Source organism: Pygocentrus nattereri, chromosome 2, assembly GCF_015220715.1.
Source record: "Pygocentrus nattereri isolate fPygNat1 chromosome 2, fPygNat1.pri, whole genome shotgun sequence".
Lineage (NCBI taxonomy): Eukaryota > Metazoa > Chordata > Actinopteri > Characiformes > Serrasalmidae > Pygocentrus > Pygocentrus nattereri.
Window position 1 is genome coordinate 17,839,387 of NC_051212.1, and position 288,358 is coordinate 18,127,744.

General features: G+C 39.4%; 16 protein-coding genes, 1 long non-coding RNA gene and 1 other non-coding gene across 35 annotated transcripts; 4 read left to right on the forward strand and 14 right to left on the reverse strand.

Annotated features, from left to right (window-relative positions):
* Window positions 1–4,913: 4,913 nt before the first annotated feature.
* Window positions 4,914–8,855, reverse strand: b4gat1 (beta-1,4-glucuronyltransferase 1). The gene is made up of 2 exons (XM_017719047.2): window positions 7,440–8,855; window positions 4,914–6,861 (listed from the first exon to the last, which is right to left on the reverse strand). The coding sequence occupies exons 1-2, from the start codon at window positions 8,541–8,543 to the stop codon at window positions 6,670–6,672; spliced, it is 1,296 nt and encodes a 431-aa protein (XP_017574536.1). The 5' UTR covers window positions 8,544–8,855; the 3' UTR covers window positions 4,914–6,669.
* A 272-nt stretch (window positions 8,856–9,127) lies between these two features.
* trnas-gcu lies at window positions 9,128–9,209 on the forward strand. The gene has a single exon. It is a non-coding gene; the product is annotated as a tRNA-Ser (tRNA).
* Window positions 9,210–11,722: 2,513 nt separating this feature from the next.
* On the reverse strand, window positions 11,723–29,200 carry LOC108440256 (E3 ubiquitin-protein ligase TRIM39-like). 5 transcript variants are annotated; one of them, XM_017719040.2, is made up of 9 exons: window positions 20,336–20,721; window positions 19,469–19,557; window positions 18,144–18,691; window positions 17,932–18,027; window positions 17,397–17,444; window positions 14,917–15,150; window positions 14,676–14,820; window positions 12,896–12,922; window positions 11,723–12,655 (listed from the first exon to the last, which is right to left on the reverse strand). In XM_017719040.2, exons 2-9 carry the CDS (start codon window positions 19,533–19,535, stop codon window positions 12,105–12,107), a joined length of 1,716 nt encoding a protein of 571 aa, XP_017574529.1. In that variant the 5' UTR covers window positions 19,536–19,557; window positions 20,336–20,721; the 3' UTR covers window positions 11,723–12,104. The 5 variants fall into 5 exon arrangements, with proteins under 5 accessions (XP_017574529.1, XP_017574528.1, XP_037402835.1 ...); XM_017719039.2 differs by having other exon boundaries at window positions 20,255–20,720; XM_037546938.1 differs by lacking the exons at window positions 19,469–19,557; window positions 20,336–20,721 and adding an exon at window positions 29,163–29,200 and having other exon boundaries at window positions 18,144–18,588.
* Window positions 26,607–32,741, reverse strand: LOC108440258 (E3 ubiquitin-protein ligase TRIM39-like). Its single transcript, XM_037546961.1, has 9 exons — window positions 32,655–32,741; window positions 32,247–32,344; window positions 29,464–29,478; window positions 28,718–29,252; window positions 28,513–28,608; window positions 28,148–28,381; window positions 27,889–28,051; window positions 27,677–27,712; window positions 26,607–27,460 (listed from the first exon to the last, which is right to left on the reverse strand). The coding sequence occupies exons 2-9, from the start codon at window positions 32,318–32,320 to the stop codon at window positions 26,925–26,927; spliced, it is 1,689 nt and encodes a 562-aa protein (XP_037402858.1). The 5' UTR covers window positions 32,321–32,344; window positions 32,655–32,741; the 3' UTR covers window positions 26,607–26,924.
* A 2,858-nt stretch (window positions 32,742–35,599) lies between these two features.
* On the reverse strand, window positions 35,600–37,761 carry LOC108440261. Its single transcript, XR_001858822.2, has 3 exons — window positions 37,610–37,761; window positions 37,356–37,495; window positions 35,600–37,182 (listed from the first exon to the last, which is right to left on the reverse strand). It is a non-coding gene; the product is annotated as an uncharacterized LOC108440261 (long non-coding RNA).
* Window positions 37,762–39,935: 2,174 nt separating this feature from the next.
* Window positions 39,936–50,592, reverse strand: LOC108440257 (E3 ubiquitin-protein ligase TRIM39-like). The gene is made up of 8 exons (XM_017719044.2): window positions 50,488–50,592; window positions 49,695–49,788; window positions 45,493–46,049; window positions 45,280–45,375; window positions 43,667–43,900; window positions 41,565–41,703; window positions 41,422–41,457; window positions 39,936–41,172 (listed from the first exon to the last, which is right to left on the reverse strand). Exons 2-8 carry the CDS (start codon window positions 49,759–49,761, stop codon window positions 40,625–40,627), a joined length of 1,677 nt encoding a protein of 558 aa, XP_017574533.2. The 5' UTR covers window positions 49,762–49,788; window positions 50,488–50,592; the 3' UTR covers window positions 39,936–40,624.
* A 6,650-nt stretch (window positions 50,593–57,242) lies between these two features.
* On the reverse strand, window positions 57,243–64,707 carry LOC108411074 (E3 ubiquitin-protein ligase TRIM39-like). Of its 2 annotated transcripts, none has more exons than XM_037546929.1 (8): window positions 64,574–64,707; window positions 63,971–64,047; window positions 60,184–60,740; window positions 59,954–60,049; window positions 59,574–59,807; window positions 59,315–59,477; window positions 58,688–58,723; window positions 57,243–58,454 (listed from the first exon to the last, which is right to left on the reverse strand). In XM_037546929.1, the coding sequence occupies exons 2-8, from the start codon at window positions 64,035–64,037 to the stop codon at window positions 57,865–57,867; spliced, it is 1,743 nt and encodes a 580-aa protein (XP_037402826.1). In that variant the 5' UTR covers window positions 64,038–64,047; window positions 64,574–64,707; the 3' UTR covers window positions 57,243–57,864. The 2 variants fall into 2 exon arrangements, with proteins under 2 accessions (XP_037402826.1, XP_037402820.1); XM_037546923.1 differs by having other exon boundaries at window positions 63,971–64,058.
* Window positions 64,708–65,406: 699 nt separating this feature from the next.
* On the reverse strand, window positions 65,407–70,283 carry pfdn2 (prefoldin subunit 2). The gene is made up of 5 exons (XM_017682470.2): window positions 70,144–70,283; window positions 69,888–70,019; window positions 67,177–67,265; window positions 66,913–67,036; window positions 65,407–66,135 (listed from the first exon to the last, which is right to left on the reverse strand). Exons 2-5 carry the CDS (start codon window positions 69,951–69,953, stop codon window positions 65,947–65,949), a joined length of 468 nt encoding a protein of 155 aa, XP_017537959.1. The 5' UTR covers window positions 69,954–70,019; window positions 70,144–70,283; the 3' UTR covers window positions 65,407–65,946.
* On the forward strand, window positions 70,202–76,997 carry nit1 (nitrilase 1). The gene is made up of 6 exons (XM_017682468.2): window positions 70,202–70,363; window positions 71,716–71,946; window positions 72,504–72,607; window positions 74,496–74,632; window positions 74,727–74,852; window positions 75,992–76,997. The coding sequence occupies exons 1-6, from the start codon at window positions 70,236–70,238 to the stop codon at window positions 76,250–76,252; spliced, it is 987 nt and encodes a 328-aa protein (XP_017537957.1). The 5' UTR covers window positions 70,202–70,235; the 3' UTR covers window positions 76,253–76,997.
* Window positions 76,998–81,548: 4,551 nt separating this feature from the next.
* On the forward strand, window positions 81,549–135,045 carry clcn3 (chloride channel 3). 8 transcript variants are annotated; one of them, XM_037546907.1, is made up of 16 exons: window positions 81,549–81,711; window positions 94,056–94,231; window positions 110,127–110,296; window positions 114,538–114,637; window positions 116,147–116,334; window positions 116,993–117,115; window positions 118,210–118,416; window positions 118,528–118,608; window positions 120,235–120,487; window positions 121,706–121,998; window positions 123,189–123,375; window positions 123,762–124,160; window positions 125,721–125,937; window positions 129,340–129,415; window positions 129,959–130,018; window positions 132,647–132,784. In XM_037546907.1, exons 2-15 carry the CDS (start codon window positions 94,072–94,074, stop codon window positions 129,971–129,973), a joined length of 2,469 nt encoding a protein of 822 aa, XP_037402804.1. In that variant the 5' UTR covers window positions 81,549–81,711; window positions 94,056–94,071; the 3' UTR covers window positions 129,974–130,018; window positions 132,647–132,784. The 8 variants fall into 8 exon arrangements, with proteins under 8 accessions (XP_037402804.1, XP_037402803.1, XP_037402796.1 ...); XM_037546906.1 differs by having other exon boundaries at window positions 129,959–130,005; window positions 132,647–132,776; XM_037546899.1 differs by lacking the exon at window positions 129,959–130,018 and having other exon boundaries at window positions 81,550–81,711; window positions 132,647–135,045.
* A 1,795-nt stretch (window positions 135,046–136,840) lies between these two features.
* On the reverse strand, window positions 136,841–143,976 carry LOC108411078 (oocyte zinc finger protein XlCOF6-like). The gene is made up of 3 exons (XM_037546914.1): window positions 143,909–143,976; window positions 143,088–143,174; window positions 136,841–140,504 (listed from the first exon to the last, which is right to left on the reverse strand). Exon 3 carries the CDS (start codon window positions 140,377–140,379, stop codon window positions 138,331–138,333), a length of 2,049 nt encoding a protein of 682 aa, XP_037402811.1. The 5' UTR covers window positions 140,380–140,504; window positions 143,088–143,174; window positions 143,909–143,976; the 3' UTR covers window positions 136,841–138,330.
* Window positions 143,977–147,400: 3,424 nt separating this feature from the next.
* On the reverse strand, window positions 147,401–153,965 carry mfap3l (microfibril associated protein 3 like). 3 transcript variants are annotated; one of them, XM_017682471.2, is made up of 3 exons: window positions 153,748–153,965; window positions 152,342–152,773; window positions 147,401–149,499 (listed from the first exon to the last, which is right to left on the reverse strand). In XM_017682471.2, the coding sequence occupies exons 2-3, from the start codon at window positions 152,667–152,669 to the stop codon at window positions 148,604–148,606; spliced, it is 1,224 nt and encodes a 407-aa protein (XP_017537960.1). In that variant the 5' UTR covers window positions 152,670–152,773; window positions 153,748–153,965; the 3' UTR covers window positions 147,401–148,603. The 3 variants fall into 3 exon arrangements, with proteins under 3 accessions (XP_017537960.1, XP_037391683.1, XP_017537961.1); XM_037535786.1 differs by lacking the exon at window positions 153,748–153,965 and adding an exon at window positions 153,590–153,688; XM_017682472.2 differs by lacking the exon at window positions 153,748–153,965 and adding an exon at window positions 153,162–153,404.
* Window positions 153,966–155,593: 1,628 nt separating this feature from the next.
* On the reverse strand, window positions 155,594–174,757 carry aadat (aminoadipate aminotransferase). 3 transcript variants are annotated; one of them, XM_017682462.2, is made up of 14 exons: window positions 174,731–174,757; window positions 174,033–174,104; window positions 173,605–173,773; window positions 173,166–173,298; window positions 169,991–170,065; window positions 169,600–169,800; window positions 169,071–169,136; window positions 168,686–168,768; window positions 166,615–166,711; window positions 164,383–164,444; window positions 163,389–163,453; window positions 162,522–162,628; window positions 156,931–157,032; window positions 155,594–156,772 (listed from the first exon to the last, which is right to left on the reverse strand). In XM_017682462.2, the coding sequence occupies exons 2-14, from the start codon at window positions 174,097–174,099 to the stop codon at window positions 156,731–156,733; spliced, it is 1,269 nt and encodes a 422-aa protein (XP_017537951.1). In that variant the 5' UTR covers window positions 174,100–174,104; window positions 174,731–174,757; the 3' UTR covers window positions 155,594–156,730. The 3 variants fall into 3 exon arrangements, with proteins under 3 accessions (XP_017537951.1, XP_017537953.1, XP_017537952.1); XM_017682464.2 differs by lacking the exon at window positions 174,731–174,757 and adding an exon at window positions 174,437–174,560; XM_017682463.2 differs by lacking the exon at window positions 174,731–174,757 and adding an exon at window positions 174,412–174,552.
* Window positions 174,758–174,847: 90 nt separating this feature from the next.
* On the forward strand, window positions 174,848–180,095 carry ino80b (INO80 complex subunit B). Its single transcript, XM_017682465.2, has 5 exons — window positions 174,848–175,233; window positions 176,233–176,422; window positions 176,606–176,754; window positions 177,690–177,862; window positions 178,239–180,095. The coding sequence occupies exons 1-5, from the start codon at window positions 175,191–175,193 to the stop codon at window positions 178,701–178,703; spliced, it is 1,020 nt and encodes a 339-aa protein (XP_017537954.1). The 5' UTR covers window positions 174,848–175,190; the 3' UTR covers window positions 178,704–180,095.
* intu (inturned planar cell polarity protein) lies at window positions 180,096–220,421 on the reverse strand. Of its 2 annotated transcripts, none has more exons than XM_017682461.2 (16): window positions 219,982–220,421; window positions 216,900–217,468; window positions 215,103–215,188; window positions 206,225–206,431; window positions 198,474–198,592; window positions 197,465–197,554; window positions 197,090–197,167; window positions 195,392–195,575; window positions 192,499–192,552; window positions 192,350–192,412; window positions 190,706–190,927; window positions 188,362–188,907; window positions 184,841–184,935; window positions 183,776–183,965; window positions 182,268–182,407; window positions 180,096–181,643 (listed from the first exon to the last, which is right to left on the reverse strand). In XM_017682461.2, the coding sequence occupies exons 1-16, from the start codon at window positions 220,071–220,073 to the stop codon at window positions 181,532–181,534; spliced, it is 2,847 nt and encodes a 948-aa protein (XP_017537950.1). In that variant the 5' UTR covers window positions 220,074–220,421; the 3' UTR covers window positions 180,096–181,531. The 2 variants fall into 2 exon arrangements, with proteins under 2 accessions (XP_017537950.1, XP_017537948.1); XM_017682459.2 differs by lacking the exon at window positions 219,982–220,421 and adding an exon at window positions 219,014–219,253.
* Window positions 220,422–225,340: 4,919 nt separating this feature from the next.
* trmt10b (tRNA methyltransferase 10B) lies at window positions 225,341–230,603 on the reverse strand. The gene is made up of 8 exons (XM_017682474.1): window positions 230,168–230,603; window positions 229,036–229,141; window positions 228,306–228,430; window positions 227,988–228,140; window positions 226,550–226,628; window positions 226,400–226,467; window positions 226,089–226,212; window positions 225,341–225,931 (listed from the first exon to the last, which is right to left on the reverse strand). The coding sequence occupies exons 1-8, from the start codon at window positions 230,303–230,305 to the stop codon at window positions 225,810–225,812; spliced, it is 915 nt and encodes a 304-aa protein (XP_017537963.1). The 5' UTR covers window positions 230,306–230,603; the 3' UTR covers window positions 225,341–225,809.
* Window positions 230,604–246,960: 16,357 nt separating this feature from the next.
* On the reverse strand, window positions 246,961–251,412 carry cxcl19 (chemokine (C-X-C motif) ligand 19). The gene is made up of 3 exons (XM_017682455.2): window positions 251,269–251,412; window positions 249,157–249,292; window positions 246,961–248,193 (listed from the first exon to the last, which is right to left on the reverse strand). Exons 1-3 carry the CDS (start codon window positions 251,321–251,323, stop codon window positions 248,079–248,081), a joined length of 306 nt encoding a protein of 101 aa, XP_017537944.1. The 5' UTR covers window positions 251,324–251,412; the 3' UTR covers window positions 246,961–248,078.
* A 20,308-nt stretch (window positions 251,413–271,720) lies between these two features.
* On the reverse strand, window positions 271,721–273,351 carry LOC119262573 (interleukin-8-like). The gene is made up of 4 exons (XM_037535498.1): window positions 273,202–273,351; window positions 272,722–272,848; window positions 272,540–272,620; window positions 271,721–272,009 (listed from the first exon to the last, which is right to left on the reverse strand). Exons 1-4 carry the CDS (start codon window positions 273,260–273,262, stop codon window positions 271,982–271,984), a joined length of 297 nt encoding a protein of 98 aa, XP_037391395.1. The 5' UTR covers window positions 273,263–273,351; the 3' UTR covers window positions 271,721–271,981.
* Between the last annotated feature and the right edge of the window lie 15,007 nt (window positions 273,352–288,358).

Here is a 288,358-nt window from a genome sequence, read left to right on the forward strand (position 1 = left end):
ATAACATCTAACAAAAAGTAAATGATTATACAGTCCTGCGTACTAATCAGAGACTGACCTTCATTAGTTTCATTTCCAGTCAAGACAGCCATTAAGTACAAGTCATTCATTTTTCAGTGTAGGAAAAACAAAGCAGAAAGTATATATTTAACAGAAAATTACACTCAATGACTAAATATAATAACAATATTTTTTCCCCAGTATTTCGTGTGTCCACCAGCCCTTTTACATTCTCATTCTCTTCAGGAGACATGCTTTCAGTTTTTCATAGAAAATCTGCAGGGATATTTTTCCAGTCTGGAAGTTGGTTGCTTCTCACAATACAACTAATCCCAAACACATTTAGTGATGTTGAGGTCTGGACTCTGGGGTGGTCGGTCCATTGTTCTGAGAACATCAGCAGCTTCTTTGTCCAATCTGCAAACTTTTTCATTCTCAGTAAAAGCTCCTTGACATTGACATGTCCTTTTAGACCCATAGCGCTGAGTTGTCTTCTCACAGTGGAAGGATGGACACAAACACCTGTGGATGTTTTCAGATCTGAAGTAAGAGGGAATTTTGATTTTCTCCTTTCTCTCAAAGATTAAAGCTTTAAGGTTATCTTTTGATATATTTTTGTAAACTGAAACTCCATGTTTTCTCCTTTGACTTTCCCCTTCTTTATGCAAGTTGATTATCTTATATCTAAGCTCCTTAATTAATGTATTACAGTTTTCCTCTTTTTCTTCACTTTTTTGTTATGTTCCCTTTTCTCCCCTCTTCCTTCTTCTAATCTAACCAGTGTTATGTGACCATTACAGCATGAATAAATCTCTAAATGGGGCAGCAGAAGGGCCCCAGCTGGACAAGCACAGTTCATCAAACAAATCAACAAACAAATAAATAAAGCTGAGCCTGAACTGTGAGTTATTTGCAATGCCACCGTATTCATCTGTTTATTCCACCCAGAAACACAACAACAAAAGCATATCTTTCATAAATGAAGCCATAAAAAGATAACACTAATGTATAAGTAACAAAGATGATATAAACAGGCAAATGTGTCATTCTGTCTTTGTACATGTATGATAACTTGGGGCTGGATGTCTCCCAGGGCTGGATGCCTCCCTTCTTATTTTCTTTCGTGATTAAATGAAGGAGCCATATCTGATCTCTGCTGAAAGGCTATGGTCTAACTACTTCTGCGTTCCTGAGACCTATTCCCCAAAAACTTGTTGGGGTCAGTTGATCAATTTGTTTGTGAAAACAATTGGTTTTGAAAAAACAAGCTTTTTTCTCTTGAAGTGTAGGATAAGACCTCTGAAGCAAGATGTCCCACAAGACATAGTGGAAAAGCCCCCCTTTAGCATATTAACCCAAAAATATTGTTTAAAAGCAGAGCTGGCTAGCATTAGCATTATGTGCTAGATAAATCGATTGTTAGTTAGAATTAGGTGACATGACTCTGTGTGTGTGTTTTGCAGCTCAGCAGAGTTCCAGTCACGTCTAGTCTGTTCTATCATGTCTATGAATCATGCTTTTGATTTGCTTAAATTGTTATTCTTATTATTGTTCTAGTAATATGAACAATTTTGCTGATATCAGATGGTCATTAAGTGAATGTACTTTATACTGTGTAATTAAATAATCATCAAACATTTATATGAACACTATTTTGTCTGTAAGAGTTCACTAAATTGTAAAAGTTACATAACCGAAAATAAAATAAAAAATGAAAACTTATTTGACATACAAATTACACATTTTGTAAATCTTAGATGGCAGATCAGGAAATGGGGAGGAAGGTATTTTGTCCATATAGTGGGGCAGGATGTCATTTTCCAAGACTTTTATTTTTGAGCAGCAAGAACAAAAATGTCTGTGTAGTTTATGCATCATCAACATCATCATCATCATCATCATCATCATCATCATCATCATCCTGTGCAAACTAAACTCCCTCACAGATATGGTGTAACTTTGCAGTAAATGGACTTTGCTCTTAATTGGGACATTATTCCTACTTTGGTGCTCTTCTAGCATTTTCTCAGTATCTGGCTCCAGTATCAGCAGTGTTTGAATGACATGTCTTACAGAGAAAATGCTTATTACAAGGTTAATTTCAGTTTTGTCCAAAACGAGTTTGTCAGGTTCCGTTTATATAATCAAATAAATAATCAGAACTGGCTCATTAAGAAGATCAATACTATGTTTTTTTCTCTAAGTAATAGAGATTAATCGAGGAACTTTGACAGCCCTACTTTGAAACGTTACTATCTTACTGTGACACTTTCAGGTGGTTCATGTGAACAGTTGCCTTATATTCTGTTAGCAAATGAAACATCACAGAGGTGAGAATAGTGTAAAACAATGTCCCTGATGAGTTTGGCCAGAAGATCTGAACATATTAAGTGTAAAAGCAGCTGAGACAGAATCCAACAGTAGCTTTAAGTAAGGAGATTAGTTTGTACGCTGCTGCTTTCTGTCCACTGCTGTGTCCTCCAGCAGTCCAGTGGCATATATTCTGGCTGTCACTCAGATTTCTCAGCCAATAAGAGCTGCTAATGGGATATGTGTCACAGGTGTCAGTGGGCATTTGTTTAAAGCAGCACACATTACAGAGTGTGTATTGGCCACAGTCAGGCTGAGTGTGTTTTAATGCTGTTTGTGTGTAGTGTTTGACTAAGGGCTAAAAACGCCATCACTGCTGTATTTACACCATCAGTGTTAACATAATGTTAGGACACACAGCAGGAACCTCTCCCAATGCAGCTGGCATTAAAAAGTGGTTGACGGTTGTAAACAGTTTATGTCTCGAAAGATTTAGTTACATTTACAGTATTTCACTTTATTTTCTCTGGGTAAGAACAAAGAAATGTAAAGCAAATGTATAAAAATATCTGATTCATTTAAGAGAAAGATCTGTTAAAGTGCTGTCATATGCAACAGCTTTCCTGCATTCCTGGTTAAATGAGGTGTTTTGTTGATTTTCTAAATGAAAATAAGTTAACAGACCCTCTACAAAGAACACACTTCTACACATTTTAATCCAGTTACTGTTTATTTACTGAATTTAACATATAAGAAGAAAATAAAACAAAATATGGTCTGTGAAAATGTTATGATACATTTTTAATTGTAATCTTGTCTGCTGTGTTGAATTCAGCAAATGAATAGAAATTGTGCACTAAAATCTTCAGAAAATGACCCTGTGTAAGTTTGTATCCTGTAGAGGATGTGTTAGCTCATTTTCACTTAGAAAACTGACTCAATATGTCATTTGACCAGAGGTGTGTAGACTGTAGCAGCTGTTGGAGTTTTCACATTCATTTACAACCAGCATCAACTTAAAGTTACTTAAAAGTCCAACATATTTTCTCAGAGAAAATCCTATTTACCCATTTTTAAAAATATAATCCTAAATAGTTGTTGGTTTCAACATGCCATTCTGCAGTTGTTGAAAACTGACGCACAACCTTTATATTATGTTGAGGTTCTCTAAGCTTTAAAAAGCTTCTTCACGTGTTACTTAAAAAAGGTTTGAGAGGTTCTTTAGGGAACCACAAGTGGTCCTTCTATTGCATCACTCCAAAGAACCCTTTTTGGCACCTTTATGAGGAATTCATTTGACCAACACCTTCTCAAAACAATCAGTGACTATGTCTCATTCACGGAATGTATTTGTCACCATGTCATGTAATAGCTTTCTCTGAGGCAGCTTTATAAAACTTCAGACGTCTGGTTCTCATCACCACCGTTGTGAACAATTCTGACTCTCTTTTACTAGAATGGCGCATATACACCAACCACTCCGAATGACTTTTGTCACTTTAAATATGGAGAAATCATGAAAAATGGGTTGTATTGCCCTTTCAAGGGAATTTTTCCTTTATCTTTACCATCTAGAGCTGAAGTGCCAACAAGTCACTAAAACGTCTCTCCATTGCCCCCTACTGATGAGGGAGAAAGGTGGAGTTTAGGGAGACTGTGGAAAATCAATCTTTATATAATTTTATTCATTCATCAGTGTATAATAAAACATCCTGTAGCTATTATTAAAAACACACAAAAAACCAAACCCACAACAAAAAGAGTGAAAAATTACTCAAATGTTGAAATACTCACAAATATAATATTGTAAGTCAAATTAAAGTATTAAATAAATGCTCACTTGACAAAAATTCATTTCCAAGGTATTGTAAAAGTGCTACAAATGGAAACAAAGGCACAGTGACAAACACAGACGGACTGTAGCCTGACGCAACAGCTTCTATTAGCTACTCCCTGCTATTCTTATACAGTGGTATTATACCTTTGACATTTGTCATTGTGTTTGCTGTACAGTTGTAGTGTCCACAGGATAGTGCTGATTGACTTTTTTACAAAAATTACATATTCACAAACTTGCACACACTATCAACTGATACATTAAAAGAAAATACTGCATCTGCAAAAGAACCAAAAAATACAAGCAATGAAATTCTTAATATTGTATAGTCATGCAGTCTTCTCCAAAAACTCAAAGAATTTTTATAACAAAATACCTTTAAATATTAAAAAAGAACTTGCTTTGAAAAAAAAATCCATGGTCAGTTTATTTTTTTTAACATTAATTCATTTCTTTTAGCTTAACATCAATGTAGCGTTCTTCCAGGCATGTTTTTAATATAAAGTAACAAAAACTATTTTAATGCCCCTGTTAAAAGTATTTAGGAAATTAAAACACACCATTTGGAGACAATAATCATAATTTAAATTCTGTAATCTCTCACTATATTTCTGTCTTCTTTCCATAATACAGACATACAGGATAATACAGGCCAAAATATAGACACAAAATCCACACCAATCCACACATCCACTCCTTTAAGAGTACATTACTAACAGCATCTTCCTGCCATGAATATCCACCATTTTCATAAAGGGGGTTGATCCAAGCTGGAAAATAGTCTTTATTTCATTCATTTCTGAGTCAGTCATTGGTGCAGTGTAGCTGAGATACTACAAATGACCATCACAGCACATCAGTTGCAACACTTTCAAAGGAGTTATTTTTCAGCATGCCTCCCCTTTACGTTTCCTACCAACAGCAATGAGATTTGTAGTATGTAAACTAATTTTGGGAAGATAACGGACAGAACCTGGATAAGGTCACATTCAATTGCTCACAAGCTGAAAGCCATCATAGTGTTCACATTTATTGACACTACTGAACTAATTCATCCCAAATGGCCTCTATAGAGTCAGTGGCGCTGTTTATCACTATTATTTTTATTTAGTGTTCTAACCTTTCCCTATGCCCATATGCTACGTTATATATTCATAGATAAGATACTGTGAGCATCAACATTTTCAAATCATTTGAATTCTTCCAGAAAACTGGATGCTGTTTCCTGAAATAAATTTACATAAATATTGGAGGGTTTTTCTACATCAAAGACGCAACGAGCTGATAAATATAACAGCTCAACTGTACCTGCTTCAAAAACTTATGTTCGGAATATTTTAGGCTAAAGACTTCAAAAGGCTTTGTTTTTCTTCCACCTCCAGGTCCTTGTTTTTTCATATAATGTTACACTTTCACTGACTTTCAATTGTGCCAAGGTTGCTTAGTATTATCTTTTGAAAGCTGTGGTGTTGTGCGCTGCTTCCAGTTTTAATGTAGGTACACTCTTCAAAAGTTTGGAATCAGTTTGGAAACACTTCTATTATTTGACATATTAATAACACACAATGTGGAGTTATAAATAAGAATTTGTGAAAAATCCATTTCTTTTTTGTATTCCTAGAATTCGCTGAAAAGGCAACTCATTTAAGTAATAATAAATATTATACTGCAATTATCTATTTACACTTCTCTGTCAAGTTCTCTGCCTTGAGATTGGATCTCCACTTTCGGAATACAATTAATTCTGGATTTTTTTTTTTTTAACCCAATTTCCTCCCCAATTTAGTTGTGGCCAATTTCCCCTGCTAGCTGGGCCTAGCACATGCTTCCTCTGAGACAAATGAAGTACCACCAAATCTGTTTTTTTATACTGCTGTTAACATATTGATACATCAGGTAAAGACGCCCACATTGGCTAGCTGAGTGAGGGGTGAAGAGGGAGGGCCATCTTACTCACCTACAACAAGCAAGAACAATTATGATCTTTAGGGCTCCCGGCCAGGGATGAAGAATCGCGAGGGAATGGACTTGCAACCTCCTGACGATGAGGCCTAGGCTTAATTAATTTTCTTATAACTTAATTCTCAATGTTATAAAATTCGTTCAGGCATTTTAGAATCTTCTACAGCTCAGTTCATCATTTTGGACACATCAAACATTTCTTCATTTCTATTCACAGCTTTTACACACTTTTATGTGCTTCCGCAACCAAAACGTTTTACGTCAAAAACCTTGATTCCAAACTGCTGAGCAGTGTATGCGGACCCTGTTCTCCAGTGTAGTACCAAATGTTGAGTCAGTGAGCAATAAATTAAATAAGTTATATTTTCACACTTTCCATGCCACAAAATAGCTTGGCAATATGTCCAAATAATGCACCGGAACAGAATGTAAACTGCCCCGACTGCAACAAAGTGAGTACTATGACCTTTCAGTTGACTTTGCCATGAAATGTCCCAAGAATAAGTATTCATCTTAACCCCACACTTTGGTGCCTTTATGTAAAGGTGTGTGTTCAGGCCTCAACAGCGGCGAGGGGAGTTGGGGTACTTGGTTTTCAGACCCTCCTTGAAGCTGCGGAAGAGCAGTCGGTTCCTGCGGTTCTCCTCGTCCTTGCGGCTGTGGAACTCCCCTTGGACCTTAAAGCCTCTGTGCACCAGAAAGGCATTACTTACGACAGAGAATCTGAATCCAGCAATGTGAAGCTCACAGGCCTGTGGGGCAAACAGGACAGAAAAACACACCGTCAGTGGAACACAGTGCACATTTACATCCACAATGTAGGGCCAGGTGTGCTGGATCTGAACTCTGCAGGGTGGTGGATCTCCAGGACCAGGATTGAGCACCCCTGCAGTAGATGATTACACAATAACCAAGAAAGCTGTTTAATATTGAGAATGAAGTTATAATAAAATAAATGTTTAGAATGTCTTGCACTTGAAAAGTGGCAGTCAAATCCTGAGTATGATAACTGGACAATAGTTTACAATAAATAATTACAGATTATTTATCATTTAATCATTTCTTGATGTTCCAAAATACATGATATATTTAACAAAACACCAACAAAAAAAAAACTTTGTGGCTTTTCTGTAAGTCTGCATTGTGTAAGTTAGCGTACATAAAGCAAACAATTTCTGACTTATGTTGGAGAAAATCTGGCCCAGAAAATTGCCTTTTGCAACAGTCAAGACGTTTATAATGCAGCCGAAGCATTAGAGACAGTCCAGCAGATGTTAACGTACATTCACAAGTATCTGCCTGCGTATCTCCAGCTGCTGTGGGGACTAACCTGGCTGATGCGGTTAAAGCCATACTGCTTGAAGTTCTCATCATACAGGGGCACGGTTTTGGCTCCAATGTAGAAAGGCTCCCATGGGTCGACCCAATTCAGGGTGTATGCAACCTCCAAAGGCCCAGAACTTTTGGCGGCTAGATTAATCCATCGAGAGTAGTTAGTGGGGGCCTGGCATCGTGGGCACAGCTCCTCGTAGAAGGGCCTCACCTCGCCGACCTGATACAGCTGCACGAGTTCTGCCTTGGAAGCTGGCATTTTGCGTGTGTGCCTGATTTCGAAGGCAGGCAGAACCAGGACCTCATCCTGGGGCGGCTCGCGTCTCATCAGCATAGTGACAAACTGATGGTGCAAGTCCGCACTGGGCACCATGTCGATGTCAATGACCAGGACATAGGCAGCATCTGTGCCAGTACGAGCCACGTTTCGGAGGAGGTTGTTGGGGTAGGAGACGTTGCTCCCAATGGCATAGTTTTTGTACTTGTCCCTGTGGGACTCGAGCTTCGCAAACACACCAGGGCACCCTTGCTCCTCAAGGCCAGCAAAGTGCTCTCTGTCTTGCTCTGGAAAGCTGGCTGTCTCCTCAGAGTGGCAGACCAGGTGGAAGTCCACCAGTTCTTGGACTTGTGGGCAGAAGAGGCTGAGGGCATACACAAGGGCTGTGGCAAACCTGACATCCTGGCCGTGAGCAAATATAGCAACGGAAAGAGGGTTGCGCCAGCGTTCAAGCAGAGAGTCCAGGTGATGGAGGTTGTTGATGGTGGTGTGGGTGGCCAAGGAGAGGTGGTGAGACCTGGGGTCAGCGCCTGGCTTCTGACTGGTCGAGAAATCGCTTTTGATTAGGTTTTTATAAATGCGATACTGACCACTGTTGTCGAAGATGCCCCCGCTGGACAAAGAATACCTCAGTCGCTCTTTCTTGGTGTTCTTTTCCCCCAGGTGAGCGTTTTTCTTGGACCCAAACAGTTCTGAATACCTGTAGCGCTGCTCCTTGCCGTGAAGCTTCGAGAGGAACGACAGGTAGATGAGCTGCAGCAGCGCTACTATCAGCAGGGCACTGAGCACCACTTTAAACACGGAGCATTTTTTGGAGAAAGGCATTCCAGAAACGTGGTCCTTTTTAAAGAATATGCCCGAAGAAACCTCTAATCTGCAATAGCGTTAGCTCGGCTGCTTCATCTCCTCGGCGCTGCTCCGTTAGGTTAGCTAGCAGCACCGTTGCCGTTAGTAACCTAGTAAAGCTGCCGACTTAGTGATACGAATGAAACCACCGTGTAAACGCAGCTGCCGGTATCTTCGCTACACCAGTAGGTCTCGAATTTACGTCCATTGCAGTCCCGTTTACGTATTTAGATCCATAAACAGCTTAAACCACACCGGGAAAATCTCGGGCAGTACACGGACTGCGCTTGCGCTCCCCGGCGCATGTTTATGCGCTGGTTAGCTTGCATGCTAGCTTGTTACCGTAAATACTGGAGCAGACTAGCCGGAAATATAGACATGCCCCCCATACGGTGACACGGAGTGATTCTTATTATACGTGTGTAAGTTAAGTCATTTATATAATAACAATATTTCATAGTAGTGATATAAGAAGAAATAAAACTAATGGCTGTGCGTTCAGGGGGGGGGCGTATCGTGAATACCACTCAACAATATCATGTTCGGCTGCGGTTTGTGTGCGAGACGAGGTGGCCGAGTGGTTAAGGCGATGGACTGCTAATCCATTGTGCTCTGCACGCGTGGGTTCGAATCCCATCCTCGTCGACAGCGTTTTGTATCAGTGACACTAAAGAGACCCCTTCTGTTCTGAGGTGGTTCTCTTCCAGTCCTTATGTGCAGCTGTCTTTAGCATCAATTTGTTCTTGGTGCGTGTTACCTTCAGTTTGCCTGTAGTAAGTGAAATGCATGTTCAGTTGGACTGAGGTGAGGTGTCTCACCTGGCCTTTGAAGATCTTCTTTGCCTTTATGGGGAACTCCACTGAGTGGAATTCAAAGTGGCTTGGTGTGAAGTGGTTCATCGTAGAGAAGCTTGCTGACTGTAGTTTCTTTACAATGATGGTGACAGGAACCAGGGGTCCCAATGTGTTACATTTCCATGTCTCCCGCCCTAGCACTCTGTCCAGCCCCAGTCACTGTTGCAGGGCCCTGTTGGGCTAGTGGTGTGCTGTGTTGGGAAATGCTGTGCTATGCTATGCTAGACTAACATGGCTAACAAACACTGGACTTGGACTGTCTTTGTAAATGTATGTGAAAATGTATTTGCTCAAGAAATCTATCAAAAAACTGAAAATTTTAAAAAGGATCACTAGTAAAATGGCTTAAATAAACCTTAAAAAGTGTGACTTTTTTTGCAGTGAACCACAAACTAGCAAGATTTTGTAAAAGTATCGCGCTCTGAATATTCAGTGATCATTCAGCTGATGATTACAAGGAGGGTTGCCAGCGGAACATTCTAAAATCTGCTGTTCTCAGTAAAAATGTACGGATGAGAAGTGAATGTAAGGTAAGCTTTGTTTAGTTTTTCCTCCATGTTTAATGTTTATTTTGTGCACACTTAGCTGCTGTCATGCCATCTGTACCTAACATGCTTAATAAATGTTGCTTTACGCAATTTGAATGTAGAAATTAATACACATCTTTTTTACTCTCTTCCATGCCGATTTGTTCAATCTCTGGCATCAATAGCACCAACTCCTTACAGCAGACACTCCACCTCGGATGGAACTTCCCACAAGTGAACACAATTTCTGTCGTAGAAGCAGCCACAGAAATGTCCGACGAGGTGGTTCCAGCTGACGCATTGTGTTATTTTCAAACATATATATCTGTTTTGATTTTGCAAGTACGCTAGCTTCTTTGACAAGTTACTGTAATCTATCTTAATTGGGGGGACTTTGAGTAACTTAATTACAATTCTTAATAAGACAAGAATCGCACATGGACACAAATGTAGATGGTAGATCAACATCTCTCTATTTTAAGATGAAGATGTATTAATGGTAAAATCTCATTCTCTGTTTGTATTGCTCTCCAGTGTTGATCAGTGGAGGATGGCTTCCTCTTTTGAGTCTCGGCTCTTATTAATCGTTCAGAGCTTCAACATTGTGAATTTGTCTGGATAGCAGCACATATTGCTCCAAAACCTGGATAAGTTGTTCAGCATTAGTCACTCATGCCATGTTGCCATGTGCACTAATGCACCCCTATACTGTCATGGATGCTGGCTTTTGAACCGTATGTAGGTAACAAACATGATGGCCTTTCTCCTCTTTAGCCCAGAGGATGCAGCGTCAATGATTTCTAGAGTTCTAGAGCTGTAATGTGCATTTGTGGACGCAGCAACGTATATTCCAGAAGAATTTCTCAGCCCATGCAGTGATTTCCACCACACAACCATGTCTGTTTTTAATGCAGTGCTGCCTGAGGGTCCAGAGATCATGGCCAGGTAATATTTTCAGCCTTCCCTTGCATACAGTGATTTATCTGGCTTCCCTGAATCGTTTAATGATATTATGTACCGTGAGTGATGAAATCCCCAAGTTCTTTACTATTTTATGTAGAGAAACATTATACTTGAATTGTTGCGCTATTTGCCCAAACAGTCGTTCAGAGAGTGGTGAGCCCCTCCGTATCTTTACTTTGAAAGTCTCAGCCTCTCTGCAGTGCCCTTCTTATGCTCAATCATGTTACTGCCCTGTTGCCAATTAACCGAATAAGTGTAATATGTCTCAACTTTTTTGAAACATGTTATTGGCACCAAATTCTAACTGGGCATATATTTTTCAAAGAACAACTACATTTCTCAGTTTCAACATTTGATATGTTGTCTAAAATATTGGGTTTAAATGATTTGCACATCATTGCATTTGCACTGCTTTTATTTACATTTCACATAGCTTTCCAACTTTTTTTTTTTTAGGAAAAATTAGCTACATAATAAAATATTTAAAAAGAAGCTGAAAATATGTTTTAATTTTTAAAATGTATTATGTAATATAAGTAAAGAAGAGTGAAATGCATTAAAAATTGAATAATATAATGATAAAAAAAACACTTTTGACTCAAAGTTCTGCAATGTTGCTTATAAATGCTTTAAACACTTTAGATGCCTGGTTCCTATCACCACCATCGTGAACAGTTCTGAGTCAGTACGTTTCTTTAGAATAGAGCATTTCACCAAACCACTCTGAGTGACTTTGTTTACATCATAAAAAAAGAAATTCCCCATTTGGCAACTCTTCCAATTTCCTTATCTAAGAAAAACTTGAGTCAGACAGTAAAGTGTATATGCTGACCTTTAATCCTGGTCCTAGCTGTTCACAGTAACAGTATAAGTAACAGTATGAATGACTGACTAAGCATCTGCTATCTGAAATTGTTTGTATATATCATTACATATTGTACTAGACAATGTAGAACAATTGTGGGTTCTCAGATAGTAAATTAGTAACACAGGGGTGCAGAAAAAATGTAGAAATAGATAGAAATAGAGTAATGAACTATATTCAGTAATACAGTAACTGTAAAAAATATAATTTTATAATACAGTTTGAGAGCTGTAAGTAAATAGTATAACTAATTATACACATTTCTCCCATAATGCATCAGAAAACAAATCTGTTTTGTTGTAGTGTTCCTATTGTAGTTATGACTGAAAGTTTATTCAGTCTTTGATACGGGAGAGATGATCAGTGGAGCTGAGTTTTTTCCTCTATCATTTTTACGGGGGCTGAAGTAAGGATAGAGTTTCTCAGTGAAAGTCTGACCAGTGAAAGAGAAGATACGAGATCTGGACTCCGCATCATAAAAGGAGACGAGACCCTCTTCATAATTCACGAACACTCCCACCTTCTGGAGCTTCTCTCTCACAAAGAGGGGAACTAGGGCATCAACACAAGCCTTATACTCATTCCCATTCCTCAGCTTCATAGCCCAGAATCCATTCTGTGGGGTCAGTATAACCTTTTTATGCTTCCTGTTAATGGACTCCCTGGCCACTCCTAAATCCCACTCAGTCTTCCCACTGACCTGCACCTCATAGTAAAATCTCCCTGAGGAGAATCCCTCCTTTCCCAGAGCACAAAGAGATCTATTAAATCTCTTTGGATTGTCAGGAAGCTTTTGTTCTGTGTCTCCATTTCTCACTTGTTTTCCATCATCAGACAGGATGAGTTTGGGATGAGCTGTATCAGCATCCAGAGTCACATCCACTGAGAGAAACACACAGTGTGTGATATGAATATACAGATAATAAACAAATTCATCATTCAGTGAATCAAACTGACTAAACTTTGAAAAGGGTTTGTGGAAGAATAAAATAAATGTTACAGCAAACTTTATATGGTTTGGGAAACAGTGGTGTGATGCTGGTTTTAAATAATGAAATATAAACTCATTTAAAATATGAAAAATCTCAAAAAGACATGAAAAATCCAGAAGCTGCACTGTACCTGCATACTGTTGAATCATCCTCTGTTCTGTTGAGATTATTTAGAGCAAAATAAACATTTACTCATTTTAAAGTTAATTCAAAACTAAACTTGGACTTTTCTTTTCATGAAACATCTGACAAATAATTACAGTGGGTTGCAAAAGTATTCAGCCCCCTTGAACTTTTCAACCTTTTGCCACATTTCAGGCTTCAAACATAAAGATATGAAATTGACATTTTTTGTGAAGAGTCAACAACAAGTGGGACACAATTGTGAAGTGGAACGAAATTTGTTGGATATTTTAAACTTTTTTTAGAAATAAAAAACTGAAAAGTGGGGCGTGCAATATTATTCAGCCCCCTTGCTTTAATACTTTGTAGCGCCACCTTTTGCTGTGATTACAGCTGCAAGTGGCTTGGGGTACGTCTCTGTCAGTCTTGCACATCGAGAGACTGAAATTTTTGCCCATTCTTCCTTGCAAAACAGCTCGAGCTCAGTGAAGTTGGATGGAGAGCGTTTGTGAACAGCAGTTTTCAGCTCTTTCCACAGATTCTCGATTGGATTCAGGTCTGGACTTTGACTTGGCCATTCTAACACCTGGATACGTTTATTTGTGAACCATTCCATTGTAGATGTTGCTTTATGTTTTGGATCATTGTCTTGTTGGAAGATAAATCTCCGTCCCAGTCTCAGGTCTTTTGCAGACTCCAACAGGTTTTCTTCCAGAATGGTCCTGTATTTGGCTCCATCCATCTTCCCATCAATATTAACCATCTTCCCTGTCCCTGCTGAAGAAAAGCAGGCCCAAACCATGATGCTGCCACCACCATGTTTGACAGTGGGGATGGTGTGTTCAGGGTGATGAGCTGTATTGCTTTTACGCCAAACATAAGTTCGATTTTGGTTTCATCTGACCAGAGCACCTTCTTCCACATGTTTGGTGTGTCTCCCAGGTGGCTTGTGGCAAACATTAAATGAGACTTTTTATGGATATCTTTGAGAAATGGCTTTTTCTTGCCACTCTTCCATAAAGCCCAGATTTGTGCAGTGTACCACTGATCGTTGTCCTATGGACAAAGTCTCCCACCTCAGCTGTAGATCTCTGCAGTTCATCCAGAGTGATCATGGGCCTCTTGGCTGCATCTATGATCAGTCTTCTCCTTGTTTGAGCTGAAAGTTTAGAGGGACGGCCGGGTCTCGGTAGATTTGCAGTGGTCTGATGCTCCTTCCATTTCAATATGATCGCTTGCACAGTGCTCCTTGAGATGTTTAAAGCTTGGGAAATCTTTTTCTTTCCAAATCCGGCTTTAAACTTCTCCACAACGGTATCTCGGACCTGCCTGGTGTGTTCCTTGGTCTTCATGATGCTCTCTGCGCTTTAAACAGAACTCTGAGACTATCACAGAGCAGGTGCATTTATACGGAGACTTGATTACACACAGGTGGATTCTATTTATCATCATCAGTCATTTAGGTCAACATTGGATCATTCAGAGATCCTCACTGAACTTCTGGAGTGAGTTTGCTGCACTGAAAGTAAAGGGGCCGAATAATATTGCACGCCCCACTTTTCAGTTTTTTATTTCTAAAAAAAGTTTAAAATATCCAATAAATTTCGTTCCACTTCACAATTGTGTCCCACTTGTTGTTGATTCTTCACAAAAAATTACAATTTCATATCTTTATGTTTGAAGCCTGAAATGTGGCAAAAGGTTGAAAAGTTCAAGGGGGCCGAATACTTTTGCAACCCACTGTATTTATTTATTTTTGTTACATGTATAATATCAACATTTCTCACCTGACTCTGTGACCATCTCATTCAGACTCTTCTGAAGTTGAGACACAACATTCCACAGAATGTCTACACTCAGATCAATAATAGGGTCAATACTGATGTCAGTCCAGTTCTTGGTGTGTGGAGGTCTGCACAGTGATGGGTAAATCTACAGTCCAGCAGGAGAGAGGAGAAATCCCTCAGCATGGGCAGTGATGTTGTGTGATTTCCTGCATTGTCATTGAGCAGACAGAGGGACACTGACCTGTAGGAGGTGTAGGTGGTCCTCAGTGTGGAAGAGCTGCTCCAGCTCAGAGTCTCTCCTCTTTAGCTCAGTGATTTCCTGCTCCAGGTCTTTAATGAGGTCTTCAGCCTGGCTCTCTGCTGCTTTCTGATTCTCCTCCATCATGTCAAGCAGCTCAGCCTGGCTTCTCTCAACGGAACGGATCAGAGCAGTGAGGACTTCAATACTGTCTGCAAGCTCGTTCTCCATGTTTTTCTAATGGAAGAAGAATGAAACAAATAACAATGAACTCCCACTATCATAGCAACCATGCCCAATGCCAAGCATAGGCTAGAGGGGTATGAAGCTCCCAGCAATGGGCTGTGGAGCAGTGGAACTGCGTTCTCTAGAGTGATGGAACACCAACCAATACCTCTGAGATGAGTTGGAGTGGCATTTGTGATCCAGAACTGATCATTCCAACATTTTATAATAAAGTCTCTCCCGAAAAGTAGAGACAGTTGCTGCATCGGTGGGGGAAAACCCTTTTTAATACTCTTGCTTTTGGAAGAAATAATAGATGAGCAGGAGTCTGCAAACATTAGCCCGTATAGTGTATTCTGACAGTATTATGGTAGCATAGCATCACATGCATTTTTATCAGTGAGTCAGATCAGAGATGGTTTAAAGCCCAAGTGTCAAACACAAGGCCCATGGGCCAGATCAGGCCTGCAACACAATCCTATCCGGCCCACGAAAGTATTTTAATTTTCTATTAATATTATTAATATCACAATGCCCTGCACTACAGTCCCCAGCATGCACTGCAATGTAATTCGCTCCGACTCTCCTAAACCAACAACAGTCTATAAGACAGCGGTTACCCCTCCATTCTACACAATTCTGCGCAATTTCACACAAGCCATATCACTAAAATGCATTTTAGCTGCAGTTTAATGAACATAAATGCTTGACATCAGCTCAGCAGCTCAGAAATTGGGCCCAATTCTTAATAAACTTGCAGCAAAAAGAGGATGCCAGGTGTCTAGTTTAAACAGATAGGTAGGTTTAAAAGACCAAATAAATATCTACCTAATTTTAAATGTTTTAAGTGTCCATGTAATATTTCAATGTGTCTGTATTTTACTGTTGATGTTTTTTGCATATTTTGAATAAACACTGGGCAGTTGGGGTTATAGCAAACAACAACTGAAAATTAAATTTTAAAAAATTATCTGGCCTACAGATTTGAAGAGATTTTTTTTAATATGGCCTTTTTACTGGTTAAGTTTGACACCCCTTGTTTAAGGGGAGCCTGGCCACTTCCTATTGCTCCTGCTATGCCAAAAACAAGCAAAATGCTAAAGTGCCCCTGAGTCCTCAATGATTCATGGTAAATGGAGCTAAACAGCTAAAAGGGAAAAGTTAAATCTGTTTCTAACCATTTGTGTGGTACCTTTTTTAATTTAGGAAAGAAGAAGGTATTCCATTAAAAAAACTAAGAATATTTATCCACATCCAATATATATATTTCTGGTTTTCTACAGCAAACATACTTTGAACCATAGGATGCTAGCATTACTGATACTGAGTGCTGGTGAGCAGACCAGTTCGTTGGCTGAGTAAAGAGGTTTGTGCTCACCGACATCATGAATATGCATAAGACACCTTTATAAAGTCCTATAACTTGAATTTAAAAGTGCTTAAAAACATAACAGCAGTGCTAAAATATGTTGTCCTGTGTTCAGAATAGAAATGGAAGAATTGTCTATATTAAGAAGTTTAAGCATTTTACAAACTGATTTTGCACAAAAGCTTCGTAAGAGACCATTCATTTTAGACTCATATGAATACATAACGAGAGGCAATTCTTCTCACCACATATTCTTCAGTCAGAACCTGATCTGCACCCCTGCCTGATTTGCATCGTACATGCACACCAACTTTATGTTATATTACAATATACACTGGAGAGTATTAAACATCCATCCATTTTCTAAGCCGCTTCTCCATCAGGGTGGGGTGCTGGAGCCTATCCCAGCAGTCTTCGGGCGGAAGGCAGAATACACCCTGGACAGGTCACCAGTCTATCACAGGGCAGACAGACAGACACAGACAGACAGTCACTCACACCCAGGGGCAGTTTAGCATGTCCAATTGGCTTCACTACATGTCTTTGGACTGTGGGAGGAAACCGGAGAACCCAGAGGAAACCCACGCAGACACGGGGAGAACATGCAAACTCCACACAGAGAGGACCATGGTCACCCAGCCGGGGAATCAAACCCAGGCCCTCCTTGCTGTGAGGCGACAGCGCTACCCACCACGCCACCGTGCCACGCCAGAGTATTAAACAGCCAAAACAAATGATTTACATTTCATCTGGATCACACTTGGTGTTGAGATGTGTCTGATATTGTTCAATAATACCAAGTTGGAATAAAGGCTATTCTATAAGCTGTAATACAGACCCCAATGTATATGAATTTGTTCATAATTACAGTATAAATTAGAGAGGTTACCTTACACTGTCTGAATATCTCCTTCTTGGATCTACTTGGTGTGGATACCTGTCACATGTAAACAATGCACTTACTCTGAAAAAGACATTTTGCAGCATATTTAACAGAAAACCCAAAAAACAGTTAAAACACTGTGTGATGACTTTAGATTAAATTATATCCATCTCAGTCAATAAAGTGTGTTATTTTTGCTATATTTCTTTGTTGCAGAAATTTTGTCAGAAACCGTGTCTGTGAACATATAGCACAATTGCAATGTGCAAGTCCTTCTAAAATTTGAGGACACATGGTTTAGGTGCTTGACGGGAGTGTTAGACCCAGATGGTCTCCATTAGAAATGACAATGTGGCACATGTGCCAGGTAAATACTTTAATGCAGTTATTTTGTTGCTCCATCAGCAGCCACACATATAGTGGCCCATCAGGATCCCGATGGCCAGTCCATCCCTAAGACTGAGTTATGTCAAACTGATAGATTCTACAAAATGAAATAAAATCTGCAGAATGAGGAAATCACATCTCATGGTTCACTCACTTTTCTGAGCTCTACTGAGTGTTTGATGTCTTTGATCTTCTTCAGTCTGTCTTTGATCATGTGCTGCACCTCTGACTGTGTCTTCTCCAGCTGTGACTGTAAACAGAGAAGATATTATTTTTACTTTCATATTTCAGTGAACTGTTTGGTTTTCTTAACAATTTTTTTTTTAATGGATGTTTAAGGTTGAAGTCAATCAGCATTTCTCCCACCTTCATTTCTCCAATCCCCTCCTCTACAGGAACAGTCTTGTGCTTCTTGTGGTCAGTCAAAGTGCAGACCATACACGCAGACATCTGGTCATCTCTACAAAACAGCTCCAGGGGTCTCCTGTGCTTCTGGCATATGTAGTCCTCCAGGTTCTTTGATGGGCTTATTAGCTTGTGTTCCTTAATTTTGGGCATATTATTATGAGACTCTAAATGAGATTTACAAAGAGTGAGACGACAATCCAGACAGGATTTCAGAGCTTTCTGCTTCACTCCAATGCAGGCATCACAAAGAACCTCAGGTTTATTCAGACCACCTTCCTTCTTGAAGAGATCTACAACTTCTCTGAATGCTGTATTGACCTCGAGTTCTGGTCTCTTGTTGAATTTCTCTTTACAGAATGGACAGTGACACTGCTCACTGTCACCCCAGCATGTACTAATACATTTCATGGGTCCACATGGAACAGAGCCTGGAGCAGTGAAGACATTTTGACAAACAGAACACAGGAACTGATCTTCAGAAAGGAGACCACTGGAGTCAGGAGCAACTGTGGATGAGTGGGAAATATGAGAAACTTATAGTATTTCAATAATTTAATGCATAAACAAAGGAATTGCTAAAACATTTTTGTAACAGATATTATAAAAAAATATTACACATAAACACTAAAACTGAAACAGAAAGGCAAGAGTGTTTATCAATATTTTGCAATTATGATTCTCACAATTTTTGTCTTTTGTAATATTAATCCTTGCAAATAAAAAATGTCCTTGTATTCCCATCTATTCCATGTTTACACACCATCCACAGTGGTTGGATGCAATGGTTAGGAAGGAACCACCATTGACCAATTATTATGTGGTTAGTGGACTATTCTTAGCTGAGCCAGTCTGTAAGAACAATGTTATATATATATATAAACATGAATCAGGTTTTCAAAAAGAAAGACACAACAAAGGGTGTTTTTCAGCCAAAAAGTGTCACCCACTTTTTCAGAGGTAAAGACTGATTATAAAGATATACTGGAACTCTTAATAGAAAATAACCTCATGCTATAAAATTCACTGCTGAATGTAAATAATGTAAAGGAGCTGTCTAAACAAAACCTGTTCTTATGTCAATTTTGAGTGTTTCTGATTTCAGACTCTGTGTCATGTGAAATTTAAAGTTAAAAATGAAGGTGATGTAGAAGGTGGTCTGGAATCTGATCTGTAAGAACCCACTCTACTTTTTGTCTTTCAGCTTACATGAAGCACAAATTAAAACCAAAACCAAGATCAAAGATAAGATTATTCTGATTTGAGAAGAGATATTTCAGTCTTACAGTGAACTGATTCCTCGGTGCTGCCACTTTCATCTTCTCTTGGTTGTTGTGGTGAAGATTCAGCCATTTTCTTCCTCGTCCTTTAACACCTTTCAGTAAGAAATCACATCACTCAGCTCACACATTTAATACAAATGTTCATATGCCAAAATGTGAGTTCCCCTGGTCCAGTTACTTGTTTTGTTGGTTTTCTATGTGTGATGATGCTCAGTATAAAGAGGAAAAGAGCTTTTACAGTCTGCAGATACAGAACGGCATCATCTCAGGACCTCCAGCGTCTATGCAGAGGTTTGGATGCCCCTGGTCAAATTGCTGAACCCGACAAATTGGAAAAATAAATAATATAAACATAAAATGTGCAAAATGTTTTTTTTCTCTCAACATGCTAAACTAAAAAATCTGTGCACAAATTTTTAGTAGAAAAACTGCATGATCCCATTTGATGTGCTGACCCAGTGTCAGCTCTCAGCTCAGTAACATCATTCAGTTTCTCACTGTCTGCTCTGTCTGAGTGTTTCTGCTCCTCTGCTTTAACCAGTTAACACAACAACCTTTCAGCCTGTTTTACAGCTCAGCTTTCAAGCTCCATCAGAGAACATCAAATATTCTCCCTCTTGTTTGAGACAATAATCACATTATAGTCAACATCAATACTTCAGCTGTTGATTTGATCACTTTCTCTGTGTTTAACGGCTTCACCTGACTTTGTTTACTCGTCTAGTTCACCGTGATGAAGCTCACACTGACTAAACTTCTGATCTATGAGTCTTTCACTGAAGTACATACCTTTATTTCTCCCTGTCTTTTTCTCTGAGAGTCAGAACTGTCCGTGTTTCTGAATACCCAGCAGTTCAGATCAGCCCTTACTGTGAAGGAGGAGGCCGTTATTCGATGTGAACGTCCAGAGTTTCTCAGTTTCACTTTCTCTTAGGAGGTTCTGGACTGCAGTCAGATGATGACGTCATCGCTCTCTGGGCAGTTTAGCTGGACGGTTTAGCGGTAAAACTCCTGAAGATGAAGGTAAAATACACGAGAAGGCTGCAGGAACATCGAAGGAGAGAAACCAGTGGCCAAAAGAATAAAAAGAAGAGAAAACTTTAACCTGCCTTGTCAGGGGGCGCGAGCCCAGCCCACTTGGGGTCAGAACAAACTTTCCATGGAGCGATCACACACCACAGGATCAGGGCTGAGGAGAGGAAGTGACCAAAGCAGGAGAGGGAAGACGGGAGCTGGGAGGGTTAAAGGAGACAGACTCAGTCAGTCAGTTAATTTTTAACTGATCAGTCTATATTTACGCAGGACTGGACGCAGCACTGATTGCTAAAAAGGCGGTCTCTGTCTCCCTCTGGTGGCCGCAGCTGGTCCCACAGACGACCCAGGCCCAGGCATCATTCATACGCGGGCAGTGTGAGTCTAATTCACCGTTTAGGACCAGCAGCTCACCGCAGCATGTGATCTGTTACCTACAGGAACATTTTTCTATGAGCCTCAGTGATTTCAGCTTTTCTGAAACATCCGGTAGGAGTTTATAAACAGGGATTTCCAAAAGGAAATCTGACGATGTTGCTGTTTATTCAATTTACGGCAAGAAACCAATTCTTTCACATGAAAAACAATCGACTGTGTAGAGTGCTGAGAGTCATCACGCTCAAGTCCAAGTCAGAATTCGAGTCATTGGTGTTGAAGTCAAAGTCGAGTACCAAGTCTTTCTTGATTTTCTCAAGCCAAATCTACAGTCATCAAATTCATGACTCGAGTCAGACTCGAGTCCAAGTCATATGACTTGAGTCCACATCTCTGGACAGTCTAACCTTTGACCCTGACCCTACTTTCTAAGTGAGATTCAAAGGGTCAGTGATCACTGAGGTCACAATGTTGGACACACAGACATAAAGAGAGCCATGCAGAAAAGTACCTCATCCCCACTGTGAAGTATGGTGGTGGATCTGTATTGGTGTGGGGTGTTTTTAATCCAATGGCACTGAACTATGGTAATATGGACTCCGTCAAGTACCAGAATAAAATCAAAATCAAATCAAATCAAATCAAATCAAATTTATTTGTATAGCGCTTTTTACAATGGATGTTGTCACAAAGCAGCTTTACAGGATTTCAGAAAAGACAAAGTTTCCACAGGACTGAAAGAATGTACAGAATGTACAGAAACCCCCTGGTGGGCAAGCCAGGGGCAACAGTGGCAAGGAAAAACTCCCTCAGAACTGAGGAAGAAACCTTGGGAGGAACCAGGCTCACCAGGGGGGACCCATCCTCCTCTGGTCAAACTACCTACAAGTGATTATACTACTAATATTAATAGCAGTAATATTGATATTAGGAATATCTAGGAGTCTATGAGAACATCAGGGTAGGGTGGGCAGCTCATCCAAGGAGGTTGGTGGTAGCTGAAGCGTGGGCAGCTGGTCTGAAGTGGGTAGCAGAGGGGCTCGGCAGTCAGTCGTCCTTCAGTGTCCAGCCGGACATGTGGGCGGTTGTATACTCGGAAAAAAAAGCAGGTAAATGGAATTAGTTTTGTTCTATCCGTTTGTACATAAACAGGGAATGTAAACATTTACAGAGTGCGGCTAAAGACTCCGGCAGATCTGATCATGACAGCTTAACTAACAGGAGAGAACCAGAAGGACACACAGACACGGCAGCACTCTGAAACAGTTCGGCATCCCTCCGCTCCACCGTCCACAAACCTGAGTGACCGTGTTTGAGCAGCGGGACGACAGCACCAGCGTCTCAGTTTACTATAATCCCCTGTGTCCATGGACCCCTGGATCTGCTGCCTTTATCTAGGGGGGGAACATTAGCTACCAAAAGCTAAACTGAACAAGTGAGTTTTCAGCCTAGTCTTAAAGATTGAGACTGTGTCTGAGTCCCGAACAGTTTCTGGAAGATCATTCCAGAGTTTGGGGGCTTTAAAAAAAGCTGGCTGCCTGTGGTTAGATCTTCCAGCAGGACACTGATCCAAAGCAAACCACAAAAATAAACACAAAAATGGTTCACTGACCACATAATTAAGGTTTTGCCATGGCTATTCCAGTCCTCTGACCTAAACCCTATAGAAAACCTGTAGGATGAGCGGAAGTGTGGACTTCTGAATCTGAAGTATTTGGAGAGGTTCTGTATGGAGGAATGGTCTCAAATCACTTGCCATGTATTATCCAGTCTCATTAAGAGTGATAGGAGGAGACTCAGAGCTGTTATCTTTGCAAATAGAGGCTGCAGAAAGCATTAAATGAAGAGATTTGCCAAAAATTGTAGCACACACAGATTTGAGAAAAATATTTGTTTTTAATGATACGATTTGGGGTTTTTTGTTCACTCATTATACAAAATTTTTTTTTTACTCATGTTTTCCAAGGGTGCCAATATTTGTGAAGGGTATTATACATTCAGAAGTCACTGTAGTCACAAGGCTGTACTGCAGGCCTTTAGTCCTTTTACTACATACCTGTCATTTTTTTTTTTTTTATCAACTGTTTATTGGGTTTTACATTATTTGCCATAATATAAAAAATACAAGAATATACAAAAGTACAGAGTCCGGGGTAACAGTATAATACAAACAGTAAAATAAAATTAAAATAAAATTTGTGTCTCTTAATATAGAAAGTATAAAAACAGTTTTTCTTCTTCCAGTGCTGTGTCTGAACAGAGAAGGGACAAAACATAATAGGATGTTCAGTTGTACAGATGAGCGCCTAGAAAGAGCTTCAGTTGGCCTTTTCCAGATACAGTTGTAAAGGGGACCAAATTCTGATAAATCTTTCTGAGTTCTGGTGCAACTCGTAAGTTAGTTTTTCCATAGGTAACCATTTGTCAATCTGCTTCAGCCACATCTTTTTGGATGGAATGTCAGTTTTTGACCATAATAACAGAATACACTTTCTGGCGAGATAGAATAAAATATGTAAAATACTAATGGTATCCTTGTCCAGTGAGGGATCCACAGCATTTAAGAGATACACTTCTGGAGACTTAGCAAATTGTATGCCAGTTATTTCTTGTATGGCCAAATGAATCTCCCTCCAGTAATTCTGTAGTTTGACACATGACCAGAAAACATGTAGAACCGTACCCACATCGGCAGAGCATTTAAAGCACATGTTTGAGGTGTTAGGGAATATCCTGTGCAGACGGACTGGGGTAAGATGCAGCCTATGAAAAAGTTTAAAGTTTTGTTCATGGACGTTAGTAGAAGTACATTTAGGAAAGATCCAATTACAAATATTTGACCAGACATCATCATCAAACGTCAGTCCTAGATCTTTCTCCCATGTTAGCTTAAGACTATCATAATGTGAAGAGTCCATATTGGATAGAGTTGTGTAAAGGTTTGAGATTCTACTTTCTGAACTGTTCAAGGTGATCTGACTCTCCAATTCATTGAGTTGAAATCTAAACTTGCCCCCTTTCTGGCATGATTGGATAAAGTGTCTGATTTGAAAAAAATTGTAAAGCTCAGTGTTAGGGAGTCCAAATAATGCTTTGAGTTGTTCAAATGAGTTTAAAACTCCAGCTGTAAATAAACTGGAAAAATCCTCTATGCCCCTTAATTTCCAATTGTTAAGCCCAATGTCCCCAAACTGGGGTGGTAGATCTGGATTCAGGGTGAGTGCTGACCATAAAGAGATACATTTAGGGATTTTCATATATTTTCTAGCATCTCTCCAAGAAAGCAATGTGTTGTACACTACAAAATTATCTAAGAGAGATGGTATTTTATCAAAATTATATATAAAGGGTAAAGAAATTAGGGATCTCGGATGACACATAAACATTTCGATGTTAACCCATAGTGAGTCTGGTCTGTTTGAAAACCAACTACACATCTGTTTCGCTTGGGCTGCCCAGAAATATAGATTTAAATTTGGTAGGGATGCGCCCCCTAGACTTTTAGGTTTTAGAAGGATGGAGAATTTCAATCTGGGTTTTTTATTATCCCAAATAAATCTGCTTATTAATTTGTTTACCTTTTTGAAAAATATGGGAGTCAAATGGCAGGGCAGGTTTTGAAATAGATAAAGCAGTCTAGGTAGGATGTTCATCTTGATTACATTAATTCTGCCAAAAAATGTAATAGGCAAACATGACCATTCCATTAAATTTTCCTTTATGGTTTCTAAAATAGGGGAATAATTGGACCTATACAAATTGTTCAGGTCAGGAGTAATTGTTATACCAAGGTACCGAAATCCCGTATTTGTAAACTGGAATGGGGTATTTAGATTAATATAATCTGGGACATTTATCTGGATAGCTGTGCCAAAATTGATTTTATAACATGATAACACACTATAGTTAGAGATTAAGTTTATAATTTCAGGAATAGATGTCGCTGGGTTCTTTAAATATAAAAGTATATCGTCAGCGAATAATGAGATGCGGTGATCCAAATCTCCCACTGAGACTCCTGAAATAACGGGACTAGATCTGATGTATTCAGCGAGGGGTTCTATCACTAGGGCATACAACAGAAGTGAGAGAGGGCAGCCCTGACGACATCCTCTTCTAATTGAAAAACTATCAGATAAAAGATTGTTTGTGTTTATAGAGGCCCTGGGGTCTGAATACAACAGTTTAACTATATTTATAAAATTATTCCCTAACCCAATTTTCTCCATTAGAGCAAAGAGAAACTTCCACTCAACCCTTTCTCAGCATCTAGGGAAACAATTAAAACAGGGTCTTTTCTTTTGCTAAGAAGATTTATAATATTAAGAAGACGACGAACATTATCGGATCCATATCTAGATTTAATGAATCCCGTCTGATCTGGTTTAATGATATATGGAAGTTTTTCCAGTCGGCGGGACAGCGCTTTGGTTAGGATTTTATAGTCTACATTAAGAAGACAAATCGGTCGATAGGAAGCGCATTCTGTTGGATTTTTGCCCTTTTTTAACAATAAACTAATGTGGGCCATCTTCCATGAGCCAGGAATAGAATTTTCTTGAAGAATATTATTAACCATGGGCATAAAGATGGGGCATAAGTCTGGCCAAAACTTCTTGAAGAATTCGATTGTAAAGCCGTCAGGGCCAGGTGTTTTACCCGAGGGCATGGCACTAATAGCATCCCAGATCTCCTCTGGTGTAAAAGGGGTATTCAGAAAGGTCCGATATTCCTCTGAAACTCCAGGAAGGGATATGCTATCTAAATAGTTTGAAATATCCGAGTGCGAGCTATTACAATCTGAGGTATAAAGCGATTTGAAAAAATCACAGAAGGTGTCATTAATTATGCGAGGGTCGTAAGTAATATTGCCAGAGGAAGTTTTAATGGCTTTTATAGATCGATCAGCCTGTTGCACTTTAAGCTGATGAGCTAATAAACGGCTGGGTTTATTTCCGAATTCATAGTATTTTTGCTTAGAAAAAAGTAACAATTTAGAGATATGGTGGGTGTATTGGAGGTTAAGTTTTAATCTAGCATTTACAAGTGAGGACCAGGTTATATTTGACTGTGTTTGTTTATGTTGTTGCTCTAGTTGCACAATTTCATACCTGTCATTTTTAATAAAGTTATTAATACAAAATGATGGGATACTTAAGAGTTCTTTGTGATTTAAAGGAGAATCTTATGGATTACAATAGATACAAAGCAGGATTTCCCACAACGAAAGAAACTTTCACGCTGCATCAGGGGTGTCCAGTCTTTCAGGTTTTCATTCCAAACGAGCATAAGCACACCTGACTCTGCTGATTTAATCAGTTGTTCAATCTTCAAGCAACTGATCACATGAGTTCTTGCTTGGTCACATGAGTTCTTGCTTCTACCACACTGGCTCACTGACGATGAGCCAGTGGATCTGATCATCAGGATCTGATCCACACAAGCTCTTAAGCATTTTCTTCTCTCTTCTCAACCCCCCTCCTACTCCTCCACTCTCTTTCTCACCGCTTAGGATTTTGTCACCTTCTTTGAAGAGAAGATTGAAAGAATCCACCAGTCTTTTTCTCTCCACTCCTTCCACTAGTCTTCGTCCTCTTGCTCCTAATCACGTAAACAGTTTTTCTTCTCTGCTGTGATGTCAGCATGTACAGACCAGTGTCACTCCTTTCTGTCCTCTCAAAAATTGGCCACCGCAGACTTTAGTCAGTTTCAAGAGTTAAAGTTTGTTTGAGCTACGCTGCAAATAAATAAATAAATAAATAAATGACTTTACTTGATCCCAAACATTTAAAACAACCAGACTACTTTCTCTACACATTTTCTTCTAGAGCCTAAATTTTAATCTTGCAATAGACTTCAGATTATGTTTTTGTGGATTACTGGACACAAATTACTATGGCAACCATGGCATTCCCCATTATTTTTAATAGAAAGAATGCAGTTAATTTATGGAACCATTTGACATCATTTATTTTGTATATCATAACAACGTATCATATATTAGATCATTTTCTACTGTTCCTGTTGTGGATACTGTTAAAAATGGAGTGTTTCATACGGGTGAGACGATCAGTGGAGCTGAGTTTTTACCTCCATCATTAATACAGGGGTTGAAGTATGGATAGAGTTTCTCAGTGAAAGTCTGACCAGTGAAAGAGTAGATATGAGATCTGGATTCTATGTCATAAAAGGAGACCAGACCCTCCTCATAATCCACAAACACTCCCACCTTCTGTAGCTTCTTTCTCAGGCAGAGGAGGACTGAGGGATCAGCGCGAGCCTTATACTCATTCTCATTCCTCAGAGCCACAGCCCAGATTCCATTCTGTGGTTTCAGTTTAATCTTCCCCTTCCTGTTAATGGACTCTAGGGCCACTCCTAATGTCCATGCAGTCTTCTCCCTGACCTGCACTGCATAGTAAAATTGCCCTGAGGAGAATCCCTCCTTTCCCAAGACACATTGACATCTATCAAATCTCTTTGGATTGTCAGGAAGTTTCTGTTCTATGTCTCCATGTGTTACTTGTTTTCCATCATCAGACAGGATGAGTTTGGGATGAGCTGTATCAGAATCCAGAGTCACATCCACTGAGAGAAATTAATATACAGATAATAAATAAATTCATTATCCAATCACACATATTATGAATTAATTAGGGATTTGTGGAATAACAAAATATATTTTAATGGTAAATTAAAAATAATAAAATGAATATATTGTATTAGTAGAAGAAAATTATTTGAAAGTTATACTATGTAATATCATTTAAAAGAATAGAGAAAAATCCAGAAGTTGCACTGTACCTACAAACTGTTGAATCCTCTTCAGTTCTGCTGAGGCTAATCAGAATAAAAAAAATTGGTGTTAATTCTACACTAATTCTATAAAATTAATAGAAAATTACCAAAAATGTATTTTCACTGATTACTTACTTTTCATGTAATCTCTCTTTAATAATTCCCGCCACTACAGATTTCTGCCTGAAAAAAACATGTTTAATATGAAAGTTTCTCACCTGATTCTCTGATCTTCCCATTAAGAGTTTCAATGAGTGTGTCATTCAGACTCTTCTGAAGTTGAGACAGAGCGTTCCTCACAGTCTCTACACTCAGACGATGGTCAATACTGATGTCAGTCCAGTTCTTGGTGTGTGGAGGTTTGCAGAGTGATGGGTAAATCTACAGTCCAGCAGGAGAGAGGAGAAATCCCTCAGCATGGGCAGTGATGTTGTGGGATGTGCTGCATTGTCATTGAGCAGATAGAGGGACACTGACCTGTAGGAGGTGGAGGTGGTCCTCAGTGTGGGAGAGCTGCTCCAGCTCAGTGTCTCTCCTCTTTAGCTCAGTGATTTCCTGCTCCAGCTCTTTAATGAGGTCTTCAGCCTGCTTCTCTGCTGCTTTTTGCTTTTCCTCCATCAACTCAAACAGCTCAGCCTGGCTTCTCTCAATGGAGCGGATCAGAGCAGTGAAGAGTTCAGCACTGTCTGCTTTCTCTTTCTCTGTGTTTCTCTGATGGAAGAACAACTTTACACTTTAAGCAAATAAGAGTGAATGATGAGCATATGGTTAAAATTAATACATTGTACAAAATGAACTCTAATCTGTAGATTGAAATAGTTGTTTTTATAGTTATGTTTCACTTTTCTGAGCTCTTCTGAGTGTTTGATGTCTTTGATCTTCTTCAGTCTGTCTTGGATCATCTGCTGCACCTCTGACTGTGTCTTCACCAGCTGTGTCTGTGAGCAGAATTGTTTCATTGTTTTGTTTTTATTTCAACAGTGAAATAGTTTTTTGTGACTTTTTAAATGGATGTTTACGGTTGGTGTTTATCAGCATTTTCCCCACCTTTTTCTCTCCACTCTCCTCCTCTATAGGAACAGTGTTGTGATCCTTGTGATCTCCTTCAATGCAGAACAGACACACACACGTCTTATCATCATTACAGAACAGCTCCAGGGGTCTCTCATGCTTCTGGCATATGTAGTCCTCCAGGTTCTTCACTGGGTTCATTAGTTTGTGTTTCTTAAGTCGTGTAGTATTATTATGAGGCTCTAAATGAGACTCACAAAAGGACACAACACAGTTCAGACAGGATTTCAGGGCGTTCTGTTTCACTCCAGTGCAGACATCACAAAGAACCTCAGGTTTATTTAGACCACTTTTCTTCTTGAAGTGATCTACAACCTCTCTGAATGCTGTATTGACCTTGAGTTCTGGTCTCTTGGTGAATTTCTCTTCACAGAATGGACAGTGACACTGCTCACTGTCACCCCAGAATGTTCTAATACATTTCATGCAGAAGTCGTGTCCACATGGAGTGGAGACTGGATCAGTGAATACATTCTGACAGATAGAACACAGGAACTGATCTTCAGACAGGAGACCAGGGTCCACTGTGGACAAGTGGGGAAAAAAGAGAAGCTTTTAAACTTTTATCTGTAATTTAATGTATAAATACACTGGCAGTCAAAATGAATTGTTCAAACATTGTTTAAGTAATGGTTACTGATAAACACGAAAACAGCAGGGAGCTCGGATTGTTTATCACCATCTTGTAATTCTTTTTTGCATTCATGACCACTGTCAGCTCTGGACTAGGACTCCCCCTTAAAACCCTACCAAGTCATGATAGGATTTGTGTATGTAATCGATTAATTTGAATATTGTCACAGTTCAATGAAAAACATGCCTCCAAACTTTTTTCAAAGGTTTTGTGTGAATCAATGGCAGAGAAAACTCATATGAACAGGATTTCACAAACACATGTTTACAGTTAACTGTAATATTGCTGCATACAAACTAAAGAGTGTGCTGCTTGAATATCGTTAATATAGAATATCGAACATTAAGACACTGTGTACTCTTATTTATTTATAACTATACAAAACATCTCATTAGGATATGCAAAGCATGAAAAATTGTTAAAATGCACATAAAGTTTCTTGAGTCTTGATCTCAACAGAGCCTGCGTTTGCCTTTAACTCCACAATCTTATTTGTGTCATTTTATTTCAATTTATAATTCTGAGTGATTTTGTGCCATTTATATTGGTCTAATTGTCATGAATAATTGCCATGGAACATACATATGAAAAGTGCATGTTGGTAACTGATAGTTGTAATGTTCTCCTGCATTTATATTTAAGCATGGATCAAGAAAACACATATGTTTCAGTGGGTACCTTTCAATGTACCATTTCTCACAGCACTCACACAATGTCTCTGTGAACTGTGTTACACCACCACAGCCTGGCTGCATTAAAACACAGATCACATTACTAAGAGAGAAACCAATCAAGCGATTATAGAAACATGGAACCAACATACATTCACATCATTACATTAGTGTGTTAAATCAAATACACATGAAACTCAAAGACAACTCACTAAATTAAAGGACTTGTTTTGTACACATCATATCTTACACTAACTGCATGCAAAATGTTAAACCTTCTTCATTTTTAGATACTGAACACTTCAGTGACCTGGCCTGTAACTCACTCACATGTGCTTATCTCTTAAACAGACTCTTTAGTAGGTTTTGTATGGATCAAAACTCATATGAACAGGATTTCACAAACACATGTTTACATTTAACTGTAATATTGCTGCATACAAACTAAAGAGTGTGCTGCTTGAATATCATACAGTTAAGACACTGTGTGCTCTTGTTTATTTATAACTATACAAAACATCTCATTAGGATATGCAAAGCATGAAAAATTGTTAAAATGCACGTAAACAGTTTCTTGAGTCTTGATCTCAACAGAGCCGGTGTTTGCCTTTAACTCCACAATCTATGAGTTAATGACTTAAGCTGCATTTTTCTGTGGAGAAAAGAGAAGGACAATCAAGAATGTGATGCTATTATAGTTCAAGGACGTTTCATGTGTCATTTTGTAACTCTTCATTAATCAGCTTGCTCTGTAGATAGCATCACAGCATTAGCAGTCATTTTGGCACTCTGGTTTGAGGGGAAGGGGTGGGGTCTCACGGCAGCCTTGCTTTATGTGGGACTATCGGATTTCTTCATAAAATAAGAAGGTGGAGCCCACTTTGAATCATTGTCACTGGCTGGATTTATTACTAGTGCCAGTTGTGAAAATTAATGCTCATATTTATTCCCACCTCAAACCACTTTTGTATTACTTTCATAATATTTATTAAGCCTTCTAAAGGAGCAGGTTCCCATGCATTCTTCACTGCTGTCCACACACCACCCACAGTGGCTGGTTTGCAAGCAAAATGCTCAGCTGCCTTATGTCTTTCAGAACTTCGAAATTTCATCAAAGTTTATCTTAAAGTTCATTATTCATAGATCACAGCGATCAGCAGGCCTTGCTGTGGGCATCAGCAAGGTGGTTTGAAAAACCACCCAAAATCCACTTTCACTGATCTGCAGAGAAATATCAGCCAATATCCCAGCCTGAAATTGACCCAAAATCCACTCTATATCCTGATATGACTCTGTTTTGACTCTGCATCAATGTCACGTATTACATGTGTTTTGGTCCAGCACAATCTCCTGATGTCTCTGTAGGACTCCTGCAGTGACTCTGTCTAGAATGCAGAGCACATCATGTGAGCATGGGGCTCTGTTGTCACTGATATGATAATGAATAATATTCAGCTTTGTCTTTCAAGTTTAACTGATGTCAAGTATTATAAACAATCGATAGCTCTTATTACAACTAACCGTAAATGTCTGTAAATCTGAATAACAAAAATCATTCACATGCAAAAAAGTATTTATCTTGCCCTGAACAAAATATTACAAGATATTCTGTGCATCAATAGACGGTACACCAGCAAAGGGGAGCTATAGAGAAGGATCTCTGTGTCTGATGCCATGCACATGTTAGTGTCGCTGCTGTACTAAGAATGGTCCACCACTCAAATAATCATTGGCCAGCACTCCGGTCCTCAAAAAATAACTAATGATGAGTGAGGTAGAGGATGGATGGCACCAAAGTACAGTCTATATTATCACCCATAGTCAATCAAACAGGTAGATGGACCTCAGAAGTACAAGACAGGAGTATCTAATACATTTTATCTGAGTAATTCTTTTTAACTAAGAAATTAGAAGATGTACATCATCTTACAACATTGTCCTACAAAAAGAAGAATGAAAAGTAGACTGATAAAAATAAAATAGTGAGCTATACATGCCATCTGACTGACACCACTGTCATTACTGTTGCTGTAATTGTTAAAACCTCAAAGTGACACTGTAAATGTCAAAAGCATTTTATTCTACAGTCAGTAATCTGGCTTTACTTTGATTTTACTGTACAGATACAGATAAGATTAAATTAAGATCATCCTGAGTTGAAAAGAGATATTTCACTTATTTGTAAATGAGCTGTGTTAACTTACAGCTTGATGGTGGTCTATCCATGCTGCTCCTACTGCCATCTCTTGGTTGTTGTGATGAAGATTCAGCCATTTTCTTCCTCCTCCTGTTTAACACCTTTCAGTAAGAAATCACATCACTCAGTTCACACATTCAACACAACACACCTGTCTGCTGTCTTAACACAACAACCTTTCAGCCTGTTTTACAGCTCAGCTTACAGGCTCCATCAGAGAACATCAAATATTCTTCCTCTTGTTTGAGACAATAATCACATTATAGTCAACATCAATACTTCAGCTGTTGATTTGATCACTTTCTCGGTGTTTAACGGCTTCATCTGACTTTGTTTACTCGTCTAGTTCACCGTGATGAAGCTCACACTGACTGAACTTCTGATCTATGGGTCTTTCACTGAAGTACATACCTTTATTTCTTCATCTCTTTTTCTCTGAGAGTCAGAACTGTCCGTTTAAACTCTCAGAGTTTCTGAATATCCAGCAGTTCACTTCAGTATCAGCTCTGAAGAAGTGAAGAAGAAGGTGGTTATTCAATGTCATCTGCCTGATTCATTTAGTTTTGCTTTCTCTTACCTATTATGATGTTATTTCCTTGTTTATCTATTATTAGTAATGGAATGGACTGACAACTTAAATAAAGACAACATAATTCTTAACATAATGCAGATTGTCCAGGCTAGTCAGAAAGTGTAGACATAGTATTCCTTGCATTATATTACCTATCACAAGCATTGTAAGTGTGATTGACAGTTTAAGACCAGTATTCTCACCACTTCATGTCTCTTGTCAATATATTGAAACAAACCAAACATAATATATACACAATATGTGTGTTTGACTGTATTATCTGCATCCTCTAGAACTTCATTAGTGGTCAGTTTCTGTTCTGACTGCAGGACCACTGTCATATGGATATTTGTGGTTGTTATATTATTGTTATTTAGTATGTATATTAACATACATTATTTTTTAAGCTCAGTCTTAAGGCATCATCTTAAAATATATGAGCTCTAATGGTAAAAAATAATGTTCAGACATTATATGTTTAATTTTTAAATCTGTTTTTAAACCATTAATACTGTATTTATAAGAAGTGTGGGTAACACTTTACATTAAGGTTACATGACCTGTTAGTAATTAAGGCATTTACTAATGAATAACTAATCAGAAAATAATGAGTCATTAATCAGGAACAAATGAATAAGTCTTCTATTAACACAAGACTAAATTACTAACCCATGTACTAATAAATGAAGATGAAGGTAATAAAGCCTTTCTTCAGTGCCTGAATTTATTAGGAATTCATCTGTTAACTAAGCATACATTAGTACATGTTGTCAAACTGCTAGAAGCTCTTAGTTTCATTCTATTCATGCAATTTATGACCACCTATGTAGTACTGCAGTGTCATACTGTTCCAACATAAACATAAACTGCAGTATGTTTAATAAACTGTAAACTAGGTTATTTACTGAACATAGGCATCTGAATGAATTAAAACTGTGAATTATCTTAATATATGCCACAATTATTCTGAAAATGCCACCTTCAGAAAAATTAAAATGTGTGTCCCATTATACATCTGTTATTCTATTTTTAAAAAAAATGCTATATCTAAATGTTTTAGTAATGGAAACACAGCAGTTTGAAATGTAACACTTCAGCTGTTTGCACAGCTGGAAATTACTGCTATTTTTCTTCACCAGTAAATGGCAGTCATGCTATCAACGGTCAGAGTCTTGAGTGAATATCTCTTGTAAAACGTTTAATAGAAGCGAATGAAAATAATTGAAATAATAAAAAATGATTTCAGTATTTCTCTTTTCGCCTCTTTGCAATATTTCACATTTTTCTTACTTTTAAAGGTAAGTTATGCATATGCATCCTGTGTTATACACGTAATTTACATTGCAGATATATTTACACACGGTATTGTTGTCTGAGTGTTGTGAGTCCTGGTATTTATTTTCTTGCCTCACCTCTTTTTAGACTAACATGTAAAACATGCAGCTGTTATCTGGGGTGAAACACAATGGATGTGCAGATGCTATTATTCCTAAAGTCGTGCTTAAGTCATGAATGCTTACTTATTTGCAGTAAACCTTTTTGGTTTTAAGAGTAGTAATGTGTTTGTGTTTCTCACGAGTGTCGCGTGATTCTAGTAGTGATATTTGGTGTCAGGCACATCCCTGACACGATTCTGTCTGGTTAAAATCACATGTTGATTTTATGCTGCTTGGTTAATTTGTTATTCCTCCTTTGACAGGAGTCAATGACTCCACATCATAAAAGGAGACCATACCCTCCTTATAATCTACAAGCACTCCCACCTCCTGGTGCTTCGCTCTCAGGGAGAGGAGAACTGAGGGACCAGCAAGAGCCTCATTCCCATATCTCTTTGGTTCCACCATGTTGGAGCAGTCCATGCTGAGTAGCTACATGTTCAGAAGACCTGACAACTGAAAGATAAAGATTTGAGTTCATAGCAAGTAACACCCTATAAAATCCATAGTCTGTCCACCTTATTTTTCACAAGACCACTGTGTTTTGAGATTATGGCTGTAATATCTGGTTATGGAATATAAGTGTTGCTCATTATCAGTTTTAGTGATATAACAGGTGTTTGCTCACTTGAGCTATTCTTTAGTCTCTCTAAGGTGTTTCTGGGATAACATGCAATTTGTACCTGTCAGTACAGCTGAGTGAAAATGAAATTACAGCAAGAACAGCAATGTTACAAGCGTTAAAAGCACAGAGCACTTCAGCAGACATGAGACTATGGCTTATGATAATGACTCATAATGTGAAAAAGTCAAAAAGCCAATTGTTAGCATTAAAATCTGTGTCCATTACATGGAGCAACATTATAAAGTGCCAGTTGAACATCATTGTTTATTACTAAGACTCACTTTTACTTTTTTACTCATTATATTCTCTTTATAACTGGTTACATTCTGCCCTCACTAGCAGGCTGAACATGTAGCAATAAGCTAGCTGAGTATGAGGCTAATGCTACAATAATAATAGACAGACTTTAAGTTCAACCTTGTGAATAAAGCATTACTTAAATCAGTAAATGCATGCCTGTTATGAACAAAAAAGCATGTATTTAAACTAGAGCAAAACTAAACTAGACCAAATAGGGCCGAGCTGACCCCACTCTCCATAACTCTACCATGGTGCACCTACAAAGAGCGTTATCGAAGCCCTGGTTTAAAAACAGATTTCTACATTAGACCATGTTTGATGGTTCTCTGCCTGTTGCTGACTCTCAGTGTAAGCAGAAATAAACAATGTAATGAAATGTCTTTATTAGCCTGAATAATTCATAGGTTATAAATAGGAACTTCAGACTAAAGCATTTCTCTCCCACTGGTTCACGTTTCTGCTGACAGCTACAAACATCAGTATTCAAGCGTTCCAACAACAAAGGTTATTGGACTTGCTGGTATGTATCAGTTCAGTCTATTTTTGTTTTGAATCCATACACCATAAACAGGATGGAAGAGGGTTCTTCAATGGTTCTTTAGTAAAGGAAATGGTTCTATGTATCTATCTATGTCTACAACTGGAAAGCCTCTTGACTTCTCTCTGCTTCTAGATCCTTCTCTTCGAAATTCGCAAGGGAGGAAAACCCTATGAAGCACCTAACATGACACATGAACATAATTAGCAGAAGGCCTATTGTCGCTAAAATAAAAAGCCCTTGGCAAACAACCTCTAATTTCAGTTTTCAGTCTCTCTCAAGTAGTTTCACTCTCGCATGTGTATCCAGTTGTTCTAAAGGTTCATTCCCTGTCGCGTGTCCTCACATGTCTGCCAGGACATGCTAGCAACATGAAAGACATGTCATTCAGACTTTGTAGTGCTAAGATCAGATGGGGAGTATAATTTCAGCAGGTGTCAAAATAATACTGCCAAAATTCTACTCCCCCCAGTAAAATCCCCCCTGCTGAATTTAAAGACACATGATATGCTGTAATCTATGACCCAGAAGTCAGCAGAACCAGTTAGTCATTCCAGTCATAATGCGACCCCAGAGATGAGAGGGACATAATTATGACAGGTTCACCTTCTGACTATGTAAAAGCTGCTGACTTTTCAACCAAAATTAATCCTACATTTCTACCATTACAACTACAGTTATTACTGAATATTTTTGATTATTGGCAACTCTTTTATGCAGTACTGTAAACTAATTTGCTCATTTTGTCCCAGCTATGAAAGCAACGAAAGTCTGGTTGCTGAATAATGACGAGAAAAAGCGTCAGCTAATACTGCAACGCCAGGCGATCAGATGTGAACTTTATTGCTCCAAACAGAGGTTTAAAGCTGTGTTTAATATGTCGTAATACTTATCGTTATAACCGAAAGCCATTCAGTCCCAGCAGTTCTTAAATACTCCAACAACAACCGTTTCTAAAGCATCACGGTGAGAGTCTTTATTTGGCTTTAGATCCTCTTGTGTTGTTTGCTGTGAATGGAAATGAAAGATGAAGCGTCATTTACACACAGAAATAACCTTAATAATCCGTAACGTCCACGAGTTTACGTGAAGCGCATGCACGCGAGGGGGAGTCGGATTCTGCCGGGGAGTCGGAATTCGGCACAACACCGGCCACGAGGGGCACCAGAACAAGGAGCGAGTCCCGAGCTGCGGCCTCGCCCCAGTAGCGAGGAGGCGGAGCGGCGGGGTCTAAGTCCTTCTCGGCTCGGGTGCGCCTTTAAAAAGAGCAGCAGCAAAAGACTGAAAGAGCTGAAAAGCTCAGTGAAGAAAGTTTTAGCCACTGAAAAGTGGCCAGCGTGGCGTTCCTTCGCTTGTGTTCACTTTGGGTGTTTATTCGGATGAAATTTAAGTAATGGCTGCTGCAACCCTGAACCCTGTCTCCAGTGTCCTCCTTGAGCCTGGGGTAGCACCTGCTACAATTTCATAACCTGGAAAATAAATAAATAAACAAACAAAGAAACACACACACACACACACACACATACACACACACACACACACACATATATATATATATAATGCATATATATATATGCATTGCTGATAGAAGACATGATATGTATAAAGATATTTTCTCATATTGATAGGTTGTACATTGCACCTGCTGCAATCATGCAGCTTGATCTGCTGCAAATGATCCCTCCTTGTTGGGTTGTACTGCAGGCACCAGCGAATCAGATTGCAGCATTCAGTGCAGAGTGATGGGATTGGATGAGCAAATCCAATTTTCACCCTAAAATACTGAAATATTATATTACTGTACCTTATGAGAAATCACACTAAATATGTATTCCATCACTGCATTGTATTTATATCATACTTATAAGTACTTGTTAGTGTATATAAGTACCCTACTGTAAGTGTATCTTCATCCTGCTGAACAGCTGGACAATGTCCTGGAGGAGGGTGATGGGCTTTTGGTATTTCTCTATCTTGACCCTGCTCAGGGCTGTAATTGGATACAGAGATGACACAGTGGACACACTTTAACATTTGTCAATGCATCACACCCCTGACCAGAGATGCTTTTCTATGCAGTTTTAACCACTGTGGTTTTAAGACAAATGTTTGTTTTAGAAATATGTGTAAATTTTAACTTTGGGGAAAATCTGTCTTTAAAAGCCGTCATTAAAAACTTTAAAATACTTAAATCTTGGAGTATTACATAACTGAGTGTACTATCTATATGTTTTAAATAAATATTATTTATATGGTGTTAACACAGTAATTGCATTATTGAGTCATTTGACCACCTTGTATTACAAGTTACAAGGGATAAAATAAATGGTCATTCAAATACAGTGGTTGTACACTTGAACTGTATTTTAAAGTACACTTAAGTAGCCATTGAAAGTTACATATTACATAAATTGTGCACTACAGGTAAAATGCTTGTATATAAGGGTGTATGACAGGGAATGCTATGTGTGTATTTTAGTACATCTTAGTACATACTCAAAGTACATACTTTAGTATACTGAACCAGTATTACAAGAACACAAGGATTCATCAAATATACTTGACTGTATTTGTAAATATGTTAATAATATATTGGGGCTATATAACCTTATATATTAATTTTGTTATTAAAGAGCACACAAGTATCAAAGTACAAAAAATGTAAATGTACCTTCAAAGGTACAACAGTGGCTTTACGGTCCAACTGTGTACCTTAAATAAGTTTTTTTCCCAGACTAAAAGTAGATATTTGTACATTTTCATAGTCAAATGTTTTAAAGCAACAATAATAAAATAAAAAGCATCGAGATGAGACGGGGTCTGTGGAGTCAGTATAACTTAGGAGATATCATTTCAGTGGATTATGGTGCAGTTATGTTCCCTGGCTAACGGGACTGAAATGAACCTTTGAGGGTCCCACCCCAGCGACAGGAGGGATACTGCCTCAGAGACAGTTTAGTGCCTTTATTTCTGAGAGTGTACTTGTGTACATTTTAAGAGTGGCAAAAATGAAACATCACTAGTATGCCTAGTATGCATAAAGCATGACTTAAATACATATAAAGTACATATCAGTAGTGATTTAGTACAAATTAGTGGTTCCAAAATAACAGAGTTTAAGTATATTACTTCATTAAGACTACTTTAGCATACTTTTTAAGGTAGGGAATGCAGTTTAACAAACTGGGTAGAGTAATCCTCCACTATGAAAAAAAAGGTCTTCCCCTTTTTTATCTCACGCAGCTCCAAAATGTCTGCAGCCACTCTTTGCAGCGGGCAGCTAACTATAGACTCCCCATAGGTGGCCTTTCTCTTGGTACTGGGGACCTGCCTCACACTGTTCACACCAACACCTTATGTCTACCCAATATGGAAAGTGAGTTATATGTCTGTCTGGCCTTTTCTCAGACTTGTTCAGCTGAAAAGAGGCAGAGGAAGGCCCACCACAGAAGTGTTAAAGGAGGTGAGGTGCAAGCACTGGGGGAATCATTACCTGCACTTTTCTCTCAACTGCAAGAGCTGTGAGCACAGTCTGACATAAAAGCACATCTATTACAGACAGACAAGTGTATTATGTACACAGCTTCCTGAGGCTGAGAGAAGAACCCCTTACATGTCTGAGATGAACACTGTGAATCCCCTTCAATTCACGGCACCAGTATTGCAATATCTGCATTGCTACATTGCAAAGACCTTACCTCAGAGCCATCATGTGAGAATGAGTAGGTTAGCACTGCCCCAACAGACTCTTTAAAATGGTCTGTATCTATCTTCAATGGGACAGCAAAGTAAGTCAGTGTTACAATAGGAGCAGACGTGAGCACCCCCTTCAGGTAATCAACAGCAGCCAGTTGCCGGCAGAGAAATCATGGAGCTAAACCAAGAAGAGCTGATTCATCTACGGGGTACAAGGGGTGAGAGTATATAATAAATACAATTTAATACTTTCAGTATTTTCAAAGTATATTTTTTCACAATGCAGTAATAAAACTCACTTTCTAAAAATACTCCTGAGTTTTGTTAATGTGTAAGTAGTGAATTACTATAGCAATTGTTTTTAATACATTATGCAAAAATATGTATTTGAAAACTAGTACCTATACAGTCTATATAATACATTATACAAATGTTTAACTAAATGTTTATTTAATAAATGATTTATATAATGTAATTATCATAATATTATTTTTCAAAAGTGTTATCAAACTACTTGTAACCAGTGATGAAAGCATGTTTTACTAATATAGTTTAGCATGTTTAAGTACATACATTTGCTATTACAACACTACTACATAATACAACCTTCAAAATAAATTGAATACAATTAAGTTTTTTTTAATCATCCAGGCATCATACTGTGCATTTGCAACCATTTCAACAAATAAAGCTCTGTGATGTTGCTTTTGAAGGCTTAAAACACTAGATGCCGGGTTCCTATCACCACCATTGTGAATGGTTCTCAGTCTGAAAGTTTCTCTAGAACGGACCACTGCAACTGAGCATTTCACCAAACCACTCTGAATAACTGTGTACATGCAACAACTGTGTACAATAACTTGCACCCAAGTTTTTCACTCACCTGTACTCCTGTACTCTTGTGATGTGACAATAAATCTGATTTGATTTGATTTGATTTGACATCATAATGAAGAAATTCCCTCATATTACATATTGTACTAGATAATGTAGAAAAACTGCGGGTTCTCAGATAAGAGCTCTCAGGGCTCTCAGACACTAGTAATTCATGGGTGCAGAATGAAGCTTTCAATTACATCAAATTTACTCGGTAGTATAGTAATTGTAAAAGTATTGTAATTTTATAATACACAGGGCTGTAAGTAAACAGTAAATAACAGTTTCTCGAATAGTGTATCAGAAAACAGTGTGCCTGTCATAGTTACAACTGAAAGTTTATTCAGTCGTTGATACGGGTGAGATGATCAGGGGAGCTGAGTTTTTACCTCCATCATTTTTACAGGGACTGAAGAATGGATAGAGTTTGTCAGTGAAAGACTGACCAGTGAAAGAGTAGATATGAGATCTGGACTCCGCATCATAAAAGGAGACCAGACCCTCCTCATAATCCACAAACACCCCCACCTTCTGGAGCTTCTCTCTCAGGGAGAGGAGGAATGGGGAATCAGCACAAGCCTTATACTCATTCCCATTCCTCAGCCTCATAGTCCAGAATCCTTTCAGTGGGCTCAATGCAATCTTCCCCTTCCTGTTAACGGACTCTCTGGCGACTCCTATATCCCAGTCAGTCTTCCCACTGACTTGCACCTCATAGTAAAATCTCCCTGAGGAGAATCCCTCCTTTCCCAGAGCACAAGTACATCTGTTAAATCTCTTTGGATTGTCAGGAAGCTTCTGTTTTCTGTTTTCATCTCTCACTTGTTTTCCATCGTCGGACAGGATGAGTTTGGGATGAGCTGTATCAGCATCCAGAGTCACATCCACTGAGAGAAACACACAGTGTGTGATATGAATATACAGATAATAAACAAATTTATCATCCAGTGATGATCCATCACACTGTAAATTTTGAAAAGGGTTTGTAGTAGAATGAACCAAATTTTACAGTGAAATATGAGTAATAGACCTTCATATAATTTGGGTATAAGTGGTGCAATGATGATTTCAAAAAGATAAAATATAAAAGCATTTAAAACAAAAAGAGAGCAAATAATCCAGAAGCTACACTGTACCTGCAAACTGCTGAATCCTCTTCACTTCTGTTGAGACTAATTACGATAAAAGACATATTTACTCAGTTTTAAAAAGTTGATTCAAATCCAGTCTTGGAGTTTAATAAAAGTTAACACAAAACATTTTTTCATTTGTTTCTCACCTGCTTCACTCATCATGTTCTCCACACCTGTCTGAAGTTGAGACAGAGCGTTTCTCATGGGCTCTACACGCAGATAAGGTTGAATACAGATGTCAGTCCAGTTCTTGGTTTGTGGAGGTCTGCACAGTGATGGGTAAGCCTACAGTCCAGCAGGAAAGAGAAGAAATCCCTCAGCATGGGCAGTGATGTTGTGTGATGTGCTGCACTATCTCAGGGTGGGTGTGGGGAGGGCAACTGGTTAAAAAAGTGTCACTAAAGTGCCCTTTACAGTGGCAAAAACGAGAGGACGTACCCTATTAGCTGCGATTTACATGGGAAAATGATTGAGTGCCCTCGAAGTTAGCCCCTTTAGGCTATGAATTATGATGTGATGTGCCCTTAAGAGCAAGAAAGTTCAATAATGTGTCTTAATCAGGGCCCTTCTAATGCATAAAACATAATACAATGCCCTATAAGTCTTTACAATGGTCTAAACTTGATGTATTCTTATTTACAATGCAAAAGGGTGGCATTATGAAATGCTCTCTATACTGCCCCTACATGACAGTCTCCCAAAGGGTGCCCTTTCCAGTAGAGAAATTGGGATGCAGTGCTGTAGAGGGTACTCATACAGATGGGAAAACATAATGAAGTACTCAAGTAGGTGCTCCTCTAAGGGAGACATGCTTTTCCACTGGATCAAATGCGATGCAGTGCTGTAAAGCGTGTTCCTACATGCGTGAGAATGAGGGGAAGTTTCCTAATGATGCACCTCCAGTGGAGAAAATGTGATGTGGTGCAATAGGTGTCCTCACAACGGGATAAACTTCTCTACAGGTGCTTTTGTGATTCAAAAGCTGATGTCTCCTCTTAGATAATTTACACAAAATGCACATAAGATTTTAAAGTTTGGTGTGAGCTGCTTTTTCAATTGACTTAAGCATGACTACTACTGACTACTAAGGCCCCAAATCACAGCTTTGTCATTGACATTATCATGTCTGCCTGTGTGTTTATGTTGTATAAACAAATATTAATAGTTTCCTCTGTGTCTTACATTGGAAGTGTTTGTGAAATAAACATTTTAAAGGTTTATAGTTCTCTATGTAATGTAGGGATTTGTTGATAAAATATATCTTTGAGTTATCATTAATAAAAAGTTTGCAGCAACTATTAATTTAGAAACTATTAAACTAGAAGAACAGAGTCATTGTATCTAAGGCCCAGTCAGCCTTAGGTAGGAAAGTAAGGCCTAAGGCTTCTAGGCAAGAGGTGTCTGTGCCAGGCACTGCTTAGAAGGCCTTAAGAGATGAGCTGTAAGAAATACTGCCTTTTTATTAAAAACAAGCTAGCTTTTGGTGAGGAGATAGATAAGCAGCAAGCAGGAATGGGTCATAACTCTTAAATAATAAAAAAAGCCATTATGGAGAAGTCATAAAAATGGTCCTTTGGTCAGACAAAGCATAGAGGTGTCAAAAAGTAAATTTAACATAGCAAATATAATGATAGCCAATTGAAACCTTAGGATGGTTGGAGAGGAGGAGTGAAGACAGCGCCCGGTGGAGGGGCAATGAGCATATTTGAAAAACATTATAAAAACTGATGTAATGTGTTTAATCTTTGCATTTTTGGCTACCCGGAAGCCGACTTGTTACCTGAAACTTAATAAAAGTCTTTCCTTCAAAAGAACCAATGGCTGAAATTTGGTTTTTCATCTTCTTCATTCTTGCAAGAAAATCTTTTTAACTTTTTGGCGGTATTGCTTTTTATATTTTGCAAGAAGGTTTTTAATCTTCTGATTTAATAACCTTTTTATATTAGAAAACAGATTAAATTAAAATTAGAATATCATTTAAAAAGTTAATTAGTTGCAACATAATACTACATCGGAGACCCAGGGTGGAGGCTGGACTGCTCTGGATCCTGACAGTAATCTGAATCACCTGATAATATAACGTTATTCTTAATCAAGGATGAATACTATTTCATCATACATGGTGCATCATAGCTTTTTGTGTGCTGGATGGGCCCCATGTTGTACAGTGGGTGCCCTTTTTCATTTTTTCACCCTTGCACTTTAAACAGCCTGAGTCTTCCACTGGAGCAGATAGAGGGTCACTGACCTGTAGGAGGTGTAGGTGGTCCTCAGTGTGGGAGAGCTGCTCCAGCTCAGTGTCTCTCCTCTTAAGCTCAATGATTTCCTGCTTCAGCTCTTTAATGAAGTCATCAGCCTGCTTCTCTGCTGCTTTCTGCTTCTCCTCCATCGTCTTTACCAGCTCAGCTTGGCTTCTCTCAATGGAGCGCATGAGAGCAGTGAAGACTTCAATACTGTCTGCAATCTCTTTCTCTGTGTTTCTCTAATGGAAGAAAAATGAAACAACTAACAGTGAATGCCCATTACTACAGCAACAACAACTAGCACTGCTTAATCTCTCTTAAATACATAAGCGTGAATGTAAAAGAGGTTGTAGCTTAGTTGAGAACTGGACTGGGTGTTAGTTAGCTATCTGGCTTATTACCCAGACTTAATTTGTGTCTGATATCACATTAAGATTAAGATGGCCTTATGTAGAGTTTACAAGTACACTGATTGAACTGGCTCTGAACTTGCCCCTTCTGCACTTTGGTCCTGTGGTTCCTCCCTCTGATATTCAACAAATCACTTAATTTCATGCATTTTTCTGCATCTTGTCCAAATAGCCTATACATTTTATTACACATCCACTTTCAAGCTTTTTGAAGGTTTTCTTCATTTCTCTGTTTCTCCAGCTTGAATAACTAATAAATAAAGGGAGCGTCCCTGAAAGGCAAAGTTCAAAAGCCAGCATCTCTGATGGTGTGGGGGTGTGTTAGTGCCCATGACATGGGTAACTTGCACATCTGTGAAGGCACCATTAATGCTGAAAGGTACGTACAGGTTTTGGAGCAACATATGCTGCCATCCAAGCAACGTCTTTTTCAGGGACGTCCTGCTTATTTCAGCAAGACAATGCCAAGCCACATTCTGCACGTGTTACAACAGCGTGGCTTCGTAGTAAAAGAGTGTGGGTACTAGACTGGCCTGCCTGCAGTCCAGACCTGTCTCCCATTGAAAATGTGTGGCGCCTTATGAAGCGCAAAATACGATGACGGAGACCCCGGACTGTTGAGCAACTGAAGTTGTACATCAAGCAAGAATGGGAAAGAATTCCACCTACAAAGCTTCAACAATTAGTGTCCTCAGTTCCCAAACACGTATTGAGTGTTTTTAAAAGGAAAGGTGATGTAACACACTGGTAAACACGCCCCTGTCCCAACTTCTTTGGAATGTTTTGCAGGCATCAAATTCAAAATGAGTGAATATTTGCAAAAAACAATAAAGTTTATCTGTTTGAACATTAAATATCTTGTCTTTGTAGTGTAATCAATTGAATATAGGTTGAAAAGGATTTGCAAATCATCGTATTCTGTTTTTATTTATGTTTTACACAACGTCCCAACTTCATTGGAATTGGGGTTGTATTTTCAATTAAATACAGGGTTGAAATATCATGTACATCATTGGATTCTGATTAATTTTTTTTTTACATTTTACAGAGTGTCTTAACTTTTTGCTCCAGGAGCAGCCCGCACAAATAGCAGCCCATCAGGAATTGGCCCAGAGCTCCTGATGGCTAGTACATCTCTGGGACTGAGTTATGTACCAAATGAAATAGAATCTGCAGAAAAAGGAAGTCAAAACATATGCTTCACTCACTTTTCTGAGCTCTGCTGAGTCTTTCAAGTCTTTGATCTTCTTCATTCTGTATTGCATCATGTGCTGCATTTCTGTCTGTGTCTTCTCCAGCTGTGACTGTGAACAGAGAAGAAATGATCTACTTTTATATTTCAGTGAAATGTTTGGTTTTCTTAACAAATGTTTCATTTTATATGAATGCTAAAAATTGATGTTAATAAGCTTTTCCCCCACCTTCATTTCTCCAACTGCTTCCTCTACAGGAACAGTCTTGTGCTTCTTGTGGTCTTTCACAGTGCAGTCCATACACACACATGTTTTGTCATCTCTGCAGAACAGCTCCAGGGGTCTCCTGTGCTTCTGGCATATGTAGTCCTCTGGGTTTTTCACTGGGTTTATTAGTTTGTGTTTCTTAAGTTTTGGAGTATTATTATGAGGCTCTAAATGAAATTTACAAAATGTCATAACACAATCCAGACAGGATTTCAGGGCGTTCTGTTTCACTCCAGTGCAGACATCACAAAGAACCTCAGGTTTATTCAGACCACCTTTCTTCTTGAAGTGATCTACAACTTCTCTGAGTGCTGTATTGACCTTGAGTTCTGGTCTCTTGGTGAATTTCTCTTTACAGACTGGACAGTGACACTGCTCACTGTCACCCCAGCATGTTCTAATACATTTCATGCAGAAGTCGTGTCCACATGGAATAGAGACTGGATCAGTGAAGACATTCTGACAGATAGAACACAGGAACTGATCTTCAGACAGGAGACCACTGGAGTCAGGAGCAACTGTGGATGAGTGGAAAATATGAGACACTTATATATAATTTATTGTATAAAAACACTGGTGATCAAAAAAAATGCTGAAACATTTTTTGATGTAGTAATTATAGATAAATACTAAAACAGAAGGAGATCAACTAACTAAGAGTGTTTACTTACCTCATCAAAATTTCATGACTGTCTCACAACATTTTGTTTTACTTTTTTAATATTAAGTCTTCTAAAGAAAAAGCTTTCCTGTATTCTACGTTATTGTCCTGCCACTGGCCAGTTATTATGTGGTTGGTTGACCATTCTTAGCACAGCAATGACACTTACATGGTAGTGTGTGGTTATTGCATGAGTGCTGGGGAGGGAGAGTGTCAGAACGATTCAAAGGGCCCTGAAACACAGGGGCCCACAAAGATTGTGCTATTTTTCACATGTGATTTCTTGGCTTACTGAAAGATTTGTGAATGAAGCACTTCATTCATTAAATGATAATTGAAGGCTAGTTTTACATACAGTGCCAACAGCAATGCATCATCTAATCTGTCACTCTTCCTCTGGGTCCTTGTGAGTAAACATTCAAGGGTTCATTCAACCCAGCCAGTCTGTAGGAAGAGCTGATCATTTTGTAAATGCCAACAAAGATACGAATTTTGGAAATGGCAACAAAAACACAAATCAGGTTCTAGGAAAAAAATAAATAGATGAAAAAGAAGGGCACAACAAAGGGGAAAGACAGCATGACCAATTTTTTCAGAGGTAAAGATTAGTTATAAAATATAATGGAGCTCTTAATGGAAAAAAACTCATGCTATAATAACATTGTAATAGATCACTGCCAAATGTAAATAATGCAGTGGAGCCATCTAAACAAACCCATTCTAATGTAATTATTTGTGTTTTTGAGTTTCTCTCAAAAATCAACGGCACAACATTCTGTTTTGTTCATTTTGTTGTGTTCTCTCAACCACTGAAACATTACGGTTTAGCTTAAAAGTGAAGGTGAAGTAGAAAGTAGTCTGCTGTCTGGTCTGTAGGCCAGGCTTTATTTTCTTCTTCTATCTGTCGGCTTAAGTGAAGTACAAACTAAATTGTTTATATCCTATAAAAGTTCATGATAGAGTTTTGCTTCAACAGCCATGATGCAGTGCAAAAGCAGCAAACACTGTATTATTGCATACATTGATACTCATGTTGTTTGTATTCTTATATGTATGCTAGACATGACAGCATGATGGAAGTAAGAGTAAGAAATTATGGCACTAAAACAAAAATTGAAGTCATTAAAATGTCAGTGCAGCTTAGTGTTGAAGGTTTCTGCTAAGATAAATGAGGTGAGGCAAGGGGCCCATGTTGAAATAATCAGAAGATCCACAACAAGTGCCTCTGTACAAAGGTATCAGCAAAGCGAGGTTGGTGGGAGACACCTCAGCTGAGAGTGAGAGTGGTCCACCACCCAAATATATTTAGCCAAGCAATGTGGTAATAAACTGACCTCTGTTGAAGGGCTAAAGTTTCTAACTCTACTCCATCAAGATGGTACTACAAAGTTTCTGTGCATGATATCATGTCCATTTCAGTTTCAATGCTGTGTTAAAAATGGCTCACCACCCAAAAAATATCTATTCTACACTGGTACAGTGTTTTCAAACTGACCGATAGTTAATTATATAGATAATGGACGACAGAGCACAATCTGTAATTATATGCATAGTGGATATATAAAGTAGGGGAACCTCAAATGTCATCATCACCATCATTGGTGTTAACCACTTAATCCAGATCACGGTAGCAGTTGGGACAGCAGAGGATCCCTCAAAGGTGTAAGTATCTAATAAACCTGTATCCCAGTGTTTGTGCATGTGAAGTTTTCTGGATGGATGGTTTTAGATCCATTTTCACACATGTGGTATGAAAAGTAAACTAATAGAAGTAAAACATTGTAATAACTTGATGTCATAATCTGTGCTGTCTGACTGACATAACTGGCCTTCAACATGACACTGAAAACATAAAACGTATTTCATTCTGTTGTTACACTGTACTGAGTTGGCCGTAGCTTTTTCTCCTTACTTCCTTTGGTGCATGTGATGAAGATTCAGCCAGAAAAGAGAAGGACAAACAAGAATGTGATGCTATTATAGTTCAAGGACGTTTCATGTGTCATTTTGTAACTCTTCATTAATCAGCTTGCTCTGTAGATAGCATCACAGCATTAACAGTCATTTTGGCACTCGGTTTTGAGGGGAAGGATTGGGGTCTCACGGCAGCCTTGCTTTATGTGGGTCTATCGGATTTCTTCATAAAATAAGAAGGTGGAGCCCACTTTGAATCATTGACACTGGCTGGTTTTATTACTAGTGCCAGTTGTTGTGAAAATTAATGCTCATATTTATTCCCACCTCAAACCACTTTTGTATTACTTTCATAATATTTATTAAGCCTTCTAAAGGAGCAGGTTCCCATGCATTCTTCACTGATGTCCACACACCACCCACAGTGGCTGGTCTGCAAGCAAAATGCTCAGCTGCTTTATGTCTTTCAGAACTTTGAAATTTCATCTTAAAGTTTATCTTAAAGTTCATTATTCATAGATCACAGCGATCAGCAGGCCTTGCTGTGGGCATCAGCAAGGTGGTTTGAAAAACCACCCAAAATCCACTTTCACTGATCTGCAGAGAAATATCAGCCAATATCCCAGCCTGAAATTGACCCAAAATCCACTCTATATCCTGATATGACTCTGTTTTGACTCTGCATCAATGTCACGTATTACATGTGTTTTGGTCCAGCACAATCTCCTGATGTCTCTGGAGGACTCCTGCAGTGACTCTGTCTAGAATGCAGAGCACATCATGTGAGCATGGGGCTCTGTTGTCACTGACACGATAATGAATAATATTCAGCTTTGTCTTTCAAGTTTAATTGATGTCAAGTATTATAAACAATCGATAGCTCTTATTACAACTCACTGTAAATGTCTGTAAATCTGAATAACAAAAATCATTCACATGCAAAAAAGTATTTATCTTGCCCTGAACAAAATATTACAAGGTATTCTGTGCATCAATATACGGTACACCAGCAAGGTGGAGCTATAGAGCAGGATCTCTGTGTCTGATGCCATGCACATGTTAGTGTCGCTGCTGTACTAAGAATGGTCCACCACTCAAATAATCATTGGCCAGCACTCCGGTCCTCAAAAAATAACTAATGATGAGTGAGGTAGAGGATGGATGGCACCAAAGTACAGTCTATATTATCACCCATAGTCAATCAAAAAGGTAGATGGACCTCAGAAGTACAAGACAGGAGTATCTAATACATTTTATCTGAGTAATTCTTTTTAACTGCCAATGTGATATTAAATTAGATGTACATCATCTTACAACATTGTCCTACAAAAAGAAGAATGAAAAGTAGACTGATAAAAATAAAATAGTGAGCTATACATGCCATCTGACTGACACCACTGTCATTACTGTTGCTGTAATTGTTAAAACCTCAAAGTGACACTGTAAATGTGAAAAGCATTTTATTCTACAGTCAGTAATCTGGCTTTACTTTGATTTTACTGTACAGATACAGATAAGATTAAATTAAGATCATCCTGAGTTGAAAAGAGATATTTCACTTATTTGTAAATGAGCTGTGTTAACTTACACTTTAGAGGTAAATCAATGCTGCTCCTGCTGCCATCTCTTGGTTGTTGTGATGAAGATTCAGCCATTTTCTTCCTCCTCCTCCTATTTCACACCTTTCAGTAAGAAATTACATCACTCAGTTCACACATTCAACACAATGTGCTAAAATGTGCTTATGTCTGGTCAAATTTCTAACCATCTTCTACATCTGTGTCTGTTTTTTTTTTATCTTTGTGTTTGTTTTGTTTTGTTTTGTTTTTGCCCATGTCAAATTCAGCAACCAAACAGTAATTGTGCATTAAAATGTGCAGAAGTGTGTTCTCTGTTGAGGATGTCTACTTATGTTAACTTAGAAAATTCGACACAACATGTCATTAGAACAGGAGTGCCCAAACTTCTGCAGAGACGCTGGAGGTCCTGAGATAACGCTGTTCTGTATCTGCAGACTGTAAAAGCTCTTTTCCTCTTTATACTGAGCATCATCACAGCTCTCAGCTCAGTAACATCATTCAGTTTCTCACTGTCTGCTCTGTCTGAGTGTTTCTGCTCCTCTGCTTTAACCAGTTAACACAACAACCTTTCAGCCTGTTTTACAGCTCAGCTTACAAGCTCCATCAGAGAACATCAAATATTCTTCCTCTTGTTTGAGACAATAATCACATTATAGTCAACATCAATACTACAGCTGTTGATTTGATCACTTTCTCGATGTTTAACGGCTTCATCTGACTTTGTTTACTGGTCTAGTTCACCGTGATGAAGCTCACACTGACTAAACTTCTGATCTATGAATCTTTCACTGAAGTACATACCTTTATTTCGCTCTGTCTTTTTCTCTGAGAGTCGGAACTGTCCGTGTTTCTGAATACCCAGCAAGTGAAGAAGCTGTTATTTGACACGAACTTCCAGCTTTGATCTCTTTCACTTTCTCTCAGGAAGTACTGGAATGTAAGATAAGGACATTCTGTTTCTCAACATAATGCAGACTGCGCAGTTCAGTTGGAAGGTTTAAAAGTAATACTACTTCATAATATTGTAACTGCATCTGTACTCGGAGAAATGCAGATGAAAAAAATCCTTGAGTGCAAAAAAAATGTGCGTTTTTTCTCTTTTTCTTTACATGAATATAGAGAGGACTGCAAGGTTAGGAATGGCTGTGTATTAAGTTTATATCTTCTCTTGTATTTCTTGTTTTGAAATGCACACTTTCAATTTTGCAATGCAAAATCATTAATATGCAGTAGAAACATTGAAGGAGGGAAAGAGGAAGCAAAAGAATAAAAACAGGTGAAAATATGAACTTGCCTTGCCAGAGGTGTTATAAACAGGAAAAAGGAGACAAAGACAGGAAAGGAAAGGAAACAATGTTCAGACATCAAGCAGCATATTCATAACCATTTCATGTAATAACTTTCTGAAAGGGAGCTTTTAGAGGCAATAACTCTTCAGATGTCTGGTTCCCATCACTATCACTGTGAACAATTCTGCCTGTGTAAGTTTCTCTTAAATGGTGCATTTGAGCTCAAACAACACTGAGTGTCTTTGTTTACATATTAATCACTTAATAATACATACTGGAATTCCCCATTTAAGGTGCTTAAGAGATTTTCAATCACATTCAGCCTGTTTGGAAGCTCCACATACAATTTCATTACCTGATGAAATGTTAGTCTCACAGTAAAGAGTAAGCTCTAACATCTGAACCTGATCTGACTTTCTCAGTTACAGTGAGAGGGTCAGAGATCACTCTGGCCACAATGTAGCACATTTACAGCTCTGGACTACTTTCACTACATGTTCTTCATTTTTACTGAGGCCATTGGGTTCATATTACTGAGATATTTAAGAGTTCCACGTTATGTTTTAATCATTTAACCACACTGATGATTTTTCTATGCACAGAATGATGGTCAATACTGATGCCAATCCAGTTGTTGGTGTGTGGAGGTCTGCACAATGATGGGTAAATCTACAGTCAGCATGGGCCATGTTGTTGTGCTTCTCCTCCATCATCTCAAGCAGCTCAGCCTAGCTTCTCTCAATGGAGCAGATCAGAGCAGTGAAGAGTTCAACCCTGTCTCCTTTCTCTTTTTTTGCATTTCACTTTAACTACATAACAGTGAATGGTGGTTCTGTTTATATACAGAGCTTTAACCACTCTACAGAATTAAATGTTTAGGATGTTTAGGCTTGATAATAATCAAAGTCTCTCCCACCTTTTTCTCTTCATTTTCATCCTCTATAAGAACAGTATTGTGACTCCTGTGGTCAGTCACTGTGCATAATTGAAAAACATGCACACTTAAAATGGTAATTCAGAGGTTCTTTAGTAAAGATATTGGTTTTGTTTTGGTGTAAGTAAAAGGTTCTTTACATTCTGAAAGAATTCTTCAGACTAATAGAGAATGTGTTGTATACAGTTCTATACAGAATTGTTTTGAAAAGGGTTCTACATAGCACCAAAAAAAGGTTCTTCTATTGTTACAAGTTTGACATCATAACAGTAAAAGAACCCTTTGAAGCTCTATAAAACCCTTTTCAAAAAGGTTCTACATAGAATCATTAATAGAACCATTTAACGAAGAAAAGAACCCTTTAATTACAGGAAGGGTTTTTTGAGCGTTCATGATTCTATATAGAACCATTTTCTTTCCTAAAGAACCCTTTAAGAGCCATCAATTTTAAGAGCGTATGTCTGGTCAAGCTTCATTTCCCTGGTGGAGGTCACTGAGGTAGTTGGCAAGCTCTTCAGTAGCAAGGCACCAGGGGTGGACATGATTCGTCCAGAGATGCTTAAGGCTCTGGATATTGTGGGGCTGTCGTGGCTGATGCGCCTCTACAATATTGCATGGACCTCAGGAACAGTACCCTTGGACTGGCAGACCGGGGTGGTGGTCCCCATTTTAAAAAAAAGGGACCGGAGGGTGTGTGCCAACTATCAGGGTATCACACTGCTCAGCCTGGGAAAGTATATGCCAAGGTGCTGGAAAGGAGACTTTGATTGATATTTGAACCTCAGATTGAGGAGGAACAATGTGGATTCCGTCCCAGCCGTAGAACAATGGACCAGCTTTTCACTCTCTCGCAGATTGTTGAGGGGGCGTGGGAGTTTGCCAACCCAGTCTACATGTGTTTTGTGGATTTGGAGAAGGCTTATGACTGGGTTCCCCGAGATATCTTGTGGGAGGTCCTCCGGGAGTATGGGGTGCCAGGGCTACTACTGCAGGCCATTCAATCTCTGTACTCCCAGAGTGAGAGCTGTCTCCACTCCTGTTCATGATATTCATGGACAGGGTTTCAAGGCATAGCCAAGATCAGGAGGGCATTATGTGTGGAGGCTGGAGGGTGGCGTCTCTGCTATTTGCAGATGATGTTGTTCTTTTGGCTGAATCACATGGATCTCTCCAGCGCTCACTGGAGCGGTTTGCAGCTGAGCGTAGGTATGCAGATCAGCACCTCCAAATCTGAGTCCATGGTCTTGGCCTGGAAAAGGATGGCATGCCCACTCCAGGTAAGGGGAAAGGACTTGCCCCAGGTGGAGGAGTTTAAGTATCTCGGGGTCTTGTTCACAAGTGATGGGAAGAGGGATCGTGAGATCAGCCGTAGGCTGGGACAGGCGGCAACAGTAATGCGGTCACTGTACCGGACTGTAATGGTGAAGAGGGAGCTGAGCCATAAAGCGAAGCTCTCTGTTTCCCGATCAGTCAACATCCCAACCCTCACCTATGGGCATGAGCTGTGGGTAATGACCGAAAGAATGAGATCGCGAATACAAGCGGTGGAAACGAGCTTTCTTCACAGGGTGGTGGGCTACACACTATTCGATAGGGTGAGGAGCTCGGCCATCCGGGAGGAGCTCGGAGTAGAACCGCTACTCCTCTGCATTGAGAGGAGCCAGCTGATGTGATTCGGCCATCTGATTCGGATGCCCCTGGAGGGATTACATCTCCAAGTTGGCGTGGGAGCGGCTTGGGGTCCCTGGGAATGAGCTGGAGGAAGTTGCGGGTGACAGGGTCATCTTGGATTCTCTGCTCTCCCAAGAGCTACCGCAACCCTATCTGGACTAAGCGGTTAATGATGATGATGATGTCTGGTCATCTCTACAGCTCCAGGGGTCTCTCATGCTTCTGGCATATGTAGTCTTCTGGATTTTTCACTGGGTTAATTAGTTTGTGTTTGGACTGCTCATAATGTTGCTGGTTAAAGCAACTTGGGCTAGACTGAAGCATGTTTTTAGTTCCTTTTGACTAAGTGACTGAGCTGTGGGTTTTCTTTTTTCTTGTCTCGCGGCTGTCACTCTCCGGCCATTTAGGTTGCCACACTGCTGTGTTTTAGTGTTTGTAGGCTATGCTGTGCATGACGATGGGGGGAGCTTCTTTCCTAGTTCATTGCCTTCACTCCCCTGAGATGCTGCTCTTTTGTCCCTACATTGCTTTTGTTTGAATTCTTTTATGTGTGTTTACATGGCACATATGTTATGTGGGTGAAATTCCCCCAGGTGGCATAGTTGAGTTTTTAAAATTTTCCACAGGTGCATAACAGTTATGGATGGAAAAAAGGAGCAATCTTTTGTTATAAAAAAATAATAAAAAAAATAAAGCAAAAACTTATTTACTATATATATTCACTATATATTTTATTCACTGTGAGAATTAGGTCACATTTCTGCAATGGATCTCACAAAATTTTTTATCTGTATGTGATGAGAACTCTCGGTCTAAATGACAGAGATGGGATTGTTACTTAACTTACACAGCACCTTTACTGCCTTTTGTTAAAACTTTTAATTTAGCCATTATTTGATTTACACTAACCATTCACCGTGATGCCTTAAGTGAATGCAAAGCCTACTTACCATCACCATTAGCTCAAGAATTAAAAATATTCAACTACAATATTACAGTCAAAAATAATTTTATTTTTTAGTAATTTTATATACTCTGATTTGTACTCATGAGACCGAGCACTTACATATTGATATGGCTTGATTTTAGCCATAGAGAACACAAGTAAATACTTTTTCAAGTGCCTCCAGTAGTGCTATTATCCTCCAGGTTGTGTGTCTACTACGAGCTTTTGCGCAGCTGCTCACATGGCCATGCCTCCTGGGCTCATTGGAACCAGCACCAGCCGGTAGCAGGACGCTACAATATTAACACTCAGATCGTGACACGCCTAGACCTATTTCCCATGCATTCTTCACTGCTGTCCACACATTACTGTAAGGATGAGACCACAGATGAAGGTCCAAGTCTACAATCAGATCCAAGTCTAAAATGCAGGTTTACTTTATCTCCAGATTACAAGAGAATACAAGTTCAAAACCAAGAAAATCCAAGCACAGGGGAATGTATTCAAAGCCAAAACAGCCCAGAGTTGAATATCTTCAAAAAAAAAAACAGAGTAAAAAAAAAACTGGCATACACAATAAAATGTATAGCTCAGACTTCAAAGTTAATAACTAACAAATTTCACACTAAACTGTTGTATTTAAAAGCCATATAAAGCCTTATAATTAACCAGATTCAGAATAACTTTAGTTTAAAAAAAGTCAGTAATGACTTGATAATGACCTTTCCAGGCAAGAAGGGGGACTTCTGGCAACTATCCACAGTGGCTGGATATATTCTAGATATATTAGTGAATATGAATAATTGCTGATGAGTTATTATTTGGGTGGTGGATCATCTCAGCACATCAGCGACACTGATATGTTGACAGTGTATAGCACCGCACAAAAGTTAGAGAGCACCCTTCATCTACTTCATTTCCAGTCAAATAGGCTTACAACCCTGTTTCCAAAAAAATTTAGATGCTATGCAAACGTAAATAAAAATATTCAGCTCTAGTCCTTTATCAGTGTTCCATTTCTTCATTAACAGCAGGATGTTTGTGGTTTGTGGATATTTGATGTATTATTGTGAAATAGTTAATATACATGATGGCTGTTTTCAAAACAATATTTAGGCATCTTTAAATTTAATATTTAAAAATATGACATTGTCAGACATTATACAACCTTTAATTTTTAAAATCTATTTTAAGACCTATAACGCTGTAATGAAACAAGTTAAGAATCTGTGGGAACTGTGGATAATATTTAAAAAGTGGAGGGCTTCTATTTTGCCTTATAACATCTTGCATGTACACTATACGGCCAAAAGTATGTGGAGACCCCTACTAATTATTGAGCTCAGGTGTTTTAGCCATACCTATTGCTAGCAGGCGGATACAATTAAGCACACAGTCATGCAATCTCCTTAGACTAACACTGACAACACAATGCAGAAGAATTCATTGACTTTAAACATAGAATGCTACTTTCATAGAATGGCTCTTTTCCCACAAGACAGTTTGTTGAATTTCTAATTGCAACAACAGCTCAGGCACGAAGCAGAAGACCATGCAGACTCATAGAGTGGGGCTGTCAAATGCTGTAGCATGTAAAAATGGCCTATCCTTTTCTGCATCACCCACTACAGAGGTCCAGACTGTCTCTGGAAGAAACATCAGCACAAGTACTGCGTGTTGAGAGCTTCATGAAATGGATTTCCATGGCAAGCACACACACCTAAAATCACTATGCACAATTCCAAGCGTCAGCTGGAGTGATGTAAAATATGTTGCAAATGGACTCTGGAGTGGTAGAAAAAGTGTTCTCAAGTGATGAATTGCGTTTCACTGTCTGGGAGTCGGATGGACATATCTGGGTTTGGTTGATGCCAGGAAAAAGGTACGGAATGCATAGTGCCAACAGTAGTCCAAGTGTGGTGCAGGAGAAATAATGGTATGGGACTAGTTTTCAGGGTTTGGGCTCAGCTCCTTAGCTCCAGTGAAGGGTAATGTTGATGGTACAGCATACAAACACATTTTAGACAATTAAATATTTCCAACAGCTCCTGTTCCCCTGTGCACAAAGTGAGGTCCATAAAGACATGGTCTAATAAGTTTGATATGGAGGAACTCAAGTGGTCTGCACAGAGCCCTGATCTTTGAGATGAATTGTAATGTCAATTGTGAGCCATGCCTTTTCATCCAACATCAGTACCTGAACTCACAAATGCTCTTTTAACTGAATGGGCATACATTCCCACAAACACATTCCAAAATGTTGTGGAGAGCCTTCCTACAAGAGTGGAGGCTCATGTAGGTGAAAAGGGATGGCAACATCCATGATTTAAAAATGAGATGTCCAACAAGCTCATAGAGGTGTATGGCCAGGTGTCCACAATTTTTTGGCCATATAGCGTATCTCTCCACCACTAATACATTTTTTAAAAATCTAAAACAATGAAAACAATAAAACAATTAATGACAACAATTTAATGCAATATCTTTCTGAGAGGGAGCTTTTAGAGACAATATACATTTCAGACATCTGGTTCCTACCACTATGACTGCGAACTACTCAGACTCTGCAAGTTTCTTTAGACTGAAGCATTTTATATCAAACCACTCAGAATTCATTTGTTTACATTTTAATAATTTTATTGTGCAGAAAACATGCAGTGGCAATAAGAGGTTCAGTGATCACTGTAATCACAATGCTGGACTTCTGCAGTTCTTTATTCCTGTTACTACATGCTCTTCATTTTCAATAATTACTGAAATAATATTTCTGATATATTTGAGAGTTCTTTATTATGTTTATTAAGTGCAATGTCATGATTCCCAAAATATTATAATAACAATAGAAAACACATTGCTCTACAACAATACACCAGTATTTGACACTGTATATGTAAGATTAAGATTAACTAAACTCTCTCATGTAATATGTGGCAGCACTGCACTAATTAAAGTCAGTTTAACTCAGGAGTTGCAGTGTTTGTGAGTTACACTGTACAAAAATAAAAGTAGACTGTTTGTTATTATACCATTTTCTCTTTTATAAAGTTAACTCAGATTTTTTTGTATTGAATTTGTATTTTTTTGCTGTTTTACTTTCATTGATCTCAAACTTTTAAAACAACCAGATTACTTAAAATAACCAATCATCTGAGCATTTTAACCATCTTTCAGATTGGAGGTTATGATCTTCTGAACTACTGGATACTGGACTGCTGTGGGAACTCTACACCAATATGTGGTTTTAAAGAGAAAATTAAGATCATTTATGAAATTATTTCACATCACTACACCACACTCATGATCTGTCTTTGCATCAAATAAATCATAAATAATTAAATCTATTTCTTCCTATTGTTCCTGTTGCAATTACTGTACAAAATCTTTTCAGTCTTTAATACAGGTGAGATGATCAGTGGAGCTGAGTTTTTACCTCCATCATTAGCACAGGGGTCAAAGTAAGGATAGAGTTTCTCAGTGAAAGACTGACCAGTGAAAGAGTAGATATGAGATCTGGACTCCACATCATAAAAGGAGACCAGACCCTCCTCATAATCCACAAACACCCCCACCTTCTGGAGCTTCTTTCTCAGGGAGAGATGGACTGGTGTATCAGCACAAGCCTTATACTCATTCCCATTCCTCAGAATCACAGTCCAGAATCCATTCTCTGGGGCCAATGTAATCTTCCCCTTTCTGTTAATGGACTCCCTGGCCACTCCTAAATCCCACTCAGTCTTCCCACTAACCTGCACCTCAAAGTAAAATCTCCCTGAGGAGAATCCCTCCTTTCCCAAGATCATGGCATGGTAGGTGAATCTCTTTGGATTGTCAGGAAGATTCTGTTTTGTGTCTCCATGTGTCACTTGTTTTCCATCATCGGACAGGATGAGTTTGGGATGAGCTGTATCAGCATCCAGAGTCACATCCACTGAGAGAAACACACAGTGTGTGATATGAATATACAGATAATAAATGGATTCAACATTTAGTTAATCACATTTAAAAGGGTTTGTTCAGGAATAAAATCTATTTTTTAGTGAAATATAGGTAATAGAACTGTTTATTGTATGGGTAGCCATGGTGTGATTATGATTTTAATAGAATAAAATATAAAATTACCTAAGATAATAAAGAGAAAAAAAGCAAGAAGCTACACTGTACCTGCAAACTGCTGAATCCTCTTCAGTTCTGTTGAGACTAATTACAACAATAAAAAAACGAATTATTAACTTTCAATATTCAAATCTGAACTATCACTCAAATAAAGCTAGAATTAACAGGCACAAATGATCTTTTCCATTGATCAGTTACTTTCCATATGACCTCAAATAAACAACTGTTTCTGCTACAGATTTCTATCTGGTGAACATGGTGAATATGAAAGTCTCAGAATCAGAATCACTTCATTTCACCAAGTATTTTACATATAGGAGTTTGTCTTGGTGAGTGCACACATGTATGATGTAACATACTGAACTGATCAGACAAAAAACCAGACAACAAGAATTTAACTGAGGGAAAAAATAAAAATACAGTTATTTGAACAAAGGGATAAGAAATAATGAATAATAAAGAGCCATGGAGATGGAGATGTGTGAATATCTATAAATATGCAGATATGAATATTCAGGCATATGCAGGTCTAAGTAGACATATACTATTAATTATTAAAAACTGTTAACTATGCCATTAATATAAATCTATTACATATAGAATAACACAGAATAATATGAACATTTACAAAAATGTAACATCTGTACAGTTGTGCAAATAAGCAATGTTTCTCACCTGATTCTCTGATTTTCTCATTAATGGTTTCAGTGAGTCTCTCATTCAGACTCTTCTGAAGTTGAGACAGAGCGTTCCTCACAGTCTCTACACTCAGATGATGGTCAATACTGATGTCAGTCCAGTTCTTGGTGTGTGGAGGTCTGCACAGTGATGGGTAAATCTACAGTCCAGCAGGAGAGAGGAGAAATCCCTCAGCATGAGCAGTGATGTTGTGTGATATGCTGCATTGTCATTGAGCAAATAGAGGGTCACTGACCTGTAGGAGGTGGAGGTGGTCCTCAGTGTGGGAGAGCTGCTCCAGCTCAGAGTCTCTCCTCTTTAGCTCAGTGATTTCCTGCTCCAGCTCTTTAATGAGGTCTTCAGCCTTCCTCTCTGCTGCTTTCTGCTTCTCCTCCATCGTCTTTACCAGCTCAGCCTGGCTTCTCTCAATGGAGCGGATCAGAGCAGTGAAGAGTTCAGCACTGTCTGCTTTCTCTTTCTCTGTGTTTCTCTGATGGAAAAACAACTTTGCACTTTAAACAAATCATAATGAATGATGAACTTCTAATTATGCATGACGTCAGTTTGATACATTCTACAATATAAAGTCAAAGCTACTGCTTGAAATAGTTACAACATACATGACATTTCACTCACTTTTCTGAGCTCTTCTGACTGTTTGATGTCTTTGATCTTCTTCAGTCTGTCTTGGATCATCAGCTGTACCTCTGTCTGTGTCTTCTCCAGCTGTGACTGTGAGTGTGAGCAGAGAAGAAAATCATTATTTATTTTTGGATGATTTTAACATTTCTTTGGTTTTCTTAAGGAATGTTTGTTTAATTTTAATTTGCATATTTAACGTTAGTGTTAATCAGTGCCTTACCCACCTTTTTCTCTCCACTCTCCTCCTCTATAAGAACAGTGTTGTGGTTCTTGTGATCTCCTTCAGTGCAGAACTGACAGACATAATTCTGGTCATCTCTACAGAACAGCTCCAAGGGTCTCTCATGCCTCTGGCATATGTAGTCCTGCAGGTTCTCCAATGGGTTTATTAGTCTGTGTTTCTTAAGTTTTGGAATATGATCATGAGGCTCTAGATGAGACTTACAGAAAGTGAGACCACAATCCAGACAGGATTTCAGAGCTTTCTGCTTCACTCCGATGCAGGCATCACAAAGAACCTCAGGTTTATCTAGAACAGTTTTCTTCTTGAAGAGATCTACAACCTCTCTGAATGCTGTATTGACCTTGAGTTCTGGTCTCTTGGTAAATTTCTCTTTACAGAATGGACAGTGACACTGCTCACTGTCACCCCAGCATGTTCTAATACATTTCATGCAGAAGTTGTGTCCACATGGAGTGGAGACTGGATCAGTGAACACATCCAGACAGATAGAACACAGGAACTGATCTTCAGACAGGAGACCACTGGAGTCAGGAGCAACTGTGTGGAAAATATAAGGAACTTTTTTTATTCTGTCAGTTATGTAATGTAGAAATACATGGCAGGCAAAATCAATCACTCAAACAGAAGTTATAAGTTGCTTACTGATACTTGTTATGTTATGTAACTGATAATGTTAAGCATATGGACCACAAACGTACATTTCTCAGGAGATACTTTTTAATGTATCTTCTCTTGTAGAATCACAAGGCACTAAGTCAGGCTTAGCAAGGCATACATAATCTTTTATACTAAGTGCATGCAGTAATGTTAAATCTTCTTTGTTTTTAGATACCAAACACCTCACTGACCTGGCCTATAACTCACTCATATGTTACATTACATTATATTACATTTAGCAGACGCTTTTATCCAAAGCGACTTACAAATAATGAGGTACATAGAACAAACATAGTCAGGCCTTAAAGGAGGCCAAAGGATAATAGCGGGGTAGAGAAGGGAAGGAGGGCAAGAAGGAGATGAGGTTGGTAGTGGTTAGATTGCAAGAGGCAATTAGAGTAAGTGCTCCCTGAAGAGCTCTGTCTTCAGGAGTTTCTTAAAAATAGCGAGGGACGCCCCTGCTCTGACATTTGTCCATTTGCTTTTGCCAGATCCCCCTTCCTTGTTCTTCTTTCCACTTGGAACGTTGCGGGAGGTCTTGCTGCTTTTATCTGCACCTTTGCCTGAGCTGGTTAATGCTGTGGAAGCTGCGCCATGCTATGTGTTTATCTCTCAATTTTATGTGTGGATCAATATAAGAGAAAACTGACAAAAACAGGATTTCACAAATATGGTTGCATTTAGTTTTTAACTGTAATATTACCATATTAAAAAAAAAAAAAAAAAAAAAAAAAAAAAAACTTGCTTTATTTTTTTTTTCAAAGTGTATGCCCAAAAACAATTATTTTGGAGGTCATTGTTTATTTATAACTATTTAAATAAATGCAAATATTAAATGAACGTTAATAATAAATATGTCTCAATGGGTTATAAAGTACTAAAAATGGTTCAAATGCACATCCACAGTTTCCAGGTCATAATCTTAACGGAGTCTGTACTTGTCTTATCACTGCTTTTCCTCTACACTCTCTCAGTTAATAGCTTAGACTGCAGTTAATTATTCATGGAGAAAAGTGTATAACAATAACGGGTGTAATATGATCATTCGGCATGATTAGAAGCTCTGCACTTTTACAGCAGACTATTATTGAGGTAGGTCATGTAAAACATGCTGTAATGGCATAACCTGAGTAATTCCAAAACATTGGGATGCTGTGCAGAATGTAAAGAAAAATAGAATGCAATGATATGCAAATCATATTTTAAAAGAAAATACTACAAGGACAACATATCAAATGTTGAAACTGAGAAATTTTGTTTTTTTGAAAATGATATGCCCATTTTGAATTTGATGCCAACAACATGTTCCGAAAACGTTGGGATGGGGGCATGTTTACCACTGCTGTAGTTTTAAAAGTGAAATGTTTTCCATTCTTGTTTGATATAGGATTTCATTTGCTCAACAGTTCAGGGTTTTCTTTGTTGTTTTGTTTTTTCAATTCATAATTTGCCAAATGTTATCAGCAGGTGACAGGTCTGTACTGCAGGCAGTCCGGTTTAGCACCCGGACTCTTTTAATATGGTGCACTGCTACTGTAATACATGCAGAATGTAGTTTGCCATGTTTTGATGTTGTCTTGCTGAAATCAACAAGGCCTTTCTTGAAAAAGACGTTGTCTGGATGGCAGCATATGTTACCAAAACATGTAGATATACACTGCTTGTTAACACAAATAGCTTATCAGCCAATCACATGGCCGCAACCCAATGCATTTAGGCATGTAGCGGCAGTCAAGACACCTTGCTGAAGTGCAAACCGAGTATCAGAATGGGGAAGAAAGGTGATTTAAGTGACTTTGAACGTGGCGTGGTTGTTGGTTCCAGATGGGCTGGTCTGAGTATTTCAGAATCTGCTGATCTACTGGGATTTTCACGCACAACCATCTCTAGGGTTTACAGAGAATGGTCGAAAAAGAGAAAATATCCAGTGAGTGGCAGTTGTGTGGATGAAAATGCCTTGTTGATGTGAGAGGTCAGAGGAGAATGGACAGACTGGTTTGAGATGATAGAAAGGCAACAGGAACTCAAATAACCAACACCAACAACATTTCCAACACCTTGTTGAAAGTATGCCACGAAGAATTAAAGCTGTTCTGAAGGCAAAAGGGGGTCCAACCTTTACCTGTACCTAATAAAGTGGCCAGTGAGTGTAGTTCAGCATTAATGGTGCCCTCACAGATGTGCACATCAAACATGCCATACGCACTAATGTATCCCTCTACCTTCATGAATATTGGCTTTTGAAATGTGTGGTGATATGTCTGATGGTCTTTAGCCAGGAGGACACACTGTCCATGATTTCCAAAAAGAATTTCAAATGTTGAATCGTTGGACCACAGGACACTATTCCACTTTTCTTGAGCTTGGGCCCAGAGAAGGCGGCAGTGTTTCTGGATCCTGTTTAGGTGTTTTTTTTCTTTTCATTTTAGAGTTTTAACTTGCATTTATGGATGCAGCAACAAACTTTGTTCACAGACAGTGGTTTTCAGAAGTGTTTCAGAGGCCAGGCAGTGATTTCCACTAGAGAATCATGTCTGTCTGTAATGCAGCGCCACCTGAGGACCCAAAGATCATAGCCAGCAAATACTGGTTTTTGGCCTTGTATTCTGCTGATTTCTCCAGATTCTCTGAATCTTTTACTTGTAATGTGTTGTTGGCATCAAATTCAAAATGGGCACATAGTTTTCAAAAAACAAAAAAAATTCTCAGTTTCAACATTTGATATGTTGTTTTGGTACTATTTTCAATTAAATATACTCTTCTCTTGCTGAGTGAAGGGGAGTCCAGCTTCCTCAATCTCAGCAAAGCGGCAGAGAACTCCAGCCCAAGCTTCTCGAGCTCACAAGCATTTATTAAGTCATCTAAATTAGCAACTTCCCATGCATTCGTCACTGCTGTCTAAATATTATATGTGTGATATTAACTTATAACGTGGATTACCTTAAAACATTTTCATACACTGTGGAATGAAACATAGACTAACAGAAACAAAATAATGTAATGGTTTTTGTAAGTCATAATCTGTACTGATACAGAAAAGATCAAAGTTTAGGTGGTCTTGACTGAAAAGAGATATTTTAGTCAACTCTCTGTGTGTTGAATTAACTTACACACAGGTGGTTTCTCCATGTTCCTTCTTCTCCCTTCTCTTGGTTGTTCTGATGAAGACTCAGTCATTTTCTTCCTTCTGTTCAACACCTTTCAGTAAGAAATCACATCACGCAGCTCACACATTTAATACAACATACCTGCCTGCTGCCTTAAACTCAAACAAGTATTATATTAAGCACATCCACACAGAGACGCTGGAGGTCCTGAGATGACGCTGTTCTGTATCTGCAAACTGTAAAAGCTCTTTTCCTCTTTATACTGAGCATCATCACAGCTCTCAGCTCAGTAACATCATTCAGTTTCTCACTGTCTGCTCTGTCTGAGTGTTTCTGCTCCTCTGCTTTAACCAGTTAACACAACAACCTTTCAGCCTGTTTTACAGCTCAGCTTACAAGCTCCATCAGAGAACATCAAATATTCTTCCTCTTGTTTGAGACAATAATCACATTATAGTCAACATCAATACTTCAGCTGTTGATTTGATCACTTTCTCAGTGTTTAACGGCTTCATCTGACTTTGTTTACTGGTCTAGTTCACCGTGACTGACTGAACTCACACTGACTAAACTTCTGATCTATGAGTCTTTCACTGAAGTACATACCTTTATTTCTCTTTCTTTTTCTCTGAGAGTCAGAACTGTCCATTTAAACTCTCAGAGTTTCTGAATATCCAGCAGTTCAAATCAGCACTTATTGTGATTAAGGTCGTTATTCAGTTCCTGAACTTCCTGATTCATTTAGCTTTCACTTTCTCTCACTTGGTGTGATGTCACATCCTTGTTTACCTGTTATTACTATACTGAAAAGGACCATTAGAAACTATTAGGATTAAAACCTAATGGCATTGAATTATGTATATTTTTCTTGCCAAAGTTATGATTAGCTATTTGATCAGTGAAATTGTCACCACTTTTCAAACAGGTAGTCTCAAAATGAATTTTGTTCTAATTTCATTGATGATGCTGTACAGCTTTGTCAATTATTTTGGAAATATATAGCTTCGTATCTATCGTATCTATTTTTTTCAGCTTCTTATACATTGAAACCTTTAGAATATTATAATCATATTAGAATAACTGTTTATCTGCAATCAAAAAGGTTGTATATAAATCAAAACATTAACAGTATACACTGAACTCACATTTCAAATGTGCTGAATATCATCATACACTTGATGAAGGAGAAGCATTTTTTCTTCTAGAGAAATAGTTTTTATTTTAATTAACAAAAACAAAAAGACAAACATAAAAAATGCTTCTTGGACAAGTAGGGCTGTACTCTGTGTTCAAAGTCCATCAATGGACCAACTGAGACAACATTTTCTGAACCAGTATATTCTTTTCTTCAAAGGTAGAAGAGTCCAAACGAAGGGTAGCATTCAGTGTAGTTATATAAACAGTGACATGACAGAGAACACAGTCAGCTCCACGGCATGTTGGCAAACTGCAAAACAGAACTTAATTTTATTATCATATTTGTTTGACATGTCTTGTTTGATCTCGGGCCTTGTGCCCATATGAATGTCTCAAGCGCCTCAAAGCAGCAGAGGGGATCCAGGACTCCATTCTAAGCATGTAACATTCATTAAAATGTAAAAGCAGTTCTTTAAAAAGCACTGTGATATAAAGGGCACTGATCTGCTTTCACACCTTTGGTGTGGTGGAGCTACTTGGATTATGTGTATGTTCTGTGATCTATAATATCCTACACAAAGCATTTCTAGGAAATCAAGGTTTACATCTTTACTACTCAGAAAGTACCACTTACTTGAACTTGAGTGAGTCTATTCTACAATTCTGAAAAAATGCCAGCCATGGTGTTCGGCCTTGTTAGGTGTAACTTGAGAGATCTTCCATATTGCAACATCAGGAATATACTAAATTGACTTGAAAAATTGTGGTCGTTCACAATATTCAGGCTCTCTTAAACTCAAATGCCGTAAGCACAATTATATACCAGCTAACAGCTAAAGGAATTAAGACACAAGCACTCCAGCACCACTTTTAGACCCGCCTCCTTCACTTTCTTTGGCTTGACTGGTGTTTCCTTTGCCCTGTTTGTCATCTTCGCTAACCAGTCGGATGTTGTAGCGTTCCCGGTATTCTGTCAGCTCCCGCCCTTTTGCCTGCATTTGTGTGTTGAGCGACTCGATGATCTTTGATATCTGACAGAAAATGGGGTTAAAAAAAAAAAAATACATATATGGTTTAACACCTTGAACCCAAATCCAGAGGGCTGTTTGCACAGCTATACTTAACGTATTATAACCGAGGAACAGTTTCAGACATAGTACACAACAATCAGCAAGACTCTAACTATAGCGATTTCACCAAAATTCCACTCTTTATCTTGACATAATATTGTTGTTTTTAGGCTTCATAACATTGGAAGTGTTTAATTTACAGACACAACACACATAACAATTGGCAAGACTTACCATTTCTAACTATTTTGGTTTCAAATTGTGTAAAACCGATAGAATATTAAGACGGTTAAAATATGTTACTAGAGTAATGTTACGTAATATTATGCATTTATATGCAACCAAACTGGTTTTCTACTGTTCAGAACAATGATTTCAAACTTATGAACAACTCAGAGTAAAGCTGAAAACATAAATAATAAACTAACAATAAATCTTAGTTTCAGTTGACATACTAAAATATCAAAAATAAAGGAGGCACCAATTAAATGTATTATCAGAAAACAGACCAGTATGTGAAGATTTCAGAATTCTGTTAGCATTTTCATGACATGGTGACACCTAATAGCCTAGATTCCTTTAAAATAACAACATATGGCATGTATGTAAACAGTTTGTACTTGTAATCATCGAAAACACAAAAAAATTGGCATGAAATTAGTCTAGTCTTTATATTACTAACAACCAAACACAACAACAAAGCAATTAGAAAGGCCGCCTGTCCGCCATAAAATGTACCTGTTCTTTGTTGTTTTCCAACGCAGGCAGGACTTCTTTAACTGTTCTCTCTACAAGCACGCCACCCACTAAGCGATAGCACTTCCGTGAGGGATCTACTTCTTTCAGTGTGTCAATGACCAGGCTAAAGAAGGAGATGAAAATTACTGATCACAGGCATATACATATTTTTGCAGTCACTAAAGCTAGCACCGATAACTGAACTAGCAGAATAAGCTTACTGTACACTTGTATAAGTACGACCAACTGAACTGAATTTAAAACCTGTGTTCATTGATCTCCATCTCCAGCTCAGCAGCCTTTGAGGCCATACTGCGCTGCTCCTGCCGCATCCTCTGGAACGTGGCCACCACCTGTCGGAGAAACACACAAGGAAAATTCTTAAACAACCGCATTGAAATCAATTATTAAAATTCTGAATGATCAACTCTCAGATCAACAGTAGAGTTTTAACAACAGCATTTTCTGATTTTGAGGTCAAGATAAGACTCAATGACAAAAAGAAAAAAAATTTACCCCTACAATTTAAATTAAATTCGGGGGGGGGGGGGTTTGCATTTGAGCAGGAGTGCATGCAGAGCACAAGCCCGACCCCCTTCCAACCAGCACTACTTTGGTGGGACACACCCAGACATGCAGATTTGATCACTGACAGTGGTTTCCATTGTAGATGAGAGACTCTCGCAAAAGACAGCTTTAAATTTCAACATACTGTTAAGAGGATTTATTTGATTTATTGGGACTGTATTTAAATTATCAGGCCATGAACTTCTAGGATCTGCCAATACTGATACTTAGTTATTTGTCCAACTATAATCATTGAGCAGTTGTATACATCTTCATGTGCTATTTGGTTACAATCCTTAAATATTATCTGATAAGTTATTGTAAAATAAAAGCAATCAGCTCAAATTACAATCAGGCCATTGCATAATAACTGTGATGGGCTTATAGCATAAGCAATTCCATGATACCAGAAAATATAGTGCACCAGTGAGCTGCACCATTACCAGCACGATACATAGTCGTATGCTAATGTTAGCAATATTTGCTTAATTTAAAACATTGGAAAAAATTTGAAAAAAAAATCAATAAAACCAGAAATTGGGCAGTAAAATGTGCAGAAATACCATATTTAAGTTTGATGCTTGAGTTTGTTCCTTTATTTTCACTTCCACCATATGTATTGTAGCATGGGGCATTCAAACTTTTGCACATGGCTATTTCTATTTAACAGAAGACTGCAAGCAGCAAGTTAAACTGAACCATCCTCTCCACAGAGGATGGCTTACTGTCATCAAGATGCATTACCTAGCCTGGCACATTACAGCAGATAGTTCTGGGTTACTGGACCTGTTAAACACTGCAAAGTAAATACTACTTAAGAGATTTATATGACACCCATTCACTGTGCTCAACAGAACATGCTGTCACCAAAATTAGTTCAGTAGGAACATTTGGTGAAAACAATGGCAAGAACAGACTCCCACAGTCTTTGTACAACAAGAAAAGAATCGCCTCTGATCCATCCCACCCTGCACACCTCTTATTTCAACCTCTTCTCTCTGGCAGAGGACACGAATTCTTGATCCCCAAAACATCACTAGTGGTGGGCAGTACAACAATATTATTATAATAGTAAAATTGAGTTATTGTGATGTGTGGGGGAGCACATTGTGGATACTGTCAGCATTTAAAGACCACTGGCCAACGGCATGAATACGTCATTAGTTGTGCTTAGTTGCAGATTTAATCCAGCACTTTAGGAGAAACCTTTAATAAAAATCACAATGCTCATACTTTTTGATCAGTGTTTGTAAACTGCAGCACTACTGGTGCTTTGTGTCTGTGTCAAAACACAGTGATGGATAATGTGTTTCATGAAAAAGTCTTTGAATATTGTGATATGACGCATACAATGACTAAGCGGACTGCATCACTGCTACTTTGTGCACTCGGCTGGCTGTTGTTTATTGCTATATAATTACCCTGTCACATTTCAGGATCTTTCAGGTCATGACAATACGTGGTGTTTCTGTGTGATCCTGCATTGTTTGTTGTTGATGCCTACAGTCAGAACCAGCATATTTCGCACATATTTAATTGAGCTCCTACGACACGTTGACATTTTAATTTTAAGGGGATTAAAATGTTGAAACGCTATGGCAGTTCAGGCTGTTCTTTTTTTATTTCTGCTGCACAGCTCAAGATCCCTGCCACGCACTATTAGCACCTGTTTTGAAATATATGGTGTTGCTGTGGGCTGAGCTGCTACGCGTAGTACGTAACCAGATACGGGTACAATCACGATATTCTAAACACATAAAATATTTTTTAAAACTAGTTACACCAAATAAAGACACCATCAGAATGTGTGATGAAATGTCAAGCTGACCAGAGGTGTGTGACCACTACCGCTTATTCCACTAGCCACTCAGTTCTGTCCTCCTCTGCACTGCCGGTCCATAAATCAGACCCACGCTGTTGCTCCACACTGGCAGGAATAGCGCCTCCTTCATGCCCACGCACCTCACTCCTTATTCAGACTTGGAGCTGGCTTCGTATTCGCCGACGTCCGTTCCACCTTAAATAGAGCAACGGTTTCATTCTGGAGCCTTCAGGTGTCTGGCTGTCACTGCCGCACCATTTAAGGTGGAACGGAAAATTCGAACAATAAGCGGATTTCAGCCTCGCCCGCAGGAAGGAGGAGTAAAGCCTCTGACCTGAACTTAACGAAGGCCGAGAGTGTTAGACTAAAGCCCCTCAGAAACAGCGGGCTCGAAGGCTCGATCTGCTCCTAACAGCCGGATTCCCTCCTGAAGCCTTTCACGGCTGCACACGCTCCTCCGCCTGTTAGCATGCCGTTAGCCTATTGCGCTCTGCTGCCATGTAACGCCTCACATGGACGGTTTGGTCGCTGGAGTCGCGAGCCTGTAGGCTCCCTGTGTGTGCGCAGCTGTTTTACAGACAGATACCTGCTCTGGAGAGGGAGTAGCCTGCTTTCCTCCTCCACTCTTTCCGCCGCTGCTGTTCGCTGCCATGTTGAAATGAATCCCCGAAGCTGGAAGGACCCCTACAAGACACACCAGGCTGTCCACCAACAGTGCCTGCACATGTGGAGAAACATGGATTCTGTTTACGCGAAGCTCGTCTGTCTGTGACCTAAACACATATTTTTACCGTGTTATTAAAAGGAGTTCAGGTTGTTTGTGAAGGGAATGCTCATAATACTTAGAGCCAGGTCGTGACAAGATGTTGCCCTTCGAGGTCAAAGTCAGGCATTTGTGAATATTTAATCTCTCGCTTCTTCATGGAGTAAATTAATGTCAAAGATCATCTCGGCTCTGAAAGCTTCGTTCAGTCCGAGGCCGATGCTCCTGTGCGGTACGCTGAGGCGGACTCTGCTGCTGTTTCCTAACAGTCATTTGCCGCGGAGATCTCAGACTGGCAGGTACGACCGTCCCTACGCTATTACTTTAAAATGGTAAAAGGATGAAACGATCGACAAAAGTCGTTGTTTGTTACTTGTCCTGCTTTATGACTTCGACGGTTTACCTGTTCTCGGTGGGTGTTTTAGTGCGTTTGTCAGGTTTAAGTTATGCTGTGGCAGTTCACAGCAAATTATATGGCTTAAATCATATAAAATATATTCTCCATTGATTACCTGTTATTGTCCAATAGGGGGCGGTCATGAGCTGTGAGTGCGAGGTTGTCAGAGAACATGTAAACCGGCTCTGGTTGAGCTACAAAAGCGAAGTCTTGTCATTAAAGGAGCACTCCGACCAAATAAAAAAATTAGTCCATTGCTACAGGTGCTGTAAACACGTCTGCTCGCATCGTCCAGAGGTGCCACAGCGTCTCTAGAGCGAGATTTTAGAGTTTAAAGATGTGGAAAACCTTCTGATGACGTGTTCATTTAGGTGGCAGTAACGTTTGAGCGCTTTGGTGCGGATACCAAAAGGTGGACTGTCTGAATGTTAAGCCAGCGTTTCTGTTAGGAAGCTGTGCATAACAATGGATGTGAAGTTGACTCCAAGAGTCTTTTTTTAATACTCTGACATGTCAACTTTGGGTCAACAACTCCATAAAATGCGTGAAATCAACCTTTTGAGTTTGAGCAGCCTTAGTTTGTTTAATAACGGGACTTTGTAAAGCTTCACCAGCTTTACTACAGCATAGCAGCCAAACTGTTACACTGCGACGTAATGCATGTTGGGTATTGCAGTGAGAGAACGCAGATAAATGAAAACATAAACAGAAGATAAAATGTGAAATTCTGCTCATTTGAGATGCACTACAGAATACTACATACATGACAAATGACAGGAAATGCCAGTATTATGTCTGAATGCCCTTTTATATTTTTTTACAACCTGGAAAAAGTAGAATTATTGAGCTAGGAGAAGGAAAAAAAAGTCTGAGATGTTGGGTCCGATTTTTTTCAGACCACAGCGTACATCACATATTAACGTCATACGCACAGGCTCTTAAAGAAGGTCCGACTCGATGTTCAGCATGAAGATATGATGACAAAAGTAGATAATTCACTTACATCCGTGGAAGACATTTCCTTTACCAAGGCTTGACTGAGTTCTCTTTGAATACTCTCTCAACACACTTAAAATCTTCAGATTCATCCTCTTGGAGAAACATTACTGACCTCGCAAAATGTTCTTCCATGCATTGCGTGCAGTTATACGTTTCCCCGGGAGAGGACTCCAAGTCTCAGAACTTATATAGCGTGTCTATACTCATTCTGCTTTTCTCTCTCTCACACACACAAACAAAAATACTTTTTTTCAGGATGGCCTCATCACATCCTCTGGCAGCAGTTTGTCAGATGACCTCAACCCCAGACAAAGAAGCCAATTTCACCGCATGCAAACGTTTAGTCGAGCAGTCCAAAGATGGTGGGGCAAGCATGGTCTTCCTACCTGAGGGTTTCGATTACATCGGCTCAAATCGAGAGGAGACACTACAGTTGTCTGAAAGTCTACAGGGTGACCTCATCACCAGATATACACAGCTAGCCAAGTAGGTGCACTGACAATCCTTTCCTTTAAGACCTTTATTACTTTAAACTGAAGAACTCGTGAGAGAGTTTGATGTCCTGCCTACATGTCGCTAAAACGCTCCGTTCACTCCTCAGTTCACACTGTGTATGTAAACTGACCTGCAAAAACGGCCTGGATTTAAATCATCCTGGTTGTGACATCACAAACATGACTTTAAATGATAAGGAGTGTTATTACATATTTCAGGCTGGACTGCTTTTAGAATGAGAGCACGGTGTAGCCAATCAAATCTGAGGTCATTTGCATAGATCAGTCTTACAGACACTGTCACAAAAACAGCCTGGTTATTTGTAAGGGCTACAGAAAGGTCAGAAAATGGTCATGGAAATGCACATTATGTTTATGGTAGGTACATAAAACCACTTACACTCTATAAGTGGACTTTATTTGGAAAAATAAAATGCAATCAAAATGTAGAAAATGGATCCTTTAAATAGGTGAGGTAAAAATGTAGAAATGTGCTGAAGGTGTGCAGTAGAAGAAGCTGCCTGTAAGAACAGCCTGTGTTTCTCTAAGGAAGCTGAATGTCTGGCTTTCTCTGGGAGGTTTTCATGAAAGAGGGCATGACTGGGAGAACGACAGACGAATCTACAACAGCCATGTCATCATCAATGGACAAGGTACCACATTCACATTACGTTCCTTTAGCAGGAGAGCAAACTTGGGTCTGCAGCGTCTGTTAAACTGATGTTATGGTCCAAATGCATGACGGAACCTTTTAAGCTGTTAATTTGAGTGAACATGAACAAAGTGATACCTTTAGCAGCATTTGAGTGATATTTTTAAAAACCAGAAATGTTGTGAAATGGGAAACTGCAGCAGACTATATATTCCAGGGCCCTTTCACACTTGGCCTTAACACCTGATCCTTGTGATCCAATCATGTGACAGTGTTTTCACACATAGTTTGTTTTAAATGAACCAAACCGAGTTCTGTTAAAGTGAACCTGGAAGGGAACCAGCTGAACTGTAAAGAGGACCCAGTTTTGTGTCTGGTCCTTTGGGATCTCAGATCATTTCTTGTTCATAGCACAGCTCCATTAGGACTCGGACCCCTGTCGCAGCGTTCTCTGATAAATCTGACCTATCAGGAGACGAGAAGACCCACCAGACCCGCCTGCAACTCTCCTAATGGCCGCAGTGCATCGTGCAAAATTGGAAAGATGGCCCTGCGGGTCCACCACGGTGGGCTCCATTTTCGGCTGTGCTCCTCACTGAAGCTCCACCCGGGAGATCAATGTGAACGCAGATGAAAATTTTCATCTGCGTTGCCTGCCCAGCTCGAGCCTTTAGCACAGTAAAATAACGCGACCTCTCCCTGAGTCATGGCCTGAGTCACACTGCTCTCTAAACCCAATCGGAAGGCTGTGTGATCTTACTGAAGAGCTGCGTGTGGTTGGAGAGGGTTGAGAGAAGGCTTGGAGATGTATTTGAACGCAAGCGATTTGGGCCATTTGGATGACCGTTGAGTAATAGTATTTGTTAGCAATGTTAGGCTCACAGCTCCACTTCTGAACTAAAGAAGCAAAACGGGGTCAGTGGGATATATATATATATATATATATATATATATATATATTGTATGCTGTGGTTTCGGTGTGATTGTCACTTCCCTCCAGCCTGTTTCCGGTGCAGACGCTGAACATAATTTTTTAGAAACTTTTTAGAACAAAATATCATCGAGCAAAAGGTTACATGAGGACGTACACACTTAAGCAAAGCGGGCCTACTCTAATATGCTGGTCCCTATAAGCATATTCAGTATACTATTACCTAGGAGTAAATAATGCTATACGAGAGTAAATAATGCTAAACAATTTCGATATTTTCCACTATATAGCCGAACTATTCCTTTACACGTACTCTTATCAGATGTAACTTCTACATCCAGACATTTATCACATTTCATTTTTCTCAGCACACTGTATGAATTTTTCAAAATCAGACTGGGGCAAAGTAGGCATGGCTTACTCAGGCATGGTACGTCTTGGTGTGTTTCAGTCAGATGTTAGAAATTGAAAAAAGCAGGACCCTGGGTTTAAATATCGGTAGTGCTGTCATTTTAAGAAAGAGTTTGAACAATACCCAGCCCAAAGGCAGCTCTGTGAAAATATGTAGGGCAGAGGTAGTGCTGGTTACTGTGTGGTTAATGTTTACAATACTGTGTAAACTGTGATGTTATTTTAAGAGAAGCAGAATAAAAGAAAAGTCTGGTTAAAATCAGCAGTGCCAGGTTTGTAAGATGCTTCTGGTGTTTAGGCCTGTACTGTGGAAGCATTAAAAGTAAACTTAACTTTAATAAAGTAAATTTAAATATCATCTTCTGCCAAGATACTGCAGTAAATAAAAAAAATATATAGTGGTTATTATAATATAGATGTTATTAATACCAACCAGACAGAGAGTCTCCAGGACCTGATATTTAGAGCAGTAGTTCTACACAGTTTATATTGTGGCACTAACTGCACTGTCGGTCACTTTATGAGCCTATTTGTGTCTTATCTCCAGGTGAGGTTGTCTCAGTGTACAGGAAAGGTCACCTGTTTGATGTCGAGTTGACGGGGAAAGGCGTGTCTCTAAAAGAGAGTGCTTTCACCATTCCTGGACCAAGTTTAGTGCCCCCTGTTCAAACACCTGTTGGAAAGGTATGCCAGCTGGGTGCTACAGGCTTGTGTTTTTAATGTAGTTTTGAAGAATATGCTAACTAGCCTAAATACTATCTGTTCAATGTTTGCATAGGTAGGACTGGGTATCTGTTATGACCTGCGCTTTCCAGAGCTGTCATTGGCTCTCCAGAGACAGGGGGCAGAGATCCTGACATATCCATCAGCATTTACTGTGGCAACAGGAGTTGCCCACTGGGAGGTGAGACCCCGGTGGAAACCAGAGTGGGGCAATTGTTATAAAAGATGCCTAATTCATGTTAATGTTGCGACCATTGTTTCCATCATGTACTATACGTAATGTAACCAAGTTTTCCCTGGACTGACTTGACTGTTTACTAGGGATGGGTGTGTTTATTTAAATACACAGATATCAAAACTCATGTTCCTTCACTTAATCAGGTAGAAAAAATAATAACCTTTATTTAGGTAGCACATTTCATCCAGTAAAACTTCAGCTCAAAGCACATTACGAGAAGGCAAATTAAAAACATTAGAGAAGAACAGCCATTAGAGACAAACGCACTGAAAAAAAATGAAAATAATTCTAAAAATACTAAAACTAAAAATGTAAAGAAAAAAGATAAAGTGAGAATAATGCAGTAGATAAAGCGAGGAATTGATGCCCGGAAAAAATCTATATAAATAAATGTTCCTAACAAATGAAACAGATATGAAAACTAGAAATGGTTAATTGATGAGAAACTAACCAACTTGGATTTCTTTACAGTGGTGTTGATGGGAACTAGGGGTCACAATGTCTACAACAGTAACAGCCATTTTAATTACTATCCAAAACCACCAGTGAAGCCACAAATGTCTTTTAAGGTTTTATATGTAATGTTAATGTTGGTAAAATCTTAAGCTTTCTTTGCCTCACAATGCCCAGCATGTACCCTGCTGCCACTGATGGATTAAAATAAATGGATTAAAATTAATTTTAGGCCAAAACTATCAGAAAGCAATGTCTCAGACATCAGGTGGTGTATTCATAATATTCATATTTCATGTAATAACTTTGTGAGGGAGCTTTTAGAGACATTAAACACTTCAGATGTCTAGTTCCTATCACCATCACTGTGGGCAATTCTGAGCTCACATCAAACTGATGTGAATAGTCCTGTCCCATTTCAGAGCCCCGCATTCTTTGTCACACAAACCAGTTTTATAATGTTTGATCATCTTAAAATGATTCGCTAATGTAAAATTCACAACCATGTAATGTGAACATGTGAAGCAGCATCTGTTTGTTCATAGCGGCTCTAGGTATTCAAGAAATGGGGCTGACTATTTCTGTTCTCTATTAGGACATTAAATTACATTATTCTGTCTGTCTTTCAGGTGCTCTTGCGAGCCAGAGCCATTGAAACCCAGTGCTTTGTTCTGGCTGCTGCCCAAGTAGGAGCACACCATGCGAAACGATCATCATACGGACATGCAGTAGCTGTGGATCCATGGGGCGTGGTCATGGGGGACTGTGGGGGGACAGATGTTGGTGTGGCTATGGTGGAGATTGACCTGCTGAGACTACAGGACATCAGAAAGGATATGCCAGTCCAACAGCACAGGAGGGAGAGAGAGTACTACTCTGCTCTGGACTGAAATGCTTATCTGTCTTAAGTCAAGGATGTCAGTAACTGGTAGAAATGGCAGTGTCAGGACCAGAGCATATTAGATTTGAACTGAAATATCTTTCGTTTTTCAGATCAGTAACTGACACGTGGTGACACAAAATTTGGGGAATCTGTTAGGTTTGGTTAAAAACCTAGCTTGGTATTTTTTTTTATATGCTGTTTTTGTGCTCTTACCTGCAAGCATTTGCCTTTATGGCTGTTGCAGCTTCATCACTGCTCTTGATGTAGAATACTCATATGAAAATGAGCTTCACAGTGCAACGTGAGGCTGTTTCCCCTACAAACACACATTGTCATATCCTAAACATGCCTCTTTATTTCCTGTCAGATGGACGTAACAAAAATTGTGTATAAAATTGAAAAAAGTAAGAATAAAAACTGTCTGTGTTTATTTTTCAGTAATGAAAGTAATGAAAAAGCAATGTTTCAGACTGCGTTTTGAATGAGGCACAATACAGGGCAGCCAGTCAGATTACAGTGCACTTACACAAGGCAGAGTAGCAAAAAGAGCCTGTTTAATTCTAAGAGATGAAAAGAGGTTAGAGAATGGACATGTAAAAATGAATTATGGCTGGTTGTGGTACATAAAATCATACAGAAGAAAAGGAAAAATAAATACTAGAAAAATCTAAGATATGGGCTCTTATGTACAAATGTATTGAGACATGTCTTCCAATTAGTGAATTTGTCTAAATAAAGGTGGGTCAAGCGTTGATGTAGCCAGTTGTATAATTGTATAATTTCCATAGAAAAAACAGCAATAGAAGGGGACATTCTGGAGCCTAAGGTCACCATGCCCAATGCCAAGCATCAGCTAGAGGGGTATAAAGCCCCCAAGCATGAGGTTGTGGAGCACACCCTTATGGGGGTTTGCCATATGTTGCTTTTGCTGGAACATGAATACAGAAAAACATACTCATCTATTAATGTCAATGGAACCAAACTTTTTTTTTGTAATTTTGTTTATATATATATATATATATCCATCCATCCATCCATCATCTTCCGCTTCTCCGGGGTTCCGGTCGCGGGGGCAGCATCCTGAGCAATGAAGCCCAGACCTCCCTTTCCCCAGCCACTTCCACTAGCTCCCTGGGAGGGATTCCGAGGCGCTCCCAGGCCAGCTGGGCGATATATTCACGCCAGCGTGTCCTGGGTCTTCCCCGGGGTCTCCTCCCCGGTGGACTTGCCTGTGACACCTCCCAAGGGAGGCGTCCAGGAGGCATCCTAACAAGATGCCCGAACCACCTCAACTGGCTCCTCTCGACGTGAAGAAGCAGCGGCTCTACTCCGAGTCCCTCCCGGATGACCGAACTTCTCACCCTATCTCTAAGGGAGAGTCCAGCCACCCTGCGGAGGAAACTCATTTCAGCCGCTTGTATTCGCGATCTCGTTCTTTCGGTCATTACCCAAAGCTCATGACCATAGGTGAGGGTGGGAACATAGATCGACCAGTAAATCGAGAGCCTTGCCCTATGGCTCAGCTCTTTCTTTACCACAACAGACCGGTAAAGAGCCCGCATCACTGCTGACCCAGCACCAATCCGCCTGTCAATCTCCCGCTCCCTTGTACCATCACTCGTGAACAAGACCCCAAGATACTTAAACTCCTCCACTTGAGGCAAGAGCTCATCCCCGACCCAGAGAGGGCTCTACACCCTTTCCCGCGTGAGAACCATGGCCTCGGATTTGGAGGTACTGATCCTCATCCCGGCCGCTTCACACTCGGCTGCAAACCGATCCAGTGAAAGCTGAAGTTCTCGGCCTGATGTCCCCAATAGGACCACATCATCTGCAAACAGCAGCGATGTGACCCTGAGGTCACCAAACCGGACACCCTCCATCCCCTGACTGCGCCTAGAAATTCTATCCATAAAAATTATGAATAGAATCGGTGACAAAGGGCAGCCCTGACGGAGTCCAACTCTCACTGGGAAAAAGTCTGACTTACTGCCGGCCATGCGAACCAAGCTCCTGCTTTGTTTGTACAGGGCCTGAATGGCTCGTAGCAAAGAGCCATGTACCCCGTACTCCCGAAGCACCTCCCACAGAATACCCCGGGGAACACAGTCGAATGCCTTCTCCAAATCCACAAAGCACATGTGGACTGGTTGGGCAAACTCCCATGAACCCTCGAGAATCCTGGAGAGGGTAAAGAGTTGGTCCAGTGTTCCACGACCAGGGCGGAACCCGCACTGCTCCTCCTGAATCCGAGGTTCGACTATAAGCCGGACTCTCTTCTCCAGTACCCTTGCATAGACCTTACCAGGGAGGCTGAGGAGTGTGATTCCCCTGTAGTTGGAACACACCCTCCGGTCCCCCTTTTTAAAAAGAGGCACCACCACCCCAGTCTGCCAATCAAGTGGCACCACCCCCGATGTCCATGCAATGTTGAAAAGGCGTGTCAGCCAAGACAGCCCCACAACATCCAGAGCCTTGAGGAACTCGGGACGGATCTCATCCACCCCTGCAGCCCTGCCGCCAAGGAGCTTTTTAACTACCTTAGCGACTTCGGCCTCAGTAATGGACAAGCCTATTCCCGTGTCCCCAGACTCTGCCTCCTCACTGGAGAACATGTTGGTGGGATTGAGAAGGTCCTCAAAGTATTCCTTCCACCGCCCAATGACGTCTTCAGTCGAAGTCAGCAGCACACCATCTCCACTATATACAGTGCTAGTGGCACACTGCTTTCCCCTTCTGAGTCGCCTGACGGTTTGCCAGAATCTTTTCGGAGCCGACTTAAAGTCACTATCCAAGGCCTCACCGAACTCTTCCCACACCCGGGTTTTTGCCTTGGCAACGACTGAAGCCGCAGATCGCTTGGCCTGTCGATACCTCCCAGCTGCCTCTGGTGTCCTACAGGCCAACCATGTCCGGTAGGACTCCTTCTTCAGCTTGACGGCATCTCTCACCTGGGGTGTCCACCACCGGGTTCGAAGATTACCGCCCCGACAGGCACCAACTACCTTGCGACCACAGCTACAGTCAGCCGCTTCAACAATGGAGGAGCGGAACATGGCCCATTCTGAGTCAATGTCCCCCACCTCCCCCGATATCTGGTCAAAGTTCTGACGGAGGTGTGAGTTGAAGATCAATCTGACAGGTTCTTCTGCCAGACGTTCCCAGCAAACCCTCACTATACGTTTGGGTTTGCCTGGTCTGACTGGCATCTTCCCCCACCACCTGATCCAACTCACCACCAGGTGGTGATCAGTTGACAGCTCAGCTCCTCTCTTTACCCGAGTGTCCAGTACACATGGCCGCAAGTCCGCTGACACGACTACAAAGTCAATCATTGAACTGCGGCCTAGGGTGTCCTGGTGCCATGTGCACTTATGGACATCCTTGTGTTCAAACATGGTGTTCGTTATGGACAAACTGTGGTTTGCACAGAAGTCCAAAAACTGAACACCACTCGGGTTCAGATCAGAGAGGCCATTCCTCCCAATCACACCCCTCCAGGTCTTACTGTCGTTGCCCACGTGAGCGTTGAAGTCCCCCAGTAGGACAATCGAGTCTCCAGGAGGAGCACTTTCAAGCACCCCTTCCAAGGACTCTATGAAGGCTGGGTATTCTGAACTGCTGTTCGGTGCATAAGCACAGACAACAGTCAGGACCCGTTCCCCAACCCGAAGGCGTAGGGAAGCTACCCTCTCGTCCACCGGGGAAAACCCCAACATACAGGCGCCGAGTCGAGGGGCTATGAGAAAGCCCACACCTGCCCGCCGCCTCTCACCATGAGCAACTCCAGAAAAGAAAAAAGTCCAGCCCCTCTCAAGGAGATTGGACCCAGAGCCCAAGCTGTGTGTTGAGGTGAGCCCGACTATATCTAGCCGGTATCTCTCGACCTCGCGCACCAACTCAGGCTCCTTCCCCGCCAGTGAGGTAACGTTCCAAGTTCCAAAAGCCAGTTTCAGCAACCGAGGATCAGAACGCCAAGGCCCACGCCTTCGGACACTGCCCGATCCACAATGCACCACACCCCTACTACTGCCCCTCCCATCGGTGGTGGGTCGATGGGAGGGGGGACTCATGTAGCTCCTTCGGGCTGGGCCCGGCCGGGCACCATGAGTGAATGCCCGGCCACCAGACGCTCGCTGGCGAGCCCCTCCCCCAGGCCTGGCTCCAGGGTGGGGCCCCGGTAACCCTGATCCGGGCAGGGTACACGAGTCCTGCTTTGTTGTCCTCATAGGGGTGGCTATGGATCACACTTTGTCTGGCCTGTCACCTAGGACCAGTTTGCCATGGGAGACCCTACCAGGAGCTTTTGCTCCAGACAACATAGCTCCTAGGGTCCTTCAAGCACACAAACCTCTCCACCACGATAAGGTGGTGATCCATGGAGAGGTATATATATATATATATATATATATATATATATATATATATATATATATATATATATATATATAGAGAGAGAGAGAGAGAGAGAGAGAGAGAAACACACTATATGAATACTTTATTGTGCGAAAGTCTTAGGTACCCAAGACGCATTTTCAAAATCTACTTATTTGTGTAGTTTGTGTTTATTTGCTGAGAAAAGTGTTAATATATGAATAAACAAAATTTATAGACTATTAATAATGGTATATATCATAATGATTTTATGGATTAGTGATGTTAGTGTGTTTAACCATTTCCACACCTCTCCTCGAGGAAGCCCAGTATTATATGTAGTTAAAGAGCAACTCCTGGTTTGACCAGTCAGTGCTTCAGTAAATTGTGCTCATGATATAACTGATGATATTTGTGGCGGCTGTGAAGGTGTCAAGGAAAAATATGGACCCAAGAAATTGTTGTTACTTTTTATTGTTTTTATGTTTATTTGAATTATGAATACGACTTTATTCTAATGTATATTGTGATAAACTCACTGCTGAGGTACGTTGTTTAAAATTTGGTTAGATGCCTAAAACTTTCACAGCACTGTGTATATATATATATATATATATATATATATATATATATATATATATATATATATATATGTGTGTGTGTGTGTGTGTGTGTGTGTGTGTGTGTGTGAGAGAGAGAGAGAGAGAGAGAGAGAGAGAGAGAGAGAGAGAGTGAGAGTGAAAAAGAAAGAGATAAAAACAGAGAGAAAGAGAGAGAGAGCAGAATAAACGGACAGTGTGTGATAAAAAAGAGATAAAAACAGAGAGAAAGAGAGAGAGAGGGAGGGAGGGAGCGGGAGAGGGAGAGATAAAAAACCACAGTGAGAGATGGAGGTGGCAACGTTGGGGGCACACCACCGGAAGCAAACGTCACTGACACAGGAATGGGCTAAAATCATCTCAGCAGCATCAGAGGCAGAACATGGCTCCTAAATCCTGAGAAGGTTTTCCTCTTGTCCTGTGTGTTTTCCGTATTTCCAGCCGGTGAAAGTATGGTGTGTTGGCTGCGGACCGGTTTCGAGGCTGTACTGAGGTGAGCCCGGCTCGGTTTGTGCTCTCTGCTCGCTGCACATCACAGTGTTTGGTGTTTAGCTGCTGCTGTTAGCTCGTTAGCTTCGGTTCAGGGTCTGAACTCTGTGGGTTTACATGTACAAAACCTCACCTTTACATCCACATTCACATTAAACCCGCCTGGGCTGGGTCCTTAGCCGTGTCGCGGCGCTGCTGGACACCGCAGGCTGTGTTGGACACCTGCTGTGCGCGAGTCTTGCTGGTGTTTATAGACTCGTTGGAAGATGTGACTTTCGTCCTCAGTGCTTTCAGTCAGGCCTCGTTCACACAGGTGAGAAATGCCCTCCGACCGGTCCAGTGACAGGATTACGCTCCCACAGCGTTAGCGACGTGTTTTAAATGGTGAATTAATGCATAACTGCTGCATTTATCAGCCTGTGTTTGGTTTTAGGCGAGGTGTCTTTAAAAATTGATCAGTGTAAACACAGCTTGCTTGTTTGAGATCTGGGTGTTTACACTGTAACGTTATAGCTTTAAAGCTGAAGTGATGTCCTTAATAAGGAAAGTTACATTAGAGTTCTAGTATTGTTGTTGTTGTTGTTGTTGTTGTTGTTGTTGTTGTTGTTGTTTTGTTGAAATCTGTTGTGTTGGAGTTTTTTGGTCAGTGAAATTGTTTATGATCACACTGTCCAGCATATGGCACACAGGACCCAAAGTCTGAGCCTGAGTCACTGTTAGATGATCTAAGACCTCCTTATTTTTAGGAATACCCTGATCTGGGAACTGTGAACCGATGCCCATATGTTTCATGTGCATATCTGCTAATGCCAAAGCATAAATATTCATAAAATGTAGAAATAGGGACTGAATACATCTGGATTTGCATTACATTTGCATTTTATTTCTGTAGGTTTGCATTTACAATAAAAGTAATATTCAGATGGTTCAGTGAAGTAACCCAGTATCACCTACATGCTCCACTCTTTTGGAGTAATGTTACAGTAAATACATCATCAAATAGCAAGAAAATGAAAACATGTATACATGTTTCAATACAGACAGATCCCAGGATCATTGTGCGTCACTACTTTTTATGCACTAGTTTCCTGGGCTTGGGTTTAGCCTAGTTCTGGGTCTTGGAACAGGTGCCAAAGGTGAATCACTGTTGATTCTTTTTTACTCTAGGCTTAGGCTTTATCTAAGTCTGGGAAACTAGCCCTGAATATCAAAAAGTTTATAGACACCTGCTCATTACACATCTCAGTAGTATTTCCCAAGAATTAATAGGGAGATTATATCCCTTCGCTTCAGTAGCAGCCTCTACTCCTTTGGGAAGGTTTTGCACTAGATATTGGAACATTGCTGTGATAATTTAATTGTGTTCAGGCACAACAGCATTAGTGAGGTCAGGCACTGATGTTGGGTGACTAGTTCTGGATCACTCTGACTCATCCCAGAGGTTTTGGGTGGAGCTCTATCACTCCAGAGAACGCAGTTCTACTTCTCCACAGCTCAGTGCTGGGGGGTCTTTAAATCCCTCTAGCTGACGCTTGGCTTTGGACATAGTGACTTTAGACTCATACGCGCCTGCTCCAGAGCGTCCTGTTTTATCGTCAGTTCTTTTATAAGGAGCTTATAAAAGCAGTGTGTGCAAAGTTGAACAGGTGTGTCATCAAAGGGTGCAGTTTAAACTGCATTTACCAAAGAGCATTTGCAGTTTGCAAGCCCTCCTCTGTCCTGCTACAAGCTCTGTGACTGTTTCCTGTTTTTTTTTTTGTCTATAAGCCAGTTTCACTGTCTGTGGTCAGCATAATGCAACTCTATTCGACCTAACACCCATGATGTGAGAGTTAAGACGTCTCTTTTGGCTTTACAGACACACTGCTCCTGTAGAAGACTGAAAGTTTTTGTCTTAAGTCCTTTTATAAACACTTTCATGTACGTGTACAGTGTGAAAGAACGAATGATTTCAAGACAGCATAAAAAATCACATACACAATAAGCACCAACAAAATGAACATTTGAAAAAAAGTGTTTAAATTTCGTGCTGTATCACCAGTACACCCCTCCACCTCCTCCGAGAGTCTCGCTTGCCGTCTGTTTTGACAACCACGAAATATGAACGAGTTGAAACGGGTGAACTATAGTTAATGTTTAGTGTCAAAATAGGTGTTTGTTTTGCACATATTTTAATTAAGGATTTATTTAATGTATGTGATGTTGATGTGGATGATAGGCAGTTCAGGTTTCTTTGTTGTTTATAGCTCAGTTATAGGGTCTGCACAGTAAAAAAAATCTTCATGTTATTTAGATCTGTTGGAGCTCTAAATGGCAAAGCGATAGATTTGTGTAGTTCGTTAGTGTATTTGATATTTTTGGACACTTAATTGTCTTTACCAAAGTGTGTCCACATACACTGATCAGGCATAACACTATCCTTGTTTCTATACTCATTGTCCATTTTATCAGCTTCATTTACTTTATAGGTGCACTTTGTACTTCTACAATTACAGACTGTAGTCATTCTCAGCGCTGCAGTAACACTGACGTGGTGGTGTTGTGTTCGTGTGTGTTGTGCTGGTGTGAGCAGTGCTGCTGGAGCTTTTAAACACTGTGTCCACTTATTGTCAACTGTATTACCTTGTTGGTCCACCTTGTAGATGTAAAGTCAGAGACGATAGCTCATCTGCAGCTGCACAGTTTGTGTTGGTCATCGTTTAGTCCTTCATTAGTGGTCACAGGATGCTGCCCACAGGACACTGTTGGCTGGATGTTTTGGGTTGGTGGACTATTCTCAGTCCAGCAGTGACACTGAGGTGCTTAAAAACTCCAGCAGCACTGCTGTTTGCTCCACTCATACCAGCGCAACACACACTCACACACCACCACCACGTCAGTGTTACTGCAGTGCTGAGAATGATCCACCACCCAAATAGTACCCGCTCTATGAGAGTCCATGGGGATCCTGACCACTGAAGAACAGGGTAAAAGGGGGCTAACGAAGTATCAGAGAAGCAGATGGACTACAGTCTGTAACTGGAGAACTACAAAGTGCTCCTATAGAGTAAGTGGAGCTGGTAAAATGGACCGTGAGAGTAGAAACAAGCAGGTGGTCAGAATGTTATGCCTGATTGGTGTATGTGTTTCTTATTACCAATATTGATCATTTTTTCACTTTTTTAATATAAAAAAAAATTGTTTTATTTACTTTACTTACTTAACTGTGTTTCAGTTAATTACTGTGTTACTGTGAATTTGGTCACTTAAATTGGAACATGTTACTAAAAGTCAGTTTAATTTCAATGAATTTATGTACAGTGAACATACAGATGAATGTACTGACCCGTGTTTGTGAGAATAGTCCACTTCGCAACATTTCGTTTTGAAATAAAGTTTGTAGTTTTAGTTAAACTACTTCAACAAAAACTACAGCTCTGTAGAATCAGGACATTTCAACGCAAAAAGCATTGAAATGGTTCATTCTGAGTTAAAGATTGGATTCAATCAACTCAACCTGAAAATATACAGTGCGTAAAAGTGGTTTTGGGACAATTGGTGATTTTATTATTGTATTCGTTAATGGATGAGGGGAACTGTGCCTCACAGTATTTTACAGAATCTCGGCTGTATCATAACTTATTATTGAATACTTTTGGTCCAACCCCTTCCCTCTGGGGGTAGTCGTGGAGGTTAGGGAACCAGCCCTGTGACCGGAAGGTTGCTGGTTCGATCCCCTTGGGTGACAGTCCATGATGAAGTGCCCTTGAGCAAGGTACTTAACCCTCAGTTGCTCCCCGGGTGCCGTGGATAGGGCTGCTCACTGCCCCCTAGTGTGTGTGTGTGTGTGTGTGTGTGTGTGTGTGTGTGTGTGTGTGTGTGTGTGTGTGTGTGTGTGTGTGTGTGTGTGTGTGTGTGTGTGTGTGTGTGTGTGTGTGTGTGTGTGTGTGTGTTCGTTCACTAGTGTACATGTATGTGGGTGTTTCACTGCACGGATGGGTTAAATGCAGAGATCTGATTTCACAGTGTGCAAACACAGGTGACAAATGGTTGTAAATTCTAATTCTATTCTTCCATTTTAACTGAAAACAAATGTTGGGACACTAAATGCACATGTAGATAACTTCATATACTACTCCTGGAAAGCTACAGTCTAACTCAATTTCATTAACCCTCTGACACATGTTGTGTAAGAAAACATGAATATACTGAACTGGATTATCGAGAATCTGAATCTGTTAAAAATATCTTGGTTCAAAATATCTATGAGAGTATAGATACATCATAAACTCCAAAATCAAGCAAAGCAAATCAAGAAAAGGGCTGAAGTGGTTGAAAAAGACCGGAGTGCCTGCCGTGCTCTGACCATCCAAAAGAGAAAATCCAACAAGCCTTGTTGGGCAGTAGTAAACTTGCATGCTGCATGTCCAGAAGAACAGCTGTCGAGAAGGTATGTTCATCATAATACTGAACTAAAATACTTAATGCTTACGTACGTAAAGGGGAGAGTCACCAACATTTGTCCCACTAATGCTTCACACTTTTACTTGCCTAACTTAAGGTTTCAGCTAATTAGTGGGATCATTTTGAGTTTCATTTAGTAAACCTAGGTGTTGCTGGTTATTTTGACTTTACTGGTGTAAAAAGTTAAATTAGTTTGGAAAGTAGTAAATTCCCAAAACTGTCCCACTTTTGAGCACTGTGTCTTACACACAAACAAGGAGAGTGTCTCTATCCCTGTTGTTTTATAACCATAATCAAACATAACTGGCCCAGGAACATCTGAGGATTCTTGCTCTGTGGTCGGAACTAAACTCTTCAGGAGAGATTCTTCTTCATCACTTTGTGAACAGTGTACATGTAATCAACATTATTAGATCTTGCGACATTTCTTCGAATGTTTCTCCTGGCAGTTGGTCTTTGGGTCTGTGAGATTGAGAAAGACGTAGAAGTCAAGCTTTATAGGACATCACACCACCTTCTGAAATCACAGAGTGTCCATTTATCACTGGTAATTACTTATTCTCCTCAACATAATCTTCTCTATTAGAGTGAGTGCTCAAATGATACTCTCTCTGGTGTCTTAAATGGATTACCTTTTTTCTTTTAAGCTGATACTATATTGTTGGAATTTAGCCAGATTTCTTTGGAGCAGCTGATTTCAGCTGAGGGATTATAGTGTTTTTGATGGTGTTTTGTAGTTGAGTGAATGAACATCATTCAGTTCTCTTATCAGAGGTTACTGTTTCAGTGCTTGTGGTTTTTATGCGCTACTAGTGTGATGAGAGTGCTGAGTTTGTGGTTTTCAGGAGGATCTGAAAATGCTGATTCATCTTTGAGCAACAGTCACCTCGGTTACGCCTCCATGACAACAGAGATCGTAGGTGGATAGCTGGATTTGTGTACGTATGGATTAAGTTTTGCAACAGCATTTGTTGCACCAACAGAAACAGGACAGCTGCTGCATGAAAAGAGAGACCATGTTCTCACATTTCAGTCAAAACTACGTCTACGTGTCAGCTGACAACGTGTCCACATGAAAGCAGTGAAATGTGATAGCACTCCCCCCCCCCCCCCCACCCCAAGGCGCGAAAGACAGCAAATCTGCGAGACAGCATGTAATCTTGCAGCTCTTCATCTCCCAACTCTATAATCTATTTACACACCTTTTCTCACTCTCATCTCTCCGATCACATGTTGCCATGGAAACCTGATCGTCACTCTTGATTTTAGCTGATGTCACCTCTGAGTCTGTCAGGCAGAACAAGGCATCGCCTCTTTCAGTAATGCTTTAGCCATAACTCCAGTTATGCATTTTATCCAGTGTGGTGAAGATCCAGCAAAGGTCAAATCCTTAATTGAAGTAGACTACATTTACACGAATGACAGGATACACACTAATCTATTCAGTTAGTCTAAACCAGAGGTCACTGACCCCCCTGCCAGAGATCTACCTTCCTGTGGGTTTCACCTCCAACCCAAATCTAACGCATTCTTCAGCTTAGTGGTGGGTGGTAAACCGGTTTAAATTCTTCAAGTGTAAGTTTTGTCATGACTGTTCCGGTGTGAAACCAAATAAGCGCAGGTAATGCGGCATACAAATTAAGCATTCCGGTGCCTGTACCGGTGCCAGAATGTAACTGCTGCTACATTTAACCTTGCAGAAATAAGATGTGATTTAGCCCAGTTTTTGCTGGGCCAGTGTTAGAAAGCAATATTGTCATAGGTTGTTGTATGTATTGTTCAGTGTGTGTGTGTGTGTGTGTGTGTGTGTGTGTGTGTGTGTGTGTGTGTATGTATATATTAGCATTAGCTGTAAAGCCCACTAATACTGTAGTGAATCTGGGGGGCTTCTGAAGGCAGTTCAGGTGGGGTTGATGAGCGTTGGAGTTAAGCAGAATAATGCCATACTTTAATTGTTCTCTGTAGAGTTTGTGTTAATTTCACCTAGAAAATCAAGAAAACATCTAATTTGTCCAGGAGTGTTCAAAACTATGTATCTCTGTCATTATACTGGTGGGACTCATTGGGTGGGAATTCAGTTATACAGTCAAAAAAACCTTGAAGTATTATTATTTATTATTATTATTATTATTAATAATTAATTTTATTTTTTTATTTTACAACTTTAATTATTCAGTATGATTTAACAAGTTGATTAAAACAGCATCATCACCATTATAAAAATACTATTCGTTCATAAAAATAATCATATTATTATTATTATTATTATTATTATTATTATTATTATTATTATTATTATTATTATGATTGTTTTATGATATGTGTGGAAATGCTGGTGAAATGTAAAATGAAGCGGTGAATGATGCTCTCTGTTCTGACAGAATGAAGTTGACCACCTGAACTCATTCACCCTTCACAGTAAATGACTGTGATCAGGGGTCAGTACCTTTTCAACTCATGAGAAACAGAGGAGATGTGTTGTTTTGCTTACTTTAACTGCGGGGCAGTATGAATTGGATTAAATGAATTCGATTTCTTGCTTTAATTTGCAACAGACTGCTTTTTCATTCATTTTGAGAAGCACAGAGCAGCAAGCCAACTGCCCTGAGGCCGAATGGTCTGTTGTGAGTTTTTCACCAATGCAGTGTTTGGACACGTATAGCTCATTCACTACATTTCTTGACTCACAGAGCGGGTTTACAGCTTATACTGTCTGCAGTTTATGGCCTGAAACACATGGATTGCCTTTTTCTTTGACGCTGTAAATGTGTAAGCTAGAGTTGGTGCTGTAGCACTCTTTTCTGTGAGCTATTATTAATTGAAGCACTTCACTTAGTCAATTTGAAAGCAAAATGGGAATTTTTTTACCAAGTTTCACGCCCCTGGTCGTATTAAGTATGATTCATCATGTAATTATTTTCTCATAGTCTTCCATCAACATGTAATGACTTATGCCTACCTCTGATTTTATCACATCACTGTGCGCCAGATTGGGAGAAAAGTAATAATCAATAATATCATGCTCACCTATGAATTTTAAGATGCATGTCTAAAACCCCAAGGTGTTAAAACTATTCAAACACTCTACTACCTTATAGGAAGAAGAGGTACAGCCAGCAGCATGATTTACACAGAACCTCAGCTTCTTATAATTAAACTCTTTCACAAAAATACAACCTGGTAACATGCATGCCGGTGACCTCGTTACCATGGTTACAGCTCCCGTGATGGTAAAAATTTGTTGCTGGCTTAAATCGCTCATTTATTGATTTATTCATTGCAAACTGTAGGAAGGCGTTCTCAGATGTAGATCGGCCATACGATGATATTTTGTTGTTGTCCTGATCAAATGTTATCATGAGAATATGCTTTTCTGAGCATATTGAGGATATCCTCTTTACTTCCATTGAAAACTGCCCAACTGTACTTACTGTTTTGGTGCAATAAAGAATGTAATTAGTCCGGTTTAATTGAAGAGCAATACAGTGCAGCTTTAATAGCAGTTTTTAAACATGGCACTGTTAATGAGTCATGTTGGTATGTCAGAATATTGTATATGAATTTAATACCCGATTCCAATTTCTTTACTTCAGCTTGGCTGATGTTTTTTTTTTTTTTTTTTCTTTTCATTAGCATTTTTTTCCAGATATGAAGCTCATACTTTATGAAACACACATGTTCCCAGGATTTTCTATTAGCCATAACATTATTTGTGCTTTAATGGGACATTTTTATGGGACAATCTTGATGTTTTAAAACATTTCAATTTTGAATCATATGTCTAAATACCATGAATCAAATAAATTGCTGCATTAACTGTTAGTACAATGAGGTTTTCATTCCACCAGTTATTTTGAGACAAGCCTAACTCTGAGACAAACACGATAATTAAATGATAACGTGTTATCTTTGTACGATAAAAGGTGAGAAAAAGAGGAAAAAGGTAACTTGGTTTAATCTGTACAGGCCAAATATAGCCAGTCCTTCATTTGATACAGGATCTGATTCTTACTTATTTCCTGAAATAGGATCCAACACTTTCTTCCGGTGTCCGTCTCGTGCTGATACTGGATATTGGATCAGTGCCATCCCTGGTGTACTTACAATAAGAATTAACATGTTATTAGACCAAGAGTTTTAAAGATGGAAGGTCTTTCATTTTAACATAGCTGTTATTTTTGATTCAGTTGAGAACGTACATCACAGTTCACTACTCTTATATACTACTTTTATAAGCTGCACTTATATTTTATTGTATTGCACTGTGTATTGTAGTTTATTGTATTGCATTGCATTGAATGGCACAGAGTTCTGTGTTAAACTCCTTTTTCTCTCAGTATCTACAGTGACTTTTTGTTTCTAGCAGTATCTGAGCCCAGGACTGTCTTTTCTCTAAGCTATTGGTAACTAGCAAAGATACTTTCTCTAGATAGATAAAGCACTTCTTGTAAGTTGCTCTGGATAAGAGCATTTGCTAAATGCTGTAAATGTAAATACTTTTAGTTAAAGCTTCAAACTCATCGACATGTGCGTCACATTAGGCCTGTGAACTCGTCTTGACTGGCCTGCGGCACAACAGTGGCTTTCAGAATAGCACGGGTAACAAAATAGTTACTCAGAGCCAAAACTGCTGCAGACCATTTCCACCTGATTTTGGTGTTGCATGGTAGTTTATACTGAGATAAGATTACTGATTGACCATCTGTAGATAAACGCTGGCACGTCTGTGCTTTCAGTCGAAGTTTTCAGAATCTGGTCATGAGATCCTTTAGATGGAAACATTCGTTTAAACGGTGGACGCTGGCTATGAGGCCATTAAATTATTCCAGTTATTATAATTGTGGAGCTCATTCCAGCTCAGGCTTGTGACTGTAATCTTTCACGTGATGAGTCATGGCCCATCTCTGTAGCCTGACTACACAGAATGAAGAAAGAAAAGGGGATTTTGGAAGTCATAATCTCTCTCTGTAATCAGGCTACCCAGCCAGCAGGCTGGAGAACATTTAAAACAAGGGAATTACAGCTGCAGGGAGATTTGGGAAGAATATGCCTCACTTTTCAACTTCACAGTGAGCTGAGCTGTAAGCCATTAACATCTTTTTTCCTTATGTGTGACTGTTGCTCATGAGCAACTATGAACTGTTGGACCTGCGTCTGTGGCACAGTTTATTTTTTATTATATGCTATCGCTTTCACATTGAAAAACGTTGTAATTCACTTGTTCTTTTAGATTTTTATAACTGCTTAGCCTTTACGTTGTGTGAACTTTGACGAATGAAACAACAGAAATGTTCTGAAGCTATTTAGTTACATTGTCTTGTTACATTTAATGTCTAAGTTTACAATTGTTTTTAACTTCTCCTGTAAGCTGACTGTTTCAGAGAGGTGGGGTTTTATGGCTTTGTATTTCATAATGTAACTGCTTTGCAAATATAGTAATTTCATTTTCATGGCCTTGAAGACATTTGTTACAGGAGTCTGTGAAGGGCATATGCATGTGTCAGTGTAGATTATTTACCCTTTTTAATGACTGTTTACGTAAGTCCTGAATGACGGAGCTGAGATATAGCCTGATATATACAGTGAGTGCACTTTCACTGTGTTTAGAGGGCAGAGTGGCATCTAATTTCACTCCATTGAAGTAACAGCTTCAGAGAAATCCTAGAATGGATGAAATATTCAGTAATTAATGAAGGCTAGTAACCACCTGATAGCGTTATGTACAAAAATCATGGTAACTGCTTGCTGTTAGCACCTTTAACCAAGCTATCCTGTAAAAGAGAATTCCACATTTTTAAAAATTTCCACATAATTCAATCATCTAAATGTGAACAAACTCATTTAAATTGGTTTGATATGAAAATGGTACATTTATGAAGAATCCTAGAAACTTTGGTGAAAGGGACCAGGAATCGAGGTGTTTGCAGTAAAAGTATAGCCATGTTATTTATTATCCGAAATGACAAGTGAACTTGCAAATGTCTTGAGTTTCTATATGTAATGTTCATAATGGTAAAATAAAGTTAAAATCTAAAAGGGATGCATGTTCTTTGAGGACTGCTTTGCCTAACAATGCCTTGCGTGTACTTCTCCATTGTGAATGGAGTTTTAGGCCCAGTAATGTATCTCAAAACTATCATCAAACAGTGTCTAGTATCAAGAAATGTATCTGTAACCATTTCATGTAGTACCTTCCTGTGTATAATGGAGCATTTCACATTAAACATAAATGATTTTATGTACATTTAAACCATTGAATCATCCAGAAAGATTGGTGGAATTCCCTTTTAAGAGTTGTTGTCTTGAACAGCCTTTCTGGGGACTGGTGTAATGTGAACTGAGCTCCAGTAGGGGGTGATGTGGAGACAGTGCTGCCAGTCCTGCAGGGTTTTTACCTTGATCTCCACTCTCTCAGATGTGTGTCAGAATAAAAACCAATAATGGGGTCAGTCAGTTTTGGGCCTTGCATGTGCCTTCAGAGTCTGAATGGCTTAAATTGCCAGGCAGCGCTGTCTTCAGTCTACAGTAGGAATATGTCCATTTCCTTCACCTTACAATAAGAACACAAAAAGAAGTGTTCAACAATCATTTTGCTGCCTTGAGCATTTTGCTGCAGCCTTTCCAGTTGGAGAGCCCACACATCTCCTTGTTCTGAACATTCATTTGCACTCAAACAGTGCAATCATCATTTAGGCAGAATTTGCTTTTCACAAAATATGAAGAAATGTTTTATTTTCAGAAAACCTTTAAAGATTTTTTTGAAAAGTAACAATGGAAATTTTAAATTTCATAAGAAGGTGGCTTGGTTAGTGTATGCAAGAGCGTATCTCAGACTTTTGAGTATCAAGATTGTATCCGGATAAAGATTATCCACAGGAAAGTGCACTCAAGGGACCTTTAAAACAGATTTGAGTACAAACCTAAATCTGACGAGACCAGCTAACATAACTGAGCTAGCAAGAATCTGTTCATTTGGTCAGAACTGCACACCAGCATACACATCCGTCAGTAAAGTGAACAAGGATTTTCCGGTCTTAAATATATTGTCATATAAAATACAATAATAAAATATAATTTTTTTATGTTTCTATCTTGTTTTTGTTTAGATGCAAAGCACCTCATGGGCCTGGCTTGTAACTCACTCACTCATATTTAACAGTATTGCACAGAAGGGGGAGCTACTGGTACTGTAGTAACTAGAGTGAAAATAACCTTGTGTTAGCTGAAAGGGCTGAGACTACTGAGAATTGTGGACATGCAAGAAGTGTATGCTTTCTAGGGTACTAGATGCTGGTGGTTTGCTTCAATCACACTTTGTGTCCTTGTTTCATTCAAACATTGCTGGATGCTTAATAAAACACTCAATTTCAGTATCACACAAACGTTTAAAATAATTTACACTGTGTTCCCTGGAACTTTTTACAGAGGCATGGCTGCTCATTTAGTTCAGCTCTTGATATGAGTTTCTGCCCTTAGTTTAATTCAGTAGCCTTCATCGACCAGAGATATCACATGTTCCAAATGCAAAACGCTAAGCATATATTTAGTTTTAAAGCACATGATCTATGACCAGCCGCCACAATGTAAAGCTGGTGTAAAGAAATTAATTACATCATGCAAATTATGGTTTTTGAAGTGGCAACCATCATTTGAATAGAGCAGGAAAAACAAAGAACAGCACAGGCAATTGTTTGTCGTCTAGGAGCTGATTTGCATATTACTCCCATGGAGGAATCTGATTTATATCTGACTAGCCGCACACGTTTACTATTTTTAAATACATGAGGTTGTCAGTTGGCAGTCTGCTCAGTTGGCGATCCAGATAGAAGTCTCCTGAAGACCAGATGAAAACAGGGTCTCGGGATCATGTCTTGTAAGCGTCTTTGTGCCTGTTTGTGTTCTCAGGGCTTCACACAGCTAAATGGAGTCGGAGCAACTGTTTAACAGAGGCTACTGCAGGAATAGTTATAACAGCATCACCAGCGCCAGCAGTGACGAAGAGCTGCTCGATGGCGCCGGCGTCATCATGGACTTTCACACTACTGAGGATGACAATCTGCTCGACGGGGATGCTTCCCCAGGTAGGATCCTGACACACCTGTCTGAACTTGACAGCTTCTCAACCATGCAGCCATCTGTCTGTCTGTTCAGTAGGGCTGCAAATATTTAATTTGTTAGTTGATCTTTGCAATAGTGATGGCTGAATAGTGAAGCTTGCAGTTTACAAATATATGTATTACCCTTGTTAGATACACTGTAAAACTCTTGTTAGGTTGACCTCATCGTTGCCATTATGTATTAGATCAATGAGTTTACCAGTGGTGTGGACCTAAGAAAAAGGTGGATATACTTTAAATCTTGGCCAGTATTTAAGATTCAGCCCCAGTATTGGTAGAGGGGTGCAATTAGATTGGCAAAAGAAGCCTCATGGTGGTAATTTAGTGACCAAAAAGTACTTATAAAATGAAGATTTTGGTATTAAACAGTGCTGTTATATGTTCACTGTTGTATGACAGAAAATTTATGAATTTACTGCGATTTACAGTGATTGGTGGCCAAACATTCTTCTCCTCATTCAACGGTCTATGGCTGCTTGCGAAGAACACTAGAAGTTGAGCGTAATATGTGAGAGAGACAGATGCCAGACGACAATATTTGCAAACAGTTCAGTAAAAAAGTAAATAGGCTGTAATGGATAATGCAGTGCAGTGGTTGTTTGGGGAAGATGTTTATGGTGTTTATGTTTCTAATGGAGTTAGTTAGTTAACTGAAGATTGCACAATTGAATTTGCCATGGCTCATCAGACAACAGGCTACTGTGTCCACCCCTACTCCCTGACACTTGTACGCACTATTTACATGAGGCAGTTTTTTTGTGACACACAAAAAAATTTGTGTGTGTGTGTGTGTGTGTGTGTGTGTGTGTGTGTGTGTGTGTGTGTGTGTAAACGATGAGTAGTTTAATACAATAAGTAATGATTTTACATTGTTAGCATGCTACACTTCCAAACCTGTTCTTGTGACAGTCCAGTATTTGTACTTCAGTCACTACTTCATTATGTTAAAACAAGTGTGCTGTTGATGCAGTTTAATAAAGCTTTGCATTGTCTGGATGCGTCAAGCAGAATTTTAGAACCAAATTGCTTTACTAAGTAGCTCAGTAGATACTGATTCATTTTTGGAAACAAGAAATTCTTGTTGCTGTTTATTGGATTTATTTATTTATTTCAATGTTATATGCTAATGGTCTTTGTACTAGTGAAACGTCCTTAGTCTCTAGATAAATAGCTTCTCCTGAATATATTATGGTTTTTCCATCTAAATTTATGTGCCTAAATCATAAGCCAAATTAATCAGTAACGGAATGAAATAAATGATTTTTTTTTTCTGTTTTTTTTTTTTTTTTTGGTAAAACTCCCCACGATGAATAGAAAATGTTTTATGATCATACACATAATGCTATACGCTTCAGTTTACTGCTGAAAGCCAAAAATCTTAGATGGTATCCGTGTTTTTTTTATTTTTTTTTTTTATAAAAAATATTTTTACAGAGCACATCACTGAAGAGATGCCATCTGTTTATAGTTTATAGCCCAGATTTGTGAGGGATCAACTTTCAGTAGAAAAAAAAAAGTTGTGAGCTTCAGCTTCTTTTATTATAAAGTTTTAAAATTACGTTACCCGTCTATTTCACAGGAAAGAAGACAGTTACAGCTCTCATGGCACCCACCTTTTGATTGAAACTTATGAAGTATAAAAGTGAATATGGCTGTGTTTTGGAACCTCCTGTGGTTCCAAGGAGTTAAAAAGATTAAATATTTTGTTGAAGTGGATTTTTTGCACAGCACTGTGTTTGTATATGTGTACACTCACAAACAAGGTATAAAAACAATCACGTTATTCAAAAAAACATTATTCACATTCACTGACCATTAGACTTTACCTGATCCATACAGAACAGATCTGTGTACATTTACTTGTTTTTCTATTTCAAATTCCTGTTTCCAAAAGCCTTGGCAGGTGCCTGCATTAGATGATCTGGTGATGTCCTCTGTTCCCAGGTTGTGTGTGGTGACTGTGCATTAGTGCAGTAGTTCTATGAAAACTGGCTTTGTTTTTGCTCTTCTCATTAAGTTCATAATTCATTAGCGCCTCAATGCTCATGTAGCAGGCATCTGACAGACCTTTGTTCACGGGATCACAAGCACAGCTCGGCCTTTGTGCCTGAGTAGCAAGGGAGTGTCGTCTTACATTGTCACTCAGCAATCTCTGCCCTATCAGATTGCTTTATTCTCACTGGCTGCCCTGGAGCTGGAAAGTTACTTGCTCAACATGAGCCACGAGTCTAACCCCAGGCAGCAACATTTGTACAGGAGCGCTTTGAGGAAGAGTGTGGGTCAGTACTGGAGCGGCTGTGTGGTGAGGACAGTTCAACGAAGGTCACAGGAAAGTTCTGAGTGACGTCATGTACCAGCAGGACCAGGTTGTGTGTAAATGGAGGACATGTGTGTAAAACTGACATGGAGACGACTTTTGGAGACGACGCCTGAAGGAACTCGTTTAACAGCTTTGCTACTTTGGAGTCAGCAATTCAGGAAGTTTGACTCTGCAATATTGGTGTCTGTGTGAGGCAGTGTGTTTTTGTAGGTGTCGGTGTTCTATTTTTATACGTATGAAGGGGGACCCTGCGGTGGTCCCTTACAGGTGTAGAGTTTCCTGCGTGTTTTAAGCGAGAGTTTGTGTGGCGCATCATGGCCTCACTTAATCTTGAAGTCAACTAAGCATGCGGTTTGGTCCCGGATGGAGACGTGGATGTTATCGAAGCAGAACTGATGGATGACATCATCAACCGGTCCAGTACAGTTACCAGGCAACAGGAGGGTTTCAGAGAGAATTGTTTAAGGTAACTAATGGGAGATTTTGGGTATGTTTCCGTTTTGTTGTCCTTGAGCTTTTGAAAGGCATAAACATGAGCCACATTCATTTAGCCACATTTAATTGCCCAAAACTGAATTTTCCTCATTTGAGTACAAGAGTTTGATTTAAACATGTTTAATGTTTCAAAATATACTGTTCCTCCTCAGTCTCAGTCTGTATGTGGAGGGCAACTTTCAAGAACAGGCTGTTCTGCGTCCACTACTTTTGTGATGTCACCAAAACCAACATATTACCTTGATATCTACTATTGATGCACTCCTATTCCAACTACAGCAGTTTAGCTTTGCTCTTTCACACTGAAATAATAAGCAGTGTTTCAGCCCAGACTGCTTTTTGAATGAGGCAGAGGTTGTTGGTGGTGGTGGTGGTGGTGGTGGTGGTGGTGGTGGTGGTGGTGTTGTTGCTGTCAGGACAACATCTTGTATCTCGCTCGTACAGCCAGTGTTTTTGTCCTAGCAAGTTTTTAAGATATTGGTCAAATCCAATGTTAATAAGGTTATTCAGCTGAATGCTTAAGATAGGATGTTATAATGATGTAAGATGCAAGCTTGTTAGATTTGCAGGACGTTGGATTAAAAGGCAAGGAATCTGATTTCAGTAAACTGTGCAAATAAGTAACATGACTTTACAATGGTGTAATGTTTAGTTAGTTTGCAGTTAAATCAGTTCAGTTTGGTTATAGATCAACAGGCATTGTAATTTGCCATGATTTAGTGGACATATGTAAGAAAACGTGAAGTGACTTGAGAGCTTATGCTGTAATTACAGATTGATAGCACTGCATGATTCTTGGTTAGTTTTTTGGCTTAGAATTGAGTGACTCTCCTTTACAGTTCTTCCACATACCAGTTTTGTAAAGAATAATCTATATTCAAGAATAATGTTTTATATTTATACAGTGTATTGTATTCAGTGTCTATGTAAGAATTTCTGTGATTTTAAACCAGTGCGAACCTGGAATGCCTGTACATTTGCAGGTTTGTTAGGTATTAATTCCAGAGTGATGTGCCTTCTATAATCATCAAACTCTTTCAGTAATGATTGCCCTGTTCAAATCGACATCACTGTAATATAATAATGAGTCCTGATGGTGCACATTAGTGCCTGTGCTTTTTTACTGATTAGGAGGCAAGGCTAACTGCTAAAATGGAGCTTGTTTCTTTATCCTCCAGTTTAAAACGAGATGACTAATCTAAATCGAATTATTTTTGTTGATGTGATAAGTAGAAGATGAATGAGCTGAAATATCTGAAGGTACTAAGGAAGAGTGATGTCCTGTTGGGCAACTTTTAAGTTGATTGAGCTCACTTTACTAGCCTAGTGCTGTTCTATCCGGTAATACCCCAATGTTTATTTGTTTGGATCTGTTTATCGAATTTCTAACCTTAATGCTGACATAAATGTCTGGGTTATGACATTTCGACCTGGATAACACAAGCTTGTTTTATATGCCAGAATCCAACATGCACAACAGCATAGCAGAACATGAGTTACAAATGCCACAGGTGTATTTTGTGCATGCTTCTAGTGGCATCCAGCTCGCAGCAAACAGCAAAGTTAAGAATTTAAGCTTTGCATGCAGTGACTATGCGTCGCTTCCGTCGTCACTCACGCAGCACTCGGTGCAGAAATTTTGTCGCATGCGCCTGCATTGATAACGCTGGTGCATGGCTAGGGCAGCAGTGCAGTTCTGAACCCCTTCATCTAGGTGTGCTGTTATGGTGAATAAAATTCCCAGTTGTGGCATGACAAGCCCACCATGGTCTGGAAGCTGCAACCACAATGCTGCAGTAATCGTTTCAGCCCTACTATGGTCTGCAGAATCAACACTATTCTTGAATCAAATTGCACAGAGTAATGAATCGAGACTCAGATTTTAATGTGATCTTAATACTATCATCTGTTTGATCGACTTGATTAGTCTTACTAATTTAGTGTGTGGAGCAAGTAAGGATAATGTAGACATATACTGCATTGATAAACAGACCATTGTAAATTTTACATCCAGAGTATTTCTGCTTAACACTTACTATGGAATTTACATCTGTATTTACTGAGATGCAGCAGCAGTAGCAGCAGTAGCAGCAGTAGCAGCAGCAGTAGCAGCAGTAGTAGCAGTAGCAGCAGCAGCAGCAGTATAGCATAAATATCTGTCTATTAGACTTAGCAAATCGGACTTTGTCGATCAGTGAGTAGATTCAGACAATCAATGAGTACCTCCCCATCATCTAAAGTTGTTGCAATCTGTTTCATTTTGGACAATATAAAATCATTGATTATTGATTGTTATTGTTGAATTCCTAGCTCCTTACAATCACCACTGGTATAATAGGTAAAATTCCATATTAGATGTGATGTGCTTTTTAGGGTTATAGATTTGTTTAAGAAATAATTTTGTGCACAGCTGCTTTATGTCAGCCCGTTCTTATGTTTTATTTTTTAAGATTTGAGCCACGTTCACAGGTTAATGACCATAATTGCTGTGTAATTTGAAAGCTGGTGTTCAAAGGATGGAGCACTGAGTGTCTCTGGTAATTGCGATGTCACAACAGATAAACAGTTCCTAGAGAAGGCTTGTCCAGACTCATCGCCTCTGTTCCTCAGTCCTCTGCTGAGAATTTAACAAGATTGTATTTCATCCATGTTTAAAGATGAGTGTTGTTTGAAGGAACAAGACAACAGGCACACCTTGCAGCTTTAAGTAACGTTGTGTCCCAACTCCAGTCTTGCTTGACTTAACCTTGTGTTTTCTCTTCATATCATTCACTGTTTGTAAAGCAGAGCTCAACAATTGAGTTTGTTAATCATTGTCAAAACACTGGCCTTTGTAATACTTAATACTGATAGTGTAGAAGGCTGCGGATTTTTTTTTATTGCGTGGTGTGAGAGTTCTGACCTTTCTCAGATGAAGACATTCTTCAAAAATTATGAATTCATTTGGTTAATTTGATTAAACAGGCCATTGATTATTCATGAGACCTCAAGAGTTCACCACTGTGTTTTAATATACTGAAAAGTATATTGAAATCACAACTAGACAGACTGAAATTGGACTGCAACGTAAACATAAGAACAAAAGATGTTCTATACCGAATAAATACACATGCAGTTATGTGCGGAAGTCAGAGACCACCCTTCATTTATTCATTAAAAAAAAAAGAAAAACACTATTAAATGCAGGTTCTTAATTTTTCTGTGCTGAGAAAAAAGTCAAAAACATACACAGATGGGCCTGAACATTTAAGACCACCTCCGTAATATTCATTGGTCCACTGCTTGCCACGAAAACCTCTGCAACCTACGCTACGAGACCTCTAAAAGTGCCCTGTGGTTTCTGCCGCCAAAGCATTAGCAGCAGATCTCAGTCCTGTAAGTTGCAAAGTAGAGCTGTCACAGATCGCACTTGATGTTCCAACACATCACACACATGCTCAAATGGATTGAGATCTGGATAAATTGGACGCCAGGGCAACATCTTGAAGTCTTCAAGTTCCTTTCTCTGTTCCCAAACAATGCATGCCACATGGCAAGGTACATTATCCAGCTGAAAGAGGCCACTACTGTGTGGAATACCACCATGACAAATGGATGTATTTCATCCACAACGAGGTGGCAAGTGTCAAATTTAAGTCCACATGAATTCCTGGACCCGGAGTTCCCCAGAAAAACATTGTCCAGAACATCACCCTCCATCCACTGGCTTATGTTCTTCCAACTGTACATCCTTGTTCCATCACTTCCCCAGATAAACACATACCTGGCCATCCACTGATGTAAAAGAAAACGCGATTCAGGATCAGGTAACCTTCCATTGCTCCAAGGTCCGGTTCAGGTGCTTGTGTGCCCATTGTAGGCACTTTCAACAGTAGACAGGGGTCACCATGGGTACTCTGAACGGTCTGTGGCTATGCAGCCCGATGCACAGTATGTTGTGATGCGTTCCTCTTGTAACCATCATTAAAAGTTTCTGTGACTTGTGCCAGAATAGCCCTTCTGTCTGTTTGGACCATCATTGCGCTAATGTATTGATGTGCCTTAGGCGCCCAACACTCTGTGGCCAGTTCATGGTTTGTCCCACCATTGCTGAGTAAGAGCACCCAACAAACTTTTCCATTTTGGAGACGCTCCACCCCAGTCATGCGGCCAAAACGATTTGACCCTTGTCAAAGTTGCTCAGTTTTCATGCCTGAGCATTTCACTTGCAAGAATTGACTGTTCACTTACTGTGTAATGACATCCCAGACCTTGACATGCACCACTGTTATGAGATCATCAGCATTTGTTGCCTCATCTTTGAGCACTCACAGTGGTTTGGCTCATTGGTGTATATTTAGCAGAAGATTACACAGAAACCAAGAACTAAATATATTATCATTTTTCAGTAGTTTGTGTTTTTGTCACTTTTTGCTTTTGTTACATTTTTTTTTTTTTCCTCTCAGTAGACTGGTTTCAGAGTTCAGTTTTAGAAGTTGGTTGGAAATTTATTTATTTATTTATTTATTTATTTATTTATATATATATATATATATATATATATATATATATATATATATATATATATATATATATATATATATATATATATATATATATATATATATATATATAAACTTCTCATGATCCAGGTAACCTCAAACACATTAAGCAATGTCTAGACTCTGGGTTGGGAAGTTCTGAGAACACCAGCAACTTTTATCTTTTTTTTTTTTTTTTAAAGATTTTTTAAACTGGATAATTTGTGCTCAAATGCTTTTTTACTAAAGATTAACTAAATAAAGGGTGATCTCTGACTTTAGCACGATACTATAGTGCCTATGCTACACATACTTAGACATGCGCTCAGTGCAGTGACAGTATGGTATTTTGTTCATAGCCCTATTCTCAGCTCCTTGAGCCAAATTATCTGTATTTACAGCAGGAAAAAAAACACTTGTGAAAGGCCTCCAAGGCTATAATTTGGATGACACTGGACTGACCAGGGCCTTTAATCTTCATGCCTGGCCACCCCTCCTTCTGGAAAAAATGAACTACTCTGTGCTAGAGCTGCCCTTGCACACCCCCCATGAATTGTTCCTGAATGGTTTGGCCCGGCTGTCGTCCATAGCAACCAGCTCTCCTTCGTATGGGTGACGTCATCTGCCTTCAGCTGTCAGCTGCTGAAAAGGAGAGTGGGAGGGAGGGGAAGAAAATAGTGTGAAAGAGCAAAGGGAAAGGGAGGGAGCAGGAACACACACACACACACACACACGCGCCCCAACCACATTCACTCACTCACTCACACACACACACACACACACACACTGCACACACTCGCTCCTATCCTCCTCACAGTGAATGTGACTGCGGCTGGTAAAGATGGCAGCCAGCCTTGATTAGAGCTGCAGAGCTGCTCTCGGTTGGCAGAGCGGTGACGGGCGGCATGGAGGAGGATTCGGCCGACCCGTACTTGCCCTACGACGGGGGAGGGGACACCATCCCCCTGCAGGAGATAAGCAGGCGAGGTACGCAGCACAGCTCTCTCACCCGGATTTCTTCTCCTCGGTGTAGAAGCGCCTTAGTGTCGTAGTTTTAGCTGTTACTGCTGAAGGGAAAATCCTGCATTAGCATTCACAGTCAACCCATGGGCCCTAATGCATGCAGGAGCAATGTGAACTATAGTCAAGCCTTTCACTGCTGTTTTTCTCTTAAATGATGATTAACCATGGCAGGCCTTTTATTTGGTATGTTCTGTGAAATGAATGATATGAACAATGAATCATATGAATTTGCAGTTTTAATAACGTAACTCATTATTCAAATTTTATTTGGGATTACTTAACCTGATAAGAGCTTGTTAACTGCCATTCTGGCTAAAAACAAGTCCCCAAAAATGGATATATTGGTGGTCTTGGGAGAAGAAAAAGGAAATTAGGGATGCACCACTATATGAAATTGTGAACAGATGCCAGTATCCAGCATTTTTCATGTACATGCTAATGTATAAGCATGTATAAATTGTGGAAATAGGGGCTACATTTTTCTGGATTCGAGTTATAGATAAATGTGTTGCATTTATTTCTATTGGGTTAAAAATGCATTAAAATGAGCAAAATCTAGACATTGTAGCACAGCATCCTAGTGTCACCTGAATGTTCTGCTCAATAAATACATCAAATATCATTCTGAAAAGTTGAAACACTTGTCGGACAATAATTTTTATATCCGTGTCCATCACAGCATTTAAAATGCTGCCAGAGTATTGGTCAGAAAAATGACATTCAGATTTTTCCCCCAGTTCGTTCAGCCCTGACTCTACTGCCATTGTAGCATTAAACATTCTGCTCATGTAAGATTGTTTCCCGTGACCATAAACAACACAGTATGATGGTGTTGTTTATGGTCACATCCTGAGTATGTGTTCATCTAGGGCAGGTGTATCAATGTGACCTGCATGTGCATGTAGGTCAAGTCTGTATATTCATGTCTGAAGCCCTTTTCTGTCTAAATGGGCAGTGCCACCTCCTTAGAGGTGAAGACCCTGTGTATGTGTGTACATGTGTGCATATCAGTGTTTGTATTCTTTGCAGGGTGTATGTTGAATCAGTGAAACGTTCTGCTGTGCTGGCATGCATTCATCATTCATCAGTGGTTCAACAGGAGATACTTGTTGCACAGCGATTTCTCATATCAGCACCTTGTCTCAGCTCAGAAATGAGCACTATAGCCTGTTGAGTTACATAAATTAAAGTGTCCTGCAATTTGAAACTCCGCCTCAGTATTTACAAGCAGGTCAACCTTGTGAAATGCGTTTTGTGACACAGCAAGTCAAAATGCAGTTGATGCAGCGTGCCATCATATCGAATGATTCGATTTTAAAACGATTTTCGGAAGATGACTTACTCGGTGGTGATGATCCCAAACCAGCTCTTTGCATCAAAGCTATAAACTGCATAATATAGTTGAAAAATTAGTGGAGGAATCATGAGTTGCATGCAGCTTTGGCTGTTTTTGAATTGCTTTGTGTAACTGTGAAAAAATTATGTTGCAGGCAAATCACAAAACACTAGTTTCATGAATATTTCTCTGTGTCAAGCCAGTGATTAGCCATGAGTAGGCCATGAAATTCTAGCTGCTTATTCGGGCAGATATATTAAAATATATCAATATTTGAGAATTCATCAGATTGCTTAAGAACTTGCACAGTCAGAAAAGAAAGATAATGTCTGTTTGAATGTTTAAAGCTGCTTCTTCAGCAGTTTCTAGCATATTTCAGGCCTGTTGGTGAGACACAGCACTCAGACCATGCAGTAAATAGAAGAAAATGATGATTTATTGGCTTTAATGAGTTGTGTAAATGTTCAGGAATAACTGTTAGCATGTGACAGCTCTTTAGTGACTCTGAACGAATGAGCAAAAAGGCAGAAATACGTTGCTTTACTCTCGGTCTACTTCAGATGCTAGACTTTTTCTGACAAGCCAGCACTCCAAATGCAAGCACTCTGTCAAATAGTATGTTCTGCTAATACAAATATGATGTAGTGAATAAGTTGCTGTTTTAGCTGCCTGGCAGTGACCTGCAGCCTCCCATGCTAGATGGAGACTTTCTTTGCCTCAACTCAGCACCTTCATCCATGCAGCAACTGATCATTTCACTGGTCTGGAGGACTTCATGAAGAAGTTGTTTTCAACAACATGTTTAAAAAAAAAAAAAAAAATGTGGAACTGTTTAGGCAACTGTCATGTGCCTCCAGGCTGGGAAGCACAAGTTTATAAAAACTGAGGAAGATAATTGTAATCAGCTCAAATAATTGCAGTCAGACTGTTATATAGTAATTATGGAGGGCCTACTACTGGCAACCACCAGGCTCCAGCGTAGAGTGAATGTGTTAAAAAGCCCATATCCTACCACTTTTCTTCTTGAGTTTCATTTTCATCCACTTACGACATTTGTCATTCATGTTTTATATGACCATATTCCAATCTCTTAGCATTAAACAGGCCTTTTTTCAGCATGCCTTTTAAAACTGATATATGTAAGTACAACCTGCCTGCTGTTTATTTCATTCAAAATGCAGTCCATGCTGAAACACTTCCACGTTTAGAACTTCAGTGAGAATGGGTGATGGTTTTCAGATTGGTTTTTGCAGAATGTTTTTTTTCTGTGTTGTGGACTGAGGAGTGATTTGTTACATTTTGAAACTTTGGCAATGTTTACATATAACATCAAACCTTTTCAATGAAAAAGGTCCGTATTAGTGCATGCAGTATTGAGGAAAATGTATTTTTCATTATATGGGCCCTTTCAGTCAACATGGGTCTTTTCTAATTTGTTGTCTAGCACACACACACCTCACAGACTAACTCATTCTATGATCATGCTGTACTGCAATTCAAAGCATGAAGCCAAGTGCAGTGAATTCAGTGTCAAATACAGAATAACTTTGGACAGTCTGATGCATCATGTTCCTCTGAATGACTGTGCATCATACCTGGGCTTAGCCTGTCTTACTTCATGAGGCTGAGTGTATTTCAATGCCTTCTTGTAAGGCTGTGTTGTGCAACCTTGCTGAGGCTGTAATCTGTGTTATGCTGGCAGAACAGAGGAGTGTGTGTGTGTGTGTGTGTGTGTGTGTGTTCACTCTGGCAATCACATGTCTCATGTGCTGAGAGGGCTCAGGAAGGTCAGTTTCCATTCGCTAGGCCAATTCTTAAAACCAGAGCATTTTAGAACAATATAACGTATGAAATAACAAGTATGTAGAGCAGAGCGATATTTCACAAAGCAGGATTTCTCAACATAACTGGATAATTTGTTATCATTAACCAGTAACAGCTGATTCACAGTCATGCGTGTGTTGAGTGAGTGAGAGAAAACAAGAAGTTTGTCTTTAAAATGAAATGATATGACAAATAGTGACTTACATGACCAGGAACATACAAACAGACTGACTTTTATAGCTAAAGTTACAGGGCTAACTGAGCAAGCTTGGTTTGTGAAATATGTGGTTTGTGAGGATTTTGTGCAGTCAGTAACTGAGCCACTTTCTTCTTGATCAGGTTGTCAGGTTGGTGGTATTTGTTTGGGGAGGGGTGTGGTGGTGGGATGTAAGCAAGAATCACCCCCAGGCTTGTTAGACTAACATACAAAATGTGTGTCAGTTGCAAGATTTTAAGTTGGATATCACTCACTCACTCACTCACTCACTCACTCACTCACTCACTCATCAGTACTGAAGGTCTATCCTTTTCTGTCTGCAGCACCTTTTTCGAGGTGATCCATATCTCTGTAATTTATCCAGTACTGTCAGTTTTATTGGGTTGAGTCAGGCTCACCGAGTCATCCTTTTCTGGTGTTGGACGTGGTTGAGGCAGACACACATCTATTCTGTTGCATCTGTATTGGGTTCTGATTAGCATCTTTGATCTGGAATAACAATACAGTCTGCAGCTTTTGGCTAAAATGTAGGAGTATAAAAGGTAGTGATGTCTGAGGTGCCAATCCAACTGCATTGGTTTTCAGATGGTAGAATCATTTATAATTGTGTAGTAGTAGTAGTAGTAGTAGTAGTAGTAGTAGTAGTAGTAGTAGTAGTAGTAGTAGTAGTAGTTACATTTTTGGCCAAAATAAAACTCTCAGACAATTTTCAAACAAGCAAAAAAAGGGCTTGGTGATCAGAATCTTCCAAACATATAAGTGACATTGATCTGATTTATTGCTGCGCTTTTTTTTTTTTTTTTTTTTTTTTTTTAAACCGATTAGTTTTATGTTGTAAGTAACATGAGGTTGGTTATTTAAATGGACAACTAGTTTTTCGTTTGAGTTTAAAATACCTGTTTGGCCCATTTAAAGAGCCAATATTTTTATTTATATTGTGACTTTGGCCAATAAAAATACTGGAAATATGCTAGAGTGGTTCATGTGTTCATTCAGTCTACGTAGTGTGAGCTTTAACTGAAAAAAGCTAATAAAAACCTGCCCTCTGCCAAATTAGTCATTAGGTACAATTTGAACCCATTGACCTCTGAAGTCATGGCCAAGTTCCCGGAATCCTCACAGCATAACATGATGGCATAATAGCAGAGAGAGAGAGAGAGAGATTGAGAGGCTACGCCCCGTTTTATAAATGCAAAGATCTGAAACCGTATTTAAGATAGATTAGGACGCCTTCCTACAGAATTGGTTTCTAAAGACTAGGAGTCGGATTATGACCAGTGTATCATGGCTTAAATATCTAGTTTATTTTAGATGTATGCTTGTTCCAGGGATTCTGGGAAGCTGCCCTAATTGACCAAAAAAGTGCTGATAAATAATTGTCAGGCTTTGTTTCTTATTGTTAGAGAAAACAATAGGAGAATTAAAATCTGTATTATAATAATGCAGTTAACTAATGAAGCACAGGCAGTCTATTGATTTTAATCACTGGTTTATTAAATTGAGTAAATTTTAACTGTGGAATTGAAGCAGCCCCGTGTGTAATGGTATAACAACTATGCTGCCTGAAGCAATGCATATGTATGCTGTTTTCATTACTTCTCATTTAAAACTGATAAATGCAGAAGAGCTCTGTTCTGTATTGTGCATCATTCAAAAAGCAGCCCAGGCGATTATGTATGGGGAGAGCTATACTACTGTAGGCGACGTAGGTGTGTGTGTGTGTGTGTGTGTGTGTGTGTGTGTGTGTGTGTGTGTATGTAAATGTGTTTTTGTGATGTCACAAAGTTCAATGAATTCCAGATAGTCATTTTGATGTTTTTTGCAGCAAAGTTTCCAAATATGGACTTGGGAGTGAGTGGAACTGTGGACAGTGAGTCCAGTTTCAAGTTTTAGGTTTAGTAATCGCAGGTATGGAGGACACAGAGTGACCGATCAGTCACATCAGCAGTTCAAGACACTACCAGTAATCATCAAACCCAAGACCAGAAACTAGATTGAGGGTCTGGAGTTAAAAACCTAGTGTGATTAAAATATGCTAACATAGCTAGCAACAAATGGAAGTTAGCATAGCAGTATTTGCATCATGCTAACCGGTGGCTGTTTTATTTATTATTAGTAACATTAGGCTTTTTAATTGTACAGATCTGTTTTTGTTTTATTCTCTCACGGTCACAAACAGAGCAAATGCATTTATGCACATCACGCTGATCAAAATGGCTGCTCTGTTTGGTCTGGCAGCAGAGCGGTGATGCTCAGCGTAGGCCTCAGGCCACTTCTGCTCTTTCTGCGTGTCATTTTGTGGATGTCTGTGTGGTTGAGGCAAGGCAACAGCAAGGCGACGCTCTCAGAATCTGTCTGAAAGAAGCAGCCTGCCTTGGCTGAAATACAGTGCACTCTTAGCCCATCTGTGCCAGGCTTTTATTGATTGCCTCTTTGCCTTTTCTAGACAAGACAGGACTACTGCAAATTGATGATCATCTTCAGTAATGAGCCGGGGGATGCTGCCTCGTGCTTAAATAGAGGATTTGATTTTTAGGTATTTGATTTCACATAGATTACGATATTAGAAGCATATGTGAGTGAGCGAGAGAGAGAGAGATGGAAAGATGGGGAATTACTCGGGTTTACACATGACGGTGCCACTTTCCTTTACCAGTACTACCCTTGAGTACTACTAAGCTTCAAAATTAGCTATTTTTGGACTTTCTATTTTAATAAATAAATAAATAAATAAATATAATCTCACACACATTTTCTAAGCTGCTTCTCCCTCAGGGTCACGGGGATATTATATATATGTGTGTATGTGTGTGTGTGTGTATGTATGTATGTGTGTATATATATATATATATATATATATATATATATATGTGTATAATATGTATATGTATATGTATATGTATGTGTGTATATATAAACGTGTGTGTGTGTGTGTGTGTGTGTGTGTGTATGTATAATTTTTAATTTTAACATTCTGGTGATTGTTGCATTAAGGTTAGGTTTGGGGTTAGGAGTAGATTTAATGGAACTTTTTTCACATACAACTTCAAGTTCAGTTGTATTTAATAGATAGACTGAGCGTCTACAAGCTTTATACAGTGAACCATCCAAATTATGACGTTTTTAATCAAGTTTATCTATAATGATTGCAAACAATGTCACTGCATGGTAATTTAATACTAAATGTTAAAACACTGGTTTTATTGGACTCTGGGTTGATTAAGGGCCAGGTTAGATCAGTTTCAGACAGAAATACTTTAACTCCAGGTTAGTTTCAGACTCAAAACATAGTGTGGTTCTGGGTCAATGTAAATTTGGACAGAATGTTGTCAAGCTCAGTTTAGATACAAATCCAAATAAGATGCTGAGTGTCTGGGACTCAATTAAATTAAATCAATAAAATTATTTGTTCATATTGGAGTTCAGACAAAAATTTCAGGCCCCTTTAAAGCCCTTAATGCAGCTGCATGGTGCAGGAGGACCTTGGCTCCTATGCCTGACCTGGAGAGCAGTGAGGCACTACAAAGCTGATTAGCTGATTACAGCAGGCGGGGCGGTTAGGTCTTCTGCAGCTACAGATGCTCTTGCCTCTGTTCTCCTCTCTCTGCAGAGCAAACCAACTCTCTTACCTTACCGAGTACCACAATAGGGGGAATGAGGGAGTGTTCTGGAGAGCTTAAAGTGTTGTTGAGCTCTTAATGACTCAAATGAGGCTCTTATTATCTTTAGTTGATTTTAACACTGTTTTAATCCAGGCACTTCATTAATGTGACTAAGAAATAATGAATCAAATAATACATCAAAGAATATTATACACACTGTATTCTAAAATTGGCACACTATAATATCTGTTGGTTTGATTTTATAATTCTAAAATCTTTTCCATTAGGCATGGCGTTTCTCAGAGGACATAGTTTGTCTTCCTGTCCTCCCCTTTCTCTTGTCATTTGCTCTAGTTTTTTTCTTTCTCTTCAGCCTTCCCTTTGTCCATTTATTATCTCATCCATCATCTTTATGGGAGTTTAATCTTCCTTCTTGCTCCATAAACTCTTCCCTCTAAATCCTCCCCTTTGGTCCTCTACTATTTTCCTCCCTTACTCATATCTCTCCTTCTGTTTTTGCAGGCTCTAACTACGCCATGTCTAATGGTGGGGGTGGAGCCGGAGGGGTGAGTAGCTCCACCCACCTGCTGGACCTATTGGAGGAGCCCATCCCTGGCGTAGGAACCTATGACGACTTCCACACTATTGACTGGGTCAGAGAGAAATGTAAAGACCGTGAACGTCACCGCAAGGTAATGACTAGCCCAGCTAAACTGACCACTAGGGATGTGCATGGGTACTTGAGTACTAGGTTAACAGTTCAAGGTGCCAATACTTAACTTAAATAGTGATTTCACTATTTTTCATTTTGTTGTGCATACAGACAAAAATATAGACAAACAATTAATTGAAATGCTGATTTTGAGTTATCAAGACAGTTAAACTTCAAGTTCACTCATATTTATGAGAATGTATACTACGCTTTACATACTTTGTATGTATGTACTAAGTGTGATATTATTAATAGGAAAATATACTATTAAGAATATGAGCACTTTGCCAAGGATGTGTTGTTAAGGTCGTGATGGCTCTGGTGCAGCTTTATCACTAAGGTAATGATGACCCTAGCTGATTTTAGCTTGGTTAAAAAACAGTGAAAGTACATTTCACTGACAAACTAACATATTGGCAGGTTGTCCACCTGTAAGAGTCCTTATTGTTATCAAACACTGTCAACAGACTATCCATTCATTAACCCACATATAATATATATTGTGGGGTGCCAGAGGCGAGCCAGGGACCACAGGAGGGGGGAAGTAGGTTAGCGGCTCATAGCTGCGCCGTTTATTGGCGTTAAGATCAAAAGAAAAGAAAAAAACAAAACAAAGGACAAAGCAGCAGGGGGGCGGAGGGTCCTGTGAGGAGTGCGGCAGGAGGGGAAGTCCCGGCGGCAGACACTGGGTGGCGCCTCGTGGACTCCCGGTTGCGGGCTCAGTCTGTGTAAGGAGTGCAGAAAGAAAGAGAGCACACCAGTTAACACCCATGGACTCTCGCACCAAGCTGCTCACCGGACTGAGGTTCCGAGGCTGTTTACACTGGTGTCGCTACAGCTGCGCTGATTATGCGCGGCCAGGCGTGGGTGGTTTCTCGCCCCGCCCCCTGGGTCACGTGGTTGCCTGCTGTCCAAAACAAAGTGCTGAAGGGGGCAGGCCACACACACACACACACACACACACACACACACACACACACAGATATCAAAAATTAGTCAAAGTGCACATTCCAAACAAACTCCAATACAGGCACATACTGTTACTGCTGAAAACCCTTTACAGGTTTGGGGCAATTGATCAGTACAATAGCTGTCCGAATTAATTCTATGTAAAGTCTAGAGATGAGCGTAGTGTGTAAATGTATCATTATGTTAATGACCACAAATATAAAGTTTTTACTATTGTTGCGTGAACTGTTTAAAATCATTACTACTACACATCAAAATCATGAATTGAGTATTCGTTATGCATCATAGAAGAAAATACTAAATGAAACTATGGATGTTGCTTTGGGTGTAATAAAGAAGTCGGTGTTAGTGCAACTGTAGCTATGCTAGCTAACAATATAATAGTACCACATATAAAATTTAATACAGTTTTTCAGTACAAAGACATGTTTTCAGATGTATACCTCTGTGAGCCATCCAGCGCCAGAGCATCAGCTGACTGTGTATCATATGTAAGTTTGCTACTGAGTCAGAAAAAATGTGCTGAAATATGTTGCTGTTCATGTGGTTTTATTTTGCGGTATGTAATTTAAAACGGTCACATCCTTTATATTGTGCTCTGAAAATGTGTAATAGTGAATGTCAGTGATGGAGAATTTTAAGTTGTTTGTTGAATGAACTGAACTGTATTATTTAAAATTAAATTGGCAGCAATCACAGACCAGCTATAATACACATTTTCTCTGGATTCTTCTGGATCGCCATCTGTTCATTCATCTGAAAGTTTCAGTACATTTAAGAGCATTTAACCTTCCTGACTCATTTGACTGTAGTATTTGAATGGCAGTTGTCTTTCCTCTCTCTGAGGAAATCGTGCTTATCAGGAGATATAGACTGTAGCCTTTACTCCAGCTGATATGTGGAGCACTGTGGCTTCACTGAGAGTTAGAAAGGAGAGGACTCACCTGCAGGAAATTCATAGAAAGGAAATGTCACAGGCAGTTTATTTGGGACTTTCCTGTGCAGTAGAATGAATGAGACATGCACTCACCTAAAATACTGCTAAAACTGAAAAAGAATGGTCAATAATGACACGGAGTTAAGTGGGTTTTTTATAATTAGATGATTAGAACGTGTACAGTGTAGATTGAAATGTTAAATATTTGGTCATATTCAATTAATAACGATTTCTTTACACTAAAGCATAAAGCATTAGCACCATTAATGTGTTTAATGAGTTTTCCAAGATTGACCCTTTGAGCTTTCTGTAGTGTAGGCTGAAGTCCAGCTGTTATGTCGTATGTTGCTATGACACAATCTGTGATTGTGGACCTCTCGCTCAAAGACAGCATTTAAAAGGCTTTTAAAGTGATGTGTTCATCATCTTCAGCACATTATGCTGGGGAATGTCTCAGGGGACACCTGTGGATAAATCAACAAGCAGCAAAGCAAAAGCAAAATGGTAGCAGCACATTTCCGCCCTTAAGAGCCTCCACTGTAACAAGAATCCACCAGCTGTATGAAAGAGAGTGAGAGGTGACTGTCCTGAAGAAGAAGCAGGGACTGCATTAGGGCTGCATGTTAAATATTGTATTTTTATTGTTAACGTGAGATGAGTTTCCACAATAAATGGCATCGCTAAGAGCTGTGATGGCAGAACAGATGAAATTACCTCATACGCCAAATGGACTTTATTACATTGCTGGCACAAACAGTTAGAAGTGCTTCTCTGTGCTGAGATTGAACCCTGCTGTACCACATGGTGCACAAGCAACCATTCAACTAAATGACCAGCTATAAAACACTCAAAAACCTTCAATCCTGATTGACAGGCCTGTAAAAACACCTCAAACATTAGGATTATTTGCATATCCAGTAATGACTTCTATCACAACAAACACATGTAGTAACTAAACAAAAATAGATTAATAAATGAACAAAAATATTACTTCTTGTGGGCCTATATAAAAATACATTTGTATTTGTTTTTGAAACATCTTTGGAGAAAGCTGTTGAGTTTTTTTTCTCAGCCTTCCAGAGCACAAAAAAGGGCTGAGGCAAGAAGCTGTTAGTACCTCTTTGTATTTCACAGGTAGTGAAAGGTGCTGTTCCAATTTCATATTTTGCTTTTTGTTTGAAGGAGAAGTTAATTAGATTTGATTATGCATCCAAAAAAGTCTGTACATGAGTCACACCCAGCCAGAGATACACGGTTTTAATAATTTATCACTTCTCATGTAGTCATTAATATATCTGACGGCTATGTGTCGAACATTGCGTTTTATGCCAATATCATACAGCCCTAAGTGTATGCATGATTTACATGATATATACACTCATTCGCTGGAAAATCCACCACTATTTATCTTGCTGGACAATGGTAATGAAAATTGGAAACGCATTGTCTATTGAACCCGTGATTTTTCATGTTCAAGTTCGTAGGAACTGCATTCACACGATAAAAATAATTGTATTGAAAATGTTTTATGTTTTTTTTTGTAAATGGTAAAAAAAATCTCTTTAATGTTAAATTTAGGGAAAATAAAACAAATGTGATTAATCATAGTTAACCACAAAAACAATGTGGTTAATTTGTTTTTTATTATTTTTAACCTTTAATAAACTTCCCCTAAATAATTAGAGGTGGCACAAATACCAGGTACCATTACTGGGGTGATTACGGGGGCATACCTGAAATGCTGGATTGTACATTGCATGGAAACAAAGAATAAATCTGTTCCAATTTTGTAACAAAACTCTCCTGAGACATCACACTCACTCACACTGTGTGATGTGATGATGTTAGCTGTCTAGTTCTTTCTGTGGGGTTTGAGTAGTTTCAGCATGATGGCCTACATTTAGATGATCTTACGTGAGGTGCCTCAACTAAAAATAGCTAATTTTATAAAGTTTAGTAGTTTTTGAAGAAGCCTCAACAGGTTCAATTATGTTGAAGACATCTGCATTATTAAAATGTGTTTTGGATTGTGAGAAGCAGAAACTGGAACCAACTTCTAAGACTGAACTTTAGAAGAGTGAAAAAATATCCCAGAACTGAAAGTGAGTCTCCTAAAAAAGAATGGAAACTGTAATAAAAGCAGACAGTGGGCACACTAAATTCTGAAAAATGAATTTTGTTTGGGTTTCTGTTTTTTCTTTTCTTTGTTTCCTGCTTGTTATTCTTGAAATGAATAATTTATTTGTGTGTGTGTGTGTGTGTGTGTGTGTGTGTGTGTGTGTGTGTGTGTGTGTGTGTGTGTGTGATTTGTGCAGATTAACAGTAAGAAGAAGGAATCCGCATGGGAGTTCACAAAGAGCCTGTACGATGCCTGGTCTGGGTGGCTGGTGGTGACTCTGACAGGACTGGCTTCAGGTAACACACACGAACACACAGAGCTGAAGCTCTCTGAGGATCAAGCTTGTGTTGGAAAACATGACGTAGACAGAAATATACCAGCAGCCTCCCTGTACAACATGTCCAGCTGTGACTGAAATACAAACACTGATTACTGTCTCATGAAAGTATAATGGAGCTGTTTCACACGCTTTTAATCAGGATTTGTTTGTGAGATTCAGTCAGATGTTAATAAATGTATTTGAACATTTATATAGAATAACTATAACTATAGTTATATAACAGCATACCTGAGATAGGCAGTATGATGAGATTTTATTAGCGTGAGCTAATTAATTGCATAATTGTGTATCTATTAGGTAATTAAGTTGAAATGCATCATCTTTGACTGACTGACAATGTTTTTTTTTGCTGCAGTGACCTGAAGTTGACATCTCTCCTGAACTTTTAAGCACCTTAGTTTTAGGTGGTTTTAACATGATGGGAAATATTAGTTATTGGACAAAATCAGAGAAGCATAGTTTTGAATGCCAAGCCAGAGTGCAGGTCTCAGCCCAGGCTCCTCACCTTCAGCAGTATGCATAATTGACTGTGGAGCTGGAAGAGGACAATGTTAGTATTAAATAATGGAGGTTTAACTGTAGCCGCAGGTTGCAGTAATGCAAGAGAATCCGTAGTAAACAGAGACTCATCCTTATCGTGCTTTCCTCTGCTGTTCCTGCTGTGTTTGTTTTGGTAGTGTGTATCTGAGGAACTGTGGAAACACATCCAAACACACACGTTATATGGGTCATTCTACAGAAACGTCCGTGTTTGTGTCCTTAGTGTTGGGATTGCAATTTATTTACATTTTGAAAAGTTATTTTAACAGTTACACCTTCTTGAGCCATCAATTTAGCAGTATTTGTTTTTAAATCAATTATGTAGAATTCCAAGCACCACAGAAGCGCTTGTCCCCACAGGCATATGTAAAGGGTGAGGCCATATTTTGAAGAAAAAACACTTTTTTTTTTGCAATTTTAACTACAATAATCTATACATGACTATGGAATATATAAATTAAATGACAAAGAAAACAAATGCCAAATAAATATTACAGAATTTATAATGAAAGTTGTGGACCCCAGGAGTCGTGTCACTGGTCTTACCTGGTAACAAAATATCTCTTATTTTGAAATAATCACACTGATGACATCACTTGATCTCCTTTTACCTATTTTCTGAGGATCTATGAAAAAGCACACGGTAAGTCCACTGTGTCTTTTCAGTTGGAGTGGACAATGAGTGGACCCAGTGTTTAAAAACACCAGCAGCACTGCTGTGTTTGATCCACTCGTACCAGCACAACACACCACCACGTCAGTGTCACTGCTAAGAATGCAGTGCTAAGAATGATGTCTCTCTCTCTCTCTCTCTCTCTCTCTCTCTCTCTCTCTCTCTCTCTCTCTCTCTCTCTCTCTCTCTCTCTCTCTCTCTCTCTCTCTCTCTCTCTCTCTCTCTCTCTCTCTCTCTCTCTCTCTCTCTCAGGTGCGTTGGCGGGTCTAATAGACATCGCTGCTGATTGGATGAATGACCTGAAGGAGGGAGTGTGTCTGAGTGCCATGTGGTTTAACCATGAGCAGTGCTGCTGGGGGTCGAATGAGACCACATTCGCTGAGAGAGACAAATGCCCACAATGGAAAACATGGGCTGAACTCATCCTGGGCCAGGCGGAGGTGAGGGTGATTTTGAAATAGCTAATCTTAAAACTTTGCATATATGTTTAAATATTATTGATCACTTAGGGAATTATAAGGCTTACTGAAATGAACTGCTTTTAACATGCTGAGAAATCGGCAAAAGCTTTACTGAATGTTACTATTACCTATTAGTTACAGATAATACTGTTACTTATTTCTTAATTACATGCTAAATAATAGGATAAAAATAAAAGTTACTGTTATTACTTATTACCTACCAAATAATAAGGTTCTACTGAATAGAACTTGCATATTATTTATGGTAGATTTTTTTTCCTTACTGAGTTACAAGTACTATTATTGTTATGATTGTTGTTGTTATTGTTATTATTATTGTTATGGTTGTTATTGTTATTGTTATTATTATTATTATTATTATTATTATAATCAACAACAACATTGACTTACTGGTATTAATTAATGAATAATAAGCCTTTAACCTTTTTACATCACTAACTAAATCATATAATTCCTTCTACACTAGCTGTACTAAAACACGTTCTTCCCAATTTTCCAATGTATTGTATAATAAATCAATAAGCTGAATCATTGGAAGCTTTAATTTTTATTCATAATATCTTTATTTATTGAATTATTGCATCTGATCTCATTTATATGGTCTGTTCTCTTTCAGGGACCTGGTTCCTATATCATGAACTACTTCATGTACACGTACTGGGCTCTGGCCTTTGCCTTCCTGGCGGTGTGTTTGGTTAAAGTGTTCGCTCCGTACGCCTGTGGCTCAGGGATTCCTGAGGTTGGTCTAATCTACACTTGTTTTGTTTCTTTTATTGCCAACGTGCCACGACTGTGTAAATAGTTCCTTGAGTCACATTTAAGTGTTCAGTCTACTTTTAAAAGTATTGCTGATTCATATAAAATAATCTAATCCAAACAAATTGAAATGGTGTATTAAATCTTTTCATAAAGAATGGTAACTGAATTGGGTTGTTAAGAGGTCAGAGTCTGCACACTCATGATGCATTCCTCTCAATGTAATTGTACACTTGACGAAAAAGTAAAATATTTTTTTTAAAATAATACCAGGACTTTAAATGTGAAACTCCTGCGCTGAAAGAAACAGTTCAGCCTTTGAAGAGTGCCTAGTTCCTCTCCTACTGTTTCAAGGCTCTGCACAAAAGCCATTAATGTTGACTCTGTACTCTGGACTGTACAGATAATATAAGCACTGCTGATGGAGTCAGTATGTGTGCAGAGTGAATTGATCAGTGCTAGGGCTTCGTGTGAAATAAATATTTTTTTCATTATATTTGGGGAAAATATAAAGTATAGAGTTGAAATATAGAGTAAAACACTCTACAACATTATATGCAAATGAAAAACAAAATGGTACATGCAGCAAAAAGTAAGATTTTTGTTGTTGTTTTAAATAGTTGGTATCTCCTCATCTAGTTTGAAGAACAAAATTTTCTTCATCATCTCTGCCTTCAAATGGATTTGAATCATCAGCACATCTGATTTGACATAATGAATTACTGATTAGCCAAACCATGTGTTGAATTATAACTACAAATAATACGGGTTATATTGAAATGGTTAAGCTAACACATTGACATGCATGCAATACTTATTGTATTAATAGTATTTGCATTTATTTTAATATTGGTCTTTATCTGAGTAAATAGACACTTTCTGCCCAGATTAACATCCTATTAACTTTTTTCCCAGGTGCCTAAACCATTTGCGCAGCTCTAAACTTTGTTCCATGTTATTATAATTGCTGTTGAATCGTCACCATCTCATCGATGCATCACAATATACTGATTATTTTGCATTATTTTTCACACATTTTAACATCTCTTTTGATCATGGTGTTCCTTTCTCTCTCAGATTAAGACCATCCTGAGTGGCTTTATAATCCGAGGCTACCTCGGTAAGTGGACTCTTATGATAAAGACCATCACTCTGGTGCTGGCTGTGGCGTCTGGCCTCAGTCTGGGGAAGGAGGGGCCACTGGTGCATGTGGCCTGTTGCTGTGGCAACATCTTCTCTTACCTTTTCCCCAAATACAGCAAGAACGAGGCCAAGAAAAGAGAGGTATGTGCACTTGAACAGCTGCCTCAGACTTACGCGGAGCTATAAATACCCAGCATACATCAGAAAAAACACATCTAAGAAATCAGGACTCTTTTGTGTGTGACTGTGCAGGTGCTTTCTGCAGCGTCGGCTGCAGGTGTGTCGGTGGCGTTTGGGGCTCCAATAGGAGGAGTTCTCTTCAGCCTGGAGGAGGTGAGAATGCCATCACTGCAGAGAGAAACAGAGAACTCTCTCTTTTACACAGCCTACACCCCAAATGTAGACATGTTTGGTGTCTAAGGTTTGCTCCTTTAGACTTGCAGTGGAGCTACACAGCTTGTATGGTTTCTGATGCTGTGTAACATAGTCTTACCTACAGTTACGGTTTATATGTCAATTATGTCAAAACATTTTCTCCAGCAGTGACATAGTTTTTGGAAACATAAGATGTTAAAAAAATAAATACTGCTTTCCCCACTTTTTCCCAAAAGTCAGCATATTCCCATATGATTTGGCGTATGATTTGGCTTATTCTCTTCTTCGTTGTACATAGGTCTGAGGGGCTGGAGATGGGACCTACTGCTCCAGTTTCTGATTGGTTTTTAAGGAAATTTTGTCCACATCAGTACATGCCCACAGCTGGCTTTGTTTTGGCTACAGTAACTAGTTAGTTCACTCAAATTGAAACATGAGGTGCGGTGTTGTTTGGGGAAATATTCTATTGAGAGTACAAATCACTGTTCATTTCCACTGCGATACAGAAATTTGGGCAAATTATGGCTACAGAGTGTCAGAGATGCCTAGAAATGCATACTTGGAAGGGTTCAAATGTTCAAATGCCACTTTAAGGACTGTCTGACATGGCTGACAACTGTGCTGTTTCTGTGTGCTTGGTAATGCCCGGTTCACTTATGGTGTTACCAGCTACACAGAAACTAATTAGTCCAGTGTTGGTTCTGCTCTCTGAGTGAAATAGCCTTTTCAAAATCAATTCAGAAGACGTTTTAGTTCCCCTTGATAAAAAGAAGATAGGACAGGTATTTTATGTTTGTGCAAAAGGAATGATGCTTGTACTTTTATCCATCCATCCATCAGTTTTCTATGCCGCTTCTCCGTCAGGGTCGCGGGGGAATGCTGGAGCCTATCCCAGCAGTCTAATTTTTAAATAAATTTTTGTATACAAATTTTATTTATTTAATACATATTTTATTTTAGTAGATTTAAATATTCAGGATTAATTATTGATAAACTAAGGTTTGCACTATTTCTTTAACTGATTAATCAATTATCCAAAATCATAATGGATTGCATCTTAAATAAAAAAACAAAACAAAAACAGCACCGCTAACAGTATTAGCAGCCAACCTTTTGTGTATACTTGTCATCATTATTTTTACATGATCATTTTGCAACTTCTCTTAACCCCTTTAACACGCTGTTTTTGTCACTGTGCCTTTAAGACTGATGCATGTAAATTACCTCTATTGTGACTGGCTGATCTGTATTGTCTCGCATGCAAAATGCAGTCTAGGCTAAAACACTGCTTATAAATTCTACATGAGTGGGGCTGGGCTAAACTGCTGTAGACCGAATAGATGGACATATGAGCTGGTAAATTAGCTGGTTTTGTATTGACCTCATGAAAAAAGTGAATTGAAAATAGGCTGTTTTTACATCAGATTTCCATAAATGGATCACATGGACATGAGAGCAGTGATGGATTTTGAAATTTTGACAGTGTTTCTGTACTACATTAATTATTTTGCTTCAAGAAAGTGAAGAAAATACATTTTTCCATGATATCGGGCCTTGAATAATTATTTTCTCTCCTTCTGTCAGGTGAGTTATTACTTCCCGCTGAAGACACTGTGGCGGTCTTTTTTCGCCGCCCTGGTGGCAGCGTTTGTGCTGCGCTCCATTAACCCGTTCGGAAACAGTCGCTTGGTGCTGTTTTATGTGGAGTACCACACGCCCTGGTACCTGTTTGAGCTCTTCCCCTTCATCCTGCTTGGTGTGTTTGGGGGGCTTTGGGGAGCCTTCTTCATCCGAGCCAACATTGCCTGGTGCCGCAGACGTAAATCCACACGCTTCGGTAAGTATATATCACACAGGCAGCTAAGAAGACATTGGTTTATTTACTGCCAAACTACTTCTGCAGGCGGCTATTGATTTGTGATTTAGGTAAAGTACAGGGGAGGATATGTATATAAAGATCATGTATCTGTATAGATTAAAAGGGTAAGAATGCAAAAAACAAGTTGGGTTCAGTTTGTCTTCCTGTTTTATTAGCATGGGTTTGTTTCTTTTTATTTTTAACACACACACACACACACACACACACACAATTATTAACTTTTTACTTAACAAAATATTGATCAGTTATATTCAGTCACAATAAACTAATAGTAACAGTGCAGTGCAGCTTCTGAGCTTTTATTGCATTCATTATCTCCTGAGTGTATTTGCAGTTTGTAGGAAATAATCAGTCATATGCAATAGTTTGAACACACCTGGTCAAATGATCTTTTCATGTCAGAAAATTAAGAAAACAAGTTAACACATCCTCTAAAGCAAGCATGTCAAACTGGGGACCTTCTAACCCAAAGTGCTATGGAGATCAGGGGTTAACCCCCTCCTTACGCTCTGAATTCAATTTACAAAGGCCTTGCTAATTAGCTGCTGAGCTGAACCAGGTATGTTTAGTGAGGCCGTGTGCTGAAGTTTGCAGAGTTTTGGCCCGCAAGGACTGGAGCTTGACACTCTGCTCTAAAGGGAACTGAAATGTGGCATTCAGAGCACAAATCCTATTCATTTGGTGAGTTTAACAAATATGGGTTGGGGGGGGGTATTAAATGTGAATATAAATTGTGCCAAAACTTTTGCACAGACCACATTTTTATCTTTTATTAGTTTTTTTTCTCAATATGTTAATTTCAGCAAATAAACAGTAAACGTGTATTAAAGTGTGTATTGCCTGCAGAGGATGTGTTAACTTTATTTTCATAAAATCAACAAAATTTTTTTAACAAGGTTGCCAAAACGTTTGTATACACATCAAGGGATGTCAAATTCTGCTAGGGTGTCAGATTTCAGCACATCATTGTCGAAAAAAGCTGCTCACTGCAATCAGCTACACAGAGTGGTTTTGTCATACTGCATTTTAAACTACATCAAGTCTGCATGACCTCAATGAAGACATGGGTGCAGAAATGTGATATATATATTTTTTTTCTCTCAATTTTTATCAATTATAATTAATGAATTAATCAGCTTCATCCTGAATATTGTCCCTGCACCTCTGCTCTCTCAGGTAAATACCCAGTGCTTGAGGTGATCACGGTTGCTGCCATCACGGCCATCGTAGCATTTCCAAATCCGTACACGCGGCAGAACACCAGCGAGCTGATTAAGGAGCTGTTCACAGACTGTGGGCCGCTGGAGTCCTCTCAGCTGTGTCAGTACCGCAGTCAGATGAACGGCAGCCAGGCGTACCCTGAGGGGTCAGACGCAGCTTCCACACCCGGCGTCTACTCCGCTATGTGGCAGCTCAGCCTGGCACTCATCTTTAAAATCATCATGACTATCTTCACCTTCGGCTTAAAGGTGTGCGCCTGTGTACACATGGAAACCAGTAATGATCACTTGCCTTATTTTCCTTTTACTTCATTTTGGTAACGACAAATTGTGTGGAATTGTAGAGATACTGAGTGTGGACCTGTTTGAGCTGCATTAGTTATACTGGAGGAGACTTTAGTCATTTAAGTGATTTGCTGATGGCATCCGTGATTTAAATCTAGTACAAATATGCACTGTTCTGTTTTTAGCCTGTCAAATTCCTTACAAAGTGCATTACAGGGGGAACTAATTTTTCAAAATTTTGTCATTCAGAGTGGATTGATTTGAAATTTAAGAGAAACTTAGTGACCTTGATTTCTTCTTCAGTGGTGGTCATTGGAACTCTGGGTCATTATGCCAACAGCACAAATATAACCATTTTATTTACTTTCCAATACCGCCAGTCAACCTCTATGTATCCTGTGCATTTCAATATATCAATATAACTTAACAGGAGAAGGAAAAAAACCTACTTTACTTTTAATCTGCGTCAGTGGAACCAGATTTGTTCCAAGTCATTTTAAGCTGTTTCCTTCAGTCCATTCATCATTAAATTTACACACAATGTAAAGGACAACAGACATTTTCAAATCATGTCAAAAAACAGAAAAATTACAAAAATGGAGTTGAGAGTTTTTCTTCCCAACAGTGATAGTATGTTATTTTGATAATGGTAAACTTATCTAGAATGGATGTTTTTTTGTTTTATAGCACTCTGCATGTATCTCTCCACCATGAATGGATTTTTAAAAAATGTGTTTTGATGAAAATCCTCTCAAAACTTCCATTAAACAATGTTTCAAACATCATGTAGCATATTTTAAATCCCTTCATGTACTAACTTTCGGTGATGTAGTATTATAGGAGCATTAAACACTTCTGGTATCTGGTTTGCATCACCACTGTGAACAGTTCTGACTTGGTAAGTTTCTGTAGAACGGAGCATTTCAAATTAAACCACTCTGAGTGGCTGTGTTTACATCTTAAACAATTCATCATGGTGGAATTCTGCTTTACAGAACCTTCCCTGTTAAAACTAATCCAGCTCTTGTGATGCACAGATACAAACACTTCAGTGTGACTGCCTTTAAGTGCTGCTTGCCCTAATATTAAAAAAAATAGATTTATAGCATGTCAATGATATACTTGTTGCATAAATCTGTGTGTTCTTTATGCAGGTGCCCTCAGGTCTGTTTATTCCTAGCATGGCTATTGGGGCAATAGCAGGGCGAATCGTGGGCATTGCTGTGGAGCAGCTAGCCTACTACCACCATGACTGGTTCCTGTTTAAGGAGTGGTGTGAGGTGGGCGCAGACTGCATCACTCCAGGCCTCTACGCCATGGTGGGAGCAGCAGCCTGCTTGGGTGAGTGCATCTGTATGTCTTTGTGTGCCTCAGTTGCTTGCTTTTCACACTTAGTAGATCCATGTTTGTTTCTTTCTGTCTCACCTGTCTGAATACAAACATGTGCATCACTGTTTGTACAGTAAAAACATTTTTTTTTGTTTGATAGGCTTGATGAGTTGGAACAGACAAAAAAGCCCCAGTAGTGATAATAATGATCAAGTAATTATTCAGACAGAACTTGCTCTTCATACCATTGCTGAAAACTCCAATCCAAAGTGTTAGCACATGCTTGTTTTATGTTAATAAAATTTGTGCAGTTTTTTTCTTACATACTTAAATTAAGTGTGTAGGTGTCCTTTACCTTTAATATGAACCCAAATGTTTTGTCATCTGTGATCTCTCAGGTGGTGTTACACGGATGACAGTCTCTCTGGTGGTCATTGTGTTTGAGCTAACGGGTGGACTGGAGTACATTGTGCCTTTGATGGCAGCAGTGATGACCAGCAAGTGGGTGGGAGACGCGTTTGGTCGTGAGGGAATCTATGAGTCACATATCCGGCTGAACGGATACCCGTTCCTAGACGCCAAAGAAGAATTCACACACACCACACTGGCACGGGAGGTGATGCGTCCACGACGGAATGACCCACCGTTAGCAGTGCTGACGCAGGATGACCTGACACTGGCTGAACTGCAGGCGATCATCAATGAGACCAGCTACAATGGTTTCCCCGTCATCGTTTCAAAGGAGTCCCAAAGACTGGTGGGCTTTGCCCTCCGCAGGGATATCACTATTGCAATAGGTAAGGACATGTAAAATATAGAGTGTAAAGTAGAATACAAGTCAAGCAATTAATACACATGAATTTGTACACTTGCACATTACTATTGTGAATTGTAATCTATTCTTATTCTCAGTTGCCACCTTTAGATCAATGCATCAACACATCAGTGTGTTTATAAACACCTAAATGAACCTAAACTTCATAGGTTTGAATTGGCAGACATTTTACAACCTAGCAGCACCCTCTTCTGAAAACAGATTATTGAGGTGAATATGGAAAACATTTTGGTAGAATTCTTTCTTGCTGTCTCCATCTGGTGGTTACAAGCAGAAATACCATCTACAGGATGTATATTGTTCCTGATGTATACTCAGGGTTTTTTTTGTTTGGTGTTTATTTATTTATTTTTTTTAAATAAAATTCCTTAAGTTTTCCTTGATTCTTTTTAAAATATCATGTAATTAATCATTTAAAATTCCAGAGGCCTTATTATTAATGATTTAAGGTGCATGCCCTGTTTAAGGCTGCCTGATCAGTCTTTATTTGGCATATACATGACATTAATAATTTCATACATTTGGACCTACATCCATGTGGAATAGGATAGGATTTGTTAAACTTCCGTAAACTACCTGGTACTAAATCTAACCAGATTAGCATCCAGGAATTTAACATTTATTTATAGAATGTTACAAATTCTGTAAAATGAAAAAAAATCTGAGACAATATAAGTTGAGAGACTAGTGAAGTATGAATGGAGCACTCAATGTGATGTGTTATGACCTTTAAAAGAAAAAGCCAGTAGCCTTGTTGGTGTAGGCATATGCTACAAAAAAGCTGCTGGTTTTGTGGCGATAGCCGAAATTACCTGAATGAACAGATTTAATTCATTATTATTTGAGCCAAACACTTCAGATTATTTATACAATCAGATTTTATCAGTGATTTCGAATGTGTTCAGGCATCAGCCTGACTCTCAGTTTATAAGTCCCCATTTAAATAGACAGGAACCCAGTCTTTATGTGACTTGAAATAACTGCCCATGAGTATTTCCTATTTACCACTGAGATGACAGACTTTAGGAAAGTGCAGATATTTTAGCATTGTAAAATGAAAATATCAGTCAAATTTCAACATCTGTCTGATTGCCATTGCAGTAAGAGTACACATACCTAAATTGTAATGCCTATTTCAATGAGTGATGTAGGTGCTTCCACTATACAGTACTTGCCCTTCCTTTATTGACCTCACAGAGAGTCTCTTTAGATTTTTCTGTTCTCTCTGTTTTATATTAAGAGGCAGGTTTGTGGAGTGTAGCTGCTCGAGGGTTGGCCCAAGGCAGAAGACCTAACAGAGTCCAAGGCAGAAGACCTAACAGAGTCTCTCTCTCTCTCTCTCTCTCTCTCTCTCTCTCTCTCTCTCTCTCTCTCTCTCTCTCTCTCTCTCTCTCTCTCTCTCTCTCTCTCTCTCTCTCTCTCTCTCTCTCTCTCTCTCTCTCTCTCTCTCTCTCTCTCTCTCTCTCTCTCTCTCTCTCTCTCTCTCTCTCTCTCTCTCTCTCTCTCTCTCTCTCTCTCTCAGAGAATGCCCGGCGGAAGCAGGAGGGCATCATGCTGAACTCCCGTGTGTATTTTACCCAGCATGCTCCAACCCTGCCTGCGGACAGCCCACGCCCCCTGAAGCTCCGCAGCATCCTGGACATGAGCCCCTTCACCGTCACTGACCACACGCCCATGGAGATCGTAGTGGACATCTTCCGCAAGCTTGGCCTGCGCCAGTGCCTCGTCACCCATAATGGGTGAGCCAGTCTCTGGGGGTTTGGGTGGGCAAATGCAAACGAGTCTGACAGCTTGGTTGGTAAATTAATTGAAAATAATTTGTGATTAACAAGGAGCTCATAAGCTGCCTCTGTAGCTCTATATCCCTGTAGGTAGTTCTGTTCCATGGATGGAGAATAGGTCTGGGCGAAAGAGTAACAGGAAATCTATATATTATTTAGTTATATATATATATATATATATATATATATATATATATGCGCTTTTGGGTGAAATTTATGGAAACCATAAAAAGTTCACGCTACAGTGATATTATATCATGAAAGTAGGGGATTTAAGTAGAAGCATGCAGTGGTGATTTCCTCATCTCAAACAATTTATTGAAACAAAAGCCAACAACAGTGGTGGGTATACCCCAACAAAAAAATGTCAGTGTCTCAACTTGTCATGTGCCCTTGAGCATCAATTACAGCTTGACAACGACGTCTCATGCTGTTCACAAGTCGACTTGTGAACGTGACATTCCACTCTTCTTGAAGGGCGGCCCTCAGGCAATTGAGGTTCTGGGGTACAGAGTTACGAGCCTCTACACAGTGACTCAGCTGATCCCATAGGTTTTCTATGGGATTCAGGTCTGGAGAAAGTGCAGGTAAACTCCATTTGAGGTACCCCAGTCTCCAGCAGCCGTTCGCTAATGATGCAGCCTTGATCAGCTGGAGCATTGTCGTACATGAAGATGACATTAGGCCTGTGTTGTTCATGCAGAGGCACAATGACTGGATTAATGATGTTATTCAGTAGTATGGGCTCATCACTGTACCATTCATAAAGTGTAGGGCAGTTCTATATTGACTAGAAACACCTGCCCACACTGTAACACCACCACCACCACCACCACCTTGCCGTTAAGCTCCTTGTTAGAGAACAGCAAGTTGTGCAAAAAGTACTGAAATATTGAACAACTGGACATGTGCATTCAACAGTTTAGTTCATATTAAGTTCACCTGTAAAGGTTAGAGTGCATTTTAGAGTCATCCTGAAATTTCACCCGAAAGCCAAATATTTTTTTCTTTATTCAGGATTTAAAATAATATGCAGGCTTAAAATTGCATTTAATAATTAGCAATCATATTTATGTCAAATGATGTAGACAAACATTTTGCTCAGCCCTAGAAGAAAATGTAGCAGGTTTTCTCTTCCCCCTCGCCATTTTAAGCTTTTCACTCGGTAGCAACAGCTAACACTGAGGCAGAGTTCTTAATGTGGCCTACATTGTATGTGGGAATCCAAACTACAAATATTTTTGTCCTTTCTGGATGAGCATTATGATTATTCAGCATTCATTTAGAGAAATTTGCACTTTACTCCAACCTTGAAATCAGTGATTGGACTGTTTGGTTATGAAATCACATTGATTTTCACCAACCAAGCTTTTCCAAACTTCATTCAGCTCTGCTGTTTGAGTTTGGGTTAAGGACGCTTTGGTGCATTGAGTCAATGTCTGCATGGTGCAAGTGAAACGCCAGACACACCACAAGTTAATATTAATACTTCTAGAAAGAGACAACTAGCTTTCTACTTTGTGTACTTCCCCTTTTCATAGCTACTAACAGACGAGTCACCCATCAACCGACAGACGCATCACATTCTTTCACACATACACGAACACACACACACACTGACTACTGACAGGTTCACGTCCATGAAAGCTGTCAAACCTAGTGCCTCTCAGCTGCTTTGGCTTTTACACCACCCACCCACACACACACACCCACCCCACACACACACACACACACACACACACACACACACACACACACTTACTTTACACAGAGACTCCCCTCCTATGTCACTAATGCAGTGATGTGACCTCCTCCATCCTTTAAAATAACTGTTTTTAAGGCCTCAGAAACAACCATTACGTGATAAAAGGCAGGCTTTGTTCATTTTACCCAGACATGTAAACAGAGACTTCAAAGTCAGATGTTGGTAGCAGGCTAGCTTCGTTTAAAAGAGAGGTACATTGTTGAGAACTAGACTGTTTCAGTTAATGTAATTACGTCAGTTAACACCAATATAGCCAAGAATGAATTAAAGCAGATAGCCACCAGTTAACATTATGTAAATGACGTTATGACTTGAATCAGATCAGCTGCCCTATGATAGAGGTCTGCACAGGCATGAAATTGAAGCCTGCAGATTTCAGACCTGACCTAACCTGGCATAACTGATGCTGCTAAATTTGGAACCCAAACCCAAATCGAGCCAACTTGCATGTCTTAACGGAGATGGATCATCACAGACGTACTTTACATTGCTTTGTTTGTTACTAGGCAGTTCCACAAAAAAATAAAGTTTAAAAAAAAACATGCTTATCTGAAAGCTGAGCTTCTGCTGTAGCTGACAATGGCTTAACAGGTGTGAAGAAGTACTCTGACATTTGATTCTGGCTAGTAGCTGCAGAACAGCTGCATCCCCTGTAAATGTGCTGCCAAAGAGACACTGGGCCAATCCTCCTGCTTTCATAACACAAAAAATATTATTATATTATAATATTTTAGGAAGTTCCTCTTTGGCTTTCTTTTTATTTCATCCTTGGTGAACAGTTAGACTGACTTTGTGGTACACATACTAGACTTTCTAGTCTCTCTTCTCTCTCTCTCTCTCTCTCTCTCTCTCTCTCTCTCTCTCTCTCTCTCTCTCTCTCTCTCTCTCTCTCTCTCTCTCTCTCTCTCTCTCTCTCTCTCTCTCTCTCTCTCTCTCTCTCTCTCTCTCTCTCTCTGCGAGAGAGAGCTCATAGAATAGAAAATGTGTGTGCACAAAATTTACATAGGCATAATTGCATAGTCGACTACAAGGTGATTTATCAGAAAACCAACCCAAGCCCATCCGAAGCACAACGCTTTATGTGAAACACCTGACCCTGTAACCTGTTATTTTGTAGCAGACCAGATAGGGAACCACCTTCTCTCTACGCTCTATAAGGCAGACCGGATTGGAAAAGCCTTGGCCCATTTTCCGGACTTCATCAGATCACTTTACCAGCTCTAGAAAGGAGAACACGCATTTACTTGTGAAAGAGGCTATTTCCATCAATCAGTCAAGTATGCAAGAGCGAACTAGAAGAGCAGTTTTATATTTAGCATATTTTCATTTAATTTTTCATAATGTAATTTTCTTTTCAGAAACATACTTTTTGTTGAGTAATTTAATTTAATTCAATTCTAATACCTTTTGATTTATAAATATTTATATTTGTTTAATCCTCTTAAGTTGTTTGATGATTTGCTCTGTTTGGTGTTGTTTATTTCTATTGGTTGTAGTGTTGTGTTTTAAGTTTGTCTATGTGAGTTTTTTTTTTTTTTTTTGTTTTGTTTTTTTTGTGTGTTGCTAAGTGACGGTGGCCACGGTGTGTGTTGCAGGATTGTATTGGGCATCATCACTAAGAAGAATATTTTAGAGCATCTGGAGGAGCTCAAGCAGCACAAGGAGCCCCTGGTGATTAGTCCCACCCATGCCACGCCCACTGTATATTTTAGGCCCCACCTCTTAGGAGGGACGCATGAAACTTGAGTGAAATAAAAATTCAAAATTGTGGGCAGTTCCCCAGAAAATAACTTCTTTTGGCTGCTTTTCCAGAAAGTGATGTTGGTTTGGGAGAATGATGTTATTCATAAATATAATACAAACACAAAATTCACAATCACTAGTTTTATGCAGTTTAGATGCCCTTTACAAGAAACATAAAGAAACATTTTTGATAATTCAGACAAATTGTTGGGGAACTGTCAAACAAATCTGTTTTATCCATTAATTGTCCATTTAGATTGTAAACAGTTGCTTATATTTATAGTATCCCTTTAACGTAGAATAGAAACTAGACCAACCTACTACAGCCCATTATTCTGCTACAGTTCTAGTTACCTTAGTCCTCAGTCTAATACATGCCCCGTTATGCCCACCATCTGAATATGTTCTTTTTGTTTTTGTTTATTTTGAAATTTGTCCTCTGGGGCTGGGGCTGCGTCTACTGGGCCACAGATTGATGACCTCTGACCCCATTCATAGCACCGCCTCCTAAAAGATTGGCGAGTAACAGCCGTGTGTAGCTGATCGTTCTTTTCTATCTATTCATTTACTCTTTATTTACCCTATATTTATCCTATTTAGCTCCCTTAGTAGCTGTGTTAGTGAGGTGCTGTGTGATCTTGTTACCATGGTGAATCCTCGTGGCTGTATAGAATAGTTACCGTAGCAACACCCATCCCCAAACCAACACCCGTCCCCCCACCCCCTCACCCGATACACCCCGCTATCCCCTCCTGACTGTGTCTGTGCTGATTCACCGATGACGTTTCACAAGCGTTTCATGCCTCCTGCTCTGTGTGTACTAACCCCTCCACGTCCCGTCCAGTCTCGTACACGGCCAGCTCTCTTTTTTTTCCCCGTCTGCTTTCCAAGCTGACACCCGGTTTGAAGCACAGTGCACTGCATCAAAAGAAAAGGCGGATAGTTTGCAGATTGCTGTTAGCCTGGAGCTGTAAACTTGCACTGTAGGCCCCATTTACTGAAGCTAAATAGCACATGCAGTTTATTTTTGCCTCCTGCAAAACCACTAACTGAGCCAGTAAATGGGTGATGGCTTTGTCCCTGTCCAGTCACTGGTCATGTTCCTGGAGTTGCATGTGCTTAGTAAATGTGGCCCAATCTGTCTAAACCGGGAGCCATACTGGATTCAGACTGTTCAGTCTTAGACATGGTTTTGTTACTCACAGCGCTTTACTGCACACTCTGTTCCCTGTTACACCTTCACACGGACGACTGTGGAACTCGAGCCTTTTTCCATGATGAAATTCAAGAGCACATTTTATTTCACTACTAGTGTTTGGCAGTATAGAAAATTGTGGATCTTTTACCCCAAATTTTAAGATTTGTTTTCATTATGTTGTATAACAGATGAAGCCTTCATATGTGCTTTTGAATTCTCTCGACAGTGCTGACTGGTTGTGTGTGTGTGTGTGTATGTGTACATTAGTTTCTTCAGGCTGAAAATCATGGATGAGTCGGCGGTGTGTTCACTGTGTGTACTCTCTCCCTTGTGTTCTTGATTCGTCCTCACTGGCTCACTCTAGGTGCTGCAGACCACTGGTCATCACTCCTTAACGTCTCCCTCCCAGTCTGTCTGTCTGCCTGTCTGTCTCTCTGTCAGTTTGTTTGTTCTCATAAAGCAGATGCTGGTATCTTTTGTTGGCAGAATCTCTCAAGGAGGAAAAAAGGACATTTCTGGTAGGGAGTGAGCAATATGACTATAGCTAAACGGATTTACATTATCAGTAAATTATGTAAGTGTTTCTGAGTGCTGTCGTCAGCCTCAAGTTTATGATCTGTTGTCTGGAGATCATGAGTTTAAATCCTAATGATGCCAGGAGTTCAAGACATGACTGACCCTGCTTAATTGAATGTAGTGTAGTGCGGTATTTGAAATGTTGAGGTAAAAATACACTGCACACATAAAGGTGCATACAATCAAATCTAATGGTAAAATGAGTGCATGCAAACTTATTTATTTTCTTTGCCATGTTTGTATCAAAGTCTTGTAAAAAAAAATAATTTGAGCTTAACAGTTTAATGAACTGAAGGAAAAAATGCTCAGTTTGCAGTTAACTAACCTAAACTATCATATATATATAATACCAATAATAAGAATAATATAAAATAAAAATAATACTAATAACTGGTGCATGTGGCAATTCAGTATGTACTTATTTTACATGCACATTTGTATAAAGAAATGGTGCATATTCCCAAATTCCATGTCAAGGCATATTACACTGCTTTTTGTTCTATACTACTGAGTCAGCCCAAAAACCAAATACAAAACACAGTAGTGCAGAAGCATCTCATACATTTCAGTAATACAGCTTTTAAATACTATTTTAGGAAAATAACATAGTATACAATCACATCATTCTACTGTCTTAAAAGGTAACATTATTATTTACCTTTCTACTTGTCATAAACTTTATATTATATAAAATATAATACAAAATTGAGTCGCCGCTGATTATTTAAAGGTGGTCAAATCTGTGGCACAGCTTTGATGAATCAGGGCTATTTTGCTTTAACTTGTTAGACCTCAAAATTTAGTCCTCAACTAATTATTCCATTCAATATGGTACAGTAGTGTCTCCAAGACTTTTTTCAACAGCAAAAATGACGACTGGCTGTAAATGTGCCTTTTGTTAATGTTTCCATTAATGTTTCTGAGCATTCAGTGTTCTAAAAGTACAAGATTTGAAACAGAAGCTGTGCTTTTTAATTCTCTCAAACTAATTTGCACATTGAAAGCTAACTCAATAGCTACATGCTAACATTCTAATGATGCATAGATAAAATACACAGCAATACAGTTCAATACATTGTATTGTTAGATGCTCAGGTATTGTGATATTTTGCAACATTGCTCATTGTTAATATCTAGAAATGCAGTCTTTTTAGCAGTAGTTTGCTGTTTGACCAACCTGCCAACAAAAGAACCTTGTATCTGCTATACTTGTTACACTCGAGGTAAATTACTTACACTCTCTCTCTCTCTCTCTCTCTCTCTCTCTCTCTCTCTCTCTCTCTCTCTCTCTCTCTCTCTCTCTCTCTCTCTCTCTCTCTCTCTCTCTCTCTCTCTCTCTCTCTCTCTCTCTCTACCTCTCTACCTCTCTCTCTCTCTCTCTACAGACGCCTCCTTGGTATTATCACAAAAAAAGATATCCTCCGTCATATGGCCCAGATGGCAAACCAAGACCCCGAGTCCATAATGTTCAACTAGTGCCCTCCTTCACCAGACATGAGGAAGAGGAGGAGAGTGAAGAGGAGGTCAGATTATTGGACCGGACATCACACTGACCTTATGACCCCATTTTTTGTATCCTAACCCCTCCTGCACCCTACACACAGCACTAAACTGAGCAGCAGCTGCCCTGGTGGGGAAACCTCTTTCATACAGGCTACCTTTCGTACAGGCTATTGGGAAAGACGTCCATTGACAAGCCCGGCTGCTGAAAGAAGCTTGGAAATCAGGCGAAGCTCCAGCCCTGCTGCTCTGCCCCACTGATGGACATCCACATGCTAACATGCTAAAGCTAAGCTAATGAACTCACACAAAGGCATGCAACCACAATGGCGCCACATGGCCCAGGCACCTTCACCCAAACCCACCTTGTTTGACCTTCCTGACTGAAAGAGGGCTTGTTACTCGTGGTGAAAGGTCAAGATGAACCGCTCAATGGCGAGGAGGGACCTTCACAAAGAAGCCTCAACCTACCGCTGTGACCCCTGCCACTCTAACTGCCCTGCCACTACCCCACTGAACTCAACAACCATTGTTTACCTGTAACACCTGTGTGAGTTTGAATGAGAGAGCATGTCTGGGTGAGGAAGTGTATGTTTTGCATGTGTTTGTATGAGAACAAGCAAAAGAAAAGGAGATCCACCACATTCCAATTTCCTACTGGAATGCTGCTCCCCCCCCCCATCTGAGAAGATGAAGGAAGCAGAACGGTTATGGACGTGTGCTAGCGTATGGCTGTGTGAGTTATTGTTTTTCTCTTGAATGAGATGACAAAGAATCAAGCGACCCATCAAGTGTTTAACATTGTGACATGATCAAATGTACAAAAAAGCGGAGTATGGCACCACCTTGTGGAAAGCTACCTGAAGAGAATTAATTCTTTTTTTTGGCTTATATGTATGTTTTGTTTGTTTTTTCAACTTTTGACACTATAAATGCGCTCTTGAATTCAACCGTCAGGAGAATAAAAACATCAGGTCAGCTACAATTTGCTGAGACGTTTAAGTGCATCCATAAAACTGAGAACTTGTAAAGGTGGAATTTGTTGCTTTTTGTTACTGGAAATGGCCAAAAAACACAAAACACAGTTTCTTTTCAAGCAATTATTGTTGGTACTACATTTAGATGCATTAATCATGTAATTTATCATGTCAGTCCTTGTAATTTTAAGAAGAAATGTGACTTGAATAGTGCACTTTTTTTTAAGGTCCTGCCATTATAAATGGTCGTCGTTCATCAGTTTTCATTGTTAAATGAGAATCGTCAACCAACATGCGTCAAGAGTACTTCATGTTGTTGTTTCTAAATAGATTCATGGTGCATGGACCACATTCATGCCCAGTTTGTCAAAATGTGACGAATGTGGTTGTGCTTTCTCTGATCAAATTAGAAAAGGATGATTGCACGAAGCTTGCGTGATAAACACTGATTAAACTTGTTTAATCAGAAGTGTAGGACCTTTACACTGGAGGGATAACAGATGTCCTTGCCCTGTTATTTTTTTTCTTTTTTGCATCCTTATGCACATTAAGGACTCATCTGGTACGTTTTCTGTCATCGGCCAGTACAGTTGTTCTGTTACCTCACAGCACAAACTCAGCTTTTTGTTTGGAAGCTAATCCTAAAACATTTGCTAACACTGGAAGTTTCAAAAAGCTGAAAAAACTCATTTAAAGTCTTTTAAAAGCTTGTGTTGTGACTGGTTCAACTGGAAGATTCAACCAAGTGGGAAGCCTGTGATGTGGAATTTACGCTTGTATATCAATATAAAAGAGACAACACCATCCTCATTTGCAAAATCACATGATCAAACAAGTCAGTATGTTGGTGTCTGTGACTAAACTAAACACGAGCTCCTGCTTACAGTAACTTGCACCCTTCTGCTTTAGCCACTTGAACTCGACCTGCTTATGGCTGGATTCTCCAGACTTGGTTTTGATGTTTGTGAACATTGATGTGCTCAGCGGTGTCATAGATCTATGCTATCTCTTTATTTTTTTTAATGTTGCTTTTTATCTTTCTTTTTTTTCTCTCTGCTGAATTACACCTTTTTTAGTATTTTGATAGGCTGTCATTTCTTTCTCCACAAAAAAGCTCTCCTTTGTTTCCATAGTGACACGCTCGAGTCTTTTCTGCTGAGAGGCTTACAGAGAAGGGAAGGGTCTCAGAGCTCAACTGCAGTTAGTTCTTGTTGGTCAGTGAAGAAAAAAAAAAAAACAAAACTTGTTCTTATGTTCCTCTCCTGTTTTATTTATATTAGTGCTAGACTTGTACATTACTGTAAGAAGGGTTGATTGTACATTTGAAACAAATATGTAAAATTAAATTGTTTAAAATTAAGTGTATCAACTTTTTCATTGTTTCATTTATTTACTGATATATTTTTTGTAAATATTAACCTTTGTGTACGTTTTTTGCAGTTTAATGAGTCGATTTTTACATTCCAAAATGCCAAGCATGCAGTGTCTGTTAGGCTGGTTTTAGCCAGTGCACCTTTAATGCAACATCAGTTTCTTGAAACCTATGTGATGCTAAATTGCACTTGAGTTGCATAACGAAGCATCCTGCAACTAGCCTGAAACTCAGCCACAGCTGCTGCGTCTTTACTTTGTAAAACAAGGTTCATGAAGCAGCCAATCAGAACCCCAGTAATGCATCATGTCATCACATCAAACGTACTTTCAAACCGCTCAATATTACCAGGTTAATCAAGAAGAAGAAAATAAAACAAGACGGATTATTGGGTTAAAGGAAGCAGCTGGGAAAATGTAGTGATGGCAAAATTGCTGCAAATCTGTAAATTACCACACAGACAACTTGACAAAGAGAACGATACTACAGTTAGTTCCAGCCACACAAACTTTGAGAAACGCTCTAACTGGGCTGTTATTGTGCCATAACATCGAAGGTTTTTCACAAACACTCACACTCCGCTGAGACACCGTTGCTAAGCAGCGACTTTGACAGCTGAAGGAGATGCTCAAGCCATTTGGACGTTTTTACTTTGTGCACAAACAGAAAAAGGGATACTTTTAAGATTATGGTTGAGCGATAGGCGATTTGTTCAGACTCTGAAGATGAGACTAAACTACATTCTCCAGCTGTCATTACCACTGAGGAAGCTTTTCAGTCAATAGCTGTGACAGAACAGCTAAACAACCTGGAATCAGCCAGAAATTAACCGAATACCATTCGGCAAACTAAATGGGCTGTAAAAATGTTTTACACACTGTCTGGAACAAAGCAACATTAATACTGATCTAGCAAAAAAAGACAACACTGAGCTAAACTTGATAATGCAGCAGTTTTATGGCTCAGTCTGTACTTCAAACGGCAAGGCTTACAGCATACTATGCAGCGAGTGAAGGAGCTATAATTTGGCAGAAGAAATTGCTGATATTAAAACATTATTTAACTGTTGTATAAAAGCAATAGAATTGCGTATCATGACCCACACTGTTTTTGCGGGGTTTCATAAAAATGTTTGTTCAGTATACAAATCGTCTACCCAGGAAATCCCACACCCAGTTGACTGGTTTTCATCAGTACTCGCCTGCTCACTGCTCAGAACACTCTGCTACGCTTCCATGAGCCATAAAACTAATGTAAAAGCTGAAGAGGAGCACCTAGAAAGATGCACTGGATGAAAAGTGCTACATAATGTTGCTAATGTGGAGCTTCAAGGCAGAATAAATTTTCATTAAAATGTCTGCCAATATGTATGAAGTGCTGTACTGTCACCTGGTGCAGCTGCATGGTCTCTCCACAGTAAAACTGCTCATCTGTCACGACAAGATAAAAAGCACAGGCAGTAAGGTTTTCAGAAAGCATCATGAGGTTCCAAATCTATTAGGCTTCTTTGCATGACTCACTGAACTGGAGTCATACGGATGAGATCTGGTGGGGTTTAGACCAGATGCTATGTGAACATTTGAACACTTAGTTATGAAAGCATACATTCCACACCCACCACAGATATAGCTTATAATGTTTTAACATCGCAAATACTTCATGCTCCGAAAGCGCTCACTGAACATTTGTGCAAGAACACACACACAATAAAAAAAATCAGAGAAAGAATATAAAGAACATGAATCTAAATTTATTTGCGTAAGGAAAATGAGAATGGTTCATACTGAAACACTGCCATTCATTAATTGCTACTTTGCTTCTGCAATAAAAAAAAACGGCAATATGATGATTTTAATTACCAGTTGAAAAATTGCTGCACTAAACATGCACTGATGCTGCATGTATGAACTAGACCTACACTAAGATTTTTCATTTTACTGTAATAATAGTTGTGGTCGAATACAGCATTATACTATAGAACTATAGTTCATGCAGTTGTAACAGGCTACTGTATGTAAATAATCTATTTTAACCAATTAATATCAAGGAATCATTTTTACTATCTATGGAAATAACAGAAGATGTTTCATAACCATGATTAACATTCTATACTGAGTTTCCAGTTTATTAGGTATACTTACCTTGTACCTTGACTCCTTGGCCATTTTGTCAGAAACACCATACACGTGCACTTCGTAGGTCTACAGTTACTGACTGTATTCTATGTATTTCTGCAGAATTTATCAGCCCCCCTCTACCTCTTCCATCAATGGAAAGAGACCACCATAAGAACACTGACCAGGCATCTGTTGGGTAGTGCACCATTCTCAGCACAGCACCGACACTCACATTAGTGAGTGTTGCGCCGGTACAAAAGCAATGTAGAGGTTAAGCATCTGCGCTTACTGCCCATTTTATTACAAACACCTACTTTGTTGGTCCACAGTTAGGGGATTTTACCCCTGTACAAGAAACAAGAACTAACCCAAATAGGAGCCATCAGAACTTGGCTCATTTTTTCAGCCATTTGAGAGGCAACTAGAATAAAGTCATAACCACTTTAAAGCATCTAATTTTGCTAACTAGAAATCAAAGTATAAGCAAAGCTTATATTTTTATATGACAAAAAAGCCAAGCATAAAGACTAATAATCTTAGTTCTAACCTACAAACAAATCATTCTAAAAATGAACACATCCACATACTATTCTAGTTTTTGAGTTTATTCATCATGTCTTCACCACTAAATTGTGGAGTACAGGTCCTGTTGGTACCAATCTTGAGCAGGTACCAAAACCCATAGAACTGGACGCTTTGGAACTGGATCGATTCCAGTTTACTGTGCCAAAGCTTCCAGTACTTCATACAGTGTAGTTTCGGACCACAGGACCACTGCAGTCTGGACTATTTTTAACCTATCAGAGTCAAGCGTTAAGAGCTATTAAAAGATCTCAGCAACAACACTGTGCTTGAAACTCTTATAACAATGCAACATCCACTACCAAGTCAATGTCATCGCTGTGTTGAGAATGATCCATGGCGGTCCTTTTCCACTGAGAACTGGGTAAAGTGGGGGCTTATAAATTGTGCAGCAACAGATTGACTACCGTCAGTACCTTTAAACCTACAAAGTGCAAGTATATGGAGGTTTTCAGATAAAAGTACCACTGAGCACAGATACAAGTCAAGTACAGGTTTAAAGTGGACAAAGGACAAATGATTCAGACACGTTTCTGAGAGCTTACGTCTGGGAGCTCTTTTGCATGATGAGTTTTTTGATGCAATTTCAAACTGTAGCTACGAGCATAGCTTTTTCCACATGTCTCACAGCGGTGGTTGCGCTCTCGTGTGTGTGTTTTCGCGTGTCTGGACAGCTCAGACTTATCAATGAAGCACCTCTTACACTCTGTGCAAGCAAAGGGCTTCTCTCCGGAGTGGATTCTCTTGTGCCGGTTCAGTAAGGCCGTGTCGGCAAAACATTTACCACATATCTCACAAGCTTTGGGTTTAATCCCGCTGTGCCAGCGCTGATGCTTCACGAAATGAGAGGCATCACTGAATCTTCTCCCGCAAAGAGTGCAATGGAAGGGTTTCTCTCCAGTGTGGATTCGCCGGTGTGTGGCCATGTTACCTGCGTGAGAAAATCTTTTCCCGCACTCTGGACACTCGAAAGGACGTTCCCCGGTGTGTGTTCTTTGGTGTTCACGAAGGAACGCTTCCTTCTTGAAGCCCTTTCCACATGTCTCGCATTCAAATGGCCTTTCGGTGGAGTGGGTCTTGACATGAGCTTTGAGTTTCTTCTCATCGGCTAAGCTTTTGCCACACTCTGGACAAGTGAACGCAAAGTTATGGGAGGTTTTATTTTGGGCCTGCAGATGTCCATGAGAACAACTCTTCCCATGTCCTATGCAGTCACACTGTTTTAAACCAGAATGTGTCTGCCGATGCCACTGAAGTCTCCCTGCTGTTGTGAAACATCTTCCACACTGTGAACACTTGTGTTTTTTCTCACCTTTGTGATAGCGCTGGTGAATTTTAAGCTCTACTGATAGCCTGAAAGATGTTTTACAATCTGAGCAGTTGAACTTATTCTCGTCTGTGTGGATCTTTTCATGCCTTTTCAGTCTGATTTGGTGGCGGAATTTCAAGCCACACTGTGAACATTCAAATGTTTTGCCACTGGAAAGACCTCGCATATGACTTTTCAGCAAATGTCGATGGGTAAAATCTTTTCCACACTGAAAACAGTGGTGTAGCTTAATTTGGGAATGCGAATGCTGATGCTGAAGTAGACTTCTTGAGCTGGAGAAGCTCCCTCCACACTTTGCACAAGTATACGATTTTTGTCCGGTATGTACTCGCTTGTGGATTGTCAGGTAAACTGAATGAGTGAAAAGTTTTCCACAGTCAGAACAGCTATAAGGTTTCTTACCAGAATGGAAAGCTTTGTGAATCTTCAGTTTGGTTGCGTCCTTAAAAGTTTTCCCACATTTTATACATTTAAAAGGACGGTCAGGGTCATGTGTTTGCATGTGGTGAACTGGCCTTTCTGTGGAAAGTTCCTTTTCCAGTGAACAACAAACAGGAGCAGGAGCCTCTTCTGTATGAGTCTTCAGATGAAACTTCAGTTCACCCGAGCGTATGAAAGTTTGCGCGCAGTATTTGCACTGAAACGGCTTCTCTCCCGTGTGGATTCGGTTGTGAATGTTCAGGTTCCGCATGTTCGCAAAATTCTTCCCACATGTGCTACAAATAAATGTCTCCACCTTCATATGGGTCTTGATGTGGCGGGTAAGGTAATACTGTAGAGCGAACCTTTTCCCACACTCCTGGCACGAGTACGGCTTTTCTCCTGTGTGTGTCTGCTCATGGCTTTTCAGGTTGCTGGCCGTGCTGAACGCTTTTCCACACCGAGAGCACTCAAATGGTTTTTCACCCGTATGTGACCTTTCATGTATTCGAAGATGGCTGGGATCTCTGCAGATCTTACCACAGAACCTGCACAACTGTATTTTATCCCTGATGGAGATCAGACGACGCTCAGCAGGGCTCATTTTTTCATATACTGATCTAGACTTACTAGATTCAGCAGCAACTTCAAGCTCCTTCATCTTTAACATGTATATTTCATGATCATCTTTATAATCATGCTCATCCCAAATGATCTCTGTCTTGATACCAGGAGTTCCATCAACACTTGCAGGGTCTTTCCGTGTTTCAACAGCTGAATAATCCAGCCACTCTCTGGCCGTGTTGTGGTCAGTTGCCATGATGTCTAAAATCCTCCTTCAGCACCACAATGTAAAATTATTTTGGGAAGGATCAATTTGGGTAAGTCCCAGATTATGTCCTTTGTAAGTGTTTAACACATCTTTACCTCCTCCTTTAAAGACCCCTGTAGGAGAAAAAATCCCACTCAGTTAATAACAAAACAACATAATAATCCACTTGGCATTTCACGTTAGAACAACGTAAACCTGTGAAATCACCACAGTTTTCCATTCCATTTGAGATAATTATGATAATTATCTGTACTTATTTACGTCCATTTGCTAATCCCCAATTTTAAGTCTAAACTTAGATCTGGAATGTTTCTTTCCAGTGTAATACACAAAAATGATAAGTAAACAACATAAATAATAACAGCAATACTGCAATAGCAACAATACATCAATTTTAATATTCACAGTAATGATGTAGGACAATCAGCCTGGGTCTTAATCACCTAATTGCCAAACAATAAAACAAACCATCAGTCTACAAGCTTCTAGCTTCATAATAATAAGCATGTGAGTTCCTGGAATCTCTACTGCAATATTTCCCAGTTATGAGCTGCTGAGATCTTTTATACGAAAGCACGCATGTGTAGCAATTAGGTGCTAATTTCTGTCAAAACGGGGAAAACAATTTAAAGAGAAGATAAAGTAGATGACACAGCTCTACTGCAGATATTAAAATTCAACCTTTGGAGTGTTCTCTTGATCTGATGAATTAATACAGAGCACATTCAAAGTTAGAAACTGTCCATTCAGCGTTTAAAGCTACCTCTGCTGTTCCTCCGAGAGGACGTTCTAAAACGCCATGTGAAATCAGCTTAATCAGGATTAATGTACTAAAACAGTGATGCAGCAACACCAAATTTATCTCATTTGTTTCTGTTCACAAACACCGTGTACTGCCCAAAGTATCCCCCCCTCTATATTTAAACCTGTTATAAAGAAACTATGTGGCGTAAGGTGATAAAACAACAAACGCACAGGTACAAAATTTCCCTTCTCATCTTACAGGCTGTAAACACTGTCTAGAGCCGCAATGCAAAGAATTTTTCGATCACTTATGAAAAGACTTCTAACGATACCACACGATTTACTACAGGATTTCTATAAGAATCTTATGGTAAATTCAGACATTCACTATGGTTTACTACAAAAAACAAGTACTGCAGATTCTTAAAAGACAGTATTACATGCATATTATAGGAAGTGAAAATATCTATTATTATATTTTGCATAACTTTGACAGCATTATAGAAGTATTACACCTACATCTGTTATCTTTAACAAAGGTTCACCCCATAATATAATGGTAGAAATTTGGTGTCACAAGGTTGTTCTTTATTACATTAAGCCGCTCCCTTATGACTTGGTTCAATAGAGAGGAAAAAAGCGTAAACGGTTGCTTTGTCTTAGGATTACAGTCGTGTTCTTCTGGCCGAGTTTATGGTCAGTAAGATGTGACGGATGGTTTTTCTAGGTCATTAAGAACATTAAGCTTTTTCCCACATTACCCTTAAGAACACGATCTAATGTAATACTACAGAAATTTCTACAGGATTCAAATGAGAACGGTATAGTAAATGAAGCCGTTTCAGAAAAACAGTTGTAAACATGCTCTATATTGAAAAATCTTTGCTTTAAACATCGTTTAAATCAGGAAAAAAAATCAACAAGGAGAAAGAGGCATTCTTTCAATTAAAATGTCTTTATTTTGTTGACGTCCCACCTGGACTGTTTTAAAATGCCCACCTGCGGCCACAAACCTTCCCTTCACATCTCACTGGCTGTACACACTGTTTATATATTATATATATAACAGTGGGATGTGGAGGGAGATTCTGTGCCTGTAGCTTGTGGTTTATACAATATAGATCTATTATAGTATTACTGTACAGATATTTTCATGAGAGCCCCGTCTATGGAAAATGCTTTACGTAAAACCTCACTGGGTATTTTTAGTTCACCGGCTCATCCATTTAGCGGTAGACAGAGATGATGTAGTGTCTGTAGGTGGTTGTCATATTTAATCATCAAGCTTTGTCCTTATAATGAATTTCAATGGGGATAAAAACATGGCGATGGTATCTTTGTCTTTTGCCCAATGTGTTTCATTATGTTTACACGACACAAGGTGTATTTGGCTCCAAGTACAGTCCAATGTTGTTTAGGAATAGTTGCTAATATCTGATACAGCTTTGGCAACTCGGCCATTCTGAACGAATCGCTATGTTTACTTTATAAGCCGAATAACGGCACCAAGGCTGAAGTTGGCTTCCTCTTCGCCAGGTTGTTGTTCGAATTTTCCAGTTCCACCTTAAATGGTGCAGCAGTTACAGTCTGGTGCCCGAGGCCTCGGGAGCAAGAACCTAACTGCTGCAGCATTTAAGGTGGAACGGACAAATTCGATCAAGATAACGGTTTGAGGTGGCTGACGAGGCAACACTTGCATTTAACCCGCTTTGTAGCGTTAGAGGGACAATAATCGTCACATAAAGTTGACAAACATGTAACTAAGGTAGCGAAGTGACTATTTTAGCTTCTTAGCTAAACGCTCTTAACGCACTACCGTCCAGTTCGCGGCGTCATTCCTTCATTCATACAGTCTCACTCTGTTTTAGCCTATAGTGACACCGGGAGCTCAGCGGTGTGGAAGATGCTATGGAAAGGCACGCTCAAAACGTGTCAATAAATAATCTGAATACCTTTTTTCCGACCACCTTTTCCGTCCCGACCCCCAGGCTGAGAATCCACTGGTTTAAAGGTAAGGAAAGTCGTCAGATCGCCCCCTGCTGTTCAAAATGTAGACCGACAATGAAGTTGAGATGATTCGCATCGCAGGTTAAATGACATTCAGCGATGTCATTCAGTCATTAGATGAGTATCGAAAACGAGCGACTAACAACAAAATGAGAAACAGAAACAGAGATTTTAATAATGTTTTTTGTCCAAAACGGACTACAAACCCCGTCGCGCCAATGGCGGTACAATCATAAGATCCTATAGAGCGACGGCGGCACTAGACAATGGGATTTGTAGTTCGATTGTATTTTAATCGTTACAATTCTGGGGTTCGGCAACATAGTGTGCTACTATACTGTGTTAATAGCTAGTTTGTTTGTGTGGTTGCAAAATCGGCTATGATTTATTTAATCCGTTTTATTACAAAAAAAACCTCGACAATACAATGAATGGTGGTAAATTTTCAGGAGTAGGAAAACAAATGTATCAAGGCATAACATTTCCAATGTAATGTTTTACAAATATTAACATTATTACATGTCCTTACTGAATTTCTGACGTTAAACGGGCTTTCTAAAACAACATGTGGATTTGGGTTGCGTAACAGTAAATGACGTCATATTTACTAAACAATGATGCATTAAAACTGAATATATCCGAACATTTATCAAGCGAACAAAAAGTGAATTTTGACAGCCCAGTAGCCCAGCACACAGTCCTGCGCACCACCCTCGCCTTTCACACTCGCCGCCTCACTGCAGGAGCGCCCTTCACAGACACTGACCTTGTGAACTGGTGGTTGTGAATAAAGTCTAAATGCAGCACCAAAACTGATCCAGTTCTGTTTTATTGTGGCGTTGACCTTATTATAATAATAATAATAATGTGATATTTCTTCCGGAGGGTGCTTTTATTTACTGTCAAGTTAAAAGTCCTAATCGCAGCAAATCGTCTGTAGTAAATGGAAGAAATCTGTCCCCCTTCAAAACAATGGGCCTCATTCACCAACTGTGCTCAAGAAGAATTTTCTGCCCACTTACTGTGCTCCTCTACAGAGAACATAGTTATGCACATTTTAACATACAATTACTGTTTATTTGCTGCATTTGACATATTGGGATGAGAAAAAAAATAAAATGTGGCCTGTGCAATATGCTAAACAGATAAATATTTAATAATAATAAGATAAATAATTAGAGACTGTGCACTAAAATGTGCAGAAAATGTCATATTTAAGTTTGTTCCCTGTAGAATATGCATTCTCTCAGTTTCACTTAGGCAGTCAATAAATTATGTGACATTTACAGAATGGAGAAATGATTTGACATCATTTATATCACTCACAATGTTCTTAAGAACAGCAATAAATGTCCTGTTTTAAATTAAAATTAAGGTCTTGATCATTTTACATCTTAATGATTATTCTTAATTGCAATAAGCTTTTTATAAAATAATCACAGTAACATAAACACCAACTCTGTAAAATAAAAAATGTAAATTTTGTCATACAATACACTATCACCACCACTACTACTACTACCACCACCACCACCACTACTGCTACTACCAACACCACCACCACTACTACTACTACTACTAGTACTACCACCACCATTACTACTACTACCACTACTACTACCACCACCACCACCACTACTACTACTACCACCACCATTACTACTACTACCACTACTACTACTACCACCACCATTACTACTACTACCACTACTACTACCACCACCACCACCACTACTACTACTACCACCACCATTACTACTACTACCACTACTACTACTACCACCACCACTACTACTACTACCACTACTACTACCACCACTACTACTACTATCACTACTTCTACCACTACCAACATCACTACCACTACCACCATTACTAAAACCAACACCACTACTACTACTACTCCCAACACCACTTCTACCACTACCACCAAAACTACTGCTACTACCACCACTAATAATAATAATAATAATAAACAAAATTCAACATTTACACAATACGTGCAACTGCTTTAAAATGCAAATGATTTACACAACACATTAGATGTGGATTTTATGTACTAAGTTGCAAGTCCATCTCCAGGATTATACCAATGCTAAAGGCTACTCTAGTACGTTACCTGGCAGTGAAACTCCAGTGGGTGAAAGAAAATTTATCATAAAAGTTTTCAAGAGAATTGAACATCATATCCTAAAACGAGTTCTCCTGCTGAAGCAGAGAGAAGACTAAATGATTCTGCAGCATGTGAAGCCACAGTCAATGTCACATTCAGAGCGGAGCGGCCACATTCAGCTCTACTAAATCCCGAGGCAGTACAGCACTAATAGATGCTCAAAGCCAGTTTAGTAAAACCATGAAAGCATGTGATGCATCTGCTTGCCTGTTTTATAGCACGCTATGGCTACTACAACGTATGTATCAGAATTCGTAAGTCTGTCAGGCTACACTGTTGTCTTTGCACAGTGTGTCTCTGTGGTGAGTGTGTGCTCTTCTTTAGCATCAACCACAGAACCTCTCACTGCTCTTTATCAATCTAAACTTGCTGCAGAATTAACTCTGAAGAGGAACAGAAGTGTGGTATTTCGGTGATAAACAGCTTCAAGGAGCACTCAAAACATCACTGGATAAAGGTCACTTTTTGCCCTTAGAAATGGATACAGAGCAGACACAAAGCTTACATATGATTCTGTTAAAACAAGTTTTTTCAACGTTATCTGCAATCAGTAATGGTGGGTGACACATCAAAATATCATCGCAACATTTGAAGGCCTTTTGTACAGCAGTATATGAAAGGTTGAATAACAATTTTTTTCTACATAAATATAAGGTAAAATATATTCTAGAGAGAACAGATACAGATTTGCATATTTTTAATTAACTTTCTACAGGCCACATTTTTAATATGTTATATTAAGCGTAAAAACAAATACTGAATTAAAATGTGCAGAAGTGTGTTCTCTGTAGAGGATGTATTAGCTTATTTTCACTTAGGAAAAACAACAAAAACGTCTTCATTTACTAGGGGCACCATAACTTTTACATAAAGCTGGATTTTACCATATATAATTTTTCCTGAGGTTGGGACAAAATGCACCTGCAAAACAGCAGAACCACACTTAAAAAAAACCCTAGGAGTACCAAAGTACTCTGCTTATGAAGGAACAAACCACTTGTGCAAATAAGGGAATAAAATAAAGATGATGTCATGATAGACTGACATTCAATCAGCTGCTTGTCACCTAAACAATAAAACGCAGAGGGAATGCTATCGCAAAATGACATCAGAGCCGTGACGTTATTAGCGATAAACACACAACCGTGAGTGTTCTATTGCTTTTATACAACAGTTAAATAAATAAAATAAGAAATCAATAACTTGGGCCGTGAACGTCATTTAATGTTTTAATGTTCATGGTTCCTTCCGCCAAATTATAGTTCCTTAACAATCAGCTCGTTGCTACGTCAGAGTAACGAGCTCCGCCCACTCGCTGCTCAGCCGGCGGTTCGTACTCCAAACTCCGAAACTGTCATCACCACTGGGCAGCTCTTTGTTTTTTATTGCGGCAGTTTTATGGCTCAGTCCCATTTGGTCAGACTCTGAAGATCAGCGCACACATTTGGCGAGTGGTATTTGTTTCATTTCTGGCCAATTCCATGTTTAGGTGTTTTTCTGTCACAGCTGCCGACTGAAAAGCTGCTCAGCCCTGATGACAGTTTGGGAATTTATTGTAGTCTCATCTTCAGAGTCTGACCAAATCGGCTGTCGCTGAAATGTGATCTTAAAACTACCCATTTTCTGTATTTGCACAAATTAAAAATGGCTTGGGCGTCCCCTACAGCTGCCCAACTCGTTGCTTAGCAACAGCGTCTAGCGGAGTGATACAGTGTTTGTGAAAAACCCGGGATGTTATGGCGAAATAACAGCACGGCCAGAACGCCTCTCCACCAATCAGCTTGCGTGGCCGGAACTAACTGTTGTATAATACGCAGTTACTACCCTGTTTACAGGCTCTTTATAACTGATTTAATATATGCCTTTATGATACATGCAGTACTTCAGCGTTCAGGAAATATTCATAAAAGCATATTGTGATGTAATTCATCACATAACAATACTGTCATATTGCATTCCTGTCCAGGTTGCACTGTCTGGAATAACCAGTTAAATGAAAAAACACTCAGCTGATCCAGCAGGTATAGTTCATACAGTTAGCCCCCAACAGACCCTTCAGTACAAATCAAAACTCTGACACCTGGATGACACAGCAGACAGGTTTTTATTTCACTACAAAAAAGCTGTTTGAAGAGCACCGAATTAGCAGAGGGGGGAAGTCCAAAATGCCCTGCCCTCCCACTTTAATTCCAACAGTTAAGCACAAATTATCATTCTTTTCACATGCAATAAGCTTTTTTTTTTCTTGGAAAGAGGGTCTGGAGGGCCTTAGGCTGCTTAGAAAGTGAAACAAGGATTTAAGGCTGAAAATTCAAGCATATTTCCAAACAACTTAGGAAACTCCATAAATCTCACTTCTTCTTTACATAAAAGGAATAAATAATGGATAACCATCCAAATTATTACAATGAAAAGCCCTAAAAATAAAAATATAGGGACCAGTCCAATGAAAAAAGAGCAACAGATACCAGGCTGTACATTTGAGCTTAAAGGAAAATAACACTAACACATCTAATACTACTCAAAATAAAACCACTAATGATAATGATCATTATATTATAAGGATTCCAGTGGTCATTCAATGATAAACCTTTCATCCTCTCAAACTGAGAGTTGCAGAATTTTTCAAACTCCTGTCAAACTGATGATTATAAAACACTCACTGACAATAGCTCACCTAGGAAAATGTTTCTACCCCTTTTAAAGCCCAACTTCAGAACTCAATAACATGCATTTGTCATGCATTTAAAGAGGGACCAATCTAACAGATTAAGTCGTTAAGCTTTACAATGAGTCTTACACTCTCACAATAATGGTAAATGCACTTCAGTCTCAAATGGTCCTGCAAACCTGAAACACTTACGAGTTAAATCATCTTTCAGCAGATATGGAACAGACAATCTACAGCAATATCTAATAGATTATGAAAGGGATGATCTAGATCCATATCCAACAGTAGCCCTAGTTTCTAGTAGCCTATACAAGCTTGAGCATCTGACTTTATATCCATCAATAGCCCTAGTTTCAGTTAGCATAAATATAAAATCAGTGCTTGAGGTGGTTGATTTCCTAAGTTGACCATTTCTCCGAAAATACATTCAACATGAATTGTCATGGAAAAAACTAAAAGGTTCTCAGTGTTCTGTCAAGTTGATTCGTGATGAAAGCAGGTAATCTAACGGTTTGAGTGTTTTTCCATTCAGAATCAGAGAAAAACAAAAAAAATGACTTGACCTCTTTTTTTATTTGTAAAATGCATAGCAACTTAACCATCCTGTGTTTAGGATATTACACATGGCTTTCATAGATGACTTGGTTAGTCACTGATGCGCCTCCTCCTTTCTCAGGCTCCACTTGCTCTCTCTCTTCTGACTCCACCTCCAGAGACAGCTGAGCCAGTGGGGGAGGCGAGGAGGGCATTTCAGGCAGGGGCGGAGCCTCCATGCTGCAGGCTGCTTCGGCTAGCTGCGGGTGAACTGAAACCTGAATAGCAATTTGTTGAGGCTGCTCATGAAGCGAAGCATCATCAGAATCTGTGGTTGGAGATCCACTCCGCTCCCTTTCTCTCGTTCTTTCCCGCAGGATGGTGAAAACGTTGGCCATCGCAGATCCTCCAGTAGCCCCGCCTCCACGGCAACCGCTGTCATGACCTTCAGGGGCCTGTCGAACGAAAGTGTGCCTCATCTCCTCAACCCCTACTACTTCAAGGATCTCTTCCATGAACGTACGGCAGTTCATGATCAGTGGTGGTAGAGGAATGCTACGTGCCAGCTCCTCAATGTAACGTGCAAACTCCATGGTCTTGAACTGTGTGACCTTGGCCAACTCCAGCGTCTTCGCTGATGTTATAATCGGAATCCGCTTTGCAATCTCAAAGGCCTTCTGGAGCTTCTCTGCACCTTCAGTGCGGAAAAACTCATTTATGGCCTTCTCTGTCTTCTTCAGATGGCTGCTCATCATACACAGGCGTGTTACGTTCAGGACCATGATGATCGTGAAAGTCACCAGACACACAACCATGTAGTACACTCCCATGTCCCCATTTGTGAAGACTACACGGACTGTCACCGTGTAATTAGCCGTGCCGTAAACATTAGATGCCATGCAGGTGTATTTGCCACGGTCTGCAAATGTGATGCTGGTGATGTTGAGGATTCCATTATCCAGAATCCACCATCTTCCATCTGTGGAAACACAATGAAAGAAGAAAGTTTTCAGGGCATGTTAAAATCTTTTAGGACTGTAATCTGTTAGGACATTAAAATGAATAGAGATTTATTACAAAACAAATTCTTTGCTGGCCCAAATAGCATTGTATGAGTGCCCAAATACTCATTCTCCAACAACCTTAGAAACAATAAGATTGACTTTTCATAAAAGTATGCTCCATACTGCAGTTCGAAATACATCCTATTAACAGCATCTACCACTGACAGCACAAATATATAATGTGAAATAAGCCATGGTTTACACCATGCAGCCTATCATTCCTGGATAAGGCTGTGCTCCCACACATGTAATTTCTTAGGGGTCTTTGCTCAGTTTCACCAGCCATGTGGAAAGTGTTGCAGTTTGTCAGGCTCTCAGGTGAGGTGATGTAATGCCTGGCATGAATTAATGATGCATTTAACTGATCCAGCTAAATGTATTTATTTTTTTAACAATGTCTATATAAGAACAATAAATGTTCTATTAGACAGAGAAATTAATGTCAGTGTAGAAAACAAAAACTCCAGTATTAAAACTAGCTGAACAGTCCAAACGTCTTCTAGAAATAAAAGATGCGCCGTAATACATCTGAACATGGCAATTCGACTGCATTGATTTAGAGATGCTGTATTAATTATGATAATATTCAGTAATTTCTTCTAGTGAAAATTACAGTTTTTCCAATCACATTTGTGTTTTCTGTGCATTTCTCAAATTAACCCTGAACTGTGCCCAAGCACACATTAAAATTCAAGCTGTTACAATGAACTGGCTAATTTCCTAAGGAATCACAATCGTGACTTTGGAGATTTGTTCCCCAGTCTTTCAAAAACAGTAAACAGCAGTCCAAAACTTAACAACTTTAACTAATGCTGATGAGCAAGACAAAGTTAACTACTAATAAATAAATTTTGCTGGGGTAGTCTTTTCTAAATGCACTACCACTCTTTGTAAAGCACAGTGTAAGTTTTGTGGTTATGCTGCGTCAGAGGTTTTTTGCTCCATGATTCCATAAGTCATTCCTTTTATAGCATCAGCCCTGCCACTGCAGCAGTCCTATTACTTACTGGCATCAGGCTGAGTCCATTTGGCCTGACCTGTAAGCAAAAGCCTCAGCAAATAGCAATTCATTAATGCATTATGCGCTCGTGGAACTAAAGCACATTTAATCTTAGTTCTCAAATGGCTGGCAAGCCTGAAGTATCAAAACTGTTGGCTCTTTAAAGGAACATGTACCAGCACACTTAATGCAAATGTCCGAGTATAAAACAATTACAATCAAGATCATTTCTAAGAGTTATGTTTAAGTAGCTGAACGGTTTCACAAAGGCAAGCACTTCAGTCCAGTGCTACAGTGTAAATGTTGCAGTAGATGCACTACAGTGGCAAGACCACAGTGGAAATAAACTCCACTGTAATCACAAAGCACCTCTGTAGCTGTGTTTTCTAAGGACAAAAGCTAAAGAACTTGAAAGTCATGTTACAGTACGACTGTAATTAGTCCTCAAAGGCCTTAGCCACAAGCCTTTATAAGAGAACAGTATAAGAAATAGAAAGAAGGCACCTGCATCTGTACTCTTATTTTCAAACCAATCTCCAAAAACTTTTTTCTTCCCTGTTCTTATTGCTACTTGTGTAGGCATGGTAATATGGTCTCTATGGCTGGAAATACTATCCTAAAACATTGGTTTATACCAAAAACTGTCTTGATAGGCTGTTTATAAAGGGCAGGCCACACTCAGGAAACAAGCTTGTGCCACTCTTGATTCTCTGAAACACAAGTTTGGTTTAATAGGGAATGAGGCCAGTCGACTCTTGTGTCATGAAGCTAGAGGCCCTTGCATGCATGCGCATTTCTGAGCAACATCAATAATGCATGCTCAGACTAGTTGTGGATGAGGGTTGGACAACAAAACAGTGAAAACGTTGAAGCTCACTGCCACACAAAAAACATGACAAACCTGTGTACAAACCACACTCAGAGATAATTACTGAAGACTATTCTAAACATAGCAGAGCTGCTTTGATCAAACTATACCTTACAGTAAATGAAAAGAGGTGGTGATGTTTACTTCTATCCAAAGGGCTCAGTACATATTTTGAGAACAAGTAAGAGCATGTTGGCCATGCTTCACACAGAAATTATTTCATTGCTCTGTGGATGATGCACACTAGCAGACACAATTCAATCAATCAATCAATACATTCACACTGCAAACTTATATTGCATAAGCTTTGACATTAATTACGTTTGGGTCCTCCTCTATTGTGCTCCATGTATGTTTTGTGTTGTTTTATGTATTGTATGTCTAAGTTTGTTTGTATGTTTGTGCCGTTACATCCTGTTGCACTAAACAAACACCATATTGTGTGGCAATAAAAGAATCTGTGTGTACACCTTAATGTGTTCTACAATAATTTGATAACACACCGTACTTAAGCATAAGGTTCCCTGATCTTTTTCAAAGTCTGGGTTGTGCAGAAATTATGATCTACATTTGGGCAGTGGTGACAATTGACAGACTTATAAGGATCATCCACTGCTCAGATATATACTTCCAGAGTTATACTTCAAATTAAAGCTTACATGTATCAGACCTTTATACACAAAGATCAGACATGAACGGTGAGACATGTTACACTGTGGGGTATAATGCTGCCATATTTATCAGTGACTTAATTGGTGCATTTTCTATTTTGTAAATGGTTTGCATCTGATAACTGATTCCCAGATCTTTATGTGCTTCTTCAGCGGTTTGGCTCCATACCACAGTGCCCATTTTAGCATCCAGACTTAAAAATCCACTCATAACTTACCACTTCTTTCAGTGTCCAAGTGGTGACCATGGGAATTAAACCACTGAACATTCGGAAAAGGGTCTCCGGTGATGTTGCAGTCGATCAAAACGCAGTTGCCCTCCCGGGCAATGATCTGGGTGATGGTGGTGAGAACCATGGGGACAGAGCCTCCATCTGCCCTGTTCCAGCTTTCGCTGCTGTTTCCATCCGCCAGTGAAAAGTTCAAGGCCTCTGTGGTGCGGATGCTGAGAACAGACACTAAATAAATTAAAACGTATCCGTTTACCCCTTTCATTTTTTTTGCCTTCACCGCCTTTCTGGACCAACCCCTGAGATGAAATGTCATTCCACTCGTGTCTTCATGTTAGGCTGACAGGTTATCTACAGGCAGCCCAGCAAACACAGACAGATCTCCTGGTGCTTGGAGTCTTCTGTTCTTCAGCAGATCCACTGCAACGAAGAGGGGAGAAGGAGAAAAATACAAACACGTTATTTAGGCAGCAGGCAATTTTACCGTAGGCAAAACGGCTCTAATTCAGTTTTATCACGAGATAGCACTCCCCTGACGACAAAAAGGCCCATAAAAAGACGCCAACAATAGCAATGAAGAAACGATCGCGTTACACCGTGTAAACAAAGATACTGCGATAGTTCAACGGCAAGTACAACAGCTCTAATTCCCACGCCTGCTAACCTAGATGCCAATGCAATTGATACCAACGTTAATAAATAGAGGTAAACAGCCAAATAACGTTAGATATAAAGCGATAAAATGAACTGATAACTGTGGTGGTCTGAAAGACAAACCAAAATATACAGAGAAACGAACGTTACTGACCCGCTAACAGCAACCAGTACACTGCCGTTACCACTCAGGCTCCGGTGGATCAACTAGCTAGCTAGCAGTTCACATTCATTACCCGACGTTGTTTTCTAAATAAAAATTTCACATCATGGCTAAGTGACCACACTGAGACCAACATGGACTTAGATATATACAGAAAGAGCCCCACAGTGTAAAGTAATTGATAAATAGCTGATGCTAACTCTGTCTAGCTAGTCAGCTGATGAGCGGAAAAAGCAGCCCGAGCGAAGCAGGATGTGAGCGTCTCTCTCTCTCTCTCTCTCTCTCTCTCTCTCTCTCTCTCTCTCTCTCAGACTAAACCGCTACTCGCTCAGTTACCGGTTTAACACACGAAGATATGTGATGTACTAAATATCACTGCCGACAAATGCCGTCGAGTACAGCGACAGTGCTGTGTTTACCCCGAGGATAAGCTGTAACCGCGTTTTCACCATATTTAGACATCGAGAAAGCTCATCTTTAGCGAAGAACACCAGCTAACGTTAGCGCTGGTCGCCGTCATTAGCGGACTAGCCGCGCAGGCTGGCAACACTTCTCTAAATGTTTTAAATCCGCTTACCACATCGTCTGCTGAGACCGACGTATTTGGCTTTTACCAGACCTCGACCAAAAAACGGCGGTTAACAGCAAAAAAGACCCGGCTTGTAGCCATCGGAAATTTTCTCCACCTCCTCTCTCTCCTTGCCGTGTTGGCTGCGTGAATGTAGTAGGGCAGTCTATTGTATACAAGACCAAGCTCTCTCTCTCTCTCTCTCTCTCATACATGCACTAGCTCTCTCTGTCACTCTCTCACCTCTCACACTCTCATACAAGACCAAGCTCTCTCTCTCATACAAGCACTAGCTCTCTCTGTCACTCTATCTCTCCTCTACTATTCTAGCACTAGCGCCTCTCTTTCTCTGTCTGTACTCTAAGAGCTGGCACTGTTCAGGCTTTGGCACTGAACACAGTACGAGCTTTCTTTTGGCTTTTATCTCTTTTAATCCGGATTCTGTGAGTGCTGTGAACCTTTCTGTGAATTTTTACTTTTTTTCTTTTAAGGAGTTCCGTTCAGAAAAAAAAACCCACATTAATCTGAAATGCTGGAGATGTTTTAGACCTGTGTCTTACAGACTATCATTTAAAAAAAAAAAATTATCCACTTTATTTTCCCCATGAAGATAAGAGCAGAGAACAGTTTTATTTATTGTAGCTCTGAGGCCTGATATGCAGAATCAATCCAGATGTAATTTGTTGAATTCTGCACAAAGTAAGAATGTATACACAATATGTTTAAAAGTATTATCCAGACACCCCTAAGTAGCAAATTCAGCTACTTTAAGATGACCTCACTAATGCTCTTGTGGCTGAATGCAATTAAATCCTCACAGCAGTGTCCCAACATCTAGTGTAACGCCTTTTCAGAAAAGTAGAGGCCGTTATTGCAGCAAAAGGGGGACAAACTCCTTGTTAATACCCTTGAACTGTATAGGGCCTTCCTGTCAGACGTGGATTAAGCCTAGTCTTGGACTAAATTGAAGTGCCAGAGGTGAATCATCATTGAAAAATTCACTTCACTCTTGGCTTTGTCTTAATCTGGGTTTTTGGGAAACTGGACTGTTGTGTATCTATTTAAAATGTTGCAGATACAATGGGTTTTTGCCGTTAAGTATTTTGAACAAACTGTGAAGTTTGACATTTTTCTGATGAGGGAGATGAAAGCACAACACACAGGCCTTGTATGAGCAAACAGTGACCAACATAGAAAATCCAGATGCAGTTTCTTTTTCCAGAGTGTGAAGCTCCAACATGACGCAGCATTTTCATTACAACATTCTTGTTCGCCTGTATTCCAGTTTGTGCCACATCCTTCAAAATAGAGATTGGATCTCGCCTTTCGCTGTAGAAACTTGTGGGGAGATCTGGGTGTCCTTGCTGCTAATGCGATGCAGGCGCCATCCAATGGAAATGGAAGGCTATAAGCATTGGATTGATCAATAAGAGCAAGAGAGCCTTTCAGACCAGCAGTAAGTGAACTGCTTGCTTTTAAAAATAAACATGAGAAATAAATGGGTCAATGTGAGTTTACTCAAAATACTATAAAGGCTGAGCTGGGTCAGTGAGCTATACATAAACACTCTGACTAAGTACTGTACACACTCCTTCCTTCTCTCTCTCTCTCTCTCTCTCTGTTTTAGTAGGGTTTAGAGATAGATGGTGCATGCTCAAGTTCCTCATTCAAATCAGAAAGTTAAATACTTTGAGTAAGCAGATCAGGTCTGAGAGAGAGAGAGAGTACAGATAGTAGTTTTTTGCAAACGTTTGAACACTCCTAACACCCACTAACAATCTTAATTATGGCATTTTTCTGCAAAGATGAGTGCAGAAGTTATATTTAGCTGAATTAAACATATTTTCAAAAAATCTTTGCACAGGCCACAGTGTGTTTTATTTGTGTACAAGTGTGTTCTCTGTAAAAGATGTGTCCTTTTTACCAAACATAATAACAGAATTTGTAATTTATGGCACCAAATATATTATTTACTCTCAGAATACTTCACTTACTATTACATACACATCGTAATCATCATATAAACAAGCTGTAAATGCCACCTGAACTGTCAGAACAAAACCTTGTATCTCTAAAACAGTAACTTTACAGGAGAAACATTCATAACTTTTCATGGAAATTAGCATGAAAAGATTTCATTTCAAGTAACTCTGGACCATTTCTCTTGGTCCATTCACTATAAACTTTCACATAATGTTAAGAGCAGCTGGCAATTTGAAATAATGGAAAAAAAACAGAGAGATTTAAAGTTTTGTCTTGACAGCAATCATATGCAAATTTACTCACAGAAAATGAATGTTTCTTGAGGTGAGACAGGTTTCTCTAGGTTTAACCCTTTAAAACTAATGCTATCTTTGCTAGGTGATCACACTCACCCAATACACAGCTTCTGCAGCCTGCTGCCATCAGTCTCCGGGCCAGGACTATCAGACTGGGGGCAGCTTCATCAACCAGGCTGTCAGGATGCTCAACTCTCTCCCTACTTTACGCACTTTACGCCCCCCCCAAACAAAGGTTCCTGACCCCCACTCCCCAACACTGAACTCTGCTATGCACTCATCACTTTAACTGCTCCATAAGCTCATTCTAACTGCACTACTGTTTAAATTTGCACCACTTATACCCACAGACCCTAATCTTTATGTGCCTTATGTCACTTTAGTGTTAATATCAGGACCTCTTATACTTAGATTATTTTTTACTAATCTTTCTACAATTAATGTTTATTTTTACAATTAGTGTTGTAAAAAATCTATTCAATCTTATTGTTACACCATGGGGTCTGAGAGTAACGTAATTTCAGTACACTGTATGTCCTGTACATATTGTAGTATTGACAATAAAGCTGACTTGACTAATAGTTAGAAAGACAGCTGAGACTTGTAGTGTGTTTAAAGGCATTATGATTAATTGTCCGCACAACTGCAGTGAGAAACTTCCAGTTTGGTCATTGCAGAGGTCATCTAGGTGTCTGTGTGCAAAAACATCATTCTCACAGAGCCTCCTTGATGAGAGCTGAGAGTCTCTTGAAAGCCTGTTGAAACAGAGGAATGAAAGTGAGAACAGAATGTAATTCTGGAGTGACTGTGTCTGTATGTGTGAGGGAGACAATGTGTGCATGTGAGAATGAAACAGCTGTTGTAATCTGCATGGTGAGTGACGGTAGTGTGTATGTGTATGCATGTGTGGCACCTCGTCGATCTGTTGTGGTGTCGAGAGAGAGAATGCGGCTCTGACGTAGGGACACGGCTCTGAACTGTGGATGTTAAAAACTCCTCCAGGAACAAGAAGCACCTAAACAGAGTTAGAAAAAATCATGTTTAACCTCTTTCTGCAGGCCATCTAGTGGCCATTCTGTCAGTGGATTAGAAATTGACACAGATGTTTTGAATAAATATGATAAAATAAAATATTTTTCCATGTAACCATGTTCACATTAACAGGCTGAAGTGGCACAAATTTGATGCAAGTCTGATGATTCCAGAGCAGTGTGGAAACTTTTCTACTTTCACATAGGGTCCTAGATCAGATACATATCTGATTCTTGGCTATGCAACCTTTATGCTGTTTATAGCAATTCATCTTTACCTCTTATTCTGCTCGTTACTTTGTTTGTTGGCTGTGATGCACGTGGTTTATTCACATGATGTTACTGATTAGGATGTTTGCATGCTGATCATTTCAGGACACTAGTTCATTAATGTTAAAGACTTCACAAATGTAAACCACCTGGTTAGAAAGCTTGGATCTAAGCCAATGTGAACATAGCCAAGGACACTGTTGGCTCTCTGTGTATGAAATGCTGTGATCCTGTGTTGAGCTGCTAGTGAGCAATGGGGGACAAAAAGGGAGAGCTCAGAAGCACAACTGCAGCATTCTTCAGATCAACAAATCATGTATGACTGCCACATTAAAAATATATAAATAAAATAAAAACACATATAAATGTTGACCTGTCTGCTCACTTCCCACCATCAAAATCAAGCTCACTTCCAGTTTAGTAATACATATTTTCATCAAAATGTATTCTTATCAGCATCATTCAAGACAAGAAATGTACAAACAAAGGGAACACCACATCAGGTGACTGCATTTTATAGCTGTGGTGAAAAAGGGTTCAATTAGGGGTTAATTTTGATCTTAACCTGAACATAGCAACAGAGCACCATCCTATCGCCAAGTTAAATCTTAACCATCATCATCATCATCATCATTGTCATCGTTAACCGCTTAATCCAGATAGGGTCGCGGCAGCAGTTGGGAGAGCAGAGAATCCCAGATGACCCTGTCCCCCAAAACTTTCTCCAGCTCATTCCCAGGGACCCCAAGCCGCTCCCAAGCCAACTAGGAGCTGTAATCCCTCCAGCAGGTCCTAGGACGACCCCGGGGCCTTATCCAGGTAGGCCATGCCTGGTACAGCCCCACCGGGAGGCGTCCAGGGGGCATCCGAATCAGATGCCCGAACCACCACAGCTGGCTCCTCTCAATGCGGAGGAGTAGCGGTTCTACTCCGAGCTCCTCCCAGATGGCCGAGCTCCTCACCCTATCTAATAGAGTGTAGCCCGCCACCCTGCGAAGAAAGCTTGTTTCCACCGCTTATATTCACAAATCTTCAATGTATGTCATTTGCTGAGTTAATTAATACATTCTCTACATGAAACAAATTTTTCTGCAAATTTTAGTGCGCAATTTCTATTTATCTGCTGAGTTTAACATATTGTAAAAAAATAAAACATACAATATAATATGTGCCCTAACCTTTGCTCAGGCCACATTTTATTATTTTTTCCCCTAATCTGTTAGATTCAGCCAATAAACAGCAGTTTGCTTAACCGCAGAAGCGTGTTCTCTGTAGAGGAGGTTTTAACTTATTTTCACAAAATGTGTCATTTGACCAGGGTGTTCAAGATGTAAATCAGAAGTGGCCATGAAGCCTGATGATCAGTACATTCTTATCACTGACATTCACAGGCCGAAATCTCTGTATGAGCAGAAATCTTTTGAAATCGTGTCTCTCAGCATGTGTGAGTGCAGACTGTACACAGAACAGCTCATTGTGCTCTGTGCTCTTTTGGAAATGGCCAATCAGCACAGCTTCTGTCTGAGTGTTTGAGTAGGAGGTGATGAAACAGTCTGCTCATATGCAGAATCACTGCCTGGATTCATGGTGGTTAACTTATACACACACGCACACACCCTCACTCTCCTTTGAGCCTTATTAAAACTTCCACATGACATTCAGCACAGAGAGTTACGCTAATTAAACATTTTCAAAGGACATAAAGATAAGGTCACATTTGAATAAAAAGGCTTTGCACAATACTTTTATTGCATGCAAGGTATTAAATGTTTTGAAGTCAGACATTTACCTACTTTTTCTCCCTCAGGAAGGGCCAGGGGCTTATGTATTTTAGTATGTGATTATATACAGTGTAAGATTGCGAAAATGAAAAAAATGTCCATTTTGGTGTAAAAAACCCATTTTGTTTATTGGATGAAACTGCTAGACAAAACAATTTTTATGATAATGAAGCAAATATGAAAAATAGAAATCAAAAGTGAAATAAAATGGTAAAAAAAATAGGCTTCAGAGCTTAAAGGGCGCCCATCACCCCAGAATCGAGAAAGAGCTATCAATCTGTCCATCCTTTCCGTGGCCTTTTCCTCCCAAAAAGAACTGAGTCCTGTGTCTTCTCCAAAGCCACCCCCACCGCTCTCTCTCTCTAATTTTATAACCCCAACCAAACAGATCATCATCATCAATAAGCACTGAAGTGTCATCAAATAAAGTGATAGCCGGCCCTCTAATCTATGCGTGCGTAGGTTTTGTACGTAGGTATGTTTATGTGTATGTATGCAAGGGTGTGTGTGTGTGTCTGTGTGAGTGTGTGTGAGGGTGTGTATATGTGTGTGTGTGTGAGGATGTGGGTATCTGTGTGAGGGTGTGTATGTGTGTGCGTGTGTGTGTGTCTGTTTCAATGTGTGTGTGTGCGTATGTGTGTGTAAGTGTGTATGTGTGGAGCCTGACTCCAATAGCTTCCCTTGAGCCAGACGACCTTGACCATCACCCAGATAAGCTCTAGGCACAAAGAACATCTACACAGTAGCACCTCCACTAGGGAAATGGAACTTGACACCCCAGGAGCCTCTGGCCCTGTCTCAAGTAAGGGAGGCACGTCTCCCGGATTAAGAAGTTCCTCAAAGTGCTCCTTCCACCAACCGACAATATCCTCATTTGAAGTCAGAGTTTCTCCACCCTTGCCGAATACAACTTGGGCGCAGCCACCCGGACCACTCCTGAGTCACAGGACAGTTGTCCAGAACCTCTTTGAGGCAGAACGAAAGTCTTTTTCTATGGCCTCACCAAACTCCTCCCATGCCCTAGATTTTGCTTCTGCCACCATTGCAGCTGCCACCTTTTTAGCCTGTTGGTACCTATCTGCTGAATCGGGAGTCCTTCGGGAGAACCAGTCCCTAAAGGCCTCTTTCTTCAGCTTGACGGCCTCCCTCACTACCGGTGTACACCAGGAGGTTCTTGGGTTACCGTCCCGATGCCTGGCAGCTTCCACAATGGAGGTTTTGAAAAGGGTCCATTCAGACTCCATGTCCCCTATCTCCTCCAGGACATGAGAAAAGCTCCCTGGGAAAGTCTATGCAAAGGTGCTGGAAAGGAGACTCCGACCGATAGTTGAACCTCAGATTGAGGAGGAACAATGTGGATTCCGTCCCGGCCGTGGAACAACGGACCAGCTTTTCACCCTCTCACAGATTGTTGAGGGGGCATGGGAGTTTGCCAACCCAGTCTACATGTGTTTTGTGGACTTGGAAAAGGCTTATGACTGTGTTCCTCAAGATATCTTGTGGCAGGTCCTCCGGGAGTATGGGGGTACTACCGGGGCTACTACTCCAGGCCATCCAATCTTTGTACTCCCGGAGTGAGTGCTGTGTCCGTATACTCGGCATTAAGTCAGACTCTTTCAGTATTTGCATTGGACTCTGCCAGGGTTGTGCCCTGTCTCCCCTCTTGTTCGTGATATTTATGGACAGAGTGTCAGGGCGTAGCCGGGGTCAGGAGGGCATTATGTGTGGAGGCCGGAGGGTGGCGTCTCTGCTATTTGCAGATGATGTTGTTCTTTTGGCGGAATCACATGGATGCCTCCAGCACTCGCTGGATCGGTTTGCAAGTGAGTTTGAAGCGGTTGGTATGCGGATCAGCACCTCCAAGTCTGAGTCCATGGTCTTGGCCCGGAAAAGGATGGCATGCCCACTCCAGGTAAGGGGAAATGACCTGCCCCAGGTGGAGGAGTTTAAGTATCTTGGGGTCTTGTTCATGAGTGATGGGAAGAGGGATCGTGAGATCGGCCGTAGGCCTGGACAGGCGGCAGCAGTAATGCGGTCACTGTACCAGACTGTAGGGGTGAAGAGGGAGTTGAGCCAAAAGGCGAAGCTCTCTGTTTATTGGTCGATCTACATCCCAACCCTCACCTATGGTCATGAGCTGCGGGTAAAGACCGAAAGAACGAGATCGCGAATACAAGCGGCGGAAATGAGCTTTCTTCGTCGGGTGGCAGGCTACACGCTATGTGATAGAGTGAGGAGCTCGGTTATCCGGGAGGAGCTCAGAGTAGAGCCGCTACTCCTCCGCATTGAGAGGAGCCAGTTGAGGTGGTTCGGGCATCTGATTCGGATGCCCCCTGGACGCCTCCCGGTGGGGGTGTTCCAGGCATGGCCTACCGGGACAAGACCCCGGGGTCATCCTAGGACCCGCTGGAGTGATTATATCTGTATTGGCCTGGGAGCAGCTTGGGGTCCCCGGGAATGAGCTGGAGGAAGTTGCGGGGGACAGGGTCATCTGGGATTCTCTGCTCTCCCAACTGCTACCGCGACCCTATCTGGACTAGTGGTCAATGATGATGATAAATAACATAGCTGGAAGGGCAAGATCCCCAGATCCACAACAGTGATCCCAAAACATATTTAGACACTTAAACTATTGGTAAGGTTTAATGAAGTTCTTTAGGGTACTTCATAAAATGTTTAACAAAATGATATTTGTTTCAGACTTTCAGACTTGTTTCAGACATCAGACTGATGGTATACTGCACTAGGAGTACTGTATAGCACAAAGACGGAAAGTCTGTGATTGTTTTTCTTACAGTGGTGCTGGTGAGCTTTTCTTCATAGACGGGTCATTAATGCAGTGTGAAGTGTATGAAGAAGTTTTGCATGTAAATCTGCAGAAGTCTGCAAAGAGACTACTCAAATTATAATGATCTGAAAAAACACCAGGAAACTGTTTGATAGAACACTTTGTCAAAAAGGAAATTATAGCATTGAAAGGGCCTGTTTAAAATAAATGCCACTTGGTCTGGCATTTTCCTAACACAATGAACTTGAGTCACTCATATCATACATTTTTCTTGCGTTTTATTTTCCCCTGAGGTCCACTTATAAACTTTATGGGGTTATCTGTATGAAAAACAGTCCTAATTTGTTTTGACATGGCCATTTAAAAAAGCTCTGATTTTCCCCCAGAATTAAAGGTTGTTTTTGTGATTGTGCTTTTAAAATTGAGATGTAAACTATCTCTCTTCTGACTGGCTGCACTGTGTTGTGCCTCATTCAAAAAGCAGCTTGGGCTGAAACACTCAGCACATCTGGGCAAGGCTAAACTGCTGTAGGCTGAATAGGTGGATAGATGTAAATGCTGTATCACACACTGCCACATACTGCCTGTTAAAACTCAAATAGTGAGTGAATGACTGATATAAAACTCTATGTACCTCTTTCTCTAGTGCTTTCTCCATTATAAGCTGCTGTGTGTCTTTAATGCCCTTTAGTTTAATCCACAGGAACATGCCTGCCACTGGTGCGTGCCACTCTGCTACGTCTGTACAAAATACACAAAGACAAAGGGGAAAAAGCAGAGAGCAAAACTAATGCTGAATATTATGTCTTGCAGTTATAAATATAAAGTCACAAAAATGAATAACTGGACTATTAAGCTATTTTCTTTTCTTTCACTCAATCCATCATTTATGATCTATACAGAGTAAAGACTAACCTTACCAAGCCTTTGAATATTAATAATAAACAGAAGCATTTACAAGATTAAGCACTTGTGACTGCCTCATAACTCTATGACTGTCAATGTATATGCTAAAAAATATACGTTCATATGCAAATGTTTGGGCACCCCAGTCACATAAAGTGATCTGTTGATTTCTAAGTGAAAATAAATGAACACATTCTCTAAAGACAGCACACTTCTGCACATTTTAATGCACAATTCAGACTGTGCATGTTTCAGATAAGTTGGAAAAAGTAAAACATAAAATATGGCAAAAAATATGGCACATTTTATACTTTGTTAAACTCTGCAAATAAAGAGAAAGTGTGCAGTAAGAGTAGCAGAAAATTTAAGTTTGTTCCTAATAGAGGACCTGTTAACATATTTTCATATTTTCATACAAAACATTTCATTTAATCAGGGGTTTTCAAACTGGTGCATACGAATGTATGTTTCACACAGCATAATGTTTGCAACCTAATATGAAGCAAAAAAAGTGTAATATGTTGTAGGTGCTTGTGCATGCATGCCTTACACCTTACAATAATTATAATGATAAAGCCAGGGAAAAGAATCAAACCTTTAAGCCATTTATCTGCTGAAGAGAGCATAGCATTCCTCTGGGCTCGATAAAACTCCACAACCCTGAGACACGCAAAGAGATTTACACCGTCAGAACAGCCACATTATCGTTCAACGGCATCTCTTATCATCTTCTGCTTTGCCAACATATATTACATCTTAATTTCAGTTCAAACTAATGAAATTTTATAAATATTATATCTAAGGAAATTGTTTCTGTTATATGGACATATACATATATATATATATATATATATATATATATATATATATATATATATATATATATAGTTCAAAATGTGGTTGTGCGTAAAAAAAAAAGCATTCAGACCTCAGATAGGATTATTCTAATATCTATTTAAACCCAAGTCATTAACAGAGACAGTAGGCTGTAAAGACATTGTACAGTTCTTTATCTCTGGTAGGTGTCTGGTGGGTTGGTCACATTTATTAAACTCCCTCTGAAAGCAATTGTTTGGCCAAAATTCAAATCTACAAACATTAATTAGCACTCACCTTGAACCTAAATGCTGTATGTACTGTACCTGTTTTTATAGGTAACAGTCTCACAAACCACATAAGCAAAGTTACTACAGAACAGTTAATGACTTGGAACAGCTTGAGGCACGTGTGAGATCATTTAGGCATGCAGTTCCATTACATGTTAGCAACGTTAGCCTTGGGCACCAAACATATCTTGCTGATTGACTACATTTGGTAAGAAAAAAAATGGCATGCATCAGACTTTCAGCCAAAGAACTGCTTTAACACCATGATGCCCAGCTCTCTTCCTGGAGACCCTGCAGCCCACTCAGTTTAATTATAACCACCACATTTATGCTTCTGAGCATTAGAGCTGGATGAGTTGGTGAACAGTTCTGCAGGGCACAGTGTTGGAATGAGAACTGCTATAAAACATTGCCACTTCCTGGTAGGTCGTGTGTGGTGAGGCACTCATGTGGTTTTAACTAGTTCGACTGCTTTCAACTCACCCATCAATGTGCTTCAGGAAACCTTCCTGACCCCAGCCGTGCAGGAGCTGAGACACCATGAGCTGGACACACATGGTATGTAACAGAACAGAACCTGTAAATTCCAGCCTTGCTGTCTTTAATACTGTGTTCAAACTGAATGATAAGCAGACCAAAAGAAATGGTTCAGAATCACTGAGAATAAAATCTTTAGATTAACTTTCGTTCTCCTTTAATGTTATTTTTTTTTAAATATGAGGTTTTGTTCCAACTCATCACCCAGATTCACGTGTCGTACAGAGTTTAACAATGTTTAACAATGGTGTGTTTATGGTTAATCTACAATAAAAAGGGAGAAAGCACAATAAAAACAACTGATATTCAACTAGACACTGAAAAATGCCACATTGATTGTTAAGTGAGAGAACAGTGCTTTAAAAAAATGGAAAAATAAATGCCTATTTCCTATGCTCGGGCAGCATCCGTGATCATTACAAAAACATAATTGAGTGATAGTATGTAACAGACAACTTTTCAGTATTTAGTGCGTCAATGTTTTGCCTTTATAACAGCTTCCATTCTGTCAGGAGACTTGCTTTTAATGTGTCAAAGAAATCTGCAGGGACATTTTTCACACCTCCAAAGTTCAGTCTCACAGAGTGAGTGGGCACAGCACTTTCACACTTTTATTTCCCGCGGGTTCACCCCAACATCACATGTGTAACAGCGTGAAGTTACTGAAAATGTGTTATTTTATATGTTCTTCACAGAAAATAAGCTAATGCCAAGGAATCAGAGGCTGAAATATAATAAATCACATCATTTTTTCTTTTGCTAAACATTGAAATTGGGTCCCACAGACCCCAACACCACACAAGGGTTAAAATCACTGATCTGCAGCTGTGCCACACCCACTGGCTCAGTTTGCGAACAGAGAAAATAACTCTACTGAGATGAATGTACACTGGACTGTTTACCAGAACTAGAGCAGCATCAAGAAACGGCCTTGCAGCTATTCTAGCTTTACCACATGCCAACTGCTTTAGCATCTCTATTAAGCCAACCTGGGAGTGGATCTGCATTTAGCCAAATCCATTCATAGAACAAATAGGAGATGCAAGACAATTACCATGGGTGCTGTGTGACTAATACTCTGCTATGAGGTTGGTTTTGCAGTGATAACCAGCTTAAACCTTAAGAGAACAAAAGGGGGGTTTCTTTGCAAAAAAAACTGCTCTCCACCTAATGTTACCCTGCTTTGTTCTTGATTTTGATACTGTGGAGAAATTCCGGAACATTTTTTTTCAGCAGCATCTGGATTAATTTGATGAAAGATTGATTAACACATACTGGATGGTACATGTAAATACTACTTTCCTGTGAAGATATTTGGAAATGCATACATACAAATAAATAAAAATGTGATTTGTTATGTATTCTATTTTTTTTTTTTTTAAACTAATGAACACTTACTGCCCAGATATATTAGCCCAGACATTGTCTGAGCTGCCTAAGACTTTTTCACAGTACAGTTTTGTGAAAAGGACAGAATTAGGAATGGGCAAAATCACAATATGTAACTGTTATTGTAGATTATGTCCCAGTGTACTTTTTGTCAGTATTTCTACACTGGCCGACGGCATTCTTTGGTCTAGTAGAGCCTGTAAACACTAACCACAGTGTCACAGCGTCTAATAAAACTATCACATGTTGTGAAGCTGTTCATACCTAAGCAGAATTGATAACAGTTCTGTCAATGGAGTTCACAGTTCTGTGCTTCTGCCACAGTTCCCACAAAGATAAAATATGTTAGAGGAATAAATGATCCTCTGTACTGCTCACAAATTATCAGTGCTGTTGCTAAGACACAGAGTGGATGGTAGCCTAGTGATAGGTGATGTGAGCCAGTCAGCAACCGGAAGGATGGTGGTTGTGCCCTTGGGCTAGGCACTTAAACCCCCATTGCACCAGACAGCGCTGCTTTGGTGGTGAATTTCCCTTGTAGGATCAATGCATATCAAAGTGTCACTATCATAAGAAAACCTCATAACTCTCTTTTTCCCATCACCATTTAAAACCATGTGCCAATTTTATGATAAATAAAAAATTTTAACTCCTAGTTTCCTTTTTAACTCATTTTCCAATAAAATTACTGTTCCAGAGATACAAATTTTCTCACAACATTGATATGTAGACAGAGAGAGAAAGACGGATTAAGAGAGAGAGAGAGAGAGAGAGAGAGAGATGTCTGACCTGAGTGAGGGTGCTGGTGTGCATGGTGGACGCTTGAATGTGAAGTACAACACGGTCCACTAATGGTTTTGGTCCAGTGACAAAACCTATCCTTAACCTGTGAATGCAAACAAACTTAATCTTTTCAGCCAGACAAAATAACTAATGTACAAAACATAAGGTACACTTAATAGGTATGCACAGGTGTAAACAGTATCATAGTAGGCTTCAATACTGTGTACAAGGTGTAAATAAATGACTTGCAGTGCACCTATTTTGTGAATACAGTTGTCCTCACTCAGCTCTACTAACGGTGGTACATATTGTGCTTTATGGACCTATATTTGACTCTTTAATATAAACTCAGTTTTCCAACCATAGACCTCTGCATAAAGCAGCACTGCATAAAGCAGACATGGAATGAGCATTTAAATAGATAGCTTCCCTTAGTCAGTGACAGCATCCTGCAACCTGCTATTTACAGTATTTAGGTGTCCCAAAGTCTACGTTCTTATCTAGAACCACCTAGTCCACTGCCACTAATCAATGCTTTCAGCTGTGTCTAGTTTATGTTACTGTCTATGTATGTACATACCCTGTACTTACTCTACTGACACACTATATATGTGCACTTACATTGGGTTCTTCTAGTTAATCTTTTTAACAATTTCTTGGCCTCCCAAGTGTTACAGTAAGCTTATGACTAATGCTGTTTTCCCACTGCACATAATACCTGAATTGTTCTTTTTTCCATTGTACATCACTTCAGTACCAAAGACTCTAGTTTTATGTTTTTTGGTATCTTCTCAAGATACAACAGAGCATAACTTGTCTAGAGGAAAACACTAAAATGTGCAAAGCAGCAACTCCAGAAGAAGGACTACGTTTTTCTTGCATTTTATTTTTTTCCCCCATTATGCACCAATATAATATATACAAAATGTCATAATTCACTTTAACATGACCATTTCCCAACCTCCCTTTGTCTATTAGAAATAAACAGACTGTGGAATTAACAAAATGTTACTGTGACTTTAAGACTGCCTGTTCTGATTGGTCTTGTATTAGTCCTGTATTATGCCTCATTCAAAAACACTCATTATCAATATGAATGAATGAGCCAAACTGCTGTATATGAACAGGTAGATATATGTTAAGGATCCCACATTCCCATTGCTTCTATGCCCACATGTCTAGATCCACTGAGACTACAAATAAGGAGACCAATGTCTTCGGCAAAAGTGTAAGAGAACACACAAAAACAACAACATAGCTCGCTTCCACACAGAGCCATGGCCTTTCAAATGATGCTGCTTACTGTGTACTAATTTATTTAGATTATGCCTCTGGACTCAAGTGGCTGACCTTATTATCATCATTGCTAACATTCCTCCAAACAAATGGGATCAGTGCTCTTGGGTCTAACCTGAGCTACCTTAGTGAGTTACTGAGTAACTCTGATAAAAATAGCTTGAACCCTGTCAAGCTGTGCTTCGCAATATCCTCAGTTCTTAAACTGACTTCATGCCTTCAACCTAAATACATAGCACATTTGAAAAAGCAATGTTGCTAACAATTCAAGTTTAAAGCTAATAGTTAGCATTTTAAAATGACACCATGTTAATCAGTGGCTACTAGCTCTTTAATCGTCAGGCACATTAGCAGGTATAGTGAAGCTACTCCTAAAAATGAAGTGCAAATTTATGTAGCTTAATTTTTCCTAATAAAATAATAATAGAGCACTTCAGTGAAGTTTGTTGTTGTAGTATACTGCTGTCTTGAATTTTGTCATAAAAATGAATCTAATACAGTAGAATGGAGTTGTCAACGTCAATGTACTTGTACAGTCAAGTTATATGCCTGCAGCACCGAGCATGTTCAACTAGTGCAGCTCAACAGCCACATTTCACCACTCCTTGTTGATGTGTGGAAATAATACTGTCTTGTTATGGTTTGCATGAAATAAATCAATAAATAACCTTTTTTTTCTAACCAGCAGTAAATGAGTTTTTACACTAATTTACTAAATTTAATTTAATTCACTAAATGAAACCTATTTTAATACTTCAGTTTCAATCTCAGGTGCACTTACCCTGATGACAGGATTTTGGAAAAAGAATCTGTTCGTATAACTCGTCCATCCACATCTAGTGAAAGAAATGTAGAAGCCCATGGCTGAAAAAAGAAAAACAAGTCTGTATAATTACTCCACAGCTCTTTGGTCCTTGAATTCTAGGCTTAAAATTAAGCTATTAATGTTGAGACATATTATTAAGTAACTACTATGATAATTGAGCAACTACTATGAAGCTGGTAAGTTACTGAAGTGTAGGCCAACATAGAGGCCCTAAGGCTTTAAGGAGTTAAACAGTGGCCAACATCTTATCAGTTCAACACTACACTGTTATCAGCTGGAGTAGATAACACCAATAATTTGTTAATGACTAACACTGTAAGACAAATACACCAATATCTACCTTTTGAAACTGCAGGAAATAATATGGGTCATCTTCAATGATAAGAAAGTCATACTTCTTTGCGAGCTGTAGAAGAACAAATATACATATAGGGTCTGTGATTATATTAAAAACTCTAAGGTCATGGTATTCACATATATTTAAGTTCAATGTGATTTTTGCGTCTCAGGTCAAGATATCCATCCATCCATTTTCTAAGCCGCTTTATTATAATACATGAAAAAGGAGAATATGGGCCTTTTAAATTTTTATTTTTATGTATAAAAATGTAAATTCTTTGTAAATGTAGATTCTACAGAGCTCAATTTTATTTAAATATATGCTATATCTGATGCAACTGGTCTACAGACTATGCAAACAGGAGTTTCTGCAGAAGAGACCAGAGAGAGCATCAGGAATACAATTGTAATTTATTTTTATGTTATTTTTGTTTGTTTTGTTGGTTTTTTTTTTTTTCAATTTTCTGATACTGTATTAAAATTATTACACTTTTAGTATTCACATTTTATATGCTGAAGGAAACCAGTACCTCATAGACCTTCTGCTTCCTCTCTAAGGTCATTGAGGCTCCGGTGGGGTTGCCTCCGTTAGGGATGGTGTAGAGGACTTTGGGTGTAGTGCTGTCAGGTTTGTGCGAGTCCCACTGGGCCAGAATGTCTCTAAGGCTGTCCGGAATCATACCATACTGATCACTCGGCACATTCACGATGTTACAGCCCAGCGGCTGGAGCTATGGGTGAAGTTTAAAGGATGAAAGGTCAGAGGGGGAAGAAGATAATCATGGGGAGTTATGTTCTATGCAGGAATAAGGGACTCTGGGTCAAAGTAAGAGCTGATCACTGTGAGTAAACTCTCACTTTAACCTTTACAGGAAATACCACAAGGCTACTGTTAGACTGTTCAAATGGAGGAACTCTTACCGCTGCCAGAGTTCCTGAATATGTGGGTGCATCAAGGAGCACAGTATCACCAGGATTGACAAGCATCTCAAACACCTTCAAGGAAGAAGAAAACAGAAGACTGTTACTTTTTGCAATCACTTTGTACATACATGCAACACTGAGGTCAGAATACCAGGCGTCTCATTTATATATTATTTATTTACATGTGAATAATCACGTTTGAGTAATGAGATTGTGTGTCGATTAATGCAAGCTTTTTGTGATGTGAATCAAAGACAAAATACTAGTTTTGTGATTATTTTTGCTACATATTGCAATTGTGATATGCTTTGCAGTATATTAAAGAGTGAATTAATAACATAGCATGGTTAAAGATGGAGTTGCTGTGAGTGAAAAATTATTTACCTTTGTCAGATTATGTAAATCTTTTTTTCTCATTAAAACACCCAAAGAAACACCTACACGCAACTGTGTCATTGAATTTGGTCAAGATGCCCACAGCACACAGTAAAAAACACTGCAATCAATCAAATATGCTAATTTACATATTGCCAGCTTCTGAAACATTAGTATTGCATTGGCCAGTATCAAGATTAAAAAAGCAAATGATAAATAAAGAGTCATAATTAGGCCTTTTATGAAAATGAAATCTATTAATTATTAAGCTGACTCTTAATTTCAGTATAAATACTTGCAATTAACAATGTCCTTTTGAAAAGACAATTAAGTTGTATTAAAGTGCAAGTCTAAAGTGGCCAATTTGCCTGATAAACTTGCTTACTAGTGTCTGATCCTAGCAATTGATGAGAGAAACAGCTGGAGCTCCTTGAAGATGTAACCATATGTGTATACTATACGTATAACTCTATTCTTCCAAAAATTCATTTTTACTTTGATATGTGCTCATTAAAGCAGGGCCTAAGCACATGATTGTGAAAGCTTACATGTGTGGAAAATAACTGCAATCAGCTCAAATAATTGTGATCAGCTGATTGTGTAATAACGTATACTGAAATGCTATAACGTAGGCACTAAAATATAAAAAGATAAACTGTTACATAAAAGGTGTGATATTAAAAAATAGTAAATGACAAAAAAATAAATTTGGAGGAAAAATAACTATGAGCAAGATTTGCTTACTATGATTGAATAAAAGGCATTCTGGATATTGATTTCATTATAAGCTCTGAATGTCATATACAGTATACAAAAGTTTGAACACCTTTGGTCAAATTGCATATTGATTATCCAAGTGAAAATAAGTAAACACATCCTCTTACAGAGAACACACTTCTATACATTCTAATGTACAATTACTGTTTATTAGCTTAATTTAATTTATGGTCTGTGCACATTTTCTATTTGTTCATAAATATAAATAAATGTTAAACTCAGCAAAATGTGCTCTACAATTTGCTGAAAAATGTTTGCTCCCATTTTTGAACTTATTTTGACACAGAAAATCAACAAAACATGCATTTTGACCAGGGGTGTTCAAACATTTGCATTTATCCAGTTATTCCACATGTTTGAACAGCACTGTACAGTGGGGAAAAAAGTGTTTAGTCAGTCACCAATTGTGCAAGTTCTCCCACTTAAAAAGATGAGAGAGGCCTGTAATTGACATCATAGGTAGAGCTCAACTATGAGAGACAAAATGAGGAAAAAAAATTCAGAAAATCACATTGTCTGATTTTTAAAGAATTTATTTGCAAATAATGGTGGAAAATAAGTATTTGGTCACTTACAAACAAGCAAGATTTCTGGCTGTCACAGACCTGTAACCTCTGTCCTCCACTCATTACCTGTATTAATGGCACCTGTTTGACCTTGTTATCTGTATAAAAGACACCTGTCCACAAGCTCAAGCAGTCACACTCCAAACTCCACTATGGTGAAGACCAAAGAGCTGTCGAAGGACACCAGAAACAAGATTGTAGACCTGCACCAGGCTGGGAAGACTGAATCTGCAATAGGCAATCAGCTTGGTGTGAGGAAAATCTACTGTGGGAGCAATAATCAGAAAATGGAAGTCCTACAAGACCACTGCTAATCTCCCTTGATCAGGGGCTCCACACAAGATCTCAGCCCGTGGGGTCAAAATGATCACAAGAACGGTGAGCAGAAATCCGAGAAACACACGGGGGGACCAAGTGAATGACCTGCAGAAAGCTGGGACCAACGTTACAAAGGCTACTGTCAGTAACACACTACGCCGCCAGGGACTCAGATCTTGCAGCGCCAGACGTGTCCCCCTGCTTAAGCCAGAACATATCCGGGCGCGTCTGAAGTTTGCTAGAAAGCATTTGGATGTTCCGGAAGAGTTTTGGGAGAATGTCATGTGGTCAGATGAAACCAAAGTAGAACTGTTTGGTACAAACACAACTCGTCGTGTTTGGAGGAGAGTGAATGCTGATTTGCATCCAAAGAACACCATACCAACTGTGAAGCATGGAGGTGGAAACATCATGCTTTGGGGCTGTTTCTCTGCAAAGGGACCAGGACGGCTTACATGGAAGAATGAATGGGGCCATGTATTGTGAGATTTTGAGTGCAAACCTCCTTCCATCAGCAAGGGCACTGAAGATGAAACGTGGCTGGGTCTTTCAGCATGACAATGATACCAAGCACACTGCCAGGGCAACAAAGGAGTGGCTTCGTAAGAAGCATTTCAAGGTCCTGGAGTGGTCTAGCCAGTCTCCAGATCTCAACCCCATAGAAAACCTTTGGAGGGAGTTGAAAGTCTGTGTTGCCCGCCGACAGCCCCAAAACATCACTGCTCTAGAGGAGATCTGCAGGAGGAATGGGCCAACATACCAGCAGCGGTGTGTGCCAATCTTGTAAAGACTTACAGAAAACGTTTGACCTCTGTCATTGCCAACAAAGGACATATAACAAAGAATTCAGATGAACTTTTGTAATTGACCAAATACTTATTTTCCACCATTATTTGCAAATAAATTCTTTAAAAATCAGACAATGTGATTTTCTGATTTTTTTTTTTCCTCATTTTGTCTCTCATAGTTGAGCTCTACCTATGATGTCAATTACAGGCCTCTCTCATCTTTTTAAGTGGGAGAACTTGCACAATTTGTGACTGACTAAATACTTTTTTTCCCCACTTTATGTGCCCAGGTCTTTAGAGAATGCAGGAGAGCAGGGAAGGCTGATGTCATTGAGATGGAAGCAATACTTTGCAGAGTCCCTCCTGGCTGCCAGTGGTGACACACATCTCCATCTGTCCTCTCTCTGGGCTGAAGCTCGCTGTTGGAGGGTTATGCAGCCTTTTCTGGAGCTCCTTCATCCACGAGATCAGCTCTGGAATACTGAGGGTATACAGCCAAGACATAGTAAACTTTAACCTCATAGGTTAGCCTTTAGTTTTCACATTCCAAACTCGTTACACTAGTGAAGCACCATCTTGAATATTTCAAGAGGAGCCATCGTGCTCTTCCTAGACAATAATTATTCTGCAGACTTTGCACTGGCCCTGATTAAATATTTTTCCACTATTCAGACATACAGTACTTCATGAAATAAGTAAGACTGAAATATAAAGTATAATGCACAGTGCCTATGGACCACTGAAGTGTAGAATACTGGTGAACATGACATTGATCAGGAATGTTTACCCATAAGAGCCAGAATACTGCAAAGCCCTCTTCATCATGGCCCCATCAAACTCAATGGTTTCTCCATTCTTCATTTTAATGCTGGCGGAGTGGAAAGGGAAGGTGTCAGGGTTCGGGGCTCCCCCAGCAAGAGAAATCAAGGTAGGGGGAGAACGCTGCTGGAGCTCAGCTGAACAGGGAGAATGGAGAGAGGAGGTGAGAGAAGACCAGAAGACCATGGATATAAGAGGAACACCTGCTGTATATTACCTTTTTAAAACAAAATTCTTTACATTTTCAAATGGGTAAATTAAACCAAGCCATCTTTCAGACCTTTTACGTCTGATCTACCCTCTTCAAATACTATGGCATCTGTTTCTGTCAGTCATGTAAATGATCTGCCCAAAGCCTGGTAGTGCAGCATGAACAGTTGATGGACCATGGCTTACTCAGAATACGGATGGGGGACGGCTTCCGGGCTGCACTCACGGCTGTCAAAAATCTGGAGTAGTTCATGTTTCCTACAGGTTGGACGCACAGTAACAAGTAGCAAAGCAGTAATGTTTATAAAGTTTGAATCACATTTTCCAACACATTCCTCATAAAGAAGATACTACAGGTATTTTTACAAGATTTCTAAAAGAATCTTATAATAAATTCATGTAATAATTATAGCTTACTGCAGAATGTTGCATAAAGTATTAGATAAGACAATGGGAATATTATAGGAAGTGAAAAATGATCATTACAATATTATACTTTAACTGACTTTACTACTGTATATTGACTATATGTACTATTGACTTTTTGCAAGGGAGTATCGCTCACACAGAGTGAAGTTAATATAACTGACTGAAAACAGTCCGAGGAGAGAGAACCGAACCGAACCGAACCGATCCGATCAGCAGACAGATAATTTTATGGTTGTCAAGCAGAAGGCGACTCGCTTTTCGAATTAAAATTGCAGATCAAGACAACGTCTAATGTAACGAAATGAGAATAAAACAACGTACAGCGCCGATTCTGTAAACAAATGTTACAAATACAAACTGTAAAGTAAAATATGATACATTAAAGCGACTCAAACACTGGTAAACGCACACACCACACTCTATAACCTTAATAGCACGTTTATTATGTGACTAACCTTCGTGTCCCCAGGTCTCGAACGCAAAGGCTGTCGGTTAATGTAGTTTAGTGTCTCTCACGTAGCGAAGCAAATGGGCCGGGTGGACTACATTACCCATAGCCTGGAGCAGCTGGGCATGCTAACTGGCAACAAGGTAGAGTCGATTCTAATGTGGATGGTCATGCTAACACTGGGATAAAAAAACAACCAAAGCAGTGTGTTTCAGTGTTTAATTGTTATTATCGTAAAGCGAGGCTGTTGAACACTTTGTTGGCAGTTTGATAAGACGGACATTTTTGCTCCTAAGTGCGTTTCTGGTTGCGGCTTTGTTAATTCCCGTAGTTAGCTAGCTAGTTAGCGTGGCTAACATAGAACAGAGGATAAGTGATAAAAGTCCCTTGTTTTTAGCTGTAGCAGTTTTCTTTTACGGGGCACAGCTGAAATGTGGATCGTCTGAGTGTTCAAACATAAGGAGTCAATGGGGAAAAGGAAAGACATGATTCATCCCAGGTTTCTTGCAGGTAAGTAACTGCTGGTTTACGTTACACACAGTCGGCTTAGTCGCAAGTAAACCGAGCTGACTGGAGGACTGTGCCTTAGGTTTTGAACCCTGGTCCTGGGAGCCCACTGCTCCATCACACCAGATCCAACTGATCAGCTCATTAAACGGGAGTTTCACCGTTTTCCCCCCCCAATTGTCATAACATAATTCAGTTTTTTTTTTACAGTGGTGGTGATGGGAGCCAGGGGACACAATGTCTGCGACACAAACGTAGTCAGTTTATCTACTGTGCAAAACCACCACGAACCATTTAATTGTAGTAACATTTTGTGACGGAGCTATTAGGGCATTAAACACTTCAGCATTTTTAACCTCTCTGAATGACTTTGTTTACATTTTAACCATTTAATTATGTAGAAACTGGTTCCCCTTGACAACCCCTTTTTGGGCTGAAGTGGGTGTGAAGCAGGAAAAGCACTAAAAGTTCCACACTGCAGGGCAGTGGGACTGCAGGTCCAGAGTTGGGAACCACTGCACTAGAAAAATAAGCAGGGGTGTTTTGTGTTTTTCTTTTTAAATGCATTGAACCATTTTGTTCATACAACTTTAAAATATGTTCTTTCACCTTTACAAATATTTGGATCGCTGTGTCAGTGTGATAGTGTTATCCAATTATTATAGGACTTCTCATATTTTAGGTATAATTCCATCATCCAGTGATCCATGATTTGTAGGATTGATAGGTAGAAGTGTGTGTTGGTTTTTAGTGTGACAAAAACAGTCGTAGCTTCCATGTTTAAAACTGTGGAAACAGATTTTCTCAACACTTTTGTGAACTGATGATGCCACCCAAATCAGTTGTTAAACATCTTCAGGATTATAAGTCCTTTTATAAATTTCAAGCCCAGTTGTTTATTTATTACTGCTAGATTGTTCAGTTATCTGGAAAGTAATTTAAAACGCTTTTAACTTGACCATTGTGCTGTCTGGATCACTGCAGTATCTTTTTGTTTTCCAGGGGATGAAGATGACTACAGTGCACACAGGAAGAAACACAAGAAGCATAAAAAACATAAAAAGAAGCATCATCGCGATGATGGGCACAGCTTCTCCTCAGAGGCTCTGGAGTCAGACTCTGGCATCATGCTTAAACCTCCACAGCTGAAGCTGAAAATCAAACTGGGCGGGCAAACACTGGGCACCAAGAGGTCAGTGTTGTAGTTTAATTCTTCAAACGATTCCTTAAGAACATATCAAACTGCAGAGTACATGACATCTTGATATTGTGTTCTTCTCAATATCCCTAGCTTTATAAAGATGTTGTGACAGTAGAGTTACAGAGTCACCGATCTAACAGTCTCCTATTCCATGGCTTTTTCACACTGGTTTAGTGTGCCCACATTTACGGTGGTTCCAGAGGCTCTGAGTTCGCTGTCTCCTCTGATTGTGGACAGTGATGAAGATGATGAAGATGATGATGACGAAGACGATGATGAGCCCTCAGAGGGAGTGCCCATTGAGCAGTACCGAGCATGGCTGGGTGAGTTTACGTAGAATTTTCAAAAATTGTGTGTAATTGTCGTTAAGATTAATTTAGAGTGGTTTGATGTGAAAGGAACCAGCAGTCACCATATACAAATGTAACCATTTTATTTAACTGGCAAAATGACCATTGAACCTGCGCATGTTTTCCAAGTTTTCATATTTCATACTGATGACGGTTAAAAAAATAAATAAATAAAATAAGTAAGTATTGGTGGCCACTATTTTCCCTAGCAACAACCTACATGTACCTCTCCACCATGAAAAAAAACCCTTTAGGCCAAAATCTTACCTCAAAAGTATTGTAAATAATGTCTTGGGTATCAGCAGTGTATTGATAACCATTTATGTAATAATTTTCTCCATGGTATAAAAACCGATGTGCATAACTCTTAAGTCTTAACTCTTAATTATGCAGAAATTAAGGAAAAATCTTGAATCCAACTTTTAACCTTTTAAATCAAAAATAAAAATATAAAATATTGTGATTTTGCTTCCATCATTGTTGTGCATTCACCACTAGTTTTTTTAATTCAACTGATTCCAACTATGTCCTTATATACACTATATCATGTATTCACTCACCCATCCAAATTATTGAATTCAGGTGTTTCAATCACTTCCATGGCCACAGGTGTATAAAACCAAGCACCTAGGCCTGCAGACTGCTTCTACAAACATTTGTGAAAGAATGGGTCGCTCTCAGGAGCTCAGTGAATTCCAGTGTGGTACAGTGATAGGACACCACCTGTGTAACAAGTCCAGTCGGATGTCGCTCAATTTCATATGTGCGTGAAGGCAGGAACATACACTATATAATGGAAATATAGTGTATGTATATTTGATTTAATGGAGTGTGGTAAAGGGCCACCATTGCTGTCCAATCTGAATAACTTATGAATAACATTCTGCGAATTGTGCCTAATTTTCCAGATGAAGACAGTAACTTGGATCCTTCCCCTCTACCGGACATGGACACAGATTCATTTGTAGAAGGTCCCATGGATGAGGAGGAGAAGTGGCTTGACGCGCTGGAGAAAGGAGAACTAGATGATAATGGAGAGCTCAAGAAAGAGATAGATGAGTCTCTTCTGACTGCCAGACAGGTATCTTGGATGTTAGAAAACATAGTAATACATAGAAATAAAGAACAATGAACTAAATATTTGATAATATTTTTACTAAAACCAGAATAGAAATTGATTATTTGCTCTAATTTCCCTCAAAATAACTGATTCAAATTAATCTTAACTGATAATAACTGATCCAAAATTAAGCTTAATTTCAGACTATTTAAAATACTACTACAAGGTGAATCACCATTCAGTTTGTTACTCGTCAGCTTCTTTCCTTTTTGTAGAGTTTATAAGAAACTAAGATAATTAGCTAATCCTTATTATAGATGTACATTTAATGAACATTTGTGTCAAATTGATATCATTTGTGCTACATATTATTAAAATATTTTTCTTTCCCCAACAGAAAGCACTCTTGCACAAGCAGCAGAGCCAGCCTTTGCTGGAGTTGCCAATGGGCTACAAAGAGAAGGAAATGACGGCTGAGATGCTGCAGAAGCGTGAGGAACGTGCCCGCAAGAGACGCCTTCAGGCTGCTAAAAAGGCTGAAGAGAACAAGAACCAGACTATTGAGAGGCTCACCAAGACCAGCAAGGCCAAAATCAAGAGCATGAAAGAGCGAAAGTCCAAGCAGACTCAGGTGCCTATGGTTCGGTACTCAGACACTGCCCAGGGGGCAGCTATCTCTTACCCTGTTGGGGTACCTGCTCCAGCCTCTGACCCTCCACGGCCATGCCCTCCAGCTCCAGTGAGCTGTGGCGTCTTTGGATGCACCAATCTGAAAAAATATTCCTGCTCCAAAACAGGCATTCCACTCTGTAGTTTGGACTGCTACAAGAAGAACTTGTTGCTTGTGGAGAGTGCCGCCTGAGGAACTTACAGACCCCTGAAGTTGTGTGTTATTCTGTAGTCATCATCATGCTGGTGTTAGGATCTCTGGGTCTGTGCTGGTTTTGTCTATGGTGAAAGTGAATGGCTGACCATCCTGTGGTCAACAGAAATGTTCCAAACCTCATGCAGTTTGCCCTGTGTACATTTCCCTCTAGAATTTTGCTGGATCATGTGCATTGTGTGATCATTTAGCAGTAAAAATAGGAATAATGCTACATACATGCTAAAAGTAAGCTGCCAAATCTTGTTTGGGGGTATTTTGGTGAGGTTGCCAGTCATATGTCAGTTCAGTTTGCAGCAGTGTTAGCTTGCATGTATTGCATGTAGCAGTGTTCATATTGCGACTCTTAAGCTCATAATTCACAGGAAAATTGTATTTATGGCAAAATGTATCAAATTTTGAACATCTTTGGTTACCACAGGGAGCAAGTGAACCTTGATTTTTTTTTTTTTTTTTTGATTTTGCTCAAATTCAAATAATAAACCAACAGAATATAACACTGATAACTGTTCTATTAACTTACTATTAGAAGTTCAATGAACTAAGGCAGACAAGTAATTTAGTCTTTAAGTTTTTCTCCAGTGTAACAGCATATCACACATGACATGACTTAGTTTCCACAAACTATGCTGAGCACTATTTTTCAGATAGTGAATAATTATAGATGGCATGGACTGTAAGAGAGCATTGGAGAATTTCTTTATGCTTTGTCAAAATTGGAGATTGCTCACCAACCCTGGTCCTGGAGATTTATCTTGCTCTACAGTCTAATTGCAACCACAGTCTGCCACACCTCCTCCAGCTAATGAACTGCTTCAGAAGCCCTCTGTTGGCTGGATCAGATACATTAGTAAGAGAGTAAAGTTCTTACCTTATTTAGTTCTTGGCCTGTTTTGTTTTGGGGTCTGTTCCTCCAAGCCATCTTTCTGAATTATCTGGCTACTGCTGGCAGACGTGGTCATGCAATGCTTTCTCAAACTGTAATTTATTAATCTTATTTCTTCCTTTCTTATTTTTAACCTAACCGCTTATGAGATTTTAAATTTCTAACTTGTTAGCCGGCAAGAAGAAACTGGACTCTGATCTAGGATCGACTTACTTATGTAAGTATTCCTATTAACCTTGTACTGGTAAAAAAAAAAAGTGTTTTATTCAGAACACACACACTTCAGTTTCTTCTGACTCAGTTATGTCAAATGCCCAGAAGGAAACGTGTTGAATCAGTGGGAAAGTGAACCTCAGGTTTAATGTATTTATTTGTTGTCTGAAGAGTCACTGTGCCAAGACGTCAGTGTTCTGGCTAATTGACTACTCAAGATGTTTTTTGATATTTTTGTAAAAACACTGAAATAATAGATTCTTACAAGGTCACATGGCAAATTTGTTTGCATTTATTTCACACATCTTTGATATGCACTAGAATGGACAGCATATAAACTTAAAAAAAATTCACCAAATGCTACATTTTAAATAAACAAACATCTCCCTCATATTACAAAACACTGGAGCTGGACCTTGATGTAAGGTTGTTACTATCAACAGCATGTAAATAGGTATGGCAAGCCATTAAGCTTCCATTTGGTCCTGCATGATAAAAGGTCACTTGAAAATACAACGTATGTAGTGATTCCTTCATTGTATTGGGTATGTGTTGTGAAAATATCTTGAAGTATTATAATATATTTCTGCCATACTGCCAACCTGTATACTGAAGCAACATCTGGTTGACTTCTATTCTTAGTGTATTTTGAGTAAATAGGTTCTCTATTCTTTCAGGGAAATATGTCAAAATGATTCTCCCTGGTATCTGACTACAGTTGCTACAGCTGAGGCAAACAGATATCAGGTTGTATAGTGTCAGAGTATTCCTTTATACTTCCCCAAACTTCAAGATGCAGAGCACAGGTTGCAAATCGTTGTCTTGAAGTGTCCCCTGCCCTGCATGTTTTTTTGTTTTCCTGCTATAATACACCCACTTCAGCTTAGGAAGGGCTTGTTAACAAGCTGATTATTTGAATCAGGTGTGTTTGTAGATGGAAAATGTGCAGGGGAGGAAGTAGCCCCAGGACCAGGGCTGGGAACCACTGATGTAGAGCACTGGTCACCAACCCTTGTCTTGGAGATGTAACTTCCTAGAGTCTTGGTCCAACCAAACCCTAGCACACCTGCTCCAGCTAATTAACTTCTTCAAAAGTCTTTAATTGGCTGGACCAGATGAATGTCTTAGCATTGTGCTGGCAGGTTGGAACTAAAGTCTATAGAAATGTAGATATATCCAGGAGGTGGGTTGGTGACCACTCATGTAGAGACTCCCAGAGCTAATGCAAAGTTTTCTCACAATTGTCGGTGAATCCTCTCAGTTTTCTATAGTGGAAATACAAGAGCTTGCAGCATTGTGCCTAAGCCTGTTCGCTTTATCCTGACCTTTTTTTTCTTTTAAAGAAATACAGCACTGAGGTATTACTGTTGAGATGAGACATATCTAATGGTCTTCCAGCCCTTCAGAGAACATTCAAAGCACTGACATTAAAGGACAGATTTTTCAGCTTAACACCATTCAGTGATTGGACTATATGTCTCAGTTCTGAACCCAGCACTGACTTTTATCAAGTGCCAACACTGAATTCAGTCCATTGTTCCCTCTCTATTGCTATAAACAACTAGGTCTTTCCAACACGCTTTCCTCATTAGGAGCCCTTATTCCATATAGTTATGGAAAACATTTTGCAAAGCTGTATACATCAGACTTCCGCTTCTCCATCACGGGTAGAGCAGGACTTCATGCTCCCAGAAACGTGGCAAGAAAATCACACAGCCAGCCCAAATGACAGCCGGAAAGCCATCTCCACCGGGACCTCTGCCACAGAGTCGTGGAAACAAACGTAGAACTCCTGAGGTACAGGTTCTAGAACCATCCGCCTGGAATACAGAACAACACAAAAGTTTCCAAATGTGATCAATGCTGATGTTTTCCTCATGTTTTTTGTAGTCAAACAAAAAAGCAAACACCAGTGGCTTATGCTTGATATTTACACACTGGAGCACAATGGTGGTGTTTGACTCCTGAGTAACTGCAATAAGTATGTAATGGAAAAATTGAGGACATGCTGCATGGAAACAGAGGCAGTGGGCTGATAAATGTCTACCCTTTCTGCCCTGGGTTTGAGTGAGAGTCCACTGAGGACCAGCTGCAGGTGATCTGAGCTGCATTTAGACCTATTTACCTTTCCTTTCCATTAGATTTATCAGAATAGACAACAAACCACCCACACCGCTAGGGTTGCTGAGTTCAATATCAATTCAACCAAGATGGAAAATTGCTTCAAGCTTTTTGTCGAGTTAAAAAATCTCAGACTATAAAAAAATGGATGTTCTTCAGAGCAGGAGAATTTCAGTTAATCTCATTTGATCCTAGACTTGATCCCATATACAATTAATCACACTTTATTTATTACCCACACTGACGCTTCAAACTTGGCGAATCAATCCCGTGCATACCAAACTACACTTGCTACCTCTGCAGTAGAGAAATGAAATATGTACCCGATAACCCAGTAGGTCATGGTAGGAGGAGGTTTCTTTTGGTCAGTCCAGTTCTCAGGTTTGCACTGGAACAGAATGCCATGTTCTTTTACAGGGCCGAGCCCTCGGGAAGCCTGCGGCCTCTCAGCTCCTCGCCTCTCCTGATACCACACATAGACAGGGAACATACATAAAGGTTTATAAGAACAATAGTAAAAAGACACAAAAGTTAAAGATTCTGGATCATAACCAAAAGATGGAGAAATTGCTTATGATTTATGAACAGTGGTGGACCCAGCTGTCATTTTCACATTCACTGTTTCATACAGAAGCACACAATCTTCTACCTGTAGTGGGTGATGCATTTCAGTCCTTTGACCTGCAAACATACAGTACTGTGTGAGACAAGAAAGGAGTTCACAACTACAGACTCCTCCAAAAGTTTTGGAACGACAGGGCCAATTCTGTACTGTATGAATGTTATTAGTAATCATTCAATAGCTGCATTCCAAGGCTAGGCTGCAGTCTAGATGCATCAATGGTTGTTCCAATCAGAAGGATGCTTCAGTAAAACAGCCAAGGCTTGCAGCCTACATCATGACAAATTTCACGACTGGAGACACTACTGGGCTATTGAAGTATGCAAGCAGATAAAACCACCATAACAGGTCTGTGCACAGACACTTGGGGGCAGAAGCTAAATGGAAAAAAGGACAACCTGAATGTGAATGAAATTTTGATTTGCAGCATATTGCAGACACTTATCAAGAAAGCTTATGCTATTATTTTTCTGAGAAAAGCAAATGCATTGTTAAGAGTTTCCCAAAACGACCAAAAACACATCTTTACTGCCCAATCAGGGACTTTAGCATGCAAAGCCATAAATCCATTTACACTACATAACTGCCATAAATTGGTGAAGTATAGCTGTATTTAACAGTTCAACAGAGCAAGGTGTAATAAACTTTCACACAAACTATATTTTACATTTCTTTTAATATAAATTCAGCAAATAAACAGTAATTGTGCATTTGAATGTGCAGAAGCGTGTTTCCTGTAGAGGATGTGTTAACTTACCTTCACTTAGAAAATCAACTAAACATCACTTGACTGGGGCACCTAAACTTTTGCACATGACTATATGTTTAAGAGAATGTAGGGTGTGAAATGCACCTGCTTTCAGTGAGTTGAACAGTTTTTTGCCTGCAGTGCAGCATTTAATTACAAACAAATTAGTGCTATCTTAATATTACTTACGCCAGCAGCGTTTTCTCTGTCAAGTTTCACGCACCGATGCCATGGTCCATGGCCGATCATTCAGTTTTAAATTATGTAATATCGATGAGGAGCCTTCAGAGGAGAGTACTGCGGAGGACCTACCTGTCTCAGCTGCAGCCTAGTTTTGAGAACACAGCCCATCTTTGTATTTTTCTTGAGCAAATGAATGATTATTGCCCAACTAAATTAATATACGCCTCAGATGGACTAAAGCTTCTGCACAGCATTTTTTGCCACATAATCCCTCGTACCCGTGGTGGCAGGCTCTGCTGGAAGGCATGTCGTATGGATAGGCAGCAGTGGTGGAAGTTGCGAATGAGCTGAGGGTGGATGGAGCCGCTGAGCTGAGACACTTCTCTGTGCGTGGGCGCAATGAAGATACCCTGCACGGTCTCCATTAAAACGTAGTGGAAGAGTGTGTTCTCCACGCCAGCTGTAAGCCTGATACACACACACACACACACACACACACACACACACACACACAATTTTTCAATTTCTGCATAATTCAATAAATAAGATGTAAACAACATCATTCAAGGTGTTTTGATGTGAAATAGTTTGTTCTAGAGAAAGAGAGTGAGCCAGAATTGTTCACAGTGGTGATGATAGGAACCAGACGTCTCAAGTGTATAATGCTTCTAAAAGCTATGTTGAAGAATGGAATTATGTTAAATGGCTACAAATGTATTCTAATGCCTAATGTTTTTGCATAAATCATGTTTTTAAAAATCCATTCACTGCAAACAGGCACAATCATATGCAAAGGTTTGTGCACTTCTAGTCAATTGACATTTTGTTGATTTGTTGAAGTGAAAGTAAATACACTTCTGCATAATCTAATACACGATTACTCTATATCTGCTGAATTTAACATATTGGGGAAGAAAAATACATAAAATCTGGCATGTACAAAGGTTATGGCACATTGCAGACAAATGGCATAAGTGTGTCCTCTGTATTTTCATGTGAATCAACAAAATATATAATTTGACTGGAGGTTTTCAAACTTTTTCATGAAACATTCAACACTCTGAATGACTTTGTTTAGATCTCAGTGACTGAATTATGCAGGAATGTTGAACATTTATTAGAACTGCCCAAAAAACAAGAAAGCACTTTTAAACCGTTCCTTTAATCAACACTTCAGTTGAAACAGATGCCGTAAAACAGTAGGAGAGAAGTTTAATGCTGCTGGAATGGCATGAAAACTGTATTACTCAGAACTCCTTTATGCTCTTATGCAATGTTACTGAAAGAAGGCAATTTATTTCAGCCTGAATGCATTCATGATTGTGCTCAAGGACAGCACTCACTTCAGAATATTCTGCATCTCCTCACTTTCTCTGTCTGTCAGGCTTTTCCTCAGAGAGCCCAGATAGAATGGGTTTGGCTGCTTCAGTCTGGGTATCTGGAGTCAAACGTACAACACACAGAAATTCATTCAGCAAAGCCAACATATGCAGAACCATTTTACTTGCAATAAATCTAAAACTAAACATCACTCCAGAAAGAAGCAGTGTGGTATCTGTTTTATACCCATACAGCCATTGCTGAATCCACACTGACTTTTTCTTGCACAAATGTGCTTTTCTCATAGCTTTTGAACTGTCTGAGTTGCCGTATTTCAGCAAATGTGCTGAAAGATAGTTTCCATTGTCTTTGTTGCACTCGGCTTTCTTTCTGCAGATTTACGAGCCACAGACTTTCTGTCAAGGCAGCTTGAATCAGGAGAGTGATGTCCTCATCTTATTCCTTACTGTGCCTCCCGACATTTCTATATATGTCTGAGATCTGGCAGAAAGCAGGGAGTAAAAGGAATGATGGATGGCTAAACCATTCTTCACTGACACGATCTACTTGTAATAACAAATCTATAGCAAAAGCATTAGTGCTATCTTTAACATCTTGATAGGCCAAGAAAAAAAAGCCTGTTCTTTATGTGTGAGGAATTACACCAAGGGCCTACAATGCTGACTTTGTTTAAGAGTAAGTTAACTGTGGGCTCACTGCCAGATATCGTATGGTTTAGCTCAGCTGGCTTAAGTGAAGTAGTTGCTAATGAATTACTCCATTGAACACTCTGAAGTTCTCACCAGCAATTTCTGAAATAACAAACAGAGTGATGTGAATGAGTGCAAACATTCTGATTTTAGCCTAAATAACATGAGATAATCATTAAACAAAAAGTTGAAATCAGTAACTACAACACAGAGGAAGGAGGTACACTCTCACAAAAATGAACACCAGCTGGATGATATTGTTCCATAATATGGAGTTTGCCATATTATACATGCTGTGATGTCATTGCCCAGCAACCTTATTCACAACAGCAACAAAAAAAACATTGCATGATTGGGAAAATGAAGACTGTAGCATGTGCATCAGAAGCTGCATAATAAGAAACAGAAAGCTTATTAGATGCAATCTGTCCAGCACATTTGGTTTCATAAGGTTAAAAAGGAACTTTTCATCATTTTTTTATTCTTGGCCAGAATAACAGAAGTATGTTTAATGTATATGCATAGCATTTACAGTTAACAAGCAATATTCAGTACCACAGTGGTCCTCCAAGCAGATATATTCCACCCTAACATCATCCGATCTAGGTTATTTCATTAGGTACTGCTTATCTATTGCAGTAATAGCCTAATATATTTCCAACTTAGGAATACCCTTTACACACATTCCATTTATTACAAACATTACATATATATACAGTGGGGCCAAAAAGTATTTAGTCAGCCGCTGATTGTGCAAGTTCTCCTACTTAGAAAGATGAGAGAGGTCTGTATTTTCATCATAGGTTCACTTCAACTATGAGAGACAAAATGAGAAAAAAAATCCAGGAAATCACATTGTAGGATTTTTAAAGAATTTATTTGTAAATTATGGTGGAAAATAAGTATTTGGTTACCCACAAACAAGCAAGATTTCTGGCTCTCACAGACCTGTAACTTCTTCTTTAAGAAGCTCCTCTGTCCTCCACTCATTATCTGTATTAATGGCCCCTGTTTGACCCTGTTGTCTGTATAAAAGACACCTGTCCACAGCCTCAAACAGTCAGACTCCAAACTCAACCATGGCCGAGACCAAAAAGCTGTCGAAGGACACCAGAAAGAAAATTGTAGACTTGCACCAGGCTGGGAAGAGTGAATCTACAATAGGCAAGCAGGTTGGTGTGAATAAATCAACTGTGGGAGCAATTGTAAGAAAATGGAAGACATACAAGACCATTGATAATCTCCCTTGATCTGGGGTCCACACAAGATCTCCACTACATGGAGGGACCTGATGAATGACCTGCAGAGAGCTGGGACCAAAGTAACAAAGGCTACCATCAGTAACACACTACGCTGAGAGGGACTCAAATCCTGCAGTGCCAGGCGTGTCCCCCTGCTTAAGCCAGTACATGTCCAGGCCTGTCTGAAGTTTGCCAGAGAGCATACAGATGATATCATGTGGTCAGATGAAACCAAAATAGAACTTTTTGGTAAAAACTAAACTCGCCGTGTTTGGAGGAAGAAGAATGCTGAGTTGCATCCCAAGAACACCATACCTACTGTGAAGCATGGGGGGTGGAAACATCATGCTTTGGGGCTATTTTTCTGCAAAGGGGACAGGACGACTGATCCATGTTAAGGGAAGAATGAACGGGGCCATGTATTGTGAGATTTTAAGCCAAAACCTCCTTCCATCAGTGAGAGCATTGAAGATGGAACATGGCTGGGTCTTCCAGCATGACAATGATCACAAACACACCGCTCGGGCAACGAAGGAGTGGCTCCGTAAAAAGCATTTCAAGGTCCTGGAGTGGCCTAGCCAGTCTCCAGACCTCAACCCCATAGAAAATTTGTGGAGGGAGTTGAAAGTCTGTGTTTCCCAGCGACAGCCCCAAAACATCACTGTTCTAGAGGAGATCTGCATGGAGGAATGGGCCAAAATACCAGCTACAGTGTGCAAACCTGGTGAAGACTTGCAGGAAACGTTTGACCTCTGTCATTGCCAACAATGGTTATGTTACAAAGTATTGAGTTGAACTTTTGTTATTGACCAAATAATTATTTTCCACCATAATTTACAAATAAATTCTTTAAAAATCCTACAATGTGATTTCCTGGATTTTTTTTTCTCATTTTGTCTCTCATAGTTGAAGTGTACCTATGATGAAAATTACAGTCCTCTCTCATCTTTCTAAGTAGGAGAACTTGCACAATCAGTGGCTGACTAAATACATTTTTGCCCCACTGTATATATTATATATACATCCAGGGCTAGTGAGCACTCAGACACAGGCTCTACATTTTAGTGCCTAACTGGGAAAATGTCCAGTTAAGACCCAGGCAGATATTCCATTAAATTTTACGCATGAGGCAAAAAAGTGGCAGCAAAAGGGTTCATTAGCAGAACTGATAAATCTATTAAAAATGTCTTAGGTCAGTGGTTTACAAACCTGGTTCAGGGGCCTGTCTCATAAGGCAGGATTTTGTGCGTAGCCAGCTCACTTTAAGCTTAGTTCAAACTAACCCTGCATTTTCTGTCTCACAATGGTGGTTACTTTTAACTGGGCTACATCACCATGGCAACATTTTCTGCATGCCTGCTCCAGAACAGGTTAAGGTCAGAATTTCATATCATAAACAGCTCTAGGACCACTCAGTGCAAGCTTCTGACCAATGAGCAAATGATGGAGGTGGACCACTTCCAGAAGAAGCTAATGTTAACACATAGATAATAAGAATAAAAAGCAAGTATTACTCCAATAAGAACTAAAATGATTATAGTCTTGACAGTGCAATACTACAATCCTACAGTATAACAAAATAAAGACAGGTACCTTGAACAGTCCACCACTGCTGCCACTGCCGTCTGAACCTCCAGACCCCAGCGAGTCCCTGCGTGAGCCACCAGGGGGTATCCTGCGTGCAGAGTCAGGTGTAGTGTGAGGACTGTGCCCTGATGTAAAGGTCATGGCAGTCTCTCCACGGCCTTCACTCCCGCTATCTGACAGACTCCTCTGTGGGCTTGGCCTTCTGCCCTTCAGCCCCACTGGACCCACGCCTGACCCTGCCTCCCCAAACAAGGTTCGGCCAATCAAGCTGGGCGAAGGGGGCTTGATAGCAGCCGTGAGGCGATTGAGGATAGGCGAGCTACCAATTCCATCCAGTCGGTCCCGCGTAGCGGAGGGAAGGAACCAGTCAGCACAGGAGAGGCATGGAGTGGGAGGGGTGCAGAGGCGTTCTTCAATGGCTGAGTCGAGGCTCTCCAGCTGGAGCAGAGTGGCTTTGACTTGATCTACATAGATACAATCTGGACCAGGGGATCCAACAGCTGGAGATGCACAACCACCAGCCTCCAGTAAAACACACTGCATAAAGTGCCGCTGGAAGGTACACAATAGAACAAGATGTTGAAGATAATCACAGAAATGAGAATTAAACCTTTAAACTCAGACTCAGTCAATTAGTCAATTATTAGTCATAAGGCTCAGCATAAGAAATAGCCAGGCAAAAAAGACAAAATTGCCAATATATTAAACATTTTTTGCCCCTTAAAATACAAGGACATGGGCATAACTTCCCCTGAATAACATTACAGATATAATAATTACATATAGAGAGTTTACATAGGGATGCTCAATGATGTCAGAATCATATTGGTATTGGCATATGACTGTTTAACAAATAAATATTGGTATAAGACAAATGTTGAGATTAGAAAATAAATAAAACCAACATTTAACGATTAATTTATTGTACAACATATAGCTGTAGCTGTGTGTGCAAAATATTAATGTCATAAAACAGGGCAACAGAACTGTTAACCACAACTAAAAAAGATGGTGCACCAGTAGTCATAAGATTCTTTCAATGTTTTATTAACTTGATTACACCCAAGGCACAGTTGTGGGCCGAATTGCTGGACTGAACTGACAGTGTGAGGCAGAGAGACTAAGGGAAATGTAAGGTAAAGAAAAGTAATAGAATTAGGGCCCAGAGGATAAAGAATGAACAGTGCCGCAGGGACAGAATAATACAGCAAAGCTGGGGGTTCCACAGCTCTACAGAGAGTCCAGCCTGTCAGGAATGTGTGTTATCCAGCCAGCAATAAGAGTAACAGCAAGGTAGCTGGAGGATATTAGATAAAACAGCATGACTTGTATTACTTCACACGCAGAATGAGTTTAGGAGACCAGTGCGTTTGGATAAAAAGGTAACATATGTTCGAGTAATTGTAAACACAGAGAATGTGAACTCAGAAAGTGCCAAAGTACACTAAGGAAATCTAAAACAGTCTGAATCTTTCTTTGAATCAAAGTAATGCATTGAATTTACTTCATCCAATTAAATATACATCACATTTTCAAATGTAGCATCAACATTACTAATGCAAAAAAAGTCAGCAAAAAATCAGTTGAGTAAATTCTTGAGTAAATTCAATGCATTGTTTTCTTTAATTGTGCTTAGTTTCACTGTGCTTAGGACATTGTGTCAATGACTGAATAATAGATATGGGATACATACAATGATAGATATGGGATACATATTAGTCAACACTTCTGCCTGAGGTTTTGTTTCATGTAATACAATACAACTCCAACAAGATTCAGGCACTAAACAACTATTTTGCACAACTAAGTGCAATAATTTAATGTGTTGCTCCTACCAAAATTAATGTAGTTGTAGCCTAACTCTGACACTTAAGTTATGTCAGACTGCCTGTCATCCTCTTAACAGAGAAGCACTCCGACTCAAGGTTAATTAATGCCATTAAGCTTAAAATATGAATATAAAGAGGACTAAAAAAACATACTATTTAGTCATTTCTATAGATTGTTCAATTTACTACTATGAAACATGTAAATTATGTACTTCTGAGAGTGAGAAGCTAAAGTGTGCACCCACATACACACAGAGTTTAAGGGGCTAATAGTGTACTGTTACTGAGAGCTACTCCACTGTAAGATGATGACAGACAACTGACACTTTCAAATCAAGGGTAAGAAGAACCAATTGCAAAGTACAACTGACACCTAGCTAGCTGATACTGTACAGAGACAAGTGTGAGATCTGATAAATAAGTAAACTTTTTTTTTTTTTAGCAACAGTTTAATCAAAATAACATAATAAGCTAAGAAAAATGTTATGGACAAAGCCAAAGTAATGTGATGGTGCACTCACCAGACCAACAATGACGAGGAAGTAGCGTGCATGTGGCTCACAGTAGCCCAGGTGGAGGGTGAGGGGGCTGGACTGTGTGCGGCGCTGTGGGAACACCTCTCTCCACACCACCAGCTGACCCACCCGCTGCTCTGTAGCCAAGGCCAGGAGGCAGTAGTGCTGGCAGTACAAACACACATCAAGCAGGTCCTCCTTAGGGAGGTGGTTCGCTATCAGATAGCCCTGCAGGAGAACAGGACAGCGGGGGGATGCACAGTGTCAGGCAGCCATGCTGTCATACGGAGGAGTAAACTTATCAATACTATCCTTCAATACTGTTCATATGATACTTATCTTGTGCATTAATTAAAGCACAACATCATGAAATCTCCAAAGAGCAAACACTAGAATGGGTCATACTGAATAGCTCAGTGACATTAAATGTGGCACTGTCATAGGAGGTCAACTCAAGAATAAGTTTGAAAAATTTCTGCCTGCTAGAACAACGGTCAACTATAAGTGCTATTTTTGTGAAGCACTAGACCAGGCAAACCCATTGCCTATCCTCCACTGCATCACTCACTAAAGAGTTCTAAACTGCCTCTGCAAACAACATCAGTAGAAAACTGATGTCAAGAGCTTCGTGATCACTATGCACAATGCCATGGAGTGGAGTAAAGCACGTTGCCACAGGACTCTAGAGCAGTAGAAATGTGTCCTGCAGAAAGATAAATCACACTTCGCTACCTGTTAGTCTGATGGATGAATCTGGGTTCTGCTGATTCCAGGAGAACACTATCTACCAGAATGCATTGTGCCAAGAATATAGCTTGGTGGATGAAGGATAATGGCCTGGGGTTGTTTTTCTGGATTTGGGCTCAGATTCTTAATGCCAGTGAAGGGTAATGTTAATGCTACAGCATACAAAGACATTTTATACATTTACATGCTTCAACCAATGCACAAAGTGAGGCCCATAAAGACATGCTTTGATAGGTTTGGTGTATAGGAACTCCAGTAGCCTGCACAGAGCCTGGATCTCAACATTCTGAACAGCTTTCAGGTGAACTGGAACATCGATTGCAAGCCAGACTTTCTCATCTAACGTCAGCTCACAAATGCTCTTGTAAAAGAACGGGCACAAATTTCTACAGACGCACTCCAAAATCTTGCAGAAAGCTTCCCCAGAATAGCAGAGGGTGGTATAGCCACAACGGGGTCAGTCAACTACACATTAATACCCATTTTTTTTGAGTGAGATATCCAACAAGTTCACAGAGGTGTGACGGTTAGGTGTCAATATACTTTTATACATTGATATACAATATATATTGATGGCCAAATTGTGTATGCCCAGATGGCCATTCATTATAGTCATAAGTTTAGAGTTAAGATAATTTTAATAGACAGACTACTATAAGACATTTGCTGTGTTATGATGATTTGTTGAGTCTTTTTTTTCTTTTTTTGCCTCAGCCAACATTTCAATTACAGCTTATGCGTGAGGCCTTCCTTTAAGGTAACTGAATCATCCTCTCTTCCTCATTCATAATTCAACCCTTCACTTGTTCAGCAGATGCATCGCATTTAGTGCTGCTTAGTGTCATCCTGACTAAGGCTGTTGAATGCAAGGAGACATGAGGCTAAAGCTGGAAACTGACTCACCTTGTAAAACAGACAGGAACCCAAAGTGACATACAGACGCCTCATGTCATAAGAGTCTTCTGACTAATAAATCAAAGACAATGAGAAATAGACAGTGAGAAAATATGATGAAAACATTTCAAAATATGTTGATTTTTTTTTAAGCTTACCATTTCACCAAAATCTGAAGACTCGAAGTCTGATAGTACAGTGTCCACTTCGACCTGCAAGGCCACAGAGAACAGAGTGAGAGAAGAGTACTATGAATGAATGGCAATATGTTGCTGTACAATATGACAGAATATACCCAAGAGTATGTAAACAACAATGAGTGAACAGCAAAGGTAACGGTGCAAAGACTGCATAGTAATATGTATCTGGCAGAATTATCATGAATTACTGTATTATTATCTATTACACTATATTGCCAAAAGTATTCGCTCATCTGCCTTCACACGCATATGAAACAGAGTGACACCCCATTCTTAATCCATAGGGTTTCATATGATGTCGGCCCACCCTTTGTTGCTGTAACAGCTTTAACTCTTCTGGAAAGGCTTTCCACAAGGGTTAGGAGTGTGTCTGTGGGAATTTTTGACCGTTCTTCCAGAAGCACATTTGTAAGGTCAGACACTGATGTTGGATGAGAAGGCCTGGCTCACAGTCTCCACTCTAATTCATCTCAAAGGTGTTCTATCAGGTTGAGGTCAGGAGTCTGTGCAGGACAGTCAAGTTCTTCCACACCAAACTCGCTCATCCATGTCTTTATGGACCTTGCTTTGTGCACGGATGTGCAGTCATATTGGAACAGAAAAGGCCCGTCCCCAAACTGTTTCCACAAAGTTGGGAGCATGAAATTGTCCAAAATCTCTTGGTCTACTGAAGTATTCAGAGTTCCTTTCACTGGAACTAAGGGGCCGAGCCCAACTCCTAAAAAAAACAACCCCACATAATAACAACCCCACAGAAAAATAATCCCCCCCTCCACCAAACTTTACACTTACAAGTACCATTCTCCTGGCAGCCGACAAACCCAGACTCACCCATTGGATTGCCAGATGGAGAAGTGTGATTCATCACTCCAGAGAACACGTTTCCACTGCTCGGCCATGGAAACCCATTCCATGAAGCTCTCTACACTGTTCTTGAGCTAATCTGAAGGCCATATGAAGTTTGGAGGTCTGCAGCGACTGATTCTGCAGAAAGTGGGCGACCTCTGCGCACTATGCGCCTCAACATCTGCTGACCCCACTCTGCCATTTTACATGGCCGACCACTTTGTGACTGAGTTGCTGTCGTTCTCAATTGCTTCCACTTTGTTATAATACCACTGACAGTTGACTGTGGAATATTTAGTAGCAAGGAAATTTCATGACTGGACTTGTTGCAGAGGTTGCATCCCATCACGGTACCACACTGGAATTCACTGAGCTCCTGAGAGCGACCCATTCTTTCACTAATGTTTGTAGAAGCAGTCTGCAGGCCTAGGGGCTTGGTTTTATGCACCTGTGGCCATAGAAGTGATTGGAACACCTGAATTCAATGATTTGGATGGGTGAGTGAAAATGTTTGGCAATATAGTATATGCCATTATCATATTTTAGTAAGTTATTTTACAGATTTCTTCTTCCATCTTATATTGATTATTCTTGCACTATATTAAAAACACTTGCACTTACATTTTTCCATAGACCTTTTTAAATACAGCTCAACTGTGTGAATTCCACAAATGAACACAATTATACATATCTAGTATCTTGATCATATTGTATAGCTCTGCAAAAGTCAGAGACCTTTAAAAACACTTTGTTTATATAATTTTCAGTTATTTGTTTTTAACCACCAGAAACAAAAACATATTTAACAGTAACTTACACAAAGCTGGAACACCTAATTATAACTTCAATTTTTTCAGTATATTCTCATTTTCTTTATTACACCTTTAATTTTTTTAGGAGACTTGCTTTTATTTTTTCAAATAAATCTGCCAGGATATTTTTCCATATCTTCAAAGATCAGTCTTAGAAGTTTGTTGAATTTTCTTCTTATTATAATCCAAGTAATCCCAATTACAAATTTAGACACATCAGTTTGTAAAACCTTACTCCACATCTCAGATCTTCAGCTTTGATGTTCTAGTGCATTTTTCTTCTTTTTTGTCTATTTTTCTTTCTCAGTAAGGGCTTCTTGACAGCTACATCCTTTCAGACCCATAGTGCTGAGTTGTCTTCTCACAGTGAAAAGATGAGGACTTTTCCAGATCTGAAGTGGAGCTTGATTTTTTTCTCTCTTTCTCAAAGATGAAAGCTTTAAGTGTTGTTTATCTGATGGAGACATATTTGGTGGTCTATCAAGTCTAACACAGTTGTTAGGAGTCCCATTTTCCTCTTTCAGCATATTTTTCATGCTGCATATGCATCAGCATATTTTCCTCTTATAAACCTATTTTCTCCACCTTTCCTTATGCAAGTGGATTATCTAATATCCTCATAATTATCTCCTTTAACCATTTTAGACTGACATGAGACAGAAATTTGCAAGGCAGTTAAGGTGGATTTGGGTAGATGCTTGTGTGAATGTTAGTGTCTCTTTAAAGGGAAGATAATGTCAGCAACTCCTCTGGAAGCAGCTTACACATCTGTAACTTGTTTGTTTTAAGACTGGAACGAGAGGGGAGTTAAAGTTGTGGTAGATGTATAAAAGTAAAGAGTAGATGGATGAAGTACTGAAGATTTGGTATTACACTTAGTGTTAAAGGCTTTTGTGTAATTTTCCATTCAATATACATTTCCCTTTTTCATTTGCACTTGATGGCTGTTTTGACTGGAAATAAAATGCCATCCTCATATGCCACAGTGAACTCATCTCCTAACAAACCTTTTCTTCCTTCTAGGATGCAGAAGTTGTTTTATACACTAGAATAAACATTCAACTCCTGTCATCATGAGGACAAAACTTTTAGTTCATATGACCAACAGAACATCAAACCCTGTTCCGAAAAGCAGAAGAGAATTGGTATACAAAGAATGAAAGGCGGGGATTAGCACATTGTGGTGGACATGCCTTTATATCTGGTGGTAAGGTAAGCCAGCGTACAGCCGGTAATCCATCCAGGAACAGGGTGCCAGATACATCTGCAGAGGAGGGGCCAGATCCGTCACTCAAACGAGATGGCTGGATGAGCTGCTGGAAGAACAGGCAGAAGAAATGATCCAAACGAGGACTGTTCTCTGCCTCACAAAATGCACTATAGAGAGAGAGAAAGAGAGAGAGAGAAAGGGAGGGAGAGAGAGAGAGAGAGAAAATAAATCAGCACACAGGAAAAACCACAGCACACACTCTTTTGGAATCAAGGGCAGGTTCAACAGAACAGCAGCCACACTCAGCTGTCAGGCACTACAGCCCATTCGAACTACGACCAAGGCCGAGAGAGTAAAACTGTGTGAAAATGATGCTCATAAAAGAAACTTTGTTGCCTGTTTTGGTGATAAAGAACATTTACAGTTTTCCCCCATACATCAAGACAAGTTTGGTGGAGGTTTGCTTCATTCGTTTTATACTGAAACTACAAGACAAATGTAACCACCTAGTAAATCAGCACTGCACAATGTCAACAAAAGTACGTCACACAGCTAAAAACAGTAGCTACTTTGAAGCCTGAATCTTTCAGCATTTCTGAAATTATGGCCAGCAGACTAGGGATCAGTAAAAATTTACACAGTACCGAAACACATTTTCTTCATTGAAATAAACTTTGTGTCTATTGAATTTGATAAAGTTTTGGTAGTATAATGATTGTTTTGGTAGTGACAAAATAAAATGTTCAATCATTTATTTTAAATAAAAAAACAAAGGTCAGTCAAAGCAAAAGGATTTTAATCTAAAGTCTAAGTCAGTTAAGAGTCCAAAATACATTTTTAATCTTGACTTTGAATCAATTCAGTATATCACTAAAAAACCTCATATGTCCAAAATGACAACTTTATAGGAAAAGGAAAAAAACCTCCTTTACTTTTAATGTAAGTCAATGGAACCAGACTTTTGCCAAGTCATTTTGGGTCGTTTCTTTTTGTCCATTCTTCATGAAATTTACACACAATGTAAGGACAACAGGCATTTTCAAATTATGCCAAAAACTGAAACTTTTTTTCTTTTGACAGGAGCAATATATATCTAATGTCCATTCATAAATTTTGCTTTGTTTTCCTATCTAGTCAACATATTTTCTGTTATTGCCTTTTATATTTGATGTATATTCTGCACTCCTTTCACACTGCCACACTGTGCTGCTGTTGTGTGTTACACTATGGGGTCTGAAGAATGACCTAGCAATCCAATGCATACAGGTTATACAGAAGAATGACAATAAAGACCCCTTGATTTGATAATATGATTATGATGGATGGCAGCCCCCAAGTAGGATGTGTCTTAGGGTTCCCCAATGACCCTGCCACTAGCCTTCCTCTCAAGGAAAGATGTAGACTGAGACTTGAAACTTACAACTGCAGTTTGTGCATAGCTGACTGATACACTACTACACTGAATAATATGGGAGCTGGTGCAGCAGGAGTAGGTGCCATTTCTGGTCTAAAATGTGCTACAATTTGGCCAATCAACAAAGAGAAAGCACAAAAACATAAATGCGCTATGTAAAAGTAAACAATAAACCATCATGTATAACATGTACATGTTGCTGCTGAGGTTGCAGTGTGTCTATCTCCATGCTAAGTTAAACGTGGGAGAACACAAAAGACCATTTACCTGTCCAGTGAGCCATACATGACCCTGAGAGTGCGTACCACTCCCTCAACTACAGTCTGCAGATGCAGCAGAGGCACCCTGTGAAAGAGGCAGAGAAACAGAATCTCACTCAGACACAGAACATCACTCAGACATAAAACCTATATCGACGAAGACCAAAATACAACACAAAGATAAACATTTCCTTCACTCTGAGTCACAGTTTAGTGACTTCCCTCCTCTAACACATTTAATTCAACTCATCAGCTCATTATCGTGGTGAGACTAACTGGTGAAATAGATAAGGTGTTACATTACAAATCTATGGTTTCATTTAAAATGTGGGATTGCATCATAATTGTAGTCGGTAAATGATGAGCATAGCTGCATATCTACCTGTCAGCAGGCAAACCAATCACCAGCAGATTGGCTCCTTCCTTCCAGTAACCCACATGGACCAGCTGCTTCCTGAGCAACAGAGAGGAACTGCACAGAGGACGCAGAAGACAGTGAAAGGACAGTGCGGACAATAAAATAAAAGTACATCACACCATATCATATAATTTAAAAAAAACTTTTTTTTGTTTTCTATAATCTTCCATCAAATTGTAATGATATTTTTCTCGCTTTCTGAAAGTTTTGATTACATCATTGCGCACCAGCAAGAAGGAAAATATCATGTTCCACCTCCCTCTTTATCACCCCACCTATCATTAAGAAACAGTCAGTTAGCTCAGGCCCTCCCTGACACTATGTTTCACTAAGAAATACAATACGTGGAAAGGAAAACATTATGATTTCCAATTCATGTTCAACTTACAGCAATAGATTACACTCAAATGAGTATTTTTGGTGTCTGAAGTCTGTTTATTTAGTTTTACGCTGGAGCTACAAGACTAATGTAGCTAACAGCTAATATAATAACTTATACCCCACCAATCAGCAATCAACATGTAAATTGCACACCTAAATCATAATTCATCAAAAATGAACAAACGTACAGGCCAGTTGTCTGCTACTGTTTTTATCTGTATGATGAACATTTGTTCATATTTATATATAACAGAATGTCAGACAGTGTAAAAAGGTTGTGTGACATTATTTAATAACTCAACATGGTTCAAACAACTAATCGGTAGGTTAAAAGCTTTACATGTCAACTGCATTAGCTTTATGGCTCCCGTGCAAAACTGAAGGAGCAAACTTCAGACACTAAACATGTTTGGATGCTCAAACACAAATTTAAAATGTTACTGCATACAAAATCAACCTCAACAAAAACAGAAAGGCAAAGAGTACCACAAAGATTGAAATTGAATAAGTATTTTTTTTCTCAAAAGCTAAAAATAAATAAATAGATAAAAATAGTAATAAAAACTTGAATTATTCCAGTCCCTGAGCTCACCTGACAATCTGTCCTCCAGTGACGTTCTCCAGCATGTCACACAGTGTGAGGAATATACCTCTCACCCCCTTCAGCTGTGCTGCAGCCTCAGACAATGGGTACTGATACAGGATCTCCTGCTGCAGAGGAACAGTGAAACACTTCAGAAAAGACATGTAGTTTTTGCAATACTGAGATGACTAATTATAATAAATACTGTGTTTTCAAGGCACCAAAATAATAGAGGAGAAATTGTACTGAAAATTATGCATAAAGACTTAATCTTAAAAGGTTTATATTCAACATTTTAAAATACAAAATTGGTTATTACAACCCCAATTCCAATGAAGTTGGGACATTGTATAAAACATAAATAAAAACAGAATACGATGATTAGCAAATCATTTCCAACCTATCTTCAATTGAATACACTACAAAGAAAAGATATTTAATGTTCAAAAGGATAAACTTTATTGTTTTTTGCAAATATTCACTCATTTTGAATTTGATGCCTGCAACACGTTCCAAAGAAGTTGGGACAGGGGCGTGTTTACCACTGTGTTACATCACCTTTCCTTTTAACAACACTCAATAAGCGTTTGGGAACTGAGGACACTAATTGTTGAAGCTTTGTAGGTGGAATTCTTTCCCATTCTTGCTTGATGTACAACTTCAGTAGCTCAACAGTCCGGGGGCTCCGTTGTCGTATTTTGCGCTTCATAATGTGCCACACATTTTCAAGGGGAGACAGGTCTGGACTTCAGGCAGGCCAGTCTAGTACCCGCACTCTTTACTTTGAAGCCACGCTGTTGTAACACGTGCAGAATGTGGGTTGGCACTGTCTTGCTGAAATAAGCAGGGACGTCCCTGAAAAAGACGCTGCTTGGATGGCAGCAGATGTTGCTCCAAAACCTGTATGTACCTTTCAGCATTAATGGTGCTTTCACAGATGTGCAAGTTACCCATGTCATGGGCACTAACACACCCGCACACCATCAGAGATGCTGGCTTTTGAACTTTGCGCTGATAACAATCCAGACAGTCCTTTTCCTCTTTGGCCTGGAGGACACGACGTCCATGATTTCCATGATGTGGACTCGTCAGATCACAGGACACTTTTCCACTTTGTGTCAGTCCATCTCAGATGAGCTCAGGCCCGGAGAAGCCGGCGGCGTTTCAGGGTGTTGTTGATATATGGCTTTTGCTTTGCATGGCAGAGCTTTAACTTGCACTTGTAGATGGAGCGACGAACTGTGTTCACTGACAGTGGTTTTCTGAAGTGTTCCTGAGCCCATGTGGGAATATCCGTTACAGAATGATGTGGGTTTTTAATGCAGTGCCGCCTGAGGAATCGAAGGTCACGGGCATTCAGTGTCGGTTTTCTGCCTTGCCGCTTACTTGCAGAGATTTCTCCAGACTCTCTGAATCTTTTGATGATATTATGGACTGTAGATGATGAAATCCCTAAATTCCTTGCAATTGCATGTTGAGAAACGTTGTTCTTAAACTGTTGGACTATTTGCTCATGCAGTTGTTTACAAAGTGGTGAACCTCACTAAATCCTTGCTTGTGAACAATTGAGCCTTTCAGGGATGCTCCCTTTATACCCAATCATGACACTCCCGCTTCCAATTAACCTGTTCACCTGTGGAATGTTCCAAACAGGTGTTTTTTGAGCATTCCTCAACTTTCCCAGTCTTTTGTTGCCCCTGTCCCAACTTCTTTGGAACGTGTTGCAGGCATCAAATTCAAAATGAGTGAATATTTGCAAAAAACAATAAAGTGAACATTAAATATCTTGTCTTTGTAGTGTATTCAATTGAATATAGATTGAAAACGATTTGCAAATCATCGTATTCTGTTTTTATTTATGTTTTACACAACGTCCCAACTTCATTGGAATTGGGGTTGTATATACAAGTTTCAACCACTCACTCTCTAGTCCACAAGGTCCATATATGGAAATCAAGCTGCAAAAAGCTGCATTATTTTTGTGAAACACAAAAACATTTATATACAATCATGTGCAAAAGCTTGGACACCCCGTCAAATGACAGGTTTTATTGTTTTCCTAAGTGAAAATAATGTACATCATGTACAGAGAAAAATATGGCATCTTTTTGAAATAGTCAACAATTCCCATTTATTAGCTGATTGCAATGTATTGGGAAAAAAACATAAATAAAATATAAAATGTGAAATAACTTTTTCTTTTGTTTATCTTTCCCCCAATATGATACATTCAGCAATTAAACAGCAGCTGTGCATTAAAAGGTGCAGAGGTGAGATCTTTGTAGAGGATGTTTATTTTCACTTAAAAAATCAACAAAATGCAACATGTCATTTGATCAGGGGTGTTAAGCTCCACCCATTAACATGGAAGTTATAAGAACTGTTTCAGCTTGGATTGCTTTTTGGATGAGGCACAATACAGGACAGCCAGTAAGAGCACATGTCGTTTACATATGTCTTAAAAGCACAGTAACAAAAACAGCCTGTTTAAAACATCCATGTTAAAATTAGTTTTAACTATTTTTGAAAATTAAACTAACTCACTCAAACATCATTAGTAGACCTCAGAGGAAAGAAGAATATGATGAAAATACAACAAATATCTGGGACATCAGCCATCAAATGCCCAAACAGCTTAGCGAGGCACCTCAGGCTCAGTCAATGGCCTTTGTTTGAAAGGGCCACAGTGAAAAACCTAAGGCCTCAGTCAGAATCTGCTGAAACAATGATCCAACCACTCCAGAACCAGCTCTAAACTTATAAACAGACGCCATAACAAAAGCATTTTATGTACTGAAACTATTATATATACATGCATGAAACCTTTTACTCTTCCATTACTAAATGTTACAAGTTCCAGCGATTCCTGATTATTAAGCCCTTAAACTGTAGTCAACATAGCTCTGGAATGCAATAAAATGGGGGGCATTTTCCATTGAAGACAAGGTGCATCCAATAAAGACCAGCCCTGCTCCACTTTAAAATAATAATAGGCAGAGAGTGAATGAGAATGAATGGAGGAGAATGCAGTAATGCTGATGTATTCAGAGGAGATGAAAGGGTGGGGACCCTGCTTTACTGAGCTGTGATTAGTATGCAGAACAGGAACACTTCAGACAGACTGCATTTAGGAGGCACCTAAACACTGAAGAAGTCTGTGAGTTTCTGTAGACCAGAAGCAAGAATGAGAAGGAGAGGGTGAAGGGGGTCTTGTGGTAGAATGAAAGAAAATGAAAATACAAAAGTATCTAACAACAGCATTCCCTCACACACACACCCACACACACACACCCACACACACACTTTTTGTTTTTTATACAATATCAGGTAGTCACTGAATATGCGTTATAAACACTACTGCACTAAACTTCACCTTATTGTATGTAATTTCCAGTCAAAAAGGCACAGTTCCATAATATCATCAAAAGATTCAGAGAATCTGGAGAAATCTCTGCAAGTAAGCGGCAAGGCAGAAAACCAACACTGAATGCCCGTGACCTTCGATTCCTCAGGCGGCGCTGCATTAAAAACCAACATCATTCTGTAAAGGATATTCCCACATGGGCTCAGGAACACTTCAGAAAACCACTGTCAGTGAACACAGTTCATTGCTCCATCTACAAGTGCAAGTTAAAACTCTGCCATGCAAAGCAAAAGCGTTATAAACACTACTGCACTAAACTTCACCTTATTGTATGTAATTTCCAGTCAAAAAGGCACAGTTCTTATATTTCTGAGGAGATTTCACAGCGAGAAGATGATTCAACACTATTAGTTTGAAACGATCTTAAGAAGCTGTTAAAACAGAGAAATAAGAATAAAATCTACAGAGTCCAGACCTCAACATCCCTGAATGTTTTTGGTATAGCTTGATGTGTAAGAAGCAGAAAATGCAAACCACTAAGACTGAACTTCGGAGGAATGGAAAAATATCCCTGCAGATTTCTCTGAAAAACTGAAAGCATATCTCCCAAAACGCATAGAAGCTGTAATAAAAGCAAAGAATAAGCAAACTAAATACTGAAAAAATGATACTGTATATACAACCCCAATTCCAATGAAGTTGGGATGTTGAGTAAAACATAAATAAAAACAGAATACGATGATTTGCAAATCCTTTTCAACCTATATTCAATTGAATACACTACAAAGACAAGATATTAAATGTTCAAACTGATAAACTTTATTGTTTTTTGCAAATATTCACTCATTTTGAATTTGATGCCTGCAACACATTCCAAAGAAGTTGGGACAGGGGCAACAAAAGACTGGGAAAGTTGAGGAATGCTCAAAAAACACCTGTTTGGAACATTCCACAGGTGAACAGGTTAATTGGAAACAGGGGAGTGTCATGATTGGGTATAAAGGGAGCATCCCTGAAAGGCTCAGTCGCTCACAAGCAAGGATGGGGCGAGGTTCACCACTTTGTGAACAACCGCGTGAGCAAATAGTCCAACAGTTTAAGAACAATGTTTCTCAACATGCAAAGGCAAGGAATTTAGGGATTTCATCATCTACAGTCCATAATATCATCAAAAGATTCAGAGAATCTGGAGAAATCTCTGCAAGTAAGCGGCAAGGCAGAAAACCAACACTGAATGCCCGTGACCTTCGATTCCTCAGGCGGCGCTGCATTAAAAACCAACATCATTCTGTAACGGATATTCCCACATGGGCTCAGGAACACTTCAGAAAACCACTGTCAGTGAACACAGTTCGTCGTTCCATCTACAAGTGCAAGTTAAAACTCTGCCATGCAAAGCAAAAGCCATATATCAACAACACCCAGAAACACTGCCGGCTTCTCTGGGCCCGAGCTCATATGAGATGGACTGACGCAAAGTGGAAAAGTGTCCTGTGGTCTGACATCTGTGAAGGCACCATTAATGCTGAAAGGTATATACAGGTTTTGCAGCAACATATGCTGCCATACAAGCAACGTCTTTTTCAGGGACGTCCTGCTTATTTCAGCAAGACAGTGCCAAGCCACATTCTGCACGTGTTACAACAGCGTGGCTTCGTAGTAAAAGAGTGCGGGTACTAGGCTGGCCTGCCTGCAATCCAGACCTGTCTCCCATTGAAAATGTGTGGCACATTATGAAGCGCAAAATACGCCAACGGAGACCCCGGACTGTTGAGCTACTGAAGTTGTACATCAAGCAAGAATGGGAAAGAACTCCACCTACAAAGCTTCAACAATTAGTGTCCTCAGTTCCCAAATGCTTACTGAGTGTTGTTAAAAGGAAAGGTGATGTAACACAGTGGTAAACACGCCCCTGTCCCAACTTCTTTGGAGCATGTTGCAGGCATCAAATTCAAAATGAGTGAATATTTTCAAAAAAACAATAAAGTTTATCCTTTTGAACATTAAATATCTTTTCTTTGTAGTGTATTCAATTCAATATAGGTTGAAAAGGATTTGCAAATCATCATATTCTTGCTTCACACAACGTCCCAACTTAATTGGAATTGGGGTTGTAGTATCTGAGGCTTCTGTGTAATTTTCTGTTGAACACGTGTTTCCTGCTTTTGTTCTACGTACTTCATTGCCATTTTGAATGGAAAAAAAGTTACATTTTTCTAAGCCCTGGAGTTTTCTAAACCTAATCGTAAACCTAACCTTGACAACCAGAAATTAAACAAGTTAAAATGGTTCATTATTAATAAATCGATAATGAAATAAATACAACATCAAGCTTTTGTAAAAACAATTTGATTAAACCTTTTTTCCTCTAGTTTTGTTATGAAAATGTACATATTTATCCAGAAAATACACACACACACACACACACACAATCACCACATTTCTCCTGCAGCGTAAACCACATCCTCCAAATCCTAGCTCAGCATTTTAAAGCCGTCTGCTGCTGAGCGTCATGTGACACAGGCAGAGCGTTTGGGCAGGGAGAGAATTAGGCACTACTGCAGACTGCGGCTCAGAGCAGCTCACACAATCAAGATTTAAAGTCGCATTACTGAACTGGAAGTAAATCACTCAGGACAGAGGTCTTGAGTCCAGCCAGAGAACGAGGTCTTCAGCACAGAGACTGCACTCACTGTCTCCTCTCTCCACTGTGTGCTGTAAATCAGCTCAGCTCAAGCTAATCAATGCCTAAACTACTGCTTTTACAACAGTGCGTAAAAGGGCAAACTCTCTCTGTCTTCTTTTAGGATTTTATGCTGCACAGATTCTGGACACGTGCACTCATTCAATGCAGGTGACTGACCTTTGTTGGGGCTGGATTTAGAACTTCTAAAACTGGCTTAATACAAGTCTTTTATACAGTAATTCCTACTTTGTAATAATACATGAGCATCTCGTGGCCTTAACAAGACAGCATGGTGCTTCCAGGAGCAGATGTTAGTAATGGACAGGCATACTGTGCTGTTATAAATTATTCAAAAGGGTAAAATCATCTCCCACTGATTTTAAGCGAGATCACAGTTATGTGAAGCTGGTTTCTCCATTTGCAATTGCGGTGTCTCATTTTGGCAGCACTGACCTGATAGTTTTAATGAGAAAAATGCATCTGTCAACAAAGTTTAAACATCTAAATCAGGCTGTGAGACAGATTTATTGGACCATTTTACTCACAGTCAACTGTTGTGTAAACATTTTTCATGGTCTGAACTGACAGATATTTGACTAGTGGCAGTAAACTAACAAGAACGGACTTATACAAATAGTAGAAATGAAAAGAGACATAGACCAAGCTTCCTTCAAGATTTAAAGAAATTACAGTCAGCACATTTTAGAGAAAATAAATAAAACAAGAACAAATCAAATTAACTTGTCACCACTGTGATATGATACCTTATAACTTTTTATTTCCATTTTTTTACACTATTCGAAAACGGCAGCTAGCTTTAACATTGCCCAAACATTAGAATTCTGCACTGCCAAAACATCTGTGTAAAACTAGCTTAAATAAATCACTGGCAGCATTTTATCCACCAGTTTACTGTGTAATTATAGTATATACCATATTATATAATTACAATATTTTACTGTATTTCTAAACACAGCTGATTACTGTATTTGTACAGTTTTTTCCTGCACTCCTGTATTTCTAATGTACAGCTCATTGTACAGCTCATATGTGCTCTTATGTGAACAAACAGCTCTCTGAGGACCATATTATGTACTACAACATGTAAACATGTCTGTCTGGTGAGTTTTTAATAGCAAATGCTTGAGTGTTCATGCATGGTTAAAAGAACGATTATGATACAACAGCGAACTGTTATTCAATCACACCATGACCTGAACATCACATTTCAACAGTTACTGCACTGACACCATCATTAAGGCTACAAAGACTGCAGTAACCAAATATATATTAATTATAACGTTACAGAATGAACTAGTTACTGAAGCACAAACACCATCATAGTTAGAATAATAAAATATTTAAACACATTCAAATGTATGTTGGTGGTAGGAATAACATGTTTAAAAACTTCTGTGAAATGAACGGCAGAAGAAAAGGTTCAAGTAAATTATGACTTGTTCACTGTGATAATTCTGCAGACAATAATTCTTTGTCTGAATTTATAATATTGTACATAACATTTCATAATGTACCAACCGAATAGAAACGATCCAGATTTACCTGCAATAAGACAGCACTGCACATTAATGTACCTTAATGTAGAATGTTTTGAGCTTATCTTGTTAAAGTACTGTTTTGAAGATTTCTTTGTGACAGCAACAGCATATAGACGACTAACAAAACTCTTCTTCAGATATAGTGACTGACCTCCTCCTGAGATGACTCTGAGTCCAGTTTGAGTGACAGGTACATGACGATATGAGGTATGTGTGCTACTGACATCTGCAGCTCCATGGTATCCTCTCCCCAGAGAAGACGCACCAGCTGGCTGACCTGAGGAAGAGCTCTCGGCCTAAACATTGCTGAGTCCACTTCGCCACCGCCCGCACCGGCCGTCTCCAGAGTCAACCGCACCTGAACAGAAAACAGAATAAAGATAGTCAAACACTCATAGTAAAAAAAAAAGCAGGTTTGAAACATAATAATAATAATAATAATAATAATAATAATAAAATTAAATAATGCACCAGTTGCTGTCATTTTGAGAGACAAAAGTATGAACGTACAATGTAATAAATGCATAATTAACAACACATTACAGAATAAAAAATAAAAGAAGAGTAGTAAAACAGAAAGTACATTATAATCGTTATAACGTAAGAAAAAAGAACAGAAAACATATGTTTAACAGAAAATTACAGAGAAACCTGAAAAACTAAACATGTTTTTTTTTCTTCAGTATTTTGTTTGTCCTCTCTTTGCATTTTTCAGGGATAATGATCCAAGCAATCCCAAACAGATTCAGTGATGTTGGGGTCCCACAATCAGGTGCATGTGGCATCAAGTATTTAAGGTGTTAACATTTAGATTTTGTAGTTAGTTAAATACACATTTTATTTTTGAACATATTTTAATCTTATCATTTAATATGTAAATGTAAATCTATTGACTAAATGTATATTCTCATTAATTAAATCACTGCATTGCAAGAATGTTTTAGTAAATTTACATTACATATGTTACAGTGGCATGGAAAATTTTGGGCATCCCTTGTCAAATGACATGTTTTGTACACATCCTCTACAGAGACCACATGTTTGCATATTTTAATAAACAATTACCATTTACTGGTTGAATCTAACTGTGTAAAGGACATGGCACACATTATTTTATGTTTTGCTTTTTTCCAATACGTTAAACTCAGAAAACAATTAAAGACAATGCCATCTTTAAGTGTGTTTCCTGAGGATGTGTTAAATTATTTTAATGTACAAAAAAAAAAAAAAAAAAGCATGTAGTGCAACTAGGAGTGTTCAAAATTTTATGCAACTATACATGTCATATACGTGCAAACATATTTGGTAAATAAAGCTGATTTTCCTTGTCTTTACATACCATTTCTTAGGAAGCCTGTCAACTGTTAGACGGTAAGAGCCACAGTGCACTACGTAACAGTTCTAAAGCTATAATGTTTTTGAATATCGATCATGTTTCCTGAACAGGTGTGTAGGTTCCTTGTGTTCCTGTAGATCACAGTAAATTACAAAGTAGTCTGTGGAAGGACATGGAGAAAACTTTTTTTTTGCTTATGTGAAATTCAATTAATCAGAAGAGCATTATCTTGCAATAAAATATTGAATAAACTCTACTCAACATAAATGCATACAATCTCATGAGTCATAAACATTACAACCTGCTGTAACTCATGTACTTCAACTCAGGTAAGGCTTATCAATTAGCTGATTAATTAGATCACCTTAAATCGGGCAAATTACCAAAATGTGTGGAACAGGGGTACTCCAGGACCAGGATTAGGAACCACTGCTGAATATTAAGACCAAAAATATTTCTCTACCTGGCAAGGTACAGGACCTCCAGGACAAGAACTTGGCCTAAATCTAAAGAAGAGACTGAATTTGCTGAAGCGTTTCATACTTCATATCATGTGTTTTCTGTTATGAGCAGATAAGACACAGCATGTTGCTGATTCAGTGGGGAATTTGGCTAGGAAATAAAGGGAAAATGAGCCAGATGTTGATTATAGACTGAGGAAATACTATCACATAGTACTGGGCCATTCAGCCAAAATCTCTAGCACATTATAAATACCATTTGTGACAGTTTTAGTATATATATCTCACAACATAATGTGTTTTCTTCTTCCAAACAAACCCACACTTAAGTAAACCTATTTTTGTAGTTTAAACATGGCTTAATATACTGGAATGTTACACACTTTTAATACAAACCACATTTGACTACTGCCTTAAATCTGAACAATATATAATGGAATGTTTGGCACATACACACGTTACCATGCAGGAGCTTCCCTGGAACCAAGCCAAAATGGTGCTAAATGCTGTTTCAGGTTTGAATTTCTCATGTCATCTGCCTCGTATGTGCATCAGCTATCCTCCTGCACAGTTTAGCTCCAACTGTAATCTATAACACCTGTCACTAATCCTCCTCAATGAACACACTGATTATCTAAATCAGGTGCATTACATTAAAACCTGAAACTGAACTCAGCAGGTAGCATGGTCTGCTACCACAGAAGAACGTGCAGAAACTCAATCAAAAATATTTAAGCATATGTCACATAATCAGGGTATATATTTACTACAGTCGTATACCGTTAGTGTCCCCCTACCCCAGTACTTAAATATGACTGCACAGTTCATTTTTGTGTTTCCTCTGATCTGACATACTGTAGTTTACTCAATATAGACTCAGTCAATAGCTGAAGAGTTGCCTCAAGATGTATTTGAGCACCAAAAACAGCCAGGGCTTTGGTTCTCCAAAGGAGCCTGCTCTGCACCAATCTCTTCAGGAGCCGCCTGCAGCATTCAAGAGCATCCATGTGGCCAGTACAGAACTTTCTTGCCCATCTGTTTTCAGTAATAGAGTGGGCAGACAATTATAAACAATATCCTGCTTCTTATTTTTCTGGGCATTCTGTTGCAGAATTAGGGCTTCTATTTCTATGACTCTCTAACTCCATAAGGAAAACAAGAAAGCAAGCTAGATGAGTGGAGAGGTAGTGGTATATCTACAACTGAAACGCTGCCTCATCATATACATGTTTGGGGGTGCGGGAGCCTATCCCAGCAGTCTTCGAGCGGAAGGCAGGATACCCCCCGCGACCCTGACGGAGAAGCGGCTTAGAAAATGGATGGATGGATGTTTGAAGACTGATTATTTCTCCTGGGTGGTTAATCGCTGTTTTGAAATATCCTTTATGGTCAGAACACGATAAACACCAAACAGTGGAACATTTCACCAATCTGTCATGGGAGAGTGGGAGAAAGTGTCTGATAGGCTGTTTTTGCCAGCTGGAAAAGCACGGCCGCGGTTTTTAAAATAGTCACAATTTAACAAAGAAAACAAATTATTTTTAGCTATCTGGCCACGATTGCTCAGCTATCCCGTTGGCTAATGCGGCAGATATTGTTTTACAATCATTTTGAGAAGGTTTGGCCTAAAGCAATTTTATAATAGAAGGGTACATACAGGCCAATGTAAAGCAAATAGTCCCCAAAGAAAACCTGTTTTCAGATTTATTACTGTTTTACCATTATCAACATAACAAGCTCGGAAGATATGTGTAGGTTTGTTGTGGGTTTTGAATGGTAAATAAAATGACTACATTTGTGCTGTAGACATTGGGACCCCTGGTTCTCATCACTACCATTGTAAGAAATCAGAGTTGGTAAGTTTATCTAGAACAGAGCATCTCGCATTGAACCATTCTGAATGATTTTGTTTACACCTCAAACACTAAATTATGCAGAAATCTTGAAAAATTTGTTAAATTCCTCTTTAATTTTTACAAGATAAAACGTACTTTCATGTTTTCCAATGACATCTTTTTGCATCATTTAAATGAATGTTCTAGTTTTGACTGTGTAATTCAGTATGAGCTGTAACAATACTTCAGGGGTAGTTTATGGAGCACTGAGTTCATGAAAATTTTCTGGAGTAAAATGTGATTGGCTGATGGACTTGACAAGCTCCTACCACTGCTTACTGTCTCCCTCACTGAGACAGTAAAACTCCATATTCAAAAATTTGAAAGCGCATCAAAAGCTTGGCTAAATCCTGGTTCATTATGTGCTGAACTGAGACACCACAGCAAAGCACAGCAAAGCATCTGAGCTCCAGCTTAATGTTCTACTCTCCACAATCATCCACAGTGCTTTACCAACCAGATTTCAACAGATAGGAATGTGTCATTTCTATCCACCGTGAACCACCACTCAAACCGCAGGATAACATGTTTCACAATGAAAGCGTGGTACAGTGTTTATTTTTTTTGCCCAGTGGTCAAAAATATAATGCAGTTATGGTTTTTCTGTTTTTGTGGGTTTGTGACTGGTGATGTAACTGTGCACAGAAATGCTGCCAATGCAAATGCTTTTATTCCATACTAGTTATAACACTCCTTCATAATAACATCGCTCAAACATAAAAAGGCTCAAATCTGGTCTAAATGCCAAAGAACAGCACAGTTTAGAGAATTCTCAGAGACCCGTCTCAACAGTCAGACTGCACCAAATTCATCTAACAAAAGAAAGGCAATCTTCCACAGCCATGTAATCCTGCGTGTGGATGAAGAAATTAAGGCTGAGTATTTAGTCTCTTTTTGTGCTCTTACTCCTGCAGTGTAATTTGCTCTCTGCCCTCATCCTCTAATCAGTCCCTTTCTCCCCCTCTATCCCTCCATCTCTCCCTCTGTCTCTCTCTCCACTCCACAGAGTAATGATACTTTTCCTGTGGCCTCCAAATACAAGTGGTGCCATAACCACCATCGCTGCCGTGGCGACGCAACTCTGTAATTTCGACATTCTGTCCTTTTTAGGCTGCCGAAACGAATGCAGCTGGCTTGGGGAGGGATCAAAAGAAAAGTCTTCTGGGAAATCAGCAGCATCTCGTTACACATATAGAAAAACATGAAAATGATTGGTAGCTACTATCTAAGATTTCATGGACAGTTGAAAGCAAATCAGCACACTGCTCTGAGAGAGCCTACATTTATCACATGTTCAGCTACAGTACAAAAATGCTGAGAAATCATTTTAGAAAAAAATAAGATTTGGAAAGTTGGAAAGAAAAATTTACAATTTTAGTTAAAAACCTAAATAATTGCTAATTAATGGGGATATTTGTAAGATACTAAACTTGAGCGTTATTTTAAACATCCAAACATAGAATACAAGTACTGGGGATAGATATATACAGACTATAAGTACTGGGAATACATGTTCAGAATAGGGAAATGAAGTATCTGACTCGTGCAAGTTCTGAAAAGGCAGAATTTAGAATAAAGTTACTTTTTACATTTTTAGAATATTTTTAGAGCATATACACAGTAAGCAAAAGCGCATGCAATCTTTAAAAGAAATGCCATCAATTTTTGTTAATTAAATCAGTGCATGGTATGCAGTCAGCTTGCTTGTTCCTGCTAAGACCTGAGTGGACTGATCAATCAATTAATCTCAGCAAGACTGGGCAATATGCCAATATTTATCTTTACTGTGATAAATTATGTCACAATTTATCACAACACGCTTTCCTGAGCATACAAGTGCTGTGGTTATCATCAGTAAAAAAACAAAAACACTCACCACCTGCATGTTTGTTACAAAGAGAGCCTAATTAGTCCTGTTTAACTGGACTTAGTGCGGTGCAGTACGTGAAATGCTGAATACAAATGATAGTATACTTTAAATGTGGCACTTCTCTCCAGAGAAACTTGAAATTGTCATAATTATGGCTTATGGAGGACAACTAAACTGCAGGTCCATTATGATATTCTCAAAGAGCAGATCTCCACCTACAACAATGCTATGAAAATATCCAGACAGTCATATTTCTCCTGTGGAATTAATAAACACAAAGATAATGCCAAAGTCCCTTTTTTCCACTAAAGATCAACTCATTAACCCTAACTTGTCTGCTAGTGCGGTGGATGGTGATTTATCTTCTAAAATGCAATTCATTTCAAAATAAAATTTTGATAAGACAGAGCGTATCACAGCCAGCTGAAACAAGCTGATAAACCATCTTCACCAGTGATGACATCTTTCTCTGCTATCAATTATCAGGAGCTTACACACATTATGAGCAAATTAGGTTGTCCACATGTGACCCTGACCCTGTACCTATTTCTCTCTTTAAGATGACTTTGGATTTTTTCAAAATGATGTCTTAACTACTGTAAACAGTTCTCTGTCAACATGTGCTTTTCCAGATGCTTTTAAAACTGCCCCGTGAAGCCTCTGCTTAAAAAAAAAGAAAGAAAAAAAAAGGTAGTATGCATTCTTCCATACTAAATAATTTCATACCAATTTCTCATCTTCTTTTTTATGTAAAGTCTTGGGAAAGTTACTTTTAAACTATGAAATGCCCATCTAATAAGCAAGTTACATGAGAAGTTTCAATCAGGTTTTTGTCCTAACCACAGTACCGAGACAGCATTGGTGATGATGAATATGTTGTGAATTGGATTCTGAGCTTTGTTTTAAAACACAGTCACTAAAATAGCTTATCAACTGAGAAATATTGCTTTTCTATTTTAGAGTGCCAGAGAGAAACTGGTTAATTCATTTATTAAGAGCAGAGTTGATTACTGTAATTCTCTTCTTCCTGGGCCTCCTGAGAAAGCAAGACAACTTGTACAAAATGCAGCAACACATATCCTAACAAAAAACAAAAACAGAGATCATATCACTCCCATTTTGAAAGAACTGGATAGATTTTATAGTTCTGCTACAAGTTTCTAAGGCTCTAAATGACCATAAAACTTAAAAACTAAAACTTCATCCCACTCTTGCATGCGCAGTCCCGTTAAGGAGAACTGATATGTAATATCTGACATAGTCTATTCACAAATACATCAACCTCTGCTGAAATTTATTCCCAGTAAACACAAAGCAGGAATTAAAGTTTTAACTTTTAACTGAACAGTTATTTTTGGTGTTTTGCTGGCCAGCGATGGCCGTGCACTGAAGGCTGTTGTGTCTGTAAGCTACGAGAATTTGCATGTTGGTTATGTGATCGGGTGCTTTGCAACTTTTTTGTAATGGCTTTACTTATTTTAACTGTTTTGATGTTATCATTTTGTATTGTTTGAGAATTTAGTATATAATTTAGTGATGATTCTACTTTATTTAGACCAGATTGCCCACCTGCTCCTGCAGACAGTACTGAAAAATAATCCCACACTGCAAGATACTGTGGCGGGTCCTGTGGTTCCAGCAAAAATCCAAACCTCTAAAGCCTCTAATCTGCGGATACTGACCTTCTACAAATACCTTCTGTGAAATACAGAAAGCGTGTAGAGACCCTTTTATTAATTATCATTTCACATGTTTAAGAAACATCTATAAACATATCTGTTTAACTTGGCATTCAATACAAATTCTATGTCTCTTCTGTATTTCTTTTTAACTTGATCCGCTATCGCCTTGTCTATCACTACTTTGGCTTCTACTATTTTTCTGTACTTTTTGTAACAAGTGGGAGGACATGAGGTTTCAAGTGAATGTTCAAGTGATATCAAACCTCTAACGGAGAAGTTCTTGGGCACTGTATCCGCCCTTGATGCTTGGCATCCACAGTGATTACAAATCTCTTGTCTAATGTCTCATAGACACTCTAAAATAGATCCACATGGAGGTTTTTCTGCTGGCAATCAAACAGTTCGAAAGCATCTGTGCTGAGCAGCAAAAAACATTTTCAATCACTTTTAATTTCTCATTTTAGATTTTGCCTCTTTTTTGTAGGCCTACTCAATCTTTGTTTTTCTAAAAAAAAATGTTTCTTTCAGCCAAAAAATGCCATTTTTGATCATTTTCAGTCAAAACTATTCAGTCAGTGGAAAGTTATTTGTGGGGCACACATATACACATGAGCCCACAAGAGCAAGAATAAGCTACTTAGAAAATGTGTTAAGGTTCCTTAGGGACTTGCATGAAAAATATATGACAAATATCTGCAAACAACAATAACTTTCAAAGGGCACTCTCTAATGACTTATAAAACTGAAGTGCACCCCCACTTTCTTCGTTCTAACTCCACATTCAGCAAAATATAAATAGGGGAGACAAATACTAAACTCAGCATGTTGGAACAAGAAGTCTGTGTTTAAGGGATTAATTTGTCTTGAACGTTTCTTAAATAAGATGCATTTAATGAGACATAATCTTTTTAGATGAACACTTTCTGTTAAAGCATCTAACTCCTCCCTACCCACAACTACATGGTTGCTCTTCTCTTTTCAGATTTAGATTTTTTTTTTTTAGGTTGTAAACTGCTCCAATGAAAAATTTCCACATTAATAAGCTATTCAGAATACCTCCCCACAGAAGAGCCACACTGCCAAGCAAAATAAACTCTGGGAGTTCTTGGTTATGAGCTTGTCAGAAATAACAAATAAGAAAGGAACTATAACATTAACCATTTCATTTAATGAAAATTATTAATGAATGTCATTTTTAAAGCATTACTGTAGTCTGGACTGTCTTACTGTGGTAAAAGTCTCCTGCAAGTCTATTTCTAAGAAACTGGTCTAGGGACCAATTTTTTAGAAATAGGAAGTGAGTATTGTAGTGATAGCCTTTTAGAACATTTTCCATTTCCAAATTGCCATTTTTAGTCAACAAGCAACCTCCCATGGATGTCTAAAATAGTTCCCGAGGGTCACATTAGTGTTAAGCCCTCCAGCCTGCCAGTCATTACAACTATAGACTGGTGAGGCAGTATTAGTGGTTCTTACAAGTACTAAAAACAACACATGTAAAACAGATAAGACATGTGGGGTGAAGACCAGAAGCTGTTTTTAATCGGCTTCTACTGCACGGCTTACATTCAGGTGCTGCTGGAGTCTGGAGTGCTTTCTCTCTGAAAGAACTTTCTCCCAGAGACTTTGCAAAAATGCTCAGACAAGTTTACGACTCCCTGAAAGCATTAAACTGTAGGTAGTAAAATACCTAAATAAGAAGACAATCTACAAAAATAAAAATACACTGAGAATTTTTTTAAAAGAGCATTGAATGCTGGGTGGTCCACTGTAACACAAACACACCTGTGTTGGTCCAGGAATACATGAGAGAACTCGCTCAATATTCTCAGATGTAACATCCACGTCGTCAACAGCAACAAGGGCATCACCTGAAAAAAGAAAGATGTGGTTAATAGCCATGAAAAACGAACAGCAAACACCGACTATTAACCTCAAGTTCACTACAAATGGGGAATGTATTTGTTCAATTCTTTAATTAAGAAAATAGAATCACATGGAAAAGCACCTCAGCACCACGATTATAAGTCTCGGCTTTAAGATACACTATCTGTCTAGAATGTTCTCTTGCTTCTGCACTACAAAGGACTCCTCCACCTGCCTTTGGTAGATCTGGGCACTCCTATCTCTGTTATACGGCATTATTTTAGATATTTAAATAGTCTAATTGCTTTAGTATGGGCAGGCGTTTTAGAAGCCCTCGTAAAAAGCTAGCTTGTGGTGATCTACTCAGCAGTGTAATTCCTTTGGAATTCCTTTGGTGTGTCTGGAATTGGACTACCGCGGATTTACAGTACTTGCATGCTCTCTCATGTAAATAAACACAAAAACAGTCACACAGTCACAGGGAATATGGTAAAACAAGCTGTTTTGACATCTCTCACACTGTGCCTTTTGGACACTTCCAAAAGCCAATAGGTTTATTCCAAATAAACACAACATACAACCACTGATTCAAGCCATTCACTGATTTTCTTATGACTCCAAAGCTGAATGACGAATGAAAACCAGCCCTGGTGATATGACAGGAATGACCCATTTCTTTCACCGAAAGGCAATGTACAATACATAATGTCATTTATCACTAATGAGTATAATAACAATCAGTTATTCTCCCACCGAGCTCTGCAGCTCACCAGCAGTATGCTATCTTGCCAAGCAATGCAATGGTCAAAGATTATCCCACAAACAGGATGGTTTTAAATATGTGGCGCATTTATAAATAATGAACATACAGGATATTCCATGGATGTACATTCAGTATTTTATATAATGGCCACAAGACTAAGGCCTCAGTCAGTACTGACTAATGTTCCATTACAAAGTGATCCAAACAGAACCAGTTTGACTGGATTTAGTGTAGCTTGTAAAATGCTGAATACAAATCTTTCTTAATAGTTGTACTATATAAAAGGGGATGTTGTAATTTTACATTATTATACCTCATTAAATTACGTTATTAAGCTCATTAAAATTATTTGTTATGTCACAGATTTTGATGTGTTGTAGGTCTATTTAATTGTTTTTCATGTCAGTTTTTCTCTTTCATCCGAAACCCAAAACTGTCAAACTGTCCTGTTTCACAGCTGTAGTGTCATTAGTAACACGTGCAACAACATGATTGTTCCGTTTTTTTCTGAATATTGTGAGAATTGTGAATTATGAATCCAGTATCATGAATCAAATTGAATAGTGGTCCAGTGTATCATTACACATTAATATTGTAGGGCCGGGCAATATGACAATATTTATAATTATTCATCATGATAAATTATTGTATGATGAACATCATGAGTACTTAAACACAGACCAACTGCATATTTCATTAAAAAGTGAGCATAAATACACTTGTTTCACTGGATTTATTTCAGCATAGTATGTGACATACTGCACACAAAGCATAGGATTCATGTTTTTGAGAGTCATTTTTAAATTTGTCAGCTTATTAAATCAGAAAAAAATATATACTATTACATATTGTAACAAACCACACTAACAAAGCAATTGCAAGGCTCAGTTCAGCTGAATCTCTCCTGCCAAATGGGAACACTCTCCAATACTTCTTAAGTAAGTCTTACTTACCTATTAAAATCTGTGCACACTTGCTAGCAGGGCTGTGGGGGACCAGACCATGTATAACAAGTCTCTCTCCCATTTGGCCTTTACTGTCCCCTCCCCGGTGAACCACTCCCAGTAAAGCCTCCAGCAGCCCCCCTTTCTCTGGGGGAGGAGGAGATGTGCTTCCCAGCTTTTTAGGGTTCAGGTAAACGCACACATCCTTTAGATGCAGCTGCTGGACCACCAGACCAGCCCGCTGCCCTGTCTGGTTTTTCAAGATGGAGGCCGGTTGCTGAGAAGTCCTACTATCTTTCCCATCAACCCCCCTCCTTTGAGATGGTCGCCGTTTGCGTCCCAGGATCTTGGCGAGCTTTTTGAGTTTCGGTTCTGATTTTGCATTGGAGTCTTTGCGTTTTTTGCCTTCATCAGTGATGATCTCTGCCTCTTTTTCACTGAAGCGCACATGATTGGTGGCAGCAGACTGACTGGCAGCGACCTGCGCCAGGACAGCTTCCTCTTCCCCTTCACTCAGCTCCAGATAGAACAGTTCACCATTCTTCTGGACATCATCCAGCCACTCAGGCTCGAGGTCACTATGACACAGAAAAGAAAAACTATTTCAGCAGTGCCTGAAAGTTTAACTCTATTTTTGAATATATATACACAACAGAGTAAAAAGTAAATACACAAGAGAGCATTACATGGTATTATTTTAAACTATCCATATATTATTTCTTAAGAGAGCATATACAAGCAGCCATTTGTCTTTGGAAAAACCTGGAAAAACTGACCTTAAGAACTACTACACAGAGCAAAAGTTTATGACTGTAAATGACCTTCACATTTTATGAAGCATCACTAAGACCATGTCATTTTCTCAAACAGAATCTGCCTGAGCAATCTTCTGCTCACTGCTGCAGGCAGCTTTTCTGCATTAGATCACACGCTATTGAGACCTGAGATTCATGTGTGTACCAGAAACATAGTCAGCATTTTTCACCTGTACTCGCTGATCCTATTTAAAACAAGATAACGACCTGAACCTGACCTAAAACCACACAAGCAGGCCTACGTCATGTTTCATATTACCCTGTTCATTATGCACCATCAGACTGACTTTTTTTCTAACCCCTACTTTTTTCTGTCTGCCTGACCAGGGTGAACAGTCTTACAACCGACATGACTGCTTGAGTAAAAATTCACATACCCCACATCCATTCAACACAATGCTCGATAAAAAAAATGCAATACTGAATACCCACCTAGGCATAAGTTTTCTTCCCTCTCTCTAAATTAAGCCACATCATTTCTGTGGTCAGCTCTTGGAAACCACATCCATAAATTCACTAAAGATGGGGAACAGCATATAATTATTTATGAAGGCTGGCTTTCCAAATTGGAAACAGAAAGTTCTCCCCAACTTTGAAAGAGAGCAGAAGAAAACGAGGGTCTTTTTTTCAGATGGAGTGACTGGACTAAGCCTCCCTGATTATTTTTAGTGTAGGCATCAGCAGCAGCCAGTGAATTTCTAAGAAACAAGCTGACATGGTTCAATGGCAAAAAGCATCTGTACTGGGGTGAAAATAGAATTGCCCTTAGTAAATTATTACTTTGGTAAAACCAGGTGTATTCTACCTATATACTGTGAGTTAATGAAAATCAAAATCTTTTTCAGTGACACATAATTCTATTATATCAATCTCATTGCTCCACTTCAAAACTAAAAGGGGGGGGGATTAGATTTTTTTAAATGAAGCATTCTTTTAAGTATATTCAAGTGCAACCCTTACAAAAAAGATGTGTAGTAATACCCTGAGAAACTCTAAGATTTCTATATCTCCCTGTAGTATTATGTCTAATAGTGCTTTATAATACTTGAGAAGTATCCAGTAGTAATATCAATTCCCTGTAAGTTTATTATGCCGATCATGTAGACATTCCTTTAGCACTACTGTATCTTTTTGTACTTTAACTCGTGCAGAAAACAGGATAATTCTGCTTCCCTTCATGTACAGAGGTTTTGTACTTGTACTCCACCCCTGATTCAAACTCGCAGAAGCGCCGTGTGACCACATCTCAGAAACACGCTGCTTGTCGTCCACACGACGCATTTCAACAGCGTTACTGCTCAGTCTTACTTTGAGTAGTCGGAGTAACTGTAGCTCGATGCAGTTGATTCTGTATCGCTTCCATCGTTCACTCCAAACTCCTCACTCTTCTCGCCTTCCTCTCTCACAGTGGAACGCTTCTCCAGCCGGCTTGAGGCCATGGCTACACGCTAGTTAAAGTGTAGCCAAAATAACCACCGCTTTTGGCTTATTTAAGAGGCTTTTTCTCCTTCTACGTAGCGATGAGAGGCGAGACACCCTCGCCATGTTGTCAACATACGGGCCCTCCGACAGTGTCGCGTGACGTCTTTTCAAAGCGTGATTGGTGGAAAGTTGCCGTTGCCGTGGCAACGTGGAAGCTGTCCGTTGTGCGGGATTAAGGTGCTAGAAACCGTTTACAAAACTACGACTTGTGCTTTCAACTACAATCACAACACTGCGAATTTCACAATGTTAAACGTCCCGCTGCCCTAAAATCATTTCAATTTACTACACAGTTACTTTAGTTAAGGACTAAGAATTTTGGCTAATGTGCAAACTGTGACGAGGGCCGCTCTGAAAACAATGTAAATGAACGTGACGGTTGCCAGGTGTTTTCTAACAAAACCGTGCTTCTGATAACGCAAAGCCTACACAAAAGCTGTGGATATATAACGCCAACGTACTTTCTCCTTGCAGAAGAAAAGCAGACCACTACGACGATTAGAAGAGATATTCAATTCTAATTGGTCTATTTCCTTTGGTCACTGTAAGAGACATGTGGGACAACTATAAATGACCATAGAAATCAGTCTCAGGTCATCTGTTACATCTCTAGGACCCTCTAAATTGTGGCATCAGGGGACTGGTCAGCACTTCGGTCCACTGCAGTGGGTCTGAAAGCAGTTCTACACTTAAAAGACCAACCCTCACTTTTTGCTACCTGAACCGCCCAGAACCGAGTTCATTAGTTCACCAGGACCCGAACAGGGGAAACTCGTCAGGTTATCAGCACTCACCTATATAGCAGGACACTCCGTATGGAGTCGAAGTCCTCCAGGTTCGCCGAGACGGATCGAATGGTTCTTCCATCCGAACAGGCACTGAACATTATGCTTCATGCTTTATGTGACCATCTGGTTCAGCGCGACTCTTGACTGTGGCACAGCTCAGAGTCTGGGGGAACTGTGGAGCTGTCAAAGAGACGGGGGGGCTGCGCTCTGGTCCTCCACGCAGAGGCTGCACGTGTAAAACTGAAGTTCAGATCCGCTGTCCTTGCAGGGTGGTCTGGCTGATTTTGAGCTGACTGCTCCGGGGAAAATGTCTCTAAAAGGAGAAGCTTCGCCTGCTGTCCCGTCCGCTTCCCACAAAACTGACCAGCCAAGCGAATTTCCTTCTCCTTCACTTGCCTTTGAAGAGAAGTATGCGCTCTTGAGTACTTCTGCAGATCCGTTCAGCTGCGTTCAGTGCGGTCAAATGGTTTTCATACCAAGCGGAGAGTGAGTGCGCGCGCTCTACAGAGAGAGAGAGGGGGGGGGGGGGAGAGAGAGAGAGAGAGAGAGAGAGAGAGAGAGAGAGAGAGAGAAAGAGGAGAGAGAAGAGAGAGAAAAGAGAAAAAGGAGAGAGAGAGTGGAGAGAAAGAGGAGAGAGAGAAGAGAGAGAGAAAGAGGAGAGAGAGTGGAGAGAAAGAGGAGAGAGAGCAGAAAGAGGAAAGAGAGTGTGTGAGAGAGAGAGGAGTGAGAGAGAGAAGAGAAGAGTGAGAGAGAGAGCAGTGAGAGAGAGAGAAAGAGGAGAGAGACAGAGAAAGAGGAGAGAGAGAGGAGTGAGAGAGAGAAGAGAGGAGTGAAAGAGAGAAAGAAGAGAGAGAGGAGAGAGAGCAGAGAGAAAGAGAGAGGAGAGAGAGAGAGGAGAGAGATGTCTGTTTTAGCTTGCCTGTTTTTTAAACCATTACACATTTTAATTTTTACCTCAAATATGTTCTCTCACACTAAACCCAGATAAGCTGAACTTACTGTATGACAATTCGAGGAAGCCAGTTGTCTTGAAAAATGTGTGATGAAAATCTGAGTTAGTGTAACTTTAATCCTTAAGTTATTACACTTAAAAGGCAAGTCAATTTAGCTTTTTTATTATACCAACTGCTTTGCCCAGTAATTCTACTTAGTATCTTGACTTCAAGTAAATATTAATTTCTACTTAGTTTTCTTTTTTTTAAAAATTCAATTTAACTTAAATACTGATTAGAAATATTCATGGACAGTAGTAGTGGACAGTTTTCTTTATTCACTTTATTCTTTTCTTTATTTCATCATATAATCACTACACTGAAGCTTTAAAGCCTCTCCTGTCTGTATTAATCTCAGTGGCAAATTCCAAACCCAAAACAACAACTTATAACTTTTACCTGTAATGAGGACTATCAGCTTAGCAGACACTAAATGAAAAGATATCAAAGTATTTTGTCACCGTTATATAACCCAGAAACGGGGAAGCTTTGTTAAAATTGGTTAAAAGTTGTGGTTGTTGTGTTAGAGGAACTGACAGATCACACATTACAAACAGATATGGGTCATCGCATCTTAAAGTGCTGTCATCTACTTTATACTCAGTGGTCATTTTATCAGAAACAACTACTGTATAGTTGCGCTTCATAGGTTCACAGTTACTGACTGTAGTCTTTCAGTTACTGCACAATTCTAAGTACATCAGTAACACCACCACAGTAGTGGTATAGTAATGTGTGTGTTGCTGGTGCAAATGCTGGGTGTTTTACTGGCCACTTTATTAGAGACACACCTTAAATGATTGCAGATACACAGCATATGATTAAGAATAATTATGTTTAGATGAAATAAACATTAATGTGTCTTTCATTGTGGTTTGATCAGGAGCTCATTCTTCATGATCTCATGTCCAACACCATTATAAAGGATAGTACCGGTCCTAAAATCTGATTAGTTGAGTCTATGCCCACGTCATAGCAACTGAATTGTGTATTACTGCGCCATGACATGAAAAGAATCCTTGTCCTGTTGGAAAAATCGTTGACTCTCATGCTGCTCGCAGTAGATTTCAAATACATCTGAAGATGCTTCTCCTTCATTCACCTCGAGTGAATGTAGCCTTGGCCAGGAGGGGTTGATGTCATCAGGGGTACCCACCATTCATCGTGTTTCAAACCTCAACCACAACACCCTCCCGGTGGTGGGTCAGCAGTGGTGGCCAAGTCACTGCCCATCACCTCCTCCTGGCTTCCAGCTTAACTCCTCCTGCCATCCTTTCCCCCTACGGTCAGGCAGAAGGTCTTGGTATTTGGCGCTCCTCCTTTCAAAGGCCTGTTCACACCCATCTTCCCATTGTACTGTAAGTTCTATGAGGATGATCTTTTTTGCCTCTTGAGACCACAGTACCTCATCCAGCCTCAAGGTTGTCTGGATCTGGGGGAACTGCAGCCTTCCTCCCAGGTCGACCTTCATTTCCCTTGATTGGGCCATTTGTAGCAGACTGGTTTTTCTTGTTGCTGTGGTTAGTGGCTCTTCCCCCTACCTTACAAACTGGCACCACCTGTACCTTCCTTGGGTGAGTGCTGGTTTACACCCGGACAAGATGTGTGCCATGATGCCCCTTTCCCCACAAAGCTTGCACAATGGGTCCTCTCTTATGCCCCATTTAATACAAGTTTGCTGGGGTTGGAAGTGTGTCATACACCGATCTCAGCAGGAAAGAGCTGCGGAATGGCTCCAGTCTCCATAGGTCCTTCCAAGTGATCTTCCTCTTGGGGAGGTCCCATTTGGTCCAGGCTCCTTGGGAAGCTAGCTCCACTGCCCTTGATCTTCATCCTCCCTCCTTCATGTTCCGTACCTCCTCTTCCTGCCTTCCTCCACTGTTGGAAATGGGATGTTCCAAGACCCTGTCTTCCTATGCATGGTGCTCCAATGATGTCACGTATCTTCAGCATGCTCTCGGCTTGTGCAACAGATGAGTCAGCTGCCCACTTGTGCCCTGATCTTGTGATGATGCCTGCAATTCTGACTTTTTCATCCTGGGAGTCTCTCTGTGTCATTATGACTCTGCACTTAGCAACTTTGAATTCCTCAACCACGATAGAGGAAGTTGGAGCTGCCCTGATCTTATGTAGAGGCCTACTACAGTGAAGCTTGGAGGGATTCCCAACCACTTTCGGAGGTACTTATTGATCTTCCTCTCCAGTCCTTCTATGCATGTGTGCCCATGTAAACCGGCTGGGCACAGCCCGAAGAGGCAACGTGGAGAGACCATTTGGGCCCACCATCCGCCAGGTCCAGCATGGGGGAGTGGTGCAGTGCCGTATAGGCAGTGGGAGATTGCGGGGAGGCCCTTGGTGGCCTAAGCCCCTAGAAACTGCCTCTTGGTACATGAGTGATGGTAAGAGTGATCATGAGATCAGCCACAGGCTGGGACAGGCGGCAGCAGTAATGTGGTCACTGTACCGGACTGTAGTGGTGAAGAGGGAGCTGAGCCATAAGGCGAAGCTCATAGTTTACCGGTCGGTCTACATCCCGACCCTCACCTATGGTCATGAGCTGTGGGTAATGAGCAAAAGAATGAGATCGCGAATACAAGCGGCGGAAATGAGCTTTCTTCACAGGGTGGCGGGCTACACTCTATTCGATAGGGTGAGGAGCTCGGTCACCCGGGAGGAGCTCGGAGTAGAGCCGCTACTCCTCCGCATTGAGAGGAGCCAGCTGAGGTGATTCGGGCATCTGATCCGGATGCCCCCTGGACGCCTCTCGGTGGGGTGTACCAGGCACGGCCTACCGGGACAAGACCCCAGGGTCATCCTAGGACCCACTGGAGGGATTATATCTCCAAGTTGGCCTGGGAGCAGCTTGAGGTCCCCAGAATGAGCTGGCGGAAGTTGCGGAGGACAGGGTCATCTGGGATTCTCTACTCTCCCAACTGCTACCGCGACCCTATCTGGACTGAGGGGTTAACGATGATGATTACCTTTGTGTTAACACGTAAATATTCATCATAATATTCATCATAAATATTTTGCATGGTAACGCGTTAATACGGGGGCAATACGCAAGCCTTTTTGTTAACCAGTGGTGGACAGTAACTAAGTAAATGTAATTCGTTACTGTACTTAAGTAGTTTTTTCATGTATCTGTACTTTTCTTAAGTATTTCCATTTTGGGTGACTTTTTACTTTCACTCCACTACATTTCAAAGTCAAATATCTTACTTTTTACTCCACTACATTTTGAGAAATCTGTCTTTCCTTTTGTTTTTTGTCTGTATAAAAATGTAACAAGTCAAAACGAAAGAAGCGCAAAGCCAGACCACCAATCAGGGCACAGTGGTCACTTTGTTCTGAGCTTGTTTTGACCTGTTGGTCATACCAATCCAGTAAAAGCACACGGTTAAACGTCAGTGCAGCCGCGTAAAAATTTGGGAGCACATACGTCTAACTAAAAGATGAACTAACCTAACTTTGTGTAAATAGACCACAATATAGAAATATGTACACATACGCAGTCGTGACTGGCATGTTTCTTTTTTTCTGAATTCATACAAACACTTTCATTTTATAGTAAATGAGTTTTGGGTAGTTTATGTTTATGAACAGAGACCTACAGATATCTCTGCCTATGAAAACCAATATTTAACAAATGACAAAGCTAGAACTTCACATCAGAAGCCTTTATCCAGTGTTTAGAGAGCCGCAGCTTACACTCACAATTAGAGACCTGCTCTGAACATAAGAATCTTTGTTACAATATTAGCCATCTGCATACTTCTTTAAAATACATATCTAATCTAGATGGACAGCATTTTAAGTCAACAACCTTATTCTTTAACAGAGTTGTGTCTTTCCCATGATTCAAATAATCAGACGAATAGTATCTTAACTCCCCAAACAGCAAATCTGTAAGTTTATCAAGTGAAGAAATGCCTTTTTTACATCCGGTTGGTTAGTGTAGTGGTTAACATCTCTGCGCTGTAGGGTGGGGTTCAATCCCTGCCTGGGCAAACACCCTACACTATACCAATAAGAGTCCTTGGGCAAGACTCCTAACACTGCCTACCTGTCTAAAATGATCCAATTGTAAGTCGCTCTGGATAAGAGCGTCTGCCAAATGCTGTAAAAGAGAAATAAATCTGACACAATCATAACCACTAATTGAAAAACAATAATTGGTAAGCTTACCAAAAACATTTTAAGTAATTAAGAATCAATCCTACATTGTTTTCTCTTCATTTAAAAAACTTTTATACTGCTCACATTTGCTTGGACACAGTGCCACCGATATAAAACTGCTTCTGCCACTGTTTGTGAAACTTTCTAGAGCTTACTGTAAAATTTTTTTTTTACTAAGAAATAAAGACAGGGCATTAAAATAAAGACATTTATTTTACATGACAAGTCTCTGAAAACCATCAGTGTAGCAGAATCATAGTAAAACTAAATGAAAAGGTGTTTTAAAAACATAATCTCAATCGAATAAACGATTTTGTTTACCAAAGGTTATTGTGGTTTCAAATTGCAGCTATGAAGCGAGTTGTGCAAACAGTAAATCAGCCGTAGCTGATTATACATGAACCGATTACTCTGTTCAGATCAAACTGTCCCTGAGATGATTGTGTGTTGATTGATGTTCAGTGTCCATGACAGATATTACTTCGGCACTTTGTAATCATTCTTGTGCCATCCACATGAACCCTGCTAAAGAACTCAAGCAGCCAAATCAATGCTTGTTTTTGGTGCACAACATTTGCTAGATCCTCAGTGGTTCAAGGTCCACGAGACTTCTACATAACTTGGTGTTTGTTTCTCATGGTGTCTGTTTATTGACATCTCCGGTCATCGTGGTCCCTCTGGCAGGGCTTCAGAAGAAGCCACATATCCTTTCCCTACTGGAATACCAGCACTGAGGGCTGTGGTCCAACTTCCGGTATCACGATACGTCAGCAGGATTTCAAACACTACGAGTAAACACAGCAAAGTTTCACAGTCAATGAAAGATTCCAAAGTACACAGTTGTACATGCAAACAGTTGCTTGAATCTCCTAAGGACTGGTAACTGATGAAAACAATGCTAATCTGAGCTTGTTGCACAAAGAAGAAAAGAGAGGACCACACCTTGGTTGATGGCCAAAATTTTTGAGTAAAAGTTCTTTGAGTTGGGTTTCTTCACCATATACTCATCAATGGGCAGCCTTGCCATCTGCACACCAAGCTCTTTAGCCCTTGTGTAGCTTATTTTCTGTTCAACACATTTAAATTATATTCCAATATATCACAATTATAGCGCTGTGTAAAAACTCACAGAAGCTTTCATAACTGTAATAATACTGAATAACCCAAACTATGTGTTTATTAACAATATATAACTATTTGATATGAGATAAGTCTGGTAAATGGACTGAACTGAAAAGCAACTGCAGACAAACCTTCTGAATGCTCTCATCCACAAGACCTCCAAGAATGTAGACTTTGTCATCATCGACTTGTTCTAAAGCTGAAAGCAATCAATCACATGTGTTTTGACTTTTAAGAGCTTTAATTCATTTTCAATACAAAAAGTAAAGCACAGCCCAAACCTTCACTTGCATCTGGAGTTAAGTAAATTATGTCTTCAGAGGGAAAGAGCTCTATCCAGCTGTCTTCCGTGACATCAATCTGTTAAAAAAAAAAAAAAAAGTGTAAAATGGTCAAAAGTTGACTGCCCTGCGATGGACTGGCCACCTGTCCAGGGTGTATCCTGCCTTTCGCCCGATGACGAAATAGGCTCCATAGGGATAGGCTCCAACAGTGTTTCCCAACCCTTGTCCTGGAAACTCACTGCTTAGCACAGTTTAGTCTTTACTCTGCACATGATCCAATTAAATCAGCTCAAAAACAACCCTTTAGTAAGTTTAGTGTGTTCAAGCAGGGCATGTACCAAAATGTGCCAGGCAGTGGGCCTCCAGAACCAGAGATGGGAGACACTGCTGTGAATACAGACCATGTGCATATGCTGCACTGATGCACTAGAGGAAAAAAAGTTTTGTTCAACTGTACATTTGTGTGTATATGTGGCTGAGATGATGATAAAATTAATTTAAGATTTTGAGTTTTCTTTTCAGTCACACTGAAAAAGTTTGGGCACCCTGTCCAAATAACATATTTTGATGATTTTTGAAGACAAACTAAGTTAAAAAATCTGTAAATATTATTCCAGTCACTTCATTTGATTAACTCCAACAATAGAAAAAAAAGGTAATTCTGGTGTGTGTAAAGCTGTAGACACTTAAGCACTAACTGAGTACTTAGTAATAGCCCTTTTGACAGTTATCACTGCTTGCAAATTCTTTCTAAACTTATTTTAGAATTTTTCACCAACTGCTTCTAGCTCTGCAATATTCTTGGGCTGTCTTGTATGCACAGCATGTTTAAGATCTACCCTCAGGTCCAAGTCAGAGGACTGTTCATGATGGATATTGGATCATTGTCCTGTTATAGAAGCGAGTCTCTTTTCAGCTTCAAGTACACTAGCATTCTTCTGTCAGCTAAACCTTCCTGCAAATCTTCTGCTGTCATATGGGGATTTCTGGTCAGCATATGAGTTTTTTTGGTCTTCCAGATCTTGCATTGACTTCCAGTTTCCCCCTGAACTGCCTAAAAGACTGATCATACAGAGGAAACAGCAAGATGGAAGCACATTAATGTCTTTTTATAGCCTTGCTCTGCTTTGTAGGTATTAGGTGGGTATACTCTACCAGCTGCTTTGCAGATCTCATCGTTAAGTATTAGCACAGGGCTTAAATAGTCCGAAGATTTGTTACGTTCTGGAATTATAATCATCTGATAATTCCTAATGACAATTCTCGACCTGCCTAATAAGTCCTAACAAGTCAATTACAGTCTAACAAGTTAATTAGGTTCTGAGACTTTATGACTGGGTCCCCAAACTTTTGCACATGCCACAATAACTTTTATTTTGAATTTTTAAATATGTTTTTGTCTTTGATGCTTTAATCATTCACAGACAGTACAGACCAAGTAGTTCAGAAATCCGGCATTCATTCTGATGCATTCTCTGTAGAGTAGACCGTCCTTTTTCATGTCCGTCAAGAAGAGGTGGAAAGGCTGCTGGGTTTTCTTATTGGACCCATAGAGTCGTCTTATCTGACATGCAAGACGACTGATCTCCTAGAGGTGAAACATGTTAAGATGATTCAAATACAGAACAGCACCATAACAATTAATTACTACACATTAACAACTTCTCATGACTTTTTTGTTTGTTTTTACATTTACAAGAAACAGAATCTATGTTATGGGGCACTGATCAAGGTTTAACAGAGAGACTCTCACTTTGTGTGACATGCAGTCAGTCATGCTCAGATCCACGCACAGTCTTGGTCCAGTTGTTCTAGCCTCCTCTAGACGCTCTTTGGTGATCGCCTTGACGACACGTTTACTGAACTGAGGCACAAAATCTAAAAGAGACCAACACAGACACAAATAAATTATTAGATAAATAATATTAGAATAAATTGTTACAACAAAATGATTCAGAAATAAAGTGATGAAAACGGTACCACTTGAAATGAATGTAAACTCCAAGACCAGTTGTGATTTGGGAGAAACTAACCTGGACTGCATCATATAATGGACAGTGGCTCCACCTACTGGTTGAACTCTAATCTGCCAATAGGGAAACTTAGACCAGCACAGACACAATGGCTGGATGCCATGAACAAAAGGCCATATTGATGTTATTTGATAAAATTTTCGATCTCAACAAAATAAAAGTTAATTCTTGAATTTTCTTGCTTAGAAAAAAAATATGATAAAATGCGAATCAGCAAATTAACTCATCATTGCATAGTGATGAGATGCTAAAGTTCATGTAACTGTATGTAAGGTCATTGATGACTTTCTTTAGAAATCCTGCTTCAGTAGGCCCACACTAGCCCACAGCCCTTTCGTACATTCATTCATTCAATCAATCAATCAATCAATCAATCAATCAATAAATAAATAAATAAATAAAAAGGTGTCAGATGTTCCCTTATCCAGGCTTTTTAAGTAATGAGGTCACCTTTTTCTTGCTGGCTCTGCTTCCTCCTCTGTTTTTCCTCTTTCCTTTTGCGTCTCTTTGCCTCTAACCTCCTCTCCCAGTTCCGCTGCTTTCTCATGACATTTTTCTGTAATATCACCACAAGAAGTACATACATTCTATTCATTTGCTCCTGTAATCACATATAGACGACATGCACTGATTTCTATGTCAGAACCATTAAATTGATTAAATGATTACTCGGACACTCAGCTGTCAACAGGTACTGACAGTAGTGGCAGTGTGACAATATAAGACATTGTCATAGTATGAGTGAAACATCACAGATAGTTTCAATATTGTAGTAAAACAGGAGCATCCCTTCATGTGCCCGACCTGTACGTCACCAATTCTCAACACGAAACAACATGAACTGAATGCAGATCACAGCAGTGACCTCCACCTTTTCCTAGATCTTGTTCAATGGAGAATCATCCTGCTGGATGGACACTTTCACATACTGACACAGTGCAAGTCCAAAGAGGTTTATTTAGCAGGTAAAATGGAAGCTAAAAAGTTAAAACAGCTCGTTTGTGTGCGATGTTAATAAAACCAACACATTTATCATTCTATTTGTCTATTCAGCACAGAGCAGTTCAGCTCCAGCCATTCTCAGTGAAGTTATAAAAAGTGTTTTAGCTCCGAGTGATTTCTCAGGGAACGGGAAAACAGGGCAGCCAATCAGAACAGAGATCGTTTACATGTAAAGAACTTCATTCCCAAATGCTGTATTTGTAACATGTCCATTTGTAAGATGTCCAAAATGAATAACGGCTGATATTTAATGCACTTTGTCAAAAAAAAAAAAAAAAACGAATTATTATTTCTCTGACAAAATGTGGCATTAATCATGAAGGAGCACTGATATCATGGGAAAAAAATGAACACAAGTGTCACTTAATGCATTTTAGAACAAAACCCTTAATATACCATATACGTCTTAACGGCTCAGCGGCCTGTTCAATTCTAATGAATAAGACACTTCATGTAAAAATGAACTACAACTGTTTTCGGTCCACAAAACAACATAAATGCTGTAAGTGCATATTCTGTGGACCCTTTAAAGTAACATCTAACAGACCTGATAATAAAGAGTAACACAGACTGAGCTTACAGAGCACAAGGTTTCCTCTCTGTCTGCTGCACTGGAGCTCAGTTCCACATCAACACTGAGCAGCTCCATCAGGTCAGACACGGAGTCCTCAGTCAGGATCATCTGCTGCGCCACAGAACTGCAGAGCTTCTCGTTCATCTCGAAGACGGAGTGAAGAGCAGCAGCTCCAGAGACTCAGAAGGAGCACGGAGGTGCAGTTTGTGTACAGAGCTCGGACATGAGCTCAGGGCTGAGGAGCTCAGTGAAGCAGAGCAGCTCAAACCTCACAGCTCTGAGAGTCGAACAGTGATCTACAGCTGAACTGACCCGCACACCAGACCAGAGCTGGGGTAACTGACGGTTAAAAAAACGACGGTTAAGGGTTCCTACAAACTACAGCTCAGACAGAGAACCTACAGAGAACCTGAAGAGAACCCGGCTCTGGCTCACACACGGAGATCTGTCGCATGTTGATGACGCAAAGTTCCGTCACAGCGTTTTGACCAATAGCGCGGCTGCAAAATCCAAACGCTAAGAAGAACATACGAAAATACTATCTATCTATCTATCTATCTATCTATCTATCTATCTATCTATCTATCTATCTATCTATCTATCTATCTATCTATCCGTCTGTTTGTCTGTCTATCTGTCTGTCTGTCTGTCTGTCTGTCTATCTATTTGTCTCTCTGTCTATCTGTCTGTCTGTCTGTCTGTCTGTCTGTCTGTCTGTCTATTTGTCTGTCTGTCTGTCTGTCTATCTATCTATCTGTCTGTCTGTCTGTCTGTCTGTCTGTCTGTCTGTCTATCTATCTGTCTGTCTGTCTGTCTGTCTATCTATCTGTCTATCTGTCTGTCTGTCTGTCTGTCTGTCTGTCTGTTTTTTTCTTTATTTTTATTTTTGTATGAAAGATGCCTAAAAGTAGGTTATCATTATCAAACTACTGATTCACTCTAATAACCCACAGAATGAACTACACTGAGCAATATTTCAGGATTTGTTACTGAATTAGAGCCATTATTTTGCCCCACAGTATCTGATCCAGCACTTTCTGCTGAGATCAGCTCAATACAGAAATCAATCACTACTGACATTATTTATATTATTTACCATTTGTTTTATTTACTTGTTATTGTTGATTTCATGAATGTAGTGCATTATTTTTAAATGGTGAACTGTCTGTAACATATCAGCATCAGAAATAAAGACTGCTCTCCTCTGATTGAGACACTTCTGGATTACAGCACAATAATCAAGCTGGAAAATGAACAACAAAACAGAACAGAATGAAATGAAAAAAGAGGATTAGTAACTAAATGTTAACAACTAGTATTATACAGCTAAAAAAGGAATAAATAGCAGGTTTCTTTCATCAACAAGCACTCATACATTCAAAGTGAAGATGTTTTTATGAAAGTGCTAAAAGTGAGGAAAATGTTTCAGTTAACTGAATTTCTAATATTTATAACTGCATTTTAAGTAATACTGTATCTCACAGAAGACATTACATCAGCTTGGGTTCGGTTTTCAGTCTAACTGTAAATATAGTTACATGTTACATGTTTTCATAACTCATATGTTTTCAGTTGAGGATTTAAAAGCCATAAGAAGTGCATAATAATGGAAGCTCCAAGATTTATTAATATCAGCTGCCTGACAGATAAGAGGTGCAGCAACTCTGCATTTAGACCAGGTTCAGGCTTCAGGTTTTATTGAGATGCTGTTATGCCCGTGTTTAAAAGGAACAATTTCCATTTCTTAAACAGATAAAGTTGATGAAAAGTATATCACACTCAGAGCTCTTTATAAAGATCCAGTGATGTTTATATCTGATGACATGAGGCACTAATGGAAGGTGTTTGACTTCATCCTGATGTACAGAAAGACTGACTACACTATATTGCCAAAAGTATTCAGTCATACAGACATACAGGTGTATAAAGCCGAGCCCCTAGGCCTGCAGACTGCTTCTACAAACATTAGTGAAAGAATGGGTCGCTCTCAGGAGCTCAATGAATTCCAGCATGGTACCATGATAGAATGCCACTTGTGCAACAAGTCCAGTCGTGAAATTTCTCCACTACTAAATATTCCACAGTCAACTGTCAGTGGTATTATAACAAAGTGGAAGCGATTGGAAACGACAGCAACTCAGCCACAAAGTGGTCGGCCACGTAAAATGACAGAGCGGGGTCAGCAGATGCTGAGGCGCATAGTGCGCAGAGGTCACCAACTTTCTGCAGAGTCAATCGCTACAGACCTCCAAACTTCATGTGGCCTTCAGGTTAGCTCAAGAACAGCATAGAGAGCTTCAATGGGTTTCCATTGGCCAGCAGCTGCATCCAAGCCTTACATCACCATGCGCAATGCAAAGCATTGAATGCAGTGGTGTAAAGTGCCACCACTGGACTCTAGAGCAGTGGAGATGTGTCCTCTGGAGTGACAAATCATGCTTCTCCATCTGGTTAGCTGATGGACAAGTCTGGAGAATCATAATTGTCTGACTGCATTGTGCCAAGTGTAAAGTTTGGTGGAGGGGGGATTATGGTGTGGGGCTGTTTTTCAGGAGTTGGGCTCAGCCCCTTAGTTCCAGTGAAAGGAACTCTTAATACTTCAGCAGACCAAGAGATTTTAAACAATTTCATGCTCCCAACTTTGTGGAAACATTTTAGGGATGGCCCCTTCCTGTTTCAACATGACTGCACACCAGTGCACAAAGTAAGGTCCATAAAGACATGGATGAGTGAGCTTGGTGTGGAAGATCTTGACTGGCCTGCACAAAGTCCTGACTTTACCCCTATAGAACCCCTTTGGGATGAATTAGAGTGGAGACTATAAGTCAGGCCTTCTTGTCCAACATCAGTGGCTGACCTCACAAATGCGCTTCTGAAAAAATGCTCAGAAATTCCCATAAACACCCTCCTAACCCTTGTGGAAAGTCTACCTAGAAGAGTTGAAGCTGTTATAGCTGCAAAGGGTGGGCCAACATCATATCAAACCCTATGGATTAAGAATGGGATGTCACTCAAGTTCATATGCGTATGAAGGCAGACGAACGAATACTTTTGGAAATATAATGTGTCTTCTTGTGTCTCCTGTTGATGTGAAAACTCACATATGAACGTGCTGATAGTCAGAACTCTCTGGTCCTTGACATGTTCTGGTAACTGACACTCAAACTAATCTGACTCAACTGTATTAGCTGACTATGTAAATGTGTTTTAGTAGTGAAACATTGTTTGTATCTTATTTATGTTATTTTGTCCAACCTCTGAATATAAACTCTTTATAGATATTTTAGAAAATATTAGTTCATTTAAATTAAATAGTTAAATATTATTGTAAGTGAACAGCTACCCGTCACAGATAGTAAACCCCTGTTGGAGTTGGCTCTCTGCATGATGGGCAGAAGTGGAGGCTCTTATGACGGCAGGAAACAGCCACTTCACCACTTCACACATTATTGACTGTCACTGTCTCTTTACCTCCAATTCACCACCACTGTTATCACCAGTCGGCTCTGACACTTTTATCAGCCACTTCATCTGGGGCATACTTCGTGGTAGTTCTCACATCATCTGCACAGCTGCGGTGGGAAATTACACGAGTCAACACTATCTAAAGGTATTTGAAATGGGCTTTAGGTTTGTGGCCTTAGTGTTTGGGTTTTTTTAGGAGACATGAATGATTGTAACCCACTACAATCCTATATAAGTTACATCACACAAGCATTGTAGGCTATAACTATTACTAAGTAAATAGGGATAAAGTGGTGGGAAAAAGTAAATAGTAACCAGTTACAGATTAATTATAGCCTCACCAAAACAATGTGTAGTTATATTAGCAGTGTTATTTTGGTTTGTACAGAGAATATTTTGATGTGATGGTTGTTCAGTTGTTGGGAGGAAGCCTGAAAAAAATGTTTATTTAAATATAAAAATGTATAGAAGTTGTTTCTCCTTTTCATTTGACATTTCATTTGACTCATCAGTGAATTACCCTGCACTACATTATTTTAATTTTTTGAAGTGCTTTTGCTTTTTTCAGGTGCATTTGTTCTGTATTATTCATAGAACTGCCGCCTGAGAAGGTTGGTAGATTGGTGTGGGGGGACCAAAGTCAGAAGCCCCCTTCTCATAAGGCTACTGCTTGAACTTCTACACTGAGAATGAAGCGAGAGATTTAAAGGAGTGAAAAAATACACAACACCTGTAAAAAAACATCGTAAAGAAATTGTATTATATTTTTTAAACATTAAATATTAAATGAAATAGTAAATACTGATTATATACAAATGTATTCAGCATTTGACAAATGAATGAACCCAAATATACAAACAAGAAAAAAAATTGAAATAAGTAAAAATAGAATAAAGATGAAGTTCAAGTGTTCTTTATTTAATTGACACTAACAAGCATCTTTTAATACAAGTGCTCAATACTTTGTAAACATTATTATTAATGTTAACAAATGTAATGAACTTAACCCTAATATAAAGTATTACCAAAACAGTTACAGCAAAAAAGAAGCAAAAGAAGAAAGATGTCATATGCAATACCCACCTTCGTCACCAGAGGTCAGGCTCGCCTGAGTACTGGCTTCCTAATAGCACCTTGACCTCTTTCACCTGCCACTCATTAAGCTACCTTTACGAGGACCATCACTCATGCTGGATCTCTGCGAAGTACTGCCTGATCCTCTGCGTACCAAGCCTTGTTTATTCACAGCTGCTGGATTATTTGGGTTGCCTGGTTCTTCTGGACTGGTTCACTGTTTTTAAACTCCCTTTGGATCCTTTGCTGTGTTGTGAACTATATTCTGTTTTTTCACTTTAGGCCTGTCTCTGATTCTGGTTTTGTGATTTTTGACACTGTGTTCTGAGTAAACGGGAAACACGCATTCAAACCCATCTGCAGAGTCTTCACTACAAAAGAAAGTAGGAAAGGAAATACAAAAAGCTTGGACTCAAAGTATCAGACAGGAACTGCAAACATCTAGAAGATGAAATGTTCATTACACCATTCAACCTTTAATCTTGCAATTCCCAAAATGAAAATAAACTGCTTGCCCTATTATTTCCATATATATTTTAGTTTGCCCTTTATAATAATTTAAACACAAAGCTTACAAAACATAAATATCACTGCCTGTCAGTTTTAACACATTTCTGTGTGTGATGTCTGTGTTTTGCATTAACCATTTACATACGCAGTGAGACACACAAAACGCACGTCAGATAAACAAGATCTCATCAAATCATCAAACTTTTCACAGTGTATCAATACTTACAACACTTGCTTTGGTTATGTTTCAAAAGTCTGTTTACTAATATTTCCGATTAAGATACTGGAATACAAATTCATTTCAGAAGGTATCCAAACAGTAAAGTGCATTAGACATTTTAAATTAAATGGATTTTTAAATATATGTATTAATATTACTGGCAATATGTTCTGAAATACATGTTAGTGTTTGGAATGTATTTAGGCATTGAATGTATTTGAAATGTGAAGTGACAGAGCAGTGGCGGAGCTCTGGCCGTGAATTGGCAGTGAAGTGGTGTGGTAGTGAAGTAGCGGTCACTGATGAAAGTGAGAGAACAGTGACGACACAGTGGCAGTTGCTAATAAGAGTGAGGTGAAGTGACGGAGGAGTGACGGTGGCGGTCACTGATGAAAGTGAGAGAACAGTGACGACGCAGTGGCAGTTGCTAATAAGAGTGAGGTGAAGTGACGGAGGAGTGACGGTGGCGGGCACTGATGAAAGTGAGAGAACAGTGACGACGCAGTGGCAGTTGCTAATAAGAGTGAGGTGAAGTGACGGAGGAGTGACGGTGGCGGTCACTGATGAAAGTGAGAGAACAGTGACGACGCAGTGGCAGTTGCTAATAAGAGTGAGGTGAAGTGACGGAGGAGTGACGGTGGCGGGCACTGATGAAAGTGAGAGAACAGTGACGACGCAGTGGCAGTTGCTAATAAGAGTGAGGTGAAGTGACGGAGGAGTGACGGTGGCGGTCACTGATGAAAGTGAGAGAACAGTGACGACGCAGTGGCAGTTGCTAATAAGAGTGAGGTGAAGTGACGGAGGAGTGACGGTGGCGGTCACTGATGAAAGCGCTGGCGCAGTGACCGAGCAGTGGTGGTGAAGTGGCGGGTTACGACCCTGTCTAGGGGTAAAGGACCGTGGCAGCGTGGTAGCATGAACGTCACTGTCGAGGTGCATGTTGGAGTAAAATAACCACACAAGTCACAGAGGAACAGTGAAAGAACGTGTACTGGGCTTTAAAGGGAACCTGACAAAGACAAACACCGGTACAAACTTCAGGAGTGACCCCGGGCAAAATAATAAACAAAAACCTCAGATAACGAGACACAAACTACCCAACCTAGTGACACAAACAAAGCAGAAATCAATCAATCAATCTCGAAACTCCAATGCAGCGCCATTTTTAAACGGAACAACAGCCAAATCACGGGACGGATGTAGGCTGGAAACCGGAGTGGAGTGGAACAACTGGACTGGAACCTAGATAAACTGAACGGGAACTGTAATGGAAAAAACACAGCAGACATAAACGGACACATACAAACACAGAGACAGGAAAACCTACTGCACACAGGCGGAGCAGTGGTGGTGAAGTGGTGGTGAAGTGGCAGAGCAGTGGCAGTGAAGTGGTGGTGAAGCGACAGAGCAGTGGCAGTGAAGTGGTGGTGAAGTGACAGAGCAGTGGCAGTGAAGTGGTGGTGAAGCGACAGAGCATTGGCAGTGAAGTGGTGGTAAGATGCGGTGAAGTGGCGGAACAGTGGCAGTGAGAGGTGGGGAAGTGGCGGAGCAGTGGCAGTGAAGTGGTGGTGAAGTGGCGGAGCAGTGGCAGTGAGAGGTGGTGAAGTGGCGGAGCAGCAAAGTGGTGGTGAAGTAGCAGAGCAGTAGTGGTGAAGTGGCGGAGCAGTGGCAGTGAGAGGCGGTGAAGTGGCGGAGCAGTGGCAGTGAGTGGCAGTGAGTGGCAGTGAAGTGGCGGAGCAGTGGCAGTGAGTGGCAGTGAAGTGGCGGAGCAGTGGTGGAAGTGACAGAGCAGCCTCTTTAACTCTATAATGCCTAAAGCAGAAAGCAGCCTTTTCTGTCTCTAATTTACTCTTCTCCTTTAATAACGTCATTTCTTAGTACTGCTTTTGAAGAAACAAAAATACCTAACAAAGCTGAAAATTTAAAGATGTTTAATTTGTAAGATATGCTACTTTTTTCAAACAAGCAAATGTATTTTATCAGAGTTTGTGAGTGTGGTGGGAGCTTACACATCTTGGTCCATTCTGTCTGTTTCTGTATTGATTATGAGCCAGTTACACTTTTATATCAGAATTATTTTGCACAATAACTGGCTACTTTGCAATATTTTGTTATTAAACAAATTAAATAAAGTATCACATCAAACTGAAAAATGTATTTTTTCTTCACACTGTACTACAAACTCAAGAGCAGTAACGTGCTGTGTGTGTGTTGCTCACTTATCCAGGGTGGCGCCTGGTGTCGCAGCATGATCAGATATATCTGTGGAAATGTTAAACTGCTGCTCTTATTCTTTGTGACAATGCGGTACGAGTCAGACATTCTGAGCTGCTGGATGATCTGGGGGAAATGCTCGTCAGTCCTTACGTTTGTATCGGACCATTTCTTCAGTTTAGATGCCTAAATGTAAATGTCAAACACAACCCTTCAGTAAACACCTTTTAATGCAGTTTCTCCACAATTGTATCATGTCTGATTCCACTACGTAGTTCTTCCTTTATCAAATGATGTTACTGAACTGGGAGAGTGAAGCCTAGCACCTGCTTTTTTCTGAGACACACAAACACCACTGCCTCATTTCAAAGCGCTTTGTCATTAAAAGAAGCTTCTTAAACCTTTAAAGGTGTTTCCCACTCAGTTTTGTGGAGAACTCTACTTGCACTCCCCTGACTTAACCTGCACTCACCTGATTCCCAATCAGCTGCTATATTGTTTTTTTCCTGCTTCGTCCTTTTCTGCGCTGCCTCCTGCTCCTGAAGAGACTAACTGGCTTTAGTCATGCGCTGTTTGACATTAGGAAGAAGAAAATACACACATACACTTAATTCTGGACTGAGGGTTAATGTTAGAATCCCCATGAAATTTACTAGCAGTGTTAAAGCAACTGACTAAGCTTAATAAAGGGCAGGTTAATGTTCATTTCAATGTTAGGGTTGTTTATCACATTTAGCGTCAGGCTTAATGTTAGTGGTCATATCAGTCCGCTCTACATGGCAGACTGGTTTGATATCTCGCTTGGCCAAGCACACCAAACTATACCAGTAAGAGTCCTTGGGCAAGATTCCTAAAGCTACATTTGCCTTATTCTGTAACACGATTAAACTCTAGCTGTGGATAAGAGCATCTGCCAAACACATGAATGTAAAAGTAAAGATAGATTTACGGCGACCTCCATGATGACCAAACCCACGAACATGCTGAAGAAAATGAAGTGGCCCATCAGTATGGAGATGATGGGGAAGAGCCGACTGTAGGCCACTCCTAAACCATCCACTTTCCTCAACAGATCCACCCAGCTGTCCAACTAAAATAGAACAACAAAAATCCCATGCAGTGACTTATCATGTTTGCTATTGCAAAAACTTTGTTTCTGGAAGCAGAAAACAGGGATGGAAATTCATCAGGAGTTTAGACTGGAACGAGGAGGGGTTTCCTTCTAGAAAACATGAATGGGCTGAACATTGTAGAACAGAGTGAATGGATGAACAGGGTAAACATTCTAGAACAGAGAATGAGTGAATAATGAGAACATGCTAGAGCTGTGAACCAGATGAATATTGTAGAATAATAAATAATATGAAAGGGGGGGATTATAGCACAGAGTGACCGAGTGAATGGAGAGGTCATTCTAGAACGGTGGGGGGGGGGGTTGCTGCTGATTGTTGATGTTTGTGTTTGTTGGGCTTTGTTGAGGTCAAATATAAACGGTGCTTTTACAAGCTTTTGATGTTTGTTTTCTAGATATACATTACGTGTGATTGCAGGTGCTTGTGTACAAATTCACCGTTATTAAGCCAAAGACTGTGAGCAGGGCGGACCCCAAATCCCCCCAGTGCTCAGTGTCCCCTGTAGTCTGCTCTCCGAAATAGAGAACACCGGCAACAGCAAAGATGTACATGATGAACACCACCAGACACATCACGTACACTGCTCTCTTCAAATTATTATTATAAGGCATCTTCACAATTTCACTTCAGAAGCTTCATGCTTGTTTTACACAGAAAGAAACTAATGATTCTAATCATCATCACTGTTAAAAGTACATACTGGATATGGATGTGCTACATAACAAATGACCTAATAATCTTTTTAAGAAAAACACTTAATTAACACCGTAGCTGAAGTGAGGGGAAGAAGGAGAAAGGAAGAAAATTACACTTATCAGAAACCTCTACTGCAATTTTTAAGAACACTTTCTGACAGACACGGGCTATGAGCTGCATTTTATTTTGCTATTTACATTCTGAACAAGACCTGTGCAATGTGGAAAGTTAAATACCTATATGCCCATGTTAAAAAAATCTATAAATGGAATGAAATCAAACTGTTAGCAGAAGACTACACTGCATTGTTGAAGAACACCTCCGGTACAAAGGCAATCTGATTCATGTCATTTCAGTCTTCATTTTGGTTTTGCAGCGGGCTTAAATGTTAAAAACTTGATTTGAATATTTTGTGAAAACCTAATACTAAATACTGTAATAAAAGTCCATTTATTCTGACATTTGGGTAAATGTTATTGGAAATTGAAACAGTAAAATTACACAAAACTTATTCTATGAGTATCTGTGGAGGTGTTCTTCAACACTGCAGTGGAGTTCCCTGGTAACATCTTGATTTCATCCACCCATCCATCAATCCATTTTCTAAGCCGCTTCTAAGTCGTGGGGGATCTTGATTTCAATGTTTCGTAAAATTTTAAAAGCTGTCTTATTTTTAATGAAGCTGGATTTTCAGAAATTTAAGCAAAAATTATTCAAAATGACCTAAATCCTGTGTAAAACCCAGAGGTTTAATGTAACTGCAGTCTGTAGGGCTTCATCAATACCAATTACTTGTACTCTTACTCATACAAATTTACAGAGTGGGATAAAGCCCACTTTGGTTACTGTTAAAATCTCATGTGTTCTTGGGGGTTCCAGTAAAATTTCACTGACATTTTACAAGGATTTTAACAAGTCACACATTAACATGAGCACACATGATACAATGAAACACCAACATTGTTTTATTCCTTAAACTTAAAGTGGAACCTCACAAAACCCTTGATTCATTTTGAAAATGTTTTTAAAAGAGCAAAGTAGTAATCAGCTCTTGACTTCTACTATTCTAACAATTATTCTACGTGCAATAAAGAAGCTGAATAAAGCTGAAAACACCAGATGAGTCTGTAGTGATCAGGGACAGCTGCTGCTCAGGAGGTAAAAGGCCTTTCTCAGATCTTCACCATCAACTAGTATTAATCCTGTGGTGATGATGTCATCTGTAGTGACAAAACCTGTGTATACAACAACTTAAGAATTACAAGAGCAGAAAAGTTTCTTTTATAGGCACAAACAGCACAAACCAGCACAAAGGAAGGAGACCATTTTGGATGCTGATGGGGGTGGGGGGCTGAAAAAATATTTTAGCCTATAATTTGATAATTAAAACAGCTGAAATGTTTATTTGAACAGCACAAACCAGCACAAATGAATGAGACCCTTTTGGTGCGATTTGGACGTTGATGGGCGGCAGAGTGATGACACAGGCAATAGGTTTCTTCCTCAGCTCTGAGGGAGTTTTTCCTTGACACTGTCGCCTCTGGCTTGCTCACCTGGGTTTTTTCTACATTCTTGTTAAAACTTTGTCTTTTCTGGAATTCTGTGAAGCTGCTTAGTGACAACATCATTTGTAAAAGGCGCCATACAAATACATTTGAATTGAATGATTTGATATACTGCTATACAAGCTGTACACAAACTACTTTGTAATATCCAACTTTAATTTCTACAGTGATGTCCCATGAAAAGAAATGTGAGGGGTGTACTCACTGTTGTGAGATACTGTACATGACCGAAGTATTTCTTTTTGTCAGGATGACCTTAACTTTGATCTAATCTGTATAATCAAAGTAAAACAGATTATTAATTGTAGAAGGAAATGGTCACACATTCTCAGTGTCATATTGAGGGTTAAACAATCTCAGTCAAGTCAGTGCAGCAGTAGTATAAAGGCAGTGCAGTGTTGTGTTCAGTGCAGGAGATTCAGTTCCACAATTTGTAGAAAAATGTGTTTAGAAATTTCATGTAAAAGTATGTATTTTTATAAAGTTGCCTTTGACTCTAGTGGTCTCTATCTCTAGTGTTCTATCTGTCTGGATGTGTTCACAGATCCAGTCTCCACTCCATGTGGACACAACTTCTGCATGAAATGCATTAAAACATTAAGAGCGAGAGAGAGAAAGCACACAGTGTTGAACTCTTCACTGCTCTTATCTGCCCCTTTGAGTTAAGCCAGGCTGAGCTGCTTAAGGTGATGGAGGAGAAGCAGAAAGCAACAGAGAAGCTGCTGAAGACCTCAGTAAAGAGCTGGAGCAGGAAATCACTGAGTTAAAGAGGAGAGACACTGAGCTGGAGCAGCTCTCCCACAGTGAGGGCCACCTCCACCTCCTACAAGTCAGTGTCCCTCTATCTGCTCAATGACAATGTAGCACATCACACATCACTGCACATGCTGAGGGATTTCTCCTCTCTCCTGCTGGACTGTAGATTTACCCATCACTGTGTACCCCTCCACACACCAAGAACTGGACTGACATCAGTATAGACCCTCATCTGAGTGTAGAGTCTGAGGAATGCTCTGTCTCAACTTCAGAAGAGTCTGAAAGAGAGACTCACTGAAACTGTTAAAGAGAAGATCAGAGAATCGGGTGAGAAACGTTCATATTAAACATGTTTTATACACAGAAATCGGAAGAACGTTGGGAGGGTTAAATTAAGAATGTATTCCATTACAGATTACCCACTAAAAAAATGTAATTGTAACCTTATCCAAATGATTACTGCATTAAAGTAATTTATCAGATTACACCATTAACATTAAATTACTTGTCTTTTTAATTATATGAGTAAAAAATAAAATTACAAATAAAAAATTATTTAAACAAATATTAAACCAATTAAGGCAACTCATGTCAAACTCGAAAACTGCAATGTTATGAAAAAGAGAGACTTAAATATCGTGCCTTGCAGAAACAATCATTGATCTCACTTTTAGCAAAACAGCCCAATCTAACTGGAGCAGTATGTGAAAATGTCAAATATAAAGATGACAAATTTGCATAACAGCATGATGCGTTTGAGTTTAAACATTTATACTTAACTATGAAGTGCTCTGAGACTAAAATCTGTGCTCTGAGACTAAAAGCTTTTAGACTAAAACACAGGGGAACCAATGTATCATTGGAGAGTGATTCAGTACACTGGATCAAATGCAGAACAGTTCAAAACTAAGCTGTTCTCCTGAGACTTCTTATTTACATTATTTGTTTAAGTCTATTGTTTATCTTGCAAAAGTCAAAAGATTAATATGCTATAAATCTTATTTTGAGACCCCTTATCACAAATGAGAGAGTAATCATCATTCTAAAGTCTCTAACTGTCCATCACGTAGTTGTATCTACTAAAAGGCTGTACTGGATTATAAGGGTTCATGCTGGTGGGTCGTGCTGGACTTTGATGATGGTAGTTTGAATGCTCCTGATCAGTTAATATTAGCTCACTTCAGCATTGAAACCTGCCAGGTTAAGTTTTTCTGTTTGATTTATAGTTAAACTGCAGAACTGTATGGAGGAATAAATGAGAATAAAGATTTCTTCAGAATTCTCTCCCAACCCCCCCCCACCCCCCCCCCCCCCCCCCCCAACTTAAAAACTCTTTAAATCTGCAAACTCATGTGACATTTTTATCATTGAAAGGGTGAATTTTGGTGAAAGATGGTGAGTTTTCATTTGAATGCAATCCTGCTGCTAATGAATAATTATAAAAAATTATAATGAATAATAAAATCAACCCTTTCAAATCTAATGACTATTATTATTGCTGTAATTAGTCTCAACACAACTAAATAGGATTCAGTAGCATGCAGGTACAGTGCAGTTTGTTGTCTTCTCTTTTAATTACTTGATCTTAAATTGTATTGTTTTAATATTATTACTGTCACAGCGATAAAATATTAATTGATTATATTTCTTTATAAAATATATTTTATTTTTCTACAAGCCTTTTCCAAATGTACTCATACTTATCTATATATTCATATCACTCACTATGTGTTTCTCTCAGTGGATGTGACTCTGGATGCTGATACAGCCCATCCTAAACTCATCCTGTCTGATGGTGGAAAACAACTGACACACAGAGACACAAAATAGCATCTTCCTGACAACCCAAAGAGATTTGATAGATGCCATTGTCCTGGGAAAGGAGGGATTCTCCTCAGGGAGATTTTACTATGCAGTGCAGGTCAGGGAGAAGACTGCATGGACATCAGGAGTGGCCCTAGAGTCCATTAACAGGAAGGGGAAGATTAACCTGAAACCACAGAATGGAATCTGGACTGTGATTCTGAGGAATGGGAATAAGTGTAAGACTTGTGCTTGTCCCTCAGTTCTCCTGTCCCTGAGAAAGAAGGTCCAGAAGGTGTGGGTGTTTGTGGATTATGAGGATGGTCTGGTCTCCTTTTATGATAAGGAATCAAGATCTTATATCTACTTTTTCACTGATCAGTCTTTCACTGAGAAACTCTATCCATTATTCAGTCCCTGTAAAAATTATGGAGGTAAAAACTCAGCTTCCCTGATCATCTCACCCGTATTAAAGACTGAATAGATTATTTACTGTGACTGTAATGAGAACAGCAGAAACACACATTATGATTCTGTGCTCAGAAAAAGTGCTGTAGTAAAATGATGTTTAATGATTTCACAGATGAACTTCATTCCCTATTTAAAATTACATGTTGGATTAGTCCAGCAGTTCATAACAGCAGAATTTGAAATGGGAAAGACTTAAACATCCTGCATCCTGGAGACTTCAGTTCAGATTTTAAAAAAAATCTGTATAATAAAATGGTACACACAGTCATTCACAGTGGATAGAGAAATTCTGTTCTAAAGAAATTGGCCAAATCAGAATTGAAGAGTCTGAAGAGTTTAATGACACTAAAAGTTAAATATCAGAAGGTTGCAGGTTACAGATACTCTGTCTGATGCCTGACACATTATTTTTGATAGTTTTGAGATGAGATTTTGGTCTAACATGCTTTTTTTTTCAGAAATATATTTCATGGTGCATACAGAGTGTTATAAGACAGAATAGTCCCCAAATTAAACATATTTTTCCAGATTAATTATTTTTTTACCATTATCAACTTTACATGTCAAACTCAGAAAACACTGATTAACTGATGGCCATGTTTGTGTTATGATATTGTGACCCCTAGTTCACTACCACTGTAAAGAATTAAGAATTGGGAAGTTTCTTTAAAGCTTTTTACATGAAATCACTCGGATTTTGTTTCCCTTAATCAATTAATTATTAGTTTGAGAAATCAACGGTATTCCCATTTAACTAAATAAAAATCTGTTTCTAATTTTTTTGTTTTTGATCAATGAAACTTAAATACAGTCATACCAGACTATATATATATATATATATATATATATACAGCTTTTGTACTTCACTGCTGTACACAGATTTGTCATTATTTAAACTGAGGCACAGCACTGTGGCATTGTTATTGAATTAAATGATGGAGACAATGAGGTGTTAAGTATGAAGTACCAGTCTCATTTTAAAAATTTGCTAATGAGTTGTTGGGCGAAATTAATGAAGACCATTCTTGAACATGTATCTTTATGCTCCATAAAGCGGGGTGGGGGGTGCACCACAGGCCTGTAATTGTTCAGGATCTTGACAGCTGGCTATTTAAGCACTATTATTATTTAATTACTATTACTATTTAAACAGTATTATTGACATTTTGAAGCATGCAAGGATAGATGATGAGGATTAGGAGACATTAAAGACATTTGTGAAAACATCTGCAAGCGGATCAGTGCAGTCTTGAAGAACACAACACACCACAACATCTGGTGTGGTTGCTTTCCTTGGGTTGATGCCCTGTAAACAGTGTCTGACTTTGTGAGGTCTCAGAATGGGTGCAGTCTCATTGGAGGGAAGGGCCTGCAACACCTGATCTTCATTTTCTCTATCAAACTGAGCATATTAGTATTTAAGCTCCACAGCTAAAGTGGTACAGCTGCATCAAAATCACAAAACCTAAAATCAGAGACAGTCCAAAATATCAAAAACCAGAACAGATCACAACACTAGCAAAGGCACCAAAGGGAGTTCAAAAAGCACCGTCCAAGAGTTCAGAAAAAAGTTCTTGCCAAAAAATCCAGCTGACATAGTGAAACAAGACTTGGCACACAGATCAACTGGCAATACTTCACAGACAGCTAGTGTTTGTGTAGGTCCTTATAAAGGGAGGTTAATGAGCTGCAGGTGAGAGAAATTAAAGGGTTTCTAGGAAACAAATCAATACTCAGATGAGGTTGACCTCTAGTGTCAATGGTGGAAATTACACCTGGCATAAACATTCAGTCTAATATTTTATTACCTCTCGTTGCACATTACACATTGCAATAAAATCTATGAAAAAACAGTCTGAAGGTCAGCATGATTAAACCCTGCTGAAATACAAACACTGTGTGGGTGTGCTAGCAGTCAATTGTTTATGTTGTCGTGCAGATGTGCTGACACAGCGCAAATGTAAACAATGGTGAATTCTCTTGGTAAAGTAAAAAGGTCTGCATCTGAGCAACATGAACTCCTGGTCAGGGCAGCAATGCCTATTTATGATGGTAGTGTTTGTACAGAAAACTAGCTATCACTAGCTAATAATAATAATAAATAAATAAATAAATAAATAAATAAATAAATAAATAAATGATAACAATAAAATCTCTCCTGAAAGATACAGGAAAAATAGTAACACTGCACCATATAAAGTAAAGAATATATTGCTTGTGTATATTATATGACTGTGATAGTACTCAGAGGGATGAGCACTTATTTGATATGTGATATATCTATTTATGCCTGGCCTTAACATTTGTACCAGACGACATTGCTAAACACAACCATTTTATTACTGTTTTTAACAAGCCATTGTAATATGCTAACTAAACTGTTGTTCTTGTTTTGACAGCAATTCCTACGCTTATCTGGGTAGACCCCCCACACATCTCCCCTCACTATTTGTTCAGGTCCCCACTTAAACTGGGTGTGAAAACAGGCTAGACCACTAAACAGTGCATTAGCTTGCTGTGCAGATTGGTGAGATTGCCTGCTCAGGGTCTTTGAGCCAATCTGGACACTGAGATTGATGGTCTGTATTGTTAGTGGTAGAATTGTCATGCCTTTGAGACATAGCAACTGAACAAATATGCAAATTAGATCATGCTTTTTTATCAATTGAAAGCAATCTTTTGTAAGACACCTCCTCCCCAAACCGGGGAAATTTGCCATACATGTATAAAGGAGGGAAGCATTCCTATTCTCTCCACACCATCTCTTACTCTTTCTCCATCATGGTTTAGCTTTTCTTTCACTCAGTCTGTGGTTCTATTGATCAGCTACATTCTTCAGTCTGACTGTCATCCTTATGTGAGGTTTCTTTTCTGCATGAACAGTAAACATCGAAAGGTAATCAATCAATTTTTATTTGTTTTCATTGTTGTACAAAAAAGATGTAAAAATAAAAAGTATTACATAAGAGAAAGAGATCCAGTTCTAGTAATTTAACACTGTAGAAAAAAGTAAAAAAATACATCTGTTACAAGCAGCTCAGTGGTTAATGATCCATAAGAGGATATTTATGAGTTAAATCCCAGCTGGATAAAGTTCATGCAAAATGACCAGTGCTGTTGTGCTACTAAATTAAGTGTCTTAAGATTAATAACTGAGTGATAAGCCTGCAGTTTGAGGGGTGAAGCCCTTCACCAGTAAATCCTAGTGCTGAGGAATCTTGACACTCTATACATCTCTGCATTTCCTCTGGGATCTTAGACAGAACATTTATCTGATAAGAACCAAGTGAGATCATAATGAAGCCCAGCAGCCAAAACCTACACTTTTGGCTCAGTTGTGCTCTCCACATAAAACTCAGTTCTGATTCCATATCTGCACAGTGTAAACCTACCCTAACTGATTTGTATTGGTTGACTATTGGTTCACATGTGATGGTGCAGAATCTCTAAGCACTATATTGAGGAGATATATTACAATAAATCAACTGTAGGTGTTCAGACATACATTACATAAAGTGATATATGCTACATATAGTACTGCCAGAAGAAATGTGCCAACTTTCCTGATACATAAATGCTGATATTCAATCAGTTATACATGTAGCACAATGGTCCCATCCAAAATATAACAATAGAAATAGTATTAGATCAAAATGCATCAATAGTGTTTTCCATCAACACTCTTGAACCTCATTACAAGAAACTGAAGCAGAATGAGCTCAACTTGTTATGTTCTTTGCCTCATATATGCCACAAAAACAAACACTGCATTACAAAGTGCTTAAAGGTAAGTTTTTAAAGAGTTTTCTGTAAACCTCTTCATTAAATCACAGTATTAAGATGATCAGTTGATTTAGCCCCATGGCTAAACATTTTAAGTAGATAACTGCACAAATTTGACCTGAGAAAGTGTAGATTTTGTCTGTTTAGCGAAGCCATGCACAGTTATGTTTCACAAGACATCTCGTGGGCTGTGTCAGTTTTCATTACAGCCACCAACATCTTCAGACTCACTCTCTAGGCTTTTTGGTCTCATTCTCTTTCTTCTCAATGAAGTTAATAAGCTTCTTAACCCAAGTAGTCCGAGTATTCAGGCAAATCCTCTGTCCATTCACCAAACTAGCGCTGAGAAAAGAAAAAATGGAAATTAATTCATTATTTCTGGTTCTGACATTTCTTTTGGAGAGACAGTCCTCATATGACAACATCAATACTATCTGTTTTTTGTCTAATACGATTTGAGTTTTTGGACAGATTTTTATGGGATTTCAGCTCATTGTACTGTGTTTCACCATATTGCTGTTATGGTTCTCTTAACTTGTGATTTATAGTTCACCTAATGCCATTGATATAATAATTGGATAAAATGGGCAATCTGTGATGATGCCTTGTTAAATCAGATATTTGATTATATCTGTAAACTCAGTTTAACGTCAAGTTAACTAGTTTTAATGTTATTGGGCCGCTGTGACAGTTCTGTTCATCTGATGCATAGCTGTTGAAGTAAATAAAAAAATGCTCTTTGGGTGCCATGAGGTTGTTTTGGGTTTGAGAGTTTTCCACAAGTAATGATATATAATACAAATATGTCAATATATATCAAAATATGTCAATACTGGCTCTATGAAAAGTTTGCACTGATATGTCACATCTTGCTGAGCTTGCTGGTGATTTGTCATGGAATAAGGGTGGCCTGGCCCAAGAGTTCTACATTTAGCCTGGCCCAAAAACTGTATATGACTCTGGGGGTGAAACACTGCTGCTGAAATACATCTTTTTATTCTTTGTCATTCTCAAATCTTAAATTCAAACATCAGTTGCAAATGAAATGCATTTAAGTACCAAATAAAAGTTTCTCAAAGTATCAGTAAATAACCAAATGTCCAAAATAAAACAATCCAAACACCCACCACCAAACAGTACAACAAAGAGGTACAATATAATAAGAAATAGCTTAGTTTTTTTATGCTTCTGCAGTGCTAAATTTGGAGATGTAACAGGAATAACTGCAAAAAATGTGTTTCTTATTTTCCTTTCTCATTCAGGGTCTTGCTCCCATTCTTCATATCATCTTTCATGAAGACTTACATAACCTCTGCGTTCTTGCAGTGCGGGCCTTTGGGAAAAATCTCTACGCTCCGTAGGCTGTGAGGAGGGATGAGCCTGGACTCCAGTTGTAAACACATGCACTGACTGTTGTAGCCTCTTCCAAGAGGTTGCATAGCTTGGAGAATAAGAAGGAAACATTACTGAGAGCCACAAGTGTCCACATATATATAAAAAAGTTTGTATTTCCTTAGAACAGCAACGTGTGAGGCCTCTAAACTGCCAGTAATGTAGCTCTTGAGTAATTCATGTGTAATTAGTAACAAAGAAAGAAAGTCAAGGCAACTGAACTCAAAATGAACTGCAAACCGCACACATGACTTATTACGAATTTTTATAATGTTATTATGACGTCAGAAAGCTGAGCCAGAAGTCAGTTAATCAGGCCTTATTTGGACATCCTGTTTCTCCCAATTCCAAGATGGTTGATTATTGACAATAATGGCTAGTTTTCCTAAAATATTTGATACTGGCAATGATGCAGAATTGCCATAAATAGCATTAAAACATTGTTTCCAGGATAAAACTATTTCTTGTTCAGTGATAAATCTGCAAGATCAAATCTGTTGTCAAAAACATTGACAAAAGGGTCAGGATCAATTCTGTTGATTCAAAAATGATTTGATGTTTCAAAATGCAGGTTTGGCACATGCCCTGACATCCAGTTGGCTAATAGTATCAGAAATTTCATTTGACAGGTGGCTTGAAAAGAAAAGCATTAATAATGTCACTCCTGGGCTTTAAATATTTACACTCACTGGCCACTTGCTAGTAAAAGGTTGAACCCCTTCAGAACTGCCTTAATTCTTCATGGCATACTTTCAACACGGAGTTGGAAACATTCCTCAGAGATTTTGGTTGGTTATTTGAGTTACTGTCTCCTTTCTATCATCTTGAACCAGTCTGCCCATTCTCCTCTGACCTCTCACATCAGCAAGGCATTTTCGTCCACACAACTGACCGCTCACTGGATATTTTCTCTTTTTCGGACCATTCTCTGTAAACCCTAGAGATGGCTGTGTGTGAAAATCCCAGTAGATCAGCAGTTTCTGAAATACTCAAACCAGCCCGTCTGGCACCAACGACCATGCCACATTCAAAGTCACTTAAATCTCCTTTCTTCCCCATTCTGATGCTCGGTCTGCACTTCAGCAAGTTGTCTTGACCACCTCTACATGCCTAAATGCACAGTAGTTGTGGCCATGTGATTGGCAGATTAGCTAATTGTGTTAACAAGCAATTGAACAGGTACCTAATACAGGTACCTAATAAAGTGGCCGGTGAGTGTAAATACTTAAAGCCCAGGAGTGACATTATTAATGCTTTTCTTAAATGCTTTTGTATATTTGTACACATAAGAGAACTTGTAATAAGTTTGTTGTGTGGATATATAGAATCACAACAATAATCTACCCTACTAAGCTTAACCAATTTTTCCTCAGGACGTTCAACTATTGTTGTGAAGTTGTCCTAAAAGTGAACCCTTGGTAGGGTGCTCTAGGCCCATAAATGGTCGTAATTCCATGATGCAATTAATCACATTACTTTATATAGTTAATTGTGATTAATCACATTTATTGCCTAAATTTGACCCTAAATAAAGGTTTGAAAATCCGTGTATTTCTTTTTCGTGTAAAAGAAGCTTTGTAAGAATGTATTTATTACTTTCAGTAGTTCAGTTGGGTATGGCTGGATTAGGGTAGGTTTTGCTCAGTGGAAGAAACATTAAGTCTGCTTCATGTAATATATCAACAATGCATATACTTAAAGTAAGTAATGTATCAACAGTACATCTTCAAGATACTTATTTCAACATATTTAAATGTTACTGACACTGTTGAGAGTGTATTTGACTGAAAGAGCTAGAGTCAATCATAGCAACAAATAGTTCATGAGCAGCCGAAACTATATGGTTTAACTCAGAAGATGGGCTAACAATGTTTAAAAAATTGTCATTAATGATTTAATGAATTTGTGGTAATGTATTTTTTTGACAGCACAAACTACAGATTGTTATGATTCAAGTGAGTGATTTAGTATCTAATTAGTAAATTATTAAATCATTTGTATTAGAAATGAAAAGATATTACTTACCACTGGTGAGGAGAAGGCTGGATGCCACCAAAGCCAATAGGAGAAGAAATCTCATGGTGAAGCCTCTGGTGATGATGAGCTGCAGTTCAGAAAGACTTTAGGCTCAAAAATTGATGCTTGTGCCAGAGAGCTCAGCTTTAAATCTTATATTAAGGATGATCATGTGATCATTACAACACTGACTTTGCTACACTTCCTTTTGGCACAGTTTGTGTGTGCGTGCCGCTCATGTGTAAACACGTTTGTGGTTTCACTTCAGACGTTCACATGTCCGTCAGCTGCAGGCCCCACATGTCTGCTGTCATTTATCTCGTGCTAGACCCCTCCCAGGTCAAAAAGTCCCTATGGAGTTTCACAGCATTTACTGGATTTAAATGTTAAAATCATTTCCCAATGAGTGCACTATATTACATCAACTCAAATGTGCCTTTTAGTTTGCATACCTCTGCAAACTAAGGAGTATTTATGCATTTTCTCCCCTGCACTTTTGTATTTCTAATGTAGAGCAGTATGCTTTGCAAATTACAGATGATTACTGCAAAATCCAATATTCCAATATATATTAGAAACTGACTCCATGAGGATGATATGAGGGCCCAACGTCCACAGATGGGGGTTGTGCTCACAGCCCAACACCGTGCAGGACGCTTGGCATTTGCTAGAGAACACCAGGATTGGCAAATTCGCCACTGGAGCCCTGTGCTCTTCACAGATGAAAGCAGGTTCACACTGAGCACATCTGACAGACGTGACAGAGTCTGGAGACGCCGTGGAGAGCGATCTGCTGCCTGCAACATCCTTCAACATGACCGGTTTGGCAGTGGGTCAGTAATGGTGTGGGGTGGAATATCTTTGGAGGGCCGCACAGCCCTCCATGTGCTCGCCAGAGGTAGCCTGACTGTCATTAGGTACCGAGGTACCGCAAAGTGGAGAGAGTTCTTATCAGTCTTATCAACATATCAGTCTGAGAGAGAGGGCTGTAGTTACAGAGAAGCTGGAACATGCAGATGCTATCAATCTCAGTGAATGTCAGGAATAAAAATTGTAAAGTGCCTTCACCTTATTTTTTAATGTTCACCCTCTGTTCACATGATTTACATGTTGAGATAGAACTTATGGACATATTAAATCTATTTCTCTGATGCCTATTTTGTCCAATCACACAATGTGATTAATTATTATTAAATATTTTAATAATTTAGTAGCATCAAAATAAAGTGTGTGTGTGTGTGTGTGTGTATATATGTGTGTGTATGGGTGTGTGTGTGGGTGTGCGTATTAAGCTGCGAAAACATGGTTTTAGTATTAATATGAGACTGTGTTTGAAACTGACTGACCACAGTCCAGTCAGTAGAGGAAGCTTGTGGGAATTGCTAAAACAGACCATATTACGGTAAGATCATATCTCGTCCTAACCACTGCACTGAAAGTCTGCTGATTTGTTAACTGAACACACAAAAAACATAATTAACTGTTTCAGTAACACTTTATGGTGAGAGTAAACTGTAAATGCATGTAGATGCTCCCCTTTTCAATAAAAATCAAACAATAAAAAAAATCTATTTAATTACACTAAACTGATTGAGAGGTGTCAGGGTTAACCTGTTAATAACACATTAACTTGTTAACTGAATGATTTATTATAATGTAACAAATACATTCTGCTGAAGGTTTTATCTTCATATAACTATAACAAAACAAACTGCTGTTTAAGACAAAGGTTTTTTGTCAGGGCTATTTAGATTTGGGCCACTTAAGAGCATCATTGGCACAAAAGACTAAAACTGTGTTTAGTTTGAGTCAAAACTGAATTAACCTTTGCTTTGTGATGTGTGATAATGAATTTCGTCTACCCCCACCCCACCCTCCCAAATTAAATGAAAAATTCAGAGGAAGTTATCAGTGAACCTAAACAGTTTGTGGATTTCCTGGGTTAATGGAAATGTAGTTTATTTGCAGATAAAGATGGTGGATGGTCACCAGAAGGGAGCAGTCCACATCTGATACTCACAGAGCAGATTGTCCTTTGGTGATTGAGCAAGAAGCATAGCTTTTATAGACTTCCAACAAAGGCACAGTGTTTAGGCATAAGTCAAGCCCAAGACGGTCTAGATGAGTGAATGTAAATTGGCTATAAACAAGTTTTCAAGTTTGTTTATTTGTCATTGCACAAGATGTCAAGCCATTTATGCATTGAAATGCTTCTGGTGAGGCTTAGGTAATCACTCTACAGATAAGTAAGTAAAATATATATGTGTACATATATATATACACACACACACACACATACATAAATACACACACACACACACACACACACACATATCCATCCATCCATCCATCCATCCATCATCTTCCGCTTCTCCGGGGTTCGGGTCGCGGGGGCAGCATCCTGAGCAATGAAGCCCAGACCTCCCTTTCCCCAGCCACTTCCACTAGCTCCCTGGGAGGGATTCCGAGGCGCTCCCAGGCCAGCTGGGCGATATAGTCACGCCAGCGTGTCCTGGGTCTTCCCCGGGGTCTCCTCCCCGGTGGACTTGCCTGTGACACCTCCCAAGGGAGGCGTCCAGGAGGCATCCTAACAAGATGCCCGAACCACCTCAACTGGCTCCTCTCGACGTGAAGAAGCAGCGGCTCTACTCCGAGTCCCTCCCGGATGACCGAACTTCTCACCCTATCTCTAAGGGAGAGTCCAGCCACCCTGCGGAGGAAACTCATTTCAGCCGCTTGTATTCGCGATCTCGTTCTTTCGGTCATTACCCAAAGCTCATGACCATAGGTGAGGGTGGGAACATAGATCGACCAGTAAATCGAGAGCCTTGCCTTATGGCTCAGCTCTTTCTTTACCACAACAGACCGGTAAAGAGCCCGCATCACTGCTGACCCAGCACCAATCCGCCTGTCAATCTCCCGCTCCCTTGTACCATCACTCGTGAACAAGACCCCAAGATACTTAAACTCCTCCACTTGAGGCAAGAGCTCATCCCCGACCCAGAGAGGGCTCTCCACCCTTTCCCGCGTGAGAACCATGGCCTCGGATTTGGAGGTACTGATCCTCATCCCGGCCGCTTCACACTCGGCTGCAAACCGATCCAGTGAAAGCTGAAGTTCACGGCCTGATGTCCCCAATAGGACCACATCATCTGCAAACAGCAGCGATGTGACCCTGAGGTCACCAAACCGGACACCCTCCATCCCCTGACTGCGCCTAGAAATTCTATCCATAAAAATTATGAATAGAATCGGTGACAAAGGGCAGCCCTGACGGAGTCCAACTCTCACTGGGAAAAAGTCTGACTTACTGCCGGCCATGCGAACCAAGCTCCTGCTTTGTTTGTACAGGGCCTGAATGGCTCGTAGCAAAGAGCCATGTACCCCATACTCCCGAAGCACCTCCCACAGAATACCCCGGGGAACACAGTCGAATGCCTTCTCCAAATCCACAAAGCACATGTGGACTGGTTGGGCAAACTCCCATGAACCCTCGAGAATCCTGGAGAGGGTAAAGAGTTGGTCCAGTGTTCCACGACCAGGGCGGAACCCGCACTGCTCCTCCTGAATCCGAGGTTCGACTATAAGCCGGACTCTCTTCTCCAGTACCCTTGCATAGACCTTACCAGGGAGGCTGAGGAGTGTGATTCCCCTGTAGTTGGAACACACCCTCCGGTCCCCCTTTTTTAAAAAGAGGCACCACCACCCCAGTCTGCCAATCAAGTGGCACCACCCCCGATGTCCATGCAATGTTGAAAAGGCGTGTCAGCCAAGACAGCCCCACAACATCCAGAGCCTTGAGGAACTCGGGACGGATCTCATCCACCCCTGCAGCCCTGCCGCCAAGGAGCTTTTTAACTACCTTAGCGACTTCGGCCTCAGTAATGGACAAGCCTATTCCCGTGTCCCCAGACTCTGCCTCCTCACTGGAGAACATGTTGGTGGGATTGAGAAGGTCCTCAAAGTATTCCTTCCACCGCCCAATGACGTCTTCAGTCGAAGTCAGCAGCACACCATCTCCACTATATACAGTGCTAGTGGCACACTGCTTTCCCCTTCTGAGTCGCCTGACGGTTTGCCAGAATCTTTTCGGAGCCGACTTAAAGTCACTTTCCAAGGCCTCACCGAACTCTTCCCACACCCGGGTTTTTGCCTTGGCAACGACTGAAGCCGCAGATCGCTTGGCCTCTCGATACCTGCCAGCTGCCTCTGGTGTCCTACAGGCCAACCATGTCTGGTAGGACTCCTTCTTCAGCTTGACGGCATCTCTCACCTGGGGTGTCCACCACCGGGTTCGAGGATTACCGCCCCGACAGGCACCAACTACCTTGCGACCACAGCTACAGTCAGCCGCTTCAACAATGGAGGAACGGAACATGGCCCATTCTGAGTCAATGTCCCCCACCTCCCCCGATATCTGGTCAAAGTTCTGACGGAGGTGTGAGTTGAAGATCAATCTGACAGGTTCTTCTGCCAGACGTTCCCAGCAAACCCTCACTATACGTTTGGGTTTGCCTGGTCTGACTGGCATCTTCCCCCACCACCTGATCCAACTCACCACCAGGTGGTGATCAGTTGACAGCTCAGCTCCTCTCTTTACCCGAGTGTCCAGTACACATGGCCGCAAGTCCGCTGACACGACTACAAAGTCAATCATTGAACTGCGGCCTAGGGTGTCCTGGTGCCATGTGCACTTATGGACATCCTTGTGTTCAAACATGGTGTTCGTTATGGACAAACTGTGGTTTGCACAGAAGTCCAAAAACTGAACACCACTCGGGTTCAGATCAGAGAGGCCATTCCTCCCAATCACACCCCTCCAGGTCTTACTGTCGTTGCCCACGTGAGCGTTGAAGTCCCCCAGTAGGACAATCGAGTCTCCAGGAGGAGCACTTTCAAGCACCCCTTCCAAGGACTCTATGAAGGCTGGGTATTCTGAACTGCTGTTCGGTGCATAAGCACAGACAACAGTCAGGACCCGTTCCCCAACCCGAAGGCGTAGGGAAGCTACCCTCTCGTCCACCGGGGAAAACCCCAACATACAGGCGCCGAGTCGAGGGGCTATGAGAAAGCCCACACCTGCCCGCCGCCTCTCACCATGGGCAACTCCAGAAAAGAAAAAAGTCCAGCCCCTCTCAAGGAGATTGGACCCAGAGCCCAAGCTGTGTGTTGAGGTGAGCCCGACTATATCTAGCCGGTATCTCTCGACCTCGCGCACCAACTCAGGCTCCTTCCCCGCCAGTGAGGTAACGTTCCAAGTTCCAAAAGCCAGTTTCAGCAACCGAGGATCAGAACGCCAAGGCCCACGCCTTCGGACACTGCCCGATCCACAATGCACCGCACCCCTACTACTGCCCCTCCCATCGGTGGTGGGTCGATGGGAGGGGGGACTCATGTAGCTCCTTCGGGCTGGGCCCGGTCGGGCACCATGAGTGAATGCCCGGCCACCAGACGCTCGCTGGCGAGCCCCTCCCCCAGGCCTGGCTCCAGGGTGGGGCCCCGGTAACCCTGATCCGGGCAGGGTACACGAGTCCTGCTTTGTTGTCCTCATAGGGGTGGTTATGGATCACACTTTGTCTGGCCTGTCACCTAGGACCAGTTTGCCATGGGAGACCCTACCAGGAGCTTTTGCTCCAGACAACATAGCTCCTAGGGTCCTTCAAGCACACAAACCTCTCCACCACGATAAGGTGGTGATCCATGGAGAGGACACACACATATATATATTCAAAATATAGAGACAATATACACAAGACATAGAGACAGTATACATTTTAAAGTGACTTAGCAAATGATAGATTTCCAATTGGCTGATGTGGCTTTTAGAGCTACAGTATAGCAGCCTTCCAAATGTCCAAAGTCAAAATAAAACATATCTAAATTAAATATGGTAGAAAGTCTGGAAGTCTGAATAAGCATAAAAAATACAGAATCTAGCAAATCATTAAGGCTTTACATATTGGTAACAGTTTTGGTAAGGCCTTTTCCTTGGAATTGTACAGCTCATAAATTTAACTTTCCCACACATACCCCACACGCCCACACACACTCTTATCTTCCCTGTCACGCTCAACTTCCTCCCCTCTCTCTCTCTCTCTCTCTCTCTCTCTCTCTCTCTGTTAAGGTTACACATGAATAAAGAAACATAAACAGGAAGCTTTGTAGATTCATGGTCCTCTGCTTTAAAACAACAGGCTGGCAGTTTGCATCCACTAAATGCTGTTGCTGAAATGAAGAGATAAAATGTGAATGGCCTCTAAATGACTCAACCTGTCCTGCATATCTTCCACGTGAGATTCAGAGATGTGTGAAGTTAACATTATTCTATTGAATCTGACTTACAAAAACAGCACATTAAAGAGTGACTCAGAAAAAGAGGTGTGTCTGAATATGGCAGTTGCAAATATACTTTATCAATAATATTCATCAAATGTTATTAAAATACATATAAAAATGTATGTGTGAAAATATTAATTTCACATTTTGCTATCAGTTTCTAACATTATTTTTTTTCTTTTAAATATGTTTCTTTTCTCTTTTTGCTTGCAGCTCAGATAAGTCTATGAAGTTTGGAGACTTTTATTAGTCCAATCCTACAAAGAGGAAGAGAAGGATACAGTTAGTTAACAAAATGAGTAGAGCATTTCCTTCAGCACCTCCTTAAATATATACATAATATATGGGAGCATAAACTCATATGCAAAGGTTTGGGCGCCCTGATCAAATGACGTTTTGTTGGTTTTCTACATGAGTGACATCTGGTACAGAGAACACCATCCATTTTCTAAGCCGCTTCTCCGTCAGGGTCGCGGGGGGTGCTGGAGCCTTTCCCAGCGGTCATCGGGCGGAAGGCAGGATACACCCCGGACAGGTCGCCAGTCCATCGCAGGGCAGACAGACAGACACAGACAGTCACTCACACCTAGGGGCAATTTAGCATGTCCAATTGGTCTGACTGCATGTGTTTTGACTGTGGGAGGAAACCGGAGAATCCGGAGGAAACCCACACAGACACGGGGAGAACATGCAAACTGATTTGGGGTGCTCAATTTTTTTTCCATATGACTGCATATCAGTGTGAAGAGCCCAGGAACCTTGTTAGGGTACATAGCATCATGGATTCCATGAAATACCAGAACATTTTAAAACAAAATCTGCCTCTGACAAGAAACTAAAAATGATTCGTTATTGGATGTTCCATTAGAACAATGATCCAAATCATATACTGTAAAATACTGCTGTAAATTAACAACCAGATTTCAACAGTATTATCCTGTTATACAGAAAAAATGTCTCTCCACTGTAAAACAAATGATAGCAATTCTGCTAGTTTTACTCAAGAAGGTTGCTTTGACCAAACGTTTATGAAGTTGAGATGTATAAACTAAATTGCAATAAGTTAGTTCAACTCAAAGAGCCAGTTTGAATGTCTGTAATTGTCAAAAGCTATGAGAAAAGCAAAAAAAAAAAATCAAAATAAATTGACATTGAAACATTTATACAGTCTATTAGTTAAATTCATCCAAATAATTTTTTTCATTAAGATGTGCAGTTAAGATTGACAGTGTATGATTCCTTTTGCTACCAATTATAACATATTAGTCTAAGAGTGACAGGGCTGTATTACAGAGTAGCTGAAACATGCAGATGCTATTAATCTCGGTGGATGTCAGTGATAAAAGCTGGTGCCTTCACCTTATTTTCATGTTCACCCTCTGTTTGCATAATGTCCATATTCAGGTTGAAGTTATGGACTAAAAAAACATATTGTGGTGAACTTTATTTTGTCCAATCATACACCATTATTGAAATATATGTTTTTAATGAAAAAAAAACTGCTATACAAAATAATGTAATTCATTCTGCTTAAATATTCTAATAGTTTTGTAGCGATAAAATACACTGCTCAAAAAAAAATAAAGGGAACACTCAAATAACACATCCTAGATCTGAATGAATGAAATATTCTCATTGAATACTTTGTTCTGTACAAAGTTGAATGTGCTGACAACAAAATCACACAAAAATCATCAACGGAAATCAAATTTATTAACCAATGGAGGCCTGGATTTGGAGTCATACACAAAATTAAAGTGGAAAAACACACTACAGGCTGATCCAACTTTGCTGTAATGTCCTTAAAACAAGTCAAAATGAGGCTCAGTATTGTGTGTGGCCTCCACGTGCCTGTATGACCTCCCTACAACGCCTGGGCATGCTCCTGATGAGGTGGCAGATGGTCTCCTGAGGGATCTCCTCCCAGACCTGGACTGAAGCATCCGCCAACTCCTGGACAGTCTGTGGTGCAACGTGGCGTTGGTGGATGGAGCGAGACATGATGTCCCAGATGTGCTCAATTGGATTCAGGTCTGGGGAACGGGCGGGCCACTCCACCCACTCACACACACTGCTGACACACTCCAGCCACATGAGGTCTAGCATTGTCCTGCATTAGGAGGAACCCAGGGCCAACCGCACCAGCATATGGTCTCACAAGGGGTCTGAGGATCTCATCTCGGTACCTAATGGCAGTCAGGCTACCTCTGGCGAGCACATGGAGGGCTGTGCGGACCTCCAAAGATATTCCACCCCACCCCACACCATTACTGACCCACTGCCAAACCGGTCATGCTGAAGGATGTTGCAGGCAGCAGATCGCTCTCCACTGCATCTCCAGACTCTGTCACGTCTGTCACATGTGCTCAGTGTGAACCTGCTTTCATCTGTGAAGAGCACAGGGCGCCAGTGGCGAATTTGCCAATCCTGGTGTTCTCTAGCAAATGCCAAGCATCCTGCACAGTGTTGGGCTTTGAGCACAACCCCCGTCTGTGGACGTCGGGCCCTCATACCATCCTCATGGAGTCGGTTTCTAACCGTTTGTGCAGACACATGCACATTTGTGGCCTGCTGGAGGTCATTTTGCAGGGCTCTGGAAGTGCTCCTCCTGCTCCTCCTTGCACAAAGGTGGAGGTAGCGGTCCTGCTGCTGCGTTGTTGCCCTCCTGTGGCCTCTTCTACGTCTCCTGGTGTACTGGCCTGTCTGCTGGTAGCGCCTCCAGCCTCTGGACACTACGCTGACAGACACAGCAAACCTTCTTGCCACAGCTCACATTGATGTGCCATCCTGGATGAGCTGCACTACCTGAGCCACTTGTGTGGGTGGTAGAGTCCGTCTCATGCTACCACGAGTGTGAAAGCACCACCAACATTCAAAAGTGACCAAAACATCAGCCAGAAAGCAGAAAGGTACTGAGAAGTGATCTGTGGTCCCCACCTGCAGAACCACTCCTTTATTGAGTGTGTCTTGCTAATTGCCAGTAATTTCCACCTGTTGTCTATTCCATTTGCACAACAGCTGTGAAATTGATTGTCAATCAGTGTTGCTTCCTAAGTGGACAGTTTGATTTCACAGAAGTTTGATTTACTTGGAGTTATATTGTGTTGTTTAAGTGGTCCCTTAATTTTTTTGAGCAGTGTAGATTGTGTATGTCTTTGTGTGTGTGTGTGTGTGTGTGTGTGTGTGTGTGTGTGTGTGTGTGTGTGTGTGCGCATTATATTCATATCAGAATGTGTATGTAGAACTAAGACTCTCTAACCACAGTCCAGTCAAAAGAGGACGTTTATGGGAACTGCTTAGACAGACAATATTACAGTAAGATCATAACTCATCCTAACCACAGTGCTGGGTAATGTTCTACATCAGCTGGTTTTCAAACAAACACAATAAATTAATAAATAAACAGGACATATTACTCAATTTTAAGCAAGTGACTTGTTAGTTTCAACATACATTATCTCACAAATGTGAGTACACCTCTCACATTTCTGCACATCATTTTTTTTCTTGGGACAACACTACAGAAATGAAACTTGAATATAACAAAGTAGTCAGTGTACAGCTTGTAAAGCAATATAGATTTTCTGCCCTCTGAAAACAATTCAACACAGCCATTAATGTCTAAATATCTGGCAACACACTGAGTACACCTCACAGTGAACACGTCCAAATTGTGCCCAACTGTGTTGTTGTTCCTCCCTGGTGTCATGTGACTTGTTAGAGTTACAAGGTTCCAGGTGTGGATGGGGAGCAGGGCTGTTAAATTTGGTGTTTTGATTCCCTCATACTGCCACTGGATATTCAACACCTCGTGCCAAAGAACTCTCTGAGGATGTGAGAAATAGAATTGTTGCTTTCCACAAAGATGGCCTAGGCTATAAGAAGATTGTTAACAACCTGAAACTGAGTTATAGTACCATGGGCAAAGTCATACAAGCGTTTTCCAGGACAGGTTCCTCTCAGAACAGGCCTCACCAGGGTCAACCAAAGAAGTTGAGTGCACATATTCAGCATTATATCCAGGGCCTGGCTTCAAAAAATAGATGCATGAGTGCTGCCAGTATTGCTGCAGAGGTTGAAGAAGTGGGAGGCCAGCCTGTCATTGCTCAGACCAGGGGCGAGGCTAGGGTATTTTTAGTGGTGCTAGAGGACCACCGTGAGGTTGCTCAGCACCCCCTGGCTCAACACATTTTTTAAATATTATATTATGCAAAAAACTTGCTCTGCACCTGCGCAATACTTTGGTTCGACTGGCCAATCTGGCAACCCTGCTTCAAAACGAGGCTTGTGACCAGTCCACTTATCAACTATATCTCTTCTGATTGGTTGGCACATTCACGCGACTGCTTGCTGCTAGAATTGTCTACAGCTTGGCATTTTGTTCTGGTCGTAAGCTAGCTGTTCACATTCTACATTTCTGGATCTGCGAGGCAGCCAGCACCTGAGCTGGGGTGAGAAGGTATGTTTCTTCACTGCAAAAAAAAAATCTTAACAAGTAAAATTAAGTCATTTTAAGGCAATAAATCTTTTTTTCTCTGATAAGAATTTTTGACTTACTAGGCATTGCAAGTTTTAGGATTATTTTGCTTATTTTAAGTATAATGAACTTAATCAGTCTTACTTAGAATTTTTACCCTATTTTAAGTCATTTGAACTCAAAACAAGCACAAAAAAACTAACCGTTCAAGTTAATTAAATTTTTCAGTTTACATGCTAAAAACACAATGATTTGTACTTGATTTAAGATTCACTTCACTCATTTTGGGACTTTGTGATTGCTTATTTTAAGAAATCTTAATAAGAAAAAAAATCTTACCCCATTGGCAGATTAGTTTGCTTAATATAAGCATTTACGTCTTAATTTACATATATTTTGTCTATTTTTTTGCCAATGGATTTTTTGCAGTGTTCAGTAGACGTGTGTCGACTGATTATAATACATCATGGCGTTGTGGTTCACTGATAACTCAATCCTAGATTGGTCCGGTTATAAGCGAATGTGTGTGTGGCAATGCCTTGATGCAGCAGCTTTTCGTAGCTTAGTTAAAGTTAGCTGGCTAATGCTGGAGGGCATTTAGCCTACTTTGAAACCTTGTGAATGAAATATGGGTAAAGAGTGCAGCCGAGTGAACTTCCCCAACGTTAGACCGTGCATTTGGAGAGCTGTAGTTGGCCAAGTCAGTTGCATTTAGTTAATGGAACATTGGGAAAATCTGACCGATTGTCTGTCTTTCCATAGATGGACATACGTTCTTTTTTTAAGAACAAAGGTGAACGCTCAACTTCAGGTGAGAGAGAAAAAGACTGAAATAGTTTTGTCAGTTTATAACAGTCAATAGAATAGTCCCTTAATGTGGCTTGCAGTAGCTATCCTCTTTCATTGAATTTTAAGATGGAATTTAATGGAGAAAAAGATGAGCAGAGAGACCTGGTAAGGAATGGTAGTGGCTTATTTGAAATAGCTTCTCCCATCAATTATAGGGTTATATAATTGTTTGTCTATTAACACAGCTACATTAAGAAATGTGTTAATATTTGAAGACTGCTAGTAGGCTTACAATAAAATGTTTTTAGGAGAAAGGAAGAAGGATAGAGAGAGTGAGGACTGTGAAAGGGAGGAACATATACAAGTAGCGGGTAAGAAGAATAAAAACAGGCCACTGTTGTATATTATTTCATCCAAATACTGTTAATATTGTAAATTAATAGCTTTGTTATGTCTTATATATATATATATATATATATATATATATATATATATATATATATATATATATATATATATATATATGGGTCAATGAATGTACTGATAATGTGCTGATAATCAACTCGCTCATTTAATGCATACAATGGTGGTATTAGCTGTGGTTGCACCACCCTGACTGCTATTACTAAAACGTCATTGACCCATATATATATATATATATATATATATATATATATATATATATATATATATATAAAATTTTATTTTTATTTATTTTTTCTGAATCATGTTGCTACAGAAACAGAGGAGGAGGAGCATATTGGTGAAGGTGACAGGGAGTTCAGTGGAGAAGCAGAACAAGAACAGGCAGCAGCATCAGCATCAGTTTCGACAGAGACAGCTTTAGATTTAGGTGACAGAAACACAGGTCCTAAACGTCCTAAAAAGTAAAGCTAGCCCAATACCCACAAAGTGTGTTTGGCACACAAAAAAGGGCCTTCCAGTTCAACTGGTTTCAAAGCTTTAATTGGCTTGAATACTCCTGTAAAAGGGATGCTGCATTCTGCTATGCATGCAGGGTGTTTGGGCGAAATTTAAAACAGGACGTATTTGTTAGTGGTGGTGTGAAAAATTGGAGGAAGGCACTCAGCTTCTACCACAAGCATGAATCCTCACAGTCCCATAAAGATAGTGTCATTCGTTGGCAGAGCTACAAAGCAAGTCTTTTGAAGGGTAGTGTCGTACAACAAATTGAGAGTGCTACTTCCACTGAAGTGCAAGAGAGAAGGGAGTACTTAAAACGCATTGTAGCAGTAACCTCCCTGTTGGGGAAACAGGGAATTCCATTCAGGGGTCACGATGAGTCTTGTGAAAGCCACGATAAAGGAATGTTTGCAGAATGCTTCAAACTGGTGCAGAAATTTGACCCATTTCTCAAAAGTTACACTCCTCCACTGAACACCACATATCTTTCAAGTTGCAGTCAGAATGAAATGGTACAGTGTTGTGCAGAGGAGGTCACTGCAACTATTGTGAAGGAGATAAGGGAAGCGCAGATGTTTGCCATTATGGCTGATGAAGCCAGGGATGGAAAAAGGGAACAGCTATCACTCTGTGTGAGGTATGTCACAGGCAGAATGATTAAAGAAAGATTTCTAGCCCTAACAGAGTTGATGGGCTTTGATGCTGAGTCAATTGCCAACACCATTGAGCAACAGTTAGCTCTAAATGGCATTGGAGATCTCAAATGTGTGGCTCAAAGTACGATGGTGCAGCAGTGATGAGTGGGGCTGTGGGCGGTGTCCAGGCCCATTTCAGAAAGAAACACCCCGAAGCAGTGTATGTACATTGTTATGCCCACGAATTGAACCTTGTTTTATGTCACACATGCAGGGCAATTTCTGAGGCCAGAGAGTTTTTTGAAATATTGGAAAGTGTCTACTCATTTTTCAGTTCATCACTGGTGAACCACCACAAGTTTGTAGAGACACAAACAAGACTAGGGTTACAGCAAACTGAACTTGTCCAGTTGTCAAGCACACGTTGGGCATGCCAACTCCGTTCAGTAAATTGTGTTCTTGACAACTTCCCTGCCATCATTGAATGCCTCCTTGGTATTAATACACCTTTGGCTGTGGGACTGAGAGTGAAACTCTGCAAATTCTCCTCTGTGTACTTGCTTGTCATGTTCCACACTCTCCTGTCATTATGTGCAGGTTTGCACTTGTATCTGCAGAAGGAGAACATCGACCTTGCCAGAGCCATGGAGTACAAAAACGCAGTCACCGACTCCCTTAAGGAGAAGCGCAGTGACTCCACTGCTGGTGAGCTGCATGCCAGAGCATTGGCAATTTGTGATGCTAACAAACTGGTCGTCTCTGATGAATCGTCTAAGCAGAGACGTAAAACTAAGAGAATGGTGGACTATGTGGTGGAGTCTAATTGTGGGGCTGGGGCAGGCAGTGAGGCAACTAGTTCTTCCAATGCAGATGACCTCAAACAGAGGCTACTGTTTCCTTGTTTAGACAGAATGCTAGCAGAACTGGAAAAGAGGTTTTCTGATGTAAGTGAGGAGCTTCTCTGTGGGATTCAGGCATGCTCTCCAAAATCTGAGCAGTTCTTGTCTGTGCCTCTCCTGTCAGCACTGGCATTGCACTATAACATTGACCTTAAGCCAGCGGAGGTGATGGTGGCCAGCAACTTTTTTAAGCGCAAGAACGAGACTGGAGGTGATGTTGAGGACATGCTGGCCGTATACAAGCAACTTGATGCTGACATGTTCCCTACTCTGAAAGCTACTGTTCAGGCTGCTCTTACTATCCCTGTTAGCAGCTGTAGCTGTGAGAGGTCCTTCAGTGCATTGCGCCGCCTACATACCTGGCTGAGGAGGACCATGGGGCAAAATAGACTCCATCATTTGGCTGTGATGTCAATTGAAAAAGAACTTCTTGACAGCATAAGTCCTGAAATTGTTATTGACAGATTTGCCAACCTTAAAGTGAGGCGACACCGCTTAGTTCTTCCAAAATAAGTTGCTTAATTAGTAGTTGTTACCTTTTTTGTTTTTGTGTGAAGTGAATGGGATGTAAGTGGATGGATCTTTATTCCCCCATTAGGTGTTAAAATCTTCAGTTTGTCCTTCTGACCACTAGAGACCCCCCTGTCCTTGTTCTGTTTAGGGCCCTTCCTAATCCACACAGGAAGAGACCATATTTATTTATTTTATTTATTTGTGTGTTTTATTTATTTATTTATTTATTTATTTATTAAGGCATTATTGATATTATTAGCCTTGGGTGATTACAAAGTGTGGGTTTTTTTGTTGTTTTTTTTTGCTCAAGGATGCATTATTTTCGTGACCATTTTATTTTTTTTCTAGCATTTGTTTTTCTTTACTCCCAAAATAAATGTTGAGTTATCTTCAATATTTGTCTCAGGCTCTCTGTTATCCCTGTGAAGCCACAGTCTTTTGAAATGAAGTCAAGATTGAATGTTGTAGGGGAAAACACAACTCAAAGCAAAACTAATACGGCTCCAAAATTTATAAATGTACTAGTTCGCCTCAATTGGTGAGAAAAAATGTGCCTCTGTGAGCACTGGGGGCTGGGCACCCCTAAAGACCAGATCCTAAAATCGCCCCTGGCTCAGACCATATGCTGCACAATGCATCAACTTGGTCTGCATGGCCATCAACCCAGAAGGAAGCCTCTTCTGAAGCTGATGCACAAGAAAGCCCGGAAACAGTTAGCTGAACACAAGAATATAGGTTACTGGAACCATGTCCTGTGGACTGACGAGACTAAGATAAATTTGTTTGGCTCAGATAGGGTCCAACACATGTGGTGGCACCCTAGTGAGGAGTACCAAGACAACTCTTTCTTGCCTACAGTCAAGCATGGGTTGTAGTCGTTGTGACGGAGCTGCCCTCCGCCACAATGTATATATGTTTAAACTTTCTAGGTAATGGGGACATTTCATACTCGGAGATACAAACTGTTTTTAAATAGCATTTATTGATTGAGTGGTTATGCTGGGGAACAAGAGCAAACCTGCAGAGAGAGAAAAGAAACAAAACTTAATGGTGAATGTGAATGTTTTATTATTTGTAAATTTTGATTGATTTAGTGATATAATGAAACATATTATAAACTAACATTTTTGAAACACTTGGGGAAGGCAACAAGTACTTACCTATGAATAGACTCCAGAGGAAGGTAGCCGTGTTTTCAGCCAGGGAGGAAAACAGGACCCTTTGTTTGCTGAGTTTTTATAGTGAACTTTTCCCGCGCAAAGACTGGAAGTGACATCATAGCACTTCCTGTTTAGCTGTATAAAAGCCCTAGAGGGAGCAGAATGAGCTAGTCTTGTGGGAGAGGTAATGGAACATGGTTGAAGCCTAAAAAAAAAAAAACAAAAAAAAAAACAAAACCCTCTCAAGTTGTGATTGAATAACTGACTATTCATATTAAGCTGTATTTAATTGTAAATATTTTTCTTTTTGGCATTGGATAAATTGCGTGTTTTTTTGTTTGGTTTCTCACTGGGATTTAATAAACACAGATTTTTTGCACCCCAAACTGGAACGTACCCACGTGTCTTTTCCGTCGGACCATCACAGTCGTAGCATCATGGTCTGGAGCTGCATGAGTGCTGCCGGCACTGGGGAGCTGTGGTTCATTGAGGGAAACATGAATTCTGACATGTACTGTGACATTCTGAAGCAGAGCATGATCCCCTCCCTTTGGAAACTGCACTGCAGGGCAATTTTCCAACCTCATAATGACCCCAAACACCCCTCCAATATGACAACTGTCTTGCTGAAGGTAAAGGTGATGGACTGGCCGAGTATGTCTCCAGACCTAAGCCCAACTGAGCACCTGTGGGGCATCCTCAAGCAGAAGGTTGAGGAGCGCAAGTTGTCTAACATCCACCAGCTCTGTGATGTCATCATGGAGGAGTGGAAGAGGATTCCAGTAGCAACCTGTGCAGCTCTGGTGAATTTCTTACCCTAGAGATTTCAGGCAGGGCTAGATGATAATGGTGGTCACACAAAATATTGACCCTGAGGTGTACTCACTTGTGTTGACAGCTATTTAACATTTATGTTAACAGCTGTGTGTTATTTTCAGAGGACAGTAAATCTACACTGCTATCCAAGCTGTACACTGACTGCTTTAAGTTATATCAAAGTTTCTTTTCTATAGTGTTGTTCCATGAAGAGATATAATAAAATATTTGCAGAAATGTGAGGGGTGTACTCACTTTTGTGAGATACTGTATAGGAGCTTTTATTTATATGATCTCTTAAATTAAACTGAGATGATTTAGAGCTGTCAGAGATAACCTTTTAATTACACATTAATAGCCTGTAGATAGAATAATTCATTATAATGTGATAAACACATTCCACTGGAGAATTTATCTTCATACATCTATAACAAAATGAACCGCTTTTTAGAAGATAGAAAAAAATATTTTGTTAGTGTTAAAGTTGACAAACTACACAAAAAACAATTAATTGTGGTTCATAACTTTTATCATTTGACAACCTTAGAACGCTTATATTAAATCTCTCCATTAATGTATAACATTCATTTAAAAAATCTAAGTCAAATTTAAATTCTAATCCTAGCATTAACACTGACGGTAAAGGTACAGTGTGTAAGATTTAGGGGATTTATTAGCAGAAATGAAATATAGTATACAAAGTCATGTTTTCATTAGTGTATAATTACCTGTAACTACAAATCATTGTCTTTTCCTAAGCTTCGAATTAGCCCTTCATATCTGCATAGGAGCAGGTTGTCTTCCAGCAGAGGTCGCCACGTTTCTACAGTAGCTCATAACAGACAAACAAACACTGTCAGCATTTTTATGTTGAAGTGGCTGTCAGGGCTTGCTAACTATTTTGTGTAGTGAGAAGGTTGAGAACCCAAATTTTGCCAAATGCAGGGACTTTAGCACAAGAATGCTGCCAGCTGTACGGCAGATTAAGGTTTAACTCTCTGCTCACCAAAAAGAGTCCTTGAACAAGATGCTCAGCATTACATTCACTTCCCTCTCTAACGTAATTAAAACTGGACAACACTTTGAACAAAAGCATTTGCCAGAGTGGAATGTCAATATGAAAGGAGAGAAGTTGGTATGATGTAGATTTTAGACTGGTAGCAGTTCTTATGACATTCTTATGCTAGCTCAGCTAGCTATTGACAGAAGTTGAGTAAACAGCATAAAGCTAATGGAAATTGGCACTAAGATTGACTTTGTTTTCCAAACACTGTAATCAGCAAGAAAGATTCCTGCAGATTTCCAGAAGATGTCCTTTTCTAACTCTCTCTCTCTCTCTCTGTCTCTTTCTTGCTCTGTCATTCTCTGTCTCTCTCTCACTGGTAAGGTTACGCATCCAGTAAAGAAACATAAACAGGAAGTACTCTAACCTACTTCAAGGCCACAGACTGAAAGCTTTGCATCCACTCCACATCATCTGCATTGACCACTTCTAGTGGAATTACACATCCTCCATCATCTCCTGTTGCTCCATTACAAATGAAACATTATTGCTAAATGACTTAATCACTCGAACAAACACACACATATGTCTGTCAAGTGAGAACTGGCAGCAGCCAGAGGACTATTTGCATCTTAATATGCTGATGCTGCCTGGGTGTATCAAAACCCCACATGAAGGGAAAGGTCAGAGGTCTGGCTGCTGTTTATAGTTTTTCATGAAGCAATTCATTTTCCCTCAGATCAAGTGACCCTTATTAGTCCCACAACAGGGAAATTTCACCTCTGCATGCTCATCCGTGCAGTGAAACACCACATACACACTAGTGAATGCACCACACTAGGGGGTAGTGAGCAGCCCTATCCAAAGAACCCAGGGAGCAGTTGGGGGTTAGGTACCTTGCTCAAGGGCACGTCAGGGGATCGAACCGACGACCTTCCGTTCACAGGGCTGGTTTTATAACCTCTAGCCCACGACTGCCCAATGTCTTATGAATACTTAGTACTGAAAATTGTTAGTTAATTTTTTCTGCTCTTTCTATAATTTATTGCTTCCCCAGTCTTCCTCCAACTTTCTCTCTGAACGGAATGAATTGCTCACACTAGCCTCAGCTTTTTGCCCTGCTTTTGTTTATTAGGAGGTTTCAATGAACATGTTGATACAAGCTGCTCACTCACCACAAATTTCTTGCAAAGCGTTTAATGTTTTAACTTAACTCAGAATTATAACTTTGCCACTTTGCCAGTGGCTACAATGACATCACTGTCTCAGATTCCTTTGATGTTGTCTCTGAGCTCAAATTAATCAATTAAAAGGCCAGGATTTTTAAATCACAATTTCAAAATCTAAGAATTCTTTCACCAATTTGCACTAATGTCTTTGCAGTAACTGAATAATAAGTCTTGGTATGTAATGAGCTGGAATTGTAAGGGGTAAACGGAGTGTAATCTCTGCTTTGCTATTCTCAAGCCAAAAGAAAAAAATGCTATATCTTATCATAACATTGGGTCAGTTGATCTGTTTACCTTTTCCCAGTTTATAAAAGCCTTGCCCTTTGTGTAAGTCCCACAGATTCCAGATCCTGATGAAATGGTTCCCCTGTAAAATCCTGGACTTTTCAATACATTACTAAACCCTGCCCCTTTAAAGAACTTGCAAGTACCAGACTCTCATTTCTCACTGTGGTATACCTCTGAACTCAAACAGGTGAAGACCAGAAGAAAACTGGCTTTGCTCTTCATTATGAAGCTTCAACTGAACATTTACATAAATGCTTTGAGCACAACCTGTGCTTCTTTCTACTCATCATTAATGATTGTAGTAGGAATACCAAAAGTCTGTTTACAACCATTAATAAGCTCATCGAAGTAATGCGATCTGACCTGCACCTGGTAGAACGTGAGGCTTTCTGAACCTCAAAGTTAGTAAAATCATCCTGCATTTTCCATCTTCTTCTTCTAAGCATATCACCCCTAGAAAGTCTGAGCACTTGTTAAACAGCTTTACTATGACAAACTCTCTCTCTCTATTGCTGAGCTAATCAATAAATCTACACCTTCCCTTCTCTCAACTTGATCCTGCTTTTCTCCTTTATTCTCACAATCTGTGCATCTGTAATGCCCCTCCCTGTTTCTTATTTAATAAATATTTCACTTACTGCTGGTTTTGTTCCCACTGTCCTTAAAAAAGCTGCCATTAGACCCATTCTTAGGAAACCTAGCCTTGATGATTTTTTGATAATTAAAGGCCAACCTTCCATATCTAGGGAAGGTCCTGGAAAAGATTAGCAGCTTCATGCATTTCTAAACACAATTTTTATGAGACTTTTCAGTCTGGCTTTCATGCCTTTCATAGCACTGAAGCTGCCCTGCTGAAAATGGTTAATGATCTATTTTTTTTGCTGAAACAAGTGTTCCTAACATTTCTATGCATCTAGCACACACTGTAAATCACAGCATACTTTTGTCCTGTCTTTCTTATATCAGCAATACAGGCACAGCCCTTCAGTGGTTTTAATTTTACTTCACTGAGAGACAGCACTTTATTACCATAAGTAAACACAAATCTTCTGCCCCAAATACTCAAGGGGTGCCTCAGGGTTCTGTCCTTGGTGCCATTCATTTCTTAATTTATACGATTTCACTTGATCAAATTATCTGCCAGTATAGTCTTAGTTTTTAATTGTTATGTCAATGACGCTCAGATTTATGTTAACACTGAATCCACCACCAGTTTATCACCCACTTCTCTGATTGAATGTATGATTGTGATTGTTTTGTATTCTTTATGATACTTTTATTTTTATAACTTGCTGGCCTGTTTTTGGATGTTCTGTATATATATATAAAACCCATCCAAGCAGCACACCAAAGACTGAGATGCGAAAAAAACAACACACATGGTCTGAATACATCAGTTGCAACATACTTTATAAATAATATTAGTCAAGCATTATTAACAAAAAGCAAAGAATAATGCAAGCTGTGCACCACATGACGAGATAAAGTGCTTAAACATTATAGAAAAATGTTTGTTTTGATGTCACATTTTAACAGTGGTTGGTCAGATTATATTTAAGACCAAAAAAAAAAAACAGTCCTTCTTCCTTTTTAAAGTATTTCTCTCTCTTTTTCCTTGCATCTCAAGTCAAACTACAATTGTTGCATCTCAGTTCATTTTCCGTCTTTGCTCTGTCCAATCCTGCAATGATTAACAGAAAGATACAGTTAGTTAATAAAAAGTACAGTGTTTCCTCCAGCACCTGCTTACTGGCTTCTATTATAACATGTTAAAAATCAGTATATTAAATATTACCAAGCATAATAATATGCAACAGGTGCAGCTGATACAGATTAGGTTGGAGTTTTCTTTTAAATTCAGTCATCAAATATGTTATGGGTCAAGATTACTGTAAACGGCTACATACACTCATATGCAAAAGTTTGGGTGCCCCTGGTCAAATGACGTTTTGTTGGTTTTCTAAGTGAAAATAAGTTAACACACCCTCTACAGAGAACACACCCCTGCACATTTTATTTTTATGGTTGAACTTTAACAAAGAATGTGACCTGTGCAAAAGTTATGACACATTTTATATTTAGTTACTAATATTAAGTCAGTTCTCTGTAGAGGATGTGTTAACTTGTTTTCACAAAATCAACAACTTGCAATTTGACTTGGGATTTTCCATTTGACTGCATATCAGTGAGACCTGCAAATGTGAATCTTACATTTTCATTACATCCTGAACCCACTGGTCACTGGGGTTGACACAGACATCTACCACCTTCTTCTGATTTTTCACAGTGAAACTGTAAAAAGGAGCATGTGTTATTAAAAATAGCTTTAATATACTCTTCTTTCACAGATACCCACAAACTACATATGTTTAAATCATTTGATTTTGACTTACATTACTTCTAGGTTTCTGCAGTGAGGGCCAGGAGCAATGATGACAAATTTCTGAATCCTGTTAAGCTGGATTTCTTTTGAGTAGGTTGATGGGCACAGGCACTTGGGCTGCTTGATTATAATTCTGCCTACAAATGTGCACAGAGAGAGAAAGAGACATTATTTCTGAAACATGTTCTTCACACAGCACTCATTAACAGGAAAGTATGAGTTACTTTCTCTGTACGAGCTCTTATGCACTACACACTACTGCAAGTATGACTGCATTTACTATTTACAACAATAGTTACAAAGGAGTTTTTGAAGGTGTGCAGAAATGGAAGCAATAGTGTCCCAGAGCATCACATTTATTTTCAGGAGTTCTACCACATTAGAATACATTTAGAAATTGTTGTTGTTGATTTTGTTGGTACACCACAAATAACCCAGCCCTGCAAAGAAAAGCAAAACAATAATAAAAATAGTAATAAAATATTCTTACCTTCTGTCATGGACAAAAGTACACAGGTTAAAAAAGCAATGGATAGAGTTGTGGCGCTCATGTTTTTAAAGAGATCTGTTTCTCACAGCTTCAATAAACTAATTCAAAATGATATAAACTTCAGGAGACTACTGCTGCCACAAGTGCTTGGATGGTTCTTCATCTACAGCTCTCAACTGCTTTCCCTTTTAAAAGGGCTCCCGCCTCCAGTGAGAGCGTGGGATTACTCAAGACCATGCAGCCTCCTCCTTTTCCAGAGAACAGCTCCATTTGTTTCACATGAATTTGCTACAGTGGGAAGGTGAAAGTGACACTGTTACTTTAGGCCCTGATCCAGGAATGGCAGAAATTATAAGATTGATTACTTTATTCATTTAATTTCAGTTTGTCTTTTATAATGCGGATTGTGCAAAACATAGTGTTACACTGATAACGCTGATATGGGCTCTGATTCATAAGTAAACCAAAGTGTCAACAATTGTTAGTTTTTTTCATTGCTGAGAAGTGACAGTTTTCCTATTTCCTTAAAAGGGTATCATATCAAAGTCGATGCTTTTTTAGAAGACTAAAAAATGAATGTTTTTTTCACTAAAAAATTGATAATTTTGCATATACCTAATTAAAATATGTACATTGGTTCCCCATGAATGAAATGTATTAAATATATTACACCAACCACTGTCACTTATTTGATTTACTTCACAGCATCTAGAATTATGCTGATGCAATGTATTCATGTGAACTGATGTACATGTTTGAATAAACAAAATTCAAAGCAACACTTTTTTCATTGTTGAAAAGTAGCATATCACTGCTGTTGGAACAAAACCTTGTATTTGCAAAATGGTAACTTCACAGGAGATAAACTACTAGTAGAAAACTACTTTATATTTAATGTATATCAATGGAATCAAACTTTCTTCCAAGTAATTTTAGGTCATTTCTTTTAACCCGCTCTTCATTAAATTAACTTGAATGTAAGGGCCAACAGGCATTTTCAAATTATGTCAAAAACTAAAAAAATATAAGACACAAGGTTTCATTCTGACAGAAGCGATACAGTAGAGCCCAGCAGTCTATGACCCTGTATTTAATTTTTTAATTATATAAATATGATAATCAATTTTGGAATGAAATGGCTAATTCGACTTTTATATTCTCCCCGTTCAATTCAGGGTACTAGTCAACAATGTCATTCACTTCTCCAGGCAGAAGAGTTTCCTTCAATCTCTGCAAGACATTTAGATCTGTTGGTGGAACCTCTTTAATTTAAACATCTACACTATCTTGCATTTTATAGAACTTGTTTTTGTGGTTGTCTTTGGTGAGGAATCTAAAAAGGCTCAACCTAGAGGGAGTCAACCACTGCCACTGGTTTGTCAATAAACTTTTGTAAGCATCCCTCATTCCTTTTGCCTTGTGGAGCAAATCTGATGCACTCCACTGCTCATTCCTTTAATAGTTTCAGCCTGCTTTTGTAGGGACTTGTTCAGACACTGACTTCTAATGCCAAAAGATGACCCAAGCATCGCTTCGCTCTTTTCAAAACATTTTTCACAGTTAGACCAAACACTTTCATACTGTCAACTGTTTGACATGATTGGCATGTCCTAACTAGTGGGTGGAATTAGAGACGATTAAATTGGGGAGAAAAATCTGGTAAAAATCCCCCAAAAAAACTCAAAACAAAACAAAAAACAAACCTAATTGAGTTCATCCAAATGTGATTTTGACCCTGTTCCTACTTCTGTCCTCAAGATAGTTTTTGATTATGTTCAAAGTGATATTTTAGTTATTGTAAACTGTTCTCTGTCAACATGCACTTTTCCAGATGATTTTAAGTCTCAAAAAAAGTTGTTTCCAAGCAATTAAATGCATATCTAATATCAAACAAGTTATATTGTTTCAAGAAGTTTCAGATTTTTATTCTATCCATAGTACTGAGACAGCATTAGCTCATGCTGTGAATGAAAATCCTCTATTCTGGTCTTATAGCATCTTAGTGCAGCCTTTGACACTGTTGATCAAAAGATTCTAATCCACAAACTTGAATACTGAGTAGACCTCTCAGAAACAGTTTTGGAATGGTTTACATCATAATTAGTTAAAAGACCTTTCATAGTTTCACTGGGAATTTATTCATCAAAAAATGAACATTTCACGAGGAGTGCCACAAGGTTCAGTTTTAGGACCTTTGCCTTTCTCTTTGTACATGTTACCTCCAGGTGATGTCATTAGGAAACATAACATAACATCAATTTTCATAGCTATGCTTCTGACACAATTATACTTTTCTGTTGATAGGCTTACCAGCTGTGCATAACATATTTCTCAGTGGATGTCGCAACATTTTCTACAACTAAATTACAAAAAAAACTGAAATACTGATTCTTAGTACTAAGATCTGCTTTTCTTTAGCTTCATATATTAAACCTGAAATACAAAACCTGGGTGTTATCTTAGACTCTGAGCTCTATTTTAACACACATGTAAAGGCAGTAACTATACTGTAAAATTGGTTTGTCAATTTAGTCTACAAAACATACTTCATGTAGTAACAAGTAAATGAACTAGTTTTATTTAATCTAAAAATACACTTTAAATGAAAGATTCTTTCAATCAGTGTAATTTCTGAGTTGAATAAAACTAGTTAATTTGATTGTTACTACAAATAGTAACTTGTTTAGTTTGAACTGACAAGAAATTTTTATTATCATTTGAGGTTCAGCCTTTACTACCTCAGAGCAAAGCAAAGAAGCTTGATAATGTATTTGTTACATGCAGAATTGATTATTGTAATGCTCTTCATACTGGGCTTCCTAAGAAAACAATACATCCTCTACAACTCCATTTTAAAGTTCTGCTGCTACTTCTTTAGGGCTCTATGTGACCTTAAAGCTCCCACTTACATTACAGAATGTCTGTCTTTATTCCAACACATGATCTTAGATCTGCAGATACTGGCCCTCTGCAAATACCTTCTGTGAAATACAGAAAACATGGAGAGACTCTTTCAGTTATCATGCTTCCAAACTGTGGAAATCAATTCTATCTTTTATTAGATAAGCTCAGTGCTCATGTTTACAATACATTTAAAAACATATTTATTTAACTTATTGTTTAATTAAAACTCTATGTCTCAGGTATTTATCTCTTTCATTTGCTCTGTCATTCTCTTCTATGAGTTTAAACTAATACTCATAATTTCATTTTTTACTGTTAAGCTTCATCACCTGCATGTAAAGGCCTTTGAACTGTCACCAGCATGAAAAAGTACTATATAATTTTTTAATTATTATGAATAATAATAATAATCTTATTATTATAATAATAATCTTATTATTATTATAATACAATTATTATTATAATAATCTTCTTCTTCTTCTTCTTCTTATTATTATTATTAATAATAATAATAATAATAATAATAGTAGTAGTAGTATCATTGAGGTCAGGGTTCTGGCCACTGTACTTCCTAAGAGATTCATGCTGGAACAGGAAAAGGTCCTTCCCTAAACTGTTGCACAACTTTGGAAGCATGCTGTAGCGTTAACATCATCATTCACAGGAACACTAAGACATTAAGCCCAAACCTGATGATCTTAGATCACTATGCTTCCCCCACTAAACCCATGCAGTCTGTTCTTGGCATCCACATCTGGATTTCACATCATACTGCCAGATCTGATACATGCATTTCAAGCATGTATTTCGCATCATCTCTTTAGAGAACAGACTACCAATGCTCTAGAGTCCAGTGGCATACTTTACACCACACCACTGGCCTTGATGAAAGTTATTGTTTTATGCTTCAGCACTTGGTGGCCATGATTTAACCCTCTGCTTGAAGTTTAAATTAATTAAGTGACCCTTATTAGTCCCATAACAGGGACATTTTACCTCCACATTTGACCCATCCGTGCAGTTACTTCTAGACACAACTTTTCATAATATATTGTACTATATTGCACTATTCTATACTATTTCATATAATATTGTGCTGTACTATACTGTATGCCCAAGAGCATATATTGCTCCTAAAAAATGGACAGATCTTGAACCTAATTTCAAGAAAGTATTTACAAATTGAAACACAAATGTTTTGCAGAGATTATAATTAGAACTCTCTAGAACAAACTGCAAATAAATACATTCTTATCCATGATCACTCATTGTATTGCTGTATTTTGTCACTGAATTGCTTAAATGAAACATTTAAAACCAAAAAATAGTTATTTTATTAAGTAAAGCAATTAAGTGAACAGTACTTACATTGCACACCATACTAAACCATACTAAAATTAAATCAAATAATGCATACTTTATGCCTTCTTTAATTTTTTAAAATACACATTACATAATACAGTTCATATATGCAATATTCATATATGTGAGCTTAACTTTTTATGATAAGCTGTTAATTTCTCACCTGGAGAAGCCTTGGAGCACCGTAAGAATCATGTTCTTTGATTTCTCCAGTGCTTTTAACACCATTCAGCCTAACCTCCTGAGGGACAAGCTGTAGAACACAGGGGTGGATCACCACCTATCAAACTGGATTCTGGACTATCACACAAACCAACCACAGGATGTGAGGGCACAGGACAGTGTGTCTGACATTGTGTTCAGCAGCACAGGGGCCCTGCAGGGTACAGTCCTGACATGGTTCCTCTTCACCCTGTACACAGAAGATGTCATGTACAGCTCACCAAACTGCCATCTGCTCTGCAATCATCAGACTCATTACAGATAATGAGGGACATTGAGAGGGTGGACTCTTATAAGTACCTGGGTTTTCATCTTAACAATAGACTGGACTGGTCAGAAAACACAAGTGCGCATTATAGGAAAGGCCAGAGCAGACTCTACCTGCTCAGAAGACTAAGGTCGTTTGGAGTGCAGGGGGCACTCCTGAGGACCTTCTTTGACACCGTTGTGGCATCAGCCATCTTCTTTGGAATAGTTTACTGGGGCAGCAGCATCTCACCTGCAGACAGTAGGAGACTTGACAGACTCACTAAGAGGGCCAGCTCTGTCCTGGGTAGCCCTATAGACCCAGTGCAGACAGGAGACAGGAGGATGTTAGCCAGACCAGCATCCATGCTGGAGAACAGCTCCCACCCCATACATGAGACTCTGGCAGCACTGCGCAGCTCCTTTAGTGACGAGCTACTTCACCCCAAGTGTGTGAAGGAGCACTTTCACAGGTCCTTCCTTCCTGCTGCTGTTAGACTGTACAACCAGCACTGCTCCCAATAGAACCACCTCCACCCCCCCACTGGACCTCATACACCTACAGAACACACTGTGATTTATATATTATAATATAATCAACACTCCATGTGCAATATATTGTCAAATATCTCTATAGTGAAAATATGCTTGAGCTTTCTATTTATAATTGTTTATATTGTTAAGTCCTCACCATCCCACGTGTGATATAAACCAGTATCTCATATGCAAAACTCCATGTGAATTTCAGGCAAAATATCCTTACATTGTAAATATCTTAGCCTTTTTATTTATTTATAATTCTTTATTTTGTTATTCTTTGTGAAGGGTAGAGTTTATATTTTTTATCTTATTTGTTATGTTTAATTTAATTAAACAAAGTTAATTACTTGTTTCTTAATTCTCTTCTTGTTACTTCTCTTTTTTTTTGGTTGCTGTCCCTTTGCTGCTGTAACACTGAGAATTTCCCCATTGTTGGACTAATAAAGGACTATCTTATCTATAAAACGCTGATAAACTTTAGAAATTATATGAGTTCAAATTCCTAGTTTAAAAAAAAGCTGATTTTGGATTTTAGTTTCCTTCTAAAAACATAATGTTGCTTAACTGCTGTTGCACAACTGTGCTCTTAACTGTTCTTTAGAACCAGAGGGACATAGGAAAAAAGGGAACTACATACCAGTAAGCACAAGTATGCACACTCACATGCACACCTACAGACAGTTTGGCAAACAGACAGACAGACATCCTCCCACACCATTTAGTGTATTATCTAGCTTGTCTTCTTTCACGTGTGCTGTGCTTTTGTATATAGTATACAAAACTGTATATACTTTGCATATAACTGAGAGAATTAGTTTGTTGTTGTATTAGTTTGTGGTTACATAGTATCATTTCTAATGTGTCATGAACACTACTTTTTACTTGTAATTTTCCTTTTTTTACATGTCATATAGTTTGACACCCTGACATTCCTTTATGAAAAAAAAACTTTATGAACATAGTGATTTTCCTGAAGTCATTTTCTTTCATGTTAATGAATGTGTTTCTTTGTTTTATTGTCTAAGTCCTCCCTGATTTGACCCGCATGACCTTATTCTATTGTTAGGACTATTTTCCTGTCGTCTCACACTCTCTGAGAACAGACAGGTCTAGACCTGCTGTTTAAGTACCCCTGAAATCTTTTGATAACACTATGATACCCATGAAGAATTTTGGACTCTGGAAACCTGAGCTATGCAAGACCTGGCGGTCCTCCTGTGTGAAAGTCTTTAATCATGGGCTTAATGTATGCGAATGTTGACATCACTATGAGTATTGTGAGTGCGATGAAAGAGCTGTTAGCACTCATTCATGCTTAAGAACATTCTTCTGCTTAGCTTTTTGTCTTGTGCAGTGAACTTTAGAGACCAAGATAATTCAAAAGTATTGGAAAAGTTAGGAATTTCCCTTTTATACACTCAAGCAGAAGTTTAAAACTTTAGAAATTGTCATATTTGGCATAGCTTTAATTCGACTCGTTGTATTGTGGGAATTTAACACCACTTAAGGCCTATTCACAAGTACATGATTTTTTTCAGACAAAAGAATTGACTCAATGTTTAAAATGTGATGGGACCTTTACACCAAGTCTGAGATTTTTTTTTAAATACTCAAAGTAAGAAGATGGAAGAGGAAGAAGAAATTGATAGTTTGAGTAGCAGCAAGCAGCATACAAGAACTGAATGATAACAGATTCTAAAGGTGATTCCATGTGTCAGTGGTGGAGGCTCTGCCTTTGCTTGTTGCTTTTCTTGTTAAAAAGGAACATTTATTAGCAAGTAAAGCTAATAGTTTGTGGTTCTTCACATGCATAAACAGACTAGAATTCACTTAGATAAACTAAAAAAATGCTTTATAGAGTTTCACTGGACCTGCCCTGGAGGGGGTGGGCATAGCACTCAATACCCCCTTACACCACACTATATATTCTTTGGCAAGTGCCTTCGAGTTCGTTGATATGCTGGTCAACTCCTTTCATCTCAGCAGTCGTGTCCCACTTCTGACACCAGTGTAACAGCTTCAGAAGAAGACACAGAAAACATTGCATATTGGCATGTAGAGGAAGTAGTTTGCAATTAAATTAAGTATCTTATCATTGACAGTTTACCCTTTTCTCTTATTTCTCAAATTCTTGGATGAAATGTCTTTAATAATGTGTGATTTTCTTATCACTCTCAATCTACATCACTGCTGGAGAAGACAAGTCAGTTTACTTTTAGCATGGCATCCTGGTAATAGAAGCTAACCAGTGGGATTAAAGCCTGCAATTGTAAGGTAGTTTTTTGCTTTTTGAGTTTATTTTTCTCGTGGCAAATACCTATTGTAAAATCATAGGCTTAATATGTACAGTTGTATGCAAGATTTTGGGACGTCTGGTCAAATTGCATGTTTTGTTGATTTTACTAAGTAAAAGTAAGTTAACATGTCCACCATCAATTACATACTGTACATTTTAATGTACAGTAACTTAATTTACTGAATTTAGTATAATGAAGTTTAGTATAATAAAGTTATGGCACAGTTTATACTTTGTTTTATTTTTGTTTGTAATAGCTAAAACTTAGCAAATAAATGTAGGTTAAATGTAAAAATTGTGCAGTAATCTTTATGTTGGCCAAGGATATTCAAACTTTTGTAAATGACTGTATAAGTACTGGCTATGTTCATTGTAAAGATTTATATTCAATAGGTAAGCTAAGATACAATACACTGACTTTTTCCAGTAACATCTCATAGCTGAGCTCCTGCAGAATCAGTGGTGGTGGTGTGTGAAAGAGGGGTTTTTAGCCTGAAGCAGTTCCAAGGAACTTGAGTTTCTGTTATGATAAGTCACAGCAGCTGCTGTGCTGGCAACAGAAAGTAAAGGTTAAGTCCTCTTATGTGCTGATCCAAATTCCCTGGAGTGGAGTGATAATTTAGAGTAGATTGCAACACACTAAACTGACATACCATTAAAATCCTTTTTCTGTAAAAAAAAAAAAATCGTAATTTTTGTATCATAGACATTTAGTTGTAATGAAATGTTGAGATTTCAGCAATTCAGACATTATTAATCATTCAGTTTGACTTCAGTCAGAGGCAGAATGAAGAGGAAAACCAACAAATGATCATTACGTTTATTTAATGCAGAACAGTGTGGTCAAACAGAATATACTCAAGAGCTGATGACTTCATGCACAAACATTTGTTTTCAGTAGAAGAATACTAATATTCCCAGAGAAAAAGAGGGGGGGGGGGGGGGGCAACGACAACATGGCATTTCTGAAACTACGGGGATGTTCATCTCCTAGCAGTGGATTTCTGGATAAAAGCCTACAGTTTTAGCAAAAAGCAAAGAACATTTGCTTCAGTCATTTTCGCTAGTAGACACATTTTACAAATTTGTTGCTAAAGATAATGAGTTCATAACTTATAAAGCACATTGCATATTTTGCATCAACCACATGTGGATCAGAGTTTTGACTATATGTAGAGCTTTTAAACACTGTGTCCACTCACTGTCCACTCCATTAGACACTTTACCTTGTTGGATTACCTTGTAGATAAAGTCAGAAACAGCTGCACTGTTTGTGTTGGTCATCCTCTAGTTCATTATCAATGGTTACAGGACACTGTTATCAAGATATTTTTGGTTGGTGTGGTGGTGTGTGGTGGTCCTGTGAGAGTCCTGACCATTGAACAGGATGAAAGGGGGCTAACAAATATGCAGAGAAACAGATGAAATGCAGTCTATAATTGTAGATCTACAAAGTGCACCTAAATAGTAAGTGGACCTGACATAATAGGTGATAAGTGTAGATACAAGATATGTGTAATTAATAAAAAGCTTTGTATTGTATGTGCAAACAGGGCGAACCTATCTAGCTAGCATCTAAAAGCTAATGCTTAAACATTGGCATTGTTACTTAGTTTAGCGATCGATCACCCAGGTCACTACAATATTCAGAGATGGGCTGCTCAAGACTGCACAGAGCACCAGCCATTGTCCCAATATGCTTTGTAAATAACAGCTTATTACTGTAAAATTCACTATTTTAACTTCTTTGACAAGAAAGTGATCCTCCAAGAATGCACCATTCTTTGCAGTTGTATGTCAGGAATACAGTAAATCACTGCAGGATTTCCATGGATTCTCAGAAGGCAAAAACAAAACAAATATCATCTTCTTGTTTTCAGTATTTTTTTCCAAGTCATTACTCTACAGTGCATAGTAATATTTCTGAATAGAGTATAAAAATTTCATTTTCATATTAAATTAACATATACCAGAAGTTTGTCATTTGGTGTTATTTATAGTCAGAAATATTTTTACTGAAGCATGTCTTTACCAGAGTAGCTCAGAGAGTTGTAATTCTGTTTAGACTGAATTCCCTGTATTGACCAATTCAGTTTAGAATAACATTTTGAAAATGATATATAATCTATACAATGTATTATTTGCATTACAGAAGTTGATATTTAGGATAACTAAAAGCTGCATAGTTGCAGAAACACACACGGACAGCTTCCTACACAAAGCAGAAATCAGAATTACTTGGAATAAAGCAACATGCCGCCCCCCTAAAGGACTATGTTCCTCTTTTATACATTAGGGCTTAGTTGAAAGGGACAGATTGCACCAAATTCCAAAGTGTCACGCAACTGATTCATGCTACAATATGTGATTCTTAGTAAATCTCAGTTCACAGCTTGGTCACCAGACCTCCCTCTGACACTTCAGCTCATCTGGAATCACTTCTCTCTTGTATTCAGGCCAACAGATATCAGTCATTAGTCCCAATGGCCTACTACATCTAAAAATGGAATGGAATGAAACTGCAATGACATCTCATTAAAATTTCACTTTTTTTTTTAACTTATTTGAATGCAGCACATCAACTTGAATCAGGCTGATGTAAGTTATCTGATGGGACTAATGCACAGAAGTAAACATTTCTGCACATAGTGCAAAATACTGTGTTTTAGCACCAAACAGGAAAAAAAACTTAACTCATTATTATTATTATTATTATTATTATAACAATAATAATAATAATAATAATAATAATAATAGAAAACAGAATTGTTTATATGAGACAGATGATATATATGTACATACAATACTGTGCAAATGTTTTAGGCAAATTAGCAAATTTTTAAACAATGTACCTCAGTAATGAGTGTATCACAATATACATTAGTATAAAGTCATATTTATAGTTCTAATAAACATAAAAACAATAAAAAGTAGCAAGAATTTCTTTGGTCCCTATTTTAAATTGACAACTTCACAGCCACCACAGACACTTAATATCATCAACTACATCATAAGCACAATTTACTGAAGCACTGATTGGTCAAACCAGGAGTTGCTTTTTAACTTCATATAATACTGGGCTTCCTCAAGGAGAGGTGTGGAAATGGTTAAACACACTAACATCCATAAAATCACTATTTATTATATATACAGTGTATCACAAAAGTGAGTACACCCCTCACATTTCTGCAGTTATTTAAGTATATCTTTTCATGGCACAACACTCACAAAATGACACTTTGACACAATTAAAAGTCGTCTGTGTGCAGCTTATGTAACAGTGTAAATTTATTCTTCCCTCAAAATAACTCAATATACAGCCATTAATGTCTAAACCACCAGCAACAAAAGTGAGTACACCCCTAAGAGACTACACCCCTAAATGTCCAAATTGAGCACTGAGAAATGTGGAGACGGATGTACTCACTTTTGTGATACACTGTGTACATATATAATTATTAATTAATATTCTATACATTTTGTTTATTCAGATATTAACACCTACTAAACACAAACACAAACTACACAAATAAATAGATTTTGAAAATGTGTCTTGGGTTCCTAAGACTTTCGCACAGTATTGTATATTACTGCATGTGCTACTGTGGGACCTATATGTTAATACGGCATGTACAGAAAGCAAAAATTGGAACACAACCAGTCAGATTTTGTTTATTGAGTCATGTTTTGTTTATTTTAAGTGAAAATAAAGTAATATGTCCTTTATACCTCACGACCCTGAGGGAGAAGCAGCTTAGAAAATGGATGGATGGATGTCCTTTATAGAGAATACACATCTGTACATTTTAATAAAGAATTACTGTTTATTTGCTTAATTTAACAAGCTGAAAACAAATAATAATGTTTAATAAAGAAAAAAAATCAATGTGCAGATGTGTGTTCTCTGTAGAGAATTATAGAGTTATAGAGATATTTTCACAAAGAAAATCAACAAAACATTCCATTTGACCTGGGTGACCAAACTTTTGCATATGAGTGTAATGAGGCCCATTGCTCACCTCTTTTCATAGTATATTTTACTCATGTGTGAAAAGCTGAATTATGCTTAGACAAAATGCAGTGAATAAGCTGCCTTCATATGAGTGAAGTCACACTTTATGTAATCATTTCCATGAGTTCTTCCTTCAGTCCACCCTGAGTCACTCCTCTGTTCTATACGAGCAACAGGGCCCCTTTAAAGCATAAACCAAAATAGCTTTTTATATAATTAAAAAAAGAAAAGATTGAAAAGTCCCATCATCAGAATTCAATTGCAATGGAACTCATATTGTAATTTGAAGTAACTGACTTTTGAGCACAACTGTCTATCTATTGTTAATCTTTTGGAACAGTAAATATCGGCCTTGTTCCTGAAATTGCTTCAATGAAGCAGATCCAGGATAGGCACCAATATGATATCACTACAAGCGACTGTCACATAGTGTAGCCAACTTTAAGAGTTCATCACTAGGGATGGCCATTTGTTATTCTAATGTTTATATTTGCAAATGCAAAGTATTTGAATATCAACAAGAAAACTTTCGTTTTAACTTTTTGTGTAAAACCGGGAAAAACTTAATTAAACCAAGCGATGCAGAAGTAAACAGGGAGAGTAGCCCCATTATTTGCTATTTAAGTGAGTTCAAACGAATGGTTGTTAACACTGCATTCTCTATTTAAAGTGTAACTTAAGTAGCCTTTGTTCCCAGCCAGTGGACAGATGCCAGTGTTTTACTTTGGCTTTAAAAGCTCTATATTGGTCTGTTCCTCATGCTTCTAATCCATTCTCACCAGTTCAATAATTTAATGCCACATGCTACTGATCCATGCACCCTAGACAAAACGTGAGGTCTTAACAAAAATCTGAAGTGTGTTTGGATTTAGAAGATTTAGATTTAGATGAGTATTTAGAAAAGTTTGTTTACTGTTGCCAACTCATTAAATATTGTAGGTTAACACAAGCAATGAATGTTTGTTTGGACACAGTACCTGTTAGAGATCAGGGAATGTATGAGTATCAGGTCCTCTCTGAATCAAAGTTAGACACAGAGTATGCTGTATGACCTGCTGAGCTCACTGAACAGCTACTGCAGCTGTCCCATTGCTTCAAGAGGTATAGTATAGTATAGTAAGTGCTGTGCGCTCATTCTACAATAAACAAAACATGACAGCCATGATTAACTATTTTAATTAGGAAATGCACATTTCTTGATTGGCACAGGTTTCTGAACCGCACAGGAGGTTTCGAATACAAAGCCAAGCACTTCAGGCTGTAGAGGTGTCAAGAATGTTTGAAGGAGAGTTTAAATTATGCTTCTGCAGTTCATTATAATGTACATGTTGCACTGTCTCTAGTTTGTCAGCGATTTGCTATTTGGACCTTCTCACTCTCCTGAGTACTAGCCCTGTTCCAATCGAACCACCTGTGCCCAAGTTCAGTAATCAGCCTCTGCTTAAATATTCCTTCCTTTCGGCCAGGCAGTGCGAAGTATTGCCAGTTCACTTGTGTCTGCCTGCTAAGTGTTTTGTATATTCTGTCTTTCTGGTGTTTTTGGCTCTCTGCCTGGACTTTTGGATTTTGCTATTGCCTTTTGCTCAACCTTTTGACCATGAGTTTTAGATTGCCATTCTTCTATTAAGTCTGTATATGGATTGTCCTCCAGTTTCAGAGGTCTGCTTTGTCACACAGTTTTAAAGTAACTCCTATCAAACACAGAGTAACTGCTTGTAACAACTGTCTGAAAAAACAGACATACAAAGTAAATATTGTTACTTACATGCCTGTTGTAAGCTAAAAATATCTGTCTAGCTTTATGCTAACACAGCTAGCTACTGTAGAGAAAATATATGGAGCATTATCAAAGCAACTGGTTTACAAACAGATTTCTATGTTAGAGATGGTTCTGTGCCTGTACTGGACTCTCAGTGTAAACACAATTTAACAGTTTAAATCAAAAGATTTTATTAGCAGGACTAATTGGCGTAGGGTGTAAACCGGATCCTCTGACACAAGTGCTTCTGTCCTGCAGGTTTACCTTCTGTTGACAAACTGAGTGAGCTACAAACATCAGCACACACGTATTTGAGCATCAGGTTGTGAAAATCAGATTGTGTATCATGACACGATGAATGACTTGTCTTCATACTGAAATCTTATCTTATGCATTCTTTTCTCTTAGAAAGTAAGAAACCACAATTTCCACAATGAAAACTTCCACATTCATTATATAAAAAAACATCCATCAAAAGTTGTCAAAACCAGTTCTCTATAATCTGTTTCGGTTTTAAAGCATGTTGTCTTGGAAAGTCACAGAACAAAGCTAGAAAGCCAAGAAGATGTTCATCATCCTTTCAAAAAAAAACAACAAAAAAAAAAAAACAGATAGACCAGAATCACAACCTTAACACTAACAATGAAGAAATAAGAATGAAACAGATTACGTATGTTCATTGTGGTCATTTATTTAAACTGTGTTTATAAACAGGACAGGCATTGAGTGTTAAAAGTGAAAAACCAAGAGTTGTGCTAAGTGCTCTTAGGAATGAAAATCAAAAAAGAAATCTACTTTATATGTTACTGATTTCTCCCAGATAAAAATGAGATCAAATGGAAGAAAAATACTTGATTTCCAATTTATGTATAAAAGAATAAAGGTCTAAACAATGTTATTCAGTGGTGTGATTCAAAATGTTCTAGGGAAACTTACTGAATCAGAATTCCAGAGCCTAACACACACACGTACACACACACACACACTGACATGAGTCAGTAAGTTCACAGAGATATACTTATATCTCAAGCACTAGATAATGCATACATTTCCAAAATCACAGTGAAGTCTCCTGAATCAAAGAACGTTATTGCTCAAAATGGCATTTTCCTCTATGTGAACCCTTCTTAAGATGCTCTTATGCTTTCATGATGTATGTACACAATAATGATGTCAGAATTCAGCTCAACATTCCTGGACTGGGTTTCAATGATTTTGCACAAGTTTGTTCTCAAGTTTGTATGTAAGTCTTTACTAAGTCTTTAGTTAACAAATTTTCCTTTTACTAAATTTGCGTCACATATCCTTAAGTCATGTCTTAACCAATAATGACTAATGCGTAAGTCACTTTTACATGAGGAAAATATTTAGAAATAATGACACAGCTGCAATGAAAACGTGTTGGCATTTTTCAATGGAAAAATATCCCACATACAAGAGAATGTGTAGAAGAGAACATGAAACTTATAGAAGAGAACATACATATTTAGTATATACTAAGCTTAATGTTAAACTTTGCGTGATGCAACCCCTTTTGATTTAGTAATGCATAAGCCTGACCTCAGTAAGCACTTCTGTTTAAAGTAGCCTATGTTTGAACTTTCAGTGAATGCAGAGGCACACAGTGCACAGAGGTCACCAACTTTCTGCAGTCAATCGCTACAGACCTCAAAACATCATGTGGCCTTCAGATTAGCTCAGGATCAGCGCAGAGAGCTTCATGGAATGGGTTTCCAATGCCGAGCAGCTGCATCCAAGCTTTGCATCACCAAGTGAGAACGGGCTTTCACACGGAGCACACGGGAACGGTTTAAGC

Coding starts and splice junctions, on each gene's coding strand:
- b4gat1 (XM_017719047.2), bottom strand. CDS start 8,543: ATGCCTTTCTCCAAAAAATGCTCCGTGTTTAAAGTGGTGCTCAGTGCC. Junction 6,862..7,439: donor GCTTTAACCGCATCAGCCAG/GTTAGTCCCCAC, acceptor TTTGCCCCACAG/GCCTGTGAGCTTCACATTGC.
- LOC108411074 (XM_037546929.1), bottom strand. CDS start 64,037: ATGACTGAGTCTTCATCAGAACAACCAAGAGAAGGGAGAAGAAGGAAC. Junction 60,050..60,183: donor AGGAGAGTGGAGAGAAAAAG/GTGGGTAAGGCA, acceptor TCACACTCACAG/TCACAGCTGGAGAAGACACA. Junction 58,724..59,314: donor TGAGAAAATCAGAGAATCAG/GTGAGAAACATT, acceptor TGTTGTAATTAG/TCTCAACAGAACTGAAGAGG.
- LOC108440256 (XM_017719040.2), bottom strand. CDS start 19,535: ATGGCTGAATCTTCACCACAACAACCAAGAGAAGATGAAAGTGGCAGC. Junction 18,692..19,468: donor CACCGAGGAATCAGTTCACT/GTAAGACTGAAA, acceptor ACTCATCCACAG/TTGCTCCTGACTCCAGTGGT. Junction 17,445..17,931: donor ACTCAGTAGAGCTCAGAAAA/GTGAGTGAACCA, acceptor TACATGTGACAG/GTATCCACACCAAGTAGATC.
- LOC119262573 (XM_037535498.1), bottom strand. CDS start 273,262: ATGAGCGCCACAACTCTATCCATTGCTTTTTTAACCTGTGTACTTTTG. Junction 272,621..272,721: donor TGCAGAAACCTAGAAGTAAT/GTAAGTCAAAAT, acceptor TCCTTTTTACAG/TTTCACTGTGAAAAATCAGA. Junction 272,010..272,539: donor GTTCAGGATGTAATGAAAAT/GTAAGATTCACA, acceptor TAATCATTGCAG/GATTGGACAGAGCAAAGACG.
- cxcl19 (XM_017682455.2), bottom strand. CDS start 251,323: ATGAGATTTCTTCTCCTATTGGCTTTGGTGGCATCCAGCCTTCTCCTC. Junction 249,293..251,268: donor CAGCCTTCTCCTCACCAGTG/GTAAGTAATATC, acceptor TTATTCTCCAAG/CTATGCAACCTCTTGGAAGA. Junction 248,194..249,156: donor TGCAAGAACGCAGAGGTTAT/GTAAGTCTTCAT, acceptor TTCTTTTCTCAG/CGCTAGTTTGGTGAATGGAC.
- nit1 (XM_017682468.2), top strand. CDS start 70,236: ATGTCAAAGATCATCTCGGCTCTGAAAGCTTCGTTCAGTCCGAGGCCG. Junction 72,608..74,495: donor TGTCATCATCAATGGACAAG/GTACCACATTCA, acceptor TCTTATCTCCAG/GTGAGGTTGTCTCAGTGTAC. Junction 74,853..75,991: donor CAGGAGTTGCCCACTGGGAG/GTGAGACCCCGG, acceptor TCTGTCTTTCAG/GTGCTCTTGCGAGCCAGAGC.
- aadat (XM_017682462.2), bottom strand. CDS start 174,099: ATGAACTACTCCAGATTTTTGACAGCCGTGAGTGCAGCCCGGAAGCCG. Junction 169,137..169,599: donor GGAAGCAGAAGGTCTATGAG/GTACTGGTTTCC, acceptor GTTCTTCTACAG/CTCGCAAAGAAGTATGACTT. Junction 156,773..156,930: donor CACCACAACAGATCGACGAG/GTGCCACACATG, acceptor CTGTTTCAACAG/GCTTTCAAGAGACTCTCAGC.
- mfap3l (XM_017682471.2), bottom strand. CDS start 152,669: ATGACATTTCATCTCAGGGGTTGGTCCAGAAAGGCGGTGAAGGCAAAA. Junction 149,500..152,341: donor CTTGGACACTGAAAGAAGTG/GTAAGTTATGAG, acceptor GTGTTTCCACAG/ATGGAAGATGGTGGATTCTG.
- trmt10b (XM_017682474.1), bottom strand. CDS start 230,305: ATGAACGAGAAGCTCTGCAGTTCTGTGGCGCAGCAGATGATCCTGACT. Junction 228,141..228,305: donor CTGACTGCATGTCACACAAA/GTGAGAGTCTCT, acceptor TTTCACCTCTAG/GAGATCAGTCGTCTTGCATG. Junction 226,468..226,549: donor AACTCCAGATGCAAGTGAAG/GTTTGGGCTGTG, acceptor GATTGCTTTCAG/CTTTAGAACAAGTCGATGAT.
- clcn3 (XM_037546899.1), top strand. CDS start 94,072: ATGGAGTCGGAGCAACTGTTTAACAGAGGCTACTGCAGGAATAGTTAT. Junction 116,335..116,992: donor TCATCCTGGGCCAGGCGGAG/GTGAGGGTGATT, acceptor GTTCTCTTTCAG/GGACCTGGTTCCTATATCAT. Junction 120,488..121,705: donor ACGTAAATCCACACGCTTCG/GTAAGTATATAT, acceptor CTGCTCTCTCAG/GTAAATACCCAGTGCTTGAG.
- pfdn2 (XM_017682470.2), bottom strand. CDS start 69,953: ATGGCAGCGAACAGCAGCGGCGGAAAGAGTGGAGGAGGAAAGCAGGCT. Junction 67,266..69,887: donor CTACTCCCTCTCCAGAGCAG/GTATCTGTCTGT, acceptor TTTCTCCGACAG/GTGGTGGCCACGTTCCAGAG. Junction 66,136..66,912: donor TGGAAAACAACAAAGAACAG/GTACATTTTATG, acceptor ATTTTCTGTCAG/ATATCAAAGATCATCGAGTC.
- LOC108440258 (XM_037546961.1), bottom strand. CDS start 32,320: ATGGCTGAATCTTCATCACAACAACCAAGAGATGGCAGTAGGAGCAGC. Junction 28,052..28,147: donor ACCACCTCCACCTCCTACAG/GTCAGTGTCCCT, acceptor GCTGGACTGTAG/ATTTACCCATCACTCTGCAA. Junction 27,461..27,676: donor GAGGATTCAACAGTTTGTAG/GTACAGTGCAAC, acceptor AATTTCTCTCAG/TGGATGTGACTCTGGATTCT.
- LOC108440257 (XM_017719044.2), bottom strand. CDS start 49,761: ATGGCTGAATCTTCATCACAACAACCAAGAGATGGCAGCAGGAGCAGC. Junction 43,901..45,279: donor ACTCAGCAGAGCTCAGAAAA/GTGAGTGAAGCA, acceptor TTCTTCCATTAG/AGAAACACAGAGAAAGAGAT. Junction 41,704..43,666: donor ACCACCTACACCTCCTACAG/GTCAGTGACCCT, acceptor GCTGGACTGTAG/GCTTACCCATCACTGTGCAG.
- intu (XM_017682459.2), bottom strand. CDS start 219,144: ATGGCCTCAAGCCGGCTGGAGAAGCGTTCCACTGTGAGAGAGGAAGGC. Junction 217,469..219,013: donor AGTTACTCCGACTACTCAAA/GTAAGACTGAGC, acceptor TCTGTGTCATAG/TGACCTCGAGCCTGAGTGGC. Junction 188,908..190,705: donor TCCTCGTCATTGTTGGTCTG/GTGAGTGCACCA, acceptor TGTACCTTCCAG/CGGCACTTTATGCAGTGTGT.
- LOC108411078 (XM_037546914.1), bottom strand. CDS start 140,379: ATGGCAACTGACCACAACACGGCCAGAGAGTGGCTGGATTATTCAGCT.
- ino80b (XM_017682465.2), top strand. CDS start 175,191: ATGGGGAAAAGGAAAGACATGATTCATCCCAGGTTTCTTGCAG. Junction 175,234..176,232: donor TCATCCCAGGTTTCTTGCAG/GTAAGTAACTGC, acceptor TTTGTTTTCCAG/GGGATGAAGATGACTACAGT. Junction 177,863..178,238: donor CTCTTCTGACTGCCAGACAG/GTATCTTGGATG, acceptor TTTCCCCAACAG/AAAGCACTCTTGCACAAGCA.